Source organism: Pholcus phalangioides, unplaced genomic scaffold (genome assembly GCF_987345545.1).
Source record: "Pholcus phalangioides strain wild (caught in Gottingen) unplaced genomic scaffold, Ppha-v1.0 ptg000015l_1, whole genome shotgun sequence".
In the NCBI taxonomy this organism is placed as follows: Eukaryota; Metazoa; Arthropoda; class Arachnida; order Araneae; family Pholcidae; genus Pholcus; species Pholcus phalangioides.
The window spans coordinates 25,403,966-25,692,323 of NW_028301608.1; the positions used below are offsets into that span (position 1 = coordinate 25,403,966).

General features: G+C 35.7%; 2 protein-coding genes and 2 long non-coding RNA genes across 5 annotated transcripts; 3 read left to right on the top strand and 1 right to left on the bottom strand.

Moving 5' to 3' along the window:
- Positions 1-12,841: 12,841 nt before the first annotated feature.
- LOC149075738 (uncharacterized) lies at positions 12,842-144,243 on the bottom strand. Its single transcript, XR_016194205.1, has 3 exons — positions 144,199-144,243; positions 15,670-15,756; positions 12,842-12,966 (listed from the first exon to the last, which is right to left on the bottom strand). It is a non-coding gene; the product is annotated as an uncharacterized LOC149075738 (long non-coding RNA).
- Positions 31,526-35,900, top strand: LOC149075739 (uncharacterized). Of its 2 annotated transcripts, none has more exons than XM_089245446.1 (3): positions 31,526-31,652; positions 32,572-32,628; positions 35,549-35,900. In XM_089245446.1, the coding sequence occupies exons 1-3, from the start codon at positions 31,607-31,609 to the stop codon at positions 35,758-35,760; spliced, it is 315 nt and encodes a 104-aa protein (XP_089101572.1). In that variant the 5' UTR covers positions 31,526-31,606; the 3' UTR covers positions 35,761-35,900. The 2 variants fall into 2 exon arrangements, with proteins under 2 accessions (XP_089101572.1, XP_089101573.1); XM_089245447.1 differs by having other exon boundaries at positions 31,529-31,648.
- Positions 44,852-48,106, top strand: LOC149075740 (uncharacterized). The gene is made up of 3 exons (XR_016194194.1): positions 44,852-44,958; positions 45,328-45,387; positions 47,820-48,106. It is a non-coding gene; the product is annotated as an uncharacterized LOC149075740 (long non-coding RNA).
- A 21,501-nt stretch (positions 144,244-165,744) lies between the features above and the next one.
- LOC149075741 (uncharacterized) lies at positions 165,745-169,017 on the top strand. Its single transcript, XM_089242136.1, has one exon. It carries the CDS (start codon positions 165,745-165,747, stop codon positions 168,913-168,915), a length of 3,171 nt encoding a protein of 1,056 aa, XP_089098262.1. The 3' UTR covers positions 168,916-169,017.
- The last annotated feature ends 119,341 nt before the right edge of the window (positions 169,018-288,358 follow it).

The following is a 288,358-nucleotide window of genomic DNA, read 5'->3' on the forward strand; positions in this document are numbered from 1 at the left end:
GTACTGTAAGTCGACAAGTTCTGATTTCAATTGTTTCAAGTCCGATTTTAGAATCCGGTTTTCGTTGACTGCTCGAGAGAGACTTTCTTGGCAGGTTTCAAGATCCGATCTATACTGATCAATGGTAGACATCATAAAATCCACTTTTGTGTTATAGTCATCAAATTGTTGCTTAATAGTAGTAGAAATAACTTCCATATGCTTCTCGAACATAGATGAAATACACATAATTAATTTTTTGGATTCGGGTGATAGCTCACTAATGAATTCACTTACATTATTGAGGACGTCCAGTCTAGGAATCAATGGAATTTCCGCATTAGGTGATTTCGGTTGAAGGTTACTCGTAATCCCTACAACCGGATCTGTATTCACTGGAATTGAATTATCTGCAGTATTTGTACGATTCATTTGGGATTGAGGAGTAACATCTTGGTCCCTATGAAAGTTACATGCAGCACATTTCCATGAATTGGCTCGGGCTTTTGAAAATTTTCGAAATGTCTTGTCAGTAAAGCCCACACAATAAAAGTGAAAAGATGACTTACATTGCACGCAAATTATTTTATCTTCCACCGACACGAAACGCTCCCCACATGGCAAACAGCATTCCACAGCGTCATCCATTGCACCAGCCATTCTTATAGAACACCTCGAATTGATTACAGATTAGAGAAAAATAAAATACTCAAAATTGAATTGTTGATAAAGTATTCAAACAAACAAAAAAAAAAAAAAACAACAACAAAAAAATCGCACAATTCAGAACGAGCAGAGCAGAAAACGCCCAACACCCACCGTTGCCACCGTTCAAAAAAAAAAAAAAAAAAAAAAAAAAAAAACATATATATATAAATATAGATTTTTATTCGAAAACACTTGCATGTATCTATTAGTAGTTACTTGATGTGAATGTCGCGAAGCTACGATTTTGGAAGAAAAATTAGTTTTTGGTTGATGTTCTAAGGAATTCTCATTCCAATTACCATAATTACATAATTTAAGTAATTAACAGTTCTTTATAGGATTAATTCACTTTACTTGAGACTTTTCTTTTGAAATCATTAATGAGACGGCGGAAAGCGAGATTCAGTTCACATGGGTATTACTTACGCTAGAACTAGAGTTAAAGAAATAGCAGACTCCTTTGATGTCATCCACACATTCCTTGGAAACTTCTCGACTAATTGTAGGATAAGGCACATTGCGTGCTTATTATGAAACCTTTTACTCGTAATCATTGAAGCTTAATTGTCGAGGATTAAGCGTGAAAATTCGTAAATGGTGTAGGCCGCTTTTCTACAGAAAGTTTTTGAAATTCTAAATGTATGTAATTACCAAAAGCTTTTTTAAAAAAATTGTTTGAGAAACTCAACACATCCTCGTCTCTGAATCGAACAACGTTGAGTTTAATTAATTATTTACTAAAAAGCTTCAACAGGGGGCATGAATGGTCGCTGATAACTTATTTTTAGATTTGTGACCGTTAGGACTCCTTTCATGTTAAGTTTAGCCAATGGCAGTGACGGCTTAATAAATGGGCCCACCAGGCACTGCCCGCGTCCTCAAGAGAAGAGTGGGGGGGGGACCAAATTCACGGTTGAAATTTTCTAGAATTTACCAGGTATGGTCTCAGAAAAAGCACTTGGCCCGGGGGCCCCATGAAGCTCTTAAAACGGCTTTGGCCAATGGAAGTATGAGTAGACCTATACAGGGTGAACGTGACATATTATGCTAAACGAAAGCGAGTGATAGATGAATCCAAGTGGAACATGAAGCACCTTTCCAACCCTGTCTTATTCCGAACCGTTTTCTAGGTTTGGTGGATAATCGATTATGGTAAAAAAAAATCTTCGTCTGAAAAAAGCCGAATGCTTGTTTCGTATCATGCTGGTTCTGCCATCTGTCGAATGGTAGTATAAGTGTAATGTGTAAATGACAAACGACATTGAATTTTCTTATTATGTAAGTAGGTCTTACATAATAAGTAGGCGTTGAAGGTCTGCCTGCTGTTTGTAGAGAGACTTTTTCAGCATAATTCTAAGCAACCTATAAACTTTCCCTTTTGTTACAATTTCTTTTTGGAATTTAAACATATACCAGAAAAAAAAGATTTGAATTTTCTTCCTACAAATTTTTGGAAGAATATAAACTTTCGGGAAAAATAGAAAATTTCTTAGAAGGATGTTATATGAAATTGGGTTACTCTTTATATTCGATGCTCCTTTGAAGTCGGTTCGGCAGAATCTCACATGAGAGCGAGAGAGAGACGTGACTCCGGTAGTTAACATGAGTATTACTTGAATACACTAAAAACAAAAATGTTCGTCTTCGAACAAAGAGCGTGATCGAAATACACGACGACAAGCCGTAAACAACCAATTTGCGTTCGTTGATGAAAAGGATAAAAAGTTTTCTTTGAACAGAAAATTGCGACGAATTTTAAATTTTCCCAAAGATTTTTCTCAATAGAGATTTGTTTTGTAGTTTAAAAGCTTACGTGACTATAGCTACCTTATCTTGACCGCATGATTGCGCTGTAGCGAGCGTCAGTCATAGCCTATCGCAGTGATGGGCAAACTACGGACCGCTTAGGGGTTCTGTCTAGCCCACCTCAAAATCTGCGGCTCTTCACATCTAACATAAAACTTCCAATTATGAATCACGAACCATTCGCATGTGCAATATTGCCGTAGCATTGGGAGTTCTAGCACCCGCTTGACGATTTGTTTACCCCGTAGGGAAAGAAATGGGGAGTAGGAATTGTCCCTTCCCCTTGTTGGAGATAGTTGAGGAATGGAACCTCTTTTCTCTTATAATCCTTCTAGCGGTGAATTAAACCAGCAACTTGATCTCTGACAATATTGTTCTTTCTTTAGCGGCTCTAACGATATCTGAAAAGTGGGGTTGAAGTGCCGGCCCATGTGTAAACGAGTTTTGGTGAAAATCCTCGAAGATCGTTTTAAACGCACTTTTTCCATTTCCCATGTAAATGAGCTTTTATGTCCATGTATTGGCGTCCGGCCCACCAAATTTTTTATCCTTTTGTTTTTTTTTGGCCCGCTCATAAAAAAGTTTTGTTCATCATTGGCCTATCGGGATGGTCTGCGGAGAGCGTATGGAAGGTGAAAAATGATTCGGCATCGTGAAATAAATAGCCTATCTCTAGTTAAATTATATATGTTATGGTAAATATGATAAATATATATTATGATATATATATTAGTCATTTTTAACTTTTGTGCGACCCAAAATCAACAATACGATGAATTTCGTGACCTTTCGTCTATTTTTGGGTCGTGGCTCATAGCTCAAGAATCCCTGGCTGTAAGTGAATTTGAACGACCCATCTTTCGGAAGCCGCTTTGATCCATGTTTGCATCGCGACCCATAGGATGAGAACCCCTGCCTCATGCGTTTTTGGATGCCGACTTCTCTCGAAAAATTGCATTTAATAAAATCGTTTCTCAAGAGGATCACCAAAATGTCTGGGCTCCCACGCCACCGGAACTGTCAAGATTCAATAAAAAAAAATTGGTTCAATTTTGACCACCGGGTGAAAAAGTGGTGCTTTTTATCACAGTTATATTTTTCCATGGTCCAAATAGACACTACTCCGACCTAAGTAGCGCCCGTTATGGTGGACGTAATTCATTGAAACTTGATATATACGTTAATTGTAGGGCTGGCAATCGATTGAAATTTTTAACAGGGTAATCAAAATTTTTGAATCGATTAATCGAATATTTTTTGTGATCATATAATACGAATATTAATAGATGCAATAAAATATAATTTATTTCGTTCACCTATACGGTAGATGTAAACGAATGTAGGAATTGATTGGGAAAATAAGGCTACTACCACTTGACTGCACATGAATCTCGTACAAATTCCTCTACGGAATTTCTAACGAATTGGTACATGCCAGAATATGCGTGTACGTGTTGTGAACCTAACGTGAATTTTCTTTTTGTGCAATGCTTGCTATAGTGCTACCATCTGTGATCAATTTTTCTAACTAAGAGCAAAGTGTAGCGATTGAATAATTGTATTGCTGTAGGCTTGCTGCTTTCTGTGGCGAGACTTTGTAACGGGGAGATCGGCTCGAATTTGCGCCTCGAAGTTGGGAATCACAGAAAAACTTCACCCGACCAAAGAAATTAAGGCTGCCCGCTTCAAGCCATTTAATATGCTGAACATAATAATTGACAAAACTTGTAATTTCTTCATTTGGATCTTGTCATTTTTGTTTTCAACGGTTATTTTTGGTTATCATTCACAGATTTCGAAACTACTGTTCGATTATACTGTTGCTTGTTTTACTTGTAAAGAGATGAACAGTAGTTTTTAGTATTCTTGATGCTTCCAAGAATACGAAAAACTACTGTTCATCGTGGAGACACTAAATTTTGGTGTTGTTTTCTAAAACTCTAATCAAACTCAATACATTCAAATATTTTTTAATATTGTCACTTATTTAAAATGTTCGTGTAAAATATGATTTTAAGACATAGCGAATCGGTTTTTTCAAACAAATAAAATGAATTCACATACTTTTAATAAAAATTGCAATCAAATTGATTGAGTCGATTAATTCAACTAAAATTTTTAACTCCGATTAACAACTGATCGATTAATTGGACCAGCACTAATTATTTTGATCATGGGAAAAATATAACTCTCTCTCTCTCTCTGCGATAAAAAAGGGCCACTTTTTTCACCTGGTGGTGAAGAATTTCACTATTTTTTACTGAGGCTTTCTTTTGCCTATAGTTCATACATTTTACTTACAAAGTTTAATCAAAATACGTCCATCAGAATGGACGCTACATACGTCTACTTGGCGTCAGTTTATTTATCACCACCCTGTATAACCTATCACAAAAGCCGGTTTTGGTAACATTTCTTTGATGCAAAACGCGTTTCGAATTTTTGAAGTTAATGAACGAACAAAGAAGTGTAATAACGGAAGAAGTAATATTTTGCGTAGGAGAAAAATGGTTGAAATGCTCCGATTAAAATTCTTTTAACAACAAAATCCTGGGATTTCGTTTTACATTCGGCATTTGAAAAACTGAAGAACATTTCCTCCCATTTATTCCAAGATAGTACTACCTATTCAAAAAATTGTTCTTTCTCCTCACTAACTCAGAATCTTGATTAATTAGAACTTCCGATGTTTAACGATTTTTTACAATTTTCTCAAGAAACATTGAAACATAAAACTGTAAAAGCCAATTCTTATTATTTGTTCTTCTCCCATCATGACTTTTCCCCCAAGATTTCATCCTTCATCATTTATAATGACAACAAAAGCAACGGTACCTTAAAACGGAACCAAATGTGATGTTTTCTGGATTCTCCAAAAGTAAAGAGAAAGAATTCGAGAACATAAAGAATTCTTTTCGTTTTGGAATCAGAATAAATCTCGGAATTTAATTTCACTGTTTCGGTTCTTTCTTCAGCTTAATCCTCGGCTTATTGCGTGGAAGGTTCTTTTTGTTTTCGAATAAGAAATTTTTATTCCAACATAAGTCTTTTGAGAATTTATTTCTTTTTGAAAACATTATCGGTTCGTTGTACTGTATACGCGTTCTGCGATTATACAAGGAAGGATATTGCAGTAAAAATAAATTTGGTATATAAAAGATAATAATATGGCAATATTTGTATAAATATTTGCTTAAAATATATATGTTACACTGCCAAGAAATGAAGTGGACAATTTATGAAGTGGCCGAGAATTTTGGTCAAAGTCAAATGATTCGGGCTTTGGCCGGCCAATTCGCCAAGTGGTAAGACGGTCCTGTAGGCTCCAAATACAATTTTTCACCGCCAACGTGTGAAAAATGGCTATATATACTAAATGTATTGGATTATCTCCATGTGACGAGGGGAAAAAAAGCGAAATTTTAGAGAAAAAAACTATATACAGTATATACAAAATAATATATACATGTAGTTTTTTTTGTCAAACATTGAAAACAAAGTGATTACTGCATCGCGACTATTTTTGATGGGTTGCCATAGCTAACGTGGACATGATTATCACGAAAAAATACGCCCAATTGGTGATGACCCCGAATCAAAACCTTTGTTATCGGACTTTGGCCAAGAATCTCCGGCCACTTTACGAACTGGCAGGCCAAAGCGGATACTGGCCGGATTAATATGCAACGAAATTGGCCGATTCGTGAACTGGCTACATTCGGGTATTGGCAGTAACATTTGTATACCATGTAGGCAAAAAAAAAAAAAAAATTCAGTTATTCAAAACTCATCATGCTTCGTACTGTTACTTCATTAAATTACGTACAAGAAATGGATTTGTGCGGTGTGCAAATACATAACCACATTCGATTATTAATAAATTTATAAAAAAAAATAGTTTGGTTATTAATAAAATTAACCGCATTTAGACATGATTCATCCCTGTTCAGAGGTAAATCTGCAGCTGATTGCTCTGGTGATATATATTGGCCATACGCGTTTCCCCTATATTCTGAACAATTTACAAAAGCGCTTAGCAAATAACTAGTATCGAATGAATAATCAAGTATTGAATAATTATTCAATAATTGCAAAAAAAAAGCACTTTTTTTAATTTTTCTTAAACGTAAAAGAAGAAAATTTTACGAAAGATGATCCTACAAAAATTTTCTTTCAAAAGAATAAACTGAAAAAAAAATTGAATTTTATTCATATCAGTTTAATTTTATCCTATTACCGGTAATATATTTTCTAAATAAAAAACGATAGAAAGTTTTTTATACAGGAAAAAAAACTTTTAAAATCACATTTCCCTGAGAAAATTTTAATTTCTGCATTAGGTGATAAAAAATGTATTCATCTTTTGAATTAGCTACCTAATGTTTTTCTAAACCTGTTTTTTGTTTATAACTATTTTCCTGAAAGTTTCATGTAATAGTCTGCTCTTATATCAAATATATTTTCCTTTTCCTTTAATTAATATGCATTTTTATAAGAAAATTTGTCTTATGAATTTTTTTTCTCAATAAATAACAGAGTCAAGAGCAATGTAATAGTATAATGAGTATCAATAACTATATATTCTATACAAAAAAAGATCAATTCATTTTCAGTAAATAATTTTACGATTATAGAAGTTAATACATTTATATTAGAAGAATTGTGAAATGCACACGCATATTTTTTTCATGACAAATTTGACAGTTAGCTCAAACTATGAGAAAATACACCATACTACATATATCAGTATCTGTGTGGTTGAAAAAAAACTAATTGTCTATCAATAATTATGCATAAATTTGTTAAAAATACCATTGAATACTTTTCATTTTCGTAAACTTCACCACAAATATTTCAAGTAGAAGTTTCATCCCAAAGTTCATCCACAATTATCAAACTTCAGCAGTTTGACGTTTATCATAAGTTGGCGTTCGTTTCAATATTTTTGCTGACTTCATATTTCAAGAAAAATATTTCGTTCACTGTAAATTTAGCTGTCGACACAACTCTGACTAATCCGCTGGAGGATTTCAACATTTTTCTTTCAACGAAATTGAATTTTTTGAGCTGAATTTCATTCCGAAGTAATAGTAAGATACGTTTCCCTCGAACACAAAACTTTGAAAAATGGCTTCTTACACTGAAACCTGCGGTTGAAAAATTATCCTAGTTTGGAAATTCCCGAGAACTTCTACGTCAAGATGATGACAGGCGTCCCGAATTTGCATATTCCTCTTCCTCCTCCATTTTTTTTCCCGTTATAAGTTCGATTTTTTTCTTTTGAACCTGTGAAGATAACCAAAAATATTATGAGAAAAGATTCTGATTTTTAGATTTATTCCAGGAATTCATAACTTGTCACCGCCTTTTTTTAATAAATAAAATTTATAATTTTTATCATTATTGTAAAAAATGCATTTCTAGGAAATGAATTTTTTACAATGCAGTGAATGACTTCCAAAATTCATTAGATAATTTTTTTATTGTTGTTATTATTTAATTTTTTTAAGGCAAACAGCAAAGTTTTGAAGGCATCCCAACTTCTAATCTACAACAGGTTCTTAAATAGGGGTCCATGAACACTTTGGGGGAACTGGGTTATGTTTCAAAGGCTCTATGATATTAAATAAGAAAACAATCCACTTATTGTTTTTACATCATTATATACTGGATATTTTTCTGTAATGAAGTCAGTGGCTTTCAGTTTACTGGCAAAAGGGGATCGTAGAGTTCGTTATATCGACATAAAGCAGGGGTCTTCAATACATGACCAGCAGCGCACACGTGTCCCTCGTTTTTGCAGTGGCGCGCCGACCGAAAGGCTTACATAGCTTCAGAATTTATAGAAATGCTGGAAAAACCATCAATGAAAAACTGTATTTTTAAATAAGTGTAAAAGTATTTTAAACATTACAGTTAGCAAAAATTTCTGAACTAATGAGAGAATTAATTGCAGATTTGATGACAAATATCTTCAGATTTAAAAAAGAAATAAATACATGCATTTTTATTTAAAGAAATTCGAGGAAAAAATTATTTCCCGATTTTATGAAAGTTCATAACTAATGAAAAGTATTTCACTGAAATAAATATTTTCAAAATTAACGGAGATTCATATTTAATGATGAAATAATTCCATAATTAACAGAAGTTCATATTTAATGAAGAAATAATTTCATAATTAACAGAAGTTCATATTTAATGAAGAGATAAATTCATGACAGAAAATAGTTTCATTATTGGAAATTCATATTTTTAATAAATATATTTCAGAATTAATAAAAAAAATTATATTTAATAATTTCATAATGAATAAAAATTCATATTTAATTCCTATTTAATCTTGCAAAAGAAATATCCAATAATATAGAGCCTATTGTTTGACTCAGAGCCCTGGGTACCCGTTTGATACAGCCGTTAAATGACATAGCGTGAATCTAAATACCGTAGTATGACTTGTTGGCCCTTGGGCCTTATGGAAATTGTATTTTGGTCCTCAATGTCTGAAAGAATTAATGGAAACTGTTGACATAAGGGTCAGTAAAACACAAAAGATTAAGAACCCGTGTCTGAAACAACACTATAATCAAGATAATGTTTTCAAATCATTAGCACAGTTTGATCCGATTATATTATTTAACTCAACAATCGAAAAAATTTAATCCATTCATTAACCTGATAAAACGTGAATTTTTAATCGATTAATTACCGATTAATTAAATTTTAAATTTAATCGATATGTTGTTCCTATTTTCCTATGAATGTGTTTGAAAAATTAAAATGTTATGTACACACGGGCATAATTTCAGAGATATAAATAGTTTCGTCAAATAAATTAAAGTAATTTGTAATCTTTGTCGGGAAATTTAAGTGATAATTGACCGAGTCGACTAACACAATTAAATTTTTTAATAATGATTAACAACTGATCGATTAATCGGACAAGCTATAATTACAACTCTCAATTTTCGGAAGGATTTAGAACAGGGGTGTACTACTTTTTCAGTTCGCAGGCCAGATATGCGGCATTTCTGCCGCTCGCGGGCCAGAAACTTGCATGTGAAAGGTTGGCTGTATGACCTGTATTTTACGAGATATTCCCGTATACAGGGTGTCTCAGCACCGGGTTTAAGAATGGTAGCGTACGCCTAGACGACTCGGAAGCACAGAGCAATGCATGGTCGGAAATGTTTCCCTGATGCTTTAGGGTACACAGAAAATACTAGAAGTGGAAGGACACAGCACGAAGGACCATTTACACAGAAACAAACTTTACGTCAGGTTGCACTACACGTACACGCACATTCCCGCATGTACCGATTCGTTGGGGGGTTCCGCGGGGGGGGGGGTGGTGGTGTGCATGTGTGGTGTAGCAGTAGTAGGTAGGGCCTCCAAAAAATGGCTCGGGGATCCATGATGTTCTTAAGTCAGCCACCTCGTTGGGCAATTTGCCTGTTGTGGCGTTGTATTTGTATTTGTATTTGTATTTGTATTTGTAAGTGAATACGAGTTTTAATAATAAATGTGCATTGAAAGCGTAACAGAGGTTAAAGGTATTCAAAGTGTCATCCACGTGCTGTAATACAGTCCTCTTTCCTCAGGCGCATTGAATTTCGAACATTCTGGAAGATTCCGGGCATGTGTTTAGGAGTTCCATGAGGAGCAGGCAGCAAGTTCCTCAGTGCTCTCAACAGGCTTGCCATACACCAATGTTTTGATATGCCTCCAGTTTAGGGACTCCAGACTCCAGAAAAAGTGGTCAAGGCATGATAGATCTGGCAATCGAGCAGGGCAATGCACCAAACGACCGAAAACCACCGCTCCCATACAACGCCATTTGACGCGTCAGGAAAGTGTTTCAGTGTTTCTGATCCTGCATTACACGTGATTCTGAGTCGTCTGGGTGCACCTTACCCCTCCTAGAAGTTTGTAAACCTAATACAGAGACACCACGTATTTTGGCCATCTCTACTTTTTTTTAATAAAATGTCCCACTTTTTTCCTTATTTTGATAGAGGCTGAAATGAAATTATTTTCATGATTATGATAATTATGGCTAATTATTATAATTAATTATAGTCATATGAATATATTCATCTCACATATTTATTGAATTTCAGTACCCGTCATTTTCCGCGACTGGTGGTTTTTCATTAATTTTGGCGATAATTGGCAACTTTACTTGCCTATGGCAAGTTCTTTGGTTGTAATTGACAACTTTACTTGTCATACTTTTTAATAGTGCTATACCACTTAAATACAGTCGAATCCCGTTTCAACGAATACTGTTATAGCGAAAATCTCGTTGTAACGAAAACTTTTTTTGTAGTCTTTAAATAAGTTTACATAGGAACAACGTATTGCGAATTCCGATATTACGAAATAAAAAATCCGTTATAACGAATTCAAAAAGAAGGGTTTCTGAAAATCAACAACAGAGTACAGAACGTAAAAGAAATGATGCCGTAAAATCGGTTTTAAAGAATTAACTTGCTTAGTTGGCGGGCAAGAAGGGTTGTTTTTCTATGGCTTGTTGAGAGAAATTCTTACTAATACGGTGCGTGAAAAAGGAAATAAATACTGCAGTAGACCAGTGGCTACGCGTTCATCAAAATGAGTGGTCTCGAAAGGGAACAATTTGTGATCAAAGAAAAACCTAAGATCATATCTGAAGTTGATGCTGGAGTAAATGAAAATAATATATGGCATTAAAATACGGCACATCTCCATCTATTCTTTCAACGTTTGTGAAAAATCAGACTAAGTTTAAATTTCAAAATCAAACAGCAGTTATAGGATCCCATGGAAAAAAGGACTAGACTTTTTCAAATCTTCAAGATAATTGCAGGACTCTTTGCAGGACATTTGTTCAAGACATTTACCAGAAACATACGTGGTTTCAGGACATTCATTTCCGAAATGTTACCATCCCAATGATATGAGTAAAGACTTTGGAATATGCACGTCGTACTGGATGCAAAATCTTTCAAGCGTTTCTTTCAAAAATTTCACACGTTTGAGCACGTGTATACTTTAGAGGAATTTGTTGTTTTCTCGGCTTCCAAATACTTAAAAACTAACACGAATTACGTGCTTCAAATATGTTAAGTAAGTATAACTTGTCCAAAAAAAAAAAATCCAATGTCTACTTGATTTGAGTTGCTTTGGGTTATTTTTGAAACTTTACTTCATTCTTTCATTATCTAGAACGTAAATAGGTAATTCTAAGAATCAACTTCGGCTGCAATAAAATTTTTTTAATGAATGTTAAAATTCGTGAAATCGGAAATTCCATTATAACGAAGTGATTTCTTCAGTAACTTGGAGTTCGTATTTTCGACTGTAATTTTTTCGGCAGCAAATGACAGCTTTACTTGCTTTGATATTTTTTTTAGGTGATATCCGTATTTTCATGATAGAAATATGGTCAGCCTAGGTATTTATCGGGTTGCGTGCATTGATACTTTTCTACCAGAACAACTTTCGCGGGCCGTATTCGTCCCGTGGGCCGGAGATGGTGCACCCATGATTCAGAATGTGTGTATTGAAGCTACTTAGCCATCGTTAAGGGAGTACGAATCGCATTTTAATCACCGGGGGCCTTATAATCACTTAAATTATATTGACTGATGAAAAGAGAAACATGATAAATTAAAAAATTCATTGCTCGATTTTTGCCCATAAAAAGAAGTTATCGAAGAAAATAATCAAAAAAGGAATAGAGAAAACATTTTATTGAAAAGATTTTCCCCATGTTCATCGCTTTCTTTTCCTGGTATTATTCTACCTCATCTTTTATTCATGAATTTGTTAATGCTTTTAAAAATGTCACAACGAAATCATGTAAATCATCCATTTTCTTAGTGTTTTTTCATTTGCATAATGGATGAAAATAATTTTGAAATATTTTTATGCGTTAACATCTTGAAAAGCTTACAAATTTGATTTTAATTATTTCTGATTGACGTCATCCTTAATTATGCCATTTATTTCTGTTGTCAATGGTAAGATACAAGACCCGGCGCTCTCCATTTCCATCTTAATTGATTGAGTGGATCTAAATTTGAAAGGCACACAATCAAGAAAACATTTTATTTGAACTTTATTCAACGTCACAGAAATATTTCTCGCTTCGGTACAACTCGGAGTTTCTTTGGCGACAATGACTTCGTTTGCAGGATTCCTTTTTCCCATTTGTGATTCATATTTAATATCAGTCATCATTATAGTTAGAAGCACTTACAATAGCTGCCGTGACGGCCATTTCAATCTCCTCCTTCTCTTTGACCTCTGTTTTGAGGAAACTCATTGCATAGGTCTGGGCTACTGGGGCAGCAATGCAAATCGAACTATATACCATCGTATTCTGGAATCGAATCAATCAATCATATATTGCTGTCCCGCTCCTAGAAGCATACAGCGGGTCTGGAATCGAATCAGTGCTTTGTGCGTGAACAGTCAGAATGCAAACCGCTACAAAAGAAAAAGTGACAGAAATGAACATCAAACCTTCATTCATACATCGGGGTGACGTAGATAAAACTATAACAGCTCATACCCCCCACCATGATTACTCTGCCAGGCAATTAAATGTAATAGTGCATTGAAGCCATGGTAAGTACGAGAGTGAGAGAAATAATTGGTTCGTTTTTTAATCCAACATGTATATCTATAAGAATGTCATTTGATAAACACAGGTGTTCATAAATTCGGATGGATTAAAAAAAAAACTATGAAAAACATGCATCAGAAAAAACTGACGTAACCGGTTACGAATACATAGACTTTTGTCAATGAAACGGCTTTTTTCTGACACAAGGAAAAAAAAGTTAAAATTATCACCTATAGATGGCACTGCATTGCGATGTTGCCTGATAATAAGCTAATTTAATCTCTTCGAAAGATGATGGGAATTAACAACTAGCTTAATTAACCTTGATATTTGTGAAGGTGAATCAAAATACAGCTCAGTTCCATTATTATGTCTCTGAAAGATTGCGATGTTGACACTGGCAGAAAAGACTCATTTGGCGAAGTTGCAGTGATATGGGATGGCATAACATGAAAAATTCAACTATTTACCATCTTCAGTTGAAAATATGGAAGGTGGCAATACCAGCAAGAACACCAAGCAAACACAAATCCAATAACATTGAACATTGAAGGACCGGACACACCCCGCTTCTCATCTGAAGGAGATATCGAAGCGTTCCCGAAAGATGGGTGCATCCGGAATTTTATTAAATATGTATATGTATATATATCTATATAAATTTGTATAGCAGAATAACAAGTCCAATTACAGGAGTATAAATCAACGGAATAATTACGATAAATCATGATCTAAGAATCGAAATATAAATTGATATTATAGCGTCCTTGGTACGTCCAGACTCGATAATAAAATTCCGTTGGTGGCGGTCCGTCCGCGTTCGTTGGATGTCACAAGTTATAGTCGTGTAGGCCGTACAACGACGAATCGATGTCATGTCTGTTCCATAAGCATCCTACATCTTAACTCTCCTGCGCAATTAGGAGATTTTCATATCCATAACATCAATATGTTAGGGGCCCCACACATACACCCAGAACACAGTTTCTAGCATGTACCAATTTGTTAGAAATTCCGCAGAGGAATGTGTACGAGGTGCATGTCCGGTTAAGTAGTTATAACCTAGATGTTTTTCGATGTATTCGGTTAACGTTGTATCAAATAGGCGGAAATGTGGCAAGATAATTTTAATGTGGTACATTGCAAGATAATTTTAATGTGGTACATTGCAAGATAATTTTAATGTGGTACATTGCAAGATAATTTTAATGTGGTACATTGCAAGATAATTTTAATGTGGTACATTGCAGGATAATTTTAATGTGGTACATTGCAAGATAATTTCAATTTTTCTTTTTTGTGTCAAAAAAAATTAGACTCTGACAAGTTTCAGGGCACAAACCGCAATCAACTGATTTTTTTATGATTTTATAAAATCCAAAATTATGGGGCCCCCTCTATTTTTGAAAACATTAATTTTTTACTCGACATACACCCTTATAGAAGATTTTATGCCTAAATATTTCGAGATAATTATATTCATTGCAACCCTTCTACGTTATAAAATCTGAATATGGAAGTATGAATGAAACAGGATCAAGCCTCTGTTGAATGTTTATGCTCACTGTGAAATGTTTTTACCTTACCCCGGATGAACCGGATGAATCAGTCACGAGTTCATAATTAGCATCCGAATGAAACATAAAACTAAGGAATTTATACATAATTCTCACTGAAAACCAGGGCTATAAGGATCGTTACTGGCTTCATCGCAACTAATTGATATCAATCCCAAATGAAAATTGCTGTTGCTAAGTTTCAAGCAGTGATTAAGACTTATTGAAATTTTGCAAAATAGCTGAAAAATTATCATCAGAATATATAATCAGAAAACAAAAACTAATTGAAAATATAAATTACTTGAAAAGATTTCAAAATTTAAAATTTAAGTAAAAGTCCGTTACAGCCAGAGCTCACTATCAAGAGAAAAACTGCCGTTACAACGGACAGTAAATTGCTACTGCATCGTTACAGCTTCTTGGATAAGGGTTAAATATTAATCTCTTGGATTGAACGATAGGCTACTTCAAAAGTTCGTCAGAGCTGGTCAAACCCGATATGGGCGAAAAACTGTCGGGCAACAATGGTTTCTGGGACCCAACAGTCACTTTCGGAATGTTTACTTTGGCTACCGTGGTTCAGTAGGAATGCGTGTCAGACATCATATGCCTTTTAAAATGGGTTGTCACTTCTTTAATGCTGTCAGTATTATGTATAATAGTTCATTCCTTTGTTATGGTTTGTCACCTTTTCAATCCTGCCAGTAATTGAAGAAAACCCGGGCAGCGCAGGGTATTATAGCTAGTGCTATGTAACGTTGTCAACGTGAATAATGTCCATTAGTTCTTTAAGTGGTTCAAAAAGAGCTTTTAAAGAGTTCGCAAATATGAACGTCCTTACGGGCTGCGAAAACAGTTTTTTTTGCTATTGATTTCGAAACATTTCCTCTTTTTGGCAGTTAAAGTGTGTGTGTGTGTTTATCACTCTTTTATACTTCACCACATTCAACAGGTGGCTGCAACGCTGCATTAAAATACATGTAAATGTGCTAAAACATACATTACCAGATAATTTTCTTCTAACAATATGCAATTGTCCATTCTTTAAACTCACTTTTTGATAGTTCTTTCCTTTTTCGGTCGTCCTTGATGCTGTCAAAATGAAGCAAATGTTTCAAAAAATGTTAATTAATCCAATTACTTTTCCCATTTCGATCGTGAAACATCAAATAGCTTTGGAAAGGTGTGTTCAAATTCAAAATGACATTTTCAGAAATAACAGAACTTTGAGCTAATTTTCTTCAAGGATATCTTTTTGATTAATAATAAAAAAAAAAACTTACGTACGAAGTTTGCTTGTATAAGAATGCAAAATTAAATTAATAAGTAGAGGAAAAATTATACTTAGCAAAGCTCACATAATAAAAAATGTATTTCTAAAATTAAAAAAATTAAAAAACACATTTTTTTGCATGTAATGTTTCATAAATAAAAATACGCAATAACAGTAATTACTTGCATCAATTTTATTTCCCTTATTTGTAAAAAAAAAAAAAAAAATCAAATGAATTTTCCTCTTCTTTCAGACTATAAAAAGTAATTTTACAATCAAAAAACTCAAAGTTTGATTTTTATATTAAAAAAGAATCATTTCAGAGAAATCTATTTGAATTTCTTTGATAAGCCTTATCCCTTATTGCATATCCTTAAAAAATAATTGAAAAACAAAATACATACGAAAGAAAAATACGAGTTTGGAAAAAAAACATGATGGAAAAAATCTAATAAAAAATATAATTTTTTATGCTTTAACTTCCTCATATTTTTTTATTTCATAAATTTTATATGAAATAGGTAATTACCTTTCTTAAAGATGCAGATTGAACGTAGTTTCAATCTTATACTTTTCTATTGTTTTTGGTACCAAATTTCCGAGCAAAAAAAAACCTATTATGTTATACCGTTTTACCCCTAAAAAAATTAAATGAATTATACGTATACTGAATTATGCGTAATACATAATTACGCGTATACTGAATTAATTTATGTATGGGAAAACACAATAACTCGTTTTCGGTATTATGTTTATGTATATTTTCTCGTAAACTAGTAGTTTGTGTATATCTTTACACCAAAGCATCATAAAAATACCCTAAAGCTGCTCAAAAATCTGTAAAGGTTATTGCTAGTCTAATACTGAAACTAATTAACCTCTTTTGAATAAGTAGTTTGCTTTAAATTAGTTTTGCTTTTTGAACAAATACAACTTTAGTTAGTATGATACTACAGGGAGAGAGAGAGAGAGAGAGAGAGAGAGAGGAAAAGTGCATACATTTTTATTTGTCTGCCTGCAGTGGAAATGCTTTTAGTTTCCATCGATCGTGCATTAAGCAGGGATTCAATGAGATCGTTTCAAGAGCAATAGTATTAAAAATTGTGTAGTAGAGTCTTCGCGGTTGGCCAAAAACACAGAATGTTATCGGTCGAGTTTGTCTATGCATCTATCGGCCAAATTGTCTGCTGATACAGTTGACGCTGCTGATCAGAATCAGGGATAATATTATCGTTTGGGTATTGTTATCACTTTCACAAAGAACGGAACTAACCTATATCACATCATTCTTTTTTTTGGTAATTGGGACTTCAGATAATGGCATCAATTTTTATCAAATCGAAACTTTTTTTTTGCGCATTCTGAAGCTAAAGTTTATCCGAATTTATTTTTTTCCTTGTAAGTTATAGTTGTCAGGTTGCAGGAGTAGGAGTTTATATAAAAGAGGAAGCTAGAAGGTATTCTCTTCTGACTCCCTTGTTCACAAACATTTCCTTACTTAATGTGGTAATCAGTCCATAGTGTTCACTGAGATCCACGTACGCGTGGAGCTGTTTTTTCAGTTGCCTACTTATAGCAAAGGTAAAAATGTGTGTCAAGAAAACAGCCCTTTAATGCAGTTCTGGGTCGGTATCTTTCAGTTGAGATTCAAATTTTTTCCTCCGAGAAACTTTCTTGAAGAATCAATGAAACCTATTACGCATTAAAAAAAAATTCACATACTTCGTGATATAAATTAGGCAGTTCCATTCTAACACCTCACAATGGCTGAATAACATAAATACAGGATATAAGCTTAAAGGAAAAGATAAAGTTCCGTTTTGGGGGGAAAATGTAATAATTGATTATCCCGTGTTAGTAATACCCATTGGCCATACGTCCCGTTCGACCAAACGGGATGTAAGCTCAGTTGGCCACCATACTTGCAAACGGGACATTTCCCGCGGATATTGTTACCAGTCGATTATTATTATGAGAAACTCCGAGTTCCGGTGTGATCACATTAAGTGGCGTGGACTGCACTTGGCAGTTGGTATGGTAAAAGGCGAATGGAATTCATCAACAAATTACTAAACACTTAATAATGGGTGTTATTCAATATAGATAAAAATAATTAAAAAATAAGCTTCAACGCGAAATAAGAATAATGACAAATTGAATTATCGTTGATGCAAATTTAGCAAAATTTTCAAGTAATTTTAATTTCAGCATCACGAATATTTTTGTATGAATAAATTTTTCTCTATTGATTTTTTTGAGATTTTGTTCATTTTTTTCAGTATAACGATAGTTCTTTCTGGTCCATTTAAAAAGTGTTGCATAAATATTTGATTATATAAGTGTTTGTGGGATCTTATAATTGAAATAGTGACTCCTGTAATAAATATCTTATTTCCTATCTAATTACTACAGTTTGTATGTTTTTAGTCTCTTTCTATCTCTCTCGTCCCTTAGGATTTAGAAGCTCCGTAATCACGTCCAAAACTTCGATGTTGGAACAAAAAATAGAGCGCGTTACTTATATAACACCAAAGTCTGAACGGAAAGAACTATCGAACTTTCGGGGTAAAATTTCCTGTTCGTTAGTAGAGGTTTCCCATGCGGTTGTTACACTCGGATTACTCGCCAGAATCCGATGAATTTTCTCGGAAAAATCAGTTCTAACTAAACTTACAAGCATCTCTTCTCGTCCTAGGAAACTATTAAGATAAATTTTTCTAGGAGCCTATCATTTATTTTTTTCCGTAATTTCACTTTTCGAAGGTCTGAAGAATCCTGAATGTATGTGTGGGAAAATAACAAACAAATATCATATATATTCCCCCGCATTATCCGGCATAGCGGGAAATTTGAATCACAGATTCTGGAAAATTCTTGAATATTTTTAGTATAAAAATCCATCAAACTGGCTGGGTTGAATGCATACTGTGATCCTTATTGAACCTCGCTTTTCCCGGCATGGCAGAACGAACCAGACCCCCAACAATCAGAAATCGGGTGTTCCTCGAGTTTCGCGGCATGCCAGCTAATGCGGGGGACGGGGTATATTAAACAGATCTCATTAATAAGTCTACCCTATCATTCCCCTTCCACTCTAACATGAATTCTAGTTATAAAATACAATTTTTTTGAGCGTGAAATTTTCCGTCAATTAAACTTTATCTATATATAGCCTTAACATCGATCGATTCTCTTGTTGTATAAACAAATTGATTAACTTATTTTTTAATCTTCTTGGTTGGGTTGCTCTCAAGGAACATGAGTTTCTTGTATTTTTCAAATAAAGGAATTGATATTTTGAGCCTGTTTCGGCATTGATGTGATGCTTCTAAACAATGCTCAAACATTCGATTTTTACTCGTGAGCAGCTCATGAAGTTTCTACAATTACCAGAAAAATGGCTCAAAGGTATACATATCTCCTATTTCTTGAAAAGCCAAGCAAGAACGATTTTTGACCCTTTCATTTTGGAGGCAAATACCATGTGTGAAGGAGACATATTGCTGCGCATATTCCAGCGATGATAGAAAAGTAAGTTGACAAACAATAAATGACATTTACGCTATTCGAATCTTGTGTATATCACAATAAATTTATACATTTCAAATGTATGTGAATTATATAAATACAGCGTTTTCTCTGAAGTGCAACATCTCATATTTTTTTAAATGTTGATAATAATTTCTTTTGTCATGTAATAACATTCACTCATTTGCTTAATATAGTCGAATCCCGTTATAACAAACTCCAAGAAATCACTTCGTTATAACGAAATTTCGTCATAAAGAAATTCTAGGTTTTGCATTTTTCCTGTGTAAACTTATTTGGGGGATTAGAAAAGTGTTCGTTAAAACGAGATTTTTTCGTTATAACGGTTTATTCGTTGAAACTGAATTCGACTGTATAACCCCCTCAAAAATTTTTCTCCTGTGGATATTTCAAAGCCTGCAAAGTAAAGGTGAACATAGTTTAATAAATTCACATAATTGTTTACATCATTGGATAAAAAATGGTGAATAAATCAAAATACATTTAAAATTGTACGCAGGCATAAGAAAAGCTACGAAGAAAGGAACAGAATACACTTAACGTATATTGTTTTTTCAAATGAGATTAAAATAAATCATTTGAAGAAATCCGTGTGTTCTAGCTTTCAACTTGAAATATTTCGATTCTAAGTAAAAAAAAAATTGAATTTGTTATGATAATTATTCGAGGGGTAATTGACAGGAATTTTTGTATTTCTATGCTTAAAATTATATTTAATTTCTTGAAGTACAGCTCAATTTACCAAGAATAAGATTATTTTCCACTTCATGTTTTAGGAGGAAAACTAATTTTACCAACTTGTTTTTCAAAAAAAAATTAGAATTTTCTCACGGTATTTAATTATAAATACGGCTTACTCTTTTAGAAAAGTTATAGTTGAAGTTTTTATACTTATCGTAATTTAATGCTAAATTTTGATTTTGGATTTCATGGAATATAACGGCAGAGAATAGGCTAAATTATAATGTGTTTTGGTATTAATTTTTTTATCAAGTTATTTGTTATGATCAATGAACTGTTGATTAATAAATGCATGTTTGTGTTGACATAGGATGAGTATAATTTCTCACCAGGTGTATTGAAAGAAAAATTTAATACGTAAAATAATTTGTTGTTTTTAATTTATAAATGAGAGAATTTTTCAGAAGAATGCAAAAAGAATATTTTTTAAAACATATAATCCTAATATTCTTTATATTACTTAAACTAACGGTTTGTGTGACTACTTTTTACAAAGTGTCTGATGGTAATATGACCAATTTTATGTATTTTTTTGGAGCACTTATGCTGCATAATCTTTGGTTGGACACATGACCTAATTTCTTTTTCTTAGGTGATGCATAGTTTCGCGACAGTTCATCATATTGTGCCGAAAGTGCCATTCGGAAAATCACGTTATTTCCTTACGGTACATTTGTATTTATTCTCAGGATTAAATATTCCACAACTTTAGTTCGTTAACCATGGCAAATGCAGTTTTTAATTTTTTTTTCAGTTGTAATTTCGATCTTTAAAGTGTAAATGTTGTAATGCTGTAATTTCGTCTGTTATGTAGGTTTCTTTAGAATATTTGACAGGTAGGCATTATGGCCAAGTATGATATATCAACTACGCATGCGCGAGTATAAATTTCACGTGACCAGGTCTCTAGTTCCCCTTCCACAAATTCTATCCCCTAAGAAGGAAGAAAATGGATTTATCTGCCTAAAATGTTTCTTTTAAGTAATTTGAAAAATTTTCAATTTTGGATTCATTATTTTGAATCAGTTGAAGCTCGCGAAATTTATTTTTCGGATGAAGTATATTTCTTTTTCTATTTAATTTTCAATTGATACTTTGCTTGGTTGAATAACTTTTTTTAAATAAATAAACTTTCGTGAAAATCCCTGGTTGTTTGTGGAGATATATACGTTGAGGACCTCACTGGCGATATTACCTTCACCTATTGGGAATAAGGTCAAAAGAAATTGAAAATATCAGATTTTTCGCATATTTACCGTTGAGATATACCGTGGATCATTATTTTTTCCTTTAACAACTCTTCGAAGAATTTTTTTAACCTTATCTGTTTTTCAGAATTTATCATACTATGTATTTTTCTGTCTACGGACTGCTGTCAGTGAAGTTTGTGAGAACATATGAATTTTGGTTAGGCCTCAGCAAAAATCACTGAAGCTTAGCATGGCCATATTGCCCTCGCTTACTTTATTTCATTCTCTGTTGGAGAAAATGTACATAACTTATTGCGAAATCAATATCCCAGCTGTTAGTATTCACAACATAAAAAAAATCAAATGATTTAGTTGACAAAAAGAAAAAAACTGTGACTATGAATACCAGAGGTTTTGAAATTTACACTGTTCGGTTAAAGAAAAATAAAAAAACCGCTTGACGTTTCTGTTTTGTCGAGCGCCTTTAGCGTGAATTTAAGTAAGCGTACATTTATATGAATCAATAAGTGTTAGAATATGCATGATTCATGCATATTCTAACACTTATTTCTATTTTTTTTTTTTATTCATTTTTTCAAATGGAAGAAGCAAGTTGAAAGAAAATATATAGCACACTATACATAAGCTATTATATTATGTAATACAGTGTAATATCTTATAATTCATGCTGAGCCCTCTGGCTAAAGCCCTGTTAGTTGTGTTACGATATAAATGTGAAGCCTTTATAATGGCGGGTTATGCCAAAAGCATGAAGAGTATTGTAGTTCTCCCTTTGGCAACATGTTAAGTGGAATGTCTCCCGTAAATAAAGTGTGATGAAGAAGGACGTGCGTTTCCTTGTGTGATTAGTGTATTTCACTTACACGATGTATCCAGTCCACCCACCCCGTTGTTTCGCAACACGTTATCAGCACGAAGGCTCCTGGATAGACGTTTCATCGGTAAGTGGGAAGTAGATAAGTTAAATCTAATTTCACAAAGGATCGAAAAAAAATTCTACACGCGCGGAACTAAGCCTAACAGAGATGGAGGAATTGAAGATTCCAAAACTCAATAGGGACAATTACAACGCGTGGAGTATACGAACGCGCGCCGCACTGGTGCAGAAAGACTGCTGGGATGCCATAGAACCCGGATACGGACCAGAACTGAGAGAGGACGAGAGGAAAACCAATGAAAGGGCCCTCACGTTTCTGTTTTTAGTGGTCGAAGATGACTTTTTAGACGATATCGCGGACTGTGCGAGAGCGAGGGACGCTTGGGCATCCTTGAGGGACATTCACACGAAGTTCGGATTATTACACGCACTGCAGCTTCTTAGAGACTTTTTTAATGTGTCGATGAGGCCTGACGAATGCGTAAGTGCATACTTGGGAAGATTGATGGACTTACATCGAAAGGTAGCGTCCTGTGGATATGGTTTCACCGACAGGGAAGTCGCTCTTGTGATGTTAATGGGTCTACCCAAAGAGTACGAAGGTCTGATACTGAACTTAGAGCGTGATGAGAACGAACTGTCCACAAAAATGGTAAAATCGCGTCTGATTGTGGAAGAGAAGAAGTTACTGCGTGACTATACGCAAACGAATCGCGTAGCTGTGGGCGATAGAGCTCTTAAAACTGACGATATAGGAAAAACTCGCGTACAATCAGGGAGATACTCCAGAAATAATGAGAGAAGAATTCGGTGTTTTTCCTGTGGTGTTTGGGGACACATAGCCAGAAACTGCCCGTCGAAGAATACGTCCCATCGGGCCGATAAGGTTTCGCAGAACGCGAATCGGACACTGATTGCCAACGCTAGTAACAAGAAGCCTAGCTGTGATTGGTATCTAGACAGTGGTGCAACGGAGCACATGTGTTCACAAAAATATAAGTTTCTCAACTTGACAACTGTGAAGTCCGAAGTGGAAATAGCTAATTCCGAAAAAATGGAAGTGGTTGGAAAAGGTGACGTTGTTTTGAAGCCTGTTAAATCCTGTGGTAAAGAAACATTCTATCTAGCCGACGTTCTGTACGTACCAGAGCTCGACGGTAACCTCCTTTCAGTGGGAAGAATCGAGGAGATGGGAATGACTGTTTCATTTCAAGGAGGCAAGGCCATCGTCAAGGACCCTAATGAAAGAAATAGAGTAATCCTTACTGCATATAGAAGTGGGAGACTTTATAAGGTTGAAGAAGCGAGGACTTATAAAGCGCATATCTCAAGGCATGAGGATCTTATCCACCGACGCTTAGGACATTTTCATTTGAATGCAGTGAAGAAGCTCATGAAGCAGGATGACACTGTCATTAGTTGTGCAGAAGCAATGGAAGATGGAAATATTTACTCTACTTGTGTCCTTGGAAAGATGAGAAAAATTCCTTTCCCTAAAGGAGAGACCAAACGTGCATCGAGGCCACTTCAGCTCATTCATAGTGATGTCATAGGACCTATCTTGCCTACATCTAAAGGAGGGTCAAGGTATATTGTCACTTTTGTTGACGACTACTCAAGGTATGCAGTAGTGAAGCCTATGAAATCCAAATGTCAAGTCCTCGAGAAATTTATTGAGTTCAAAAAGACTGTTGAAAATTTCCATGGAGTTAAAATCGCTACTCTACGAAGCGACAATGGAGGGGAATATATCAGTCGTGAATTTGACGATTTTTTGAACAAGAATGGAATATCGAGGCAGCTCACGGTCCCTAGAACTCCAGAGCAGAATGGGGTAGCCGAGAAAATGAATCACACCCTGTTCGACATGACCAGATGTCTTCTTCTAGACTCGAAGGTTCCAGACAACTTGTGGGCAGATGCCGTCGTTACCGCCAGTTATTTGCGGAATAAATGCCCATCTGAAGCTATCCAGGGAGATATACCCGAAGAACTTTGGACCAAAAGACCTGTCAAAACTAGTCATCTTAAAATTTTTGGTTGCAAAGCGTATGCGCACATGAATAAAACGCAAGTAAAGGGAAAGTTAGGAAAGCGCTCACAAGAATGCGTTTTCATTGGATACCCTGAAGGAGGCAAGGGATACAAGTTGTGGAACGTAGACGAAGACATATTTTTCCCCAGTAAGAATGTGAGGTTTGATGAGACTGTTTTTCCATTCAGGAGGAGCCAAACAGATTGTCAGTTGAAAGGAAGTAAATTAATAGTCAATCTAAATGACCAAGAGGTACAAGTGACACCTCCTGGAGCCTCTCTAAGGGATGCATTGCCCGACTTGAAGCATGCAGAGCAAATGGTTGGACATTCGAAACAGCCTACAACCACTGCGAATCAACCTCCAGATGTTAGAAGAAGCAAGAGACAAAGAAGACGTACTAGTTTTTATGGGAATCCAGTGTCATACAAAGCTGTCAATGAAGCGCAGTTTAATGCTGATATTCGGATCGAGGATCCCGCCACCGTCGAAGAAGCGATGGAATCATCTGATGCAGAAATGTGGAGAGCAGCTATAAAAGAAGAAGCAGAACAAGTGACTCTTGAGGAAGCTGGCAAAGTGAGTGACGCTGTCGTTGAAGAGAAACCGATAACCAGGAAGCGTGGTCGGGCAGCTAGATCGGCTAAGAAGACGACTGATAACGACGATAACTCTAGTCGGAAAAGGCGCGAGAGACCCGCTAATGCAGCTGCCAAGGAAAGCGACCAAGACGACGACTCCGACAAGGATGGTACCGCCGACGTGAAAGCCAGTCCGAAAAATCGCGAGCGCAAGGCGACGATGACAAAAGCTAAAGATGACGAGCAAGAAGGTTCCGAACACGAGGAGGAGGACAGTGATGACGACACCGGTTCGGATTCAGATTACGAATCAAAGTTACTGAAGCGAAAGGCCGTAGGCCGGCAGACAAAAGAGGACGAAGAAATGGTATTGGAGAGAAAGAAGAGGATGAAGTTTTGCCGTCCAAGAAACACGGTGATGGTCACCAAGGTAAGAAATCGAAGAACTATGAATCCGACGTCGATAACGGTGCCGAAGAGGACGAGAAGGAAGAGAATGAGCCAAAGACCCGCAAGTCCAGCAGCAGCAGCAAACCAGCTGCTGGCAAGGAGGATGAAGCGCATCAACGTTATTTTTCCTTTCGTCATGCTTTGGCAAGGAGGAGTGTTACGATATAAATGTGAAGCCTTTATAATGGCGGGTTATGCCAAAAGCATGAAGAGTATTGTAGTTCTCCCTTTGGCAACATGTTAAGTGGAATGTCTCCCGTAAATAAAGTGTGATGAAGAAGGACGTGCGTTTCCTTGTGTGATTAGTGTATTTCACTTACACGATGTATCCAGTCCACCCACCCCGTTGTTTCGCAACAAGTTGGGGGGGGGGGCACGATGTGTCAAATTTAACGAGTAATGCGGGTGTTTAAATGTTCTTGATACGCAGACTCAATGCATATAGATCAAAATCTTCCTACACTGACTTGGGGATCACCATTTGCAATACCAGAAATTTCGACTTACATTATTCGAATATAGTGTGTAAAGCGAGACGCGCTTCTTATGTCCTACGGAAGGCGTATGGAAAATGTGATACCGCTACACTCATGCACGCATTTACCGTTTTTATACGCCCAATCCTGGAGTATTGTTCGCAAATATGGTCTCCGTACAAAGTGAAAGATATAAAATTCATCGAAAAGGTCCAGAAGTCATTTACCAAACAGTTTTGCAGTCTGCGTCATCGCCCATACGAGGAAAGGCTGAGATGTCTCGGCGTCCACTCTTTAGAATGGCGTCGCCTTGAAGCCGACTTAAAGCTGTGCTTCAAACTTGTACACAACTTAGTATATACGGGTCAGTCAACTCCATTTTTTGAAATCAATCCCAGACCATCACTGAGAAGACATTCATTACAAATAAAAATTCCAACTGCCAGGAACAATGCTAAATTTTATAACTTCCGATGCCGAGTTGGAAGAGTATGGAACAAATTACCACCAGATCTCGTGTGTTCATCTACATATCACAGATTCTGTCACTCTCTCAACGCTTCTGATCTTTCAACATTTTTAATGTGCTATGCATTTTAGTTCATGTCGGGTTTTATTGGTGCATATATGCTTGTTTTATTTATATAACTTTTTTTTTCCATCAGTTCTATTGATTATTTCACTTTGGAATTACATGTGATGATTTTTTATTTGTTTGTTTATTTTTTTTAAATATATATATATATATACATGTATTTTATTCTGATTTATATATTGAATTTCATTGTGTAAACATGTTTATTTTATTGTTGTTTTGTGTTCGGGGATTTTTTTTTATTTTTATTTATTAGCGTCATCTTTTATGCATTTTTCTCTTTGTATATATTCGTGTGTATGAATGTGTACTGATGTTCCCTGCCGTCTCTTTCCAATTTTATTGATTGTTTGAATAGTGCACCTGTGGAGTTAGAGCCTACTGGTCTTGCACAGGTTTGTATATAATAAATAAATAAATAAATAAAATAAATAAAATATAGAAAAATAATTATCAAACATTTTTAATTTTTTTTAATTTCCTTACAAAATTTAGAAAATGATAGAACTACAGGGTGTCCCATAAATTCGTAAGTAGTTTGAAAATTCATAAAAATTTCAGGAATTGGTACATTTGAATGCGGTTTGCGAAAAAGTTATTTTCAAGAATGGATATTTTTTTAGTAGAGAAATGTCCTCTCCACTTGTGAATACAAGATTCATTGAAAGACTGGTAATTTGTGAAGATGAAGATTACAAGGAAGAAAATTCATCACTGTCCCCACGATGACTCAAACCCCGATCTCTCGCTTGCCGGACAAGTGCTCTACCATCTAAGCTATGGAAGCAAAGAGGTATTTCAACCTTGGAGCCAAATAACCAGTCTTTCAACGAATCTTGTAAGATGTTTTGTCGATAGAGGACGCTGCACGAAATTCCGGCAGTAGTATTAGACCTAAGTTTTCTTCTATCCATTCTGTGTACAAAAGGGTTCATGAAGCTTCAGCCGGCGGTTCGAGGCTGAGGTAAAACAACTCCATCAATAGTGCGCCATCCAGTATTGAAAATCCACATCACAATAAAAACTATGGAACTACCAGTAAGAGGAAAATTCAGAAATAAGCTGTTAATCGTACCTTCTGCGACAGGACTCTGATTTACATATTCCCAGTGATTTTTTTTCGTTCAGCGTCATCAGTAAACTTTCCCCCGACTTCTTATCGGTCGTAGGTCCTCGGCTGTACCTCCACTACGATTCCAGGACAAAATAACTGGATTCTAGACTCCCAATTGAACAAAACAACACTTTATTTATTTTCCAACATATTCAACGAAACCGTCCTGTCTCTTCGGTACAAACTTTCACACTCATCTCTCTTTTTCGAATGTCTCAGCTCGTTCCCCTTTCTTTCTCTCGCGACTCCTGTTTCTCCCAGGCCTTCTTCGCACTTTTTCCAACCTCTTTTCTCCTGAACCTTACACTATCTATCAACAAAATTTGAACTAAGTTTTTCTATGAACCAAAAAAATTCCCTTTGTGAGGGGTTTTTTAAAACCAATCATTTTTTTGAGAGAAAAACAACTTTTTCGCAAAAATCATTCAAATATACCAATTCCTTCAATTTTTATAATTTTTTAAACTATTTACGAATTTATGGAGCACCCTGTATATCGGTATGGATTACAATTTTTGTGATAGTGAGATTTCATGAATTTCACTAGATTTTTCAAACATTAAAATTTCAATTTTGTACTATATAAATTTAATATTAATTCTTTGTAAATACATATACAGTCGACCCCGTTTAATTGGATATCAACGATTCGAGTACACAGTACCCGATTACGTGAGGAATAATTCAATTGCCATATTACAACGTTAATATAGTTTGTATATTGGAAACTGATGAAGGTTCAATATTAAAAAGGCCGCGGTAGCCTAGATCTAGGCGATAAGATCTAGGCAAAAGTATCAAATAATGTTTAAAGATATCGCGAGTTCGATACCCGGTTCGTCCTTGTCAGAAAATTTCCTGACGGGGAGTACAACAAAAACGGTGACTTGATCACAGAAAGAAAAAAGATTGCTATCGTAGAGACTTATACAGAGGGGTTAGCACACCAAGTACAAAAAAGGCTAGCGTTCAGAACAAGGCAATAAATTGTAGGTAACGGTCTAACTAGCCTTCGCGTGCAGAAAATGCAGGCCCGTCATTTAGGGGGGGGGGCGGGTAGGGGCCGTTGCCCCACCCTGGCTTTTTAAAATACACTAAAAATGGTATATATATATATATATATATATATATATATTTGTATATATATATGTATATTATATATATTATATATATGTATATATATATTTGTGTATATATATATATATATATATACCATTTGTATATATATATATATATATATACCATTTGTATATATATATATATATATATATATACAAATATATATATATATACATACATTGAGTACATGTGGTTTGCCCCCCCTGGAAAAAGGTGAATGCCGGCCCTGAGAAAATGACCGGTGGTGAGACAAAGATGATTAAATCATCAATATTAATTTAAAGGTTCTTAAATAAATGAAATTCATAAAAATGAATTGAAAACTCAGCATGGTATAACCGAAAACCATCACGAAAAATGGGAAAATGCAGGCCTTATAGAAAACATTTATATTTTCTTGAATATACGTGCTGTTCTCATGACAATGCACAAAAATATTGCGTAAAGTTAATACAAGATTTTGTTAAAGTTGGAAGTTATTTCCAGCTTTTTCTGATGCAGGGGTGATCAAAAAACGTTTTTTCTTATTTTTTTGCCAGTCTCCTGAATGCACTCGTGACTACATTTTTATATATATATGACCGAAATTTCAAAGCGATTCGTTCAGTACTATTCCAAAAATTCGGGGTAAAATGTTTAAACTCCTGAGCGGAGTTTTGTGTGGCTATATATTGTACATACTGAATGTTACATATAGAAATACAAGAATCTTATAAATAGTACGAAAAGTTGGAGAAAAAAAAATTAACTCAGCTATATATATATGTAATGTAGTCGTAAAACAAGAATCGTCTACATTTTCTACACGAAGACATTGAATCTCCAACCAAATAGAATAACACATATACGAGTAATGTTGATGACCACATTCCAGTACTATTCTCAACAACTTATTTCTTATTATAAAAACTGAGATCTTAGGAACATTTTAACTGGAAACAATAAATAACTTAAGACAAACATACAACAGAAAAGTCGACGTATTTCAATGATACACGGAGTGCAAGCAAAGCAAAATACAATCAAAGTAAATTGCACTGGATTCCAAGAAAGCGACTTTCTTGAATACAAAAAAAAAAAATCTAATTTTAAACGGATTAAGAGGGAAAAAAAGTGATCTCTCTCTCTCTTCCCTATCCCACCCACTATTCTTTCATTTCCAAGAAAAGAAAAGGTTAAATTCAAGTGCTTGATCAAATCACTTTTATTTGATTTTCATTCTTGGATCATCACGAAAACTACTCGGAGAAGAGTCGAAATTTATTTATTTTTCATGATATCCGTACATTTCTTTGAATTTTAGAGTTTCATCCGAAATCATGATTTTATGTGATACAGTATTAAAATAACAATAGAAGGGATTCGTATAGAAGGGAGAAACATGTTTACGACATTATAGAAAACAAATACTGCACATACAATGTCGCACAATAGACTGACGGTTTTGAAAATGGGATAGCATGAAAAATGTGAGAGCTAGTAAAGTCATTCTTGTGGAATATAAATGTGTGAAGCCACGAATTTCAGATGCGTTATTCATATTGCAATGGGGTGCATAGTTATTTAAATTAAAAAAAAAAACTTTTATAAAATCTTGTGTCAAAAAAAACCAAATCAAAAAGTTGTTGCCCTGTCTCTCCTGAGGGCTACAAAAAAAAAAAAAAAAATCTCACGTTTGTAAGTGCAGTATTCACTGAGACATTAGAATCCGAAAATCGGAGGATAGTTGGGAAAGAACAACAAAAACTAAAAGGCAACGCGTCTTTCTCAACTTTTCGCCGATTTTGAATTTAAATCTCTCTGAGAATATTGAACTTTGATACGTGAATGTTTTTCCTTGCACCAGGAGAGAGACAACGCAACAACATTCTTACTGAGTTTTTAGACAAAGAGTGTCCGTATAAAAAGTTATTTTTAATAGTTTAGTAACGATACATCCCCTTGAAACATGAATGACGTAACTGAAATTCCTGACTTCGCACATTTATATTCTTCAAGAATGGCTTTAATATCTGTCACCGTTTTCTTGCTCTGTCGCATTTTGAAAACCGTCTGTCGATTGTGGGGCACTCGTTGCAAATTAAAAACCACCTGATGTTTTCCAACTACAGAATGAGTAGCCTTACCGTTATCAAAGGATTCAGTTAGGAACCACGGATTCCAACATTAACCATTCGGAACAGCATAATAAGGGAAAGAAGCGTTGAGCGTTAGTATGTTCTTTCCCAATTTTTCTCCGATTTTGAAATTAAAATATCTTCAGCTAATTCCACTTAGGAGAAACGTTGAATATTTATTTTGACCTCAGGAGAGAGAGAGAGGGTAACAACTTTTTCATTCGGTTTTTAGGACAGGGTGTCCGTATAAAAAGTCAATTTTTGTATTTTAATAACTATAGCACGCACCACTTGCAATATGAATGACGTATCTGGGTTCTACACATTATTGGGATACCTTTTCCTCATGGGAAGTATGTCTCCCAGATCAACGGTTCGCCATCAAAATGCAACAAGGGTAATTGAGTAATCACCCTGTATATGTACATGCAGAAATTCTCTTTACGTCATATCTGGTTCGAAGGAAAGCAATCTGATTACGGTATGATGTCTGAAATTGGAAAAAAATAACTATAAAAACTAACCACGTGCAGGAAATATGTTTTCTCCAGTTCTCAAGGATATTTGAAAAACAGAAATGTTTCCGAAAGATCTGCTAAGAAATGAGTCAGTGCTCTAGATCTGGTAAAAACATATTAACATAAAAAAGAATAAAAAATGTGCAATACTATAATGAAGCGGGAGAAATTATAAAGAGACAATATTAGAGCCACCTGTTGAATTATGGGAGACGATTGAGTAGACAGTTTTCGAATATCGTTTTGATTTAAGTATAAAAGCTATGGGAAAAATCGAAGGATTTTAATGTTGTCTGGCCATTCTTTCCAGGTTCATACATATACATTGGTGGGTAAGGAATTTTTGAATATTTTAATAAAACTTTTGTGTTGGATATAGTTAAGTTCAGTACCACATTGTAAAAAAAAAAATGAAATAATTATTCTGAAAAATTTTAGGTAACAAGTAAGCTAATATCAATTCTAATTAAGGCCGGGATTACACTATAAAAGTTTTACAAAAGTTAATTTATAGTACTTGAAAAATCCAACGAATAAGAACATCGGTACATTCGAGCGAATGCAAACAATCAGCTTATTGGTTGTTTTTTTTTTTCAAGTTTTGCAAAAGATATTTTATCACACTTTTATAATGTAATCTCGGCCTAATAGTTGTACCTCAGATTGTTGTATTTCAGATTTAAGACCGAATTGTCACCGAAAAGATGTTTTAGGCCGGGATTACACTATAAAAGTTATTATAAAAGTTCGTTTATAAAACTTGAAAAATGCAACCAATAGGCGAATCAGTTAAGTTCGCTCGAATGTAACAGATGTATTTATTGGTTAAATTTTTCAAGTTTTATAAAATAATTTTTATCAAAGTTTTATAGTGTAAGGCTGGTACTACACTATAAGAGTTTGATAAAAGTCCTATTATAAAACTTGAAAAATGCAGCCAATAAGGTCAACGGGTGCATTTTCTAGAATGTAAACGATAACCTTATTGGTTCGATTTTTCGAGCTTTATAAAAGGGGATTTTATCAACCTTTTATAGTGTAATACCAGCCTTAGACGAAAAAGATCCTTTCATTAATTACGAACTTGTTAAAAATTTAGAATTTCAAAAAAAAAAAATTACTCGAACATTTAAGATTTTTCATTGGGTTTTCAAAAATTTATTTCGTAACTCATTAATTTCGTAGATTTCTCACAATATTTTGATCAACAAATCAATCTTTATCGTTAATTAACAACAATTCTATTTTCAGATACATATCAACCAATAACGATGAAGCCGGTGACTTTTTTTGTAGCTGTAATTTTTGGTGAGAGACATGTATTTTTATTACCACTTTAAACCTCATTTCGTATAAAATTTACCCAACTCACAGTGGGATTGGATGGAGACTCTGTTATACCTTGGAACATTATTTTTCAAACTTGTTTGATTTATCAGTTGTTACTGTAAAATTTCACTAATTTCTCTTTTAGTATCTGCATACTGCGGAGTTTCAGTCGTGACCCACTTACATATGGGGCACGACTGAAACTTGGGTAGCAGGGGCTTCCCATATGAGTCGTTCAGAACCACTTACAGTAAGGAATTCTTGAGCTACGGGTCACGACGCAAACTTTATTCGCAAGGGCTTCCTGGATAAGTCTTACAAATCCACTTATAGTCAGGGATTCTTGAGCCATGGGTCACGGCCCAGACTTGATTCGCAGGGGTTTTCGAGATGCGTTGTACAAATCCACTTACAGTCCAGCTAATATAAATGCACTTATTACGCCACTGGTTTCATTAATTGCTGAAAGCAGTCCCATGGGTCGGGAAGCTGATGTTATTGTTGATCTTGTTGTGAAAACCTAAATATTTAGTAATTGCAGAATAACTAATGTACATTATTTTTTATTTGTTTTTTAATTATTTATTTTATTTTTAAATTAATTAATTTCATTTCAATTACATACGAGATCGTTATATAATTTACATATTATGTAAATTGAATCTTTATTAAGTGGAAACCTGTGTTCAATGGAAAAAAAAATCTCGGTTCCTTACGATTCCGTTAAAGACAGATTTTACAGCTTACCAAAGTTGTGAACAATCATGCGCACACGCAGCGTTTTCATAATATAAAATTATACTATGAGAATTATGACAAAAGCATTATAAATATTCATCTCACATATTTGTCAGGTTTAGCGTTTCGTGCTCAATTTTTTTGGAATTTTAATTGCGATTGGTGGTTGTGCCTACTTCGGACAAGGTTTTTGATGACAATTGGCAATGTCCCGTATTTTACGGATTACTATTTGACACATCCCAATTTACCGAATTTTATTTTTCTCAGTGAAATATGGTAATCAGATCACATTTGAATATTATTTTCGTGAAATTCATTTTTGTTTGCTGCGATTTGTAGCATCCCTTTATTTCCACACTCTTCAGCAATTTTACCAGTAATTACAAACTACATTTGAAGCAATAAATTGAAATTTTTGACAAAATTTAGCGAAATCCCGTATTTAGAGTACGGTATTTTCCTGCATTCTCTCCTCGATTGTCTATGGTGAACTGAAGTATGAAGGCATAATGTTTTTTTGAGCTTATGTGGATATTATTAATATCACTTACAACGGGTGGATAATTTTATCAAGTCTGCCTGTGCACCGCCTATGCCAGGGGTCTTCAACCCATGAATAGCGGGTCAAATGACTGACCATTTAAAAAAAAATAGCTACTTTATATAGAAAAACTACTAAATTATAAAAAAAAATGCTAAAGAGCTCTGGAGATACTACTACTACTGAACCAGACATGCACCTCGTCCATATTCCTCTGCGGAACTTAGCTCTGGCCACTGAAATCAGTACTGCTGTGTTTAGAGGAACTTTGAGATACTTTCCAGATTCAATTGTAATGCTGCATTTGATACATTAAAAATACCGTTGTAACGAATTAAGAGTTAGCCTAAACAGGTTTTGAAGCCTATGATTTCATATAGGCTACATATTTCGAGACCGAAATTTATCATCGAAAAGGTATACATTAATACAGAATTTACAGAAATGCGAAAAACACCATAATGAAAGAAATAATGAGTAATTTCAGAATTGTCAAAAATAATCTCAGAATTGTCAAAAATAATCTCAGAATTGTCAAAAATAATCTCAGAATTGTCAAGAGTAATTTCAGAATTGTCCAGAGTAATCTCAGAATTGTCCAGAGTAATCTCAGAATTGTCAAGAGTAATTTCAGAATTGTCCAGAGTAATCTCAGAATTGTCCAGAGTAATCTCAGAATTGTCAAGAGTAATCTCAGAATTGTCAAGAGTAATCTCAGAATCATCAACAGTAATTTCAGAATACATTCAGAATTGCCAAGAGTAATTTCGAAATACATTCAGAATAATTGTCAAGAGCAATTTAAGAATATATTCAGAACGGTCAAGAGTAACTTCAGAATCGTCAAGAGTAGTTTCAGAATTGTACAAAGTAATAATTCATGAAAAATTTAACAATTTCTGCCAGAAATAATTTTCATAATTGGCGAAAATTTAAAATTACTGAAAAAATAATTTCATAACTGATGAAAATTTACAATTAGTGAAAAAAATAATTTCAGAATCATCAGGGTGAATTTCAGATTTAATAAAGGAAGTAATTGATCAAAAGGAATTAATTAATAAAAAGAAGCCATTTGCAAATAAATAAAATTTCAAATTAAATGAAATAAATAAAATTTCAAATTAAATGAAATAAATAAATTCAGATTAAATGAAATAAATAAATTCAGATTAAATGAAATAAATAAATTCAGATTAAATGAAATAAATAAATTCAGATTAAATGAAATAAATAAATTCAGATTAAATGAAATAAATAAATTCAGATTAAATGAAATAAATAAATTCAGATTAAATGAAATAAATAAATTCAGATTAAATAAAAGTGTTTAATAAATTTGGGGAACCGGGTTGAATAACCGAGAATACCACAGTATATCATTGGGTAGTCAGCCAACGCCATCTATAGCTGGATGTGCTTTAGAAGGTGTTGAGTCAGCGGACTTTGTAGATAGTTTAATTTGGCCCACAATGTCGGAAAAGTCCCCCCCTCCCCGACCTATGCCAGCGCATTAAATTACAATCAATACGCGTATGCATTGCTTCTGTTTTCTTCGGAATGCACGTTTGGATGGAGGAAAAATTAATTTATCACTTTCTTTTTTTTTTCTTTCAGCGACTTGCATTTTGATGGCTCAGTCTCAAACAATTGAAACGTTCCCAGATGACGATGAGATAGTGTTCGATTATGAGAAAGGGTGTCCAGGTAACCCAGACATATGCAATGATATATGCCAAAGAAAAGGACGAACTGGAGGAAGCTGTGTTGGTTATGGTGGCCGCGATTGTGAATGCTATCACACGATCCAACCATATCCAACCATATAGAAGAAGAAGAAAATATTCAGTAAAGAAAATTGTTGTTACGTGAAAAAAAAAAAAATACAACGGAAAATATTCTTGTATTCAAAAAGTCTTTTCTTTTCATGCGAATATCATATTAAATGAAATTTATGCCTGATGCAATATTTAGATGCGTGTAATCAAATTCTTAGTGAGGCAAGATAATATATAAATAAGATAAAACACGTCAATTTTATAAAAGACAAGAATACGTATTTGAATGGAAATATAAATATCTGATGGATATATATATGGCCATGCTGGTAATATGCCCTTTTACTGTATTTTTTTGTCCATTTCGAACGGAATTTTAAATTTGGCGCTCTTATGACTGCAGCTATTTTTTTTTGGACACATGGCGTCATTTTTTCTTGTTTGGGTGATGCGTGGTTTTGTGCCAATCCGCCATATTATGAGGAAGTGTTATTCTAAAAACCACGTTGTTAGTTTCTTACGGCATGTTTGTGCGGTCCACGCTCTTCATAGCGACACTCATCGTCCCGCTGAAAACGGATATTGTATCGGGAGGTCGTTATATATCGAAAGGTCGCTATATGAAATCTTTTAAGATTTATCCTATCGATCGCTGTAATGGAATTGTCACTATAACGTGAAGTCGTAATAACGAGCTTCGACTATATTTCTTCTCTGGTTCCATTACTCAACAGATTGATGACATGCGGAGTGTTTAATGGTTTTTCCCTCAGCATTCATTGTAATTTCGATGTGTATGAAATTCTGTCCATCATGTGAGTTTGCTTGTAATATTTCACATTTATTTTTGTCATAAATTTCATGTGACCAGTTCTCTAGAGCCCTTCTCTTCAATTTCTGTCCACTAAGAAGGAACGAAAAGTATTTATTTGTCCCATATGTTCCTCTTAATTACCTTCAAAAACTTTAAATTTTTGATTCATTTTGATTTAGTTAAAACTTACAAAATTTACTTTCTGGAAGAAATATACTTCTTCACGGATTTCATTTTCAATTAAACGCTTTATTAGTTGAATAACATTTTTTTAAATCAATGCGTTCTCGTGAAAATGCCTCTTAATTTTCTCTTAAATGGCGTTGAGATATGCAGTTTGAGAACTATATTTTGGCTATATTACCTTCACCTATTGGGAATGTGGCAAACAGGTAAATAGTTACAAGGGAAAGGTCCCAAGGTGTTTTCCTCAAAAAATTATGATAACATTTAAGGAGGTTGGTACATGTCTTGGCTTTCCATACTTTCCTATAGAAAAAATCTCCTTCATTTTTTCTATTTCAAATTTTTCTAACATTCAAAATTTTTTATTCATTTTAGGCAATCATTTTTTCTCTTAAATAGTATGGGTATTTTTTTCCCTTTTATTAAGAAAAAAAATATTTTTAATTGTTGGTTATTTTTTTGTTTGATTTATTTTCTTTTCTGATCACGTTCGAAAATAATTTGAATATAAAAAGTGCTCCACAGAAATCATTAAAAAGTTTATTTTTTAAAATCATAAAATTCCTTAAAATTCATAATTAGGAAAACATTATTTTAGTAGTAGTGAAACTACTTCTAAGGCCCAGAAACGCACATTTTGCTACTACTTACTTTTTCACTTGAAAACTCAAAATTCTGATGATATTCTTTTTGAATACAAATTTTGAGGGGGTTGGTGCATCTTGGCTTCTCGTGCTTTAAAAGGAAAAAATCTCCTTCCTTTATAAAAGAAACCTTTAAAAAAGTTTCTGTCCACTTTAGGCACTCAATTTTTTTACTCATATTTTGTGCCATAAAACCAATTAAAAAAGTAATTTTTTTTCATGTATCGATATAAATTTTTTTTAAATACATTTTCTGCCATAAAAATAAGTTTAAAAAAAAAATCAATTTTAATAATAAATCCTCATGTTAAAGTATGTAACACCATAGTGTTGAGAGACACAAAAAATTTCAAGACCAACAGAGTTTGTTTCCTCTTTTGAAAATATTTCTGGTACAGAAAGAGCAAAGACTTGAACACAGACGCAGAAAGTTTCATAGCATTAAAAAATTGAAAAATTCCTAAATATGGCTTTTCGAAAATTTTTGCATGCATCCCTTTAATTTAGTTTTTTTTTTTTTTTCAAATTATTCACAAACAATAGTTTTCATTTATGGATTTTATTCATATGGACCTTTGTATAACCGTGTTCGATTAGGGGCATTTAATAACTTTGCAAGTTCCACTCTTGTCATTCTAATCGAATCGTTCAGAAAATTACACTTTTTTGTCACATGGACTTTGTCCTCAAAACATTACGAATTCTTTTGTTTAGCGCTCACAGCATTCCAGAATTCTCAGAGACAATAGACTAATATTAACTAATCATCTTAATCACCATTTGAAAGTGGCCCTTAGTCTACGGCAGGGGTGCTTAACCTATGGGTCGCGAGCAAAGTTGGGTTGCCGAGGCTTTTCGGAAAACCTAAAAAAGTTATTATTTTTCATGTTTAGCGTTTTTTGTGTTTTAAGCGTGGCGAAACACGGACATGTGAACATATTAAAGAGTATGTATGAGTGTGGTAGCAATTCTTTGAGATTAACAGAAAGCACATCTATCAATCTTTTCTCCTGCCGGATCATATCGCCTCTTCTTCTCTCCGTGGAGACAGCCTTATCAATAGGGGAGTTTGGTCCATACTATCTTCTAGAGTCTGGGCCTGGAACAGGAACAAAAGACTTCAGAATTTCTGGGAATGATGTCGCAGTGACCACCAGTGTTGCTAATTCCAGTGGTTAGAATTGAAAATCCAAACCTTATCGGTTTTTTTTGTGTTTTTCTATACTCAAAGCACTTGTTTTTCTTCCTGATTGTGCTTTTGGTGTGCGTGTATTTGTCTTCAATGGTAAATTTCATAATTTTTTTAAATTTTTGTTTTTTTTGTAATAATTATGCGTTTTGCATACGTCCCCAATAATGCCCAAACGCCAATATAAAGATTATTTCCTAAACTTTGGATTCACATCCATACATGATCAAGAGATCATTAAGCCTCAATGCGTCATATGTAATGAAGTATTAAGCAACGAATCACTGAAACACAATAAGCTAAAGAGGCACCTTGAAATAAGGCACAGTGCTTCAGTGACTAAAGAACGAAGTTTCTTGGAAAGAAAAGATCAACAACTGAAGCGAAAACACCTCTATAATCGAAACAAGACAGTTTTTTCTGTCCAGCAAGCCACTCTTGCTTCCCATTATGTAGCTTTGCGAATTGCGAAGGAAAAAAACAAACCGCACGCTCCTCTTCACTTATAGTTGTAACAGCACCTATAGATATGGTCCGCATTACATGTGGTGAAGAACATGCCAAAAAAAAAAAAAAAAATCAAAAAATACAACTGTCCAATGATACAACGCGCACGCGTATTTTTGATATGTCGACAAATAAAAAAAAAAATCAATCTAAACAAGTAAAGGTTTAGTTTGCAATTGGATGAAATCACTGACGTGAGTGAAGACTTTCAATTACGTACCACATGCTGGAGGTTTCGAAATTGGAGAAGAATTTTTGATTTCCCGCCCACTCACTACCAGCAGACCTACTACAGGTGCAGATATTTTAAATCTAACGGATTTATTTTTCAAAGATGAAGGTTTGTCTTGGTCTCAGTGCAACTGATTAGTCTGTACTGATGGGGCCTTCTATGCTTGGGACACACCAGGGATTCTGTCTAAAAGTGAAAGTTATGGCAGTTGATTGCACAGAGAAAATTTTGCATCCAAGAGGCTAGCAGAAGATTTGAGTGTTTCTATGAAAGAGATTATTCAAATTGTCAATTTCATAAAAGCAAGAACCGTTTTCAAAAACAAACGCTGTTTTGTGAACTGTGTTCGTTATGGATAAGTTCGAAAAAAAAAGTTTTTTACTTCCATTTCCTAGTACGTATGTATCTATGTGAAGATGGCTTTTCTGTACTTTCTGTCATGAAAACTAAAAATAGGAGCAGATTACAACCAGAACACGATATGAGATGCTGCCTATCAAAAATACATCAACAGTTATGCAAGGTCAAGGATCACACTGATGCAAAGTAACAGGTTTTTTTTGGTTATTTCATAAAATACTTTGATTTTCTCTTTATCCGTATCATCTGTTTTCTAACACTTTATTTTGCATACCTTCCTATTATATAAATCAGTGATTCTCTATCTTTTGGAGACCGTGGCACAATAAATTAAATTTATATGAGTCAAGCTCTCGGCCTCGAAAAGTCATACATAAGAAATAACGGAAAGTTCATTATCTTCGGACGGTGTGACTGATGTCCCGTCCCGACCGTTGAGAAACACCACTGAAGGAAACTTTCGTAAAAATTCACTTTTTGTGCCACCAGCAATACAAATTTCCAAAATTAAACATTTCGTTCATAAGTAGGGTGATGATTTGACCTATATTTTAACGTATTTATGGCCTTCTCAATTGTCAAATGAATCTGGCACATTTCGCAACCAAGGTTACTTGGTTTTTTATGTTCTATACTGAAATCAAGGATGGAGACTATTTTCATAACTTATAAATCATACTATGATGATTACCACCATAGATCTGAGTATTTATCTCAGATATGTATAACACATATCGAAAATTGGGGAATTGAAATTGATAAAAACATTACATTTTATTATTCCATCGTGATTTGAGGCAGCTCTTTATTTTGCATCCATTTGTAAATTTTTTTACGTTTGGCGGTTATTTTTGGTGAAGTCTTGTTTTAATGAAATATGGCCAGAAAAATTAAAGAGCATTTTGTAAATTAAAAGTTGATCCATGGGTCACGAACTTGATAATGGTGTTGATTTTGGGTTACGGCTGGAAAAGGTTAAGAACCCCTGGTCTACGGAATGCTTATATAATGTACATATTTTGTTATCTGTTGACAATCATACTAAAGTTTGTGGCATTCACAGACACAATGATCATGAAATATGATATAACTGTAAGACCAGCCGTGGCCCAGGCTCTGTCCCATGAGGGATATAAGCCCAATGAAATATGATACAGGGCGATTTCACAATTCCCCTTGCAGCATTTCGCTGGAGAACCGTTGATCTCAGAGGCGTATTTCCAATTAGAAAGAATATCCTGATAACGTGTAGACCTCAAATACGTCATTCATGTTGCAAGGGGTTTGCATAATTATTAGAAAAAAAATTACACTGGCAATCAGTCCTCAAAAAATCAATTAGAATGTTATTACCCTGTCTCTCCCGAAGAGAACAAAATAATTCCCCGCTTCAAAATGCAAGATATATGCTAAGATATTCAAATTAAAATAATCATTGAAAATTGGGAAAGAACAGCATAAATAAAGAAAAGAAGAGTCATGCTGAATCAAGCGTTTATACTGCATTTCCCCCACTGTCTCCGGTTGTGGAATTCAAATATCTCAGTGAATAATTGCACTTAAAAACGTAGAATATTTTTTTTTGGCTTTGGGAAGTACAGGGAAACAGCTTCCTAATTGGGGTTTTGGAGCACAGGGTGTCCATATGAGAAGTTAATTTTTATATTTTAATAATTTTACAACCCCTTGCAACATGAATGACACATCTGAGGTCAGCACAAGTAAAATGCAATACGGGGAATTATGGAATCAATCCTGTATTTTGCAAAACAAGAAAGAACACAAGAGGATTCGATTCATGAAAATTATAACATTCTTTAAAATGATGGCTTAAGTGGTAATGAAAAGATCGAAAAAATGAAGTTTGTGCGACGTATAAATGAAATTCTCAATTATGAATATTATGTAGATTTCATTGCGGAACTAACTTAACTGGAACGTCACATAAGTTCGAAAGTCGTGGAAATGAGACACGGATAGAACGGGGGTTCCACGCATGAAAAGTTGCTAAATACTTTTAACATTTTATAATAAATGAAATATTGCGGGAAAAGAGACATTTCCTATCATCATCTTTCTAAGTTTTTATAGGAAGGTAACAAAATCATGAATAAAACATGAGGCTATTACAGCGTAATATCAGGATAAGAACGTTGGCGGTGAAGAAAACGTCTTCGGATAAAAGAAAAACGATGTTTATAAAGATTTCGTGTGATTTTTCTTCTAATGTATAATGTTTTTTCCCACAGGCATTAAAAGATCAAACGTAGCAACAAGTTTTTGCACCAGAGAGAGAACTAACAAATTCGTTGTTATAAATATTAATTATTTTTCTGGGTACTTAAATTTTCCTACGATAAAATACACATTTTTCCAGATTGCTAAACCCACACAGTGGGGTTTCCGAAAGAAATCGAATTTCAGTTTTCTCATCAAGTGCACAAAAAAACATTCAATTGTCGATGTGTGTATTGACAATTTTTTTTTCAATTATGTTGTGGTTGACATCGTTATTGAGTAATAGAGTCACAAATTTTATTCATTGACATTTTCTGATTGGGATATGGTTGAAAATTTAAATATTCATATTTCAATCAAGTTCAATTTTACGGAGAGATACTACAACTATTACAGCTCAATCCTCTATATTCGAAATATAAAAACTAACTTTTTATATGGGCACCTTGTGCTCAAAAATCCAATAAGATAATTGTTGCTCTGTCTTTCCTGAGCTTAACGAATAAAAGTTTAACGTTTCTAAACGCAATATTCTCTGAGATGTTTGAATTATAAAATTGAGAAAAGTTGGGAGAAAACAAGGTGAATAAAACGCGTTTTACCCCCCCCCCCCCCCCAGTTAGCTTAAATGCATCATTCTACTCGCATTTATCTTGCTGTTTTTTCCAACTTTTCTCCATTTTTCGATTTAAAATATCTCAGCGAATATTGCAATTAAAAACAAATTTTTTGCTGGCATCCGGAGGATAGCAACTTTTTCATTGGGGTTTTAAGCACAGGGTGTCCGTATAAAAAGTTAATTTTTATTTTATTGCAATATATATGCAACTGCGTTCTATAAGTTATTTGGATAACTTTTCTAATTAGAAGTATGCCTCTAGGATTGAGGTTCATGAGTAAAATGCGGTGCGTGCTGGGAGCTATGAACTTAGTATATAGAAGTAGAATTCATCATATAGCTGGTAGCTGTACACGGGGTGGATACTATGAATCGCCCAGTTCTCCCATTCACATTCACACATTCCTTGTGAAAACTAACACGGAAAAGTGTTTATAGTTTTTTGATTTGACGGAGGCATAAGGCATTAAAAAGTGATGATGTAACTACTGAATTCACTACACGGCACCGAACTTATAACTTGGCATTTTTAAGTTGATAGCAATTCTACAACCCTGAGTGAAATGAAGAAACTTACAGCTGGGCAAACAGTTTTTTTTCTTCTCTCTCTCTCTCCTTGTCCTTTCCCTTAAAAAATTTCTCTTAACAGTGGAGGAAAAAAAATTACCACATTTGGCGAAAATTTTTTTCCAATAGATCACGTTCGGCTAGCGCTTTTCAAATCTGGTGATAAATTTGGCAATACAGTGGGGTGAAGATAACCTGTAATAACAAGGTTAAAATCACGAAGAAGAAAAAGTGCCAATCGTGAAAGAAAATAACTGAACTTAGTTTCTAACAAGAGTGAATATTTCATTGCGTTATGAATTAGCGGCCAACCGCTTGGAAATTTCATATGTTGGATGTTTGGCGCATAATTGACCGTTAGAAAACTGACACGTCACAAAATTTCAAAACGTTATAACTCCCTTGATATTTGTCCGAACCTAAAAAGAAGAAAAAAGAGATGGGGAATACTTTCACCAGGAATCAACTGCATAATTATCGGGTCGATCGTATCCACCCTGTATGCAATCGAATCCCGTTATAACGAACTCCAAGAAATCGGAGAAATATTTTCGTTATAAAGGAATTCAGGTCTTTGCATTGTTCCTATGTAAACGTATCTGGGGGATTTGAAAAATCTTTGATAAAACGAGATTTTTTCTGTAACGATATTCGTGAAAACGGAATTTGACTGCATATACAGAATTTTTTTTTAATAACGTGATCATTATGTACTCCCAAGAGATCTTTATGATCTGTCCAGGGAATTTGTTATTGTGTTAGTAGACATCCATGCCCGAAGCGAGATTCGAACCCAGACCTGCACAGTCAGAAGCTAGCTCAACCACTGAACTGCCAGGCGGAGTCATATAACTTTAATTTCTTTCGGAAACTGTTAAGGGGTTTCACGAACCCTGAAGTCGAATTTTCAAAAAAGGCTTCTAAAAATATTTCATTCCATTTCCAATGAAATACTGAAAATTTCGTGTCAATCTGTTAATTTGTTCTTTCATAATAAAAGAAAGAAATAATGTGTGTGTATATAAAATGTATATAGAAGAAATAATGTGAACTATAGTGTAAACGCGTACAAGAAAAAATGCTGAACGCGATTTCATCAGACTTAATTTTTGAACTCATCCGTAAGATCTAAAACAAACTATTCCACCCCCCCCCCCAAATTCTAAAATTCTGCAGAAATGTTTATTCGACATGTGTTAGTATAATGAACTCCGGATTTGACTTATGGAAAGTATTTTAAAAAAAATGTTGAATTTAGGTTTTCGTAATATTTCATATTCTTTAAACTTTAAAAATTCATAAAATTCTGACCCCGAATAGTCAGATATCAAAGTTCAAGGTCAACACATGTCAAATAAACATTCCCGCGAAATTTCAGAATTTTTTGGCAGTAGTTTCTTTTTTAAATCTTAATCTTAATCGCATGAGCTCAAAAATTGCAATCTGAGAAAATCGCATTCAAAGTATTTTTCTTGCAAACGATTACACTATAAATTCATTATTTCTTTCTTTTATTATGAAAGGAACAGTTAACCGATTGACACGAAATTTTCAATATTTTATTTGAAGGAAGTATTTTTAAGCTATTTTTTTTAAATTCGACTTTAAGGGTGATGAGACACCCTGTACATATGCGTATATTTTTTATACGGGGGAATACCATATTTAAATGCACATTAATTAACACTTGCTGAAACTTCCATTTTAATAGCGATTAGAATAACAGTCAGTTTTGAATAAAGGAAAAATATGAAACATTAGAGCCATCTGTTAAAAGATGGTAGACGATTACCTGTTTACGTATACGGAAAATTTACTTTAAAAACGATTGGAAAAACCGAAGGATTTTCGTACTTGCTGGCAATTCCAGAGAAGTAATAAGACCATTTGAAGGTAAGAAATTGAAATGCTCTAACAAAAATTTTCTGATTTCTTTTAGTTCCAATTCATAGTTTCTACATTAGAAAAATGTAGAAACTATGAATGTAAAAATGTAAAAAAATAATCATGTTTCACTGGATTTTCAACTAACCAGTTACTCCAATATTTAGGAATGATGACTTCAAGTGATAACCGAAAAAAATTCTAATCGTTAAAATTTTTTATCGATTAATTATTTTTAGAGATAAATATTTTGAAAATTTTTTGATAATTAGTGTTTCGATCAGTTTTATAAATAGTTTTTAGTGATTTCGTAGATCAATAAGAAAAAAAATCAATCTCCACATGAACATTTATCAGTAGCAACAATTCTATTTCTAGATTGATATCGTCCGATCATGATGAAACTGGTGACTATAATTATGGCTGTTGGCTATGTTGGTGAGGTTTATGTTACGTATTTAGTTTTTTGTCACAATGTTTTTTTGTTATTTCCAATTAATTTGACTAATAATCGTGAAATTTCAGCCAGACTCGATGGCGGAATTGTTGACATTAGACCCATTCTTCTAACTACTAAGTTTTTAAATAACATGCGATCTGTTAAAGTGGCGTAATTTTTTGAAGGGTCGTACACATAAACAAGTGATTTTTTTAAATAGTCTCCATGTACTGAAACTTCCACGTAGTAAACTGTGGGGTCAAAGTGGTCAAACTAAGGTTAAAAAGTCATTTCCGAAAAATTCCATATTTTTAACCTCTTTATGATCATGGGCATAATATACGTCCAGTGGAATAAATTTTAACTATCGTTGAGAAGTGAAATATATATATATACACCTTCAAATTTTAGGGTTTTTTTTCAAGTATACAGTAGAAACAAAAAAACCCAATTTTTTATTAACTACTTTTTAAAATTTTGGACGGGAGCGAAATTACTCTTCAAAGTTATTTTTTTCGAATAACGCTGGTCAGCGGTTGCAAAGGTAATCCCGTGGACAAACAATATGAAAAAACCAGCATCCTTTTAAGCCCGAGCTTGAAGGATCGTGCGGGTGAAATACTTAACAAACATTCATGTTTTCAAAAATTTCCCGGTCTTAAAGAGGTGTAGTAGCTCTCTTTGTGATCTAGGTGATGGTCTATCACGATGAAGAATCGAATGGTTCTAAATTGTCCTAAGTGATACGACCGGAGTTGATTTGTATAGTAAAGAAAGAAAATCTAGTTCACATTTGCAAAATTATCTGTAGCAAACCATATACAGTAGAACTTCGGTTAACGAGCAATTCGTGTATCGAACAAAGATTTTGAGCAAATTTTGACTCGGTTAACGAGCGATGATTCTCATTTTGCGCTTCGTTAATTTAGTCTTACGTTATCACGAGTCGCTTTCATCCATGCGCGTACTGTGGAATTGTGGGTAGTATTTTTCCCTACTGTCTCCGGTCAGCGTGCCTCACTGGAGAAATGAACACACGTGCAAGCGTGACTGTTTACGGTACGAAAGTAGATGTAGCATTGTAACCACGCGTATGTGCGCTTGAAATTTATTTTTTATTCTGCTTGGAGAAAAACTGTGGGCTGATTGCATTATTGAAAGCGACTTTGAAGGAACAGGAGCCACTATTTGTCAAAGAGTTTTTTTTCCTTGGGGAAGACCGTGGGATTGGAGGGGAATGAAGATGACATTCAAGAACTAGGGGAAAAACGTGACTAGTAGTTGACTGTAGACCAGAGGTCTTCAACCTCTTTCCAGTAGCGAGCACTGTATCATTGAATAGGTTCTTTTTGAAAGTCACACAAGTGAAGAAGACGACTGACTTAAACAGGCAACAGTTAGTCCGTGAATCGTCCTAAAGGATAGTCTACCTCTCTCTCGTTGTTTAGAGTAAGTTAGGCTTATTTGTAAACATTACCGTATGCTATGCTTATTTTATGGCATTTATTGTGTTATTTTTTATTATCAGATTATTATTGTATTGTCAATAGATCATAATTGTGTTCTATTATTGATTGAATGCGCTTTTGTTAGTCAGTTTTATATGAATGAATAATTTTGGAACAAATTATCAAAGTTTCCCCTATTTCTTATAAGGAAGTTTGATTCGATACACGAGTGATTTGCGTAACGAGCACGATCGCGTAATGAATTAAGCACGTTAACCGAAGTTCCGCTACAAATTATTTGAATATTTGAATTCGAAAATAGCAGAAAATGAGAGAAACAACAGCATGTATTAAAAGAGAAACAACGTGAAAATTCAAAAGATTCTTTTCAATATGTTTCAGCTTAATAAACTTTCTCCCTCAATTTTTGTACGCGCAATATCTGGGCGAGTATCGCATTTGGAAACAATTAATTTTTTTTTTGTTGGCTCAGAAGAGGCAGGGAAACACTTTTATGATTAGAAGCTAGAAGACCGGGGGGGGGGGTTGCGTATGGAAAGTTAAATATTGTATACCTCGGAACATACACAAAGCACCTATTGAAATAAATGACTCCTCTAAAATGGGCACTGTACTCGAATATTCTTCCTATAGCTGAAAGTAAATTTATAATATAAAATTATAAAAAATATTTTTAAATAATATTTTTTATTATATTTTTTTAAGTAATAAAATTATAAAACCCGGCACTTTCAACCTTAGACACAGCGCGGGCCGCATTTGACATTTTAATGAAGCAAGGGGGCCACTATGTTAAACTAAACATATGCTACCAAAGAGCTCGACGAACCATTCGATAACATATAATAATATTGGTTAATGACATAACCAATAGCTCAAAAGACAAAGGGCGCATAAGAACAAAATTTTATACCCTGTGTTGAATTCACGAAAATAATTTCACTTATTTTTATCTCTTTCAGCGATTTGCATTTTGACAGCTCGGGCTCAACAAGTTACTATACCAGATTACCATAAAAAATGGGATGCGAATGTCTGTCCGACTTACGGGCGCCTATGTATGGATATATGCCGAATGAAATCCGGAACTTTAGGAATTTGCAGTTATAATGGTCATAACTGGCATTGTGAATGCGTACCTTACTATTGATCACACATATATTGAAGAATGAGAAAAAAAAACCTTTTGAATAAAATATGGTTGTTATAGAAATTTTACTCTAGAATAATTAAAATTGGAATGCTCTTATATTCGAGATTCTTTTTTCAGGAACATGAACATTAAATTGCGTAAAAAAAACCGACTACTAAACCACCCTGCCCCCCTCAACTGAGAAACTTCTATCGAATTTGGGCATGCCGGAATAAGTACTGTGACCTTTGTTTCTGAGGAATGAATCTTATGTGTTTCGGAGAAATGCTGCTTGTCCTACGAATAATTCGGTAGCAAACAACTGGACCAGTTATTTTGCTTGTTGTATCTGCTACTTTTCTTTCTTTCAAACAAAGCACAACTCCGGCCTATAGACATGTGTGTGTATCTGCTATTTTCGTTCCTTCTTTCAAACCGAACACGGCCGAGGCTATATCGGTTTTAGCCAATTTTAGCTATTGCCTTTGTGAAGGGGCGGGATCGTGTCGGAGAAAACTTTATTATCCATTATGTACAAAATATTACAGCACAAAAATGAGAAAATAAAAAAAAAAACAGTGCAAAAAAAAAAATAAAAGCAATGCAAAAATACAAAAACATATTATATAGTCTATATATAGATTAAATGCTTAAAACATCTAGCATAAATTGAGAAAACACAAAAGAGGGAAAAGTACAAAAAAGTAATACATACACATACATAGAAATAGAATTTGCCATCGAGAGGGAAACAAAATTATGTATCTGCTACTGCCAAAGCCTAAAATGATGCCAATTCGCGAATCGGCCGAGAGTTTTGGTCAAAGTCAGATTTGAAAAAAATGATTCGGGTTTTGGCCGGCCAATTCATGGAATGTCCGGAGATCCCTAGACAATGTTCGATGCGCTGATGTAAGACGGTCCGGTAGGAGCCAAAGCCATTTTTTTTTCATCGCCAACGTATGATACAGGGCTATATGAAGTAGCTGTATTAGATTAGCCCCATGTCACGAGAAGAAAAAAAACTTGAGAGAGAAAAAATTCTATAATAATACAGACATACAGTTTATTTTCTGTCAAATTTCGAGAAAAAAAATGATTTATTGCATCGTGACTGCCATATGATTGGTTGCCATTGCTAACGTGGACATAATTATTACGAAAAAATACGCCAAATGGCGATGACCCAGAATCATGCATTTTCCTTTTGGATTTTGACGAGGAAAAGTAGATAAGGTAGATAAGAGAGTTTTTTTTTATAGTATATTTTCACTCTCACCCTATGATTCTCTCTCATATGCATGAAGTAGAAAGATACATTATATGTGCGGAAAAAATATCATTAACAGGAGTATAGAAAGAAACGAGGGAAAGAAAAAGGAACTTCAGTTGATAGGATTACTGCAAAGATTCGCGATGGTGAAGAGAGAGGAAAGAAACAGAGAACTTGTGTGTGTTTATTCCACTGGCGTTTGAACGTAATATTGCGTCCGTGATCATAAAGGGTTTAAAGAACAGGCATTCTTAAAATGATATACAATTTGAATGAAACTTAGAATTATCCACCAAAGCAGTGTTTTCCAAAGGGGACGATGGAATGGTTCAGGGAGACGATGGAAACATATGATCCTATAAGTTGTCTTGATTTTGGGCGAGACAGTTTGGGATATTCTGCACTTGAGAAATATATCTCGGCGCGAATATTGCACTTGGATACGTAATTTTTTTTTGGGCTCAGTAGAAACAGGGCAACAAATTTCTGATTTATGGACGTTATTGAGCAGGGGAATCGTATAAAACAGCGTTTCTCAACCTCTGGTCGCGACGATGGAATTGGTGGTCGGCAGGCAGACTTAAAAAATTTAATTATCACTGAATGAAAAATTATTAACCCGTTGTAATTGATATTAGGAATATCCACGTTGGATTTAAATAATCGTATAATCGTATTTCGATGTATTATGGAAGAAAAGGCGGAAAATTGCGATTCTAAATACGGAATATTCAAAATTTTGCCAAAAAAAAAGAAGAAATTTGTTGCTTTAAAATGCAATTTGCTAATTAATCCGGAAAATGCTGAAGCGGAGAAGGAATAAAGATCTGTTACAAGTAAAGGAAAATGTACTTCACGAAAAAATATACAAGCGACCACATTTCACTGAGAAAAATACAGTGAACTGGGGATCTTAAATATGGTAAAATACGGGACATTACCAATTGTCATCAAAAACGTTGCCGTTGGTACAATGCCCAATTTTTGGTAAAATTGCTGGAAAAAAAAGTTGCGCCAGAGACATATGTGGGATGAATATCTATTTTTTTGGGCATAATAATATAATTTATGTACTGTTTATGAAAACGCTGTGTGTATTGACGATTTTAGTAAATATTGAAAATTCAAATAAGCAACGTTGGAAAAACGGTAAACGTAGAAAAAATCGGAATCCCGTAATAGAGGGCACAAATGGTTCGTAAAATTATTTCAGACATTTGACTGGTCCTTGGGTTCAGAAAGGTTGAGAAATACTATCATAAAACATTAAACTTTGTGTCTTATATAAATATTACGGTAAATGTGATAAATCCGGTTATTATACATAATAACTGAGCATTGTTTTTTGAATAATTTTGGTAAATTTGATAAATTTCCCTAAATTAATCACTTTTACTCTGGATTATGCATAAAACCTAAGTGTCGCGTTATTGGTAAACATGGTAAATCGTACTATATGGTACATTTTACATGAGAATTCATACGTGTCATACGTGTATTGTGTCATTATATCGGGGTACGATAGCAAAATTTGCTACCATTATTATTGGGCTACCAGATACTATACTCATTTGTAACTTTTTTCTTATTTATCAAATTCACCTATTTATGAATAAGGTACCAATACGGTATTATGCATAATAAGAGATAAAGGCGATAAATTTCATGTACTCTCGATAACCCGGCTCGTCCATTAATCCGGCGTTTTTTAGGCGGGCTTTCTTGGAGCATAGAAGAGAAAAACATGTTACTGGATGTCTCTCCGAATGTTTGTCTCATTTAAAGGCTTCTTCAATTGATTTCCAGTAATCCGTCGATTTCGATAATCCGGCACATGCTTGTCTGATATGTGTCGGATCAGCTCGCGTCTACTGTATTTATAAAATTTACTAACGATACTTGTGTGTGTGTGTGGCTATTACGCATAATCGCCGGAAAAAGTGATAAACTTATCAGATACATCAAGTAAAAAATTATAACATTTATACACATTATAACCGGTTATTATACATAATAACTGATTTATCACATTTACCGTAACAATACTTATAAAAAAACGAGCTACATAAAATGGGCAAGCTATTTATAAATTTTGTTGCTATTTACAATTGAGAGTATGTATACTGTATGTAAAGCCACTACGAAGTTGACCAACTGACCCGACTAATGTCTCGAATTCGGGCTTTCGCTGGCCCCTATGTATTGATTCCTATGCATCCCTCCATATCGATCCCTATGATTCGGGGTCGTCACCACGTTGGTGTATTTTTTGTTATAATTACGGCCAATTATAATTAGCTATATACAGGGTGATCAGCGAATAAGCCCTTATTTCCAAATTAAATATCTCCACAACAAAGATCAATAGAATCATGCGGTAAACGGTACGGTTGATAACAAAAGACTGGTTCCTTGTTTTCGGAGAACTAACTTTGATGTTTTGAGAAGAAGGTTAGCGGAAGTTTTCAAAGACCGGTTGGAATCAGTAGGGGTGGTAAGTCAATGGGAAGAATTTAGTACGAAGCTGTCCTCTGTTTTGCACGACGTCATACCCTTTGTTCGAAAAAAGCGTGTTTGTACATCACACCCTCTATGGTTCACGGATAGCGTGCGGAACCTTTATCTTGAAAAGAAAAGAGCATTCAGAGAGTATAAAAGTGGACGAGGTGACCTATCATTGTTTACTGATAAAAGAAGACTGTTGAAGAAAGCGATAAGGGATAGTAAAAAGCAAGTTGAATCTAGTTTGGCAGATAACATTGGCTCTGACCCAAAATCATTTTTTCGATACGTCAATAATGGATGTAAGGGGACAGTTGGCCCCCTCTCGATAGGAGGCTCTAAGGTAGAGAGCAATGTAGGCATGTGTAGTGCTTTCAATGACTTTTTCGCGTCTGTTTTTAATGGAGAGAATGATATTCGATATACGGGTGTTGCATGGGGTAATAAAACCCTCAACGATATTCAAGTAGAAGACGTGGAGGTCCTAAATCTTTTAAGTAATGTATGTACAAGCAAAGCACCAGGACCAGATGATATCTATCCCAGGGTTCTCAGGGAAGGTGCTAATGAATTGTTGGGGCCAGTCGCACAGATATTCAGGAGTAGTGTTGCTGAGGGTATCGTCCCGAGAGATTGGAAACTGGCTAACGTTGTTCCGATATTTAAGAAGGGTAGTAGAGAAGTGGTGTCTAATTATCGTCCAGTGAGTTTGACGAGCTCCCTCTCGAAAATTTTGGAAATTATCATCAAAAGGCAGTTTGTGAAGTGGATAGACGAGAATAATGTATTGTCGGATAATCAGCATGGGTTCAGGAAGGGGAAGTCATGTGTAACTAACCTCCTTTGCTTCTATGATTACGTGACTAAGGCTTTGGGTAAGAGCAAAAATGTCGACGTTGTTTACCTTGATTTCCAGAAGGCATTCGATCGGGTCCAACATGGCAAACTCTTGAAGCGTTTACACGAGATTGGAATAGGGGGCAACTTGCTGAATTGGATAGAATCGTGGTTAAGAGATAGGTCGCAACGAGTTATGGTGAACGGGGAATTCTCTGGTTGGACAGACGTCACAAGTGGGGTTCCTCAGGGAAGTGTCCTTGGCCCCATACTTTTTATCGACAAACTCGATCAGGGTATCGATGGAATTACTAGCAAATTCGCAGATGATGTGAAGCTAATGGGGGTAATCGGGAATGAAAGCGACAGGGAGTTGCTCCAGACCAACTTAAACAAGATTGCAGCATGGGCAAATGAATGGGGCATGACGTTTAGCGTAGATAAGTGCATGGTCGCTCATTTTGGTTCGAACAACCCACGGGTCTCTTACGAGTTGAATGGTGTCACTATCCCGGATGCAACTAGAGTCACCGATTTGGGAATTCTCATTGACGAGCGACTTAAGTTTTCTGAACATTGTTCAGCGGTTGTCAAAAAAGCGAATAGAATGCTTGGTCTCATTTTCAAAAAAGTCTCTTCGCGTTCTCCTAAAGTCATTCTTCCGCTTTTTCGAGGCTTAGTTCGTCCTGGACTGGAGTATGCTGTAAGATTTTGGAGACCATACCTACAGAGGGACATAGACTTGGTTGAAGGGGTGCAGAGAAGAGCTACGCGTGTCCTTATTGGCACACAGGGCTTGAGTTATGAAGAGAGACTTCATTTTTTGAATATGTTTACATTGGATGAACGCAGGTGTCGAGGAGATATGATCGAAGTGTTTAAAATTTTCAATGGGATGGATAGGATGGACCATGAACTTTTAGTACACCGCCAATCAACTGCTTTTACAAGGGGACACCAGTATCGATTGGTGAGGGACAATGCAAGGTTATGGTGTCGCAGGGAATTTTTCTCTAATAGGGTTGTTAATAAATGGAATAGCTTACCCTCGGAGGTAGTAAATTGTAACACAATTGACACGTTTAAAAAGAAATACGATAAACATGTTGGGGTAAATAGAGAAGCTATCCATTCTTAGAATAAGACAACCATAAGTATTCTTTATGGGCATTGTATAATATTTTATCATGTGTATATATTGTTTATAATTTGTGTTAATTGCATTTTTAATGGGGTTGCTGTATTTTTGAAACATATGACAACCATATTTTTATGGGCATCTTTTTATCAGCCACCTCGTTGGGCATTTTGCCTGTTGTGGCGTTGTATTTGTATTTGTATTTGTTTATTAGCAAAACTGTAAGAATGTTGTACAGAAATTTCGAAAATTTAGTTTTTTTTTTAATCCTCATTTGGTCACAATTTTTTGATAAGAGATCGACACGGATTCGTTAAATTCAGGGTTTCAACCAATCTATGTTGATCTCTTATCCAAAAATTGTAGCTACAGGTTTAAACCATGTCGGTGAATACGGCCCTAAGTGAGGTGGATATTCAGCTTCGGATATTTCGCCCTTAGTGCAAATACTATGTGACTTATGCCACTCACTTGGTCAATCGCATGGTCATTCACTCAATCATTTTTACAGTCACTAACACTCAATCATTTTTACAGTCACTAACACGCAATCATTTTTACAGTCACTAACACTCAATCATTTTTACAGTCACTAACACTCAATCATTTTTACAGTCACTAACGCTCAATCATTTTTACAGTCACTAACACTCAATCATTTTTACAGTCACTAACACTCAATCATTTTTACAGTCACTAACACTCAATCATTTTTACAGTCACTAACACTCAATCATTTTTTACAGTCACCAAACTCAAATACTCATACAATCGCTCACTCGGTTATTCATATAGTTACTCACTTGGTCACTCATACTGTGATTCACTTGGCCATTCATCCGGTCTCTAACTTAGTCATTTATACTAAGTCATTTATACTTAGTCATTTATATTACGGTCACTCACTCACCCGTACAGTCGGTTTCCCACTCACTTGATAACTAATACAGTCACTCACCCACTTATATGGTCACTAACCTAATCACTCTGCCACTCACACAGTCAGTCACTCATACGTTCAGGGCAGGCGAAATGCTAGGTGCGAAATTTCCGGGGACAAAATGTACCGGGGATGAAATGTCGGAGTCGAAATTTCGGGATCCCAGTAGGGAACACACATTTTTGGAAAAAATGTTCAAAGATTTGTCAGCCTCATGGGTTCAGCCAATTGACATAATGTGTAAAATGAATTAAAATTAAAATTAATTATGTAACAATCTGAAAAAAATTGAAATAAAATAAAAATGTATTTCAACCACTGCACCTCTTGCGATGACAGTCACGTGGTCACACGACGACGTGCTCTGCGAAATGAATATACTCCTATTCTGAAACCAATAGGTACTCAATGTATGTATATATATATATATATATATTTGTATGTAGATATATATCATTTTTAGTGTATTTTCAAAAGCCGGGGGGGGGGGCAACGGCCCCCCTGCCTCCCCCCTAAATGATGGGCCTGCTGTCTGGATATTATGCCGAGGTGAAAAGGAAAAAAAAAATTGTCATTCCTCTCCATCGGCAATCTCAGGACCTCTTGCATGCCGGGTGAGCACACTGACCATTATACCACAGAGAGACGGTCCCCTTTTTCTTAAAACAAACATAGTCGCATGACTGGCTGAGTAGAGGCTCTGCAGTCCTTTTTATTTTCAGCTAATGGCCCCCAGGTGACGGCAGTAGAGATGGATGATGATTTGGTGCTCGGCTAAGATAGATGAATAGGCTTTCTGGATATTATGCCGAGGTCAACAGGAAAAAGGTACCGTCTCTCTCCACCGGGAATCGAGCCAGGATCTCTTGCATACCGGGCAAGCGCACTGACCATTATACAACAGAGAGTATGCAAGTGGTCCTGGGTTCGATTTCTGGTGGAGAGAAATTACATTTTTTTCCTCCACCTCGGGAATAATATCCCCCTTTATATTGAATCTGCATCGTTTCATATTCTACTTCCGAAACAAATTTGAGTGTGTATCCTATGAACATGCCATACAATCCTTTAAAATTTGGTCCGTATCCTGCACCATCACTATGTACTGTAAAAATAACAAAACATTACATTCATAGAATTCTTTGCAATATCGTGTTTCTCGAATATTACATAAATTTTGTTTGAAATTCGACATAAAAATGACTTTTTCATAGAAAACGACATAGGTAGTCCAAAATTTCTTACTGCGCCATTTTGGGACCCTTTCTATCAAGAAATGTTATTAAAGTTCACTCCAGTATCATTTTATAGAACAAAGCTCTCGAACGCAGTCGGATATCTTAAGCGTAGTGGACTGTGTGAGAGTAAATATCTATTTTTCACATCAAAACTAATGTAAAAATCATGTCTTTCTCGAAAATTTTCAGTTCACTCGGGATCAATAACCATGATCATTTAGTTTGGTATAGTTACAACAACTCCAAAGATATCAGTTACTAACACGAGTAAATACTGGTAGGGATGTCATAAAATCTGGGACTGATCATCGTACTTGACATCGATTTATGGAAATGAGGTTGTGGTAATTTGTCCGCGCACCCTAGAGTAAAAACCTTCCTAACGCTAATTAGGTGGAGGTTAATTAGTTTTGACATTTAAGTAACATTCACCGATTTCTTAAAGGCGTTACTCATTTCCTGGTATATTTTCAAACTACGACCAAAAATATATCTTAAAAAAATTCGTATTGAACCCATTCATTTTCTTCTTTGTATGTAAAATTTAATACTCTCGTGTATAAATATAATTAATTTTAAATATTTTTTCTGAAAATATTTCAATGTGAGGGTAAGAAAAAAAAGAAAATGTTCGAAACTAAAGGTATGAAAAAATATTTAAGTGAAAAAAGACTTGGAAATAGATAATTATAATTATTATTCGTATATAAAAAATTATGGGAAGGAACACTTTTTTTTAAATATAAATATTCATTCGAGTAATTGCTCTTCACCGATGAAAGAAAATTAAAAAAATTCTCGATTTTTAAATTAATAGAGAAAATTAAAATATTTGGATTTGTATAGTTTTTCCGCATAAATGAGATTTACACACTGAAAAGAGAATGCTGTTGCTGAAATGTGTAGTTCAATTCCAATCCAATAGATGGCAGGCCCATTTATAAGTGAAGATGGAAATTAAACATTGAAATAAATATCAATTTAGATTGAGGCAACTGCTCGATTTTTACATGTTTATTCATCAATTATTTTAGCATTGGAATATGTTGGAAGAATGATTGAAATTTCGACTGATGGGAGAAAGAATTACTGCTGTAATTAGAACAGTTTTGGTCAGGACTTGATGGGTGTGTTGTAACTACTGAAGTCAATTTTCCAAAAAGATGACTAAAAAAAAGTATTTCATTCACTTCGAATCAAATGCAAAATATTTAGGCACCAATCGTTTAATTTTTTCTTCCAAAATAAAAGAAAAAATAATAAATTATAGCGTAATGTGTGCAAATATGCATATTAAAATTATAACCAAGTTTGTTAACACAACAACGCAAAGAGTGAAATACGCAAAAACTTCAATCTTCAAATAAAAAAATTTGTCTGAAATTTTAATTTGAAAATTGCTTTGTTTATCAACAACGTTGCAAAAATTTAAGAAATTTTGTAGTGACGTGATGTTATAGGATCCTAGGATTTTCAGAATTTTTGGTTTGTATATTGCATATTTGCATGCCATTCTTGCATCGCTCTGCTCGCAAAGGCTCATAATGTATTGCAGTTAACGCTCTTTATAACGACCTTGCACTATTGTCCCATTATACCGACCGGTACGATAAGTCCTTATTTTTATCTTGTTTATCCCATGTTATTTTCCATCTAATACAATGATCTACAGACCATTCAATCCAATACAACGTTCGAACGCGGCTCGAACTTTTGTCCCTTAATAGTGGGAAATTCCGTACATAAGTACGTGGAATGTAATTAATTATTACAATTTTATTATTATTTTATATCCTGGTGCTTTTTCATTGCAACTGCTTACATGAATGACTATGAAAATGAACAATATGATTTCTTTTAATTCCGTCCGAATAGGAATTCTCTTGAGAAGCTAATTTTATTTCAAATGTTTGTTACTACGACCTTCCATTATAACGCCTGTTTTCCGTGAAACGGGGGGGGGGAAGACCACAAGAGTACGCAAGATCGACCTTTGGGGGAGGCACAATGACTTTTACTTTTAGAGAAATTTTCAGGTAAACTAATCTTCAGAAAACGTTCCATATTAACAGAAATCGATTAATAGAGTATATAAAGGTATTTTCTTCCGATATTTTAATTATTTTGCAAAAATATTGGAAAATATTTCTAAGTTTTTGATCGTTTGAGGGAGCATGGGCCCACTTTGCCTCTCCTGACGTACGACTCCGAGGAAGGAGTCGTTATAACGAACGGTGACTCTGTATTCGTATTATAATGCTTCTATGTTAGCGTTGAAAGTTTTTCACCAATATTCGCAGAGAAAGACTTACAATAAATATCACAAGGACTTGGTGTCGCACACACATTGAATTTACCTGAAATGAACGATCGATGTAGCAACGAAATCAGTTGCAGAACTGTTGCAACTGAGAGCAACAGTTCTTTCATCAGTTGCAACTGATAATCATGTGAGATATTACTATACTAAACTCAGAAAACGCACGTGGCTGTGTGTTGCCCATAAAACATTAATAGCAGAGAGAGCTGAAGTTTCAAAGAATCCCGATATCGAGCGGGGTTAAGAATAATTCAAATACTCGAACAAACTGTCGACGCTTCAATGGTGAAGGGAACTCGATATATTTGGTATTTACAATTCCACTGGTCCGGGAAGGATGAAGTCCATGATGTATTTCAGAAATCAATATAAAATAAGCCAATAAGTATATGGAGGTGCATTTTCACTGTTGAGAAAAGGGATTGAAAATGTTAGAAGTTCCTGTTTAGCGCACTTCAGTACTTCAAACCCGCAAGCATAAAAATGATCACAATCAACTATACGAATAAATACCTTGAAGTTACATGATAGGTAGGACTGACGACAACTGCATTAACATAAGTTGGAAAACAGTTTTTCATAGAAATACAAAGAATAATAGTTGATTGGGATCCGAGTTTCGGAAGAGCATCTTTGTAACTTAATTGAACGCGTATTTTTAGGGCCGGTGACGAGGTGTCCGCCTAGGGCGACATGATTACAGGGGCAGCACTTTTTATGACGTTGTTTTCAATCTCGCGTGAATTTTCACACATAGAAATAATTCTGAATGAAGAGTGCGGTTGGATAAATGAGTGCAGGTAAATGCAATAATTTTCAGTGTTTAAATGCTATTTCACTGCATGACACTTTCGTGTAATGCAGTAAAACACTGGTTTTACAAAATATCTCCTAATAAAACAGATTATGGCTTCCTTAGACGTAAAATAAGTAAATATTCATTATTACGTATTATTAATTATATTTGACTGAATCGGTATTTTTATTTTTATGTAAGCGTATAGTGGGGGGGGGAGCGAATTTTTTTTCTTGAAATTCATAATGACTTTTGTTATTTATTAATATAATATTACTGCTCAACACTGATTTTGTTCTCAAGGATATTTCAGTCGTTTTAGGATGGCTTTTGGGGGGTCTTGATTCCGAATCTGGCATTGATTTAGCTGAATTGGCTCTGTTTTCTGAGATAAAGCGAAAATTAAATTTCAATCTGAATAACATAAGCAGTACACAAATCACATTGAAAAACTGCGCGTTATAAATAAACATAGTAAATTGTTGGCAAAGATATTTCAGCGACTTGCATTGGTTTTGCAAGATTGGCTCTAGTTTTTAAGATAATACATACTCTCAACAATGAGATTCGTATGTTGCTTATGTATCACCATTGAAATTTAATTTTCACTTTATCCTCAAAACCTGAAGCGTCCCCAAATTTACTGGGAGGAGGGCTGAAATGGTCTCGGGTTCCGAAATTCTTAGAACGAATTTAACGATTTTCCATTAAAACATATGAAAAATCGTGTTTCAACTAACAAATGTGGATCTGGAACAAACTATCTTCGCTAGCCGAGGCATCACTGTACTTACGCCTTCTGATAAATGAACAATAAATTGATCACGTATTTCGAAATTAAACGAAAAATACAATTTTTAAGACTCATAATTTGTTATTCGAAAGCAATTTAATTATTTCTGTAATAAGCTGAACAAAGAACCGAATTTCTTAGGAAATTAAATTTCAAGAACTATTATAATTGTAGCGAAAATAATCCTTCGCATTCGCGATTCTGACCTTTTCTTTATAAATTTTGGAGAAACCAAGGAAACGTTACGTTTGGTTCTTCTTCGAGGTAATCGATGCTCTTGTCAGCAGAAACGATGAGGAATGAATATTAAGAAAGAAATAGTTATGAAAACTATAATAATTATACATTTTCAACGATTTCTATTACAATGTTGCTGGAAATGTGGTAAGAAATAATTAATCATCGCGATTTCCAATTAATTGAGATTCTAAGAAATCTAGATGAATGAGAGGAAAGAAAGCCTTTCTATAGTAGTAACATATCGAAATAAACGAGAGAAAACATTCTTTTCTTTTACAAATGCCGAATGTTGCCAAATGATTCTGTTACTCTAAGAAGATTTCAGCATGAGTATTTCTGCAATTACCTCTTCTCACAATACGTAATGTTATTTCTTCCATTCTTTTCTTGTACTGCCGTATCACTAATAAATAAATAAATGGAAAGCAAACAATGAAATGCTCCGAAAATACGCCATTCTGACCCTTCTCCCAAGAAAAATGTATGTGTGGTTTATTGTGTATTTATAGTGTTTATGAATACCTAAAATGTACGATGCCAGAATTGTTTTTGTTTTATTACAATTTAATTAAATAAACTGGGAAAAGGTGTTGAAAATTTATCGAAATTTTAATACAATGCAACTCGTTATCATATTCACACAAATATGAATGAAGTATATGTTACGCGGTGGATGCGGTAAATCCGGTTATTACGCCTAATCAGCAATCGTCTTGTTAAGTTTGAAAAATTTATTAACCGGCGAATATGCATAATACACACAAGCGTCGTTGGCAAATTTGATAAATACTAAGAAACTTATCACTTTTACCGGAAATCATGCATAATACCGTTGATAAGTGCCGTTGATAAATTTGATAAATGCGGAAAATATTATAGCTTTTACCAGCGCTTATGCATTATAACCAGGTGATATTGGTAAGTTTGATAAATAATTCAAATATATATCACCTTTATCTGCGATTATGCATAATACCTTATTGTAATTGATGAGTTTGATGAACATAGAAAAAAATTCCAAATGAGGCTAGTATGTGTCATGAATATAGTCGGACCCCCCACCCCCGATATAATGGTAACAAATTTTACTATCATACCGTGATATAATGATAGAATACATGTGTAAATTATCATATATAGTGTATCAGGTAGCACGATTTATCATGTCTACCAACAACACGACGCTTGGGTACTACGCATAATCGCCGGCAAAAAGGCACTAAAAATGTGTAAAATAGGCACTGAAAAGGCATTTATAATTTATGGAAGAAAGAAAAAAAATAACTAAAACTAAAAGGTATTAAGGGTCCAAAAACTAGTTAAAAAATTAGTTGAATTATTCCTTCTACTGCTTTAGTTATTTTATTTACAATCTCCCCAGATGGAATGAAATGTACTTACACCGGAAAAGTAATAATAAATAATAAAATAATAATAAATAAATAATAAAAATAATCGGAAATAATAGCCAGAAGTGAAACCACTTCACATACGAAGCCAGGTCGAAATCCTTAATAGCTGAAGCAAATCTTGCGTACGAGACGCGTATAACTACTGATGGTAGATTGTTGCATGTTCTCACCACACGGCATCTGTATACGTGGAAAAAAAAATATCTTCTGGCCGTCGGTATTCGTATTTGGAACCGATGCCTCCGTAGGTTGGCTCGTTTGTCCACGATTTCGAAGAAAGGTTCTCCCGATGGTAGATAAACCATTTGATGGACTAGTTTGTAGCACATCTTCAGATTATGGTTTTATAACTACATTATTATCGAAGTTAAACTTATTTCAATCCCAAAATAAAGACCCACAGGATAAGGACAATTTCAGGGCCCCCATTACCAGACGCGGAGCCCATAAAAAAATGATCTGTGGGGCTCCTTCGAGTTGCGAATAATTCTTGTTTGTTTGCTGTATTATTTGGAACAATCATTATCATTTCTATTGAAACATAGCCACCTTTTTCTATTGTAGTAAACAAATTCAACTTTTTTTATACATTACCACATATGCGAGATTCCTTCAAGCGTGGGGCTCTGTGTGGTCGCATCTGTCGCACACCCCTGAGGGCAACTCTGGCCAATTCAATCGAATACAAAATATGTGTGTAAAATAGATAGCCGTGGTGTGGTTGTTTGCAGTGTATACTGGTATATGGTGTAAAAACAAAATAGAAACATGGGCCACAGAACCCTGTCTGCTCTTACCCCGCTTGTTTGAGCCATGATGTCAACTACTACTACTAAACCAGACATGCTACTCGCCCATATTCCTTTGCGGAACCTCGAACGAATTGGTACATGTTGGAATGTGTGTGTACGTCTAGTGAACCTACCATGAAGTTTGTTTCCGTGTAATGCTTGTTATGCGTAGTGCTGCCATCTGCAACCAATTTTTTAAACTATGAGTTTTTTTCCCTCAGCTCATAGAGCGTGAAGTGTAATGAATGAATAATTATAGCGTTGTAGGCCTGTTGCTCTCTGCGGCGCATGATGTCAACTGATGACCTCTTGGGACAGTCATTGGTCAGCTATACATGTACATATACAATGCAGTCTAGTGCCTGAGCGAAACATGTTATGTAAAGCATGTGGAGAAGCAAACATTTTTAATTTTCCTTTGCTTTTCTAACACGGGCTGCGTTCATCTGAAGCAAAATCATTCACGTCAAGCACTATCCGTTCAAAGAAAAAGTTCATGCAAGGGAACATCCATTTCTCAGATCACTTACTAGTGTTTAAATGGGGCTGGAAGGTGTGTGTGTGTGTGTGTGTGTGTTTGGGGGGGGGGGCTGTCTGATAGAAATTAGCACCGACAGAGTTGGAAGTCTTTTTTTTCCTCAGTGCTCAAAATATCCAAGGTTTACAGATTATGACCTCTGAAATTCGCTAATAAACTTAAAAATGATGTTAAAATAGGCATTTATTTCAGGAAAATTTCAAAAAAAAACATTTTTACCAAAAAAGTTTGAAAATAGACAAAAAAGGCATTTATGGCATTTTGCCTCGACTTCCGGACTCTAATGATTGGTATTGATTTAGCAACACGTCTGAACTTTCAGGCTCTATTCCAAATTCATGGGACAAACTTTAAGAGGTGATGTGACTCTTAAACAAGTATTTTTGTTCATAGAATGCGCGGTCGAATCACAATAGCAAAGGTGGTAAAGGGTGGTTTTTAGAATGCACAATAGCACCTTACCAAAAGCAAATAGCATATTTTTCTGACGGATTTCCAGTAATAAATGCATTCAATTATTCGAGAGGTGTAATGTGGTAGGCATACTCACATGGTTCAACCTGGGTAACGTAAATTTTACCACAAGTCATTGCACCCCATTTATCATTGTTTGGGGCAGCATAATCCTGGAAGAGTTGCGAAAACAATACCCTTGATGGTACTTGCACCAATAAAAAACAAACCTCAAACCAATCCGAAGGTGCATATGCACCCTCGAATGGTTAATCGTTCATATCGTAGCAAATCCGTCGGAAAAGTATGATATTTATTTTTGGTGATGCACTGTTGCGAGCCCTCTCTAAAAACACCCTCTACCGCCTTTGCTTATTGCGATTCGACTACACATTCTATGGACAAAAATGCTTGCTTATGTGCCTTATACCACCTCTTAAAGTTTGTTCCATGAATTTAAAATCATCCTGGAGAACTTTGGGAAAAAGAGGAGGAAAAAAATTTGAATTTTTATCTGTTATCATGAACATTAGAGGAGCTCTTTGAAGTTTCTGCTCAAGACGTATCCTCATTTCATCAAAAAAACACGAATAACGTTGTTCAACAGCTTGTCATCGCGTATTTCGATCACGCTCGTTGCAGCTCGTCAACACATTCTTATTTTTATACTCGCGCTCAGGTAACCACCGCAGTCACGTATAAGATACCCTCTTATCAGATTCAAAGGAAAAGGACTTCAAAAGAGCTTCCACGTAGGAGATAACCTAATTTTTCTCCCATTTAAATATAAAAAATAACATTTTTTTCTTTCCCCTTAAAAAAATTAAATAAATATAGAAATAAAAAATTTAAATATAAAAAAAAATTAAATACCCAAAAAAGTTAAATAAATAATGAAAATAAAAAAGTATTAATGAAAGATATTTGAAAAAAAACCTTTTTTTTCTCTTAATTTATGTCAAAAACAATATATAATATGGAGACTGATATAATTTCATCAATTTTATTTCTGTGAATGAAATTGTAACATTTCTCACTCTTCAATTCAAATAAATAAAAGTTATTGAAGTTTTTTAAATAGGAGTGAATTTTCGCGGAATCAGAATGCCCCTAAGCTACTATTTATTTATCTCATTCTACTTAGAAATACTGAATTCTCGTATCGTAGAAAATTTAGTAATTCATCAAATTCGGTTATTTTAAAAACAACTATATCTATCTCCTTTGTCAAAATTTGATGCAATGTGAGTGTTTCAATATTTGATTTTTACAGTAAAAAAAAAGATTCATGGGCCAATTTTTTTTCCACATCTCGTTTCTATGCTATTCACGAACTTTCTTACATAAAATAAGACATTGATTGCGTTACATTATGTTTTTGCGAACGCTACAGCGATCATATAAGCAACGCGAACCACTCGAGTATAATCACGTTTGCCTTCAAATGTCCACGCAGTATATTTTTGCAATCGAAAAACAATGAACTGATGTTTCGTTTCATGAAATATCCTTTTTTTATGAGAAAAGACATGTATAATACCACAGATGACATCCCGTCATCGAACAAAATGTATTGGATGGAGTGAAAACGTGTCAAATATCGTTATATATCAAAAAGAAACGTTGCTTCCTATGCATCGCCTACTTTCGAAGCGCTGTTCCGTATTTCAAGAACAGGAAGATGTTCTCAGTTATATGATCTGGATATCAAAAGTGTCAATTAAAACCATCTTTAAATGTTTAGTGAAAATTAAAATATATTCTCATTTAATGTAATTAATGATAATACGGCTATGCTAAGATTCATTGGGTTTTAAATACAAACACAAACACAAAAGCCACAACAGGCAAATTTCCGAACAAGTTAGCTGAAAAAAGATGGCCCCCCCCCAAAAAAAAAATACATTCATTATTTCTAGTGATCACAATAATTTACAATGTTCTCACTGTAATGCCTTTTCAAATACACAAATGTATTGACATAATTGCCCGTTGTGGCCTCTGTATGTATTCAATGCATATTTGGTGTTTTGCTCACTGTGACGAAACTTTTTTTTAAGGGGATGTCAACTCATCACACAATGGCGCCTCGAAACTTCAATCGACAAGGCTGTTCTGATCCTAATACAGTGATACCTCGGATAACGATAATGATTCGTTTGATTGATGAATTACGTTTATTACGTTCGAAACGTGATTTCTCATAAGTTTCTATGGAGAATCGTTTAATTCATTCCAGAAAAACAGCAAAAAATTCAAAGTTTTTTTTTAAAACGCAAAGTAGCGCTATAAAAAAAGATGAATTGACTGAAGGCTAAAATTAACAGTTTAATAATTGTATAAATGGAAAGTTACAGGAAGATGAGAGATACTGAAGGTTTGTTATTTTGTATTTTACACTATGTACACAGCCAACACCAGTTTTGCTCTACTAAAAAGTGTTGTGGCCACAACCCTGTCGGGTTCGTAAGTGTTTCCCATCCATTTGTTATTTGGCCATCTCACTTCTGTGTCTGACACGTGAAGATGGAAAAAATGCTCCTAGAATGTGTCCGGTTTGTTCAATTTGATGCTAAGAGTCTCGCATTAAAAGACCGCTTGCTCTGAAAAAAAAACCATAGACTTCTTTTTTTAAATGCATTTGCTATTAGCTGGATTATTTATTTTAAAGTGAAATGATTCAAAAAATTTCAGAAAGGTAAACGAGGAAAAAGATTCCGAGGTGACCGGAGTTAATCGGGTTCGAGTGACAGCGATTCTCTGTCATATATTTTTGAAATATATGACATCCATATCTTTATGGGCATCTTTTTATCAGCCACCTCGTTGGGCATTTTTCCTGTTGTGGCGTTGCATTTGTATTGTATTGTATTGTATTATGATGATTGGGCTAAAATATTCGTTTGACGCATCCGTATTTCTTAACCAAGTGAGAGAAATCACGAAAAGTTCGCAAGCAGAGGCTTTCGTTAACCGAGGTATCACTGAAATTCCAAAGGGGAAAAAAATTATATTTGCTAGTGAGGTATTGATATTGTAGTGACGTAATACTCTGGCTAAAGAGTCGCCTCGCGCTCTCGTGTCTGTCCGAGATTTGGATGTACATGTATGATATTCTCTGTCTGCTTGTTGTCCCTGTAACCGTCGTTCACTTAGACTTTGCCTCTTGAAGTTTATTTAATAAAATGTTAATTATTTGTGAACTTTCGATTGTTATTTGTATCGTGGAATAATGAATGACGTCGATAGCTAAAACATTACGACTTTGATCGAGGGAGTTAGTTCTCCACCTGGACACGATGATTATTTATGCCGAAAACAGAGCAGCATTCGTCGCTACATTTCAACATGGCAGGTTGGTTGCACCAGACCAGCACATCTTCAAACCGAACCACGGACATTCTGGTTGGAGATGGTAGTTCACGTAATAAGAATACAAGCATCACAAATCTGACTACTTTATTCATTTCCTTAGAATTCGTGTTTTTCCGCCAACACTTTTCATTTCCAACCCCATATTCTATACAAAAATTGTTTTTTTATGTGTATTTTACCTTCCCTTAAAGTTTGGACCATGAGTTCAGGACACCCTGTATACGACCCTTAATGAAATAAATAACAAATATGAAATGAGCAGGTTATTTAAATGACTTTTCTAATGGAAAGTATGTTTCTATAGCCAACGGTTTACGAGTTATTTGAGGTGAAACGGACACAAGTTTTTACCCCGTACGAGGTAATATTCTGCCAAAGAAAAATAAAATCCTACTTTTTTTTAGCTTTATTCGCAACCACACACTGTACGGTTCCGCATAAAAGACAATATTATGAAGCACCAGTGATAAAAACCCTTTAGGGTGATCGCAAAAATAGTTCCGTAACTACAAGCTGGTGCTCCTACAAAACACATATACGAAGTGATTAGGGTCGTAACCGAACCGTCACGACACTCACGAAAATCTTGTTTATTCAGGAATGTAAGGGAAGATTTTTCGGGAGAACTAATTTGCAAAGAGTACGGGAACAGAAACTTGTTCTTCGTCTTCGCTCGGAGCCATTAGAAGGTTTTATTCCGTGTATATTCCGTATGTGAGAGAAGCAAACCCAAATTAAACCCAACTCATATAAGCCCCCATTGGGTATCGGAACAGTTGTTTCTCCATTTAATTTTTTTCCCCCAATTTCTTAGGCGGAATCCGCACACGTGTGCTTGTATATTTATACGGTGTTTTTACTTTCTTGGAATCACATACAAAGAAATATCATAGAATTTTATTTACCCCATTTGTATTTTCCTTATCAAGGAATGCGAATGTATCCGATGCAGAGAAGCGTACTTACATCTCAAGGAGAATAAAGAAAAAGTATATAAATATATATGTGCAGTTTTTTCTCTTGCAGATAAAAATGCTTCGAGTATTATTTTTTTTCATGAAAACGTAATGAGAGAGAGAGAGAGAGAGAAGTCCCTGCTGGGAGCAAATAAGTAAATATCATGAGAAATATGGACGAAGAGGAAATCGATTTCCTCCCAATGGGAGAAAGTGAATAGTAAAATATGTATAAGAGGAATGTGTGTTGGGAATTTATGAATCATACAAGATTCCTCTTAAAAGTTGGTTCGAGATTCTTGAAAATTGCATAAATTCAGTGAATGAGTTCCCTCTTTATCAAAACTCAGTTCTAAAAGAGTATTTTTGTTTGTGGGATCGTTGCATTAACATTTTAACTAATTTTTAAAATTTTTCTGATCCGCGTTATAGCTGCCACATGGAAAAACACTGAACCGTCTGCAAATCGCCACACTTTCTTTCAATGAGGATATATTTTTCCTGATTTTATGCAGGTGTGTTGAGTCCCCCCCCCCCCCAACTCCTAGAACAAAAAAAAAAAAAAACCGAGGAAGAGAAATACTCAGGCATTTTCTATTATTTATACTGCACGCATACTCCTATATTACATCAAACGGAAGAAAAATTACGGTCTCTTTCCTTCTATTTTCAAACTTTGAAAAAAAGTTGAATCCGTCCACTGGCAGTTCATGTGATAGGTTAGTATTGGAAAACATGTTCGTGAAAACCATGTCTGCCTTACAGAACCTCGGTCCGACATTGTCGAAATGAGAGGGTTTTAAGAGAAATATATCGCCAATGCCGCTGTAAGTAAGGTAACTATATTCGAAACTCAGAAAGGAGGATGCTTGAGCGCTCAGTCTCGGTAACGTCACTTATCCTTATTACTCATCAGATGGTGCCACTATACTAAAAAAAACCGTCCATCTACCCACGCATTCAACGAATTATTCACAGTCTGGTCAGTTTTATTACTTTGCCTATAGCAAGGAGTGAGAGGTTTTCTTTTTCTACTCTTCAGAAGGTTCTTTTTCTTTCAGGAGCGTTGCTTTTTTTTGGCAGAGGTGTTTTTCCATAGTACAGCATTGAGAGAGTGCTGTTTACATTATATTTTATTTATTTCTTCATGGAAGAGATACCCCCATTAGTACACGGCATCAGCTGCTGGTGATCAAAAAATAGTGTTCTCAAAATGGCTGGTTTTGTTCTTCCAGACCTTTTTTAAATTACCCCGGTGCAAACAGAACCTTGTTTAAAATAGCATCTCCCGTGCTCGAAGGCAACTTACGCTCTTGCATTCTGAGAATTATGACGACGATTGGCCTAAGCGTGTAAAAAACTTCGTGGAAGAAAAAACAAAACAAAAGATATATGTTTAATATGCTTGTATGTTTATACATGTTAATATGGGTAATTTAATTTATTTTATAAATATATCACATCCATATTTGTTATAAATATTTATATGCGAATAGAAATTTTCCCCAGGAAAACAAAAAGGGAAAATATTTCCGGAAATCCCTGAAATGAAGGACAAAAGGACAATTTTTTTAGGATGTAGGAGAACGCTTGAAGTGACATTGAAAAGAAGAATGTCTGGTAACCTACAGTCAAGGTTGTGAAATGACATCTTGCGATCCTATTCCAAATGTATACACGTGTTGTATGGAGAATTGGAAAATTCAAATTTGCGGGCATTTTTACAACACTACAAAATTATTAAACATTGAAAGTTTAGAAGTTGCATCATTTTCATATATAATACTGAAGTTGAAAGCGTTTTCGTAATTCAAAGAACTTATTGAAAGTTGATTTTGAGAGGTAGTGCATATACATTTGTGTGTCCAACACTTCTATTTTATAATGAATTTAAACCCACACACACGTTTATTATTATTATACACTGCTGGCCACCCAAATTGCAACACCAAGAAAGACAAGAGATATCGCAACAATATTTATTTTGTAGATTACATGTTGACCAAGCATCAAATGATTAAATTTATAGACTTCTGTGAAGTGTGGTTCCTGCCAAAATCAGTAGCCAGAGTAGCCGCCATTGTTGGAGATCACCGCTGCCACACGCCTCGGCATTGATTCAAAGGGACTTTGCATGTGTTCTTGGGGTACAGCAGACCAAGCAGCTTCCACGCGTTGCCAAAGTTGATCTGGTGTGGCAGCTGGGGATGTAATCTGGGCCAATCGTTGAGCAACCATGGACCACATGTTTTCTATCGGCGAAAGATCCGGAGAGCGAGCTGGCCAGGGAAGCAATTCAATCTGGCGATTGACGAAGAACCTTTGGACAATGCGTGCCACGTGTGGTCGTGCATTATCCTGTTGAAATATGGCTGTGGGCAAGCCCTGAAGGTAAGGAAGGACAACTGGCTCCAACACCTCGGAGATGTAGCGCTGGCTTTTTAAAGTACCGGCAATGCGTACTAGAGGAGTGCGAGAGTAATATCCAATACCGCCCCATACCATAATACCCGGTGCAGGACCAGTGTGGCGGTGCATAACGCAGCTGTTCAGCATCCTCTCTCCACGGTGTCTCCAGACTCGAATCCGACCATCGTGGTGTTGCAGACAGAAGCGTGACTCGTCAGTAAAGACGATTTCATTTCATTGTGCCGTCCACATCCTTCTTTCATCGCACCATTGGCGGCGGAGACGTCTGTGGTTCTGCGTCAAGGGTAGACGAAGCAATGGACGTCTTGCGGACAGACCACTCTGCTGTAAACGGCGTCGAATGGTACGCGCAGACACTGGAGGATGCGGTACAGACTGAATGTGCTGTGCTATGGTTCGTGATGTGGCTGAGCGATCCGTCACTGCCATACGCACAATACGCCTGTCATCACGTGAAGTGGTGCACTGAGGTGGATGCGATTGAACACGTCGGTCCGTCGTACCCTCCTGCATCCAACGATCACATATCCGCATTACAGTTGTTTGGTTTCGTCCAACACGACTACCGATTTCCCTGAAAGATAATCCACAATCTCGGTAGGCCACTATCCTTCCTCTGTCGAACTCGGATACTTGATCTAAAGATGATCGCTGTTTTCTACGAGGCATAATTGATCGTTTTTTTGAAAAAACCACAAGAAAAACACAATTGCCGTACTTCAAATCGTCGAAATCTCCAAGCCTTAAATAGCGCTTTGAAGTGGCGCCACAGGCGCGCGTGATGTGCGTCTGCGCTGAAATTCTAATCATTTGCATATCTCACCTCCGCTAATGCATGTTGTAAATTTCATATTATTTGCATGCTTCCTTCAGGGTGTTGCATTTACGGTGGCCAGCAGTGTATGTCCACGTGCAACAAGTTAAATCCTCATTTTCTACCCTTTAATTCTGTTCCCCAACATTCTAATTTATTTCAAGTGATGTGGGAAATTTTTAGAACATAAAACATAAATTTCAAGTCAGCACATCCATAATTCAGGCCATTTCATAAGAAGTTTTAACTATTGTCCACTCTTAAAAAAGAAGGGCACTTAAAGACAAGCTTAAGTGTGTGGGGGGAGGCAAGTTACAAGCCCTCTATCCCCCCCAGGCCGACCCAAAATTTATTCAAACTTCAATATTTTCACGGAAAATATTAAAATATCGAGAGAAAAATAAAATACCATTTATATGGCTTTTAAATGTTTGTTAAATTTAAATGATTCTTTGCAGGTAGCAGGTTTTGTGTGGTAACGAGAAGTATTAATTTTTATCATTTTAAATATTCTAATTAAAATTATCGTTGGGCGAAAAACTATTTATATAACCGTATCATATATGAATTATTTGAATAATCGTAATCATATATATGAAAATTATGCGAAATTTGATTAAGAATTGAAAGAGCTATTAAATGTGTTAAGATATGCCACATGCTAGAAAAATGTTTTTACTAGCGTCATCTGCTGTTGATTTAAATCACTAATTTCAAAATTGATTTGACAATGTGTATTTTTTTTAGAAAAATTCACATCATGAATTTATTAAATATAAATGTACATGTAAAATATTTATTACAATTGCGCTTAATCAGAGTGAAATTCAATACAGTCATATATCGGTTAAAACAATTTTTAATTATTTCGTTCTCCTAGCCTCATTCAATATTAATGTCCATTTCAAGTTTCGGTTTCGTTAATTATGCGTGCCAATCAGAAATAGTTTCGGTTTCGCTAGAGGCATCTATCGTCAATTTTAAATAACATTTTTTTTTTCGATTTTATGTGTGTACGTGAACGATATTCTTTTTCTTTTCTTCTGAGAAACACTTCTTTTTTTAAATAGGTGCTATAATTTATTGTTTCAGAAATGTTTATGAAAGTTGAGCTAGCTTACAACAAATCGGTTATACTGAAATAACGGTTAATACGATTTTCTCTTCCAACTTCGCGAACCGCAAGCCATGAAACGTGTCGAGATGAATTAGTTTTGTTTTCCAGCGTCATGTATCTCTGACTTCAAATGACACTTTCTGATTTTGCACGTATGATTTTTGATGATATACTTTTATATTTTTTATTTTATTATATTTATATTTTATATTATATATTTTATTTATATTTTATATTATATATTTTATATTATATATTTTATTTATATTTTATATTATATATTTTATTTATATTTTATATTATATATTTTATTTATATTTTATATTTATATTTTATATATTTTATTTATATTTTATATTATATTTTTATTATATTTTTATTTTATCATTTCTTTTATCCAAAAAAAAATTTCTCAAAATTGACAGAATACCTGATTATTTTGATAAGTCACGAACACATAACACAATAGGATGCAGTAAAATATTGGTTATTATTAAATGTTATAATATATGTCTTTTCTGTCTTCACGAGCATGAAACATTTGAATATAAACTTTGCAAACTTGATGTCCTTGCAGATGTATATCGTACTCCTTTACTTATTATGTTGTGAAAGTCAAGGGATGAACGAATCTATTATTCTTCGACATACCCGGGCATGTGAAAAGTTTGACCGGACATAAATTTTTTTTGTATATACGGTCGACACTCGATATAGCGACAAGCTTCATTCCATCGAAAGTGGACGTTATGTTGAAAGTAAAATATATATGATAGTTGTTCTGTGAAAACATTTAAGACATCTTACGAGTAGTTATAATGGAATGGTTGCTATAATGTGGGGTTGTACGGAGCGTCAACTATTTAATGCCTATACATTTTATATTCCTAATCTTTAACCGTGATATTTTCGGAATTACGAGAAGCGTACAGGGGCGTACTGTGGAAAAATTACATCATTGGCAGAGGTGGGATGCGGACATTCGCCCTCCCCACTCTATTGTATACATCCTCCAGGGAATTAACCCCCCCCCCCCCCTCCCGTAAGTAAAACATACTCTGAAGAAAATATATGTATAGTGAAGCATCGATATAACGATACTCTAAGCTTAAAGGAAAAAAATATTATTGTAGAGGGGCTATCATATATTATATCGACTTACCATTATCATCAGTCGTCATCAAATTTATGTTTGCTGTCATTTATTCAGCATCGGCGCTGTTACGACCATCATAAAATATATTTATAAGCATTTATTGCCACAAAAAATTTCAATTGAATAGTTAATTAGTAAAATTCAGTTGGTTCACGCAATACGTTTGTGTAGGCCTACTACATAAAATGTAGCTTCGCGGAAACTTCATTACCCACTTCATGTTCAACGACGAGACTCCAGGACAACGTCGATTACCGAGTGGAAAAATTTAAGACTTTTCGAGTCCTCGGACTTCATTTGAAAACTTTTTGTAATTGAAAGTATGTATTTTAAGGCTACGGTTGTGCAGAGATATCCGCTGTTCAAATAATTTAGGGCGGCTTGTGTTGAAATATGCCATTCTCTAGATACACTCAGCATAGGAGAATGCCATTCAATATATAAATATGTATTTGTTTGGAACTCTTCAGTATTCGTTATTTTTTACTCGCTTTCGTGGAAATATATTGTGTTTCTTACAGACGGAAGCGCAACTCGTACTACTGCTTTGCATAAACTCAATATACTCGTTCTATCGAAGAATTCACTGGATCTAAGCTATCGATTTTTACCTGCGGCACCATGTACATATATTGTTGGAACATAAAACTCGGGAATGCGCACAACAAAAACAACAGCATGCACTGGAAGATTTTTATTTATCGAAAATTCTTCAAAAGAATTGATAAATATTCACGCTTATGTTCAAAAACACACGTCTGTGGGGAAAAAAACGAATAAATTTATGGGGAAATAACGTTTATTTCTCCTTTTGATTTATTTTTTTAAACATAAGAATTGAACCCCAATACGAAATTCTGAATGGAGAAAATGCAGAATTTATAAATTTATATTAAAAAAAAATTATCGATATTCAAAAATTCAGAACAAATAGACATTGATTATTTTTACAATGTATATTTCGAAAATATCTCTTGTCTTGTTCGTGTATGAATGAGGTGTGACTTAGAGAGAGAGAGGTTGGGAAATACAATAAACTTTTTATATTATATTCATGTTTTACTGGTGTCAGATACTACGATGGATGGTTGATAGCTTTTCATGTTAGGATGTCTTTGACGTTCAGTTTAGAGATTAGGACGAATATTTGGCCACTATTCGGCATTCAGCCTACTCGGACCTTTTGCCAAATATTCGGTTCGGCCGAATAATGCTGAGATATTCGGCCGAATATCTGTGTAAATCTAAGCACAACAAACTAATTTTAAAAAATTATATTAATTGGAATTATTCCCATAAATTAAAGATTTACTGACTATATTTTATTGTGTGGTGTATATCTGTTTCTATGAAACAGGTTATGCCAGGGGGAATTTCTAAGATACGAAAAACATGAAACTGAAAATATAATCCTACTCTAATAAAGTGGAAGAGAGCATGAATTACACAAGTTCACTAACTCAGAGATGCCTACCCAAACAAGATATATATTAAGTTGCTGAAAGGGACAAAAATCATCTAAAGGGAGAAAAATATGAAAATAAGTATCAAATTTTATGGTGCATTTCTAGTTGAGAGTAAATAATGGTTGAAATTTACTTAATTAGATGTATAATTGGTAAAAAGTGTTGAAATATATATATATATATATCGATTCCGTAAGTAATAATATATAAAATACAATATATGATCGTTAAATTTGATTGTCAGTACGATGACAATGAACGTCTTTCTATTGCCATTTTTTGAATATTTATTTAAGTAATAAATTGCGTAATTAAAATATTAAATCATTCAAAATTACCAATAATTTTATTTTTAATTAAAAAACATCAGTTTTATTCATAATTGTGATGGATTTCAAGAAAATTGATATTCGGTCAAATCATTATTCGTCCCATCCCTAGTTCAGTTTATAGTCGACTCTGAACGGACTGCACCATGAAACTTAGGTAGAAAGAGACCTCTTCCGAATAAAATCCATGTTGGTGGAATGCGGACTGTTGCGTGTTGGGCACCGTTACTAGTGCTTCCAACATGTATGATCGTAATTTATGTTCTTGGTTGTGGTTTCTGTGTCATTATCAGATCGTTTCATGCAATGTTTTTCACAGACATGTATGATGTACAGTCGGGTTTCTCAAAATTTTCCACCTGCGGCGCCCTTTACTCTAATTAAAGGGCTAATAAAAGACTAAAACGCTTATTCGTATCTCCGCAGAGCAGTTTAACAAAGAATCTCTTCGAAAAGTATTTTTTGGACCGGCGCTCTGAGGCGCACTCACAAAAGTTGGTAGCGCACAGTTTGTGTGAGAAACCCCGATGTACAGGGTGTCCCATAAATTCGTAAATAGCTTAAAAAATTCATAATTTCCAAAGAATCGTCATATTAGATTAGGTTTGCGAAAAAGTTATTTCAATAAACGGGGGAGTGGGGGAATGGGGTTGGTACAGAAAAAATGTTTAAAATTTTTGACGATATAGAAGGTGCTTACATATGGTTTTCATTATGATGTTAACATTGGTGGATAAAGCACTGTTCGTGGAGTTGTTTCATTCAGCTACTAACTCCCAGCTGAAACTTTACAAACGTTTCGGACATAGAAGTGTTTGAAGTAATGATCAGATTCAAGTACTCCTGCTAGTCCAGAGGACTGTAAAGTCCTCTATTGACAAAATTTTGACCTAATTTCTGTTCCTGCACCGAAATAAGTTCCTCCTTCTGTGAGAATAACTTTTCGCAAACCATATTCAAATTACGAATTCCTTCGACTTTTATGAATTTTTTCGATTATAAACTATTTACGAATGTATGGGACTCTTTGTATTTCCTATGGACAACTACTTGTTCAATTGAGCCAGCTGGTATTTACAGAATTCGGTCAAGAAATACTCCGCGATAAACATGTTTCAAAACAGTGTCATTTCCTTATAGGGTTACAATATTTCAAACTGAAAGTAAGAACAGTCTACGATGCCCCTCTTTCACTGAAACTAGAGATGGAAATTCATCCAAAATGCCGTCAATTGTTACACAGCAATAGATTTAATTACCTATTACTACCACAATCAAAGCAAAATTACGCTTAGTAAAACTCGTCAATTTAGGACCAAAAACAGGGAAATAGATTGCAAACATCATAATCTCCACTCATTTTATTTTTACAATTTAAAAAAACGAAACTAATTAAAAAAAATTGTAATTATGGAAATTTTACGTGGATTGCATTTACGAAATAATTTGATTTATTTGAGATAATTTTAAATAATTTTCTTTTCATTTAAAGTGAACGGATGAATATACAGGGTGCATTGGAAAGTTTCTTCATTCTGGAATTTTCTTCGCGAACCATTGATCCTGGAACACATTTCCATTAAAAAAAACCAGGTAACCAAGTATCCAGGTAACGTGTAGAAGTCAGATACGCAATTAATATTGCAAAAGGTTGTAGAGTTATTAAAGTAAAAAAAATTGACTTTTTATTTGGTCACGCTGTCCTAAGAAACCAAATTAGGGAGAAGGTTGTTGCCCAGACTCTTCTGATGCCAAGGGAAACATTTCCATGTTTCTAACTGCAATTTTCGCTGAGGCATTTGTATTAAAAAAATCTATGAAAATGAAGGAAGGAATCGTCTCTCGAAACTAACGGAAAAGTTCATTCTACCCTTTATATTCTGTTCTTTCCCCTCATTTTTAGCGATTTTCGAATTCAAATATTTTAGGAAATATTACTCTTAAACATGGAACTTTTTTTGTAGGACTCATAGAAGAAGGGGGAAAAATTTAGTTCTAAGGAAAGATTGAGGTATTCGTTGCGTTTGTAGTCTAGTGCGCTCACCCAGCAAGGACGTGAGAGGGCGTGGGATCGATCAGCACCTCCTAGAGATAGAAGGCCTCCGCACGGGTTGCCATAGGCGTCATTCAGACACCCAAGCAAGTTTGCCACATTTTGAAGCACAGCGACCTATTTCGTTTCTTCTTATTTTGGCGTAGAAACTACCTGATTGGCTCACAAATACCGCATAGTGATTGGATGTGGGGCATAGAAATCGCCAATTCTGAGCCCGATCATTTCTTTTCCGCACAACGATGATACTGCCACGAACAGAGAAATTTTTCCCTTTAATATTCTGAGCAAAAATGGACTACTTACTGACATCACAAGCAGCGTTCGGAGGCCTTCTATCTCTAGGAGGTGCTGGCTCGATTCCCCGGAAAGACAGTTGAATTTTCTCCCTTTCCTGAATATATCTTCGCATCAGCCAGCTGTAAAAAAACCTGCGTAATAACTTTATATAGTTGGGTTAAAAAACCAACTACACTCACGTCCATAAATTAAGGATAATTCAGAATCACATAGAAATCGAAATCTAAAGTAAAAATTTCACCTGTAGAATTATCACACACATCTGCAAGAATGATATGCAAATTTCAGGAAGCCACCAGATGATGCCGATAGTACGTCACAATGACGAGAGTGTAAGAGGGGGGGGGGTATATAAAGAATGGTGGCAAAGAAGTGAAATTGTTCACAAGAGTTATGTAAGGTGCTCAGTGCCATAAGCGAATAGTTATGACACAGAGGACGCATGTGGATGATTTTTTACGTGGTAGAATTATCGGCCGCCTGGAATGTGGGCGTACTCAGATGGAAGTATCCGAGGAACTTGGGATTGCCCAAAGTGTCATCTCTAGGCTTTGGCAACGATTCCAAGATAACGGAAATGTCAGTAGAAGTTACAGTACAGGTCGCCCCCGAGTTACAACGCCGAATGAAGACTGGTATTTGGCAGTAACTGCCAAAAGAAGCAGACGGAGCACCGCATCCGACCTATCTCGTCAGCTATCTGCAGCCACGGGTACCACAGTTTCAAGGCAAACCGTGTACAGACGTTTGGGAGATATTGGTCCATATGCTCGCAGGCCTGTCAAATGTGTTCCGCTCACGGCAACTCACTGTCGGCAGCGATTAGCCTGGAGTAGAGAACATGCAATGTATCATCGTCACAGTGGGCTTGTGTGATGTTTTCCGACGAGTCCAGGTTTAGCTTGCAGTCTGATTCACGTCGGACTTTCATATGGAGATGCCAGGTACCCGTTACCACCAAGGCAACATCATTGAACGACACAGTTACGGTGGTGCAGCATTGCTCGTTTGGGGTGGAATTATACTGGGTTCCAGAACAGATCTGCATGTTCAAACCGGAACCATGAAAGCCCAAATTTATCGGGACATCATTCTGGAAGAACATGTACGTTTGTTTAGGGTTGCCATGGGCTTAGAATTTGTGTTTATGGATGAAAACGCCCGTCCTCACCGAGCAAACATCGTAAACGAATGCCTTGAATCTGAGGATATAACCCGTATGGAATGGCCAGCATTCTCACCTGACTTGAATCCGATAGAGCATGTGTGGGAACATGCTTGGCCGACAAGTTGCAGCCCGTCAACCACCTCCTACATGTGTACCGGAACTTCGGAGAGCATTGCTTGCTGAGTGGAGTGATCTTCCCCAAGATCAGATCGATAATTTGATTCTCAGCATGCCTAGGCGTTGTACGGACTGTATTTCATCGCATGGGAGACGTACAATGTATTTACCATCATACCAACCATGTAATAGTAAAGTTTTGTAAAGGAGATATTTTTACAATAGCTCCAGGGAGCAAAAATCGTAGTTTTTATAAATGGTATCATACATACACCATCGTTTTTGTTCTTCATCTTTTGTTTAATGAATGGGCTTTATGAATAAGTAACGTTTGTTTTGTTTCTGAACCTTTATTTGCGGAGCTGGCATTGTCCTCAATTTATGGACATGAGTGTATTTTAGGGCAGGGTGACCAAACAAAAAGTTCATTTTTATTTTGATAACTATACATCCTCTTGCAATACGAATGACTTATCCGCGCTCTACACGTTATCTGGATACTTTTTCTAATTGAAAGTGTGTTTCTAGGATCAACGGTTCGCGAGCTATTCCAAGATAAAGAGACTTTCCTATGCACCCTGTATTTATTTATACTTGTATATGTTTTTCCGAGTAATGCGGGCATTTCATTCGTTTGTATATAATAGTTTAATAATTAGTTGCACACTAATACGAACAGACTACCCACACGTTCCAAATACGGATTGTGAAATTAACTAAAAACGGCAACCGGGTAACTTTCCAAACATGGGCAAAATAACTGTTTTCATCGAAAACCATTACTAGTTTCATTTTTTTTGAAAATTCTGAATTAATAAATTCACTGCATTTCAACTGCGTAAGCTCTGGTTGAACTCTTTTTCGTTTTTTTAAATATTTATATACAATTATGATTTGAAAACATGATTTCCAAAACGGTTGAATCCAGCTCACACTGTAATAATAATAAAATTTCACATGCGTGACCTTAATGCATTTTGAATTCAATATTGTATTTTTACATATTTGTTCACGTTCATTCATCCTTCACGAATGCATTCAAAATATGGGATCGGTGGAAAGCTTCTGAAGCCGAAATCTGATTGGAAGATCTATGCAAGGAAACTGACCCATTTCAATTGGAACATTCTCTATATGAATACTATCCGGCGCATTCATTCAATTCAAGAATATGAAAATGTTCTTGAATTCATAACAGTTTTATTCTAGAAAATAGCCTAGAATAGCAATTGCAGGCATTCCCGTATTCAGTTCGATGGAATATTCAAAAATACAGAAACTATGCTTTATACGAGATGGATAGAGAGAAATGGTTTAGACGTTCGCACATCCTATCGTATAAAAGTTAGATAGCTTCATGAAATTATAAAACTGACTCTTGAATTCATAATTTTTTTCCAGGTGGTTCTTTTTTGGTATTGATTCCTACAAAATCAATCAATTAGGAATCAATTTTTTAATATGTCAACGGGTGGGAGAAGCCCAAATTACAAAAAAAGAATTCGCAAACATTTATTTCATGCCATTTGAGGAACTTATTTTCAAAAGCAAACATTTCCACAATTACTGAATTTAAAGTAGAGGTAAAAACTGTATTCCTTCCAAATGGATTGCTTTACGAAAGTGAAAATAACCCAACAGGTAAATCTGATTGGAAGCGGTAGAAAAATATTTAAATGCTGTGAAACTTCCATGTAACGATATTCTGCTGACCAACAACCAATATCGTTATAGACAAATTATCACATTGTATCGAGAGACAACAATATCATCACGTGCCATCAAATTTATGCTGATGTTGGCAACTTTTCTAAATCGGCGTTGTTAGTACCACCAAAAAAATGCGCGTTTGAGTATTTATCGTCGCGAAGAATTGCAACTGATTTTAGCTGATAAACAAAATTGTTAGATGTGTGTACTGTCCCTGTACAGAGGTTTATTGCTTTACACTTTGGTATACACAAAGGTTACTAACAGCTGGCTGATGCGAAAATATATCTTTTTTCTGAAAGAGAAAACTTAACTGCTCCTGCGGGGAATCGAAGCCACGTCTTTCACTTTTTTGGTGAACCCACTAGACTACAGAGGCAACGAATATCGCAATCTTTCCATTGAGCTCGTGTGCACCCAAAGGGACCAGACCTGGCGATATATTCACATCAGCCAGCTGTTAATAACCTTTGTATGGATAGCGGAGAGTGACGTCATCCTCTGACTTTTGTGTATCACACAAAAAGTGTCGATATCCAAAACTTCATCAACACTTAACGATATGACCAGGTGGTACCATATTGATGTTATTAGGCGTCCTCGGAAAAACTACAATAAATGATGAATTTAAACATGTACTGAGTGATATTTCGCGCGAAGTATAAGAAAATATCGTAGTAAAGGTTTATAAATCTCAAAAAATATCGTTATAGAGCGGGGTTCATCGTAGAAAAGTAAATCGTTGTATAACGACAGGACATTAACATTAGACTAGAGACAGTTCCAAATCCAAACAGGATTTGAAAAAATATCATTGCGGAGTGATCTATCAATATATCGTTGCAAGGGGGGGTTCCACTGTAATACACTGTGTTTCTTCATTAACATTCAAAGGGGTTTTCTACATTTGAATCATAAAAATGTTCTGTTTTGAGAAAAAAATCATGGGAATGTTACCTCTCTCTCTCTCCTGAATAAAATTAGACCTGCAAAAGTCTCTGAAAAATTGAATATTTCTACGCCACCTGTTGATTCCAGAAGGTTTCACCTAGCCAAGGAAGTTACCTTCACTATCCTCTCATGAGCAACATGAACATGATCATTCTAAAATGTGACATTGAAAGTGCTTCTGAAAATGTGCGGTTCTGTAAAAAAACCCGTTTACATGAAAAAAGGAACCGCAGTGCTATGCTCCCTTTTGAATGAGAAATACCTGTGATGAAGAAGGTGGGCTATGTTCCCCTTTTGGCAGAATCGACTAACTTTACAATGTAATTTTTACCGAAAATATTCCCATTTCAATAAACCCTGTTGCAATAGCAGGCAATTAGCCAGGCAAAACGTTGACCCTGATGAAATGTATGAAGTGAAGGTACGCATAAGGGTCTTCGGCTCCACAAACTTATATAGAGAAGTGTGAGTTTCATGATTTATGCACTGAACGTCTGAGTGGGCTCCCTCCCGTTGAAGATTGTTTTCTGTAGTTCCCAACTTTGAGGTGCGAATGCGAGCTGATCACTCCGTTAAAAAAAGTCTCGCCACAGAGAGCAACAGGCCTACAGTGATACAATTATTCAATTACTACACTTCATTTAGAGTTCAAAAAATTGATTGGCAGATGGCAACCCTATAATAAGCATTACACAGAAACAAACTTCACGTTATGTTCACGACACATACACGCAAATTTTCCACTATGGCCCAGATCTTCGACCACCTGCTAAAATCTCTCCATTGAAGCAGAGATCGGCCATGATCTGATTAGGAAGAGGAGGAGGAGGAGGATCCCCCATTTAGCTAGAAGCTTGGAAATTTGAGCCCCGATGTCAACGTACTGTAATACAGATCCGTCTTCAGCCAAGATCACACAAGATTTATTCTCTTATACAGTTTTACTGATTATTCGTGCTTTCTCCACCAGTTCTAAAATTCTTGCCATGCTGTTGACATTAACGAACACAAAATCTCGAATAACACATGTGTTGAGTATAAGTCTAAACAAGCGGTTCTCAAATATTCCCAAACACTTTTAGCCATGGGGGCCCCCGGAAATATATTTTTTTTCAAATTTGTATCCAAAGTTTAATAACACATAAAACAGTCAAATCTCGATGTTTGTCATCTAGAATCCTAAGCCTGTACAGAGCAACAACTAATCAAAAACTAAAGACGAAAGAAGCAAAGAATGTGCTTTAAAGTTTTAAGCACAAAGTTTTAAGAAGTTATAATAAAAAATAAAGTTTTAAATAATAAAATAATTTTAGATAAATTTTTGTAGCAATTAATATTGAAAATACTTGTGCACAAAACTGTAGCATTTGATACAATAAAAAATGGTATAAGGCAACTACAGGAATATTGATAATAATATAATTCGCTTCTATAATTGAAAATATACGTACATGAATATCCGTCTATTGCTATTAGAAATTCAAAAAGTTGCATGAAGTTTCCATTTTAAATTGCCGCTAATGTTTAGTCCGAGATATTCGATATTTTGTATCTATTGAATTTTTGATCCTTCATTAAATTTGGATTTTCATTATTGACTCCCATTTTCGCAGCAGAAACTACAACCACCCTACATCGAAAATATTCTCGAACAAAGATGGACATTCTATGCTGTACTAGTAATTGTGATGCGATCTACTGGACTGCAAAAGTACTAAAACAACGTTTAATAGTTTTATCGAGAGATTTCACCACAACTACAAATTTTGTCAAATTATAACAATATGTTTTACTACATTTTTTCTTTCTTTTAAAATAATTTCTTTTAATAATTTAGAAAATATTACTGTAAGCCCATCAACATTGCAGCAGTGCTTTCCTGCGTGAATTTAATTAAAAATTTTCTTTTACGTAATTTATTTTAATACATATTTTTCAACAAATCATTGCATTTTTATCAATAGAAAAAATTCATTAATAGCATAAATATTTTTTGTTTACTGGTCGGTCTGTAATTCCACCGTCAACCTTTAGGGCTAAGGGGGAGGGGGTTCAGTCTCGTCTGGACCGCTACGCGATTGAGTAGCATTAGGACGTGCACACCATAGCCTATTCCTAATTCCCAGGCATATTAGTGTATATAAATAATTTCCAGAATAATACTAATGCAGTTTGAATGCATTTCAGTCCTATACCAGCTGTTCTTAGCAAATAAGTCAGATAAATTAGAGCAGGAATATTTGATATAATCAGTGCGTAACCCTGCTGTAAGGAAACTGGATTTTTGAAGGATTCACAGCTGTGTCCTTGTTGCAAAGTTTTGATTGACAATGACAGAAGTCGTGCGTGAAAGGGGAAAAAACTGCAGCTGAATCGTTTTTTTTTTTGTATATTTCCTGACATTATTTTTCTAATTAAGTAACTTTAATGGGTTCTTTGATCCTTCATTAAAGTTGGATCAAAAGCTAAAGAGTTTCGTAATTACGTGCCTTCGAAGTTTTCCTGATTTTTCTGACTTTCCCCCTGACATTTAGCTTGTTTCAAATCCTGTCGCCGACGCGTGATTTTGTCAACGTTTTTAAATGAGGTGGTCATGAGATAATTATACAGATTGTTAAAGATAATGACGTTCTTGAATTATTGTTTATCTCGATACAAAGAATAATTAAGTTCAACGTTAATTGTTAATTTTCATTTCTCTCAGTTCGTCTAAACAGGAGGTGAGCTTGTTTCTAAACAAGAAAAATACATCAGCAATGAGAGAGATAGACGGTTTTAAGGAAGGCAGTTCGCGTCTTCAGTGGTGTAAATAGTAACCTGCCTTCCCGGTATGCAAGAGGTCCTGGGTTCGGGTCCCGGTTGAGGCAAGATTACTTTTCGTTCCTAGTGCACCTCAGCATGATATCTAGGAAATATGTTTCATTGATACATTAGCAAAATGTGCGATGAGAATCCAGATAATCAATAAATGTATAACTCAGTGTTTCTCAAAGTGTGCGTCGCGGCTTACAGGGATGTCACGAACCTTTGTCAGAGGAAATATTGATGTGTGTGTATATCTATTTATGCTCTAAAGATGTTCTTTTATGAACGTACAATATCTACTTAATTATCCTGCCATGAAATGTGTTGCGCTCCCTTTATAGGTGTCGAACTTGGGTTTTCCTCTGATGCATGTAGATCCCCCATATTTTTTTATGCAATTATTTAATGGAATTATAGTATGAGTAACCTGCGAAGTATGTAGCTCAGGGGTTCTCAAACTGTGCGCAAGCTTCGTCAGGGGCACCGCAGAGAAGTGGCCCCGACAAAGGTTTTTCGAAGATACCATTTATTAAACTACTCTGGGAGCCACAAGTAAGCTTTGATTAGGGAAAAGGACTCCTCGGATGGAAAAAAAGTTCTAGAACCACTGATGCAAAACTGAAAACGAATCACCAATTTAGTGAAAAATTCATTGTGAATTTGTCAGCGAAGAAGCTAAAGGTTTTCAGCTTCAAATCAAAAAGCGTAATTAAAACGGTACAGTGCGATTTAAAGGAATGCAAGACAACATCACCCAACAACAAATTTGCCAGGAACTAATAATATATAGTAGTAATGGACATCTTTTTCTGAGCCACCTCGTTGAGCATTTTGCCTGTTGTGGCCTTGTATTTGTATTACTATCATGAGTGAACAAACACTTCCAAAAAAGTGAAACCTTCACCAATTCAAAACCTCGCATGGGGGGGAGGGGGGGAAGAAGGCTGGATCAGGTTTTGTGAAAAAGCGACAGAGCCTTTTGGGAAAAAGCATACAAGACCGTCACAAATATAAGTTCATTTCCTCCACAAACATTTATCGTGAATCCTGATCATCCAACAACATTTTTACCCAAAACATTTTAGAAGAAATTTTCCCCAAAAATAATGGGAGAAAACGAAAACAAAATACTGTAAAAGGCAGTCAAGAAATACTCAGGTTACAGATACTGAACTCTGTTATATCCGTACCAGTTTGTAAAATGATGTGTTTAAGCAAAATAAACATTTTACATCCACAATATGCACTTTCCATAATCTGAGCATTCTTAATGCATCGTGTTTTCGAAAATACTATACAGGGTGTACATAAGTGAATATTCTCAGGTTTGCAGGGCTATTGAAAGAAAACTAAACAAAGTACAAACTTGTTGTTCATCGGAAATCAAAAATAACAGTTGAAAGTTTAAATTCGACTCAGTTATAAGTGTTCAATGTGAGCCCCTTGTAGTAACACGAAGGTTATCGGTACGACAACTCATCCCACACTCTTTTCATGTCTTGCATGACGGTTTAAAAGGCTGCAGATATATCTTAAGTTCGTCAACGCCATTTGGTAACGGTGGAACAAACACCTGATGCAGCCCCAGAAAAAACATCGCACGGAGTGATGTCAGGGCTGCGAGGAGGCCATTGATGAAGAGCAAGGTCCTGGGGTGCTCAGCGACCAATCCACCGGCGTGGCAATTTGTCTTTTAAAAACCCACGAACAGCTAAGCGCCAATGTGTGGTGCACTATCCTGCTTGTAGAATAAATTCACCTGATTCTTTTTCTAAGGGGTCACTGAAGTATTACGTCAGCATCGAGGGGGGGGGGGGGTTTCGGATTTGGTGACTTTTGATGACGGGGGGGGGGGTTGGAGGTTGCTTACGTCATCAACCACTCCTTTTTGAAGATATGAAATATTCTAAGCTGCTGACGAAATTTTGCTGACGGGGGAAGGGGATCAAAAATGGCTGAAAATCTGCTTACGTAATACTTGAATGACCCTTAACTGTGGCGTGAAATGAATCGCATACGTTAAACTCGCAGCGTTCAGTCTAACGGCCTCGTGCCGCCATCTATCCCAATCTTCATGAACTTTAAACGGTAATTTTTTATTTCCAATGAACAAGTTTGTATTTTGTTTAGTTTTCTTTCAATAGCCCTGCGAAGATGGGATATTCATTTATGTACACCCTGTACAATTAAAAAAATATTTCAACTTTCCATATATTACAAACAATTACCGAATAACGGCTGAAAATGAATAAATCAGGAATCATTCATAGTTATAGCTAATTATTGTTCGAGAGTAGATTATTTTCGTTTCTGGAAACGTTGGCAAGACAAAGTAAAGTTAGTAAACAACAGAGGACGCGAAGAATATTTCGCTTAAGGTTTCCTCTCAAATTTCCTGTGCTGCAGTTAATTAATCCTCTCCTCGCTTCATGTATGTGCAATATAACTAGTTTTGTTTCTATATTCATTGCCGAATTCTTTGACTCAATAATTAATGTATATTGCGAGTGAATTGTTTGCTGCGTCGCAAAAGTATGTATCCTCACATCATTTGTTTATAGAAAGTATGAATATCTGTGAAAAAGAAGTTTCCTCATTTAATACCAGAACGATTATACACATATACCTTTATTATTGTTAAAATATAGTATATTCGTTCAGTAAACAGTATGCACAACAGTGTTTCCCAAAATGGGAAATATCGCCCCTTGGAGGGCGATAGAAGCTACGGTTATAACAGGATTCTATGGGCTTGTTTCAGTTAGGGCGATGAGAGAAAAAAATTCCAAAGAAGGGGGCGATGGAACAAAAAAGTTTGGAAAACTATGGTATACAGTAAATGTAGTGTCCAAAAAAAGCATTTTCCCAAGCTTTTTTCTTCTCAACCGTTAGTCGTAGATGAAAACTTTCAGTTATGAAAATGCTTTGAAATGAAGTAAATGTTCATATATTTTGGTACTTTCAAATGCAAACACAAAGGACACAGTAAAAAATTGCCCGACGAGGTCGCTGAAAGATGATGCCCATAAAAATATGGATGTCAAATGTAACTAAACTACAACAATCCAAAATAAGGTCATAACCATGAAAAAATAAATAAATAAAAATATCACCGTGGTTATTCAATTTGAAATTTACATTATTATTTATCTTTTGCGCTTTAAAGTCATCTTTTTTTAGCAGTCATTGAAGCGCCGGTGTAAAAAGCATAAATTAGAATAATTAAAGTTTGAATGGTATGTCACCAACTTACCCATTTGTGATCTAGCAATTGTTCTCAACGTGGCGCCCCTTGCAATCCTGTGATATTATAAGGATGCCACGGGTGAAAATCAGATGGAAAGGAAGCCACGACAAGAACGAAGGGGACCATCGAGAGTAGTGAAGAGAATTAGAGCTCTCAAATGGAAATATGGTAGAGAAAAAAATGTAATTACTTCCAGAATCCAGCAGAACTATCCATGGGTCTATGTAGGCATGACCCGGGGTCTCATATATATGAGGATCCTATTTGATGAGATTTGGTTCTATGATTTTCGAATGCAAGTAGATATGTAAATATCTAATGTGCCTCATACTTCCAGCTAAGTATAGGGCTCTAGAAAATGGTTTCCCAAACTTTTTTGTCCCAACGCCCCCTTTTTCAGAAATTTTTTTCTCCCATCGTCCCCTAACGCAATCCAACCCATAGGATCCTCTGTTATACCCGTAGTTTCTAACCCCCCCCCCGAAACAGTCCATCGCCCCCGGGGGTGTTAACGCCTGCGTTGGGAATCACTGCTCTAGAATATTGTTCTGACCAGAGACCATGATGTGGAGACGGCCATGCATAAAACGCTCACAAGAGTGAAGCTCACTGAACTATCCCGATGAATTATTCTACTTGTAGTATTGTAGCTCAGAGTAGGCGCGGACCCAGGGTGATTTGTGTAATAAGCATCGCTTGTAGGTTTGTTGGATCTCATCTCATATATTTCACACAGATATATTTTTCTCATTTAATTCGGCTCTTCGGAAGGATAATCACCCTTCTTTTCTGGATCCGTTCCAGAGATCGATCTCATTTGACGATTTTCGTTCATTATAAATTTAGTGTAAATTAAATAAATTCAATCCGATAAGCAGGAAGAGTCTCTATCTTAGATGAGGATAAGCGGTCATGGATAAGGCAGGGAGTGGCCAAGAAAAAGGAAATATTGTGCAAAGGGGAGCCATGGGCTGAAAAAGCTTGAGAAACACTGATCTATACAGTATTCTATCAGTCTGAGAACCACCAGAATTCATTCGGCAATCAAAATTTGACGTACAAAGGTCAGGCCAAGCACCAACAGGCGCATAACACTTCCGATGCCTCTGGAAGTAGATACTTTCTGGACACGTTGTATGTTTCTCTTGAATTTTTTTAGCAGGAATCTAAGAATCAGATAATTCTCTCATGTCCTATACCGAATAGTTTAATTACAGTATCAATTTCTCCCTGGGTATTTCTGGATTATCTAATGTAAATATGTGTTTGGACGGGCTTACACTATAAAAGTTTCAGAAAAGTTCTTTTATAAAACCTGAAAAATGCAAACAATAAACGTTTCTATTACATTCGAGCGAATATTTACCAACAGGTTTATTGTTTTCTTTCTTCAAGTTTTGTAAAATATCTTTTGTCAAACTTTATATTGTAATCCCGGCCCTCGCTACATGGGCCATTTCAAGAAGACTGTCCGAAAAAAATACAAAAAAAACTCTGGTTGATTGCGAAATTAAATTAATATGTGAAAAATATTTGGAAAAAAGAGGAAAATTCCGCTGTGCTACCTTCACTTCCGTGAAATGATAATTACGGGCAATACATTATTAAAAAAAATCAATTATCAAGATACACATATGTGCTTTTCTTTATTATACTTGAATCTTTGAATAAAAATTCGTCGAGATATCGATGATTCTTGACTTCAGCCACTTTATAGGGCAGTCTTCGTATTCTTTTTGAGAGTTGATTATTTCAGCACGTGGAAATTTGGGAAAACTCAAGTACTGCAACCATCGATATCTATACGAATTTTCATTTGAATGCAAATTTATATCCGTACCATGAAGACAGGAGCAAAGTTTACTAAATGAATTTTTTTTTTTTTAATTATCGAAGGCCATTTATGAAACAGAAAGAATTTCAATATTAATGTGTCTCCCATTTTACGGGAGTGAAACTATGATGTTTGAATTTCTCTTTTATGCTGATATTTCTCCATACATAATTTTAATACTAGCCGTAGAATTTTTATTCATTTCGACCACTTTGCATGAAACACCGTAAGAATATACGTCAAAAGGAAAATTTATCAAAAATGAAAAGCCAAATGAAACAGCCATTGAGTTTTCTATAAACTTTGAAAAATCACGAAACATATCAATTTATTAAACCTTTGCAAAGAGGAAATAAATTAGGGCATGGCAACATTTTCAACAATTGCCAAACTTTTCGAGTGCTTGCGACAAAAGAAACTCAATTTTTGTTTTCTTTGAGAAATCGGATAAGACTTACATTATTTCTTTAGGCCTAATATTTTTCATTCATCCCTGAGAAAAAGTACAGACTATACGAGTAAAAAGCGGATTTTTCCGATCCCATTAGAAAACAACAAGAACTTTTATATGAAACTGTATTGTGTTTCACGTGAAGTTATAATGACATTATAACTCAGTAAGGCAACTGGTATCCAATTATCAGAAAAAAAATATCATATCGGTACAGATGAAATTTAATACATAAAAAAAAGCAGTCATGCTCGGAAAAGAAATACAAAATAATACATTCTAATCAGAATTTCATAGTTATTACAATACTCTGTCTAAGAAGAGAGATAAAAATATTTAGTATTTATTACTTGAATATATGAGATGATAGCCGATAATTTATTCATCACGTGACATGATAAATTCTTGATGAAGTCAAAATTTTGAATGGGATCATGATCTCTCTCTCTATGTTATTTAAAAATAAATTTTATTTAATCAATTTCAAAACCAACGAATTCATAAAAGAATTTGTTTATAATTTAATTATCGTAGTATTATATGTATATGAAAATAGTGGATAGAGTTACATGAAATAAATACTTGACATATTTTTATACTCACGTTTTTCCCCTCTCAGTAAATAATAATCGTATTTTTCTCATATAATATGTCCACATGAATAAATGCAATTCTAAATTCATCAGATAAGGAAAAAATAGAATATTTTATAATGGAAATACACTCCCCTAGTGTATATTTATGTGTCCTCAGGTGTATATTATATATATGATTTCAAATAATCACGCTTTTTTGGATTCAATCTTTAAATATTATGTTTCATCTTATTTACGGAAATATTATTTTCCACGGAATTCATGGAAATATTTGAACCGCTGTAGAAATTTCGCAAACGATCACAATAGAGAGAGATTTTTATTTTCATTAATATTTTTCATATATATTTTCATTATTCATTGGATGAACAAATTTGAAAACATATTCATGAAAAAAGCATATTTTATCTTTAAAAAAAGTAAGGAAAAAATATAAAAAATGACATTTTATAAAACTTTTTGAAAAATAAGTATCTATTTTTATTAACGTACAACGAAAAATAAATATGCAGGGTGCATAGTTAACTTCTCACACCGCGAATTACTGGTGAACCGTGGATCCTCGAGCCATACTTCCAATTGGAAAAGTATCAGAATTACGTGTAGATGTCAAATATGTCATTAATATTGCAAAGGGTTGTATAGTTATTAAAATTAAAAAGTAATAATTTTTTACTTGGCCATCCAGTGCTAAAAAAATCCAATTATAGAAAGTTGTTGCCCTACCTCTCCCAAGCCAATAAAAAAAATCCTCGCTTCTAAATGCGATATTCGCTCAGATATTTGGATTCAAAAATCACTGGAAATCAAAGGAAGAACCGTATAAACTAACGGACAAGCTCATTATGATATTATATCTCCCGCTTTTCGGTGATTTATTTTTGGAATTCAAATATCTCAGTAAACATTGCACTAAGAATTTTTTTTTTGTCAGCCTCGGCAGAGGCAGTGCGATAACGTTGTAATTGGGTTTTTCAGGATAGCATGTTAGTATAAAATGTTAATTTTTTTATTTTAATAACTATACAACCCCTTGCAATATGAATGACGTATCCGCAGTCTACACGTTATTTGCATACTTTTTTATATTGGTCATTCTCAAGAAATTGGACCAAAATGGTAAAGAAAATGATCAAAAATAAATGTCAAACGGAAAATCCAAAAAAAAAAAAAAAAAAAAAAAAACAAAACTCTTAGGAACATTTCTTTTTCCTGCTGATAAATAAAATATAGTTGGCATCAAAATTTATTCAAAGTTGATGGTGAAAAATTTAATTATTTAAAGTTCAATTTAACAAGTTTAATTAAGTTGTATTTCTATTTGCAACCATGTTAAGAGACAGGCAAATCCGACGTGGCATTTTGCCTATTTCAGGACTAATTTCACATGTATGCTGGGCACCCACAACAAGTTAAATTTATTTTAAATGGGAGAACGACTGATGATCTGAAGAGTTTTTCTGTGAATTACACTTTTATTTCTGCTTTTATTTGTTTTTTAGCTTTTTTGTCAATTTCATGGGGGGCAACTGATTTCTAATTTGTTTTGGTTTTGCTAGAACATGAGGGACTGAACAAAGTCTTCAGATGAAACATTACTGCAGTTTGATGTTGCGAAGAAGAAATCTAGATTTTTTTAAAACATTTATCCCCCCCCCCCTCCCTCAACTCGTAATCAAACCTTCCTTCTGGTTACCTAATGCCTAGAGAAATACATTTTTGCATGTTTACAACACAAATAAGAGACTATACATGTTGAAAAAACATGTGCTTCTCAGAAATAATAGATGTCTCTGAACTGAAACACATGGTAACGTGAAAACAACTTTCAATTATTGTTCTCTAAAAGTAGCTAAAAGAAGGACATTTAATAAAATCACTCGCCTCTTTTCTGCTGGAAAAATCTAATTTGTGAATTAATTTACAATTTTAACTGATTCAAAAGGAGAAGCTCAAGTGATGGCTACATTCTTCTCAACCTTTTCAACATAAAATTTGATAGGTGGAAACTGTGGTTATAGGACTTCAACCGTGGTTTTTCAAATGTCACAAATTGGAAAAAAAAATAGCTGGGGGAAAATTTTTATTTGGTTATAAACTATTGATAAAAAATATTTAAAACTATAAAGTATATGAAATATGAAACGATACCGGTCCAAAATATATATTATTGAAAATAAGAATACATTTTTGTTTTAAGATGGAAAATTATTATTTTAAAATTTGAAAATGGGCTGGGATCAATCAGGAGAAGGACATGTCCTTAACCAATGAAAATTTGTTCAAACAAATTTTAAAAATCTACTGATAAAAAAATTATAAATGGAGTGGCGACTTATCAGAAACAGGAACATAAATAAAAAAAGTTCCCAACCAAATTGAATTGAAAGTGCTATATACACAATTTAGGCTGATTTCGTGAGAATGATCCTTTTGAAAGTATGCCTCTAGGTCCAATGGCTCACCAGTAATTTACACAACCAAGTGACTTTAGGCATCACACTGTATATACGGTGAAAGGCACAAAAACTGGTATATCCTACATTTTCTGGTGAAATCTAGGATTTCTTAAAGCGAACTGATAAACGGCCACAAAAAATACCCGTGACGGTTGAACTTTTGGAATTTTATTTAACTATTTGGCAAAGCCCAATCAGTAAAAGCTTGATTCCTGCTACCCGTGACTGATGAACCAACCAGGCGTTTCATGACCGTGAATAACATGTAACTGATTAACCATCGCTAACTTATTATTACTTAACATGAAATATTTGCTGATGAATTATTCTTAATTAATTATATGCTAATGGTACTAAATACTAGTTGCTTACAAATTATCTGAATGATTTCAGCGAACATAACCAATATTTTAATTACTAATCAGTAATAACGATGCGCATAAAAGTTTCAACTTCGGGATTTCATATACCTTCATGCAGTTTTATTTTAAATAACATATTTTTCAAGACATTTAACTTTTTATAAAAGTGTATAAGGGAATAAGAATCTTGATGAATTTCTCATGTAAGTGATATGGATTTTTGGTTTCATGGAAAAATAGAAGTGCTTGATATATGGTTCCTCTATTCCTATCAAGTTGCGTTAGGTTTTCAATGTGTCAAACATTCGGTAAAATAAAGATCTTAAGATGCATCCCAAAAGCATTTTTTTTTTCAATTGTGAGAGATTTCCCATTATTTTTTAAACTATATTTTTTCCTACACTCACATTTCTTATATATTTTTTCTTTCTTTTTTCTTTACTGAAAATGTCGATTCTTTTAAATTGTAAGAATTTTTCAAAAATAAAAATCTTTTATATGGTTTCCATATGTTTTATAGATATACGTGTGATACACGCGATCGAGAAAAATGTCATGATCGAAAACCCTCTTTCTCTCTTTTTTCCCAGAAGCCATACTCAAAAATAAATAAATAAACACACAATGGAAATAAGAAATCAGACTGCAACAATTCCTTTTAATTCATTTTTTGATAAAAAACGAATGAATTTCGTTATTGTGGGGTAGAAGAAAAAAATATTGGCGTTCACATCACTTGCATCGAAATGATTAATTATAATCTAAAATGTTTTTTTCTTTGACCGAACTTTAATATATAATTTTCTGATACCTATGACCTCGAATTGATATTTTCAGGAAACGCCAAATAAATGTAAACAGTCATCCTCAATTATTCAGTTTGTGAATCTCTCTGTTTCGCATTATTCTTATGAACCATTGGAATGAAGCTAATATACATAATTTAGTTTTATTTTAAGAAAGTAAAATTTTAAAATATGCACGCTTTTTCTTTTCCTTTTTTTCAAAGTAAAGTCTGCACTAACCTTTTTTATTAAATGAAAAGTTCGTTAAAAACGTTGGCTTTTTATTTGGGTCAGTAGTGAATTTTACAATATTCGATCCATTGAAATGGTAGCAGTAGCCTAAGTAGTGAAATTCTGAAAGTAAGCAGATCGTACGTTAAAATGAAGAGTGATTGAGGGAAAAAAAATTCAAACTAGATGAATTAGAAAATTGGCTGAATTCCAAAGAATAGGTACAAAAACGTAGGAGACCCACGCATAGCGATTAACGAATGAATAAAAATGTTGGGAAACGTCTGGGATAGGTTTTGCAGGGCGAATTTCACCTAATCTGCCAAACGAAATCAAATAATAGACGAGCATGGCATTAAACAAATATAGAAACTCTATATTCCTGATTGAAAATGGTACCATCTTAGTTTTTCTTTCAGGAACGCCACAAATTTGGGATTTTTTTCAGATTTGACGCATTTCCGTTCTATTCACCATAACTCGAAAACGCGTCGTCACTGAAGCAAAAGTCACTAATGATTTCTGCTTAAATGCCGACGAACGGTTAGAGATAGAACAGAGTTGCTATAATGTCTTATATTCCACATGGGTTCGTCTATCACATACTTTAGTTTGGCAAGATTAAATGAAATTCACCATGCTTTCACTACTATTGAAATTATTTTCATGCCACGCTGACGATTAACTATAATTATAACTATTAAAGAAACACGAATCATTCATAGATTCCACCAATTCCGAAAGTAATGATCATGAATTTATTTTGAACGAACTCAGCCATCTATAAATGTATTGTATTATTCAAATCTAAACGAGATGAAATATCTACCTGCTTCATACAAGTATCGACTTAAACTTTCAGTGAAAATTTGCATCGACGATCATAAACCAAGTCATGTGAAAATATCAAGGCGAATTCGATCTGAAATTCTTCAGTCTATTCTAAGATTTTATTAAAGATTGAAGATAAAACGTTGCATATATACTGTGTACATATATATACATCGACTATCAGTGATTGGATTTATGAGAGACGAACGAAACAGAGTCCGTGCCAGCTTTTCGGTCTAGTAAGGGAATCTTAACAGATCGTACACGAAAATCATGCGAGATTTTTCGAACTATCAATTTAATGGTGCCTTGGAGAGACCAAGAGAATTTTCAAGGAAACGGAGCACGAGACAGTTTACGCGATGGGAACAAGTTAGAGACAGTGAAATTTTTATCGTCCTCAAGAGGAAATAGTCTAGGATCCTAGAGTGGCACCAAGAGAAATCCCAAAGTAAATTTTAGTATTCGAGGAATACGATAGAGATAGATTCCATCCTATCTTTTCTTGAGCCGATGCCATAATTGAATTGCAGAACTATCTGAACATAGAAACGGAAAAGTTTCGATTTCGATAAAACTCACGCTAGGTGATATAAACTTTAAATAAATCGCGAGTTTATTTACCAAACACTAGGTGGATGTAAAAATTTCAAATGTTTTTCCAGCTTTTATATTTATTTAAACTTACATTTGACAAGAATATCAAAGCATCATTCACATAGAAAAAAAAATGTATAGATTGTTACTGGTAATAAAATAAGATTTAAAAAAAATTGGAATGGGATTTGGAGAAAGATAAAATACATGACGGTTTTTGGTAAAACATTAACTTTTATGTTCGAAGGAACTGGAAAGAAAAGAAAAACCCAAATACCAACTTTTTTCTTCCCGTGAGAAACAATTTATTTTAATGATAAAGTTTTTTTTTACTTTTCCTTTAGGATCGTGAACGACAAGTTCGAACAAATTGCAATTTTTCGGTATTTTGTTCGTAAATTTAAGTAAGCTATATTTATATTTTAGAATTATTATTTTTCTAGAAATTTAGAGCTCTATTATTAATATTAAAAGTGCGGTTGCATTTACTAAATCGAACGAGTCGAATTGTTTTGACACTTTGATGACTTAAAATCCTAAAAAAGACACGGAAATCCTAAAATTTTAAGAATTTAATTCATTATCATTAGAGTAATTATTTAGTTTCTCATGAGTCATTCATGTCATTTTCGATCAATTTCTTTCAATTAACTTGAATTTCTTCCATTATTTCGATGAAAAGAAATGCTTCATTTGGATGATTAATATCCATTATCTTCTATTTTTAAGTTTTATTCATGTTTTTTATTTTCCTGAGATAGCCTTTGTTGTAGTCATCTTTTATTTAATCTATTTAAAATCTATTCATTTCAGCTGAACAAAAGTGCAACCCCAAGTATTCAGCGATGTGCACATGTAAATTTACTAGACAAATTTATTAAATCACAAACGGGTAACTGGGATTGATATTAAACGGGAAATTCAACCTGATCGTTTCGATTTGCATTTTTTGCACCGACATTTCAATGACAGCTGGAAATTCTTCCAAGCACCCAAAAAATCGAAAATTTTGAAATCAAATACCTCGTTCTGTTTTAAGTGATGAAACTTGTTCTGTTCGTCATATTAAGTACAATTCTTCTTTCGGGTGTAACTATAGGACCGTGAAAAATTTTCAAAGTTAAAAGCGTTCTGTTTTCATTTGTTTTTCTATAATTAGAGAAATAATCTTATGTAAAAGACTTTTTAATGGAAGTTTTTTTTAAAAACTTGAGAATGGTTGAGAAGAAAATAGCCTACATAAAGAACTAATAAACAGGATGTTCTCTAAATTTGCAAATAGTTAAAAAATACATAAAAATTGAAGGAATAGATATATTTGGGTTTTTTAGGCGAAGAAAAGAAATAGTTCAAATTTTTGTCAATGGACGGCACTGCATGAAAACAAATCACTGGAAACATGGAGTTCTATAAAATGCAGGGTGTTCAATTAACAGCTCAGTGTAAATTTGCCTGTTACTGGCGCGGTAAACAGAGGGGTATTCATTGTGGTGTTGACCATTAGTTTGATGGATAACACTGTTAGTGAAGTTGCTGTAACTCGGCCACGAATCACTGGGTTAAACCATACGAAAATTTTCAAACTTGGAAGAAATAGAATAAAGGTCCAGGTTGAATAACTCTAGTCAAGTTTTCATGCAACCCCCCCCCCCCTCTATCGAGAAAAAATTGAACATTTTTTCTGTAAAAAAAATATATCCCCATTAGTACGAATAACTTTTTCAAACCACATTCAAAAATATCGTATACCAATTTCTTCAATTCTTACAAATTTTCAAATTATTTACGAATTTATGAGACACCCTGTATAGACGCCCTTCTGATCAGAATTGCGTAATGCTAACATACCCTGCTAACACGTGAAAATATATCACGTGCATTTTTCTTCTAAATAAAAATTCGTATAACTCACTGTCACTTCCATTTTTTAAGTTGACCTTGAAGGGTTTATATTTCTTTTTGTGGTACAATATTTCTCAATATTGAAAAGAGGTTTTTTTAGTTTTCCGAAGTCCGTCTTAACGTATACGAGAATGGATGTCCACGGACACATTTTATATCGAGGATTTTTCTCCATCTATTCTCGAAAAAAAAGCAGACGGATATCCCTTCAAGATTTCCATTTCCATCAAGTTCGCAGTGTTTCGAAAGTAAAAAATAAACACATATATATTCACAGCTAAAACTTTGAAAGACGTCGGAATGAGTCAAGTGAGAGACAGAGAGAAGTAGGCTAAGTCATTGGTATTCTATTCACTAGTGGCCGTAAAGCATCCAGCAAGTGCACACTCTACATATCCAGAAAACCCTTCTAGACTACTATTGTATTTTCAAACATTCATTTGCATAGTACGATTCTTGGGTTTTTGTATTCATTGTAATCATTTTTTCTTATTTTGATGTTTTGAATTTCAACTCTCATATTCTGAAGTTTTTGGAATTGTTATAGTTTGTATTTCTATTTTGTTCAAGAACAGGGTGTATGAAATATACCATAAATTTTGCTGTTTCTCGTTTAGTAAGTGAGGCTTATTCTAAGTATTTCCCTTTCTTTATTTTGAATATTTTGGATGTTTCCAGAAATTTTTTTTCAAACTCCCTTTTACCCTCTGAAAGTTTTTATAGAGTTGCCGTGAAGCTTTTTTTCCTGTGTTGTACACGAAAGTGTTGTACAGTAAACCACTTTACAATGTCAATAACCAACCGAATTTTATTAATCAATTAACAAATTATAATTTTTTTGTTGTGAATAAATACTTGAAACGCATTTTATGGCGGTACTAATAACGCCAATTCAGAGCGGGTGTCAACAACAGCCTAAATTTGGTGGCGACTGATGATAATGATAACTCCCGATATAACGATATTTCTTCCTTGTTCCGCAGAGTATCGTTATATCGAGGTTTCACTGTACATAAAATAAAATATGTATTATATGTTATACATATTATGTTTTATGAAGAGAGAAACTGTCTGGTAACATTTCCTGTCCTGGCGCCTTTGTTCGTGTATGACACGATGTAGATTCAATTGACATTTGGATAGATTTCATGCAGATACATGCTCATCAAGATTGTGATTGCGACGTGATTTATGAGTCGAATATCGGATTTAATTGTATCACTCTCTCTCATTGAGAAATGTGCAATAACCGTGCAATAACTTGCGCCTTCATGAATAATAGCATATAAGTTACGTCCGAGATTTGATCTCGAGCAATTCGATTATGAGCTTCGAGTTCATGAATTCGATGATGCGTTTCGAGTCAATTTCACATCGATGGAATTGCACATTGTGTTTCGAAAATTAATATGACGCTTTCTCCTCGCAATTGCTTCGTTGAATTGTCGCGTGTACTGCAGATTCTTAAGCAATATCCATATCAGAGAAGGTCTTCACACTGATAAGCGATTGCATTTCGAATTGGAATCTGATGCGATTGGAATGTGCGATACTGCTTTAAAGATTGTAAATGATATTTATGCACAGCTTGCATAGGTAACAGGGCATATGACATTTTACTGTTGAACCGTTGATCGTATAGGCATACTTCCAATTAGAAAAAGTGTCCAAATAACGTGTAGAACTCGGTTACATCATTCATGTTGCAATGGGGTTGCATAGTTATCAAAATAAAATAAAAAATAATTTTTCTTATACCGTACCAGTGTGCCCCAAAACCCAATTACAGAGGTGTAGCTCTTTTTCGTCTGATGCCAACAGAAAAACTTGCACATTTTTAAGTGCAATACTCACTGAGATAATCGAATTCGAAAAATGGAAGAAAGTTGGAAAAAAAAAAACAGCATGAAATGCAGGAAGAATGCTTATATACCCTCATTTAATGTCGTTTGTATGTAATGCGTCAAAAAAAGTTTATCTCGTATGTGAAAAAGTCAACATCATATCTCTTCGTTGATATCGAATTTATTATTAATTATTATTAAAAAATTGGAAGTAAAATCAAGAATTCAGACAGTCATTCCTGTGATTCATTTAATTCCCGAATTTAATCTATATAATTATAATCTAATTAACTTAATTTTCAATTATTTCCGAAATAGAAGATAGATCGTAGAAGCTAGGAGGCGCTTGGCATGTATAATACTGGAAATACGCTAAACTTTGAGTTTGATGACTTGGGAAAAATTTGTTAACAGTTTAAGGAACAATTTGGAAAATTTGTGCATGATACCCAGATAAGAGCTGCTTCAACTTTGATTGACTTAGTTAGTTTTGATCAAAAAATAATGATTTTTTTCTTGTTATGGCAAGACAGTGCATGCAGTTTTTTTCATATCAGGAATTATACATGAGAATTTGATTTTCTTAACTTTTCCAGCAATACATTTTTTTAGACTTGAATAGTTTCTAAAATGATGGATGACAACATTAAAAAAAATTATAATTGAGGGTTTCTTCTTCTAAGAGAATGATGGTTTAGTTAAGTTGCCAAATAACGTTAAGGGGGGGGGGGGAATCTGTATATACAGGGTGTCCTGTAAGTCCTAATTTGGTCTTTATCGCATCAACCGTTCTTCGTAGAACGGTTCTAACTTAATTTCTAACGGTTGTCTTTTTACCTTCTAACTTCAAAGATGCTCAGAATGTGTTCAGAAATCTTTCTGTACCAGTTTCGAGAATCAAAATACAGCGTGCCGTAAAATTAAAAAAATATATAAATTTTTATACGGTTCCGCCCTGTTCTCTAACTTCCAATTAGAAAGTTGCAGCCCTGTTTGAAAACGAAATAAACTTCCCGTTTCCAAGTGCAATATTGACTCAGATATTTCAATTTGAAAACCGGAGAAAAGTTGAGGTAAAAACCAACAAAAACTAGCGGACATCACTTCTTTCCCTCCTTTTTGCTGTTCTTTCCCAATTTTTCTCTGACTTTTCAAGGCAATATATCAATTGGATATTAAAGGAAAGGGGGGGGGGACTGTATAAAAATTAGATTTTTTATTTTATGGCACATTGTATTTTCACTCTAGCAGCTGGTACAAAGTGATTTCTGAACGCATTTTGAACATTTTTGAAATTAGAACCATGCCTCTACGGTAAACGGTTGATGAAATAAAGGACGCATTGGAACTTGCAGGACACCCTGACTAGTTTCCGCTTGTTTTTAAGGAACCGACACGTTTTTAGGAACGACTTATCTGTCACGAATACATGCCATTTCCTTGAACGTGTTCCTCAATTCCAAACTTTCAAATTTACGAGCTAATTCTTGAAGTTCGTTCGAGATCGTAAAAACTGTATATCCCGTAGTGGCTATCTTTGCAGTGATGATATGCTTCAGTGAAATGACACTCACAGAAAACCAGGAAATAAAAAAGAAAATTATACGATAAGACATAAAATTGGTTTTACATATGTGCCTATTGCACATTTTGGTATAATAGATATTTTAGAAAAATCTGTTCCGAAAATCACAGGGAAACAAATATCATGATGTTCAATCTTATGAAAATAAATAAAATTTCTTGGGTTGTATGTTAAATATTCATGGGTCGTATGGGAAATCGGATATTTCGAACTATGGATGCAAAACATCAAAAATGAATATATGAATCATTCTTTTATACAGGGTGTCCTGTAAGCGCTAATGCGTCCTTTATCTCATCAACCGTCCGTCTTAGAGGTATAGTTTCAGTTTAGAAAATGCTTAAAAGGCGTTCCAAAATTACCATGTACCAATTTTGATTATGAAAATACAGTGTGCAGCAGAATAAAAAAACCAGAAATTCTTTACGGTCCCTTGTCCTTTTACTTAAAATTAGAAAGCTGATGTCTCTTTCTGAGGCGCTGTGACACACTTTTCTTTCTTTCAAACCGAACACGGTCCATGCTCTATCGCCGACTGTGACACACTGTATTTTTACTGTCAAAGCTGTACAGGGGAATTTTTTAACGCTTTTTGAGCAATTTTTCAAACCGGAATCATACCTTTACGACGGACGGTTGATGAAATGAAGGCCGCATTAGCACTTATAGGACACCATGTATATTATATCAAACTCTGCTCGTAGTCAAGACAGTTGTCAAAATTATTGCAAAAAAACATTTATCCTTGAAATTTAGGTATAGAAATTACAATCAAAGTAGTAAATCATGATCAATACCAAATTAGAAAACAAATTTCCAAAACTCAAATATAATCAAATATAAATACAATCATCGGGCTAAAAGAAGAAATCACATGCACACGAATTCTAAATATTTTGGGAATATGAGCAACGTAGCTTCGCAGAAAAAGTTTCGTAAATACAGATGTTATTGTAGAAGATAATTTTCCATCACACAATGGCAACACTAAAGACAACCGCTAAAAAAAGTTTCCCATCACTAATGTAAAAGACATGATTTTCAGGAAGTAGATAGAGGGAATGTAGAGGGAACGTGCTAATGAATTGTTGGGGCCAGTCACACAGATATACAGGAGTAGTGTTGCTGAGGGTATCGTCCCAAGAGATTGGAAACTTGCTAACGTTGTTCCGATATTTAAGAAGGGTAGTAGAGAAGCGGTGTCAAATTATCGTCCAGTGAGTTGGACGAACTCCCTCTCGAAAGTTTTGGAAATTATCATCAAAAGGCAGTTTGTGAAGTGGATAGCCGAGAATAATGTATTGTCGGATAATCAGCATGGGTTCAGGAAGGGGAAGTCATGTGTAACTAACCTCCTTTGCTTCTATGATTACGTGACTGAGGCTTTGGGTAAGAGCAAAAATGTCGACGTTGTTTACCTTGATTTCCAGAAGGCATTCGATCGGGTTCAACATGGCAAACTCTTGAAGCGTTTACACGAGATTGGAATTGGGGGCAACTTGCTAAATTGGATAGAATCGTGGTTAAGAGATAGGTCGCAACGAGTTATGGTGAACGGGGAATTCTCTGGACGGTGGACAGATGTCACAAGTGGAGTTCCTCAGGGAAGTGTCCTTGGCTCCATACTTTTTTCACTTTTTATCGATAAACTCGATCAGGGTATCGATGGGATTACTAGCAAATTCGCAGATGATGTGAAGCTAATGGGGATAATCGGGAATGAAAGCGATAGGGAGTTGCTCCAGACCAACTTAAACAGGATTGCAGCATGGGCTAATGAATGGAGCATGACGTTTAGCGTAGATAAGTGCATGGTCGCTCATTTTGGTTCGAACAACCCACGGTTCTCTTACGAGTTGAATGGTGTCACTATCCCGGATGCAACTAGGGTCACCGATTTGGGAATTCTCATTGACGAGCGACTTAGGTTTTCTGAACATTGTTCAGCGGTGGTCAAAAAAGCGAATAGAATGCTTGGTCTCATTTTCAAAAAGGTCTCTTCGCGTTCTCCTAAAGTCATTATTCCGCTTTTTCAAGGCTCAGTTCGTCCTGGACTGGAGTATGCTGTAAGGTATTGGAGACCCATACCTACAGAGGGACATAGACTTGGCTGAAGGGGTGCAGAGAAGAGCTACGCGTGTCCTTATTTGCTCACAGGGCTTGAGTTATGAAGAGAGACTTCATTTTTTGAATATGTTTACATTGGATGAACGCAGGTGTCGAGGAGATATGATCGAAGTGTTCAAAATTTTCAATGGGATGGATAGGATGGACCATGAACTTTTAGTACACCGCCAATCGACTGCTTTTACAAGGGGACACCAGTATCGATTGGTGAGTGACAATGCAAGGCTATGGTGTAGCAGGGAATTTTTCTCTAATAAGGTTGTTAATAAATGGAATAGCTTACCCCCGGAGGTAGTAAATTGTAACACAATTGACACGTTTAAAAAGAAATACGAAAACATGTTGGGGTAAACCGAGAAGCTATCCATTCTTAGAATAAGACAACCATAAGTATTCTTTATGGGCATTGTATGATATTTTATCATGTGTATATATTGTTCATAATTTGTGTTAATTGCATTTTTAATTGGGTTGCTGTATTTTTGAAATATATGACATCCATATTTTTATGGGCATCTTTTTATCAGCCACCTCGTTGGGCATTTTGTCTGTTGTGGCGTTGTATTTGTATTGTATACAACGTAATCAAACATTTTAAACCAAATAATTTCAATACAGAAAACAATTTTCTAGGGGAAAGAAAAACCACGAAATGATTTTACAAACTATTCAATTCATATATATATATGTAAACCATATCAGGGTATTTTTCGGTGTCAAACCATGCTAGTAGGCAAATGCTTCAAAACTTCTAATCCACCTCAATGTTCATAACTATTAAAAATGAAAAAAATTCCAACTTTCATTAAATCTAAAACTAATTTGGAAACATATCAGTTAAGCTCAAATATGCTATGATGACAATTTTGATTTAAATTCATAATTGAATTCATTCTCTCCACTGTAGACCCGAAACGCGTCGACTATTCGACCAATTAAATTTTATTCGTCTTAAAGACGTGTCAATTTTTGTATGAATTTAAACCAGGCAAATTTCTAATTTTTGTAATAGTTTTGATTTAGTGGAACTGGCTTAAGGAATTGAAAACTGATCTATTATTTTTGTGAATGAGGTGTTTCTCTAAGAAAGTTTACTTTTTGTGAGGCTGATATACTCTTCCGTACTTTCTGGAACTGCTGTTAAGAAAGTGAGCTCGCAGCACTTAGATGTTCCCATGTCATTCATTATTCTAAAAATATTCAAACTTGGTCGAACTTGGTAAATATCAATCTCGTAAAGTGAGTGACTTTCGAGTAATCCCCCCCCCCCCTTCCCATCTTAACCTAATAGAATATGTTACGAAGCTACGTTTCTCACCGTTTTGACGGAAACGATAATCAACGTCATCTCGACGATACCTATAATGGATGAGTCGAGTAATATTGACTTTGAATATTCAAGAAAACTTGATAAGCGAGTACAAAGAAGAGGATATGATCAACTTCTTATTAGTTTGCACATTATTATATTTCATTTTTTGAAGTGTCTTATAATTCTATTTCAGTTCCACCAAAGGAACGAATGCTTTCGTTGCCCCTGGAAAACTTGTTTATTTTCTTAAATCTTTTCATTAATTCATATTGAAGTACAGTTATTTATCCTGTATATCTATTAAATTATGAAAAAAAAAACCTCATAATGATTTAGAAATTTTACAGTCATTTGCTACTAATAAATTCAAGTAATTTTCACATTTTAAAACATTAAAATAAAGGTGGAAAGCCTTTTCTGTCCACGCACCAGTTATGTGGTATTTCTGCCACTTGCGCGTGCCACAAACTAGAATATAGGAAGTGACCATACGAGCAGTATTTTAAGGGACATTCCCGTACTTTTTACCGTCCCAACTATTCTGTAAAATGTTCCGTTTCTCTCGATTTTCAACGAATCGCATTCAAGTTTTTTCTTTTTTACTGAAATCAAGGATTGAGATCATAAATTATATGATGGTAATTCTCACTCTAATTATCATAATAAATTAGTCACTTAAATATACAGTCAACCCTCAGTTTAAGAACTTAATTCGTTTTCCGAAGTCCGTTCGTGAACGAATTGTTCACAACCCGAAATTATTTTTCCCATAAGAATCAATATACACTGCTGGCCACCCAAATTGCAACACCAAGAAAGACAAGAGATATCGCAACAATATTTATTTTGTAGATAACATGTTGACCAAGCATCAAATGATTAAATTTATAGACTTCTGGGAAGTGTGGTTCCTGCCAAAATCAGTAGCCAGAGTAGTCGCCATTGTTGGAGATCACCGCTGCCACACGCCTCGGCATTGATTCAAAGAGACTTTGGATGTGTTCTTGGGGTACAGCAGACCAAGCAGCTTCCACGCGTTGCCAAAGTTGATCTGGTGTGGCAGCTGGGGAGGTAATCTGGGTCAATCGTTGAGCAACCATGGATCACATGTTTTCTATCGGCGAAAGATCCGGAGAGCGAGCTGGCCAGGGAAGCAATTCAATCTGGCGATTGACGAAGAACCTTTGGACAATGCGTGCCACGTGTTGTCGCGCATTATCCTGTTGAAATATGGCTGTGGGCAAGCCCTGAAGGTAAGGAAGAACAACTGGCTCCAACAGCTCGGAGATGTAGCGCTGGCTTTTTAAAGTACCGGCAATGCGTACTAGAGGAGTGCGAGAGTGATATCCAATACCGCCCCATACCATAATACCCGGTGCAGGACCAGTGTGGCGGTGCATAACGCAGCTGTTCAGCATCCTCTCTCCACGGTGTCTCCAGACTCGAATCCGACCATCGTGGTGTTGCAGACAGAAGCGTGACTCGTCAGTAAAGACAATTTCATTCCATTGTGCCGTCCACATCCTTCTTTCATCGCACCATTGGCGGCAAAGACGTCTGTGGTTCTGCGTCAAGGGTAGACGAAGCAATGGACGTCTTGCGGACAGACCACTCTGCTGTAAACGGCGTCGAATGGTACGCGCAGACACTGGATGATGTGGTACAGACTGAATGTGCTGTGCTATGGTTCGTGATGTGGCTGAGCGATCCGTCACTGCCATACGCACAATACGCCTGTCATCACGTGAAGTGGTGCACTGAGGTGGATGCGATCGAACACGTCGGTCCGTCGTACCCTCCTGCATCCAACGATCACATATCCGCATTACAGTTGTTTGGTTTCGTCCAACACGACTACCGATTTCCCTGAAAGATAATCCACAATCTCGGTAGGCCACTATCCTTCCTCTGTCGAACTCGGATACTTGATCAAAAGATGATCGCTGTTTTCTACGAGGCATAATTGATCGTTTTTTTGAAAAAACCACAAGAAAAACACAATTGCCGTACTTCAAATCGACGAAATCTCCAAGCCTTAAATAGCGCTTTGAAGTGGCGCGCGTGATGTGCGTCTGCGCTGAAATTCTAATCATTTGCATGTCTCACCTCCGCTAATGCATGTTGTAAATTTCATATTATTTGCATGCTTCCTTCACGGTGTTGCGTTTACGGTGGCCAGCAGTGTAAAATGCATTAATCAGTTCTTGGTACACTGAAGTGCGAATTTTTACAACAGCTCTTGCGCATAACCAATGGTTATCATCAAACCAACACCGAAAAAATGACCATAATTCGAAAGAGCATGCATCAAATGAAAACCGAATGAAAATGATTCCAGGGCAATGTCTGGTTTCGTGAATGTAGATCATCGGTAATATCAGTGTCAAAACCCTCAAAATCTTCATTTGCTACACTTTCTGACCACAAAATATATTCCAAACCAAATTGAGGGTTTTGTAAAAACACTTGCTGCCAAGCTTTGTGAATATGCAATGTAGGAAGCTAAAGTTCTTTTCTCCAGAGCTTTTAAAAGTTTGAAACGACCTGCTGATCCATGAGCTGTACTGTATAAGAGTAGTCGTATGTGGTGATGGAAATTTTACTCTGATGAAACCAGAGTATGAAAAATGATTCTTGAACCAAATCTGTCAAAAAAAGAAATGGAAATAGAACCTGAGACTTCCGAAATATCTTTCGTTTTTATCAGATTTAGGCCGTTATGTGTGTTATAAGTATATAGATTCGTAAACCGAATCCTTTTTGTTGTTCGTAAACCGAGGATTGACTATTCGTTTCATGAAATTGTCACACATATGAGTTTCTTTTTGTGAATTACATTTTTATCAATAGTAAGTGTTGCAATACATCTCTATTTCCAGCCATTGGCAATTTTTTGGGCATTATTAGCAACTTCACTTCCCTTTGATATATCATTCACTATAATTGACAACGTTTCTTCGTTGTGTGACAATTTATTTTGGCGATCTGGACTACCCCGCTCTTCGACAATTTTGTTATTATTCTATTTCCATATCCCCGCAACGACTTGTGTACATCATTTAAGCAGGATTCACACTGGCGGGATATGGCAAGCGATGCAGCATGCAGCTCGACGCGGATTGGTTAAGAACCTGAATTTTGAAGTTTTTTTAACCAATCAAGCTCGAGATGCATGCTGCATCGCTTGCCGTACCGTGCCAGTGTGAACCCTGCCTTAGAGTTTGTTACGAATCCTAAACACAAAATAATATTAGTAATATTAGGACTCTTACGCTGTATATTTTTATCTAATGCTTTGTTTATGTTACTGATATCTATAAATCTAATAAAACGTGGGAAATTTTTTCCAATAGCATCCATACATTTTTTTAACGGATGGTCATGAGAAATAATAAATGTGTGGATGGAATTGAATGTTGCAAATAAATTACACCGGTTTCCAATTATCTTTGAAAAATGGGATTTTTGTTCCCCCTTGTCGTATATTTCGCCATTTCTAAGAACCGATGTATGAGTATAAGAGGGGAAATCAAAACTGTATTTAATTACAGCCATTATTCAGCTAGGAGATAAAACGGGACGTACTGGAGAGAGGATATATATTAGAAAGCAGAGAATCCTGGGAGTAATCGATGGTTGTGTAAGCCCAGTTTAACCGTCATTTGATAGCCTATTGGAAATGAATTAACAATTTCTCCTCTGTAATGTATTTGAATGGAGCAAAAAATCCCGGTGTTTTTTTCCTAATAGATTAATTTCCAGTATCTGGAAAACTCCTCTGTTATTCATTCAAAGATACGTTCGTTTGGCAACCTGTCTATTGCGACCCACACCTCTCTTTTGGTCGATTAAACCATTTTCACCAAAAACTTTTTTCTATATACTTACACTGAAAATTCATGCAATATTGAATTATCGCAGTTAATACTGTATATTTTTGCAGTATACCGATTGTACACTCGTGTGCAAAGTTAAGAGAATTTGCATATTGTGTCTATTTTCTCAAAAAGTACCGAACCAAAGGTACTAATAATGCCACCAAAGAAGTACGCAGATATTCAGTGTCGAATACGTAAGTGTACATGTGCGTGTGGGTGGAGCTGTGACCAAGGAGAAGATGATAAGGGCACTATGCGTTTTCCACGATTCGTGTGCTCGTACTCCTCGGCTACATTCACTGTGTTTCTCGCAAGAGTTTGGTGAATTTTATAAGCTATCAGGAAAAATGAGTAGCCACAAACGTACGGATGACGGAATGAGATGGAGAATCGTCGGTAGATTGGAGGCAGGGCAATCACAAGTGCAAGTGGTTACAGAGCTCGATCGTTATTTGGCACTTTCAGCGCGGCGCCACAGGACTGCTGAAGCATCACAGCTCTTACGTGAGATGCATGCTGCCACTGGAACTCGAGTTTCATGGTTTACTGTTGCCCGAAGGCTTCACGAGAGAGGGCTTTATGCCAGAAGACCCCACTGTTTGCGTCCCGCTAACTGCAGCACACAAGAGAGTGCGTTTAGCATGGTGCAGACAACATTAGCCTTGGACCAGACTTCAGTGGAACACCGTGCTTTTCACAGACGAGTCGAGATTCAGCCTGGACACTGATTCTCGCCGGACACTCATCTAGAGAGAGCCTGATACACAATATCATCCCTCCCACATTAGGGAAATGGACCACTTTGGTGGTGGAGGTGTCATGGTCTGGGCAGGCATCCTGTTGGACGGACGCACACCCATCCATGTGTTTGGCAGAGGGTCCGTGACTGCTAGGAGGTATATAGAGGAGATCTTAGAGCCCTATGTTCGACTTTTCAGGGGCGCAGTTGGCCCTCGGTTCCTGTTCATGGACGACAACGCTCGTCCACATCGTGCTCACCTAGTCAACGATTATCTGGAAAGCAAGGATGTTCGGCGTATGGATTTGCAAGCCAGATTTCCTGACCTAAATTCTACAGAACATGCCTAGGACGCTCTTGGGAGGGCTATCCCCCTCCGAGAACCACTCTGCTTTGCTGCAGGAGTGGGACCAATTGCCACGGGGACTCCTCAACTGCCTTGTGTTCAGTATGCCGTCGCGCTGTGCGACCTGTCTGACTGTGAGAGGGGACCATATCCCATATTAGACTCCTTTCGGTTCGATCTCGCAACGTGGATTTTGGACATTCCTCCAATGATGAGCTTTACCGACAATCATGCGTGCGTACTATGACTTTTGTATGGTACATCCTTTTCTCTGTTATAACTGTGTATTCGTACTAAATTTCATAAAAATCAGTCCACTAGTTTTTCAGAAATTCGACATAATGTGTTAATTATCTTAATTTTTCACACGAGTGTAGTTAAGCTGGAAAGATTATTCATGTGTCAACAACGCGAATTCAGAACAAAACTCAGAACTGACTACGCATTCCGTATTTTACGGGAGAGGAAGAGCTTTCCCGCATTAATTTTTACTCCCATGTTCTAGGGGACGGGACGGGGAGGAGTTCCCCCCAACCTGAGGGGACCGCACCGGATAATGGTGTCGATATGTTATAATTCTGATGTTTGACAGAATCACATAGGAGTGTAAAAGTCCGATTTCCAGAAATGATTCCAGGATTGGCCCGCGATCTCTGCCCTAAGTTCGATGTGCGACGGTCTGGTAGGAGCGAAATCCATTTTTTCATCGATAATGTGATACATGTCTGTATACATAATTACCACGGAAACATATGCCAACTTTTGCGATGATTCGGATGTTATCGGACTTCGGCCAGTTTTCTCTGGCAGCTTCGCGGACTGGCTGACCAAAGCCCGAAATTCGGACATTAGAAGGGTTAATTTACAACTTACAATATAAATTTCAAACGCATCCTTGTCATTCCGCAAATATATACCTCCCTAATCATGTAGTGGATTTAACAGCCGCTGTTGTGGTTGAGTAGTCATAGTGACGGACTCGCATCGCGAGGATCCGGGTTCAAATCCCACCGTGACCGCAGTGGTGGTCGCTTGAAGTTGGTTTTCTGTGGTTCCCAACTTCGAGGCACGAATGAAAGCCGATCTCCCCGTTAAAAAGTCTCGCCGCAGTAACAGCCCTACACAATGGTACAATTATTCATTCATTACACTTCACTCACTATGAGTCGAGAAGAAACTCATTGCAGTAATACACGTAACAAGCATTACAAAGAAACAAACTTCACGGAAGGTTCACTATACGTACACACGCATTCCAACATTTACAAATTCGTTAGAAGTTCCTCAGAGGAATATGGAGAAGGTGCATGTCTGGTTTAGTAGTAGTAGTGGCTTTCACAATTAGGAGAAATGGAGGTTTGAAGAACACTGGCCTTATATAGACATTAGAAACGACAACTACGGTATTTATCTTAAACCAATGAACCTTTGTAAACGTTTTAATGACTTGTGGGTACCAAATGCGGCTGACGATGATCTGGTTGAGAAGAGGAGGAGCGGGAGGGGGGGGGGTTGCAAAATTGAGTATAGTTTCCCAACCTTTTTTTTTGTCCCATCGCCCCCTGCTTCAGAAATTTTTTCTCCCATCGCCCCCCCCCCCACCCCCAACGCAGTCTAACCCATAGGATCTTATGTTATACCCGTAGAGAGCTTCTATCGCCCCCTCGGGGGCGTTAACGCTTACGTTAGGAATCATTGAATTAGAGGTTCCAAAGGTCAATACTAGATGTCTTGAGTCACAAAGAGTTGCAAAAGTTATCCGTGTAGAACATTTTGCATGAGGAATCACCTTTTATCATTGAAAATTTTGTAACTTTTTCCCTTTAATTTCTTCTATCTCTCTTCATCAACATTTTTACGTAAAGTTACGTAGCTTTCTGATGAATAGTTATGACTGTACACAACCCAGAACCAGAAGGCTCCAAATATATAAAAACACCCTATACTTCCACACCTTTAATATTCAATATTTTAGTAATTGAAAAAAATAAAAATATCAGATAGGAGAAATATACTGCCAGAAAAAGTATTTATCGTCGTAGCTTAGATCGGAACTATAAAATACCGAATATGTCTGTGGAAGCAACGATGTGGTAAAACGTCATGCGATAGTTAATATATGAGCGGGAAATTCGTTGCCCACCATGAATATATCAAACGCCAAAGACACAGCACGGAATTTATGTGTCGACAAGATACATTTTAGTGGTCGGTAATATATCAATGCTCTCGGAGTCTTTTGTATCGTGTATATATCGATCCGGCTCGCTCCATCAATAGTGGAATGGAATCTCGACAATGCGGTTGACATGCAACATTGACGAAGAACATGGAATTATTTAGAGGAGTGTCACGCAATGGAATGCTCGATTGAACGTCGTAAAAGAATTCTTCGATTCCTGATGCGTTCGCGTGACTTCGCAGTACGGAGTGTCAATTGCTTTAAATCTGAAAAATTCGATAATCAAAAACAGTGTCACTGACACACACAGTCCACATTCTCGTCACTTTAAGAATGCGTGTGCGCATTTATACGTGAACAGTAAGCAATACCTATCTGTCACCATATGGCAATTTAATGCATTGTCTTCGAAATAGTAGTATACCGAAAGAGCTGAGTGGTCTTGGAATTATTCCTGTTCATTACTGAATCAGGTAAGTACTTATATATGACTAGGCGGTGTGCATGTAGATGTTGCCATATGTCATATCGAATTATGAAGAAGTATAATAGGATAATGTATTTCTTGTATTTGTAGATTGTAGGACTGCTGCATTTACTGTGGTAAGAGTGAGAAAGCATTTTTGAGCATTTTTAGATAGCAATTGGAAAATGACATTCACTTGATTTTTAACAAACATGCAGTTACTCTTTGCTCGAACTTCTCTAATAAAGAAATTTGTTGAATCAAACAACAATCCACAATAAAATAAATTTCAAAATTGTTATTCCGTGATTTTTAAACCAGAATTCAAGTAAATCCCACTTAATATAAAAAATGCGAGGATTAATATTTTCATTGTCAATTTTTGAATTTATTAGCATTCTATTTCCCCCCCCCCCAATTATTATTATGACCTCATGGAAATAATGAATTTTATAACATTATACTGGCCTTAGGGTTCTAATGGTGACTGAACAAACATACAAATAATCAAAAGAAAAAACAATGACCATGAAATATAGTTGTCCAATTACCCCATATAGGCTTTCCGGAAGAAAAAATGCTCCTTGGAGTCACATAAATACGAATTTTATTTTGTGTTCAATTTGTACAGGGTGTTTTTTAAAAAGAATCACCCGATTAAAAAAAAAAATCATAACTATTCAGCTTTTAATCCGTTTTGATCGAATAATGTATAAGTAGAAAGAGAGAAATCTCGAGTTTCACGCAGTTGCCAACAGGTAGCACTAACGCTTTTCCTTCGGCCGCAACTTCAGTGTTTAGCAAGATTTTCTTTTCCCACAGTTAGAAACCGATTCGTATGACTTCATTTTCCGTCAGGACAGACCACCACCACACTGGAGCTTGGACGTTCGAGAATTTTTGGACAATCGCATTTCTAAACGATGGATCGGCCGTACGGGACCTGACGATTCAGTTAAACATCACTGGCCTCCAAGATCGCCGGACTTTACAGTGTGCGCTTTCTTCTTGTGGGAGTTTATAAAAGACTGCGTTTATGTGCCTCCCCCTTTCAGCTACATTAGCCGAACTGAAGATACTCATAACAGCAGCCGTGTAAGCAAACATGCTAGCAAAAGTTTGGGACGACTACCGTATAAACATATGACGTGCATCCCAAGGTGGACATATTGAGAACCTTTAATTTGGTTTGTAAAAAAACTTTATGATTAACCATGTAATATCAAATTAATCTTAAGTGTCTATGTGTTCAATATTTTTCGTAATATACGCATTTCAAATCGGGTGACTATTTTTGAAACACCCTGTGTTATCTATGTACGTGTTCTAGTCTTATTCTGTATATGTTCATGTGTGCGTGCTCGTCTACAATTTATATGCTTCTGTTGAATTCCAGAAATCGAATGGTAAACCCAAGAAAGAAATGCAAAACGTGAGGAATAACAACGGAACGTCGAAGACAAACTGACGCCAAGTTACGCATCCCCTCATTCAAAACAAATATGCGACATGTTCAATCGTATAGCTGAACTAATAAATGCCAGGACTCCGCTACCGGACTTATCTCATTGCCGAGATCTCTTTCAACACAGCTTTGTAAAAGAATCTGGAATGAAGTGTGTAACAAACAATGAGTGCTTATCTACTACTGAGCCTGGTTTTTCAGTTCGGTCTTTTTAATCATATAGCTGCTTTTAATCATATCAGCGCTATCTATTGGATAATAAGAAAAATACAGAAAATTAAAATTAACACCACCAGGCACCTAACATGAAATGAAAAATGATTACTTTAACTTGACAATAAATTATCAGCATACAGCGATATCTTCATTCTTGAATCATCGCCACTATATAAAGTCGTAAAAATAATGAGACTTTAAAGTTCTTTTGATCCTCCGATATTGCCGTGTTTTTAATGGGAAATTATCACAAGTACGAACTAAAGAGAGAGCTAAAAAATATGCTTAATCTCTGGACGATTAATAATACGACTATAGATCTATCTTTCATGTCATCACGGGATTTAAGTTCAACTTTTTTGCCATCTTTTGTATTTCCATCTTTTTTCGACGTCTCTCCCAGTCATTTATCTTGTGCCGTTCAATTAAAAATTAAATCCTTTGATGGCGATGCACGGAAGTCACCGTCGCATCGTTTTGTAAAGATATCTCAAAGGAATAATTAATGAAATGTGGGATTTTTAAAGAACAAATTGTTGTGACTGGGAGTAAATCGCCTTCAGATTAAATAAAAAAAAAATCGTGTTTTATCTTTGAAAAACATTTTGTTTGCGATTAAATTTTTTAATCCTATGATTGTTTTCACACACGTATCATGAGACTCGGATATACTCTTTTGACAAATATTTTTTTAAACATCTGTTATGATTATATGCTCTAAAAAGTGTCAAAATATGCGAATATCCACTTAAAAAGACAAAACATGCACTAAAAATTCCTGAAAAATTAAAATTTCAAATAATGTACCCAAAAAATGAGAAAATAGGCATCAAAAACACCATAAAAAAACCATGTTTTTAAAATGCATATTTTTTATTTCTTATAGTGCATATTCATTTACAAAAAATATCTCCACATGTGCATATACTGCATACGTAAATAACTTATACATATTTCTTATTCAGACATTTTTAATTTCTAGTTAGTCGTCGCTGTTTTGTTAAGAAATACCAGTAATAAAAGAATTTCGACACTATTTCGGTAAAAAATAGAACACTTCTGACGCTATCTCTAGAAATAGCGTTACGATAGTTGTGAGAGATTTGGAAAAAATTACAAATAACTCTCTCTGTTTTCTCTCTCTATTAATTCACTAAATCTCACCAACCGCGAGGAAACCGATGTAATGAAAATATCAAGATCAATATTCATTTGAAAAATTATGCAAAAAAGTGATTGCGTTTTAAAAATGTTCACTTATTCTCAAAAATTACTTGATTTTATGCATTCATATGCATTAATTCTAAGAAAGGCCAAAATATGCAAGCACATATGCATTTGCATATGATCGGGGCTCTAATTATGACTGCTCAAAAACAAGCGCTGAGAAACCGGTGAAGTGAAATATCGAATTGTCGTCAAAACCTACTAAAATTATTTCGACGAACGAATTTCAGTAATGCTTTGTAAACAAACGACTAAATTTCTCCTGAACAAGATGACCAATTCGGATTATTCTAGGATTTTTTTGAAAGCTGGTGCAATGGACATGTTTTTTATCAAATTTGATTGATTGTAGCTAGAAAGGTGTTTACTGAATTGGCGATAAAAATTATGGTGAGAATTCGATTTTGAACTTTGCCAATCTTTCAGCGTTTGCAGCTTGTCATTAAATCCAGATATTTTTATGAAATAGTGGCGTTACCTTATATCATTTTTTTTCGATCTTTCTAAATCTGTGCTTAGTTTTTGCATATAAAGGTCTTTTACAAACTTCACAAATTCTGGTTTTCCAGAATTGACGCATTTTTTCCCATAATCGCTTGTCCACCATAACTCGAAAACGGTTTGATATAGGGCAGGATTTGTGGGGGCTTCATTATCCATTTGGGCTCGTCTATCACCCCCTTTTTTGGCAGAATAGATTACATTCACCCTGTATTTTTGTTTTAAGATTGAAAGTTATTTTAAAATTTGAAAAATCGGCTGGGAACAGCCAGGAGAAATACACTTCTTTAAGAAATGAAAAATTTGTTCAAGAAAAAAAATCTAAATATCTATTGATGGAAAAAAAGTCATAGAGTGGTGACATGTCAGCAACAGGAATATACATAAAAAAAGGACGAAAAAAAAAGTTCTGTGCAAAATATATTTAATGTAAACCGCTGGGGATACAATTCAGTCCAATTTCGTGAGAATGACTCATATACGTGCGATAGTTACAAAGGTGAAATCGGCTAAAATAAACTTTCTAATTGAATTTGTTTGTCTAAATAAATTCTTTCTAAATTTAATCGCCGACTCGCATAAAACAAAAGATCTCCGTTTCTTTTCTTCATCTGAGTGGTCCGTGAAACTGTCTACTGAAATTGAGACGGAAAGTACTGTTTCTAGATATTTAGAAAGAGTCGATAAAAAAAGCTTTTAAAAAGGATACATTTCATCATCACGAGGTCCATCAGCTTCAAAACATACTGCTCCCCAGCCAAATAAAAGGGTAAAATGTACTTTCACAGTTTTCTTTTTCGAAAGTAGAGAGTGAAATGCAGCACGATGGATGCTCTGTGTCCACGGACCACTCCAGGCGGTTCTATTCCAGTGACGAAGATGGATTGTCATAACGTTAACGCGCACACGTGCACAAAGAACAGAAAATAGAAGCAAGATAACACGACGGACTCTTCACGGGATAAAAATAAGACCGAATCCGGAGATATGGGAATGATGGCGACGGCCTTACCCGAAAAATGTGTGTCAGAGTATAAAAATATGGAACACACACACATATATAACTAAAATAATAATAATAACGATAAATAAAAGAAGAAGGGGATAAAAATGGCCGTCGAATGAGATTATTCTTGAAAAGTCATCGATCAAATTTTTCGATGGTCTGCTTTCCTTACTTGAGAGTTCCAAAAACTCTCACGCATTCTCAAGCGTGAGAAATATTTTGACACGTTTCTGTAAGAAGAAGCCTCAGCACATGGAAGAGGAAACAATAAAGTTGGGTTGGGGGGGGGGATAAGATACATTTTTCCCCACTTTTCTTTAGATGTGAAAAGAAAAGATACGATGGGTTTGAGGAAAAATGTGGAATTTTCATCGCTTTGACTGCTATTTTTCTTATCCTCCTCCCTCCCTTAAAAGTATCCACTCCATCTGATAGCATATATTTTATTTCATGACACTTGAAACACGGAAAGATACTTTTTTACCGATCCTCTACAGTCCAAGAATAGAAAGAAAAACATTGCATTTCAGACAGTCAATGAACTCTCGGGATTGAAAGATTTGATTTACTTACAATAAAAGATTATAACGTAAAATTTTTATTGTATACGGATGGGGTTTTATGTAATAGGAAATCATTGGTTTATTGGATTTGCGAGGATTGTTCTGGACATTCGTGGATTGAGCTCCTTTGGAGTCTTAGTTAAAAAGAAGTTTGATATCGGTTTCTTTGGAAATATTGACCCACACGTGAAAGTGCGTGCGTGCGGCACGCACTTTCACGTTGCAGACCATTTCTGAGAAAAGGTGTATGACGGTCGTCTTCAACCGTACAGACATTTCGGGCCGAATTAATTTTCCATATTGCCCGCGGGCCACTAATTCATACTGTGATATTCTTCAGAATTTTGAGATGGTATATAGATTCACTTGTACAGTGACGCCTTATAGGATGAGCTGATAGGCCCAGAGCTGAACACCACCCACCTTCCCCGACCAAATTATTGATAGTTCTTTTTTCCTTTATTCTGAAAATATTTCTCTCGCTAATTCTGAATTTTTTTGTTCTATCACGTAATTCTAGAATTCCTTGAATCATGAAATTATATAATCCTACCGCTTGTAGTATCTGCATTTTTTTCTTTCTGATAAGGTTGGAAAAGCGATAAATATTTTGAAGACTTAGCTTTGAAAAAATATTCTTCTTCACCACATACCAACTCCAGCCACATCACTATACTGCAATTTATTGACGTGAACGAGTTGGGTTGGAAATATAGGTGCCATCTATCGGTTGTCCCTCATGTTCGTTAGGGAAAATATCTTGTTCTATATATTCTTCTCTCAGTTTGAACCTAAGACCTGACAGCAACCTTCACGGTGGTAGACGCCACTACGCCACTCGGACGGGGATACTCGCATATATTCTGAACCTCATATATTATTAAAGTTTGTCACCCATACCTTGCTTTTCTCCCTCATTACATTCCCTGGGTGATATTACTGCTCTATCAGATTTTCGACTCTATGGTACTAGAGTACTAACTATGTGGTATTTCATTGAGACTAAAACGGGACACATAACAAAATATCCATTCCGACACAACATGCATATACCGTATTTTGGACGTACACACAAAGACATATGCGGATAATATGTTTGAAACAAGATCCTGAAATCAATTCAATTATGAGTTTACTGCAAAATTTATTCTTGTTACTTCCCATGTCAAAATATGCAAATGTGGTTGAAAAAAAAAATCACGCGCTTAAAATAAAATTGTTAATAAGCCGAGAAGCGGTATTTACCACAAAAACTCTAATTTTTCCACAATTTAATTTTTTTTTCTTGTTAATATGTTAAAAAAATTCGTTTCAAATCAAATTCTCTTCACGCGTATAAGAATCTCAGTAAATTACACGATGGGTTTATGGTAATTTAATACGGTTTCGCTGATTTTTTTTAAAATTTTCTGCAACTATCCAGTACCGTAATTGCTTTTCATGATTCAAGATTTCTTTTTAATTTGATTCGAGAGCGAATAGGACAGAATAAAAGAAACGTGTTGTTCCAAGTTGTTTTGCTATTTTCTTCGGTTTCTGCCGGAAACAAATATTATGTTGCAGTTTTAGAATTTCTCTTGTTTTATCGTATTTTATAAGCCTTATCAGTGTGGAATCAGGAGAACTAATTTATTCGACTTTATAAAAAAAAGCTTCTTTGTTTTCTAAACCGCTGTGCATAATTAAAACTGACTTAGTCGTTTATTAATTTCTTTCAAACATAGATGAATGTTCTCCGAGCAACATTTTAAAATGATTAATTTCCGAGTTGAATATTCCATAATTGTTTTGTCATTCGGAGGATATCATATTTATTACGCCTTAGTTCATTCATATAGAAAGAATATAAATAGCATTCTTAAATTGTTATTAACTATTTTGGATGAATTAATGAATTTACTAACTATGGATTCCATTTCCAGAACAGCTTATTGTTCTATATAAATTTCAATTAAACTGAAATTAATTGCTTTTGAAAAAAAATTATAAAATACTGGATTGTTTCAATGCGTAATATTTTTTTTTAATAAAAAGTTACCAAAGTACTCGCTCGCTGTAGGTATTTTCTGATTTAGTTGAGATTATTGAAAAATTTAGCGTTATTAGCTGGTTGATGATGAACAATTCTCACTCCGAAGAGTCACGGGAGAGCCAGATTTCAACAACCGTGCCCCGAATTTTCGACTGAAATCAACTACGTCACCAAACACCAACCCTGGCCATATCGCTATATTGAAATTTACTGCCATTAATGAGATGGAAATGAAGGCGCTGTCTATCGGTGGTCGTCTCAAGTTCGTTAGGGAAAATATCCCACTTATATCCTTTCTTGGGTTCGAATCCGGGACAGCAACCTTCACGGTGGTAGACGAGCATCTTACCCCCACGCCACTGAGGCGTATATTAAAGTCAAATGAATACTTCTAACAAATACTCACCCGGAAGTAAAAGCAGTGATGCCTCAAAAAATACGAATACAGTGGGATACCAATCAAGATGTTGTCTTGTTTAACCCTTTAGGCGTCATTGACGAGATATCTCACCTGTTTTGTCTGTCATGCCAAACATTTTGTAAAGTTCATTTCTCAATGGAATATTTTCCCCCATACCCCTTAGATTGCGCCTGTACAAAATTTAGAGAAAGCCTACTTCACTGAAAAGTATGACATTTTGAACGGGATGTAGTGATTTCTGCTATACTGCTAAATGGGTTGAGAATTATATAATTTCCAGAGTTCCGATTTTTTTTCCTCATATAGAGACATCCTCCCCCCCCCCCTTTTAAGGGCTTTTTACCGTTCAATGTAGATTTTTATTGTATAGTACCGACGAAAGAGAGACGGCAGCGTATTAAGCTGTATATACTATAGAGAAATGTCCATTTCAGGATTACAGTCATCCGTAGTTTCACATGTAGTAGTATATGCTGAAAAATATAGGAACCATATATCGAAAAATTTCATACACCATATTTACTCCAACTTATGGTGCAGGGTGAGCTCATCACGCTAGCTTTTGATATTAAGTAGTATTGCATTTTCCTGCTTAATAATTCGCAGGTGTAGATTGCAATACTTTTAGAAAAAAAATATCATCGTACAGTCCGCACCGGCGTAAAATCCGCATGTGGACATTTCATTCACCAGTTATAAAATATTAAGGGAAATAGTCATTTGTCACTTTTTTTCCGGAAAAACAGGTTGGTTTTTTATCTACATACATACGCCATCTAGAAGTATCTAAAAATTTGAAGAAAAAAAAAAAGAAATATTTTTTATATGTTTCCCGTTTTCAATTTTTTTATCCTTATTCCGATCAGCACTAAGAAATTCTGATATACTTTGAACATGATTCACAGATTATACAGAGGAAAAAACGATATCTAAAGATTGATGAAACATAAAAGAAATAGAAAATAATATAGAGTAAATGCAAGATAAATGACACTTCTTGAATTTATGAAAATTGTACATTCAAAATTCAGATGTAAATTATGCCAGGATTCTCCTTTGACTATATTTACGATTAAAACTTCTCAGAAATTTCACCCCATAAATCTTCTGTAACTCACGATGTAGAAATTTGTCACTGAATCTAATATGCACCATGATAAACAGGTTAGATTTTCGGATGAAAAATGAGAATTCGAGCAAAATAATGTATACCGAAATTAGATTACAGCAAATACAAACAAATCCAGCTAAGTACACATACATTTCAGAGTTGTTAGAAAGTAATACACAATAATCTTCATAATGGACAATTAACAGAATTAAGTGATGAAATGAAAATAAATAATTTAGTCTAATTTATGAAAAACTCTGTTTCAATCGATGGAGGATTTAAAAAAAAGTAGCAGTTTCTTGGGTAAGTTAAAAAAAATGGGAATCTATTCTACTCTCTTATAACTTAAACATAAGATAATGCATAAAGTGACAGCTATCCGTAAATAATCGGAGAAATGGAAATCACTTGCAGAAAACTTTGCAACACGGATTCAAAGAAATAAGTAGTAATGGTATTTATCCATTTAAACAGAGAAATATGCCGCACTAATTTGGCATGAAGTTGAATTCTTTTCACAATTGAGAGAATCTCTCTGAGTGAGAAATTCCAGCGAAGAAGAAACTCTACAACAAGAATTAAGGCATTTCGTTTCCAGAAAAATTCCGTAACTTGGGAAACATTCTTTTGGAAGCTGTCGGACAGAAAAGTTTATATACAAACGATATAAAATTCTTCAAATGGAGCATTATTAGTTTCGTAATTATTGTTGTTGTTTTTTTTAAAAACATCTGTGTTATTTTGAACATTTCTTGATTTTGTGATGACTCACAATTTCCGCTGAAATACCATTTTTAGTTTTTTATTTCGCCACTGATTTGATTAGTGTTAATTAGTGTAAGTTTTTCCAGAAAAATCTGAAATTTTAATTGACTTTTAACTATATTAAAGATTTTTCGTCTCACGCTCTCCTACTGTAAAAAAAAGAAAATATACCACGTGCGATTGTTGCATGATCGTACCATTATATAAGATTTTATTATGCATAGTAGCTTCAGTTGTTTTTTATGGCAAGCATCCTATTTTGTTAGATTTCTCTAGATACATCCCAAGCGTTGCTAACCGTTTTTCAGTAATAGAAACAAATTGACTGAAAGACAGAATCGTAACTAATATAAACTGATGCTCTAATCTTGAATTCATCTAGCGAAGAGATATCACACAGTAGAAGCTACAGGAGGCCAGTCCAGTGGTATACCACCGGATATATATATATATATCCGGTGGTCCAGTATATTTTCCCCTATAGTTTATCATTACCAATTTGCTAGGTAAATAAAAAAAAACATTATTTCTGAACAATAGGAAAAATTCTATTATCTCTCTGAGAGTTAGAGTAATTAATTCTTATTTTTTTGTGACTAATAATATCAACCAAATATTTTTTTTAGTTTGGAAAGATTAATTTCCGTTTGAAATCGTCCGGCTTAAGAGAATGAACATTGCAACGTGCGATTACAACATGACTACCGCACACCAACTCTGGTCATACATCGCCATACGGAACTTTCTATCCAGTGGAGTTGGGTTAGAAATGAAGGTGACATCTATCGGCGGTCACCACAGAATCGGTAGGTAAAGAACTTGTTTCTGATGTTCTTCCCGGATTTGAATCCTACCACCTAATCCCTTCCTAAGCGCCTCATCTGGAACATGGTAACCCTTTTTTACAGTACGTGCATGAAATAGCGTTGCAATTAGTACGCCACGTGATGCGTCAAAATCACATATGGAGACAATGCCCAATTTAGGAACGTGAATTTGGCCACATTCCTTTCAGTAATTCATAATTCATATAATAATTTTCTGTATGTCTCGGATGTCTCCAGAATTTTTTCTGCATTTTTATACCATATTTATTCTTCCCTTTATTATTTGGAACAATCAATCTACATCTGACAGAACGAACTTATATTGACGAATATTTTTCCAAAAATTTGTCAATATCCATATTTTACACCAGTTAAAAGTAAAAATTTCCTACTGTTTACTAAACTTATTTCTGTCCATAACAGCTTATCTATCTATGTACGGAGCTCCGACGAACACAAACAATGACTCTTCCCCAAAGTCATTTTTGTGGTTTGCTGCCTCTGATTCGGCCACTCTTTGGTTAACCATCTGCGGCGTTGAGATTCAGTTCAAATACGAAGGAATACCAAGTTGACTTGGATCCAGTATTTCCAGCTTTGTGGAAAAGTAGACTATACTCAGAGACGGTGACGGGACTAGACACACCCAATGCACGTCTCGACTTCCACTTTGGAAGTTATGCTTCGATCAACCGCAAGCCCGATTCACGCAAAAGAGCGAGCAGTGACGTCTCACGCTGTTCAGAATTGGAATTAGGCTATGGGTCTAGGATCAACCGAAGCACATGTTGCAGGTGCCTCTATCGAACCATCTCTGCACGAAATTCTACGATTCTCGCAACCAGCACAACGGAGATATCCTACCATTGGAAAAATCTCCGAAGTTAAATTCAACTGAAAGAGGAAACGAAGTCAGCCAACCAACTGAATAACCTTCATCGTCGAAACTCCAGATGAGCATTGGAGAAAAGGTCTTTATATAGTTTCGCAATACTCAAGGGAGTTCGTCTGTTGCCACAACAAAGGATTGCTACAATATGACAAGACAAATCTCAATAATTAAGCCGAAATAATTTTGCAACAATGACTCAGCTGGAATAACCGACCTGCATTATTGAACGAAATCTTTCGGTGTTGCTCTGTTAGATACTGAACGGGCTCCGGTGCCCTGCCAGCTTAGGCCCCGGGCCTCTCACCTAAATTATTTACAAATTTATCCACATTTATAGCATTTTTATGGTATAAATTATGCCCAAGGAGAACTAATTCCTGCAGGTGCCAGGCATGCAACTCCCTGAGGTGGTCCTGCCTTTATCTGATAATATGCATTTCATCATTAAACTACAGTGATATGGTACTCCATACCGCTTTTTGCGGAAAATGATACTTCTAGATGTGATTCAACAGACGAACCAAAAAGATAAAAATCACCAGGGGTGGTGTGTGACGGGGAAAGGCAAGTTTGTGCATTTGTATGAGTGGTGTATTTATGTATGTGTAGGGAAGGATTGAAAAGAGGCAGGAAAGGACACTGTCCACAGATCATTAGAAAATGAGTGCTCAACCGGTGGAAACACAAAAACAACGCAGTCGAAGGAATTAAAAGTTTAGGAATAAAGAGTCATAAAAAGTGATGAATTAGAGGAGAAAAAAATCACTCAACCCAGTGGTGGGCAATCTTTTTCAGGAGCGGGACAGAAAATAAAAGGAAATAAAAATTCGTGGGCTCCACATATTCGTTCATTTATTCATAATTGGAAATTTTATGCTTAGAAATGAGTTGATGGGATGTGTTCTATATTTTGAAGACTCCCACAGATTCATTGCAAATGAGACACATTGGTTTAACTTTTACAAGTATGAAAAAATAAATATAAGTATACAACATATTTATTGAATACTAGCTGTTACTTGCGGATTTGATCACGTGCATTTCGCAATCTGGAAAATTTTTGGCGATGATGCCACTTTATAAAATTTGAACCCCTTATGACAACCTTGGGAGATGAATTTTTAGAAATCCCGTCTTAGTGGGTATCTTCATTAAAAAATATAATATTGAGAGAATATTTTATATCTATGGCTTCAGCGATTTCGACTCGATGATGAATGCTTAATCCACCCCCCCCCCCCGCCATTATTACGGGGATGAATTTTGGAACACCCCTTCTCAGTGAGTCTATATATTACAATTAAAATATACAGACCAATTTTCATATTTATAGCTTCAGCGGTTTCAGCTCCACGTAATTTCTACATATGACCCACCCTTCTTCATCGAACCTTCTTATGAGATACTTAGGATTCGAATTTCGATAACCCTTTCTTAGTTACTTTTTAAGTCACGAAATAAAACTACTGATCATATTTCATGAAAATAGTTTGAGCGGTTTCTTCTCGGCGTGATTTCTCTATGTTAACGTTTCAAGAATCGTAAGATCTCGTTAGGTGTCGAATTTCGAAAAACCACTTCTTAGTTGTTCTTTGATGAAAAATGAGCTATGAAGTAAAACTTCTGACCAAATTTCCAGAATGGTACCTTTGAGAGAAGCTCCTTTTAAACCCCTTCAAGGGTCAAATTCACGAAACTAAGGGAGAAACTTCTTAGTTTATACGTCATTAAATAGAGCTTCAGATAAAGTTCATGGATATAGTGGTTTAGACTCGGCGTGATATCTATGGTTAACTTTGAAACTCCCACTTTATGACATCTGTGTGTGGTCGAAACCTGAGATTTGTATTTCCCAAAATTCTTAGATTTTACGTCATGCACCTGAACTTCGGACCAAATTTCATACTGATAGCTTCGGAGGTCAGCGTCATATATCTACGTTACTTTTGAACACTGTTATGACAAAGTTGTGGTTGGGGGTCGAATTTCAATAAATCTCTTCTTCGTAGGTCTGTACGTTATGAAGAAAACTTCTGAACAAATTTCATTCAAAAGTTTCGGATTGATATTATTTGCCTAAGTTACATTTGAATCCTCCCCCCTTATGAACCACTTAGGTGCCGAATTTCGGGAAATTACGTTTTTAGTTAGTCTTTACGTTTAAAATAAAACTTATGACTAAAAATATCATGACTATACTTTCAGCGGTTTTGACGCCTTCGCGCGTTTAGTACGAGCCGCCCCGATTTATTCTTTTCTTTATCATTTGGAACTATCAATCTGACAGCTGAGAGAATTTGTACTGACGAATATTTTTCCAGAAATTTGTATATTATCCATATTTTACACCAGTTAAAAGTAAAAATTTCCTACTGTTTACTACACTTATTTCTGTCCATACTATCTTATCTATCTATATACGGAGCTCCGACGAACACAAACAATGACTCTTCCCCAAAGTCATTTTTGTGGTTTGCTGCCTCTGATTCGGCCACTCTTTGGTTGACCATCTGCGGCGTTGAGATTCAGTTCAAATACGAAGGAATACCAAGTTGACTTGGATCCAGTATTTCCAGCTTTGTGGAAAAGTAGACTATACTCAGAGACGGTGACGGGACTAGACACACCCAATGCACGTCTCGACTTCCACTTTGGAAGTTATGCTTCGATCAACCGCAAGCCCGATTCACGCAAAAGAGCGAGCAGTGACGTCTCACGCTGTTCAGAATTGGAATTAGGCTATGGGTCTAGGATCAACCGAAGCACATGTTGCAGGTGCCTCTATCGAACCATCTCTGCACGAAATTCTACGATTCTCGCAACCAGCTCAACGGAGATATCCTACCATTGGAAAAATCTCCGAAGTTAAATTCAACTGAAAGAGGAAACGAAGTCAGCCAACCAACTGAATAACCTTCATCGTCGAAACTCCAGATGAGCATTGGAAAAAAAGGTCTTTATATAGTTTCGCAATGCTCAAGGGAGTTCGTCTGTTGCCACAACAAAGGATTGCTACAATATGATAAGACAAATCTCAATAATTAAGCCGAAATAATTTTGCAACAATGACTCAGCTGGAATAACCGACCTGCATTATTGAACGAAATCTTTCGGTGTTGCTCTGTTAGATACTGAACGGGCTGCGGGCCTCTCACTTAAATTATTCACAACATTTATCCATATGTATATAACATTTTTATGGTATAAATTATGCCCAAAGAGAACTAATTCCCGCAGGCACCAGGCATGCAACTCCCTGAGGTGGTCCATCCTTTATCTGATAATATCACTTCATCATTAAACTACAGTGATGTGGTACTCCATATCGTTACTCCACACGGTTTTTTGTATAAAATAATATTTCTTGATGAGGTTCAACGCCAAAACTATTCTAACATAGTTATTTGATAGCTAATTTAATTAAAATAGTAAATTAAAACATTATTTCTGAACAATATGAAATTCTCAAGGAAACAGTTATTTTCCGGATATTATGCTGAGGTGAGCTCGGAAAGAAAAGTCATCACGCCTCCGCCGGGACTCGAACCCAGGCCTCTTGCATACCGGGCAAGCATGCTACCATCTACACCACTGGAGACACATGAATCTGCCTTACTCTGGCTGAGAAAGAAGCCATCTATATCTCTCTAAACCGTCCCACCCGGGGGCCATTTCCTGAAGTTAAGAGAGGCTACTAATGCCTCTACTTCAACGCCTCACGACACAGTGCGTGAAATTAGGAAGGCAGCTTCATGTGTCTCCAGTGGTGTAGATGGTAGCATGCTTGCCCGGTATGCAAGAGGCCTGGGTTCGAGTCCCGGCGGAGACGTGATGACTTTTCTTTCCGAGCTCACCTCAGCGTAATATCCGGAAAATAACTGTTTCCTTGATATCTCTGGCTGAGAAAGAAGCCATCTATATCTCTCTAATATGAAATTCTGTTATTTCTGTAGTCTTGTTTGTAGTCATGGTTAAGTCTTATTTTTGTTACTAATAATATAATCCACAATCTCGGTAGGCCACTATCCTTCCTCTGTCGAACTCGGATACTTGATCAAAAGATGATCGTTTTTTTGAAAAAACCACAAGAAAAACACAATTGCCGTACTTCAAATCGTCGAAATCTCCAAGCCTTAAATAGCGCTTTGAAGTGGCGCCACAGGCGCACGTGATGTGCGTCTGCGCTGAAATTCTAATCATTTGCATATCTCACCTCCGCTAATGCATGTTGTAAATTTCATATTATTTGCATGCTTCCTTCAGGGTGTTGCATTTACGGTGGCCAGCAGTGTATTTTAGTGTTTTCCCGCAGTAAATAAAACTAGCCCCTTCCTTTACCTTCGTAAGATAATGAGGAAATTCATCGGATTCCTGTAAAAGTTACCCTCCGTAAAACATGTTTGTGGGCACAGCATGTTTGTTATATATGTGTTGTTGTGATTATGCTAATTTGTACAAATATCTCATTTGCATCTCCTACTTTTTTTTCTTTCTATAGTTTTGAATCACAATGGAAATAGATATATATTTTCAATGTAATATTACTTCAACATAATTTATTTTATGTGAAGTTTTTGATGTTCAGCAAGTCTTAAATAACACCCCCGCATAAGCAGTAAAATTCCAAGTAGATTTTTAAACGACTTTTCTGTCTTTCTAACTTGTGTTATGAACTATGAAAAAAATTATTAGGCTCAAAAAAAATAATTCAGTATTCATGACTTAAATTAATATGTATGTTATTCACGTTGGGTTCCCATATTGAATCGTTGAAGATTGATGTGCCTCAAAAAGCATCATGGGCATCGCTTATTTTGAAAGATATTCGCGTAGTCTTTCTAAAAGAATTATAACCGAATGAATGCGTAGTTGAAAATGGGAAATTACATCCCCATGGCTTTGTCACAACCAATATTTTCCGTCATTCACTTTGCAATTGTGAAGCAATATTCTATCCACAAATTTATTTCTACCATAATAACCTCAAGAACGTTTTCGACGTCCAATATTATTAAAATAAGTTACACTTAAATTTTAAAGAGAAATTGAGTTTTATTTACAGACTTTCAAGCTCAAGCGTAACTGTATAGGGTTTTACCAAAAATATGTACTGAAACGTCTTGTTTCGTTCAGTTTTGGCATAACTCAATCAACGTCAAAAGTACCTGTGGCTATGATTAATGAATCTCTGATGTTTCCCTGGAGGTCCGTGGAATAAATATCCTTGAAAATAGTTCTGGATAAAACTTGCCACTGTTCTTTGGAGAAAACGACGGATTTCTTCATCGGTAATGAGGTAATTACAAGAACCGCAAACTTTGTTTATAGTTTTAAGGAAATTATTGCGAAAACTGCGTTCGTGAAATTTATCATAATTTTAAAGTTTGAATGGTAGCGAAAAACAATGTATAAGATTCAACAGACGTCAATCTTATGACATGGAATTATGCTATAATTCCATGGCTTATGCATGGAAGTTACGCGATGGCTGACCGACGATAACCGCAGGCTGTGATATGATTTAGCATTCAAATACGTATTAAAATATTAGTTAACTGGAACCAAAATTCATCAAGAAACACGTCTTTTCCCTTCTTTAGGGTGTGAACATAGTGCGTCCATATTTCAAACTCTGAAAACCCGCGTTGTCCCCAATTGGTTAAAAACCCGAATTTCAAGTTAAAAAAAGTTTAAATTCTGATTTTTAACCAATCGAAGACGACGCGCGTTTCCAGAATCTGAAATACGGACTCACTATGTTCACACCCTCACACTAGAACGACGAGAATTTCGAACTACATAGAAAGACGGCAGCGATCTTCTTGACAGCTATAGAAAAAAAAAATCAATATAAATTATATTTCTTTACCGAAACTTTTTTTTTCTCAAAATATTTTCTATTCTGTCTCTTTGTGACTGAGTTTTGCAATAAACTCTTATTCATGTACCAATTTTTTTGGAATTTCGGAGCTCGTGTAATTCGCAGCTTCATTTTCAGTTGGTTCTCCACCGACTAGATTTGAAGTTGCGATGGCTCGTTGCGTTGAAGGAGGCGAACTGACTTAGAAATTTTGTAACAGGATTTCTTAATTAACTTAATATAATTTTATTTACATATTTCGGTATACGACATTAATATTACATTTTCGTTTACACAACTCGGCGTCTCGCGATCGACTGCTTTTTTTCGCTCATGAACGAGCACAAGCACACGCTCTCGGATGATGTGTAACGTCACAGGTCTCGGTTGACATTTGTGTGAATGCGGCACGGTAAAGTATAATACCCTTGAGAAATTTGCGAAGAGATAGCATGTGTGGAATGAAAAAAACCGCTAATAGCCGCCAAATTTTCTGAGCGATGAAAAATACATACGTAAGATAGCTTTGTGCTCCGATGACATTGTACACTAAATGAATTCATTTTGCCAAAAATATCAACGACTCAATAATAGAGTAATAAAATTGCATTTCTGTCTGGAATTTCCATTGTCCGTGATTTCAATTTTGTATGTTCACGGTACTAATGGCCCAGGTTTTCTTTGCTTACGTCAACGTTTATTTTTTCTTACGTTTACTTTTACGTTTATTTTTTCTTACGTTTACTTTTACGTTTATTTTTTCTTCCAACGTTTATTTTGCTTATTCAAATGTATATATTTTTTTGCTCAGTCGGAAGCCTGATAAGTCGTAAAATAATGGCTTTCCTCATCATCCAACAGGGTGCTAGGCTGGGGATTTTTTGTGGGGCTCCTGGGGGCTTCTTTATATTGAATTAAGAGGGTGAAGAAACGAAAGAAGATAAGAATCGTCTAAGGCCTCGGGCTGGAGTCTTGTCCATGTCATGAAAAATTAAGATTACTTTCGTCGTTCGATATTGTATTAGCGAATACGATGAAATAGATGCGCAAAGATATAAAGAAACGTTAAATGAATTGAATCACATGCGACGACGAGCTTCTTCAAAGGTGTACCTTTGAATAATACAAATTGGTACTGCTGGAGAAAGGAAACACCATGATAGAACATCTGTTCTCTTCCTCAATATTAATTTTCGCAAAAGAAGACTGCCCATTTCATCACGTTTTGCAATCATATTAGTTGAATATCTCTGAAGCGGTCATTTTGGCCGCTGTAGAGATATTCAGATAATTGACTTATAATATTCAACTAATTGAATAGCGGTCAAAACGACCACTACTGTCGTTCAAGGTGGAACTTCATTTTATCACTATATATATATATATATAACTAAGAAACACCTAGAACATTATATTTTAGGAATTTGAGAGACTTCACAAGATGAGGAAAGTCTGGGAAAGTTTGGGATCGAATTTCAAAGTAATATTGCAGTCGAAATGACCGTTTCCGTGGTTCTACCATCTGACGCGTCAAAATTAAATTTTACTCCTTATTTCGTTGAGGATGAAAACAATCCTACAAATTTTAGTAATTTAGTAATTTTACCCCTCTGTGTTGATTAAACACTTTGAATGTCTCGCTATCACCTCTATGTCCATACAAAAAAAGTAACAATTTAAATTTAGCGTTAAGAAAACAACTTTCACCCGTAGGCCAAATTTAATTAAGAGTTGCAGACCAGGTGCATTTTCGTTAAACAACACACACACACACATCGAATTTAAACTAGTTTTTTTTCTCTTTCTTTTAAACTGGCAATAAGGTTGCACTTGCACTTCCGGCACGAAATCTTGACATCTTTGCAAATATGGCAAATGTCGTACAAGCCTTAAAATTCCATCCTTTAATAAATTGCAAAGTTTCATTTTAAGGCACTACAACTGCTGAACCATATATTCACCTCGCGCACATTCCTCTGCGGAATTTCTAACGAATTGGTACATGCCGGAATGTGTTTTCTGAGTGTATGCGTTGCCCTACCGTATCTATGTTGTCAGAATTGTGCTTGTTTCATGTTCTGCTGGTGATGGTGGTTCCGTCTGCCTTCCATATTTTGAACTAAAGAAGGTAAATGTATCTGATAATATGAAATTGGTCCTGTCTGTACAATAAAAATTCTTCAGGAATAATTAAAAAATGGGGCGCGTTTGGTTTAATGATAAACTGAATGTTATTGAATTTCCATGTCCTGTGCTTTAATTTCACGTAAACCGGGGTAACGTAAGTCGGGGGCATTACTGTATTTGTTTGGGTTCTGGAATATTTCGATGCAATGTAATTAATTCAGTTGCATTTCATCATACCGTTTATTTTAATGGTTTTCCTCATACTTAGACACCGTTAATTAACTCGGTTTTTTTCTTGGTTTCGCCCCTTTGCACGGGATAAATGTTTCGATCGATTCGATGCCGATATTGAGAAATAAGGACTCTCCCCAGGAAGATATATGAAAACAACAAACTCCCATGAGATGCATAGATAAAATGGATAATTCAATATTTATGTGTATTACAGCCGGTGCATATCAGAAGCAAGAGTTTGAAACACAAATTTATCTTTTATTTATTTTCTATACGTAAGAGCTCGATAAAATTTACTTTAACAGAAATTTATACGTCTCGCAGCTGTTGAAAGCCCACGGTTATTTTCTTATCATTAATAATAACGATGGAAAAAATGTGTTTGGATCGGAGATCGAAATCATTGAATAAAATAAATATCATATAATTCATTTCTTTTCATTTACCATTTAAATTAAAATAAAATAAAGTATGCTTTTTATGCCGTTTTGAAATAAAACCCATAATATACAGCACAGTTTCCCAAACGTTTTGCTCCATCGCCTCCTTCTTCAGAAATTTTTGTCTCTCATCGCCCCCAACTCAAGTGTATCCATAGGATCCTATGTTATACCCATAGATTCTATCGCCCCCGTGAACAATCCCATCGCCAACCGGGGTACGATATTACCTACTTTGGGAAACACTGACATACAGCATGAAAGGCTTCAATTCGTAATGTTGCACATAATCACAATGACCATAAAATGCCAGTTGTATGGATTTTTAATGCAATCTTGTTGGATGCATGTTTGAATTATACATGAATTTTGCAGAATGGACAACAATGTGGAATTTTTTCTTCCATTATATCAATTCGTATTATTTTTCCAAATCTATTTCACTGAGTAAATTTTATTGAAGTGTTTTACTGTCCTAAATATTTAGTGAGAGGTACGAGAAATGTATCAGTTAGTTTAAGCCTTATTTGATGAAATAAGGGTTATTATGTGGTTTTTTAAAGAAAGAATTCTCTCGTGCTGTTCAAGTTTTGTTTGGAATTGTGTTAAAAAAGTCGCTATTTTCAACTCCACCACCAGTTTTTATAGCTTGACTTTTTAAAAACACCACATTTCAAATACGATGATCATTCGATTAAAATTTTATTTGCTTACTATCACAATAATGTCAATTCACGTGGAACGAAGTACGACTATTTTTTTGGAAATCTTTTAAACCTTTTTAGATCCTCATGGCACAAATGTGTGTGGGTTGCTTTTCTCTCTTATATATATATATATATTTATTTATTTCCGGGAGTTAAGCCCTGATTTACATAGGATATTATATGTTTTAGTTAGAAGTATGGTGAATATAAAATTTTTTTGGGGCTTTTTCATCAGGTGGGGATGAGAACGGCACTGAAAGTTGATTTTTCAGGGGGGTTTCAAAGACGGTGTTCAGGAGAAAATGCGTCCGGGAAAAGTGTGGTTTATTACATAAAATTAGATAATAAAATTCTGGAAAATGTGTGTGAATATGAATGTACCTTGCATCATCTTGTTGAAAAAATTGGAACGGATTGTATTATTTATTCACAACAAAAATAAAATTTGAAAAATTGAAAAAGAATAAACATTTTTTACTGACATTTATGTTTTTAATGTATATTTTGCGTATTGAAAATGCAGAAAAATTTTAAAAACTCCAAAAAGTGAATGCTCGAAATATTGAAGTATTGAAATAAAGTAACAGAAATTCCACAAAAATTCAGAATATAAAGAAAACAACTTTCAATGTGGACGTGCTTTATACTCAGGAACTTAGAAAAAAGGCCCTGAGGTTATGCTGCCACTGAACCTAATGATTTGAAATTTTCGTAGCTAGCGAATAGTTAACAAATTATCACATAATTATCATTTGTGTAGCCCGTGACCGGTTACAAAACAATTCAAGTGGCCATTGCTCCCCAAAATTTGAGCACCGTACGTCTATATGGCTCCAGTCACCATAAGGTATTTCTACAAAACATAGATATATAATCAAATCAGAATAGAGAAAATCATCACTTTTCTAAAGTAAATATTTACTCCCAGAATCATAAGTAAATCAATGTTAGAACGCGAATAAAGTTAAAGCTTTTACGATATAGATATAATACTGATTTCATTTTTCTAAAAGCAATTTCAGAAATTAAAAATAAAAATGATTCGTGTTTGTGAAGTATTTTTGAAGAAAAGCTTGGTATTACAACCATTACGTAGATTTGTTCTGAAGATAACTTTTTATACACACAGTAGGGATCAGATAAGATCCAACACACTACTTTAATTGCATTTTATCATATTAATTATGTAATTGTATTTTCTTTTGTGTAAATACTTTTTATCTTTGGCTAGATTTTAATCCCCTTCGAGGATCTATCTCTTCTAATCATTCTAAACTAACTTAATCAGCAATTCACTAATTAATTTCTAAAGTTAACATTTGAATACTTCTGTAACAAAAGTAAATGCATCAAAACAACAGCAAAACAAACTTCTAATAGTTTATTGAATAATATCCACGAGAGTTACATTAGAAACAATAACATAGTGTAGAAAAATAAAGCATTTACTTGGGTATATCTAATAATTTATCAAAATCAAATCCGATGTTGCATTTACAAGTACTCTTACATATTTATGCAAATAAAATAATAAAATAATTCAAGTGTAAAGAAGAAGAAGGAAAAAAAAAATAATATAATGTTAAAATCAAGTGTTTGGAGAAAACGAGCTTTGATTATGCACACATAAGGATTTGTCTGAAATTATTCTGGACGAAATATTTCTAATTAAAATGAAACCCCCCGTAACAGCTTCAGAATATAATCTAGCTTTTTATTAATAATAAAATAATAATAATAATTGAGAGTCTTTTTCTTGAAAATGATTATATTATATCTCCGAAACATTCGTGCCTTCGGGGAAATTTACCAAATGATCGATTCGATTCTAGAAGCATAACTGCACCATGAGCGATTCTTATTCAGATTTCCATCCGAGAAGTGCAAAAGAAATCATAATTTTTTTTCAATCATAAACAAATGTTTCCGACGTGATATTTCCATTTTTGTTGCTGCCTTTGCCGTATAGGGAAAGCTTTATTTATTCGAATTTTATTAATAAATATTCTTCCGTATGGGAATGCATTTATTTACGATATCATTGAATGTGATTTATTACAATGTTTAACGGATATTTTGTTATTTACATTCATTATTACCCATAAATTATTTTTATTTTCATCTTCATGGTGATTCGTACTTTTTTTTGTAAGTAATAGAATTACGAATCTCTCTCTAGGCGCTATAGTACTGTAGAATTGTATTTATTATTACATTGGTCTCTATAAGCTGTAGTCAGAGCCCTACGTAAGTGAAGTTCAATTATATAATATTTGTACCCTTGTAGTATAGTCTGTTGCTTTCTGCGGGAAGACTTTTCAACGGGGGAATCGGCTCACATTTGCTCCTCGAACTTGGAGAACCACAGGAAACCAAGTCCAGCCGACTAACACTGTGCCATTGATGGGATTCGATCTCGTAACCTCGGCAATGCGAGCCCGTCGTTACGACCACACGGAACAGTTCAACATGCAACCATTGCGAAAGGTACACAGACACTTTTCAAGTGTTGGGACAGTAAAATCTAAACAGTACGGATGGATGATCTTTAGTCTTTCTCGAACAGCTGTTCCTAAATACTTTTAGTCGTGGCCCAATGGAAAGCTTCGTATCTGCTATAGATTCCCCATTTATAGCAGCAGAGTGACTACAGCCATCTATCACGAGAATGTTCTCGAACAATGGAGCACATTATATCTAGTACTAGTAAATATGATGCGATAACAATGTCATTTAATGGAATGTAGAAGAAACAAAAGAACTAAAACAACGTTGCGTACTCCTAACGAGAGATGGCACCACAAGTACAATTTCTGTAAAATCATAACAATATTGCTACTGCAGTCTACCAACGTTGCAGTGGTGCTTGTGCACTTTAATTTAATTAAAACTTTTCAAGTCATTAATTTATACAATATCATTTTTTTAAATTTTCATTTTTTTTAAAATCATTCTACAATTGTGCCGAGGACCCCTGAGGGTCGACCTCCATTTGGGAACCACTGCTCTAGATTTATTTATTAAGACCGCTTATTTTTCATATAAATTAAATGTAAATTTCAAGACGCCAATCTGTTTCATTCGAAAAACACATAAAAATTTGTTGTGTCCTGGTATCCAATGATGTAAATTCATTGATTGAATCCATTAAATCCGCAATTTCTAAGTGCTGTAAAATATTATTCTTCGATGACTAGTTGCAGATCCACAGTAAAAAAAATAAAATAAAGGACAGGTAATATAAGAGAATAATGATTAAATTGATTGTCTAAACCCCCTATACTTTCCTTTTAATAATTTTCTGTTTCACACGCGTATGTGTTCTTTCCTAAAAAATATTTCAAACAAAACACTTTCTATTTCGATTTTACCGATGGAATCCAACCATCATTAACTTTTAGAACCGTATCATTAAAAATTATTCTAGTCTCTCTCATTGCAGGTTATATCCCAAAGAAAAGTAATTTATCCTCATAAAGTGTTGGTTTTTAAACTGGTTTTTTTCTCTCTCTCTTACCCTTCGACGGTTCTCATTTATTGAATGAATAAATCATCATTTCATGATCATTTCAAAGAAAAAACTATTCAAGCCGATTAAATTAATCTGAATAGTACATAAGTTTTGAACCCGATACCGGTTCCTGATAATATATTGCACCGCATAGCAAGCAACATGGTTTGATTTCTTAATCACCCCGAATTCAAATAACAGCCTTATGCTTTTCTTCCGAAGGAAAAACTAAAAAAAAAAAAAAATGATTAATGATTTGACGTTTAATGAGTTCATCCATGGCTTGAAAAATTTTGATTTCCTGATAATGATGGGATTACGAGCGAGAGATTGTTTGCGTTAATGGTATTCGATCGGATTTCTGATTAATGTCCATGTTTATGTGGAATTATTTTATTTTTTATTATCTAAGTTTCAAGAGAATTAAGTACATCTCAATCATTAATAGGTTTCTAAAATAAATAAACGTAAAACAAAAAAGATGTGATTTTGGGAAGGATGAGTAAAATTCTCTTAATAATAACACAGCTCTACAAAAAAAAATGTTTTGTGTCTGTAATTTTTTAAGCTGATTTGTTATTTTATATAGGTGATTATTGGTGATTCCAAATATGAAAACAGTTCTATCACTTCTAATTTTTGAGATTTATCGTAGCTACAACAAGAAATATTTGACTATACAGTCAAACCTCGTTAATGAGTCACTCTTGGGAGAGAAAATATATGACTTCGTAAGCGGAGTAATCCATAGCTGAGCCAATTCCTGTCTGAGGACAATTGGGACTTCAAAAAAGTGACCCGGTAAGCGGAGTGACGTGTTAACCGGGTGACGCACTAACGAGGTTTGACTGTACATGCAATATATTACACCACTACATTCATGGTGTAGTGGTTAATTTCAGCTTTTCACGTGGATTGGTTCCTACTGTTTTCTTCCTCCTTCTCTGTACTATAGCTAGCTGATTGTATGAAGCTATATTTGTTGAAACTACCAAGTATTTATAATAGTATCTAACTATTCTAGTATCTAACACAACTTATAAAGTTCTTTGTTTTCTTTTAACTCAAGCACAAATTCGGTCTATCGCCATAGACAATTTACTACCGAATGAGTTATACCAGAAGTGGTTCTTTGTTTTGAAGGTTGATGAAAAGAAAGTCCGAAATAACAATTAAGGCTAGTTTGCGAATTGAGCCAGAGTTTTGGCCAAAATCCGATTTTCAGAAATGACAGGTTTTCTTCGGGCTTTGGCCGGTAGATTCGCGAAGTGGCTGAAAATCTCTATCCAATATTCAATGAGCTGATGTAAGATGGTCCAATACGTAGGCACCAAATCAATTTTATTCATCGCTACGTGTGATATATTGCTGCATATAGTAGTAATATTTCATTAGCTCTATTTGTCGAGAGCGGGAAGAAAAGGGAAAATTGTAGGAAAGAAACTATTTATATAATAATATATATATTTATAAAGGCAGATATTGGTTTTTTCTGGCAACGTTAGGAAGAAAAAATGATTACCGGATCGTGACTGCAAGATGATCTTGCCATAGCTAATGTGGGTATAATTATCAAGAAAAAATACGTCAACTTCGCGATGATTATTCCGAATCATGCCTTTCCTTTTCGGACTTTGACCAGGGATATCCAGCACCTTCACGAAATAGCTTGTCAAAGCCCAAAATTCAGACATTGGCCGGGTCAATTTACAACGAAATTGACCAATTCACGAACTGGCCGATTTTGGGCTTTGGTCCTAACATACATACCGTAATGCACAGTAAACTACAGTGATGGCCAATCTTCTTCCCAAGTCGCTGAAACATCAAGACTACAAATCCAACGCTTGTCGCAAAATGCTTTTGTTAAATTATCAAGGTTTCTTCGTAAAATGCGCAAATAAAAAAAAACAGCGCTGGTAACTCCAAAAGACGGATTACTTTGTCCCAAAAAAAAAGTGGGACAAAGCAGCGAAAAATGCTCGAGCAAACACTGGGGACTGGTAATGGTAAACTAAGAACAAGTCTGCTGAGGAAAGTTCGCCAGAATGGTCTTGGGAATGGCCAACAGAAAAAAAGACATCTTTTTCTACAAATGGCTTAATATCACATAACTGTGATCAAGCTTCCAAAATTATTGAAAACAGGAATATTTTCTGCGAATATTGTATAGCCAAGAATTGAAAAAGTTATTTTTGAACTTATAAGACTACACTTAGGTACGTACCTATGTAAGACATCTAACAAGACTGACGTTGTTGAGTATTTTGACAAAGAAAGTACCAGTGTAAGCTAAGAATAAATAGTGTATTTTTGTATTGATACGTTACAGTACTCTCTTTTCTTCAAAACCGATGAGTTCCATTGCTTCAAGCATGTTTCAAAAGTTTCTTTGTTTAATGGCATTATTAGTCGAAGAATACAGCATATAGCACATAATCTCAATGATCAATTAATTGAAAAATTAAAAGAAAAGGAATTTGGCTTGCAGTTGGATGAATTGTTTTTCGGAAATGAAAGTATCAAGGATCTTGAAAAGCTTTTGAGCCTTTGCACTGGTGGCGATGCGAAGAACAGGTCTTCAATGATTTTATTGTCATCTAGAAAATAATAATAACGATGCTCACTTGATTTGTTACGTACGGTTTCTAGATGACAATAAAACTGTTGAAGACCTTTTCTTCGCATCACCACCAGTGCAAAGGCTCAAGAGCTTTGCAAGATCCTTGATACTTTCATTTCCGAAAACAATTTGGAGTGTACTAAGTGCGTTGGTGTCTGTACTGATGCCGCTCGTTCCATGTCCGGCTATTATGGTGTTTTAAAGTAGGAATATTTGATGTGGGAAAAGTTACCAAAACTTATGGGCTACTTTGGCTCAAAATATAAATGAATAAATTCCACAAAAGTACTGTAGTAATTTGATTTGTTATATCACAGTCATTTAGAGAAAGGCTTAAAATATCTAAAAATTACCTTAAATCTCAGTATTCATCCCATTTGTTATTCTCTAATATAAGATTAAACAAAATGTTCTATGAAAGTGAGCCAAAATGAAACCCGTGTATGCAATATGTGAAATATCGTGTGGAGAATGTTGAAAATATCTATCCTATATAATCACTTTCTTCTGATAAAACAAAAATTTAAATTAACTCACAACAAACAAATAATTATCTTTGTATTCTATAAAAATGATGTTAATAAGATTTTAAATGACTTAATTTCATAAAAATAGTCCGTATTTCACGACTTCTACGGAATTCGAAGGGACTTAATTACGATAACTTAATTTTTAATCTCAGACTTAAAATTTAGTTATGTTAATTAGTAATAAAACCTTCTCAGAAACTGGTAAACATTCTAATTAGTTTGATAGGAATTATTTCGGAGAATAAAATTCTTTTGACACTGTTTACCAGAATTAGATATAGTTAATAAACAACATGTAATCCTTCCAATATTTATGGTTTTGTTTCGATAGAACTTAAAAAAAAAAAGATAATGACTATAATTTCGAGTCTTTTCAAGGGAAAGTAAATAAAATTGAGAATTTTTATTGACTCGCGATTGTCTTATCGCTTTATATAATCTGATTTATAATGTTTGGGAATTACCGTAGTCGTTAAATAGTAAGAAAATCATATTAAGCGAACACACCGTTTCACTGATCATACTTCCGATTACAAAATGTACACCGATAACGTACAGAACACAGATTCAAGTACAATTACAAATACAAAGGCCACAAAAGACAAAATGTCCAACTAGGTGGTTGATGCCCATAAAAAATATGGACGTCGAATACATATCTAAACTGTATTTAAAATACAGCAACCTAAGAAAAGCAATAGTATATAAAAGCCAATAATTGTGCTAGAATTCCCGACCCCCTGGAGGTAAGCTATTCCATTTAATCAGAACCCTATTAGAGATAAACACCCTGTGACACCACAACCTACGTAGAAACCTTGTCCCTTATCAATCGATACTGGTGTCCCCTTGTTCAAGCACTTGATTGGCGATGTATTAATAACTTATTGTCGATTTTGTCCATCCCGTTGAAAATTTTAAACACTTCAATCATATCCCCACGCGACATCTGCGTTCTTCCAATGTGAAAATTTTCACAAAATCAAGTCTCTCTTCATAGCTTAAGCCCCGTTGTGCCATCAAGAGCACACGTGGGTATTCTCTGCAAGAAGGCCCCCCCCCCCTCGACCAAGTCAATGTCCCTCCGTAAGTAAGGTTTCCAAAACCTAACGGCCTAGTCAAATCTAGGACGAACTCAGCCCGGAAAATGTGGAAGGATCACTTTAGGAGAACGCGAAGAAACCTTTTTGAGAATGAAACAGATTATTCAATTCGATTTTTTGACCATCGCTGCAAAAATATTCAGGAATACTAAGCCACTCAATGAGAATACTCAGATCGGTGCTCTTAGTTGCATCCAGAATAATAATACCAATCAACTGGTAAGTGGTGAAACATGAATTGTTGGGACCACAATAGCGACCACGCACTTGTCAACGTGGGCGAATGGCTGGACCATGTTCATTCGCCCACGCTGCAATTCCGTGTAGGTTTGTCTGGAGCAACTCCCTATCGCTTTGATTCCCGACTGCTCCCATTAGCTTCACGTCATGTGTGAATTTCACTAACAATCCGATGTACATCATGATCGAATTTATGGATAAAAACTGAAAAAAGTACGGGGCCAAGGACACTTCCTTGAGGGGCTCCACTTATGACACCTGTCCAATTAGAAAATTCCTCGTACACTATAACCCGTTACGATTTTTCTTTTAACTACTATTAAATGGTCCACGATTATAAGTCATTGATATTGCAAGGGGTTGTGTAGTTACTAAAAGTGCGAAAATGACATTTTTATACGGACACCCTGTTCTCGTTTTAAAGTTGTTACCCTCTCTCTCTCCTGACGCCAACAAAGAAAACTCTACGTTTCTAAGTGGGATATCAGCAGAGATATTTGAATTCAAATACCGGAGAAAAGTTGGGAGAAACCGCGTAAATGATGAAATAAGTGTTGCCCATTAGTTTATACTATTCTTTCCAGTCTTTTCTTCAATTTTTGAATTAAAACATCTCTTCGAATATTGCACTAGGAAACGTGGAAATGTTTTTTGTTGGCCTCAGAAGAGATGTGGTAATAACTTTCCAACTGTGATTTTGAGAACAGGATGTCCGTATAAAACGTTGGTTTTCATATTATAGTAACTTAATCAGGAATTCATTGATTAATTTAAGAGTTATTACCCCTTTGCAACATGATTGACATATCTGAGGGATACGTGTTATTTTGGATTATTTTTCTAATTGAACTAGGTATACATGCATGCATCGAAGGACCGGGCACACTTCGCTTCCCGTCTCAACGAGATATCGAAGCGTACCCGAAAGATGGGTGCATCCGGATTTTTATTAAATGAGTATATGTGGGTATATATACGGGGTGATTATAAAAAAACTATCCCGACATATGGGCCCCTAACTATCATACCATTCACAGAAACTGAATGAAATTTTGGCATAAGGTATTTTGAGGTATGCGCTCAAGAATGATATGTAAAACAACAGTGTCACTCTAACAGTTACGGTTACAGTGAGAAAATTTCGAAAATATCAAATGGCAACACCAAGTTTTTTTGTATTGGAATGTGATCTCCATTGTGAAAACCCCTAAATAGCGTTCGTACGGCAACTGTAGCATGAAAATCACCGGCGGTAGATAGGCTAAAAGTGAGGACAACCAATAAGGACAGAGAAGCAGCACAAAATAAAGCATTTTATTGTGTTTCACAAATTTTCCACATGACCTTGTGGATCAGGCTGGGATCTCAGCCGAAGAAACGGTGTGACGAATGAAACGAACATTAATGCTCTGGTGCACGGCAAAGTCCTTTTTCCTTGCCTAGCTCCGGGGATTTTCATGCTACAGGTGCCATTCCAACGCTATTTAGTGTTTTTTAGTATGGAGATCGCATTCCAATACAAAAAACTTGGTGTTGCCATTTGATATTTTCGAAATTTTCTCACTGTAACCGTAACTGTTTGAGCGACACTGTTGTTTTCCATATCATTCTTGAGCGCATACCTCAAAATACCTTATGCCAAAATTTCATTTAGTTTCTGTGAATGGTATGATAGTTAGGGGCCCATATGTCGGGATAGTTTTTCTATAATCACCCCGTATATATTACTAGTGCAATAGATATTCATCGTAAACAGTGACATTTTACTGGCGGAACGGGTGGTGACCTGCTCTGACATAAGCATACCATTATGAAATTCAATGACATTTGAATATTATATGCATTATATGTGAGGTTGCTTGGTTGCATTCACCGCATCGATTGTTTTGAATGCATTTCCCGTGAAGACCGAATGGAACGTGTAACTCGTTATAAAGGGTGTCCTGTAAGTGCTAATGCGGCCTTTATGTCATCAACCTCCCTTCGTAGAGGTATGATTCCAATTTGAACCATGCTGAAAAGACGTTCGGAAATTACGCTGCAGCAGTTTTGGGAGCGAGAATACAGTGTGTGGCAAAATTAAAAAATCTATATTTTGATACGGTCCCCCTCTCCTGCTAACTTCCAATTAGAAAGTTTTTGCCCGGTATCTGTATGAAATAACAGCACAAATACTCACATAAAACGCTTACATTTATGATGTAATTTTCCAACTTATTTCCAATTTCATAATTAAAATATCTCAGCGAATACTGATTTACCAAACCTTGGCTTTTGTTGTTTTCCTATAGTGATCGGAGAGATAGGGCAACAACTTTGAAAGTTAGAGGAGGGGGACGGTATAAAAATTTAGATTTTTTTTATTTTGTTACACAACGTGCATTTTCACTCTGAAGGCTGGTACGAGGTAATTTTTGAATGCAATTTTGAGCATATTTTAAATTGAAACTGCACCTCTACGGCGGACGGTTGATGAGATAAAGGCTGCATTAGTACTTACAGATCACCCTGTATAATAGAATGTACGGTGCTTTGAAATAAAAACAGGAGTACATCGCATTAATTTGCAACGGTTCTGATTTTGAACATTTCTAGCTTGTTTCGAAAATTATAGCTGAGCTATTTTCTAATATAGCTGAATATACAAATACCCAGGGAACGCCAAGTTGATGGGGTGCACGAATGTTATGGTGAAGAATAGTTAGATTGACAACAAGGCAAGTGTACACAGAGATCCAGTCGGACGCAGAAGCATAGGACTTCGAACTTGCACACAGCCACTAACGACATAAGTTAGATCCCCTCCTTTGTGTTCCAAGATAGAGCTCCCGAATTATTTTCTTTTCGTAATTTTGCATTTACACATTGTATTGTATTGTATTTTTGAATCTCGAACGAAATGCATGAATTTGCATTTTTTATTTCATACTCGACCCCGATCGCAAAATTGACTCGTACATCTCCCCCCAAGAATATGTGTGTGGTCGCTACAGAGAACGAGTGGTACCTTTTGTCGGCACACAACGTCATTCAACTATATACATCGCTGTTGAACGTTCAACAATCCACGAGACGGCATGTCGCCGCAGCAAGTAGGGGTTGCCAACCTTCTACCAACTCAGAATGAGTTGTTGCAACTGAGCCTTCTACCACTATCGTCGCTGATAAATCACGGCGCGACGATAGTGCGCCCTGAGTTGGTAGAAGGTTGGCAACCCCCTACTTGCTGCGGCGACATGCCGTCTCGTGGATTGTTGAACGTTCAACAGCGATGTATATAGTTGCGATGTATACAGCGCCGACAAAAGGTACCGCTCGTTCTCTGTAGCAACCACACACATATTCTTGGGGGGAGATGTACGAGTCAATTTTGCGATCGGGGTCGAGTATGAAATAAAAAATGCAAATTCATGCCTGTGATGGCATGACAGTTTCATTGAGGAGAAATATGTACGGAATGTGTACGAGCAGCATGTTCGGTTAAGTAGTAGTAGTGCCCCAATTGTGGGGTCTAAGAGGACTAATTTTTTATTCTTTTTGGCCTATCCCAGGGGTTCTAAAACTTTTGTCACCCACGGGTTTCTTGTCCAATTCATGGCTCAAGTACGACTCCCCAAATGGTTTAGTAGATATTTTCACACGCATACACTTATAAAATAATCACTTTGAAGCGTAAAAAGACACATAAATCAATATCTCCAGTTACGACGGAGATACGACGCCCTTAGGAGCCGTGAGGCACACTTTGAGAAACCTGCCGTGGGCCGTCAAACCTGGCCCTGGCTACTACTCATTCATTAATTGTACTTAAAAGCTACATGAAAAAGAACTTCGGCTTCGAAAACCTTTACTGAATGCGAGTATGAATGGGAGCCAATTTCCCCATAAAAAAGTCTCGCTCGTTACCCTTTGCTTATATATATTGAGCAGGGATTTATAACTTGCAATTTTATATATTTATACTTATAATTTTATTTATAATTTAAACTTTATATTGAGCAGGGAATTTAACTTACTCGTTTTAAGCAAATAATCAAAAAGTCAAGAACTTTCGAACTTGCAAGTACATATACAGTGAGTAATAAATTAGGAATTCTGAATTGATACTTGTTACTACCTACTTATCTAAGTAATGTTAGATTATATGGTGCGAATTCCACTTATCCACTGATTATACTATCATATCCAGGACTTTACACTCCGCCTTTTCTCCTGTTATCAGTTTTCTGCTATCGATTCACATGCAAAGTTAAAAAAGTGCATGAAAGAATGATAAAAGCAACCGCATTCTAATCAGTGAAAAGTTCTTTTAGTGTTTACTGATCGTGACGAAGGCATAGTAATTTATTAGAGACAGTTGTCCAATCAACATATACACTAGTCTGAGCTTTCTAATTGGCCGAAAGCTTCACGCTCTACATTAAAAAGCAAACAAGTATGGACATAAAAATTCCTGTGATCAAAGATTTGCCTCCAGACGTTCCTGTCGAGTTGGAGAATTATAAATGGAGTATCGGAGTGCCACTCGAGGATGGATTGTACTGGTCAGTGTTTATGTCAGTTCTCCTGGAAGCCATTCCGGATAATATTACCATCACAAAATTTTTGAGAAAAATCACCGGGGAAGACGTTGAAGAAGAGGATGTCACTAATATTGAAAATGCAATTTCATCTTACAACCCATTCATGGAACGGACTTCATGTTTCTTGAAGAAAAAGTTGAAATCGTTTGTTGAGAAATTCAGGAAATTCGCGGTTGAGTTTCGCCGTAAAGACAAGTATGACTATATAGAAAAAGTTCATTTTCAAGAAGTGGAGACTCAAATAGATGTTCTTGCACACATGTTACAATGTGAAAAAACTCCTGTACCGAATTGCAATGATCCCATTTTCCCGTACGATTGCAGTTCTGGCTTTATCTGGTTATCATATTGTAACATCAATATTTTGCTGCATAAGCAAAATATTATCAACGATAATGTTTCATCGAAAAAGAACGCACGTTTAGATAACACTTTTTGTTTCGGACTGAAGCTTGAACGAGGTGATGAGTTTCAGAAAGAAGCATTCAATAAAATTCTTGAAATGAATGGAATTGAGTGGAAATTTGAGTCGTTGAAGTTACAAGACATATATAGAAAGAATTTATTTGTCGCGATGTTGGTTGGAGAACATTCCGAACAACTGGAGCAGCTGTTGTATCAACCGACTTATGTATTGTGTAGGCTTCAAGAAGCTGGTTTTCTAATGGATCCAATAACGAAAATTGAAATAGGTGACTCAGGTGAGAAACATTCGGCTTTGCACTATGCCTTTAAGAATGGTAAAATTGACTTGTTATACTTACTGTACTATTACTCGGTTCGAATATTACCCGGTCGAAATGCGATAATCAGAAATCTGGATTCTTCATCCGAGGAAATGATCGACATTTCGACTGCATTGAAAGAGGTAGAACCAGATATTACTGATCCGCAGCGAATCGATTTCTACGGAGATCTTACTGATCTGAGAGATTTGAGTGTCTTTCATGAATTTCTGATCGACATATCCAAACTGTGCTCAAGTTTAAGGAACTTGGGAATTTCGAACAACGATTATGTTACCAAGGCTGAAAACACAAAAAAATTAATGTGTGGAATTTTAAAAGTGTACATAAAAAACTTTCAGATAAAAGAAAATTCAAATGAAAATCACACGAGATTCTATAGAACTATTGATCCTGCAGCAGCATATTTATATTTCTATCTATCGTTCTGTATGAGATGCAGCCTGAAGTTATATAGAATTATCGAACCAATGGATTCCAGGTTCCTTCATTTTATATTCATCTGTATTCATTACTATGGCCTGATGCATGATATAAAATCACAAAAACTTTTGTTTCAAGGAAATTATTCTCTTCCACCATGGTTATCCTCGATAAATTTCAGTAAAACTATGTTGTTGGATTTTATTCGATGGGAGAGAAATATTTTCATAGGGAAATTGAAACGTTTTACCGACAAAATAGCGTCGATTAACGTAAGGAAACGAAAAGTCAGATATCAAGCATCAAAATATGAAATATACACTCTTAAACAAGCTCCGATCCTTAAAGAAGAATTCAAAATCACACGTTTAAGGCACTATCTTGAATTAGTTGACAAAGCTGATCTGAAAGAAAATGGTCACCTGATTATAGAAAGAATACTCGTTGTTTTGCATGATGCTATCATGTTATCAAAAGACAAGCCAACGATAACGAAAGCACTTATGATTTCTATCTTGCCAGCTTCTTTATGTCGTGACGTGAAGAAACTAAGAAACATAATTTGTGATTCTGAATCTAAAAATATAGATTTTCGCTTGAACACGAATGAAGAACATGGATTAGATTTTCAAAACATTAAAGGAGAACTCAAAAAAATCAAATGTGCATTTGATCCGGTTTTCCAGCTCCAAGAACTCCAAACTAAACAGTATTTTATTCAAAATATTCGGAATCGAATGAACGAGAATCAGTCATTATCAGACTGCACGAATGAAAATCAGCTAAACAAGTCCAACGATTTGAATTCGGTTGAATGTGGAAAAGATAAAGAAAATTATTTTGATGATTGTTCAAAGAAATTAAAATTGGATCAGAAAAGTGTTGCGAATGAAATTCGAAAGTCGGAAAAGACACTAGTGAATAAGCGATCTTTATGCAATCTTTTCGAATGGGTAGAAAGACTAGCGCCCAATTATAATAATCTAGGCAGTGAAATCGAATTGAAAAAATTTTTTTGCTTGCTTCGTTGCATCAGGTGTTTACTTCAGCCCGTAAGGGGTGCTCCAGATGAAGGTGATCAAAAGAAACTGAGGCGAATTGCGATTAACGATCTAGTTAAGACGAAAATAGAAGATAGCATAGAAGAGGAAGAAGAAAAAAAGCAGAAAAATTTTGATTTCATTTACATGGCGTTAAATGAATACAAAGCAGAGGCAGATAAAATAATTGCACCAAACGAGTCAAATAGCGAGATAAATTTTGCCGATAACTGGATAAACGGAAACCCGAAAAAAGGTTTCTTACCAGATAGAACGCTTGAATTCTTCTGCGATCGAGTGAAAAAACTGAAGAAAATACTGATTGGTGATAACAAAAATTTCTGCGAATTGTGGAAGAACGTGAAGAATTCGGAAGAAAAAGAATTAAAGGTTTTTTTCCGAGAGAAACTAGTTTCCCTGTATTGCCGAAAGCCTGAACTACAAGCTTCAGTGGAAGTTCTATTGCTTGACTGCATGGATATCTTGGCGAATCAAGAAAAGAGATTAAACGGGATGAAAACAAGGAAAAAAACAGAGAAAGAAAAGGCAACAGATAAAAGTAAGAAAACAGAGAAAGAAAAGGAAACAGATTTGGACCATCTTTGGTCTAAAAGCAGTTACCTTTTTCGTGATATCAACCTAAGGAACATTACTGGGCACTACGATCCATTATTTGACACGGTGTGCAGAGTTTTGGACCCTTTCGACCTGCCTAACGATGTCTTAAGCAAAGCGTTAGAGCTGATCAAAGACTTTGAGGCTTTAAAAGTAATTGATAGGCTACCAGCTGACGGAATCGACGTAGAGCATTTTATCAACAACAGGGAAGACTATCCAGATTATGCAGATTATTATAGCATAATTGACAAATGTGATAACATAAAACGATACCTAAAATTAGCACTGAACACCTCTTAAAAAAGGTATAGGATTTTAAAAGGTTTATTTGCTCTTAAAATTAATACAATACAACCACGATTATATGAGCCGGTAGGGGAATTAAGTGGTAGGGGAAGGTGATCCCGGATAACCGAAAAACACCGTTAAAACTCCGGAAGTGGAAAAAGTAATTTAAAATAACGAAATGAGACAAGGAAAAGTATTTATGTATTTTACCTGTTTAGAATGACTATCCAGTGTATATATTCATATAAACCGTGCGAATAAATTTAATAAAAACATTACAGTTATTTAAACAGTTATGTAGTCACACTATTAATAAACTGGTTCACTGATGTCAGAAATACAGTAGATTCTGAATTACCAGGGCTAATGGTGGAGAAAGTAATCACCGATATCCTTTTCCTTTCAGCTATTCTGCACAGTTCTAAAATGTGCAATGATAATGACACAAAAAAGAAAAGCGCTGGTCTAGCCGATGAGTCATGCGGTCACGTATTTGAAGTTACACCATCCTTGTTACTTGTCCGCGAGTTTTAAAAAAGCAATACATTTCGATTTACACGCTCCTATATAGAAGGTTTTTCCCTTTCATCACCTGTAATTGGCTTTAATCTTTAAATATTCATCGCCACAGGGCAATGTTCGGTTCTTATGTGTACATATTAATTAGGGGGCTGCCGTTTCATCTCGTTGACATGAACAGGTTCTTTGCACATCACGGACCAATCAGGGCCGGCCATTCCACGGTGATAAGAACGTATAAATGTATCACGCTGATTGTTTGTGTTCTCCTGTCGTGTCACATCAGCTATTCGAGTAACCTCGTATGCCACCAATGAGTATTTAAACAAGTTCAAGAGTTTGACCAAGACGTGAAGAAATATTTTTACATAACGCATCTGTTTTCAAACTTTCTGCAATGGATTGAAGGTAATCAGACGTCTGACTAACCGTGACAAAGAATGATTGTCCATAGGGCGAATATATATTAATAATTCGAATTCATAACATGGGATGTAAAAGTGATAAATGGGATTTTAAGTGCAAAAAAACTTTTTTAAAAACCGTTTTTTACATTAACGTGTCAAATGAGCAATGCTTTATAATGTTTTTAAAGTCAAAAATGCCTAGTAGTGCTCTAAGTGGTTTAAAAAAGCGTGTAAATAGGTCGCAAATGTGAACGTCCCTACGGGCTGCAAAAACAGTTTTCTGCGAGTTCCCAACATTTTCGCTTCAGCACTAACAACATTTACAACTTTCAGGCTTCAGTTACGCAATTCACTGCAGTTACTCCAGCATGTGATCTGTTGGAGATGGTACGAGACGAGTGTGAAATCAGTTCAGTGTTATTCCTAAACTCATTCTTCCACTTTTCCGAGGCTTCGTTTGTCCTGCATTGGAGTGTGCCGTAAGGCTTTGGAGACCATACCTAAGACATAGCCTTAGTTGAGTGGGTGCAGAGAAGGGCTACGCATGCTCTTGTTGGCATGCAAGGCTTGAGCTATGAAGAAAGACTTGATTTCTTGAATATGTTTACGTTGGAGGAACACAAGGGAGTTCCCCGACACGTGTCGGGGGCTTTGCTCGAAGTTTTTTTAAAAGAATTAAAGGGATGGATAGGATGAACCCATGAGTTATTAATATACCGTCAATAAACTGCCTCGACAAGGGGACACTAGTATAGTTTAGTAAGGGACAATTCCATGTTGATGTCGCAGAGAGTTTTTCTCTGATAGGGTTGTTAATAAGTACAATAGGCTACCACCGTAGGCTATTCTAACACAATATTGATACGTTTAAAAGGAAGAAATACTACAAACATATCGGGATAAATTGAGAAGCTATCAATACTCAGAATAAGAAAACCATAACCTTTTTTATGGACAGTGTATTATATAGTATAAATTATTAATTTTTTCTTTCGTGACATATGCTTTGTATTCAGTTGCTGTATTTTGATTATATTTGACATCCATATTTTTTATGGGCAAAATTTTTCCAGAAATTTCGTTGCGTAACTTGCCTCTTGTGGCCTTTGTATTTATTCCTGGCATTTAGCAATCCTAATCGAGATGCTATTCATACTTAAATGAAGAAACAATCTCATCTACATACATCCTGATCGAATTTATCGATAAAAACTGAAAAAAGTACGGGGCCAAGGACACTTCCTTGAGGGACTCCATTTGTGACACCTGTCTAATCAGAAAATTCCTCGTACACTATAACCCGTTACTATCTATCTCTTAACCACTATTAAATGGCCCACGATTATTCATATTGCAAGTGGTTGCATAGTTATTAAAAGTGCAAAAATGACCTTTTTATACGGACACCCTGTATCAAGAACCCCGTTACAAAGTTGTTAGTAACAAAGTTACAAAGTTACCCTATCTCTCCTGACGCCAACAAAGAAATCTCTACGTTTCTAAGTGGGATATCAGCTGAGATATTTGCATTCAAATATCGGAGAAAAAATGGGGAAAACAGCGTAAATGAGGAAATAAGCGTTGCCCATTAGTTTATACTATTCTTTCCAGTCTTTTCTTCAATTTTTGAATTAAAACATCTCTGCGGATATTGCACTAGGAAACGTGGAAATTTTTTTTTGTTGGCATCAGGAGAGACATGGTAATAACTTTCAAACTGAGATTTTGAGGACAGGATGCCCATATAAAACGTTTATTTTCATATTTTAGTAACTTAATCAGCAATTTATTGATTAATTTAAGACTTATTACCCATTGCAACATGAATGACATGTCTGAGGGCTCCATGTTATTTTGGATTATTTTTCTAATTGAACGTATACCTCTCTAGGTATATATTTATTCCCCGTTTAGCATTGAATGACTGGACACACTCCGCTTCCCATCTCAACGAGATAGGGAAGATGGGTGTTTGGGAAGATGGGTGCATCCGGAATTTTATTAAATAAGTACATATGTATATATATATCTATATAAATTTTTATAACAAACTAACAAGTCCAATTACAGGAGTATAAATCCACGGAATGATTACGATGAATCGTGGTCCAAGAATCGAAATCTAAATTGACATTATAGCGTCCTTGGCACGTCTGGACTCGATAACCGAAGTTCCGTTGGTGCCGGTCCGTCCGCGTTCGTGGGATGTCGCAAGTTATACTCGTGTAGGCCGTACAACGACAAATCGATATCATGGTTTGCGTCACATGGAGTGCGTCACTGCTCCAAGTGTCCAAGTCAGCCTGTGTTCGGACACCAGGTATGCATTTGCCAGTAAAATATGGCAAGGGGAATTATGGAACTAACTCGGCGAGAACATTGATATTCCATTTATCCGAATACTTTGACATTGCCGTATATATATTACTAGTGCAATAGATATTCATCGTAAACAGTGACATTTTACTGGCGGAACGGGTGGTGACCTGCTCTGACATAAGCATGCCATTATGAAATTCAATGACATTTGAATATTATATGCATTATATGTGAGGTTGCTTGGTTGCATTCACCGCATCGATTGCTTTGAATGCATTTCCCGTGAAGACCGAATGGAACGTGTAACTCGTTATAAAGGGTGTCCTGTAAGTGCTAATGCGGCCTTTGTCATCAACCTCCCTTCGTAGAGGTATGATTCCAATTTAAACAATGTTCAAAAGGCGTTTGGAAATTACGCTGCAGCAGTTTTGGGAGCGAGAATACAGTGTGTGTGTGTGTGGCAAAACAAATAAATTATATTTTGATACGGTCCCCTTGTCCCTTAACTTCCAATTAGAAAGTTGTTGATTTAATATATATATAATAATATAATATAATGTTGTTGATTTAAGTTGTTATTTAAGAACAGTAACTGTATGAAAGAACAGCAAATACTTAAGGACAACTCATTTTTATGGTGTAATTTCCCAACTTATCTCCAATTCAAATATCTCAGCGAATACTGATTTACAAACGTGGATTTTGTGGTTTTCCTAAAGTGATAGGAGAGATAGGGCAACAACATTCTAATTGGAAGTTAGAGGAGAGGGAACGTGTAAAAATTTAGATTTTTTTAATTTTGTTACACAACGTGCATTTTCACTCTGAAGACAGGGTAATTTTTGAACGCCTTTGGATTATTTTTTAAATCGAAACTATAACTCTACGACGGACGGTTGATGAGATAAAGGTCACATTAGTACTTACAGGTCACCCTGTATAATAGAATGCACGGTGCTTTGAAATAAAAACAGGGGTGCATCGCATTAATTTTCAACGGTTCTGATTTTGAACATTTCTAAGTTGTTTCGAAAATTATAGCTGAGCCAATATCTAATATAGCTGAATATGCAAATATCCAGAGAAGGCAAAGCTTATGGGGTGTTCGAATGATGATGAAGAAAGGGTCGACTCGGGCACCCCTGTGTGCTCCCCTCCCCCCTCCGGAGATTAGCTTGACTGGCAACAAGGCCAACGTACACAGAGTTTTAGTCGGACGTAGATGGATAGGACTTCGAACTTGTGCAGAGCCACTAACACGACATAAGTTAGGTCCCCTCCTTTGGGTTCCATTATAGAGCTCCCGAATTTTCTTTTTGTAATTTTTCATTTACACATTGTATTGTATTGTATTTTTGATTTTCGAACGAATGTATATTGTCACAAAGATTGCATATATGTTGTTAGAACGATGGTATATATCTTACACGATTGTATGTGTGAGAGTAATCGTTGTACAATATACAACGATTAACGAATGCATATTGTACCCTACGAAAGGGGGGGGGGTGTCTCCACGATCTCCCTCCTTGTCTTTCCGAATTTTTTCCGGCTCGATCGCGCCCTCCGGGGCAATGAGCTAAAATCAACAGAGCCTGGTCGTGCTCCGTTCTGCTTTAAATGTACAATATATACTGGGTGAAAACAAGTTAGTTTATCTACTTCAAATAACTCGCAAACCGTTGGGTGTTGAAACGTGCTTTCAATTAGATTAATTATTTAAATAGCTTGTGCCTATCTCAGATGTATCATTTATTTTACCAAGAACCGCATACGTACAGAGATACAAAGAGTGTTTGGACGGGATTCATATTGCACAAGGTAGATGTATAGTTATTTAAATAAAAGGAATGTTGCAAATGCTGGCATTGCATGATCCACACGCTAATGTATACGAGCCTTAACAGCGTCTGTACCACCAGTGTACCGACACTACTCATACGTATGTAGAGCCCGTTCTGGTGGCGTATATTCCACTGAAACTAGATACATACGCTATATGAACCAAGTGGGGAATGAAATAAATAGTGCTACTTCTTTACCTGGTGGCCAAAAATTGATGACGATTCCGGTAACGACTTGCGGCCAAGACGATGATGACTACGACTAATTCACCGTGATTCGAAATTTTATATTCCAAGATTATCGGCAATCATTCGGTCCACTGACGGTTACTATATTCTTATGGGATGGACGGCTATACACCACCATCTTATAATCCCGTTTGTAATTTTGATTGCCCATTGACGTTGATTGTTTAGATTTTATTTATTTGTTATGTGACTTCAGGAGTTGACGATCAATTTTTATGTAAATTATTTTATTTTGCTGCCTTCGTCTGAGGTGGTCATGTTATGTTGTTTTTAATAAAATTTTCCGGACACACCTATCCTTCGGGAACGCTTCGATATCTCTCTGAAATAGGAAGCGGGGTGTGCCCGGTCTTCAAAGGTCAAAAATTGAAGTACTGTATTGCATAAATCTCTCGCCTTATGGTCTCATTTAGATATACTGGAAATTTGACTGTATTCGGATGAGCTTTTCAGTTTTTGAGAAAACTACTCAGAGTACGGAAATTTTAATTATAAATACCCAGAGGCGTATGCACAAAGTAGATCAAAATTTAGAAAAAAATTGATAATTCGTTAAAAAACATTTTAAATTCCAAAAGAAAATACCCTTTATATGCTATATTAACCAAGTTCTGATAATTTAAACGCTTTTTGAAGGGTGGTTACTCAGAATTTCTCGGGCAGAACATTTTTGTGCTCCCTTCATAGGTCGAACCTCTGTACACCCCCGTGAACACCCAATACATTAGGAAACAAAAATAACAGTAATTTGATAAGTAGGATGCGTTTGATTTCAGAGTAGTCATTAACTACCAGGTATACTGAAAATTCCTAAAAAGAAAAATGGTATGGCCGAGGTTGAAGAAACACAGAGTAGAATTAAATTTTCATTTCCTTGTTGTAAGAGTGCAATGCTACAATTTACTCGAGTAGTGGAACGGGATTCACGCCATTGTTTTCGTTCCAATCTCTGCGTTGGTGATAGCTTTGATTTCAAGATCGTTCCTTATTCTCAGGGGAAATCAGCAGATTTCAACTTGAGATCTTGGAGATGTTCGAACCCTTTGGAATCCAAACTTTCAAATGATAGTTTTCGCGCGAGAGGAAAATAGTACCGAAAACATAATTATATACCAGAACAAAAGCGTGGGGGGGGGGGGAACTCGTATCATTAATGAATAACAGTAGGAACAAAGCGCCATTTTCAGGCTCAAGAGTGTACTATTCACGTCAATGAACAGTTACCCTCTTTTTATGGTAACTAAAAGTTACCATAAAGGGTTCTGTCTAATACTACTATTACGTAACAGTACATATACCTCGTAAACATTCCTCTGGGGAATTTGTAACGAATCGCGGTACTTGCCGGAATTTGAAATCTTAGAAGGCATGTATATGTATGGTTCTAACTTAACGTGTTGCCAGAGTTGTGCGTGTTTCATGTACAAGTGCTGCTGGCATCTGTCTCCAGAATTATGTGACAGTAGCAAATGCATGAATTTTCGTTTTATATAAGTATCGTGTTGAAGGTCTACCTTCTATTTCCGGAGATTAAAGCTCCTGTAGAATACCGAGCTGCAAATCCAGTCAGTTTCTGTTCAAAGTGAGATCTAAAGAGCGGAACACACACACACACACAGAAAGAACAGATATTGGCAGTAGCTATTCTATTCACACGAATATGTCGGACGAGTCAGCGCAGGGCTTCCGGAAGCTCTAGCACAGATACTTTTCAAATGGGAAACCGGCTCATACTGCCACCGTTAACTAGCTCCAGCCGGGGTTAGAACTTGGATCCGATGAGACGAGAGTGCAGATCTTTTTATTACTGCGAAATATCCATCACAACTCTCGGAAATATGTTAGTGATAAACAGCGGCATGTTATCTATATATTCATTTATACAGGGTGATTCAAAACTTAACGTACAAACTTTTAGGGGAGGTAGGAAACACAAAAATTGCACAAAATCACATAGTAATGCATGACCGGAAATCCCAACGTAATCAGCTGGTGGAAAAACTAAGATGCAAAAATAACAAGCTAATAATGAGTGGAAAAACTCAATTTCAACAACCAAATTCACTCAGTGAATCACTATATGTATATAAGTACCACATTTTATCACTCACCCATAAAGTTGCTCATTATATCACTCACAAATTCACTCAGTCAATCGCTAGGTACCTCATTCCATCACCAACTCACTAGATCACTGACTAGATTGTTCATTAGGGGTCATTCAAGTATTACGTCAACATCGAGGGCGGAGGGGGTTTCGGATTTGATAACTTTTGATGATGGGGGGGGGGGGGTCATAACTACTCTTTTCGAAGATATGGAATATTCTAAGCTGCTGGCGAAATTTTGCTGACAAGTGAGGGGGTCAGTGTTTTGCAGACTTTTGCTGATGGGGGGGGGGGGTCAAAAATAGCTAAAAGTCTGCTGACGTAATACTTGAATGGCCTCTTATATCACTGACCTATATAGGTGGCTCATTATATCACTCACTTGCTCACTAAGTCACCCAATTACTCACCAGGTCACTCACTCACTATGTCGCTAAATCATTGGGCCCGAACAACATGGATTTAGAGACGGTCATTCTACAACCACACAATTATTAAGAGTTATAGAAACACTCCAAGAAGCTAGAATTTATCATGATACAGCTGCAGTTGCACTGTTGGATTTAAGTAAGTCATTTGACAAAGTGTGGCATGAGGGGTTGCTCTATAAAATGATTAGAATGGCCCTACCCTTTAGCATAATTAAAATTGTACGTCATTATCTTGCAGCAAGAACTTTTTATGTAAAAATCAATGACACAATATCTACAACTAGACGAATTAGATCATCTATAGTGCAAGGCAGTGTTATAGGACCTTGCCTCCACAATTATCACATGAATGATTTTCCAGTGGCAATTAAGGGTATTACTGCGCTGTACGCAGACGATTCAATGATAATTTGTACAGATAGAAAACCACAGAAGGCATTAAGTAATTTACAAGAATTAATTGATCAAGTCGAAACATGGTGCGAAAACAGCAGAGTTAAACTTAATGCAGACAAGACAGTATTTATGTGGATCACAGGAAAACTAGATCTACCCCCAGATGCCGGAATAGTGGTTGGGGGGAAATTCATTGAACCTGTTATAAGTACTAAATACCTGGGAATAATAATTGACAAACGATTGACATTTGTGCAACAACGCAATTATGTAATACGAAGAGCAGACGTAGCAAAACACACTTTAAAACGCATACTTGCAAGCAGATCAACATTGACAATCAAGAACAAATTAAATGTATACAAAATGGCTATCAGATCCATACTTTTATATGCTGCACCAGTGTGGCTCTACTCGAGCAATCAACACATGGTTAAATTAGAACAATATCAAAACAATAAGAGCTATGCTGGGAGCCAATTGGTTCATCAGGAATAGAAGTATAAGAAACGATATAGGAATGCCAACCATACACGCCTTTGCTCAAAAGCTGGCTAATAATCTCTTCCAAACTCTTGAAGAGTCAGAATACCAACATCTTAGGGAAATATCCACTTACCCAAAAGATCAGATATCAGCTTTTTCCAGACCCAAAAACTTTCTGGTTATGAAAAGACCGGAGGTACCGGGATTGTGAAAAATGTATATAAGCAACTATATATAGTGTAAATAATTAGACCAACTGCAAAATATCAAATTTTGTAGATAATATATATTTAATCAAATAATCATAATTAACTGCATTTAATAACATATAATCGCATTTATTAATATGATCTATAGTTGACGCTGAACATAAAAATGAGAGTAGGTAATATATGCTTTATGATGAATGATTAATGTTAAAAGAATAGCATTAATTATAACTTAATGACGTCCTAACAGGCTGATGAAGTGACATTCTGTCACTGCCTTGTTGAGTGACACTTTCTGCTTTCTATTTCTCCTCCAGCCTACTTAAGCTTTCTTTTCCCCCTAGATTAATAACCCAATATGGGTAATATTAAACTCTAAGTAGTTTAAAAATAAAACATATACAACCATGGCGAAAATCGCACTACTAGTCCAGGATGGCTAAGAAATGACTCAGGGGTATGCACTGATTGCCAATTTCAGTCGGAACCCACAGGCCACTATGTCATATTTAGGATTTAGGATGTCGCTAAATCACTCTCTCAGTAGGCCGGTCACGCACTTGATCTCTAGGATACGCATTTACTCATTCAGTCACTCACTCACTAGGTCGTGCCCTTTGTTCACTCGCTCACTAACTACTATCATTTACTGATTCACTACACTAACTCCTCATTCCTCGATGACTTACTGTTTCACTGACTCGTGTCGAATTGCTGTCGGTGAATTTTCCTAGCAGCAAAATTTTCGTCGATGAACTGCTGGTCGGTGAATTTTTTTTATCGGTAAATTTTCCTAGTGGTGAACTGTTGTCGATGAATTTTGAGGGGGCGAATTTTTCGTAAACCCATTTAGTTCCACACAGAGTGAATCTTTAAAATGCAGGTATATCAAAGCATAAAAGTTTGAGCTTTTTGAACTGGACCGTCGATAAATATAACTCCGACGACTCTAACGATGACGTGCAGTTACAGTCGTGCACCACAGTCCCTAACAATGAAAAGTAACGTCAATTTCCAAATGGAAGAAATTCAGTTTTCCATTCCCTATATCTGCTGGACACAGGTCAGACTCGAACTTACCATATAATGGAACAACCAAACAGAATGACAAAAATACATATACATTTGCTTAAGTTAAGAGAATACGGGAAAGGCGAGAGGGCGATGGCCTGAGTAAACATCAAAGAAAATATAAGGGAATGGGTGGTACCGTTTCGTCCTTTTCCCGATTCATCCTTAAGTCAAAATACAGTCAAACCTCTCTTTCTCGAAAAACTCATGTCTTGAAAAGGGAAAAATTCCTTGCATTTACTGTACTAAATCAATACATTTTCCGCTCTCTGTCTTGAAGTATAATAATAAAGTATAATATTTAAAAAAAGTCTCTATCTCGAAGGCCAAGCCAAATGAAACTTCCTTTTCTTTCGTGCAAATCTCCAGAGATGAAAGAAACTGATAAAAAAGGATTATTATATATATATATTCGTATTATAGCGCATTGTTCATGGATCTCGTCAATCATGGGGGGGGGGGAATACTATGACTGTCAAGGGGTGGATGCTGCCATGTGGATGGCTTGTTGAGCATGGCAAAAAATCAGTCAACGGACAATTCAAAATTGCTTCAAGAAATCTGCGAGTTCGGAATCCGTCGTCTCAGTAATGAAGGATCAGATAGGGTGGTTCAGTTGAATTTCAACGATTCTCACAACAATATTGAAAATGAAATTTCAAAAAATTGGGGCATTACTAAAAAATATTTGAAGCTAAGAATTCGATTTTGTGGAAATGGACAAGTTCACTAAAAACTTGCAGCACCTTGACTGATACCGATATTATTGCTGAATGTATGGCCGACTCGGATAATGAAAATACTGCAGAAAATGCTCCAGAGGAATTAGAAAAAAAGTAACTGCACATTTTTCTGGTGCACACTGAGAAGATAGGGCCCGAAATATTTACTGCTCTTGGTAGAGTAAAGATGAAATCGGAAAGGCTCAAAGAGCAAAATATACGCATCAATCTAAGCTTACGGATTATGCAACTAAGGTATGTAAATAAAATTGAATTGAACAAAAAAAAATTCAAATGTATTTTAATATACTTGCATACAGTGTAATTAAATATCGATTGTGTAACTTGACCAATAATTTCATCATATGTAGTAAAATATAGTAGGGTATTTGTTTTTATCAATCGAATTTTTCGATATTTTTGGCGTGTTTTTTCTTCCTTACTGAAAGAAACTCTATATTTCTTGAAAACTCTCAATCTCGAAATTTTTTTTTGCTGTCATCAATTTCGAGATAAAGAGGTTTTACTGTAGTCACATTTTATTCGATCTCTTCTTGCCCTCCCATATGTCAACAATGTATAACTGTCAGGATAAAACACCCAGTGGTTGAACACTGAAAGAAATAATAGTGATGTACACAACAAGAGATTTATCATAGGTAAAGACCCTACACTTTACAGGGTTATTCAGAAAACATGAGAGGAAAACTTTAAAAGGTGGTAGCACACACTAATGCAAACAATTGTCATCAAAGAATGCATGTTCTAACATGAAATGCAAACGCGCTAGCACGTTTCGAAATGGCCGCTCCGCTATTATTAAAACTGCATTCCGGTTGAAATTTATCGGGAGGAAAAGAACACCGTGCATGCAAATGTAACCCGCATGAAAGAAACCGCATGCAAATCTACCGAATAAAAATCACAACGAATAAAAATTGCGGACACCAGTCCTGTGAAGTTATTCCAGCTTGCAACCGTTCTAACAGTTGTAACGTACGGGATAATGACACACTTTGGTAATACTGAAAAAGCAGACATGCATTTAATTTACGGAGTTGCAAACGGAAGTACCACAGCGGTAACACTAATGTACGGTGAGTGTTTTTCCAACAGGTAGTTTCCCAATCCGAAAACATTTGCGCGCTTGCATCGGCAGCTGTGTGAAACGGGTAATGCACTCTCTTGCTTCCCGGTCTGATGCAGGTCCGCGCTTTTTATTCACTGTGACATAGATTCGCATACGGTTTCTTCTTCTTCCCCTAATTTGCACATGCATGGTTTATTTTACTCCCTCGGTAAATTTCAACAGGAATGTCTGGCATGTTTTTAACCTTTGCGGAGCGGCGCTGGCACGTTTGTGTTTCATGATAGACCACGCATTCTTTGAAGACTATTATACACTCATGTCTATAAATTAAGGATAATGCCAGCTCCGGCAAATAAAGGTTCAGAAACAAACAAACGTGACTATTATACATATTGTTTGTATTGGTGTGTACTATTAGTGTACCCCTTGGAGTTTTTCCCATCTTTTCTGAATAACCCTGTATAAAAGGTACCTCAATCTTTGAAGTGTATTGTGAGATGGTCATGATTCCCCTCGTTTATTTCAAACCGAAGTCCTATCATAATGTAAAAAAAACATTAGAATAATTTTTGTTTAAATCGGTAATTTAAAAATTACAAGCATCATACATAAAACTGATTCAGACGAAATTCGTGGGATGGCAAAAATATGCTATGGTTGAGTTCGTTCGTATGCAAAATACAGTCAAAGTTTTTTTTTTTTTCAAACAAACTTTGACTTTGTATAGATAGCATGGTAGCATGCTTGCCAGGTATATAAGAGGCAATGGGTTCGATACCTGGCGGAGACGTGATGACTTTTCTTTCTTAGTTACCCCAGCATATTATCGAGAAAATATCTGTTTCTCAGAAAGTTGCTTTTATTTATTTATTATCTTATCTTTGGTAAAGTTGAAGTGCCCTTTTCTCTCATTCATTCACTTGCTCATGCGATCATTTATTCACTCGTTTATTCACTCATGTCGAACTGATGTAGGTGAATTTTCCAATCACGAACTAAATGGGAATCCACTCAGATGCACAGTTGGAAATTGTTGTTGTTTTGCAATATTGAGAGACATTTTCCAACGTTCCCGTAGCACACAATTCAAAAATGCAATTTTCCGAGTTGCCTTTTTTTAACTGATCCGTCCATGTGTTCAGGGTGATTTAATATCTCAACGTATAAACTTTTAGGGGAGGGGTAGAAAACACAAAAAAAACAAAAAAAACAGAATCACATACAAATGCATCACAATTTTTTTTTTGGCATAACTGTGATAAGCACTTTGAGCACTTGTGAAACTTAACGTGTGCACGTACAGTGAAAAGTGACTAAAAATCAGTTCCAGCGCAATTAATCATTAAGCACAAAAATTACATTATAAAATTATATAATTTTCTATTGAATAAAAGATGTATTTCTAACTTATTGGAAAAAAGTTATAGCAGCAGCTTTAAAATTATTCTTTGATTCAAAGTTACATTTCTTCTAGTTCTCAAAAGTAAATAAATCATTCAAACCTAATACCTCCCGTTTCACATATACAGCTACAGCTGTTGGACAAACTAATATGACCAAACGTGAAATTAGACAAAATCTTTATTAACTAATCTTATTAATCTGTTTGCTATAGGCTATCATTACCGTCGACAAGTTACTTCGATACACCGTCCCGTATATGTATGTTCATCTCAGATGCTATCTGGGATGCTGTCGTCTTGTGCTTTCTGGCCAAACTCTTCCGTCTCTATCAGTCATATTCGACTTTCGGCCACTGTTATGCTTGGCAGATGTCTGTCGCTGTTTGATATAAGCTGTCATTACCGTCGACACGGTACTTCTCCCGACACCAAATAAATAAATACACTTTTGCCACTCTTTTTTTTCTTTCTATGGGTATATTCTCCCGACACCAACAAGGGTGGCCGTTTTCGCTACTGTGCGCCCCGGCAAGACGGGCTCCAACAATCATGCCTCTTTCGAAATCTGTGAGGAAAGCCATAACGACGTTTTAACGCCCCAATATACTATTTCGCATCCGAACGGTATCACTGGTATGACTAGACTGGTGTGTGCACATTCTCAACAGCTAGGTGGCACTCTTCCACACTAGAGGGTGGGAGTATAAGACAGGTTCCCTCGAGTGTTGTCTGATTTCACAGGCGGTCATATTAGTTTGTCCAACCCCTGTACGTATATGGTGATTCCAATACGAATTTATCACATTTTCCGGTGTTTTTGGATAATCGTCAATTCGGGAGAATTTAAAAAAAAACCATTCATTTCAGATTTTTATCAGAGAATTATAATTGGAATTACCAATATTTGATGAACTGCGTCAATCATACTTTCGAAAAAAAAAAAGAACCACAAAAAAACAACACAGATAATTTATCTGAGTTATTCAAGATTTCCGAATCAACTACTAGTAGGTATAATAAGTAGAATACAAAATGTGTGGGTGCTTGGCATGTTATCCGAAGTGAAGACACCCTATCCAACCCCGGTATTATCACCCGATGGTGAAACGGCACTATTTTGCTGAAAGGATGAAACGGGAAAAGAGGAATCGGGACATCCCCGTAGCGGCTCAAGGATGGTTGTGGGTTATATGCATCGTCCCGATTCATCACTAATTATTCATCAGAGAAAGGGTGTAATAGCATCCATGCATGAGTTGAATCTTTCTGTATGTACCACAAAAGTATGAAAGTCAAAAAAAAAAAAATCCGAAATCTTCTACGAACAAAATGATGCTTTCAGGGCTGGAGATAGAGTAAATGTAGTTTTTTGGGGAAAGATAAGGAGATTGCGTTGAAAATCAGGCAGCGACAAGCTGCCTATATTTAAGTGACTTTCCTTATCTGCATGTTATCATTGGAAATAATTGTGCAATATACGCAAGAACATTATTAAAATGGAATTTCCCTTCTTGCAAATGGCCTTCGCAAATGTATATATCGTTGATTGTTTTACTCCGTATATAAAACAAACAATAATATTCAGAAAATTTCCCTCAACTTTTCCCAGAATCACCACTTTGTAGGAGGCACATGATTATAGTATTCAGCGAAAAATATACATTGTGGACAAAAATCATAGGGAAACTTCAAAGTAGTATGATATTGAGACCTATAAAACAACCTTCCGATTAGCGGAAAGATGTTGATGGATGCTCATAAAGCTACATAAATGAACAGTAAGGTAATGATCGTTTTTTAAGGAGGAAAGAATAACATTTGAAGCGTTGAATGAACTGGTCCTTCATTATACACTTTCCTCCATTTTCAACATTAGGTGCGAATATTGCACCTAAAAACATGGAATTTTTTTGTTGGACTCTAGAGATAACGGTCAGCATTTTTTCAATTGAAAGTTAGAGGATCGAAGGGGGGAGGGGGGGGGGTACAAAAATTTAAATTCTGTATCTCGGTACATATAGCCTCTTTAGTTAAATGGCAAATCTAAAAGATCAACACGTCATTTAAATACTTTCCTTAATTGAAAATATGGTTCTGCAGCCAATGGTTTACGAGTTATTTGAGTACTTGGGTTTTTATCCCGTAGATACAGACAGAGATGAGTGGAGGCTGCTCAACATGGGGGGGGGGGTGAACTAGTTTTAGGACTTATGTACCATTGATGATGTGATGAAATATAGTAGAACAAAACAAATTTACAATCATAATTGCACTGCTCATAAAAAAAATTTATGGTTGTCTTATCTAAGTCTGGGTAACTTTTCGATTTATCCCACTATCTTTTGATCGTACTTCTTTTTAAAACGTATCAATTGTGTTAGAATTTACGCGACCCCCGGAGGTAAACTATTCCATTTATTCACAATCCTATACAAATACAAATACAACACCACAACAGGCAAAATGTCCAACGAGGAGGCTGAGAAAAAGATGCCCATAAAAATATGGATGTCATATGTTTCAAAAATACAACAACCCAATTAAAAATGCAATTTAAAAAATTATAAACAATATATACACGTGATAAATATCATATAGTATCCATATAGAATACTTATGGTTGTCTTATTCTAAGTATGGATAGCTTCTCGATTTACCCCAACATGTTTATCGTATTTCTTTTTAAACGTGTCAATTGTGTTACAATTTACTACCTCCGGGGGTAAGCTATTCCATTTATTAACAACCCTATTAGAGAAAAATTCCCCCCGCGACACCATAACCTTGCATTGTCCCTTACCAATCGATACTTGTGTCCCCTTGTAAAAGCAGTCGATTGGCGATGTACTAAAAGTTCATGGTCCATCCTATACATCCTATGAAAATTTTGAACACTTCGATCATATCTCCTCGACACCTGCGTTCATCCAATGTAAACATATTCAAGAAATGAAGTCTCTCTTCATAACTCAAGCCCCGTGTGCCAATAAGGACACGCGTAGCTCTTCTCTGCACCCCTTCAACCAAGTCTATGTCCCTCTGTAGGTATGGTCTCCAAAACCTTACAGCACACTCCAGTCCCGGACGAACTAAGACTCGAAAAAGAGGAAGAATTACTTTAGGTGAACGCGAAGAGACCTTTTTGAAAATGAGACCAAGCATTCTATTCGATATTTTAAACACCGCTGAACAATGTTCAGAAAAAGCTGAGCCGCTCGTCAATGAGAATTCCCAAATCGGTGACCCTAGTTGCATCCGGGATAGTGACACCATTCAACTCGTAAGAGAACCGTGGGTTGTTCGAACCAAAATGAGCGGCCATGCACTTATCAACGCTAAACGAATCCTATTAGAGAGAAAATCCCTGCGACACCACAACCTGGAACTGCCCCTTACTAAACGATACTAGTGTCGTTTCACTGATTGTTTCGAACGAATTCTTATATACAGGAACGTATGTGTTGCTCGTAACGTATTTATATCGTTCGTGAGGAATTTTATGTTAATTCAATGTTGTGAATTAATGTTATGTAAGTATCGTGTGGAAGGTCTGCCCTCTCTCAGTAAGAAGAGTCTTTTTCAAATAGGAGACCAACTCCTACTTTCATACTGTGGGACCTATTGTTCTAGACCAGCGTTTCCCCGATATTTTTAGTCGTAGACCCCCCCCCCCCCTACAACCCTGTCTGCCTGCCATGGACCTCGGAAATCAAGATTTCAATGATGCTATAAATTCCTATTTATATCTATGGAAATTATAGCCATCCATCAACAAGAATGTTCTCGAACAATAAAGGGCATTCTGTTCAATACTAGAAAACGTGATGCTATAGCAATTCCATCTATTGCACTGCAAAATAATTAAAACAATGTTTCATACTCATATCGAGAGATGTCCCCCCAAACACAATTTTTGGCAAATCATAACAATATTACTACTGCAGTCCATGTCCACCAAAGTTGTAGCGGTGCCTTTTCAGCGTTAATTTAATTAAAACTTTTGTTTGTTTAAGTAATTAACCCATTATTTTTTTTTCCACTGGACATTAATTTTTTTTTTCATATTTCTACAATTGGGCCGTGGACCCTGCGGGTGCAGGCACCCGTAATTCGGAACCGCTGATGTAGACCACACGTGGGCGAGTAAGTTGTTTGATGTGATCTGTCATGCTGAACCTAACGTAATCTAACATCACGCAATAAACCGATACCCTACGATCAGGATCGTGTAATCGTTGTACAGCTGTGGAACTCTGAAATGTGTAGTTGATATCTTTGGTTTATCTTCGTTCTACCTCTTTATCTAAAGCATGTCAGATAATATAAAGCTGTTTCTTGCTGACTGCTGATCGAAATAGAAAATATTCAATCTTTTACTACCGTTATCAAGTTTTCGCTTTCGACTCACGTGCAATATTTATCAAAAACATGAAAGAGCGATAAAAACAAAAAAATCCCCTCGTTTTAATCAGAGAAATGCTTTTATCATGTTTCAGCAATTGAGAACCTCACATCGTGATTTTTCAAGAGCTCTTACATCGATATATTTAATATAAGTTGGGATTTTTCAATTTCTTTGAAGTTTCACGCTATGCACAAAACGATAAAGCATGGAAATAAAAATTCCTGAGATCAAAGACTTGCCCCCAGACGTTCCTGTCGAATTGCAGAATTATACATGGGCTATCGGAGTACCACGCAAGGACGGCTTATACTGGTCAGTGTTTATGTCAGTTCTCATGCAAGCCTCGTTTACAGAAACCAGTAATATCATCCTGAAATTCTTGAAAAAAATCACCGGAGGAGACGTAGAACCGGAGGATGCCGATGAAATTAATTATGTTGTTTCATCTTATAATCCATTTATGGATCGGACGACATGTTATTGTGAAAACATTTTGAAAAAATTTGTGAAAAATTTCAGGGATTTCGCGACTATTTATCGTCGGGATATCAGGTATAAATATTTAGAGAAAGTCCATCATGAAGATATGGAAGCTGAAATAGATGTTATTGCACACATGTTACGGTCTGAGATAACTTTAGTGTCGGAAAAGAATGTGCCAGCATATTACGATAACCCCACCATCAAGTTCAAATGCAGTTCCGGGAATAATTGGTTAGCGTATCACAACATCAATATTTTACTACACGAGCGAAACACAAAAGTTCTTGCTTTCGGACTAAAACTTCAAAATCGTGACGAAATGCAGAAAAAGGCCTTCTGTGAAATCTTAAGAATGAATGAAATCAAAGGATATCGAGACTTGCTCAGTTTGAAAGGAATCACGAAGAATTTGTTTGTTGCTATGTTGATCGGGGAACGTTTCGAAAAAGTGGAAGAGCTGTTATGCAAACCACACTATACACTACACAGACTCCAAGAAGCTGGTTTTCCAACGAATCCGATCGTGAAAATTCAAATCACAGGTTCAGACGAAGCACATTCGGCTCTATACTATGCTTTGGCGAAAGATAAAATTCACTTGTTGTATTTATTGTACAATTACTCACTCCGGATGTTTTCTGGATCAAATGTGACCATCAGAAATCCAGATTCTACTCTATCCGAAGAAAAAATGAACGATATCACGAAGGCATTAAATGAACTACTGCAGGAATCAGAATCTATCAATTTGAAGGATTTGGTGCAATTCCATAGATTCCAAAGCGAAGAATGCAAATGGTTGGCGAGATTCAATGAGATGGGACTTTCGAGTGACGATCACGTTTCAAAAGCCAGAAACATTAAAAACTTGATGTGTCTGCTTATAGGTTCGTACATAAGATACTTTCACAGCCCAAATGAGCAATACGAAAATCATACGAGATTTTATAGAATTTTAGATCATGCTGCTGCGTGTTTGTATTTTGATCGATCTTTTTCTCTGAGATTTAGCCTCAAGCTATATGATACCATCGAGGAAATGGATTCAACATTTCTTCGCTTTGTATTCATCTGCATGCACTACTATGGCTGGTTGAACGATGCGGAACCACCAAAATTTCATCTATCTCCGATGAAGATCAAGAAGGATACCTTGATAAAACTTATAGAATGGGAACGGGAATGCTTCATGAAGAATCTGGAAACTTTCAATAATAAACTGGAATCGACAGATATTGATGACCAAAATGCCGGATATAAAGTGTCAGATTATGAGATATTCACACTTACAAGTGTCCCAACTCTTAAAGGAGAATTCACGGTAAGACATTTAAAGCATTATCTTGATTTAGCTGACAAAGTCGATTTCGAAAAAGATAATTTGATTGCCTGTCTGATAATTGAAAAAGCAGTTGTTGTTTTAAATGAAGTCATGAATTATTCTAATGACGAACCCACGATGCCGAAGTCTCTCCTGATTTCTATGTTTCCAGAAATACTTCGTGAAAACTTAAGTGATGTTAGAGACACAATTTGTGATTGCTTTCCGAAAAGTATAGCTGTGCGCATGAGTATAGACCATGGGCTAGATTTTCGAAAAATACAAGGTGATCTGAAAAAAATTAAATGTTTGGTCGAGCGAGTTTTTAATTTGCAAGTAATCAAAACCAGACAGTATTTGTTACAAAATATTGAACATGCAATGGAAGAGAATCGGGCAAATTCTAGAACTGTTTCTGGCCTAATAAACGGGCCTGGAAAGAATCCGAGCTTGAATTCGGTTGAATCTGGAAACGACAAAAAAGAATCTTCTGATGAATGTACGGAGGCACTGACTTCAAATTTGACAAATGTCGAGATGGAGATCAGTGAAATGATGAAGAAGATGGTGAGCGGACAATCTTTACTCGATCTTTTACAGCGCGTTGATAATATAAAGATAGAAGCTAAGAAGGAAAAGCAACTAGGAAATGAACAATACTTGGCGAAAATACGATGCTTACTTCGTTGCGCAAGGTGTTTACTCCAGTCCGCAAGAGCAAATGAAAATCCGGAAACAGGGCTACATAAACAACTGGGGGCTATTGGAAAAGATCATCTCACAGCGGTAGGAAAAAAAACAAAACCGAAACAGAAAAAGAAACATAGTAAGATAAACTTGGATTTTATTGATGAAACGTTGAAAGAATACACAGCAGAGGCAAAAAAAATTACGACATTCAATGAAATAAATATGGAGCTAACTTTGGCCGATAAATGGATAAATGGCCGACAGGATGATTTGGGGAAGATACCCGATAGAACATTCGAGTTTTTCCTCGACAGAGTAAAAAAAATTAGAAAACTATTGATAGACGATAATGAATATTTCCGGAAATTGTGGAAAAATGTAAGAGACTCTAAAAAAGAAAAGAAAACTTTCTTTCGAGAACAGCTTGTTTCTTTATATTGTTCTCAGCCAAAGCTGCAAGCGGCATTAGAGGTCCTGTTGCTCGATTGCATGGACATGTTGTACCGTCGCAAAATAAAAAAAATGAATCATCTATGGTCTAAACGTGGCAATCTTTTTCAACTGATCAACATGAGGCACAGTTTTGCACACTATGATCCGCTATTTGACACTGTGTGCAAAGTTCTGGACCCTTCCGATCTACCGAACGATGTCTTGAGCAAAGCGCTGGAGCTGATTGAAGCCTTTGAAGCTCTCGACGAAATTTACAGAATGTTATGCTCAGAAGAGGATTGCAAAAATCTTCAAGACAGAATCGAAAAAGAGGTGGAAAGTGGAAGTTACCAAGGAGAAAAAATTGGGCAATGTAACAATTGGAAAGAGTATTTGAAGCTAGCACTAATGACTCGGGTTAATGATTCGGATGCCATTGCAAACCCCTAAAAAAATTTGAAGCTTGAATTTGCTGGTTCAATGATTTTTATTGTTCTAAAATTTTTAGTGAAATCATTCGTTTTTAATCATATTATTCATCTATAAGCTATTACATCCATTGTTATTTACTTTCATCTTTGAACATTGAGTTTTGACTTGTTGTGAAAGATTAAAACAGAGATATCTGAACATATGATTCATAGATTTGATAATAATATGATATGCAAAATGACATTATATTTTGGTGGTCATCTCTTTTCAGCCACCTCGTTGAACACTTTGCTTGTTGTAGTATTTGTATTCGTATTCGTATAATATTTTTGAGTGGAAAGATATTACATTGTTACACGTACAAAACTACAATATTTTTAAAGAATTCTATCTGTTTCCATAGCTTAGAGGTAGAGCACTCGTCCGTCAAACGAGAGACAGCGGTTCAAGCCTCCGTGGAGGCAGAGTTGAATTCTCTTCCTATAGTCATCATCTACAAACATAATCAGTCTTTTGAGGAATCTTGTAATAACAAATAGGGAGAGGATATTTTCTAGATAAAATCTTGGTTAGGAAAGCTGTTAATTCTTTATGACATGAATGTCGCTCTCCACTTGTTAACACAAGATATATAGAAGACTGGATGTTGTGAAGATATTTATTACTTGAGATGTTACTTTTTTAAGGAAGGAAAAAACTCATCTCTGCCTCTACCGGGAGTCGAACCCGGGTCCCTCGATTGCCGGACGAGTGCTCTGACCACTAAGCTACAGAGGAGATAGAGATTAAAGTAACATCTCAAGTAATAAATATCTTCACAACATCCAGTCTTCTATATATCTTGTGTTAACAAGTGGAGAGCGACATTCATGTCATATATATAGCCCTCTGGTGGCTCGTCGTCCATGAGCTATTAGCTGATTGGTTTCACCGTCCATTGCACGGTTCCGTTCGGCATATATACGCTCTAGCGAAGGAAAATCTCTATCTCCTCTGTAGCTTAGTGGTCAGAGCACTCGTCCGGCAATCGAGGGACCCGGGTTCGACTCCCGGTAGAGGCAGAGATGAGTTTTTTCCTTCCTTAAAAAAGTAACATCTCAAGTAATAAATATCTTCACAACATCCAGTCTTCTATATATCTTGTGTTAATTCTTTGTTGGAACGTGTTGTACTTTTATAGCTGTAATATTATACCGAAGCAACATTAAAAGATGTGCTGTCTGAAATACCAAAAAGTTCAGAAAAGAAATTAGTACATAGTGGGTTTTTTTTATGACCATATACTTGCCGTGTATATTGAAATATACACGGGAACTAGAGGGTTAAGTTGATTATGAATACGAATTCAAATACAATGCCACAACAGGCAAAATGCAAAACGATATGGCTGAGAAAAAGATGCCCATAACAAATATGGATGTTATATATTTCTAAAATACAGCAACCCCCAATTGAAAATGCAAGTACAAAAACTAGAAACAATGTATATACGGAATAAATATTATACAATACCCTATTCAGTATACAGAGTCCTGTAAGTCCTAATGCGGCTTCATCTCATCATCCGTTCGTCGTAGAGGTATTGTTCTAATTGAAAAAAGAAGAATCTCAAGTTATGTTTAGAAATCACCGTGTATGAGTTTTGAGAGTGAAAATACAGTGTGTCACAAAATTAAAAAAATGAATTTTTGTTCCCTACTTAACTTTTTTGTAAAAAAATCCAACTGAAAAGTTGTTGTCCTTTTCTCTCCTGAGACCAATAAAAAAAAGTTTCACGTTTCTGAGTACATTATTTGCTGAGATGTTTGAATTAAAAAATCTCAGAAAAGTTTTGAAACAACAGCATAAATGAAGGAAACAAGCATTGTCTGTTAGTTTATGGCGTTTTTGCGATTTTTCTCTGATTCCGAATTGAAATATCTCAGCGAATATTGCACTTAGAAACGTGGAACTTTCTGTTGGCCTCGGAAGAGGCAAGACAACGACTTTGTGAATCCAGTTAGTTGTAGTTTCGAGATTTCATCGTGAGTTGGCATCTATTTTGAAAAAGTTTCGTCACTGAGCAGAACAGCAGATGTGCATTCGGCTACAAATACAGAGGCCACAAAAAGGCAACTTGGCCAACGCGGTGGCGGAAAGAAACGTAGTAAAATACGCCCATAACTAGGCTGACCATATTTGTTCTAGAAAAATACGGGAAATTCCACTTCGAAAAACGAGACATTGCCAATTATCGCCAAAAGTAATGCCAAAAGTGCGTAAAGTCGCCATTTCATGCGAAAACCACAGAAAAGTCGCCAATCACGGGAATTGAATCTCCACTTGACATTGCAGTGAATTAAAATGAAAACCTTACAAATATCCGAGATGAACATTGTAATTTGTTATCGTAATTGCCATAATATATTTTCTGAGTTGAGAAGATAATTTTATTCGTTGATTTGATGAATGAAATGAAGAATAAAAAGTCAAGTTGGCATCGTTGAAAATACGTGAAAAACCGGGACTGTCCCGGGAAATACGGAACGTATGGTCACCCTACCCATAAGAATCTTTATCAGCTTTAAGGAAAATTCAGGAAAAACGTTAAATGTGGGTAAAACGGTTTTTTCTCGCATTTAACGTTTTTTTCCCCAACTCTCTTCCGTTTTTCGAATGAAGATATCTCGGTGAATATTGCACTTAGACACGTGGATATTTTGTTGTTGTTGGCATCAGGAGAAACAGGACAGCAACTGACTGGGTTTTTGAGGATAAAAAGTTAAAATTTGATAATTATACAACCCTTTTCAACACGAATGACGCATCTGGATGCTGCACGTTATTTGCATAATTTTCTAATTGGAAGTATGCCTTTAAGACTAACGGTTCATCGCTAAACTGTCATACGTCCTGTTACCTATGCACCCTGTATATATAAAGAATAATTTTATTAAATATATATATTTCAAATAAATCCAAACATTCCAATTTTAATTTTGCAAATGAGTAAAAGAAATTTAGCATTTATCATTTCTAAGAATAAGGAATAAAATTTTTATTCCAGACTTTCACGCGAATTCTGTTCCCTGGAAGCATCAAAACGTTACAAAAATAACTAAGAATATCTTATATATCACTTACATGTAACTCTCTGGAGATGAAACTTTTTTTTTTTTACCTTCAGGCGTTAGGGCCTCCCCATGTTTTTTTTCAAGATGTTGATCGATCGTTGGCTGTTCAATTCAGCCGATCGACGTTTTTCTTAGCTTTCCCTAATAATAATAAAAACTCACATGTATACGCTTCGCATATAAGAGATTGAACGCTATCAGGAATGTAGGATCCCTGTTTGTGCAAGCTCTCAAGAAATGCGCGAGTTTCAGCCGAATTTCCCGACAACACGCATTATACTTTTCTTTGGCGCTTTCTGAATACAGATAGCTTGCTTTCTCCCTCTCTCTCTCTCTCTCTCACTGCTTCAAAAATACCAGAAGAAACGAGATACGATTCGGAATTCTTCAGGGATCAATATCAAACGAAATATTCAAAAGATGTGAGTGTGAGTCCTTTCGGAATTTCCATCTCCTTGGGAAATACAAGGATAGTATAGTCACTGCCTTGGATACTGTTGAATCTACTTCACGTAGGCAAATATTGTGTGCTTGGAACCGATCTTCAAACTGTGCCTTCATACGCGTGCTTATTTATGTCAGTATGATCATAAAAAACTTCCCGTGTAATACAATTTTCCGAAATTATAAAATGCACGATGATCACCCTAGAACTCAGTGGCCGCTTGTCACAAACATTCTGGAGGGTACCAAAATCGTTTCGCATGGTATTATGATACAACAGATCCCGATTCCCACATGGGCAAGTAGGGGAATTTGCCGTGAACCTCTAGAATTTGGCGCTCCAAAAATTTAAACATATATTTTTTTGACCAACTAAATATTTTTGACCCAAGTTGCATGGGGAACCCCACTGATTTTTGATTTGCCTAGTGCCCATCGAACTCAAAATCGTGCCCTGGAAACGGGTAATCCACAACTTTTTTTCCAAATTATTTTTCACGTTATCTGTATGCAGTGAACCTAACCGATATCTTCAGCAGTGGCCGAATCGTTTTTTTTTTTTTTTCAGATTGTGAAAAAAAAAGTTTATATTCTTCTCTTTCAATATGTATTCCAATATACTGCATAAAGAAAATGAATATCGGATATAAATAATATTATTTGTATCATCAGATGTATATAATATATTAATAATTTTAATTTTATTCTAAATTAAAATATATTCTAATTTATAAGATAGAATAGATTTAAAAGATTGAAGATATGGCAGCATCAGTACCCCCGGCACGCTTTTCTGCGCACCACAATAAACTGTACAGCAACCATCCTCTTTTTCCCTTCCTCGTGTTTCTTATTACCAAAGATATCTTGTGAAGGCACAGATTCCTGGACACGCCGAAGCAGTGCCATCTATAGCTAGATCTCGGCTATAGAAGGTGCTAGCCGAAGGATGTTTTTAGTTAGAAACGTATGGGGTGACCATATGGCCCGTACTTTATGGGGGGGGGGCATGTATTTTTTTAATGAAGACTTCCAAGAACAATTCTCTTCTGATTTCATCAAATTTATTCGTTGAAATTAATTCAATGGTATTACATTAGAATCAAATCCATTCGAAGAACTGAATTAATAATGATTTAAATTTTCTAGGGAGAAGCGAGCTTTCGCGCCTCCTTCAGGTGCCGCTGTGCTAAAACTGGTTCTCAAAATTGGTTAACATGGAAATACAGTCGGTCTCTCTTATCGGATATCAACGATTCCAGCACACAATATCCGATTATGCGGGGACCAATTCAAATGCCGTTTTATAACGTTAAATGAGTTTGCACAGTCGAATCCCGTTATAACGAACTCCGAGACACCGTAGAAATCACTTTGTTATAACGAAATTTCGTTATAAAGAAATTCCAGGTTGTCCCTACGTAAACTTATCTGGGATAAAATTATCTGCATTGCAAAACATTTGTAACACGTGACGTTAATTCAACGTGAATATTTATATTATTAAGTCCTGTTCATAATTTACCAAGTAATTTCAATTTTAAATATTAATAAAAATTTATAAATCGAGATCATATATGACAGAAATTACCTTGAACGTATTTCATATTAATTACATCCGAGATTTCATTGGCGGCTTTATTTTTGCGGTGCGACTGCGACCATATGTTGATAGGAAATTGTAATTTTAGCAATATTTTTTGAATACTGCATTACACCTACATTATAACTTGTTTTAAATTGCATTTACACGCCCCCTGTCTATCACAGTCATAGAACAATATTCGAAAACATCTAAATGTGGTTTTTGACTCTTTTCTTTTGGTTTTTTTTAATAATCAACCCCGGGTGTGCGTCGAAAGAGTGAGGACTTTTTTTCTGGAATGAAGAGCACGTTACTCCGATATCTGCTTTTACTTGATGCGTGTACAGGACTATCCTCCGTAGCAGCTAGACATAAAACGCCCTTGAAGAAATATCTATATACAGGGTGTCTGGTAACTGCTAATGCGACCTTTATCTCATCAACCGTTTGATGTAAAGGTATAGTTTCAATTTAAAAAAATGCTCAAAATGTGTTAAAAAATTACCCATGTACCAATTTTAAGAGTGAAAATACAGTGTGTCACAAAATAAAAAAAAATCTAATTTATACGGCCCCCGTCTTCTAACTTCCAATTAGAAAGATGCAAAGCTTGGTCTTTTCTCAAACCAACAAAAGGTATCCTTTGTTTTTGACTGAAATATTGACTGAGATATTCGAATTCAAAAATCTGAGAAAAGGCTGGAAATAATAGCAAAAACTAACGAACAACGTTCCTTTCCCTGATTCATAATGTCCTTTCCCAACTTTTCTCCGATATTTGAATACGAATATTTCAGCGAATATAGCAGACAACAACATAGATCTCTTTTGTTGGTTTGAGAAAAGATAATGCAACAACTTTCTAATTGGAAGTTAAGGGACATGGATACCGTATAAAAAATTTTTGACACATTCTATTCTCCCTCTTAGAAATGCTACAGGGTAATTTTTGAACGCTTTTAGAGCATTATTTAAACTGGAATCACATACCTCTAATTCACCGATATGGTTTAAACCTGTAGTCACAATTTTTGGATAAGAGATCAACATAGATTGGTTAAAACTCTGAACTTAACCAATCCGTGTCGATCTCTTATCAAAAAATTGTGACTATAGCTTAAATCATGTCGGTGAATACCGCCCTTTAAGACAAACGGTTGATCAGATGAAGTCCGCATTAGCAGTTACGGGACAACAATGGTTACCAGCAACAACTGTATAATGTTGGCGTGAAATTTTTTTCTCGTCAGCTTGTATCATAAATATTAACCGTTTTGTTTGTTGAACGGTAAACTTAATAGATAACGCGGCGGTATATGTTTCTATTTTTTTTTTTTATGACAAACAGTACAAAGATTCCTTAAAAAGGTTCAAAATTTACTGACCCGATTATTCGTGGGTCTACGGGCGTATGCAGTGTCTTTTTTTAGCGTGGATCACTCTGGAGGATTGAAGAAAGAAACGGTAAGGGAGTCTCTTCCAGCGAAAGTTTGAATTGCTAACCTCCGATAACTGGCATTTAAATTTTTTTAAATTGAAAGAAATGTTTTAATAACATTTTAATATAATTTATTATTATTTTTGAATTTTATGAATATTTGTTTAGATTTTGATTGTTTTCGGAGGGGTGGAGGAGCAACAGACAAAGATGCTATACCACTCTACGTCTCTCAGTACTTACAAAACCACTGATTTATTCCATATGCCCTTGCTTGTCGAAATGTCCTACAATACAAAAATCAACTCGGAAAACTGATCAAAATCATTTCAATTTTTTTTCTTTTAACGAGCATACATTCAATCAGTAACAAAATTATATGCCGATAGGAAGTCAACATATTTTTGAGGAAAGTCTCAAGAAAATCATTTTCAGTTACACACTTTGCAACTATAGACCTATATTTCAACTTTCAATTCGATGTTGTAATGGTGTTCTTTACTCAGAAAACTATTTTCTTATACAAGTCACGCAGAGACATACAAAATGTAAATAACATCGTCTATTTTAGAGAAAATTGATATAACACAATTTATACTTATATACATTTCATGTTATCCCAATTTTATTTATTTATCTCTCATTATAATATGGAAGCATAAAGCTCTATTTAATGACATAAGAAACAGTATTTTTATATTCAAATGATAAAGTATAAGAGTCGGTCATTAGAATTTTTTTAACATTATTATATACGAGTATTAAGAGAAATCTTAATATATATATATATTTATTTATTTATTTATTTATTAATAGATAGATATTACTCAAAAATTCTATTCTTGAGAAATACAATAACAACGAATGGAATAGATTATTTCTCAGCGGAAATTCTTCTATTCCTTTGAGAATTTTGTTTGATTATTCTAAAAACTTACTGGACTGTCTGATAAGTTATGTATAAAAGAGACATTTATATCTATATATTATACTTATTCACTGTGAGTAGGTTTATCCAGTAAAGCCTCCTTCTCAGCAGGACTGAAAGTTATTTTAAAAGCAACATTTTTTAGCAATTTTTACAGAAAACTAGTTTCACGTTAGGAAAAAAAAAGAAAAAGAAATGAGGTCAGTGAAAATGTAAGAAAAAGTCTGGATTTTATTTTATTATTACTTTTTTGTGACAGATTTGTTTCCGATTTTTTTTTTCTCCTCGACAGATTCAAAATACGTAGATGGAAAGAAGAAAAAAGGTCTATGGAATAGAGAATATTGAAAAATGGAGCGTTAAGATATTGCGAAAGAGGGGGACAAGATTTGTTTTATTTCTCTTTTTATTACAATTTTCCAGGACATTTACGACGCTTCGAGGAAAAGCGATTGCGTATCTAGGCTCACAGTGGAATAGATGACAAGACGATCTATATACTGGGTGCCTATTCTTATCATTATTAGATGGTCAATTCCAGAACCACTGGTGTTATATGCATACCACGGGTCTTCAACGCTAGGCTCGTGGGTCATATGTGGCCTTCGGTGTTTTTCTTTGGTTCTTTTTTCAACATGGTCCACCGAATATTTTAACCCTTCTACTGCGGGAATGGTAGGAGAAATGTTTCTCTCAAAACAGCAGTCAAAAGAATTTTATTTTTCTTCAGTTGTCTCTTGTGAAAGATAGATATCACTAAAATTCATACTTTGCAAATACGGGGGAACCTATCTAAAGGCCGCTACACAATACTCTAACGTGTCGTGAAATCACAGCGCGTTAGAGTAGTACTTAGGGGCCATTCAAGTATTACGTCAGCATCGAGGGGGGGGGGGGCGGTTTCGAATTTGCTGACTTTTGATGACAAGGGGGGAGGGGGGTTTGGAGGTTGCTTACGTCATCAACCACCCCCTTTGAAGACATGAAATATTCTAAGCTGCTGACGAAATTTTGCTGACAAGGTGGGATGGGGTCAAAAATGGCTAAAAATCTGCTTACGTAATACTTGAATGGCCCCTTAGCGGCCCAAGACGGGTCGCAGAGAGCAACAGGCCTACAACGTTATAACTACTCATTCATTACTCTTTACGCTCTATGAGTTGAGGAAAAAACTCATAGTTTAACAAATTGATTGCAGATGGCAGCACTACACGTAACAAACATTACACAGGAACCAAACTTCACGGAGAAGGTTCACTATACATTCCAACACGTACCAATTCGTTAGAGGTTCCGCAGAGGAATATGGACGAGATGCATGCCTGGTTTAGTAGTAGTGGCATTAAGACGGAAACCTGGCATAAATGCTTTTATGTGCACCTTCATAAAACGGAAAACGAGAAAAAAGTGTTATACAAAGAATGTGGGTTCGAACCCCGCAATCACCAACAAAATAGTGATTGGGGGGCAGGCAGGCACTCTATCACCTCTCGCAAAAGGAATTACAATTTTCTCACATGCTACCAGCACAATCCTGAAAAATAGGGAAATAGTGAAAAAAATTTATAATATACGTGCGTACGCAATCTATACGTCATTTGAAGAACTTCGCGGTCAAAACAAGAACAAATTCACATCATCACAGGATGATTGAGCAGGATTCTACACCGATCACCTCTGGATGATGGGAGCATACGAAGGTCATGAAGAGCTATAACGTACTACCGCTTGACCGTACACACCTTGTAAATATTATTCTGGAGAGTTTTTCCAACGAGCCAGTACACACCGGAAGTAACGCCCGAGCGGCGTGGTGATAAGATGCACGTCTACCACTGTGAAGGTTCCTGTCACGGTCCCAGGTTCGAACCCGAGGGTGGATGTGGATAAGATATTTGCCCTAACGAGCTTGAGGCAACCATCGGTAGACAGCGCCTTCGTTCCCAACCCATTAATGGCAGTAAATTGAAATATAGTGATATGGCCAGAGTTGGTGTTTGGTGAAGTAGTACACACCGAGACGTATGTATGACCCTAACGTAGTTATGTTTCTTTCGTTGTCTACTGGTGCTGCTAACTGACTTCCATTTTTTTGGAGTAAATTTAGCCGTTGATGCCTGACTTTTCATGTTAAGTAAGTATAGTGTTAAAGTTTTTCTTTTGCTCTGAGAGACTTTTTTGAATGTGAGATTGGCTTGAATTGCGCCACGAAGTCGGAAGACGTACATTACCAACTTCATCCGTCCGACGGAGTTTGAACCTGGATCCTTACGATATGAGTGCAGCACGATACTCACACGACCACACTGTGGCATGTGCTATGCTATGCGTGCGTATATACTGAATTTTAGAACTTGAGATTTTTTCAGATTTACCGTCAACGGTGGTGGCCAACGTCAAAACGTCAACATTGAAAGCCACGGAATATGGAGAGTCTAATGAATTTCAGAGCCGAGATCTACGTTCTGTTGAGCATCATGTCTTCCTCTCTCAGACAGGCAATCAAATTTATCGATGCTTTGCCCAAATACATTCTTCCCGACGTAAAAATGCCTTTCACGGGACATCATTTTGCTTTTCACTACGACTAATCAAAATACGCAGTGCCTGACAAGCTGAAAAAGTATACGTACAAGCTGCACATCATTGGTCGGTAAGCAGTTGAAAAGGATTGGACTTCAGTCTTCGAATTTAGTATCAAGTTACGACACCTCATGATAATGCCAACCACTGCTGATGCGGAAATATTGAGAAAAATGAAATCATTTGGTTGACGAACTTTTGTCTCGATAACTCTTTCAATTGATAACAATTGATTGAATCAATTATACAAATACAATACAATACAAAACAATTGTTATCAATTGATTTCAATTGATTGCGCAAAAAATCTTATAAACAAAAATTTGAATCATTCAGAAAGCTAAAAACATACACAACAGTTTTTGTAACATGAAGACATGTACGAGAAACTTACAAGAAAACCGGGACAAATCGCATACACACATACAAAATTTTATTCTGATTTTAGATATTTTCATTAAATTTTAAATTTGCCATGTAAAATATGGGCCGTATGTCGTTATATTTTTCATCTTGTTCCGGTATCGAATTCTGGAACGTGTTTTCAGTTCCACCTTGCTATTTTCTCGCTCATTATCCGTTGTGAAATTATTATGTGCACACATGTATATAAATTATTTCATCTCTTTTTCCTCTTGCGTAAGATTGTGACATTCCCTGTTGCTAAACATATCTCGGAATTTAACCGGAATCTCTCGAAATACGAGACTGCGAGAGACGTTCGCATTATGCCAGTAGAAGAGCTTCGGAGAAAGACGGAGGACCGCACATAAAGGGAGCAGCTAAATGCGTCGTCGTGCTACGCCACTGAGTATCAATTATATACTGAACAAGCAGCCTCCGTTTCCGTGCCGCTGTTGAAATAGTTTTGATGTTTAAGGAGGAGAGTTATTTATCTACTGTGATTACAGCTTCTCAGCAGTCCTGTCCTGTATGTAATTGCTCTTGAATGTCTCGGCTCATCATATTTGCTAATAGGGTCGTTTCTCTGGAGCTCCTTCGTTGCCGGTCTCATTATGACCTTACCGGCTCGTAATGGTATCACGGACACTGATTCAACAGTTTTCCCGAGTCACTCTGTTATGACCGAAAAAGTACGAAACATTGCAGTCAATTCGCGATGAGTCGAACTTCGATAACTCGAATGTATGTTTAAGTCGAAGTTTTCGCTCAGTCCCAGAGCTTTTTCCGTATTTTTAGTGTTAAAGTTTTCCCTCAGCTCGAAGTTTTCTTCCTTTTAGTCGAACTTTTCGGGAATGAGAGAAATTTTAAAAAAAAGCGATATTAATAGAATTCAGCATTTAGCAATAGAATTCAGCATTTGACAATAGAATTCAGTATTTGGCAATATAATTTAGCATTTGGCAATAGAATTCAGTATTTAGCAATAGAATTCAGCATTTAGCAATAGAATTCAGCATTTAGCAATATAAATCAGCATTTAGCAATAGCATTCAGCATTTAGCAATAGAATTCAGCATCTAGCAATCGAATTTTGCATTTAGCAGAAGAATTTAGAGCATCTAGCAATCGAATTTTGCATTTAGTAGAGGAATTTAGAGCATATAGAAATTACTTATTAGAATTAAGCAGATTCATTTGTCTGGTTGCAAAAAGTAAATGACCTTCTTACGAAAGAAGGGCAAAAAAGAGAGACAGTCAAAAATCATTGCATTTTTTGACAGAAAATAATTTTGTGTTACACTTTATTTCTAAATATTCTCATTCAATAATCAAATACGATTAAATTAGAATAACTTATCTCTTCAAATTGCTTCAACTCCAGTACCTTGGCATGTTTTGCTAATGCAATACTCTATTCGTAAATAGCACAATTATTTTAAGAAATATTTATTTTCCCAACTCCGAAATAAGAATTTCTGATCAGTCGAACTAATGATAACTCGAAGTTTTTTGTCGGCCGCTGCGTATTCGCTTCTGGAGATTTTACTGTTTATGCGTTCTTGTTCTGATATAAAAATCATTTCATGCAAGATAATTTTATTACATTAGGTATTAGAAAAATATTTATTTTGTACTTACCGTCGAATTTTCACCTACTATAAATTATTCAGCAATGTTTAAAGTAATAGACATCAAAATTAATTCGATGCCAGTAATTTCGGTTACCGAAAAAATTCAGCTTTTATATCCTCCTCACACCTGAGCCAAAACCGACTACAGTCGAATCCCGTTATAACGAACTTCAAGAGACCGGAGAAATGACTTCGTTATAAAGGAATTCCAGGTTTTTGCATTGTTTCTCTGCAAATTTATCTGGGGAATTAGAAATATGTACGTTAAAACAAGATTTTCGCTATAACGGTATTCGTTAAAACGGGATTCGACTGCATTAATTTTTTTTATTGATTTCTGTTTATTATATGACGAAATGCCCTTTGAAAAGAAAAAACAACGCATTTAATTAATCAAATAACTAATTGATTTGGGCTGATATTTCACTAGGAAAATTTGAGTTAGGTACATGTAGTATGTCTACCTATTGCAATTAAGGATTGAATTGCAAGAACTTAATGCCACTCAAAGTAAAGCGAGTGTACCAGTGATAAGGTCACCTGCTTTGAAATTTCGGAAACCGATTCTAATGTCAAATGGTGAGCTACAAGAGAGACATCTCTGGTCGAAACCTTTATCAATATACAGCAGTGTTTCCCATCGTGGGCGATAATGATATGGTCTATGGGGGAGGTAGAAGCTATGGGTATAGCATAGGATCCCATGGGTTAGCTTCAGTTGGAGGGCGATGAAAGAAAAACTTCCTGTAGAAGGGGGCGATGGAACAAAAAGGTTGGGAAACTGATAAACAGGGTGATTAATAATTCCCCTTGCCGAATTTTACTGGCGAACCCCTGATCCTAGAGCAGAGGTCTTCAACCTTTTCCTAGACGCGAGCACTGCCTGTATCCATCATCAAAAGAAGAGTGCCCTTATGGCAAGTTCGACATACAAATGCACGAAATCAGAGTGATTTCAATCTTTCAATGCAATTTGTACAAAGTGTTTACTAGTGACGTTGATCAAGTGCTCGCGAGCACGAAGTGGGATGCGAACATCGAACACTCTAGATGCTTTCGGGAGTATCGTGGTGCTCGCGAGAAACGGGTTGAAGATGTCTGTCCTAGAGGGATACTTCCAATTACAAACAGTATCCAACTAACGTGTAGAGCTCAGATACATCATTAATAATGCAAGGGGTTGTGTAGTTATTAAAATGAAAAATTTAACTTTTTATATGTGTATCCTGTACTCATAAACGTTATTAGAGATTTTTGTGTTATCTCTTCTGAGGAAAACAGAAAAAATCCACGTTTCTATGAGCAATATTCACTGAGATATTTGAATTCGAAAATTCGGAAAAAATTTGCAAAATAACAGCATGAAATAACGAACACTGCTTCTTTCCCTCGTTTATGATGTTCTTCCCCAACATTTCTTCGATTTTTGAATTCAAATAACTCAGCGAATATATCATTTAGAAACGTGAAAATTTCAAATGATTAACAATTTAAATTGAACGCACATTCGAGTTCTACATGTGCGTCTTATTCTCTCACTCTTTTCTAATCGGAAGTATGCATGTAGGATCAACGGTTTGCCAGTAAAATACGGCAAGAGAAATTATGAAATTACCCTGCGTATGAAATAAGTAGTCCTGACTGGATGACTGATTTATTCGTCATCGTCGAGGGTAAACTTCTGAAGCAATAAACATGAAACTCTGTCAGTAGTTATATTTCATGATGTAGAGATTCATTAAGAAAGGATTTTACAAAATTTAACACCTAAAGGAATCATAAGGGGGTTCAAAGCTCTTGTGGAGAAATCACCGCTGATTGGGGAGTAGTATTTATAAAGCAGAGACTCAGAAAGAAATAATTTTTGTAAATTGAACCCCTAAAAGGGTCTACGCTGAAGTGGGGAGGGGGATTTTAGATTCCGAAATCTACGCAAGCGCAGCCGCGGGTAGCAGCTAGTCTACAGTGAAGGAAACCAAATTTTTGTTTCAGTTGCCAATTTGCAATATGGTGCAAAAACTTGTGGAAGCACTTCAACCAGTTTGGCCGTCGTAAATAAGTAAATGTACCCAACATTCCGTCCACACATATGATCCGGAGTCGACCGGCACGTTGACTCAAAGGTCAAATGAAGCATGATATTGAAGGATGTTGACCGCTGGCACCAACTCATTTAAATAACTTGAAAATAAACTCCATCTGCCTTTCCTGATCCTCATATTAGATTGTATCCAGTACGCTTTTATTACGTTTCCCCTCATACCCGCATGAGTGAATAAACGCCAGAACTTTGCCACTGGACTTATCCCGTTGCCGAGATCTCTCCGAGCCCAGCATCTTGGTTACTGTCGCGATTAACAAATTTTGTGGTGATTACAGACGAGATGGAATTAAGAGTTGGAGAAGTTCCGGGGTTTAGTTAAGATGAATGTACACATATTAGGATGGAGGTATGTTTTAAAGGCAATTGGGCTCCCCCCCCCCTCCCCCATGCCATCTCATCTGTTATCTTACACTTGCCATATTTTATACACAGGATACAAAAAGAAAAAAAAAATGAGAATCTTATTGTGAAATAATATATATATATATATATATATATATATATCCATCGGAGCGAGTCATCTCGCTTAACACCTTATTGGTGAGCAAATGGGTTTGGTAACTTGCGACTAGAAGCCAGCATCGGTTTTATTGGGTTGAGTTCACTCGCTACGGTGGATTTAATGAAAATATACAAAATAGAAGTATTGTGTGTGTGTGGGGGGGGGGGGGATGTATACAATTCGGGATCACCCGTGCCATCTCGCTTAGCACCTTATTCGGTGAGCAACGTGAATACGGCAATATGAGTACGCACGTGTGTTGTGGACATGTACACACATTTATATACATATATATAACTGCCAGGTCGAGTCGTCTCGCCCTAAACCTATTTTGGTGAGCAATGTGGGCTTGGTTTAAATGGGGGATTGTCTGGAGACCTCATACCCGCAGCATATGCCAGCGTCACTCGAGGCAATGCAAACACGTAGGCAACAGGCAACATGCAGTAGGTTGCTTCTGGTAAAAAAAGGAAAAGAAAATGCACATAAAACAATTATGCAAGCCCATTGGTTCCAAGTACATCAACTCAACATGAAAGAGATTAGCAAGAAAGAAAAAGAAGGAAATTTAGCCAAAACATAAAATATACCAAGAAAGCAGATATTTTCAGGATATTGTGCTGAGGTGAACTCGGGAAGAAAAGCCATCACGTCTCCGCCGTGACTCGAACCCAGGCCCCCTTGCATACCGGACAAGCATGCTACCATCTACACCACTGGAGACATGACCCTGCCTTCACTATTTCACGCACTGTGGCGTGAGGCGCTGAAGTAGAGGCATTAGTTATGACAACCATAATTTATATGGGCAGTATATTTTATAGCGAGATAGATGGCTTTTTCTCAGCTCGAGATATCAATCGAGATATCTCTATAAAATATACTGCCCATATAAACTATGGTTGTCATAAATTAAGAATAGTTAAAAAATTTTCAACTTTTGAAAATCTGAGTATTGTTTTTATTTTTTCAATGTTTCAGTTTTGGTTGATTTCACAACAATAGATGGTAGTTTATTCCATGTATTCACACCTGTTACAAAACGTTTCCCTTGACGTCAAAACCTAGAATTGTTTCTTGTCCTTCCTTCAATTGTGTTCCTCAATCGAAGTACCACTATACAGAAAACCATTTCCGGTCTTATATCGCCATAGGGCTATTTCCCATCAGTGGAGTTGGATTGATTTAATTTAATGAGGCGTGGGAAATGATGTTGCCATCTATCGGTGGTCGCCCTATGTTCGGAAGGTAAAAAAAAACCACTTGTTTCTGGTGTTTTTTGCCCGGATTCAAACCCGTGGACCTTGACGGTGACCTTTATAGTGGAAGACTGCCACTCGAGAGCTCAAAAATCATGTGGAACGCTTCACGACTTTGCGTGTCATCAATCGAAGTACTGCAATGGCGGTGAGATAATAACGCAAGAGGTTCCCCCAATCGATCTCGTCGAAAATTTTGAACACTTCAATCATATTCCCTCCCTCGCACCAACGCTCTTCCGATGAAAACACACTGAATGTGTTGCCAACATGTAATAGCACTGCTTAATGAATGATTCTGCTGAAGTTTTATTCACGACTTTTCCCCTAAAAAAAGAGCAAGGAACACAAAATAGTTATCATCATTATTATTATTATTTGAGAAAAATGTCCTTTAGTGGGTCATTAACGAGGCATTTACATCTCTCTTTGTTTACAATTTAAATATATAAGCATTTAATATAGTTTTAATTAGTTTTAGAGTGTCTCTTAATAACTATGAAAACATTCAGATTGTGAAGATTTAAAGGAAAAAATCCAGCGTTTTAAGATTATTTTGCCTATTTTTTATCTTCCCGGTGCACAGAATCCTTCGTTATACGGCTATTGCAAAAATATTAGCGCAATTTATAAGTGGGCTAAAACTGTCTTCATAAACATGTCATATTGGGTTAAACGCGCTCGTTCATCATTTTAAAATGTACTCGGGAAATGAGAAAGCGACCTGCTTTGAGATGGCAATAAATAATAAATTGTTATATGCTTTAGAAGTTTAATTAGAAAAGTTTTAAACGTTTAAATTTAATGAGGCGATGTAATTTGTCCTTATCGCTGCGTGGTATTTAAGCGAGTTATTGCATCAGCTTATATCGCATCCTAAGGTAAACTGTAAATGTGTATCTAAACGTGATTCTGATCGATTGCCTTATCTGGCAAGTATTTTGATTGATGGGTAACTTGGAATTCGATTAATAAAAATCCTCTGTTTAATCTTGAAATGATGAAAAAAAGTATTAAATTAATGATAAAAAATGGGCTTTATTTTTCTATCTTCTGTTATTTACCTCGTGTGTTAAGTTCTTAAGCTTAAGTATAAGTGTAAGTAACTTAAGATTAGAAAGATTATCTAAATTGCGTGTGTTTTAAAACATACGCAATTTAGACAATCGTTATATTATATTAAAAGAATTAATAAATGTTCCAATAGGTAACAAAAAAAAAAATACAGTGCCACATATTGAAACTGAGACAGAGCAACCTGCACAGAATTTTTAAATTCATCATCAGAGATGGAGAATGGTTAGTAAAAAAATGAAAATAGAACCTCGAATAGATATAGAAATATTTATCAAGTGCCTAAAAGTAATAAAACATTATTTCAAAAAAGTTTTTGTTTTGCATCGCTCCAAAAATTATGAACTTCATCTACACTAATAATCACACAAATAGTAATAGAAATACAACATATAATACCTTTAATATAATCAAAACACAGATATTAGTGCAGTGATTTGAAACCAGTTATTGTCCAATGCATGAAATACATAAAATAGCTGTTGCTGAAAGGGAAAAAATCAATACTAAAAATCATATAGGTCTGATGGAAGGACCTTACCGTCTCTTGGGGATACAAAGTGCATGTAATATATGTGTGCATTTTGTATCATTGTCTTTGTGTAATTTTTGTTTGTATTTGTATATTGTGTTAAATTTTTTTATGTTTGTATCTTGTAATTTATTTCTTTTAATTAAAAAAAAAGAAAAGAAGAAACAACAAACTTTTAGTCATTAAATATAAAAAAGTGAACGATAGATGGTTGAGGGGGTTCAGAGAAGAGCTACGCGGGCTCCTGTTGGCACACAAGGTTTGGGCTACGAAGAAAGACTTCATTTATTGAATATGTTTACATTGGAGGAACGCAGATGGATGTCGGGAGGGGGGGGGGGGTGTATGCCGGGAGTGTTTAAAATTTTCAACTTAATGGATAGGTTGGAGCATGAATTATTAATTCACCGTCAATCGACTGCTTCGACAAGGGAGACACTAGTATGTTTTAGTAAGGGATTATTCCAAGTTGGGGTGTCACAGGGAGTTTTTCTCATATAGGGAATAAATTAATAAATGGAATAGCTTACCTGCGGGGGTCGTGAATTCTAACTAACACAATTGACACGTTTAAAAAGAAGTGTGATAAACATAGTAGAATAAGATAGATGGATTTTTCTCAGCCCAAGGTATCAAGGAAACAATTATTTTCCGGATATTATGCTGAGGTGAACGCGGGAAGAAAAGTCATCACGTCTCCGACGGGACTCGAACCCGGACCCTCTTGCATACCAGGCAAACATGCTACCATCTACACCACTGGGGACATGTCCCTATGGCAGAAAAATGGAGTGAGGCGCTGAAGTAGAGACATTAGTAGCCTCAACTTCAGCAAATGGCTCCCGGGTGGGACGGTTTAGAGAGAGCTAGGTGGCTTTTTCTCAGCCACAGTGCGTGAAATAGAGAAGGCAGGGTCATGTCTCCAGTGGTGTAGATGGTAGCATGCTTGCCCGGTATGTAAGAGGGCCTGGGTTTGAGTTCCGGCGGAGTACGTGATGACTTTTCCTTCCGAGTTCACCTCAGCATAACATCCGGAAAATAACTTTTTCCATAGTAGAATAAATTGAGAAGCTATCCGTACTTGGATAAAACAACCATATATAATCTCTTTTATCGGCAGTGAATTATATAGTATTAATTATTAGTTTTCTTTATTCGTGATATATACTTTGGGCTGCTGTGTTTGGTTATAGTTGACGTACATAATTGCTATAGGCATCTTTTTTTCGACCACCTCGTTGGACAATTTGCATTTTATGGCTTTTGTGTTTGTATTTGATAGAAATTTTTGATTCGAAAATTCCTTAAAATATGAATTTATCATGTAAAGGATTTTCACCGCAGTAAGAATAATTCAGTGGAACTTGCGGTTGCTGCTGTGGTGGTCGAGTGGTCATAGGGATTTGCATCACAAGAACCCAGCTTTGAACTCCACCGGTGCCACAGTGGTAATCGGCTGAAGTTGGTTTTTTGTGGTTCCCAACTTCGATGCACTAATGTGGTCCGATCTCTCCTTTAAAAAGTCTCGCCACAGAGAGCAACATGCCAAATGTCCGAATATTCAATCATTACACTTCACTCATAATTTGAAATGTAAATGACCGCATTGAAAAACTAAGCCACAGCATTAGTGTACTCAGACTATTAGGTACACATGCTCAGACTTCGGCAAAACCCGCTCGATATTAAATTGCTTACAGGACAGGGGTTGTGCTCGGTTTGAAAGAAACAAAAATTTCAAAGTCGGTTATAACGACCCCGTCTATGAAGTCAGTTATTGGTGGTCTCTTAGCTGATTTCCATAGATAATAATGTAAATAGGCTTTGCTTATAACTTCGACTACGGCGTCGGATATAACGATACTTTTTCGACAGTGGCTTCAGTTTTCATGAGTTTTTCTGAGAAATTCCTCTTTACATTTACCCCTTAAGCGGCACAGCAGAAATCACCATATCCCTTAAAAGTCCCGTAATCTTTTTGAGGAGTATAAAGAAAAGTCTGCCACTGAGAAATTCACTTCAAAAAATATCTGGGCTTGCCAGTGCTGAAATAAGAAGCCATTAAGAAGGCGAGATAATCTCATCAATGGTTCTTAAAGTTTTAACGGGAATACAATAGTCACAGTATATTATCCGAATTCATAATAAAGGAATATTTGATTATTGGTCTACCGATACTTAATGATATAAATAAAAATGGATTTATTGATGATTAATACACACATGTATAAATCATCAAAAAATATATTTATCATAGTAAAATTGTTAAATTTATTTCGATAATGAAAATTATAAAATAGAATAGAGTAAAATAAAATAAATTAGATGAAATTCAGTTACTCTCCAAGATTTTGAAATCATTATATGTTTGCTTAATCATATCTTGTTCCCGAATTCAATTCAATAAAATATTTTATTAAAGGATATGGCTTCCCTATGACAAAATCATCCCTTTATTCGTGTTTTCTAAAAATATTACGTTAAAACTTAATTTAAATTTTATGAAATTTGTTGAAACTCATTAAAATTCTCATACACCCATTAAATATCGGAAGGTGCTAGTTACAAATGTGTTGTACGTAAAAATGTATAAATTGTCTTTTCGTTCTTGAAACCAGGAAATACAGAGAATAGACGCAGCATTAAATAAGTTGTTGATCATCTCTGATTGAGTACGAAATGGCGCTTTCCGTACATGAATAGCATGGACAACAGAAGCGGCGGGATGCAGATTTGATGTCATCGTTTCCATTCAATACTGTATCATAAAGCACATAGCGAATATTTGTATAGCTACTATGTTGACCAAACATGCGTTGCCTACCGCATGCAATATGTATAAGGCACATAATATCCCATTCATAAATGCATATTATAGACGTTAACGGTAGATTGTAAACCTCAAGTCTTAACATCTGCATGTGGTCCAAATTCCTTCATAAACCAATTTTACACACTTTTTTTTTTCAGATCTTATTTTGTTACAAATACAAAGATTATAACATGGAAAATGACCAACGAAGTGTAGGAGTCTATGGGCTTGCTTGAGTCGAGGAGGGCGGGGGTGATGAGATAAAAAAAATTCTGATGGGGGCGATGGAACAAAAAGTTTGGGAAACTATGAGTTATCTGGTGACGCATGTTTTGATGCATTAACAAATACAACAGTAACATTCAAAATAAGATTAAGATGACAATGCATTTGCAATCACGCGAGAAAATTAAAAAAAAAAGAGTAAAAAATGAATAAAGAATGGCAAAAAATGAAATGAAAATCGGTATATATTCTGCCTTCATCTTGAACTTCGGAACTCAGGAATTGCCGAGAATTCAACCGAAAGTGACATAATGCTTTCTATTGTAACTCACTACAACCAATCAATCCAGTACGCTAAATTTCTTCCCTATCTGCATCAATGCAAGATTTGTTAATATGCTGTATGTGAATTCTATTGTGTAACCTATTTATCTGGTGTAAATGTAACCTAACTATACTTATGATCTGCCTGTATTTATAATTATGACTCTGATAGCTAGCTATATCTGTCTACATTCACAAAATGTTATACTTGAAATAACGCACATGTAAATATAAAATTAAATTTACACCTAAACCAATACACTTATTTTCATATTATTTATAAGAAATAAATTCAAAAGCGAAATTTTTTCCAAATCCCTAAATGATTTTTTTTAAACAATTCTAGAATTTTTTTTCAAGATATGGACTTTTGTATATAAATATATTTCTTTCTGTATTCTCTCACAAAATCGTTCATATAATTTAAACATTTTAGTTTGCTTATGCAATTTTCAAAATGTTATAATCTCTTATTAAAATCAAAAACATTCAAAATTCCTAATAAAAATATTATCGGATCACATGCATTAAATAATATCAAAAGAGCATATATTAAAAAATATTCAAAATACCGTTAAGGTAGTATAAGAAAATTGGCAACGCAGACCCGATTATTTTTTATGATCAGTAATATGGAATTATGAGCTTTTACGTTTATGATCAGTTTCAAAAACCAAAAATAGTATCCTACGGACGGAAAATAATTAAATTTTCCGTCGTATTAAATTTTATTTTTATCGAGGCATCTTCTCATTTTACGACTAGGTTTTATTTTTCGTATCTATTCATAGTACCGAGTTTATTGCTATGATAATTTAAGCTTAAAAACAAACAGGAAAAATAGATTTATTTAAATTTTTTTTTGTAATTCAAGGAAGAAAAACGATTATAAAATGAAATCTAAACAAGACCAATAAAATTTTTGAGGTGATTGAGGTAAAATAAATCTATAAGAGAAGTAAAAAAAACAAAAATTTTTTCACTTCAGAGAATTGAGAGAATTGATTATTTAGGAATATCATTTGTATCACCCACTTGACTATTAGCCGGAGATGATACCTTGGAATTTATGGACCGTGAGAATTTCGAGAGCGTCATCCATGAATGTGAAAACGATGGACGGAATGAGATTGGAGAAATAAACGTTTTATGAGGTTATTTCCCCGCCCCTCCTCTTTTGAAACTGATTTCTTTGATTTTTCATGTTCGGCAATGTATAAATTACCGAGATTTTTTATTTCAGTGAGAGAGAGGAAATAGTTTTTTCGTTTCATGAGGGGTGTGTTTTAACGAGATTATCTTTATAGCGACATAAATTTGATCGCACGTGTTTTGATTTTCTGTATAGCTGTTTTCTTGGTTTAATTCGCAAGAAAATCACGCTGGAAATTTGCCGAGACATGTCTCTCCTTTTTAAGAGATTGTTGCCAATTTTCTTTCACAGGAATTTTCGGAGTTTTAATTGTCTTTCTGACGATAAAAACTTGTCTGTCGAATATCAACGTTATTAGCCAATTTCAATATGGTGAACATACATGAGGGGATTAACAACCGCCCGTTAATATAATCACACTCACCAATTCATTTGTAAATCATAAAATTAACAGAATTGTAAATTTGTACAAATTAGTATGTACCAATCAATCGAATTTTGACTCAGCCCATCAAATAGTATTGGAATGGGAAACATCGTTCGAAAAGGGTTTTTGGTGGTTTGTAACTTGGATATAGTGAAACAATTGTATGGCAAAAGTGAAGAGAGGGGTTTGAAACTCACTTCCCTGATGCAGCGTTTGAGGATTCTTACAAACCCCACAGACAGAAGCTGTGAAATAAATGACTGTAACACCATTTGTTATTTAAAATTGTAATGAACTTTGCAAACTGTTGTATTTTAAGTTACAGCCTGCCCATCAATTATAACACTTTTTTGTGAACTCTTTCTGTCTTTCTATTTATCATTATTTTCACAAGTTACGTCATTTCAAAATTAAAGAGGACTTTCTGAAACTTCCTGTTTTGCCACATTAATGGCAGCCAATCCGTGCGTTGCAGAATACATATACGTATCCAACATTTAGATAATATTCGGGGAGACTCTCTATTAGAAAGAGGATCTATTTTGGTTTTGGAGAGATTTTTCCGTTCAAATTTCACGGAATTCATCTGATCACGAATCGGTCACCAACCCATATCCGCAGTGTCCTTACTTAATTTCGTCTTGCTTTGGCGCTATTTTTACAGGTTCCCGAAATAGCACTGAAGTCACCGAACGAAAAAAAGAAAAAATATGGCCTACTCATGTGGGCCATGTTACTGGTAGGCCATAGAATGTTCCGGCGGGCGGTAGAAGCTATGGGTATAACATAGGATCCTATGGGTTAAATTCCGTTGGGGGGCGAAGGGACAAAGAAAGGCTGGGAAACTATGGTCTACACCAGTGGTTCTCAACCTGGGGTCATATGGCCCCCTTGCGGTCCTGTGATGTTCTAAGGGGGCCACGGGAGAAAATCAGAAGTAAAGCTTTAAAAAATGCAACATGGTTGAAAAATATTACTACTTTCAGAATCCATCAGATCCGTCCCAGGGGGCATCTTAACCCTTGGGTCTGTGTGCGCATGACCCGGGTCTTCATGTCTATAATGGAGGAAGGTGGGGGGGGGGAACTCAGCACTATATGGGATTTGGTACTATGATTTTCATACGTAAGCTGTTATTTCCAGCTAAGTATGGAGGGCCGCCAGATCAAAGGTTGGTGTGTTGGGAGGGTCGAGTTATCGTGCAGGTTCGTTAGATCGTCCCGTATTTTACACAGACCGTTTTTTACCATATAATTTGACTCCTGGAGCTCACTCTTGGATGAGGGGGGGGGGGGGCTCTGGATAGGACAGGGCGCCACGAGAAAAAAATGTGATCCATAGGGGGGACATGAGCTGAAAAAAAGGTTAAGAAACATTGGTCTACACACTAACTTCATATGAAAAGTGAAAATAGAAGTTAGGAAAATAATATATATTGAGATCATCCAGCAATTACTTATCAGCAAACAAAAAATTATGCTGTAAGCCCGCCCACGTTGAATATTATAAATTTATATAATGCAGTGTCAAGAGAGAGAGAGAGAGAGAGAGAAAAAAAAAACCTGTTTTATATTATTTTCAGAATAAAATCGAGGAGTGTGAGGAAAAATGTAGAAACTGTGGAAAAAATACCAGGTACGTAATTTATAACTTCTAAGAACGGTGCTTTCGTTTTAACTTCGAATGTTTTTTTCCCTCCATGCGTTTTCCTCTACAAAGAAAAACCTTTACGCGTTTCCCGTTTCTAGGAAAATTCGTCGAAAAAAAAATAAATTTCGCATAAAAAAAATTTAAAAAAAAACCTGAAAGTTCTGGAAATGTAGTCGGTGGAGATAGTAGTTGTAGTGGCAGTGATGCTGGAAAAATTACCAGCATAGGGCGGGAGAAATGGAAATTCACTCGCTTTGCCTCGGGCATTATGTCTTTCCCTAAGGGTTTTTATTTTCCTGGAGTTACTGAAATGAAATTTAAAAAGGAAAAATGTAAAAAAAAGAGATTTTATTTTCTTTCCTAATATGCTTTTATAACAACATTTCAAACTTTCAACGTCTGGGGTTACTTATAACAAATTATGTAATTTGTATAAAAGGCGTAAAATTTAGCTAAATACTTTTTACTTTATTTAAAAAGTCTTTTTAATTCATTGGCGAAATAGTTGAACGATGTATCGGTAACTTCACCTTATCATACGAAGTACGAAAGCCTGGATAACCAAGCGGAGGTCGAGATGTAGTTCGGAAAGAAAATTCACATTCCTCTGTGGGGGCTAACGGTCTAAGAGCTATTAGCTGAGCTAGGCTGTCCATGCGCAGTCCCGTTCAGCATTCATACATATGCTCTAAGGAATGAAAGTGTCTGTCCTCTGTAGTTGAATGGTTAGAACACTCGCACAGACAGCAAGAGATTGGTGGTTTGATTCCCCACAGTGGAATGTGAATTTTCTTTCTGAACTACATATCGATCTCCGCTTGGTTATCTAGGTTTTCGTACTTCGTATGAACAGCGGAGAGTAACATCGTTTCTCTCTTCAGCTTATCAGTCGGAAAATTGTAAGGAATTGATAATTAGAAGAATTTATAATGCCCTTGTATATAGCGAACAACGTTATTTATACAAAAAAAAAGCGACTGGAATAAAGGTTATCTCAAAGGATTTATAGCTTTTGAAACACAAAAAATTAATGAATTTATTCCAAGGAAACTAATAAACAACGTTATCGCAGAAACGCTTTTCACGTTATTTTCGTTATTTATAACCAGAGATCAATCTCTGAAAGAGAAATGCCGGAAAAATGAACTAAATGGTTGTTTCGTGTAACCTTGCATCTCCTCATTTACTTGAAAAATTCATAAATTCAATTGAATGGATGCATAAGAAGCTTTCTCCAGAATGTGATAAACTCAAGGACGTTTTCTATCTGAGGCCATAAATCCTCGTTTTATAAACAATATCTTAGATGTTCTGTGCTTAAGAATTTTTGATTTTTTTTTTTTACTTACGCAATGCTTCGTTCGTTACATATTTAACTGTATAAAACACAACGTAAAGATAGAAAATATTTCAATATATGAGTATGCAATTAGTGAACTTGTGTAATTCGATCTCCATTAGTCACTGTGAATTGTAAAATAAATGATTTACCTGACCATACTTATTTTGTTACATTTTTCAAGACATTGCAACTCATTTTACAGCTGCGGGCATATAAATGCTACAAAAATTGAGTGACATGTATTATTTATTTGTAATTTTTTTAGTAATCACATATTTGCAGGTCTAATAAAAACGTTCTCAGCGCCATAGGAGTATTCCAGTCCAGAGCTGCTTAAAGCCATAATAAACCCTAACAATATAAAGCCATACAGGCTGAATTTATTGGATAAACTTTAAGAAATGATAAAAGACACTCAAATAAGCATTTTTAGTCGTAGAATGTGTGGTCAAATCACAAAAGCAAAGGCGGTAGAGGGTGTGTTTAGAGAATACACAACAGCACTTCAAAAGCAAATATATCATATTTTTCTGACCGACCTGCAATAAGTGCAATCGACCATGCGATAGTGCAGGGTATTGTAATGTGATAGACCTTCTTATGGATGGAACCTAATTACCGCAAATTCCACCACAAGTCATTGTACCGCTTGTCACAGAAAAGATCCAGAGGGGACGAAAGAAAACAACCCCCCTTCTTTTATTTCATGTACAATTTTTGTTTATACCGCATATCTCATATTGTTTGCACCGCGTATCTCATATTGTTTGCACCGCATATCTCATATTGTTTGCACAACATATCTAGTATTGTTTGCACCGCATATCTAGTATTGTTTGCACAGCATATCATATATTTTTTCCCTACTGTATTCCATAATTTCCGCATTGCGTACATCTATACTATATTGTTATGCATCTTTCATAATGCATCTCATAACCGCATTATATACCTCTGATATTTGTACTACATAATCATGTTTCATTCGAGACTAACAAGGAAAGGGTCCAAAGGTGCCATCCTCAAAAGTCCCTTAATTAAAAAATTAAGTATATTCCTCTCACCTAGAAACACATAAAAACAAAAAATTAGCGGCGGAATGCAATTATTAAAGCTACATAAAATTATTAAAAATGACAACAGTTGGCTACTCATCCTCCAACAGTTGGAGGATGAGTAGCCAACTGGCTCCTCTGATCCTCTCTGGCTATTGGCGATATCTGTAAAAAAACTTCTTTCCCCTCTTTTCTCCAGCTTCCCCCTAGAAACTGTTTCTCTCTCTCTCTCGACACCAAGAAAATAACATGCCCAACAACCTACGTTAAATATAATGTTATGTTTATTAGTTTTATTGTAAAATAAGTAGTTTATGTTGGAAAACCTTCACATAAAATCGCTATTCTCTTAAACTCATCCTTCACCCACCACCAGTCTCATCAGTTTTCAGAGTCATTCTGTGAAGTTCACGACCATCGTGCATATCATCAATATGTTAATTAAACCTCGAAGGAACGATATGAATCACTGGGATGGCCACGCTTTTGCTCCGCTGTAATACTGTCCATGTTGCATAATCCCAACTCTACATCATGATTAGGTGCACAACGCGAATAAATATGAAAATTTGGAGTTTCAAACAATAAGGATGCGTGTAACCAGGATACCTCGAAACTGATATTTGAATTTTGACCTTTCGAGTTTAGAGATGAGATTGGAGATCCTTGCGATATATTGCGTTGATACGGTCTTAAGGAGAAAGTAAAACAGACCGCGAAGAAATTAATAATCGATGCCATCGCGCCTCTTTTCCTTATGAAAACAGTCATCTCTTCACTTATTTGGAAGGTTGAGATTACTAATACTTTCAAAGATTGGTATAGGATGGTATAGGAGTACTTGGGGGCGGGGTAGTTCAAAATTTTAATAAAACTTACTACCACGCTCGTTCTGATGATATTTCACTATTTTCAATAATTGGATGTCCGAGTGCTGATTTTTTGGCAATTTTTATTTATTTAGCGGTTTCTTGTAATAACTGTTGCACATGATGCGTATTTATCTCATTGCCTCTAAAGTTTTAGCCTGAACTGAAAAAACCATACCTAATTTTGTCACGGGAATATATACCTGCACTTCAGTTTAGATAGTACACTTCATGATCACATAATTTCAATTTTTTGCACTATAAATTTGATAAACTAGCAGTGTTTAAAATTTACTTGTTTAACTACATCCAAATTAAGCATCCGCTAGTTGTAATTATTTAATAATTATAGTTTAATAATTGATGAATGAATTTATTAACTGTTAATGAATGAATTAATAAAAATAATTAATTTTAACCAATAATTGGTGAATTATTAACCATTATGAACTTATCAGTTCCTGGCACTTGTGAAATGATAACCATAATCCATTAATAACATTTGTCTACAAGGGTTTTCTAACATTAAAAAATTTAACTGTTCGTGATTGATTTTGGGTGCTATTGATTCCTATTAAAAAATAGTCATCACGGCTAGTTTTTTTATTGTATGATATTTAATTTTATGGTGAATATCTTTCAAAGTTTACATATTTAGACTGCAGGCCGAAATAATACTTGATAATCATATTCATATTTTTTGTCCATCTAAAACTTGGGGAATGGCAACACTGATTTCATCTCTAATTGCAAACGGATTCTCCGTTTTTTTAATTGAAAAAGTATTGCGGACTTTATGTTCGTGCACAATCAAAATTCTTTCATTTAAAAAATGGAGCTTAATCAATGTCGAGATGCATTAATGCTCCAAATAGGTTTCGTTATATGTTTTTGCTGTCAACACTTCACATAACACACATTTAAGTTGGGGCTGATTATAAGTATAACCAAGGTGGGGGGGGGGGGGCATATGAGGTATATTTTTTAATATCTTCACGAAAAATAAAATATCGAAAACTAATAACATACTTTTATCAGCTATTTTAATCAATTTTTGCTAACTCAAATGTTTTTGGAGGTTGATGAGTAAAAAAATTATCTGGAAGAAAATCCTTGTGTGAACTCCCTCCTTCAAAACCTTTTGTGTTCCCCCTTGAGTTGATCCTGCGTATGCCACTTGGGATGATGGGAAACATTATGAAAACTGTGGACAAATGTGGACCAGGTTTCTCACACTTAAAAGAAAATTTTCCAAAATTAAATGTGTCAAAACGAAAAGGAGAATTTGTAGCTTTTCTGAAATAAGGAAGCCATCGAATGATTTTGTTTTCATGTAGAACTCGTTGCATTCACATGTGCAATAAAGCGGTTTTTAGGGAACCCGAAAGAGGAAAATTACCAACAGCTTGTGCAAGACCTGCTTTGTGTATACAAAAAATCTTGGAATTGAATGACTTCAGAAATCAATTTTTATTTCCCCCCTGATAACTAGGGAGCAAGAAGTCAGTAATGAACAAGGAGAAAGGTTCCATCAAGACATTCGAACTATGGATTAGGCACGTGGGACCCCTTAATGATGAATGATTACGGATGATTTTTACAGAAAAAAATCAATTTTTTTAAAAATAAAATACTGAAAAAAATTGCGTATGTGTGTGCATTTCGTTTCGTGTGTATGTATGTGTGTACTGTATGGATACTGTGTATGAAGAAATATTTTTTTTTACTATTTCATATACAATATATGAATATCATAAAGTAAGTATCGTAATAAATGTCGTACGATTTTGTTATTAAAATACACCAACCATCTCCATTTTCAAGATGTGCAAGTTTTTCCTACTGTGAGTGTATTTCAAAAAATGATCATCATGCATACAGAAAAAAACTGTACACTATGAAGGTTTTCTACATTGATATTGGAATTCGTCATACCAAAATTAGTCTAAAAAATCATTTCGGTCATGTTATAATTATGAAAAAGTTAAATATTGTTGACTAGTTTAATTAACGGATGAATAAATCAACAATCATGATGAATCAACAACCAAGATCATATTATTTCCCCACGTTAATTCAGTAGCTAATTATCGTCATTGATATCAGTTATCATTAAGAAATCAATTAAATGCTTGGGTGTTGCTATGTTTAGGTTTACTTGTACTCAAGGCATATAATTAGCGTTCCGGCATCCCCGAACGAGCCGTTCCCGCCGCTCGTGCGTTAGAAATGAGTCGTCATGACAAAATAAAAGGTGAAATTATAAATTAATTAATATTAATAAATAATAACAATAATTAATCTATGCAGAAAATCCGTTAAAAAGTATCCGTTTTATAGTGGGAGGTGATAAAAACAAGTGATAATATTCTTTCTTGTGTGCATCATATTTGTTTTTCATATTCAATAAATTTAATTATAGTGGAATATTTTTTTCACATTGTTATGAGTGCAAATTATTTTTATGAAAGTGGATATGATCCATAGTGAAAATAATGCCGTTCCTCTTTTGTTATAGATTCACCCAAGTTCGAATAGGTTAGTAATAACTTAAGGAATTTTGTGCTTCACTAGCGCCTTAAAAGAATATTACGAGGTCTTATTTCTCTATTTCCAGTCATAATACAGCCTACGATGCAAATTAGAAAAATAATAGTAAAATGGCAAGGGTTGAGAAATTTTCCACCACAGAATGGTGCTAGACTTGGTATATGTTTGTCACTCGAACGAAGATTTGTTGGGCCGTTATTTTCATCCCGTAATGGACAATTTTCGGAGGCGTCCATTAAAAGCGGGACATGACAAATAGGTATCTTATGCTCTCGAGACAAAGGAACGTTTCTTTCTATTTGAGTTTGTAAAGCGATATTCACATGCACCTCTTCGTTTTTATGGCTTTTCCTCACACACTTTCCGCGAGTATCACGAGTCGAGCGATATATCATCACGTTATATGATACATAAAAGTAAATAAATGTTCTCGCTATATATATTTTATGTCTATGGTTTTTTGGCCATATCTACTATGGCAGCTCACGTATCTCCGACTATGAAAATTATATTTCCCATTCGTCTCTTCAATGATTATTCTTTGCCTTTGCTATGACACTGCACTTTGGGTTATTAAAAGTTTAGAGTACCGTGGAAATTCGTATTGAAGAGGTACTATATAATGTTATATGGATCATGGGTGGTTATTTTGATAATACGATTCCTAAGTGATCAAATTCAGGGGATTTTTTCACCAAGAATAATGAAAGGTTTCACTGTTTATTAATGTATAATTAGCTAGGAGTACAACGACATTTTTACGTATCAGCAGTACAATTTAAACTTAATTATGCAAAGTACGCACAAGAAGAGTGAGGACAAAAAGTGCCAAGTTTCACAACAAGTGCTTAAATTTCTTACTCTGTACAGTTGTGCACACATTTGGACGCTGTTCGCCAGCACTTGGACTATTTATGAAAGGGTGCGACAATCATTGTGTCGCCGTTGTGAAGCGCGCTTAACTGTGGATGGTAAGAACTTTGAGCACTTGTTGTGAAACTCAACGTGTAAACGTACTGTACTGTCCTCGTGTAAAAATATCGCCAAATAAAGAGTTTTTCCACCCATTATTGGCTTGTCATTTCTGCATCTTCATTTATCCACCAACTGGTCAGGTTGGGGTTTCCGGTCACACATTCCTATGTGATTTTGTTTAATTTTTGTGTTTTCTACCTCCCCTTAAAGTTTGTACGTTGAGTTTTGAATCTCCGCTGTATATATATCTATGTATATACATCTATGATATATATATATATATATATATATATTGGGAGATTCAAAACTTATTTACATAGTTTATACTCTCTCATATCTCTTACAATTGCGTAACTAAAGGGTTACCACCAACGAAACAAAATCTTTCTACGCATAGACAGCCAATGCACTTTTCTTTAAGAGAGAAAGAGAACACGTTAAGAGAACACTTTTCTTTTTCAGTTTTAGGCAGACTTAATTCACAAACTAAATTTGTTACTAAATTTAAACGCATTCATTAATTACTGTATTTTGATTTTAAAAAAAAATCAATGACCTCAAAACTGCCGAGAAGAAACGAGTGTTAAGAACGTCTCACATGAAGGACTGAATGCAAAGAGGATACGAGATTTACGGATGTAATAGAGGAGAATGTAAAATGTAATGTAAAATACGGAGATTTACAGATACCTTTGCGAATATTCTGCGGTCTGTATGGTAATAACTCTCTCCATTATCATGGTCAATTAGCTCATCTAGAACAGGGGCTGTCTCTGTTAGACATTGAGTTATGGTTACATCAAAGTACAATTAATATTACTGCTAAACTGAATCAATCATACCGACAATTAACTAACTCTCAGCATTGGTCAGTGTGGATAGTGTTCCAAAGGACAGGACATGCAGAAAATATTATGGTAAACCTAATCAACCTAAAGATATAAACATATTTAATATGAGGATAAATGTATCTATATTTAATTATGCACGTTTTGCAAGCATTTAACGAATAAGTTATATAAGCAATAATAAGCGTAATATAAGCCTAAACTTTTTTCTGCGCTATCCGTGAATGTCATTTCTTAAATTATTGTAGCAAAAGCTGGGGTGAAAACTTAAATTTCTATACAAAGTTCTGTTTTCGTTTTCTTTATTCTTTCGGTTTTAGTTTCTGAAAAATGAGTTATGAAAACCCGACGTTCATGTAAGGATCATGTCAAATGACCTCATACATGAAATGCTATTGAATTAATTCATGTTATGTGGGATTAACAGCAGTGAAAGAAGTTTTTGGCGGAAAAGAAAAGGAGAGATCATGATACTCAATCAATGGCTTACCATAAGAATTTGACAGGATCTTGTTTGTTCACTTGACGAACATGACCATTGGTGTTCTTTATTTTTGTAATTTTTGATTAGATGTCTGTAAAAAAAGACGAACTGAAATTTACAGTGAAAATCATATACTACCACTCTGATATGACATTCGTATCATATAAAACACGCTGTCGTAGACCGATTTTTTGCCACAACAATAGGAAACAGACAAACAGAAATATCATGCCATTGTTCACTCACGTCTCTGCATCTGGAGGTGCTGCTATTATTTATGCACACTCCATAGTGTGTGTGTGTGTGCGTGAGTGCGTGTGTCATTGGATAAGCTTCTTTCGATTACAAATTGATCCAATTTCATAACTATAGCATGTTATAAATTAATCATTTTATTTATTTGAAAATTGATAATTATTTATTCGAAAACTAATCATTATTTATTTGAAAACGAATAATTATTTATTTGAAACTAATAATTTTATTCATTTGAAATAAATCATTTTATTTATTTGAAATTAACCATTTTATTTATTTAAAAACTAATTTTTTTTTGATAGTTCTAATTTCACATTCTATTTATTTAAAAATAAATCGTTATTTATTTAAGAACCGTACCATCATTTGTTTGAAAATTAATAATTTTCTTTACTTCAAAATTAATAATTTTATTTATTTCAAAATTAATAAATTTTATTTATTTCAAAATTAATAATTTTATTTATTTCAAAATTAATAATTTTATTAATTTCAAAATTAATAATTTTATTAATTTCAAAAGTAATAAATTTGATCATTTCTAACTTATTAATTTATTTCATATTCAATACTTTTATTTATTTGAAAATGTTTCGTTTCATCTATTTGAAAAGTTTATCATTTCATTCATTTGAAAATTCCTCGCGTTTCATTTATTTATAAAAAATTATCATTTTATATTTTAGAACAATTTATCGTTTGTTATTTTTAATTTAGAAAATTTATCATGCGTGCGTGTGTGTTTATTATTATTATATTTTTAAAGTTTAAATGTTTTGATGAATGATTTCAATGAGTTTATTTCCGGATAAGATTTCTACACACCGTAAAAGTGACATATGTAACGATATATCCATTTCCTAATAGATTACCGTTATTCTTATCGGCTATGCAATGCTCCTGTTTACAAATAATAAATGGATTTTCTAGTCGGCTCAGCTGAGACGAATAGGACTCGTGTCAAATTAAACTTATTTAATTACTATACTTAACGAGATGAAGAAGACCTCAAACGTGATTCATTATGTTTGATGAACTGAATCGTTATTTCGTGATTACCTAATTTGGAAACTTCAGCTACAGCATGAGTTGAAGTTACGATTCGGAAACTGTCACGAGACGTCAGAAAAATTAAGGAATCTTCGGAGACACGTAATTACGAAACTCCTTAGCTTTTGATCCACCGTTGACGGAGGATCAAGAAGCCCAATAAAAGTTTGATTTAAAAAATATTTTGGGTAATATACAGTATGTATATCGGAATAGCGTTGAATAATATTTATACTTAATCCGGATGCATCTAGGGTCACCGATTTGGGAATTCTCAGAGACGAGCGGCTTAGGTTTTCTGAATATCGTTCAACGGTGGTCAAAAAATCAAATAGAATGCTCTGTTTCATCATTGAAAAGGTTTCTTTGCGTTCTCCTAAAGTCATTCTTCCGCTTTTCCCAGGCTTTTTTCGTCCTGGACTGGAATAAGGTTACCATAACTACAGAGGGACATAGATTTGGTTGAAGGAGTGCAGAGAAGGTTTGTCCTTATTGGCACACGGGGCTTGAGTAATGAAGAGAGACTTCATTTTTTGAAGATGTTCACATTGGACGAGCTCAGGTTTAGTGGGGAGAGGGGGTAGGGGATATGATCGAAATGTTCAAAATTTTCAACAGGATGGAACATGACTTATTAGTACACCGTCAATCGACTGATTTTACAAGGGATCCCCAGTATCGATTGGTAAGGGACAATTCTAAGTTATGGTGTCACAGGGAATTTTTCTAATAGGGTTGTTAATAAATAGAATAACGTACCCCCGGAGGTAGTAAATTATAACAGAATGGGCACGTTTAAAAAGAAATACGATAAACATGTTGGGGTAAATCGAGAAGCTATCCGTAAGTAGAATAAGACAACGATAAATATTTGTATCGTCATTGTGTAATATTTCATCATGTATATATATAGTATTTAGTTTTTGTGATTGCATTTTTAATTGTGTTGTATTTTAGAATGTGACATCCATATTTGCTGTGGGCATCTTTTAGCAGTTACCTCTTCGGGCATTGCGCTGGTTGTGGCCTTGCATGTGTATTTGTTTCCGCAGGGCCATTGGTGCTTTCATTTTCTCATTCTTTTTTCCCCAACGAGCTTAAGGCGACCACCGATAGATGTCACTTTTGTTTGAACCGTTAATGGCAGTGAATTGCAATATAGAGATATGGCCGGTGATGGTGTTTGGTGAAGTAAGTAGTAGTGCCCTTCATGCAATATGGCATGTATTCACAGCCTCTGTAAGAACAGTTTTCATTCAATTTTTTGTGATTTCGTTTGTAAGGCTATCTGTTTAAAATATGTCGTGATAACGATTTCCCCCATTAAAATATTCAAACTTTTGCAATTGAATAGGCAGACTTTATTCTCATTTTAACCAAAAAAAAAAAAAGAAAGATTTTTTTTCAGTTCGATTTTCATTATTTCCGTACATGAAAAAAAAATTATACAAAAAATTTCAAAGCACATAATTGTTGTAGATATAATTAAAAAATTAATAATGGTACATAATTACACAAAATACTTCGAAACGTTTTTGATACGTCGCGTCGCATTCATATTATCGCACTTGCTATCTTGGTTTATGTTGAGCGAGGTCCAACCCTTAAATGCTCAGTTTTTTTTTGGGGGTGACATTTTTTTGTCCTCAAAATGACGTATAGATAGCGATAGCATGTATATTCTATAGTTTATATATACTGTATCTATATATATATTTTTTTCTTCTCTATTTTCTAGCAGTTATTTTTTTTTGTACCATACGGAGTTGCTTGTTACCAAAATGTAAAATGTTCGTTATGGAGTGGTGGTGGAGTGCCTCTCTGCATCTAAGCACTATTTTCTCGGTGATAGTAGTTTCGAACCCAGATTCTGTGTTAGCATCACTTCGTTTTTTCGATTGTATTATACAGTGACAATGAATTTAAGAGTTAATTAAAATAATTAAAATGAAGCTTTTCAGCCTATTGCCCTGATGCCTGTTCTCAATGGAGCATGGTGATGATCAGACTTTGGTGAGTCCCATTTATGTTTACGGGCATTATTTAATTATTGTTGAATCATGTTTATTTTTTTTTAAATTGATACCCGACAGTTGACCGAGAGGGAACGGTCAATGGTTGTTTTGAAAAGTTCGATAAAGGTTAATTTCTATGGCTGATTAATTATTTGATGCAAATGTCTGAAGCGTGAATAATTAGATTTAAGTTGAAAAAGATCTGGCCTCACCGCAACTTTTTTGTTTAAAAATGGGAAACTCTGTATTGAAAAATCATGGTTGATGGATGTAGCTTATGGGCAGCATGGACAGTTGCACGAAGAAAAATGTGAAGCACCTTGTGTCATACAGAAAAAACATGTTGGAATGTAGAAGCTTTATGTTCTCTATAAAATACAGGGTAGGCAAAAAAAGTCCTAGACACATTCGAAAATTAATAAAAAATTAACTAGTTGACATTAAAAAAATACTGTTAAAGGTACTAAGATACTTATCCTGGCGTAGAAATTTCGTTTGATAAATTAGGAAATTGTTCAAATCTTCGTTCATAGATGACGTTGCATAACGAAAGAAAAAAACAAAAAAACTCAACGTAACACATGAAATACAACACAGTAGTTGATGTTCATGAGATTTGCGTTGCACTCTCTCACACACACACATAAAACTATTGAATTCCAATATGAGCACTCTTTGTAGATCGAGCTACTAAACGAGTAAAAGGGTGCTGAATAAGGATGTTTTATGTAACGCAAATCGTCATAAACATTAATTATACACTAGTTTGGTTCGTGTTGTATTTTATGTATCAAGTTTTTCGTGATACAGCGTCCTCTGTGAGTCAAATCTGAACTATTTTTGAATTTATCCAACCAAAAAACTAGAACAATAAAATCCCAGGACATGATGAGTATTTTACTGAACCGCACTTTTATGCCGATTGGTTGATTTTTAATAATTTTTGTTTGTGTCCAAGCCTTTGCGCCAATCCCTCATAATATCTCCGATATTTTAACATACATAAAAATTAAACGTTGGAAATGCCACTATGTTGTTATCTAAAAAAGAAATTGAAATTTAATGAAAAAAAATACTGGAGAAAATATGTTTAATGAGTCTGAAGTTCTGTAATTTTTCCAAAACAGAGTCGGAATCATTATTATGATTTCCTATGTGATTTTTTCTGAACATTTTGATAAAAAAAATATCATTGATATGAAAACGAGGGGAAAAAAAAATTGGAACATATAAATAAATTTTATAAAAAAACTTTTTTAGATAATATCCCTCAACTGGTAGCAAACGAAGGGGAAAAACTATTTCAAACATTTTTTTTGAAAAATGGTAAATTATTTCTAATTAGTTAGAACGGAAGGAAAAAACCGTTCTAGTCTAATCAAAAAAAATTTTAATTAAATTTTTTTTTCTTTTTAATAACTTGTGAATATTTCTGACAAAAATAATTATTTCTTTTTATTTCTTCCTCTTAAGAAATGATTAAATTTCGGAAACAAATATTCATTGTGATAGATTTTAATATATTAAAAAAACAACAGTACAAAAATCACACACAAACCAAGTCATATATTTTGAAATTAAGAAATTCCGATGATCATAAAAACATAATTAAATTGAAGTTATTAATAAAAAAATCCCTATATCCAAATTACCAAGAATTTGAATCTTTGCGCTCAATTTTTCCAATGGTAAATTAAATGGAAATGAAATTCATGAATCGTTTGCATATAAATTCATTTTCCTTTATAGATGTATTTTTTTGTATTCATGCACGAATCTCCCCCCCCCCCCCAAAAAAAAATTTTCAATGAAAAATATTTTTAGAATAATAATTTTGTTTTCCTCAAGGTTCGTGTTATTCTCAAGTTTTATATATACGGTACACATTCACTGTACCCTGCGTAAAATCCATAAGTTTGGATTCCGAGAATTCTTTGACAGCGTCGGGTTTATGCAAAAGAGTAGGAGTTGCGATTTTTTCGGCAAAAAACACAATGTATTTCCCATAAAAGCGTTTGCAAAATAAACAACGGTGAAGAATTCACAACCAACTACAAATTTACTGTTGATATTGTGGGAATACGTAGAATATTAGCTAATAACACTATTCTAGTTTTTATTTTCTATTTAATTAGAGCATATAAAAGTAAAATTAGTACTGGCATTATAATTTATATTTTATGTCTAATCAAACGGGATTTCGTGTCTGTATTGTTTACAATGCAGGTTCCGGCGAAATTGAGCCTAATGTGCACAAAAGGAGATAATGTGGCAAAAAATGATGGGAAATTATTGGTTTTCTGGCTTTTTCCATTCTTATCATTCTTTTCTTGATGTAAAATGTCTATATCAATCTAAGCTAGATCAAACTATGCTCGATAAATCTCCATCAATTTTAGCATAAAGAAATGTAAAATGCGATCACAATCGTTCTGATTAATATAAATGACGGGAAAAATGTTCTTTAGTATACATGTTCTTCTCAATATACAAATAAAGATCCAATTAGGTGTTCATGCTTGAAAGTACAGGCTGAATATTAACTGAAGTGGTGATTTATGAATGCGTTTATCGTTATTGATCGGTGTTTTCAACATTTTATTAAAATGATACTGTGGGGTCGTAAACTTAAAACTTCACTGAGGACATTAGGAAAACTTTCTACGATAACGCTGATACAGTCGACGATCGTACAACGATCCCCTCGTTCCAGGTAAAATGGACGTTATATTGGGAGGCCATTACATTGAACGTTTTGAAAAAAACAGTTGTGTCTTTAAGATAATTCATACATGGGCGAAATAAAATATCGCATTATTGAATTAGTTATAGCGTAAATAGTTGCAAGAGAAAATCCATCATGATAGAAAATAACAATAAAGTTGTAATAATTATTTGCATGCAACACATTTATCCACCAAACTATCCAATATTAAAGGTCAGAAGTCCAACACAATTTTGACAAACGAAAAACTCCATATTTGTACCTTTCTTTGCTAAAAAAGAGGGGGGGGGGGCAGAACTGAGTTCAGACGTTGTATTGCATTGAATGGTCTTTTTAGTGGTGTACATGCACATTGTATGCATTCCTGTTCGAAAATATGTAGGAATATGTTGTGCGTGCGTACGTGTGCGCGTCCCATAACGTACTTAAAATGTCAAAGTTGTGTTTTTTTTTCGTTTTCTTGCTTATGTGCTGCCTATCATCTCTCTTAAATATCTTGAAGTAAAGATGTGGTAGGTGCTTGAATTTTCATGTTATATACGGTAAGTATCATGTTGTCTGCTTGCTCTCTGTGGTGAGACTTTTTCAAATGGGAGACCGGCTCGCGCCTCGAATGATATGTAATACTATGAACTGGAGGCAGTTGTATACACAGGGGCATTTGTGTATACATTGAACCTGATACAGAAAGTCAGAATATTTTTTAGCATCAAATCAATGGCCTCTACATCATAGGAGAAGACATTTTAAGAATAGTCAAGCTTATCTGTGCTGTAAGAAATGTAGGATCCTGCCACATTCATCAATTGGATATGAGCCCTTTGCGGGCGTTCATGTTCAGGTGAAATTGAAATCAGGAAAAAAAAACGGATTCGACGATTACAGGAAGGACATTAGATGTTAGATTTCGTGTTTTTTTTAATAGTTTTAAGTACAATATTAGATTTTAATAGCGCCGCTGCGGTGGTCGAGTGGTCATAGTGTGACGGACTCGCGTCGCGAGGTTCTGGGCTGGGTTAGAACCCAATCGTCGCCACAGTGGTGGTCGGTTGAAGTTGGTTTTCTGTGGTTCCCAACTTAAAGGCGTGAATGCGAGCCGCTCTCCCCCATTTAAAAATGTTTCGCCACAGAGAGCAACAAACCTACAAACAGTACAGATGTAATTCAATCATAACCACATCACTTACTTCATTTCTGAAATATAGATGGCAGTACTAAAAAATCAAACACAAAACTATACATGCACTCAGACTGTTAGGTACACACACAGTTACATTTCCGGCACAACTCACTAGGTAGTGAATCACCCATACATGGAGATAGACCTAAGTTGTGCTCAGTTTGAAAGAAAGAAAATATTATATTAGCTTTTATAAAACACAGAAAAGTGTGTTAATATCTTGGGTACATTCTCGCAAATCGTGATTGCAGTTGGCCGCTAGAAAGTAAGAAAAAAACCCCTCGGTTTCTCGATTACGATTACAGCAACATAGTTTCGAATAATTCAAATAGCAATACCCACTTTTATGAGATGCCGTGGTTTTAATCAGTAGCGATAATTCATCAAACCTCCTTCACATCATTACTCTGCCGATTCTAGAACAGTATTACGGTTTGACGTGATTAGGAATTAGCATAGGGTTTGTTAGACCTGAGCAAAGCGGCTCGAGATCTTAAATACAGCTTTGGACCTGAGACTCATATGACGCCCATTCGAGGTGGATTTTTAATTTTCTCTTTTCTACCACATTGAGTGCTAGTATCGCCATTATCAGATCATCCCGGGATCTTTCATGCTTCATTGTAGTTTCAGTGTGATGGGGACTCCCTCAGAGGTAAGTTTCCTGATTTCCTGCCGCGAAATTATTTTTCACCCCATTTGAAAGTATTTTTTTAAATATGTGAAGCCCATGAATTCGTTGAGATGTTTCTCCAACAGTAGCGATGAGTAGAGAGTCAATAACGTTTTGTATTCAAGTCCTGAAATGCTTCATGAAATTTTTGTGGAACAGTGAGGCAGCCCTCATGTGTAAAGAGCTATGGTGAGGCAACATAGCATTTCAGTTGAGCATAGCATTCATGTTGGCATAGACCCTATGTCATAGACGTTGCGTCATGTACCAACTTACTGCGATTTGGTATGACTACAGAAAAATTGGGCGAAAATGACAACTGGTAGTCCAAGTGAGCAATTGACGCACTTTCTTTGCAGGACATGAGGCTGTGAATGATGACTATCTTGTTCTTTTTGGTTTTATGTAATTTTCTTTTTCACATTCGTTTTTTTCCTTCAAAATATTGAGTGCTTGATTACACACACATCATTCTTTTCTGCATTTGTGCAGAGGAAATAAGAGTTTAGTAGTTAATGACTTATGCTCATTCCTCAGATCTTATAAACCTCGTGCTATGCCATCTTATTTCAGACGTGGAGCAAGTTAGCACCATTTTTAACGCTATTTCAAAAAATTTGTGACGAACTGATCCTACGATTTTCAATGATATTGAAATCGTATGCTCAATCTCATCATTAATTTGTAGCCAAGGCGTACCGCTATCCGCAGCATCAGTCACATTTTCTGTATCACGGGAAAAAATAGAAAAATCAAATAAGTAAAAATTATGCCAACTAGCCCCGGTCTCCTCTAAGGTTTTTTCAAGTATTCAGTTTTTTTAAGTATGTCTAAAAATTTTATTTCAAGATTTAAATTTTCAAGTGTCATAAAATCTTTAAATATGGATCATAGTAGAAAATGATTAATTTGAAAAAAAAGTTATGGAAGATCGATCAGAGTCGAAGGAAATGTAGTATCAGGTCCTGTTCATGGAGTTGCTTCGGAATTACGTGATGTACTATAAGAATTTTCTTTTTCCATAGAGATATTTGAGGGGAGGGGGATTTATTCTGTCAAAAATTTTTTTTTTTTCTGAATGACGGGATGTCATCCATGTTATTATACGTGTGTCCTCTAGAAAAAGGAAATTTCATGAAACGAAACGTCAGATCGTTGTTTTGGTATAGGTGGAAAAACTGTTTGGACATTTTGAGGGCAAACGTGACCAGATTCGAATGTTTTGTGTCGCTTTCGTTTTCACTACACCTTTTACCAGAATCCCATACATCCCCGTCAATAGGTCGCTATATATGCAAAATTCTTTGACATTATGGAAACATGACGTGAAAAAAATGAAGTGTGGGGAAAATGGAATTATTAATCACACATTGTTTAGATCGAATTTCTTGAAGGAGTTTTACCTTTCATGTTTTTTTTTTAAAATTGCATGAATCCTATGTTTTTTAAACTTATCCGTAGGGCTATGTTACAAGTTTGAGAAACTGTCCAACTGGTATAATATGTGTATTCCCAAATATTTTACATCTAAAAGATTTCTACGTAGCTCGTACTTAACTGATTAAACTTAAAATATTAAATTCGACTGTTAAAAAGAGTTGGAGACATATTCCAAAACGCATTTAAACTTAAACATTTATTACCGGGTTTTAACACTAGATAGACGGACGGAGGTCTCCGTGATCCTGCGCGCTCTTTCTACTACCATATCTCAAGTAAGAATAAACCAAAGACTTAAAAATTTCTTGACTTTTCCTGAATTATCAATTTTCTATTGCCCACCAAAGATTTTTTCATTATCTTTCTTACCAACGGAGATACGAATAATACGAAATACGGAGATGTTCAACAAGGGAGCCATCTGACCTCCTACATAGTATTGCAGATTGATAACTATAACTTTTTGGGGAAAAAAAAGTGATTCAACCTTAGCTTTAAAATATGAAAAAGGTGAAATATTTCAACGAAAGAAGATTACATAAATCGAAGTCCTGATAACAGTAAAAGACTTTTCTCATGTTATGATATTTGTACGTTATTTTATTTGAAAAAAGTGAAAAAGTGATAACAGTACCCGAATGATTCATTATTCATGATACTAAAAAGCGACGTGAATTTTGTAAACAGTTCTGAAAAAATTTTATTTTACGAATTTCTAAAAACCAACTAAAATCAATTTTTCCTTCGGTAAATTGGTATTTCGGTATTTTCGGGAATTTTTTTTAAAGGGCATAATGAAGCTAGGGTTATCTTATATGTACGTGACGTTCTCTCAAAGTCAGTGGGTTTGAATCTCGTATGAGAGAGAGAATTTTGTGCTCTGCGTGCTGCTGTAATCTCGCACGTGACTTTTATAGTTACGTTAGCGTGATCACTAAAATTTTAAATGAAAAGAACAACGAAATTGTGAAAGTGCGTTGACGAGCAGCGAGCGTGATCGAAATACGCGATGACATGCTGTTAACAACTTATTTTGTTCCTTAATGAAGAGGATAAAAGACCAACCGTGTTGTGAACAAGGACTTGGAGAGACTTTTTGAAATATTCAAGGAAATTTTTAAGTTAGGTTATACTTTCTCCTGTTCTGAAACTTGACGGTATTTGATTTTTTACAATCGGAAAACAAGAGAAACGTGCAATTTTGAAAGAAAATTTGAAATCGACATATTTTTCTGGATTTTTCTATTCATTCCAAGTAAAATCTCAATAAATTTTTCGACGGAATTCCATTGGCCAGGCATTAGGAAAAAATTTCAACGCGCGTGTGTGTGTGCAGGGCGCGTCTGTAGACTATCCCTCGTGTTTTTAATTTTAAGGTAATAGGTAATAGCCAATTCAATCTCGATTTTAATGAAATTCAATATAAAGAAAAAATTTTGTTCTAATTTCTGTTATTACTTTTTGTTAATTAATTTTTATATACCAAGGTTAAACATTTTTAGACACTGCTACCTATAATCAGATTCTACCATGAAATGATTGCAACCATGCGGAGCGAATGCGGCCCGTAAAGTGGTTCAATATGGCCCGAGGAATGTTTTCTTAAAAAAAAGAATATTGTTGCTACTGTTCCTGCTGTTCCAATTTTGGATCCAGAATTATGTGTTTTAAAGGAATATGTACCATAGAAAGTTTACTGAACCAGTAAAATCAAGCAAGTGGTGAAACATACTTTTGCCCCGTATTATTAAACACGAGTTCTATAGTTATCCTTTGGGGGCCCTGAAATATTCAAAGTGAATCATAGGCAAAAAGGAATAAAGGAAAAGCTAGGCCAGAAAATGCGTTAAATTTGTAAAAAGAGGAGCAAATTCTTGCCGTATTGTCGCATTATTTGGAAATGTAATTCACAAAATATTCATCATTACACGTTTGACGGATATGCGAGATGTTTATATTACTAATTAATTATGGTATAATTAGAGTCTTAAATACCATCACTAGTTTATAAGTTATAAAAATAATCTCAACCTTTGATTTCAGTAAAGAATAAAAATTCAAATTTCGTTGAAAATTCTGGAAAAACGGGACATTTTATTAAAAAGCGCTGTACGAACAAATTATGAAAACACCCTCTAAAATACGGGTCATATGGTCAACCCAGTTGTACCAGTTTCTGGAGAACGCGAGAAGCAGAATTACCGATATCTTACAAAGTACGAAAGCCTGGATAACCAAGCGGAGATCGAGATGTAGTTCGGAAAGAAAATTCACATTCCTCTGTGGGGGCTAACGTCGTAAGAGCTATTAGCTGAGCTATGAGACTGTCTATGCATATACATTCTAAGGAATGAAAAAGTCTGTCCTCTGTAGTTAAATGGTTAGAGCACTCGCACAGACAGTGAGAGATTGGTGGTTCGAGTCCCCACAGAGGAATGTGAGTTTTCTTTCCGAACTGCATCTCGATCTCCACTTGGTTATCAATGCTGTCGTGTGGAGAGTGACGTCGTTTCTTTCTATACCGATATCTTGCCTAGGGACTGAATAGGTCGTGCACCCTCATCTACAACAACGTAACAAATCCTTCCTTTTTTTTTATAGTCACAGTTATCGGTAAAATATATTGTTTAGCAGATAAATATTCCGTCACCATGCTGGACTCAAATATCTAGAAAACGAAAAGTGAAAGGGATTTCCGAAAAATGTCGTAATATCTGAAACAATTGCATTGAATCGTCGTTTGAATCGGGGAAAATAAATATTATATGCTCCCCACGTCAATTTGCGAGACCGACATGTATGGGCGTTATATATCTGACTTTTATATGATTAACATCAAATAATTTCCTGTTTTAAACGAATATCTGTATATCTGTTACTGCCAAAGCCCGAAATGAACCTGGCCAGCCAGTTGAACCGGCCAATGTCCGAAATTCACGTTGTGACCGGATGTCAGCCGAGTTTTGACCAGCTAGTTCGCGAGATGGCGGGCGATCCCTGGCCAAAAAAAAAGAGATCAAAATCGGGGCCCATCATTAGTTTGGCGTGGTTTTTTGTGTGGTAATTATGACCGTTTATAATTAAGGTTAGCTATGGGAAATACGAAGGTTTTTAACAGCTGGCCGATGCAAAAATATATTTAAGAAAGAGAAAATTCAGCTGCCCTTGCGAGGAATCAAACCCACGCCCTAGATCAGCGTTTCTTAACCGTTTTTTGCCCGTGGTTCCCTTTGAAGCATTTTTTTTTTCTCATGCCTCTCCTGTCTTACACAGAGTTTTCGACCCTCATCTTGAAGCAAGATTCTTTATATGTATTGAATTGATTTTTTCAGTGAATTTATACTTAATGAAAATTTTGCAAATAAGATTGGTCTCCGGAACACTGGCCCAGAATTTATTGAGCTCGCCGCTAATCTGAGTTCTATTCAGAACCGTCTAAACATCATGGGCCCCCTTAGGCAAAGTGATGCTATGGTAGTCCCATACTTAGTCAAAAATAAACAACTTGCATATTTCCTACTTATTTCCACAAAATTCATTATACTGTACAAAATATCATGAGGGATGGGGTCACTTATGGACATGAGACCCCCAGGCATGACCTCTCACAAGATTGGGACTGACAGAGCTGCAACGCGGGGCCTGATATGGTTTTCATCATTGTTTGTTTTTTCACTCTATAACTTTAATATGGGGGGGGGGGTCTGTGAAAAATCTAGCTGGGGGCTTGCGAAAAACCCCATCCTAGGGAACCTGCTGTGAAATGTAGGCAGTGAGGCCCGGGTAGGTCCATGCCATAAGGTGGTCCTGGTTTTATTCGTGGTTATATTGGATTCTGTAACTGTATATTCACTAACATAAAAGCTTTTTTTATTTCTTCACACCTTAACTTTTCTTCTCAGCTCTATGCAGCTCTCCAATCCACGTGTCATGACCTCTTTCTCCATTTTCTTCCACGGCCCCCTTAACGTATCCTAGTACCACTGGGGGGTCATATAGCCCCCGGTTGAGAAACACTGCACTAGATTACAAAGGCAACTCTAATGTTCGAAGAAATCAGAATAAAGATATCTGTTGGAATTTATATCTATATTGTAGTGGATCTCCAGCCATCCTTCCCACAAAATGTCGGACATTGACCGGGTCAACTGGCGACCAGTTCGAAAAACTACCAATTTCGGGCTTTGAAAGTAACATATCCATAAGTAAGTTTTAATAATATTTCTTTTCGAATATTCTATAGTACATAATACATACTTAATCTATCAATGTCTAAGTAAATTGACGTATTTGTGACATGCACATTTCAAGGAACATAATACCAGTAATCATTCCCATTCCTTTTTTTGTTCCCATTGTACCAACAAAATATTATTGACACACAAGTCTCGGAATGATTGATATTATTGGACTATCGATATATTCAATGCATAATATTATTTCTAATGACGCTAAAAGCACTTACTTCCGTTACGTCGATATTTATCCGGTGTACACTCACACAATCTCTTATTACCTGGTAGATATTATTCTTGTTTTTTGTGTGAACGTGTCCACTCGACCAATTTTTTTACCCGACGATGAAATCGAAATTTCTTTTATTTGCTTTAACGTAAAACTAAAAGAAAAATAAAATTTTAGGGATCATCGGGATAAATTTTATATTATTTTTTTTTTTGAAAAAGTTATCGAAAGCTCTCTCGAGAAGAAGAAGCAAAAGTTTAACTAAAACCAAGAGTTTTTCTGTTCTTTAAGGTTTTTCCCAATTTTTTTGGTCCCTATTTGGTAAAGGAAAAAAGGATAGAAATGTCTGATAGGATGTGATTTACGAGTAAGAAATTCTATCGCTGAACTTTTTTTTTCTTGCCATCCTTCTTCTTATAGTCGTCATCATCATCACCATCTTCTTCTAAGTTTAGGTGTAAAAAACCCTTTTGCCCTCCAGCACATCAAACCGGCCCTCCCCCCGAAGGTGATGTTTCCGGCAGTGTGTATGGAAGATCATCGAAAATTACTTTTTCTCCTCTACAAAAATGCTTAAGAAGTTTTAGGATTTTGTTTCAAGCTACTCGTTTCCTAGTGAAACTACACTTTTATGTCTCGAGCATCACCCTGGTCAGTATATTCTGCTCTCCGTGGAAACATTGAAGTTTTATAGCAAACATCGCAGCTGTTAAAATCTTGTAGATTCAGACTTGTTACAGTTCGCTGCTTGCTATTTTGGTCTATCTACTTCGATCTAGATTGTAGAGAATGGAATTTACTGCAAATTTTATTTTGTTAGAGAATTAAAGGGGCTTGGTGAAAGCAAATTTTTTGCCAAAAAAAACGCATTTTCGATTTGTTCAGTTTTCGAATACTACGAAATTTTTTGCGCCTTCGTTCAAGTTTTTGTTGTATTCTGCACTAGAGAAATGTTTTTAAAATAACATAAACTGCTGTCAGGCATATATAGTGTGCACTATTATAGTGTATGCTATTTAATTTTTTCACTATGATGCTCTTTTGTCAAAGCTAAGTTTTTGTTAGATAAGGAATATTTTTCGAACACCACTTCAAATGTCTTGAAACGTTGTGTACCTGTTAGCACTATGGTGTTGCATACTTTAACACGGGGATTTTTTAATAAAATTATTATAAATATTGCACTTGGAAACGTGAAATTTTACTTTTTTTTCTTCTTGGCCTCAGGAGAGACAGGGCAGTAACGTTTTAGGTGGGTCCACCTTTCTAAGTGCAATATTTTCAGAGATATTATAATTTAAAAATAGAAGGAAAAAGAGGGAAAAGAACGCATAAATCAGAGAAAGAAGCGTTATTCGTTGGTTTTGCTGTTCTCTCGGATTTGTGAATTCGAATATCTATTCTAAAATTGCACACAGAAACGTGGAATTTTCTTTGTTGGTCTTAAAAGAGACGGGGCAATAACAACTTTCTCATTCGATTTTTCAGCTGTTCCACGCTTATGCGGTCATCTAGTAATCGTAAAGTAGTTATAGGACCTTTGTACTTCAAAATACCAACACCCAACAACGTATGTAAAGCTTTTACTGGGGTTAAAAATAAAGTGTTACTTTGAAATACCGTTGCACTAAACCTGACTATGGGATCACGAATAGATTATGGTGTACTCATGCTAAATTAATGAAATATGACTTGGATTTCATTTTCGGAATCTCTTTCGAACATCAGATTACGTGGTTTATATGGATTAAATATTAATTAAAATAATGCTTAATCATGATTTTCCATACCTAAAAGTTTTCTTTGAAATGGAAGGTGCCGATATACCCACTACTAACAGAAATTCGGTATGATTCATACTCTACTCACAACAAAAGCTTCTTTCCGTTAAAGAATCTGTAGAACACAAACATAAACTAATTAAACTTCATATGAGACTTGTGTAATTATATATCCAAAAATTTCTATCAGCAAAATACATATGGTGCGTATAATTGGCGAGTGTATTTCAAAGGATATTTATAATGAAAATTGGTGCACTGAGTAGTGGTCTATAGGAAGTCCTAGAGGTTTGTTATACGACATATATTAATTAATTGCATGGACATATTCGAGAATTTACTGTGGGCTCAAATATTTGCATAACTTTTGCATGATCAAGGATCTAGTTCGGTTCTCGTCGGCGTAATGTGTGTTTGGTACATAATTCGACTTTCAACTGCTCCGTCACTCCCTGTGAAACTTGGAACTGAGTAGAGCTTCATTTGAATTGCTGATGTAATCAAGAGGTTTCACCTCGTATTACTGCTAGGGTTCTGAAAAGGAAATGCTACACCGACCGAAGAAATCCGATTCCTTTTTCTCATTTACTTTAGGTCTGTATTCGATGGCCTTGTATATAACCTACACTTCGTTCCAGATCAAGAACGATCATTTTAATTAGCCTAAAACTCGTTACGTTGTTGTCACATCACTTTTATTTTTATCGTTTCAAGTCAATCAGACGCAACACTACTATAAAGATTATCAGAATGTTTCATTGAGTGGATTATTGTACGAGCACATCTAAAGGGTGTCTCAGCATCAGGATTAAAAATTTTAGGAGGGGTTGGGCACACCTAGACGACTCGGAATCACATAGCATTGGTGGGTTAGAAATGCGATCCTGACGCGTTAGATGGTTTAGGATACAAATAGCATTATCTTGTAAACCGTTTCTTACCTGAGTGATGAAAGGACAAGAGCAATGAACTAAGAATGTGAAACAAAAGAAAAAATGAGCAAAGCCTAAGACCAGTGGCGTATTTATGAAGGAAGGACGTTTTGGAGGGATATATAGCCCAGAGCGGCAAATTTGGAAAATGAGTGACCAAAAAAATTACTAGATTGGGAGGAGGGCGGCAAAATTTGTATAAGCCTAAATAAATCCGCCTCTGCTGATAGAGTGAAGGACTATGTCAGTGAGAAATCCAAAGAGTGACCTAGAGATTTTGCAAGCACATGAGTGAGCAAAAGAGTGATTTCGAACGTGAGCAAGCATGTGAATGACCAAAACCGTGTGTGCAAGCATGTGAATGACCAAAACCGTGTGTGCAAGCATGTGAATGACTTCGAGGTTATGAAGCATGGGAATGACCCTAACAGTAAGTGAGAAGTGAGAGTCACGGGTGTTTTTGAAGAAGTGGGGGGGGGGGAGTTTAAGCGGGTTATATCACAGGATGTCGAATTCGATTAAAGAGTAGTCAAGAAAATTAGACTAGAACGGGAGAAGGGCGGCTTAATTCGTGTAGCCCACAAGCGGCAAAACAATGAATCTGCCCCTGCCTAAGACGGTTTGAGTTTCGCTAAAAAACATTTATTTTATTTTACAATATAATATATAATTTTCTATTTTTTTCTCTTCTCTATATATATGTATATATTTTCATGTTCTTAATTCAAATTGTGGAACCTTTCCTAATATATTTCCTGATCCGTAAAATATCTAGCCTCGGCATACGGATATTTGTTTTATTCCTGAAGAATCATCAGTGAAATCACAATACGAGGAGGCTAAAAAAAATAGAAAAAAAATACTTTGAAACACATATTCAATGGGAAAATTAAACATAAAGAATCAAAGCTTCAAAATGCATGTTTGTAGCAAGAAATAAAAGTTTAAAAAATGCACTGAAAATCCTCTACGTGAAATTTTTCCAAGAAAAAAAAATTTCTATCAATTGGATTTAGAAAAATACATCCTCTCAAATAGAATTTAAAAAAGCAAATGCAAAACGAATTAGTAAGTTTAAAAATTTTTAAAAATCTGTCTGTAATCGTGTTTCAGTGTGAAAAAAAAACTGCTTCATTTTATGTGTTGTACAGAGTTTTTCGTTAGGAAAAACTAGGACATATATATAAGTATTTTAGCGCAAATCACACCTTTTTATGTCAATTGGTTGGTTTGTTAGCCACCACTATGCCGTGTGGCATAGTGGTGGCTAAAGATGGTTTTCTGTGGTTTTCCAGCTTCAAGGCACGAATGTGAGTCGGTCTCCCACTTGGAAATGTCTCTCCGCAGAGAGCAGGCAGGTCTACAATACAACACGATATTGACAAAACACGAAAATTCAATCATTTCTATCTTTACTTCACAAAATGGAAGCTAGATGGCAGCATGAACACGAAACAAGCGCAACTCGACAACATAAATACGTTAGGGGCAAGCATACACTTAGAACACATTCCGGCATGGGCCGAGTCATTAGAAATTCCGTAGAAGAGTGTGTACGAGATGCATGTTCGATTAGGTGATAGTAGTAGTGAGTATGCTGCTGTAGTTCCAAACTTCAAGGCGCAAATGCAAGCCGATCTCCCAGTTAAAAAAATCTCGCCACAGAGATCAACAGGCCTAGAATTAATCAATCATTTACACTTCACTCATAGTTAGAAAAATGTATGATAGATGGCAGCACTACATAGCATCACACAGAAACAAACTTCAAACTTCAAGTTAGGTTCACAACATGTACACGCACTTTCCAACTCGTTAGAAGTTCCGCAGATGAATATGGAAGAGGTGCATGTGTGATTTAGTAGTAGTAGTGAGTGATGTAACTACTCCTACGTTGAATTACATCATTGAGAATTTTTCCTAATAAAAGCATCATTGCTAAAAACGGAAGCAAAAAGCAAAACATTATTTCCAGATAACGTTTCATTTATTATTTCGGAAGAAAAAAGATGATACCTTTTTCCTACATCATGTTCATCGTCAAACACAACCTTGATAATTGAAGCGTTTTGTAACATCTCAATTTTATTTTCTTATTTTTTCTTGCAATTGTAGTGTGATCACGAATATATTCATTTTTTCAAAGCACTAAGAATGTTTTCCGCAAATTTTGCGTTCCGTCAGAGTATCCGCAGGATTCCAACTCCCATAGCTTGCTATTTTTCTTTTCTACTACTAAATTTCGGAAATGTCTATTATCAAAGATCTTAATTAAGATGAAACAAAAAAAGTACATTAATTTCCGTCATTATGTCATTAAAAATGACATTAATTCTAGCCGGGAAATCCCATTTCCGCAGTTGTGAGCAGTGTCCAAAACTATGTGTAAGCACCAAGATAGCAGCAAAGTTATTACTCGTATTTGAGTATGATGTAATTCTCTCATAAAAATGAATACACGGGATAAAAAGCAAGCACGGATGTGAAAGCAATTTGGATAATAATTCGAATTTTCCAAATAATTCTGTATATGATAGAGTATTAAAAATTGCAGTTTCCGATGAGAAACACAGTCCTTTTTTGTGTGCTGTTGTTACAATAAAATTAAAATTTCATTATTTCTGGAAAGTCAGCCATGGACAAGGTTCCACAAAAAGGAGGGAGGGCTAAGCGAGTGTTTGTATTGAGACCCAGAGAGTGGATTATTTGTAGTTTTAAATCGTTCTCCATAAAGTAATTACTAGACCCCAGCGTTTCTCAACGATGTCATAGGTGTTCCTCAGTCAGACTTGATAAAATTTTACCACCCGTTATAATTGATATTAGTAATATCCATATTTGGGTTGAAATAAAATTATACTTTCATACTTAGGTTCACCATACATCCTCGAGAAGAATGCAGAATATTACAATCCTGAATTCAAATTTATTCAAATTCAAAAAATTACACATATAGATCTTTGGTTTGAAGAGCAGTTTAGAGAATAGAGAAAGAAAAAAAAAAAATTTTTTTTTTCCATACAGGGTGTTTTCTGTGACCTACAAACTCAGAAGGATGTAAGTAGACATCAAGAGGAACAAAAATTGCAATGGAACATGGTGTTGCAAATCACTTTGAGAGGGAGAAAATCGCGAAAAAAGCATGCAGGCTCCGAGTCCAAAGGAGATGAAAGGTCAGTTGATCGCTGAATGCGTTCGTGGGTTCGCTCATCATATATATCATGTAAGCAGCGTCGCGAAACGCATGCGCTGGGATAGGATCACGTGCTGCGGACGACGAAACAGACATCAAAAGCATACCTGGTATCTTCGAGCGAGTACGGGAATCGTTTTTACGTCGTTGTAGACAATGCAATGACATCAGCGGCTGCCACTTCCAACAACTCTTGTAATAATTGATCAAATGAATCTTTTTAGAGCTACCATCTCCATATCACAATCTTTGGCAACTTTTTTTTGCATTTTATAGAATTGATATATTTAGTTAGAGCAGGAAGTAGCATCCCTTTGTGAGGCAGTTGAGATGACGTAGGGCTGCTGGTGCGAAAGTCACGGGTTGGATTCCAGCTCGTAATTTCAAGTTTTTTTTAATCTTCTTGTGCTTTCATTGAAAATTATCACGTTTTTGATATTTATTATTTTGTGCTGTTCTTTGACACGTCTACTATCGGACTACCAGTCGATGGGGTTGTGGCGGTCGCCCCCCAACCGCTACCGTGGCTAGATAAAGAACGCGATCGCAGGGAGCGGCCACAGCTCTCACTATAGTGATTACCTTGAAATTGATTCACACAAGAAAGAAATGCCAAAATAAAAAATTAATTAATTGAATCAATAATTAATGCATTCAATAATTAATATTTCATAACACCAATAACTATTTAATTCAAAATAGTGATTAAATATAATGAATAAATCATAAAATAAAGGCGAAAAATCGCATCGCGTGCGCGCTCGCAACAGGCATTAGTTTTTTGGTAGCTGGTTCCTTCAAATGTTGATTATGAGTAAAACATTTCATTAAACGTAAAACATTCATGAAAAGTAAAGCATTTCATTAAATCACCAGTGGCACCAAGATTACAAAGACAACCTTTTTCTTCCTCCAACGTCTAGTCTCTCTCAAGTAGTCTCTTACAAGGGAGCGTGTCTTAAACGGAGATTTGACCGTATATGCTCACGGAGCGAAAGTATTGGTAATACTATGTAGTTTACTGGTCTCGCCTGGATTGCTGAGGAACGGTGTTTCAATTCCCTTCGGGCCTGTAGAATTCGCCTTGAAAATCTTCAGCTCTACATTATATCCAGTACAATCTATGGTATTACTTGATTTGAAAAAATAAATTTTTAATGCACAGAGTGTTTTCGTGAATTGAACCTCTCTAAATTTCGTGTTCTAACTAATAATCGGCATAAAATGAATTTGACTGCCACTACCATGTAAAATAAATTAACTTAGAAGTGCCTGGAACTTGATGAAGGTCCCACCGGATTCTTAAAAAATTCGTATTTTACATTAACTCTAGTTTGAAATACTTTCTCTCATGTTAATTCAAAAGAGTTTCTCATTTTGAACAAATAGATCGAATTTCCCTCCTTAGGGAAAAAAATAGCTGCATTCTCAAACGAGAAACTCTGATTCACACATGAAGAACTCGCATTTGGAAATTAGAATATTTTAAAATACACTGCTGGCCACCGTAAATGCAACACCCTGAAGGAAGCATGCAAATAATATGAAATTTACAACATGCATTAGCGGAGGTGAGATATGCAAATGATTAGAATTTCAGCGCAGACGCACATCACGCGCGCCTGTGGCGCCACTTCAAAGCGCTATTTAAGGCTTGGAGATTTCGACGATTTGAAGTACGGCAATTGTGTTTTTCTTGTGGTTTTTTCAAAAAAACGATCAATTATGCCTCGTAGAAAACAGCGATCATCTTTTGATCAAGTATCCGAGTTCGACAGAGGAAGGATAGTGGCCTACCGAGATTGTGGATTATCTTTCAGGGAAATCGGTAGTCGTGTTGGACGAAACCAAACAACTGTAATGCGGATATGTGATCGTTGGATGCAGGAGGGTATGACGGACCGACGTGTTCGATCGCATCCACCTCAGTGCACCACTTCACGTGATGACAGGCGTATTGTGCGTATGGCAGTGACGGATCGCTCAGCCACATCACGAACCATAGCACAGCACATTCAGTCTGTACCGCATCATCCAGTGTCTGCGCGTACCATTCGACGCCGTTTACAGCAGAGTGGTCTGTCCGCAAGACGTCCATTGCTTCGTTTACCCTTGACGCAGAACCACAGACGTCTCCGCCGCCAATGGTGCGATGAAAGAAGGATGTGGACGGCACAATGGAATGAAATTTTCTTTACTGACGAGTCACGCTTCTGTCTGCAACACCACGATGGTTGGATTCGAGTCTGGAGACACCGTGGAGAGAGGATGCTGAACAGCTGCGTTATGCACCGCCACACTGGTCCTGCACCGGGTATTATGGTATGGGGCGGTATTGGATATCACTCTCGCACTCCTCTAGTACGCATTGCCGGTACTTTAAAAAACCAGCGCTACATCTCCGAGGTGTTGGAGCCAGTTGTCCTTCCTTACCTTCAGGGCTTGCCCACAGCCATATTTCAACAGGATAATGCGCGACCACACGTGGCACGCATTGTCCAAAGGTTCTTCGTCAATCGCCAGATTGAATTGCTTCCCTGGCCAGCTCGCTCTCCGGATCTTTCGCCAATAGAAAACATGTGGTCCATGGTTGCTCAACGATTGACCCAGATTACATCCCCAGCTGCCACACCAGATCAACTTTGGCAACGCGTGGAAGCTGCTTGGTCTGCTGTACCCCAAGAACACATCCAAAGTCTCTTTGAATCAATGCCGAGGCGTGTGGCAGCGGTGATCTCCAACAATGGCGGCTACTCTGGCTACTGATTTTGGCAGGAACCACACTTCACAGAAGTCTATAAATTTAATCATTTGATGCTTGGTCAACATGTTATCTACAAAATAAATATTGTTGCGATATCTCTTGTCTTTCTTGGTGTTGCAATTTGGGTGGCCAGCAGTGTACATATCATTAACCCCTGATTTGAGTAATTATATAGCAAGTATATACAGGGTGGATATTATCGACTGCCCAATAACTACAAACATGATTCCTTATGAAATACTAATATGTAAAAGTGTTTCCATTTAAGGATCAGACGAATATTAAGCGAGTTATAACGTTTTAAAATTCTGTGACGCGTCAGTTTTCCAACCGCCCACGCAGCGGGTTTGCCGCTAATTGAAAAATGAACTTAAATATTCAACCCCATTAGAAAAGCAAACCTGGAAGTTGGGAAACCGCAGAAAACCAACATCGACTACTACTGTGCTGCCAACTGGATTCAAACGTGAATCCTCAGGATGAGTCCAGCCAACGGACTTATTGCAATATGTGCTACCAACCATTCGCAGGTTCTTACATTCAACCATTTTTACCCAGCTGCAGATTAATTCAGTTACCAAGAAGAAGTCGCAAATGGAACCAGTTATGTACATCATATAACAGTAGTCAATATAAATTGCCTGAAAGAAAGCTGATAATATTTTGTCGATTATCAAGAACTATTCTTGATTATGAAGATCATGTGAGTTATAACTTCGATTTATTTTTTATCTATCGATATTTTTTTATCATAATTTTTATACTTGTTTACTGGCGATGTGCATAATTGCACCTGCCTATGCATATAAGCTACAGTAAATGTGATGAATCAGGTATTGTACATAATAAACGGTTATAATGCATACTTACCAATCGTCTTGGCGTTTTATTGGTTTATTAATTTTACCGGCGATTATATATAATTCCCCAAGGTCGTTTGTAAATTTGACAAATCCTTGAAATTTATCGATATTATCAGTGACTATGTATAACATCCTAGTGTAATTGGTGACTTTGGTAAATATGAAAATAATTTCCAAATAAGTCTAGTATGTGTGATGAACATAGTCGGACCCAGATATGATAAAACCAAATTTTGCATACATGTGTGAATTATCATTCTAGTAAATCGCATAGCACGTTTTATCATGTTTAACAACGACACGACGCTAATGCATAGTCACCTGTAAAAGTGATAAATTTAGAGAAATTTATGAAAGTTACCAAAATGCTTGGTGAATATGCATGATAACCGCATTTTTATCACATTTACCGTAACATATACGTCTAATTGAATAGGGAAAACCTCCCCTGATACATAAAGCACAAAGATACTAAAATTTTCGTATAATTAAATGGGAAAAACTGATATGACGAATCACTTTTTTTGACAGACAAATAAATCAAAACTCGGTTTTTTCCCCTCTTGAGAAAACGCGTAAAAACTTTGCCGCTGAAAGAAGAGCTTTTGTTTTCTGCTCAACTTATGATAATGATCAAATAATGAGCATAAATCAAGTTACCCAAAATCACTTCTGAGAATGCGTTATTCGTTGCTCAATGTTATTTTGTTTTTTTTGCTGTTACATCAGTAGTAACAAGTCAATCCAATTATATTTATTGTTACTTTCATTTTTCTTACTCCGTTCCGTCTTTCCGTGAATCGAGTCTTAGATTTACTGAATATAGTTTTGTGTCTCTCAGGGATGCTCATTAAAGATATTTCTTTTCGGTCGTTCCCAACGGAACTCCAAAGAAAATAAAAACTCCATAAAGTATCGGTTTATTACCAATACAAGAAAACTCGGAATCCGTTCCTCACACACTATTTGGTGGCTAATGAGGCTTCCCAAAGTGAATCATGTTCATTATTTTTGCTTTGTTCGACATCATTGATTGTGAATCTAGCCGCCCACATGTGTTTCTATTTCAGTTTTTGATTAGGATATTTGCAATATCATGCGTAAATCTTATTCTGATTTAATTTACTTGTCAGAGACAAGAATTGAATTAAAAAACTCCGGTATTCATGTAGAAAATTTTACAGTTGTAATTTCTTTTGAAAAGGGTGTGGTAACATATTTATATATTTCCGAAATCCATAACCATAATGATAATACACTCATGTCCATAAATTGAGGATAATGCCAGCTCCGGCAAATAAAGGTTCAGAAACAAAACAAGCGTTACTCATTCATGAAGCCCATTTATTAAACCAAAGATAAAGAACAAAAACGATGGTGTATGTATGATACCATTCATAAAAACTACGATTTTTGCTCCCTGAAGCAATTGTAAAAAATATATCCTTTACAAAAACTTTCTATTACATGGTTGGTATGATGGTTAATACATTGTATGTCTCCCATGCGATGAAATACAGTCCGTACAACGCCTAGGCATGCTGAGTATCAAATTATCGATCTGATCTTGGGGAAGATCACTCCACTCAGCAAGCAATGCTCTCCGAAGTTCCGGTACACATGTAGGAGGTGGTTGACGGGCTGCAACTCGTCGGCCAAGCATGTCCCACACATGCTCTATCGGATTCAAGTCAGGTGAGAATGCTGGCCATTCCATACGGGTTATATCCTCAGATTCAAGGCATTCGTTTACGATGTTTGCTCGGTGAGGACGGGCGTTGTCATCCATAAACACAAATTCTGCGCCCATGGCACCCCCTAAACAAACGTACATGTTGTTCCAGAATGATGTCCCGATAAATTTGGGCTTTCATGGTTCCGGTTTGAACATGTAGATCTGTTCTGGAACCCAGTATAATTCCACCCCAAACGAGCAATGCTGCACCACCGTAACGGTGTCGTTCAATGATGTTCTCTTGTTGATAACGAGTACCTGGCGTTCTCCATATGAAAGTTCGACGTGAATCAGACTGTAAGCTAAACCTGGACTCGTCGGAAAACATCACACAAGCCCACTGTGACGATGTCCACATTGCATGTTCTATACTCCAGGCTAATCGCTGCCTACAGTGAGTTGCCGTGAGCGGAAAACATCTGACAGGCCTGCGAGCATATAGACCAATATCTCCGAAACGTCTATACACGGTTTGCCTTGAAACTGTGGTACCCGTGGCTGCAGATAGCTGACGAGACAGGTCGGACGCTGTGCTCTGTCTGCTTCTTTTGGCAGTTACTGCCAAATACCGGTCTTCATTCGGCGTTGTAACTCGTGGGCGACCTGTACTGTAACGTCTACTGACATTTCCGTTATCTTGGAATCGTTGTCAAAGCCTAGAGATGACACTTTGGGCAATTCCAAGTTCCTCGGATACTTTCATCTGAGTACGTCCACATTCCAGGCGGCCGATAATTCTACCACGTAAAAAAATCATCCACACGCGTCCTCTGTGTCATAACTATGCGCTTATGGCACTGAGCGCCTTACAGAACTCTTGTGACAAATTTTACTTCTTTGCCACCATTCTTTATATACGTTCCGTTGTCATTGTGACGTACTATCGGCATCATCTAGTGGCTTCCTGAAATTTGCATATCATTCTTGCAGATGTGTGTGATAATTCTACAGGTGAAAATTTTACTTTAGATTTGGATTTCCGTGTGATTCTGAATTATCCTAAATTTATGGACATGAGTGTATTTATCGCATGTAAAACCAGTGTTTTAGTTAACGTAGTTAACGTAACCTTAATTTTCAGAGTGAGTTTCTAGATTTCTACAGCCTAGAAATAGTTGCAATACGAATGGAACACATATGAATCGTAGTTTCATTGCTTTAATTGCCAAATACTCACTAACTACGAAGGGTTCTTAAACTCACAACGCTAGAAATGTCATTTGTATCCTTACTGCCAAACACACAGTAGAGTTGGAGTTTGTCATGAACTCCAACAAACAACTGACAAATGAATATAAATGTCATACAACATCAGTTCCAGCTCGTTATTCTGTGAGTCTCCGAATCTGGCGAAAGATAAAAGCTGCTCATTAACAGATCGGTGCGTTTCGTTATTATAGAATTACTGGGCATGAGTAGCACAAGCGAAACATACACGGTAAATACAGTATATGCTGTTTCCATGAATGCTAATTAATAGTTTCCAGAGGTATACTAACAAACAATACCGTGCCCTATTGTATACAGGATATGGATGTTTCGAAGAAGATGATAAAAAAGAGCAGAAGAAAATGATGACGAAGACATGCCGTCAATGAGAAAAGATGTCAGCGACGAGAAACTTAAGTGAGAAGGTGTTATGGTGAGATGAGCAAAGGCGATGATGAAGGATAGAATGAACTGAGAAGCCGACGAGAGAAAAAAAGAACAGGGCATCGAAGAAAGAAGACGACAAAAATCAACGACAAAGAAGGTGAAAAGTAAATCAATAGAAACAATGACAATAATGAAAAAAGAAGTAGAAACGATGAGAATAAGAAAAGAAGAGAAAAAGATCTGAATAAGAAAAAAAGTAGAAACGGTGTTGATAAAAGATGATGTCGGCCTGAAATATACTAAAGAATTTAATTTTCTGGATGTTATGCCGAAACGAACATTTGGAAAGGAAAAGGATTTATCTTCTCCCTGAAGTGAACCAGTCCCCATGCACACCAGGCAAGTGCACTAACCAATGCATGAAAGTGTGTCTCTGGAATATTGGTTAGCGAACTTGCCCATTATGCAAGGGGGTCCTTAGTTCGATAACCGGAAGAGATAAATCCCTTTTCTTTCCAGGTATTCGTATTGGCATAGCATCTAGAAAATTAAAGAAGTAGAAATGGGGTTGATAAGAAAAGAAGTAGGAACGATGTTGATCAGAAAGGAAACGACCACGGAAAGGTGAGAAGCAGAAACGATTTTAATGTGAAATGAAGGACAACGGATGGAAAGATAAGAAGCAAGGAAATGAGAAAATAAAAGAAATATTGCCCCCTGGCGATCAAGTGGTTAGGGAACTAGCCTCTGGCTGTGCAGGTTTGGGATCTAATTCCGGTTCGGGCACATGTATGCACTAACAAATGCCTTGGACCTATCGTGCGGATCTGTTGGGAATACATGAGGATCACGTTATTTCGAGAATGATTTCACTTCCGCTATCCATTAACAGCTGGCTGATGCGAAGATATATTTTGGAAAGAGAGAAAATCAATGGCCTCTGTCGTGAATCGAACCCACGTCCTTTCACTTTCCGCGTGGACGCTCTAGACCACTAGACTACAGAGGTAACGAATATCTCAATCTTTCCTTGGAGCTCGTGTGCACTGAACGGGACCGTACCATGGACGGAGATACGGGGGGGGGGGAAATTGCCCCCCCCCAGCGTCAGAAGTGGAGTGGGCAGATCCAATGTATATACGTATATATGAATTGACATCATCATCATCATCATCATCGTGCCCCCCAGACTTCCAAGTCTATTTTCGCCTATGGACCGTTCATGGACGGTCGGCTCTAACTCAGTCCAAACTTACACTTGCTGACAATGCCACCAGATGGCGACTTATCCGAGGATGATGTCACTCCCGGCTATCCATACGAAGGTTTTTAACAGCTGGCTGATGCGGAGATATGTTTTGGGAAAGAGAGAAAATTCAACTGCTCCTGTGGGAAATCGAACCCACGTCTTTTCACTTTCCGGGAATATATATCTTCGCATCAGCCAGCTGTTAAACACCTTCGTATCACGTTATTTTTTAAAATAAATAAATAAATAGAAAATCTGAAACGATAGCAAGGGCAAAAGAAGATTGCGACAATGAAAGAGGAAATAGACAACGATATAGAAAACAGAAAAAAACTGTATAAAATGAGTAATAAAGAAGAAAGGCGATAAGGCAAAAGAAAATAAAGAAAAGGAAAAGAGGTATACGTAGAAAATGAGGAAAATATGACATTTTGGGGGAAAAACCTGTCAATTAATAAAAATTTAAAATCACAAATGCCGTTTACAAAAATCGTATTTCAAAGAACATACCTACGAACTTTCAACTTTCGCTTGGAAAAAAAAGTCTACATAGGATCTAGCATACGAGAAAAACATTTCATACACATGTGCCATTGAAGTATATTTCCTTCAAAAGAGTATTTTTGCTCCACAAACTTGCCAACAATGCCAAGAAGGGGGGGGGGCATACCTCTTCCCACCCGGCTTTTTGATTCATATATATATATATTTTTATGCACCTTAACTTATTTCTTTGGATTGAAGTGATATCGAGACCGAGTGGTGGCGAACTATTGAAAATTCATGATCACCATCCATAAAAAAGGATTGCGCATAGCTTTACGACGCTCTACGCCTACGGACAGGAAAATAGCTGGAGATTCAAAAAGTATTTTTTCCCCCCATCTTCAGGAACCAAGTAACAGGACCAATAGCAAGGATTTTGCCGAGTAGTATACAGAAGAGAGGAATGCATTTTAAAGTAAAATTTTAGTGTAAAACATTTGTGTCGTAAGATTGAATAACACTTTTTATGGTTGTAACGGCAGAAGACCGGAAGACTGCTTTTTAGATAGCTTACACAAATGTGTATGGCTCGGACATAGCAGATTGAATGCTTAGTGTATAAAAGATGTAGTTCGGAATTTTATACAATACCATTTTATATAATAAAGCTATTTTATCTCCAAGCTTTGCAATACTCGAAAAAAGCATTGCAGAAAAGAATAACATCATATGTTTAGAATTTTTATATTCACTGTTGAATCTGTGCATGGTATAACTCTTTTGTAGAGCATCTGCTCACATACGGACATGGTTTATCGTGAATATTTAGAGAATGATAACGATAACAATGAATTGATAAAAGTTTTGTGAAACTTGATAAGACTGAATATCTTGCCACTAGGCTTCATTTTTATTGAAATAGGGATTTTATGTATATGATAAAATTTCAAATAAAATTCGGACTTCTTTGTAATTCATGAAACGGGTGGGTTTTTTTGGTGAAACGGGCAGTAACTACTTATTAGAATTTCCAATTTTTATGATTCGTTCTCGTATTATAAATATATCCGAAAATATATCTAGAAAAAATATATACAAAAAATATCCCGTATTTTTTTTTTAAAAAAGTTTAAAAAAAATATCTAAATGCTATTTCATGACAGGTACACTTTTTAGCTTCTGGAACGATTCCCGATACTTTAGATCAGTGTTTCGCAAAGGAGGCAATATCGCTCCCTGGGAATAGATGGAATGATCCAGGAGGGGGCTTATAGAAGTTATGGGTTTAGTATAGGATGCCATGGGTTAGCTCTTGAATTGGGGATTGGGGAGGCGATGGAACAAATGTTTGGGAAACTGTGCTGTGCTTTAGATCAGGGGGTTGCAAAATCTTTTCAGTCCGCGGGCCAGATATGTATCATTTCTGCCGCTCACGGGCAGGATCTTGTATATAAAGTGTGGTCATATGACCTGTATTTTACGGGACACTTCTGTAATATTTGAAGTCAATTTTTTGATAAAATGTTTCGTTTTCTCCCTTATTTTCAAAGCTGTTTAGTTGCATTTTTTAAATTAAGAATTAAAACTATTTTCATGACTTACGAACTGTAATGATAATTATGACTTTAATTATCATAATTACTTGACATAATTAATTATATTCATATTACATATTGCTCAAACGTTGTTTGGCGAATAACATTTTGACCTGTAGTTATCATTTTCGCGATTGTCAATTTTTCAGCAATTTCGGCGATAGTTGGCAACTTTACTTGACTAAATTATTATTGACTTTTTTAATACGTTTTTACTATTGACTGTCTGTGGAAACTTAATTTTACTTTGAAAAAAAATTTTGGGTTGTAATTAGTGATTTTACTTACTTTGCAAATTTTTTTGGACATATCGCATGTTTTTAGATCGTGTTGTTGAGATGACAATCTTTTTTTAAGATCGGGATGAAAAAAAATATTCTTTTGGTGGCCAATATAATTTATTATAAAACTATATAAGGACTCAAAAAGGAAATTTTAACTCAGAAAAAGTATTTAGATCAATATCTACTGAAACTCTAACAACCATATTTGACACATGAAAAAAAAATGAAACACCTTCTTAAATGCTTTTTTTTGAAACACTGAAATTCAAAATTTTAAAATTATTTTTTAATCTGCAGTGGGCCAGATAGAGCCTTTAAGCGGGACGTAGTTTGCCCATCACATGAAGCATGTGCTTCAGTTGTCATCATGCGTTCTTATAACATTGAAATATTTATTTTGCGGTAACGCGGGAAAAGTAAACTCTTATTGAAATTATCAGTCTTGCTGCTATCGTTAGCAGGTATTATTTTTAACGCTTCAACAGTATGGTTGATCAAAGGTAATATTTTTGGCATCTTCTAAAGGATTGAAGATAATGTTGCTGTAAAAAAGAAAGTTTGTATGAATATCTACGATGTCTTATGCAGATTCTTCATGTGAATTAACCGGTTTGCGATTTTAAGAAGTCCCGTTGAATTGGATTAATGATGTTTTGAAGTCCAACCGAAACATTATTAATCAGTATAAATGGGATTATGAACATTCAAAAAAATAAAATTTGCAAACATTTTGTGAAGCAAGTTCAAAAACAATGTATTGATGATGACCGGGAGAGATATTTTTAAAACAAAATCGAAAGGAAAATATTTCACTAAAAGTGAATTCCATCAAATAGATTGTGATATTGCTGTATCACATCCCTTACATACTTACTGGGCATCGCAACCTTCTCAGTTTTCATTCATTTATCTCCCATGAAAATTCTTTATGTGAAATATAATTCACTCAAGTAATGCTGTCAAAAGCTTTTAGCCTCCAAACAAACAAAATCATTCTACAATAATGGGATTTCGAAAGTGCCCTGGAAATATTTTAAAGTTGCAGGGTGTTTCTTTTTTATTCGAAGAATATGGGTGAGGCCAACAAGTTTTCTTTCTGTTCCATAACATTTAAAAAAATGCACTATTCAATAATATGATTTATATTTGAACAGTTTCAATATCTCTCTTTGTTTGATATTTTCATATTTTTATATACTTTTTATTGATACATTTTATATATGCTCCTATCCCTGCAGTTATATTTAGAAAAAAAAACTTTTTTTTTCAGCAATATGTGAAATAAAAAAAGCTTAATTAGGACAGATATTAACGAGATACTAAATTTTGAAAATTATGGGGTGTTGTTCAAAATTGAGCAGCAAAATAATTTTATTTCTATTTTATGAAAGAATGAAATGGGGGGAGTTTCAAAGCGGTCTCTGGCGGGAATAATTCGAGTGTGATTATGATTGATATTCATTACATGGTTTTGACGTTTTTTTAACTCTCAATGTAATTTCATATATTGCTTGGGATTGCAGAAAGAAACGATGTCACTCGCCGCTGCTCATGCTAAGTACGAAAGCCTGGATAACGAAGTACAGCTGAAGATTGGTTTCGGATAGAAAATTAACGTTCCTATGTGGGGAATCGAACCACTAACCTCTCACTGTCCGAGCGAGTGCTCTACCACTAAGCTACAGAGAGAACAGGGGAGTTTCTTTCCTTAGATCATATGTATGAACGCTGAACGGGACTGCGCATGGACAGCATCCTAGCTCAGCAAATAACTCTTCTGACGTTAGCCCCCAGATGGTGACATGTAGAGAGGAAACGCCATGTCACTCTCCGCTGTTCATGCGAAATACGAAAAAGCCTGGATAACCAAGTGGAGATGAAGATGATGTTAGGAAGGAAAATTCGCAATGCCTCTGTGGGGGGAATAAAGCCACCAACCTCTCACTATTCACGCGAGTGCTCTACCATTAAGATAACCAGTGAGAGATTGGTGGTTCGATTCCCCACAGATGAATGTGAATTTGTTTCCGAGCTCCTTCTTCATCTCCGCTTGGTTATCCAGGGTTTTTCGACTTCTCATGATTGATTGATTGAAATTTGTTTATTTTTATTTTTTATTTGTGATAAAATTATCAGAATTATCAAATATATCATGTAAATTATTTTGTATAATCAGGTAATTCGATGTACAGACGACATCAGAAATTTTTTTCGAGAGGTTTTGCTCTCTTAATGTTGCTATCTTGCACAGACAATGAACGCCACAACTTTGCCACTGGACTTATCCCATTGCCGAGATCTCTTTCAGCCCATCTGCTACCCACTTTATTTTGTGTCAAAAAAAAAACACCATACAAAATTATTTAACAAATATATAAACACATATTTTCCCCGGACAATTGGGTGCTGTCGCGATTAACAAATTTTGTGGTGATTACAGACGAGATGGGATTAGGAGTTGGAGAAAAGTTTCGGGGTTTAGGTAAAGTCGGATGAATGTACACATATTAGGATGGAGGTATTTTTTAAAAGCAATTGAGCGCCCCCCCCCCCATGCCATCTCATCTGTTATCTTACACTTGCCATATTATATACACGGGATACAAAAAGAAAAAGCAATGAGAATCTTATTGTGAAATAATATATATATATATATATCCATCGGAGCGAGTGATCTCGCTTAACACCTTATTGGTGAGCAAATGGGTTGATAACTTGCGACTAGAAGCCAGCATCAGTTTAATTGGGTTGAGTATAATGCCGTGGAAATCGAACCATTTAAATTGAGGAAAAAATCTATTATGAATTTTATCTGATTTATTATTGATTTCAATATGTGATTTAGGACGATGTATGTGATTATTTTTATATTTATACGACGATATATGTGATTATAATATGTGATTTATTTTTATATTCGAATTAAGATTTGATATGGAATATATAGGATTATATGCTTGATTTCCGATTGTATACGTAGATTTGTGATCTCGCAATTGATTTTATACTTAGATTATGATTTTATACTTAGATTATGATTTTATACTTAGATTATGATTTTATACTTAGATTATGATTTTATACTTAGATTATGATTTTATACTTAGATTATGATTTTATACTTAGATTATGATTGTAATGTATATTTTGTAATGCAAGCTTTTTTATGAATAAATTGCCAAAGGTATCCAGTCCGTGTGGACAATGAGCCGATATTGCCATATGGCGATGTGGCCTGGGACTCTTTCGGTTTGACGGGTTGAGTTCACTCGCTCCGGTGGATTTGATGAAAATATACAAAATAGAAATATTGTGTGGGGGAAAATATACGATTAGGGACCGTCTTGCTGGTAGGACAACCCGTCTTGCTGGGCACCTTATTCGGTGAGCAACATGAATACGACAATAATCTTGCACAGACAGAAGTAGAATATATTTTTTTGCAGATTCATAGAGTATCAAAACGTGATATAAAACCCCTTAAATTTATAAAGATTTCATATTTGAAAAATTGGACTTTTATATCCGGATTAAACTATGATATTTTTCTTTAAAGTAGTGAAATTATCTATGGATCATATCGTATATATTTATAACCACCATATTCTCTATGATTATGTTGTATTACTGATACACTTTTGATGGATATGACTATAGAGCCATGGGGAAAAATAAAACACTGAAATCTTGCGATAATTTGAAAAGGTTATTTGTTTTTATATAAAAGCGTCATGGTGTGAATATTTATTTCTTCGTTTGAATGTTTTTTTTTTGTTGAACCTTTTTATCCACGACCAACGGTTGAGAGGAAAAAGGTCTGGGGAAAGACTGTGTGGACACATTGTACACTGCTGTCCACCGTAAATGCAACACCCTGAAGGATGCATGCAAATGATATGAAATTTACAACATGCATTAGCGGAGGTGAGATATTCAAATGATTAGAATTTCAGCGCAGACGCACATCACGCGCGCCTGTGGCGCCACTTCAAAGCGCTATTTAAGGCTTGGAGATTTCGACGATTTGAAGTACGGCAATTGTGTTTTTCTTGTGGTTTTTTCGAAAAAACGATCAATTATGCCTCGTAGAAAATAGCGATCATCTTTTGATCAAGTATCCGAGTTCGACAGAGAAAGGATAGTGGCCTATCGAGATTGTGGATTATCTTTCAGGGAAATCGGTAGTCGTGTTGGACGAAACCAAACAACTGTAATGCGGATATGTGATCGTTGGATGCAGGAGGGTACGACGGACCGACGTGTTCGATCGCATCCACCTCAGTGCACCACTTCACGTGATGACAGGCGTATTGTGCGTATGGCAGTGACGGATCGCTCAGCCACATCACGAACCATAGCACAGCACATTCAGTCTGTACCGCATCATCCAGTGTCTGCGCGTACCATTCGACGCCGTTTACAGCAGAGTGGTCTGTCCGCAAGACGTCCATTGCTTCGTCTACCCTTGACGCAGAACCACAGACGTCTCCGCCGCCAATGGTGCGATGAAAGAAGGATGTGGACGGCACAATGGAATCAAATTGTCTTTACTGACGAGTCACGCTTCTGTCTGCAACACCACGATGGTCGGATTCGAGTCTGGAGACACCGTGGAGAGAGGATGCTGAACAGCTGCGTTATGCACCGCCACACTGGTCCTGCACCGGGTATTATGGTATGGGGCGGTATTGGATATCACTCTCGCACTCCTCTAGTACGCATTGCCGGTACTTTAAAAAGCCAGCGCTACATCTCCGAGGTGTTGGAGCCAGTTGTCCTTCCTTACCTTCAGGGCTTGCCCACAGCCATATTTCAACAGGATAATGCGCGACCACACGTGGCACGCATTGTCCAAAGGTTCTTCGTCAATCGCCAGATTGAATTGCTTCTCTGGCCAGCTCGCTCTCCGGATCTTTCGCCGATAGAAAACATGTGGTCCATGGTTGCTCAACGATTGACCCAGATTACATCCCCAGCTGCCACACCAGATCAACTTTGGCAACGCGTGGAAGCTGCTTGGTCTGCTGTATCCCAAGAACACATCCAAAGTCTCTTTGAATCAATGCCGAGGCGTGTGGCAGCGGTGATCTCCAACAATGGCGGCTACTCTGGCTACTGATTTTGGTAGGAACCACACTTCACAGAAGTCTATAAATTTAATCATTTGATGCTTGGTCAACATGTTATCTACAAAATAAATATTGTTGCGATATCTCTTGTCTTTTTTGGTGTTGCAATTTGGGTGGCCAGCAGTGTATATTATACAAAACCCAGGCAAGATCCTTCTACATAAAATTCCTTGGCATTTGGAGTCACAAAACGTTATGTAAATATATATTTTGTTTACATGTTTTTCCTTTTTTTATATGAAATCGTTGAATAGTATTTTGTGTTGGTAATCGGATTGGTTCGCTCCAGATATTCTGAATATATAGAAGTTTTCACTCTCAACTTGATCTTACATTTGCACTCACGCTATGAAAACTGATATATCGAAAGAGAGCATATTTTGTGGGGAAAATAAATACAGGGGAAGGAAATCACGTGAACTTGTGTTTGATAGTAGAAAACGAGCATAAAGAAGATGTTAGCAAGTAAATTGGAAAAGTAAATACGGTTAACATTTCCTCTATGTCAATAAAACTACTCGAAATACACTGACGAAGGAATAGAACTCGAATAAGTATATATACGTTTCTCGGATCGTCGGAATCCCACGATATCGTTTACTTTCGTCTTAGAAAGTCAGATACCAAGTTTTTAGAATAGATCATGCGTTAGAAATCTCGAAAATAAAATGCGAAAATAAAGATTTTATACGACTTATACGAGATCTGGAAGATAACAAAAGAACTCATGTAAAGTATTCCCCAATATTTTCATATTCAGTTTCAGAAGAAAGTGGTTTTTATACATGACCCACGCACGTAAATGTGATCATCGGGAGTCGGGCTTTCTGATAACAATAACCGAATGATATATGTACCCGAAAAAGTCCCGTTTGCAAGTACTGTGGCCATACGTACCAGTTGGTCGAACGGGGCGTATGTGGTAAACAGGTTTTGATAAAACACGACAACTGTTTTCTTTCCCTAGAAAAACTAAAAATTTTATCAAGAACTATTCCCGATTATGACGATTATTACGATTATTTTGTGATTTATAACGTGTGATTTACAATTGTGATTTATTTACATGAATCACCATTTTTCGATTACAAATTTTATACGTGTTTACTGGCGAGGTGCGTAATGGCACCTGCCCATGTATGTAATATATCTTTCTCAAGATCAATAAATGGTTAGGTTTCCCCGGAAGCACCCGAGTCCCCAGGGACAATGTGCTTATATCACTGAGTGTGGCAGAGCCTGGGTGTCTCTCGGTTCCTATCAATATCACTATTCTATTTTGAAACGGGATTTTTTTCCATTTCATCAAAAATCTTGGATTTTTGTAATTTAGCCTGGTGAGGCGTCAGAATGAAGCTGTCTGATGTATATCACACGGATAACGATTTTTTTTTAACGTACAGTATGTTTTCCTTAGATCCCTTCAGAAAGTCTCTCGCAAAAAGAAATTTGAATCTAGTTAACTGAAAGAAACTGATCAAGAACTAAAGAGAAGGGGGTTTTTTCCCGTCATGCATTTTCCTTCACTATAGGAAGATTATTGAAAAAGCAGCCCTACACGTACGTAAATCACAGCGAATACTGCGGACTGATTATGATATTCCTTTCGGAAATGTTTATCAACATGGAAGGGGAGGGGGGAGAGAACGACTTCTAGTCTGCTATAATGCCTTGCAGTCTGATAACAATAACTTACAGGGAAAAAAATTGGTTGAATCTTGGTTTCAGAATACGCAAAAAAGAAAAAACTTTGGACGGAAAAGAAATGATAACATTATCCGAAGTCCCGATAACAAGAAACGGATATTATTCCATATTGTGCTATTGGTCCGTTCCGTTCTTTACAAAAGCGATAAGAATACCCAAATGGTAACACAATCCATGATTTTAATAAGCGACGTCGAATGCACCAATTTTTTCAATGTTATTTGATTTGTATGAAACTGGAGATATTTAATATGCAAATTATATATTTCTTATTTCTATTCCATGTTTTCGTGCTCCAGCTCTTATCGCTAATATGGATGCCATTGATATTCATAACGTAATTAGTTTTTAATAATAATTGTTAGATTACCTGAATTCAATACAATTGAAGAGAGAATTTAATAAAGTATAATATGTAACTACGTCGAAAATTTCTCGAAATTCATTCATATTCATTTCTTATATGAAGTAATACTTGGCATAAGCTGAAATGCGGAACTGAAGAAACTGCACGTTATGTGTATTAAGGTAAGTTATAAACTCCTAATGTTACCATGGAATCCGAATTCATTACTAGGTAATGAAGTCGCTGTTTATTTATCGTTGATGATTATCTACTTTCTTTAATTTTATTTTTTATCATTTAACAAAATAATACAGACGTTAATATACGGAACTAGCTACACTATTTAGAAATGCATTAGAGAAATTTCTTATTAAATCATGATGGAAATTAAATTGAAGGATGATGAATAACGTACGGATGTATGAATAATGTAGTATATATATACGATAACTTGATAACATACAGTAAGAACACTTAATACAGGGTGCATAGATAAGCCCGTTTATCTTGGAATAACTCGCGAATTGTTGATCCTAGAGGTATACTTTCAAATGGAAAAGGTATCCAAATAGCGTGTAGATCTCAGTTACGTCATTCATATTGTAAAAGGGTTGTAGTTATTAAAATAAAAAAAAAATTAGCTTTTTATTTGGTCACCCGGTGTCAAAACATCCCAGTAAGAAAATTGTTGCCCTGTCTCTCTTGAGCCCAAAGGAGAAAAATTCCATGTGTTTTTCAATTCGGAAATCTCTGAAAAGGAAGGGAAGAACCGCATAAACATACGTACGCGCTCATTCTACGCTTTATATACGGTTATTTTCCTCATTTTGAGTGTTTGTTTTTTTAATTGAAATGTCTCAGAGAATATTACTCTTAAAACATGTTTTTGTTTGCTGCTGCTCAGGAGAGAGAGAGAGAGGCAACGACTTTCTTATTGGGTTGTTTAGGAAAAGGTGACCGAACAAAATTATTTTTTTTATTTCAATAACTATACAAATCCTTGCCAATATGAATTCTATGGGAGTAGAAAGTAGCAAGTTGTCAAAATATGCTAAAAGTAAATTGGAAGGTGAAAACCTGCTGTTATAAGCTTTAATGCTATAACAATGAAAGGCGAAACTGCTATGTACCTAAAAACCGTTACTTCATGCTGTACAACGGTTAGTAGCTAAGTGCTGAGTGCTATACGTTATTTGGATATTTTTTCTAAGTGGAAGTATGCTTCTAGGATCAACCGTTCACGAGTTATTCCAGGTAAAAGGGACTTCCTCATGAACCCTCCATATTTTCTATTTTTAGAACAACATACCTTACACCAGCGTCATGTTTGAATAGGATCCTCATCTGGGGTTGCCAAATTGGTTCTAGAAACTATTTTAAGCGTCAGAAGTTTCAACAGTGTTGACACCGTATCGCGTCTCATTATGCATAGAAAAAACTGAAAATAATTGATGCGTGAGACAGTTGATATGGTAAAAATTATTGAAATATATACAATGAGTATACAGTGCAATGCATTCACATTATTAGAAAACCTGACAATGTCGTGCATTTCTGGTTCTATGCATGCTATGCGTGAATAAGATGTTGTCACGTATTTCAAATGTAAAAGTTAATACATGCCAGTTGGACTTGGATATAAGTTAATAAGATACTCACCTAAAGTACCAAAGGATATTTAGAGGTGACGCGAGTTCAATACCCAGTTCGTCCTTGTCATATACTTGTCAGATACTTTCCTGATGCGGATGTACAACAGAAACGGTGTAATGGCCACAGAAAAAGATTGCTACCGCAAGGAATCCCACACCGAAGGGTAAACACACCAACCTCTCCTTGAGTATTAAAAAAACCTGCTGCCGTTCGGAATCGGCAGCAAATTGTAGGTCCAGGTTTAATTAGCCCTGTTCAGAAAACTACCGTGGAGCGGCAGAAATGATCAAAGGGTGATTGAATGTCTGAAACTTTCAATTTTGTGGAATATTTACTTGACGATGTGAGCGATCTAAAAGCAATCATAGCAATCTTCGAACATGTTAAAAGTGACTACGGAAATTTTCTGTAGTGTTAATGACACTTTAATTGATGATTTAATTTATTTTCTCAGTGCAATAAATTGTTATTATTTAATTTTTATTGATATGAAGAGAGAGAGAGAGAGAGAGAGTGTGTGTGTGTTTCACCAAGTACGTATTCCTTAAAAAAATATAGTAAATCAGCCAAAATCGCAGCAAAATTCAGAATTTTTATTTAATTTCATTCAACATATACTTCGATTTGATAATGAGAAATGTTATGGAACATACGTTCACCTCCACTTTCTGTGCAGGCAGTCATCCAATCGTTGAAACTAATGATAACTTTGCGTTCGAACATGCGTACTGAACCGCTCAACGGCTACAAAATGGAAAAACATCAAATGGTCTTCTAATCGGGAGTGACAATAGATAGCCAAAATAATAGGGACAGTGCTGCCAATGTTCAAACCAAAAAAAAATCACGCGCAATTAAAAACTGAGTACTTAATGAAACACCCTTTATTTATATATTTCAGTGCTACTGTATTCGAAATTTATTATTATATTTTCATATTTTATGAAAAAATATATATACCAAATATAATAGTATTTGATATGTATTATATAGTGTGTCCTGTGAGTGCGAGCACGACCTTTACGTCATCAACCGTTTGTCGTAGAGGTACGATTCCAATTTGAAAACTACTCATCAGGCGTGGAAATATTACCCTGTACAAGTGTTGATATTGAAAATAATGTTTAACAAAATATAAAAAAAATATAAATTTTTATGCTTTAAAAATTTAAAAATCTAAATTATTGTTAGGGGTAAAAAATCTAAATTATTGAAAGGTCCCCTTGTTCCTCAACTTCCAATTAGAAAGTTTATTAGACTTTATTGCACACTGTATTTTCACTCTCAAAACTGGTACTTGGTAATTTTTGAACGCCTGATGAGCATTTTTTTGTTGAACTGGAATCATACATCTACGACGCCTTAATATCACCCTGTATTTTCATACTTTAGTAACGTTAATGTATTACTCTCATCACATTCTTATAATCTGAATACTACTTTTTACTAAAAAATATATTATATATTATTTGAATTATGTGTATTCCTTGAACGTTGGTAATACAGATTTAAGTAAGAAAGTAATTTCCCTGCTATGTTTGCGTTCTTGATACGTTCTTACAGAAAAATCTCAAGCGTCATTCACATTAAAATATTAAAAAAAATATATATTTTTTGTTGTTGTTAAAGAATGAAACATTTCTCTATTTCAAAGAACAGTATCCATTATCTTTGAGGAGGCATATATATATATATATATATACGGATTTTATTTATTTATTTATGCTACACTGAATTTCTTTGATGTTTCCTTCTCAGTATATTATTGATAATCATGTTTCGAAGTTTTTCACAGCGAAAGAAATATTCAAATGAGGCGGGAAGGTAAATGTATATCTATATTTGCAGCGGGAATAGCAATAATGAAATAAAAAGAGGGGGAAAACAGACATCTGTTTTGATTTCGTGCAAGGAGAACGGAGAAGAATCCATCTTATCCTGTATTTTTTTTTTCTGGGAAAAGGAAATACTTTTTCGGATTCACTCTTCAACTAAATTCTTTTATCAATGTCGGTATAAGTGTATTCGGTATTTTTTCTTTCTCTCCAGAGGGAAAACAATCTCCTCTATTCAGTAAAAAACCAGTTAAATCATCCTCATCTATCATCCGTCGTAACATTAATGACACTAGCCGTAGTCATCTTAGTTTTTCTTTTGTTCTCTATGGAATTCCATTTATCCTGGAGACATCTTTTAGTTCGTACGCCACTTAGATGTTCGTAAAATATTTCGCTATAAAATCCAACGAATACTTCTATTTTTTATAAGTCATCCGTCTTGAATATTAGAAAAATCGATGTGTGTGTTATGAAAATATTTTTCCGGAAAAAGAAGCCGCCAAAGCGATATCTCAATCCTCATCTGTCGTTTTAGTATTGAATTCATAGGCTGGCCATATTCCCTCGAAAAATACGGTATATTAAGGTTCCAAATACGGGACATCACCAATCATCGCCAAAAATGATGCCAAAAGAAATTGTCAAATATTGCGAAAATCACCAGGAAGTCGCCGATGGTTTGAAATGAAGCACCGCGACTATTACTAAACCACATGAACTTCGTCCATATACCTCTGTGGAACTTCTAAGGAATCGCTGCATATTGGAATGTGCGTGTACGTATTGTAAATCAGACGTGCAATTTGTTTCTGTGTAATGGTTGTTATGTGTTGTGCCGTCGTCTGTCGTCAGTTTTTAGGAGGAAGAACAACGAAAACAAGTTCTTTACTTACCGAGCCTGGGGCAAACACCGATAGATGACGCTTTGATTTCCCTATCCAACTCCACTGGTTGAAAATTGTTGTACTGCGATATATGACTGAAATTGGTGTACGGGGTAAAGTAAATATAAGTGCATAAAAATGAATTCTACGAAAATTAAAATTTGAGATGAACATTCTCAGGTCGTAATTATTATAACATAATTTATGAATATTGGGAAGATAATTTAAATTCTTTATGTGAATAAAGAATAACAATTCCAGTTGTTTTGATTTAAAATACCTGGAAAAACGAGATATTTTTACAGAAATTGGAATAACCGATATTTTTTTACGTGAAAGTACGGGATGTATGGTCACCTCATGCAGTCATAATATTTTTTAGCTATATACTGTATATATGATATACTATTTATTGCTCGAGACTAACACGAACCACGAATACTGAACGTTCAGTACTGTTATATACATTACTTATGAATTTTTTTTGAAATTAAGTTAAGAATCAAAGAAAGTTTTGTTCGTCAATAAATTCTGTATTCGCAAATACACTTTTATGAGCATATCAAAGAATACAATGATTTTGTGAAAATGTTATCTCCAAAGATTACTTGATATTGCCAGTTTTTATGTCGCAGTTAGTTTGAAAGTAATACTTTTTCTTGTCTATATAAATGCAGACACAATGATGTCGAAATCGGATTTTTCATCGAATATGTATTAAAAAACGCCAAATATGTGAATTTTTTGTTAAATATGGTTTTTTTTTTTGACAATTTTCCTCCAAAAATAGAAGGCTTACGTATTTACTCGAAGAAAATACGTAACATTGTGTTCCCAAATACATAAAAATACGGAAAAAGGCCAGTAGTCACAAAAATTGATGCCAAAAGTGAGTATAGTTACTAATTATTGTTAAAATTTTCTAAGACCGCGAATATATGGGTAACGAAACTCTACTAAAAATCACAGTGGAATTAAATGAACTCAACCGGGGTGGGGGGAGTTGAGAAACATAATAAAAATGTGAGATGAATATTGTATTCATAGTTTTATAACTATTATAATATAATTTATAAACTCTTGATAAATAATAATAATCTTTGATTTCAGTAGAGAATAATGTATTCGAGCAAATTCAAGTAGGCTTTGTTGCAAATACAAGCCAAAAAAGTTCAGTTTTTTTTCAGACATTATTACTTACGAGAAAAGTACAGATGGTCAAAATTAAGAAAAAATCGGGAATTTTCAGGGAAAAAAATACTGGTCATATAGTCACCTTAGGCGAGGGGTTCTTAACATTTTTTCAGTCGCGACCAATTGAACTACTGTGTTTAGAAATGAGTGAAACCGGTGACTCAATAAGTGCATTTACAACAGGACTGTAACTGGATTTGGACGACCCATCTCGGAAGCCGCTGCAAGTCAAGTTTGCGTCGTGACCCATAGCTCAAAAACCCCTGACTATGAATGGGTTTGTACGACCCATCTTGAAATCAAGTTTCGTCGTTACTATAGCTCAAGAATCCCCGTTAAAAAAGCCACAGAGAGCAACAGACCTACAACGGTACCGATATCAAATAATTACAATCGACTTATATTTGAAAAATAGATGGCAGATGGCTGCACTATAACACGCATCAGACAAAAACAAACTTCATGTTTGGTTCACAACACATACACGCAAATTCCAACATATTCATTCGTTTTCAAAATTCGATTGCGTTTTTCGTTTTCACGAAATCGTTGGAAATTACATAGAAAAATATAAATGACGTTCATGTGTGCTTTTGTAGTAGTAGCTTAAGAATCTCTGGCAGTAAGTGGATTTGTACGGTCCATCCCAGATGCTCCTGAGAAACAGGTCTGGATCGTGAACCAAAGGTCAAGAATATGACAGTTAGTGGATTTGAACAACCCATCTAAGAAGCCCCGGAGACCCAAATTTGGCTCGAGACCCATAAGTTAAGAACTTACCCGGCTTTAGGTAAATTCAAAGTTTTCTACCAGTTATTGTCTTCAAATATTGAGATGCACTTCTACTATTTATTGTATCTATCCATAAATTAAAAGGTATTCGAATAACTGAATTTTTTAATTTGAATTTTAGTTCTCTATAATGTGTCTATACTATTTCATATCAACACTTTTGAATAACTATTTAAAAAAAACCTTGGAGTCTCAGTTTTTACTAACATTTTCATAATTGCCAGAAATGACGTAGAAGAATAATCATTTTTTGTACGGAAAACTCTTACATCGTGACGGAAACAGAAAGTCAAACGGTAGCAACGTGGAAATCAGGAGAAATAAACAAGAAATACTCTTTGTCATGTCGGTATCTATGTAGTGACTGAAGGAAAACGTCCTAATCGCGTTGTCTGGTTTCTTCAAGAATCAATCTTACTTGATGTAACACCATTTGCACATATATACACACGCATTCTCCCTCTATCCCCAAATGCCACTTCACATTTCCCTAATGACTTCGGCAGTCATTACTTCAACAACTGCATAGAGAACAAAGTCTTCCATCAGGAACAGAAACCCAGCGAATGGTTCTTGATGTCCTGCAACTGCAGATAACATATCCAGATAAGAGAAATGGGATTTAGCTACCAAACATATAATCTTAAGGAAGTAAATTTCTCTAAGTGTGGCCGCCACAAAGTGATTTTCTTTCCTTGACTCCGTTTAACGAGAAAAACGAGAATATTTATACATTGTTAAGGACGCGAAGAAAGGATTACAGCTGTTGGGATGCGCGATTACAAATTTCGTCCAGAAAATAAGAAGGTAAATCGTTAACGCAGGAGCTGCACATTTAAGCACCGAGTCACTCAATCAGAAATTGTGCACATAAATATATTGTTGAATAAGGGGCTTGTATATGCGAAAAGTAAATTTTTTCTATATTTTCTGGTAAGTGTTATACTAAAAGTAGCATATTGTGAACGCGGGCTACTTTGGTCCATTTTTTTTCAAAATTTCAAGTTCACTTTTTCCAATATAAACCCGATATCATTACTACTTTTAAGTTCTGATAACCTTTTTTCACATCGATGGGCTATCTTATATTATGTATACGTGAATAAAACGTTTCTTACTTTAAGTTAATTAAAAAATTAAAAAGCATTGGGCCAATGTTACCCTTACATGTGGGAAACTTTTGCCTTCTTCACGCTTTCGTGTCTTAAAATAGTAAATGAAATGCTAAGGTATGTGTATTCTGAGCTCGTAATAAAATTTAAAGTTTTGAAAGAAAAATTGTATTTCAACTTTTTTTATCATAAACATAGCAATATATTTACATGTTGTTTTTTTTAAATTTTTATTCGAACATCTTATGCCTTAAAAATTAACCAAAATAGACCTATTTCAACAAGCTTTGGGGGCTTAATTATTAGGAACTCATAAACACACATTTTGCCAACGTGACTAGCGAATGCTAGTTCTGCCTCGGTGCTAAAAGTCTTGGGATGACCCGAGTAAGTAGAAAATGCATTTTGAAGTTTGTTTTTAATGGTACTTGGGGGGTACTTTAAAGTGCTCTGCAGCTTGCTCTCGGGTTATTTCAACAGATCTAATTGCATCTAAAGTGTTTGAAGGTAGTCATTGCTGTGTGTAGTCTGCTTAACTTCGTTGGTTCAACTTTCATGCTAACGTCTGTATTTATACGCCAGCTTCTCAGTCTGAAAACAAAAACTTGAATTAGGATAGACATTAAAAAATAAGCACGATTATTAAATACATAATTATGTTTTCAAGTGTACTCAAAACAGATTATCTAGGATTGCCAAAATACGACCTACTTTTGATGGGCAAGAGTAGGTCGTATTTTTGAAATTTTTTACCCGAGCTCAAATTTTCAGTTAATATTTTTTGGTAAAAAAGAACGATTAAACGAAATTTTAATCACACCACAGTTAAAAACATTACGTTGTATTTCTAATTACGTATTTTCCTATCATGGGACAGCTGGATTACGACCACCACAGTTGAAAATTCACGGCTTTTCTAAAATCCCAAAATTCATAAATTTTAATCACAGTTATCTTAATACAATTTCATTCAATTGTTGTGATTGATTTCTTTTGTTATGATAGAGTAAGTGTGCAAAGTTTACAAATTGACAATTTTTTCATTTGTTGCAGTAAAAAAAAAAATATGTTAATTTATTCTAATGAGATCATTTCCTAAAATGCTTCTTTCTTAAGGCATCTTTTCATATTTTACATGACTTTCAAAATGAATAGTAAAATTATTATTCCTTTTGAAATATTCGGATGAGAGACACCCTTCACGGATGGGTGCAAGAAAAATTCTTGCAAATTTTTCGAAACATTTCAGAGAAAATAATCTTAAACAATAAAAGGATGAAAAATATATATTTATTCTATATATACTAATAATTTCAATCTATTGGCATAAAATTTCTAATCTATAAGTTTTACAGTAAAATTAATTATAAAAAAAACAAATATTGTAATTATACGAAGCGATTATTACGTTACCTGTTTAATTATCCCAGTTTTTACCCGCAGTAATGGCTGGGACACATTATTCAGGGAGAATAAACACCTCTTTTTCTCCTCATTAAGGCACGTAATGAAATTTTTGTTTCGAAAAGCTTTAAATACACCAGCGTCATGCTTCGTTTGACATCATTCATTTTTTTCCCCCGGTTTCGGAAACTTTTGGGATAAATTGAGTGGGATGCAAAAAAAAGAAAGAAAATAGCGAGAAATTTTTCAGATGTTCTTCCAATGAATCCCCCAGTTACCATGGAGATGACCCACATTTCTAGGAATTCCTGCTGAAAAGAAGTGAATTATACGAACCTAACCTGCAAGCGTCAATCATTCATTCATTCATCAGTCGAACAGAATCGGCAAATACACATGTGGATTGCAGGAGTCAGATCTAGATTATTACTCATGTTTTGTTTGATGGTATACCCGGATCGTTTCCCAAGTCTCTTCAATTTCAAAGCCCATGGCATTAAATTGGCGCGAACGTGCTTTGTTGATGGAGATTTACTTTCGGAACGGTTATTCCGCTCTAGAACAACTGTGTCTTGAAACGATGTAGCTCTGTTGCGAAAATAGACGCGACAGCGGTATGCAACTACTTAGAACCGTCGGTTTATTTACAGACGAAAAAGTCACCAGACGCAACTCCCGTGGTGCTTCACCTATCTGACCCAACAAACGTGAATCCATGTGATTTTCAGCCCTGAGGTATCCTGCGTGATCTAGTCAGGCCTGACAGCGTAACAACTACGCAGGGTGATTCCATATAATACCGCTTGCCATATTTTAATGGTGAACCGCTGATCCGAGAATCATGCTTCCAATTTGAAAAAGTATCCAAATAGTAGTAGTAATAGTAAAAGTAGATCTCAGATTTGGCGTTTATGTTGCAAAGGGTTGTATAGTTATTAAAATGCAGAAAAAAAAGTTTTTACAGACAAACAACAACTTCTCCTCAAACAACTAGGGGTAGGTCAGAAAGTTTTAGATCTGCCCCTAGTGAGACGAAAAGAAAAAAAAGTACAATATCTGTTAAGATATTTGGATTCAAAAACGGAGAAAAGTTGTAAAGAACAGCATAAACAAAGGATGCGTTGTCCGTTAGTTTGTGCAGTTCTTCCCCAACTTTTCACTGATTTTTTTAAATTCGAATATCTCAGTGAATATATTGGAAAATTTGGTGTTATTTTTTGGCCTCAGCAGAATTACTTTTTCAATTACTTTTTTGTGGACAAGGTCTCCATATAAAAAGTTATTTTTATTTTCACTAATATACAAACCTCTGCAGCATGAATGACGTATTTAGTTATTTGGATACTTTTAATAACGTTATATATATTTGGATACTTTTAATAACGTTATTTGGAAACTTTTTTCTAATTGGAAGTCTGCTTTTAGGATCAACGGTCCGCCAGTAAAATGTGGCATAGACGGAATTATTGAATCACCTTGTATATTGCTACATGATATCTGTAGGTTCCTTTCTGAGAGGTTGGATAAGAAAATATTTCAGTAATTTATTTTAAAAGATTAATTGATTTTTAAAAATTCATAAACGCCATATAAACAAAAAAACGCACACACACACTGCGTATTGCACTGTATGCCTTTGTGAACTATAAAATGCTGGTTTTTTTTCCCTCAAAGCAGCGAAACCTGTATCTGTAGTATATGCAAAGAAATTATGGTAATGTTTTGCAATCACAATCATGATGTGTGTCCCAATATGTGACCATTGACATCATTTCAGAACGAATCACCAATGCACGAAATGTCACTGAAAATTGACGTCATCGACAAAGTGGAATGATCGATTAGCGTAATCCATTTGTTAGCATTAAAAATAATGCAAAATTTACATTTGAATGTAATTTCTTTAGAAAATGTATTTAAAATGCATGAAATAAAGACTGCAGTATCGAGTTTAAACATTATTTTCTGCTCACCACACACACATTCAGAAATGTCAAACTAAAAAAATAATCTTAAATGGTATTCTAAAAGGAAAAACTAAGAAACAGATCTTTGAGAGTCAATATCAAAAGAAAATATACGGATAAATTAAATGAAAACGATCGATCCGTAATTTATACGGTTCAAGTGATGGAATAATGCTGAGTTTATCAGTTTTTTCCTTATAATCTGTGATCAATGCAATTGATTCCTTTTATCGGAAATCCTGGAAAATGCTTTTCCCCATGAAAACACAAGATACAAAAACCGCCGAGCTCCGCACTTCTTTCAGTATCCAAAATCCATTTTAACGAAATAATAGAATTAAATATAGAGGGAACCACATAACAAAATAAAGAAATGCCAATGCATTAAATAATTCATCCTCCATTCCATGGTGATGAATTAAAAGAATCGATCCTAGAGATCGATTTTCGTACTTGGAGACTTCATAAATATCTTATTTTCATCGATCTTATGACGTATATTCACGGATACCATGAATTCCATGAAGAAAGAATGGATCAGTGTTATTTTCAAATCCTATTTCATAAATATTTCTCCATGTATATTTATAATATATCATAATATTTAATTTCTTCATGTCAAGTCTGGTACACCCCAGGGTTCGGTCCTCTCGCCATTACTATTTCTAATTTATGACACACCCGACTCCCTAAACTGCAGAATCAGACTCTTCGCTGGTGATTGTATCATCTACAAAACAGTGTCCAATCATTCCGACAAAAGAATTTCTCCAACACAACCTTAACATTATTTCCGAATAGTGCTCAACCTGGAATTTGGCCCTCAACTCTTCAAAAACTGTTTTTATGAAAGTTACCCGGGAAAGAATTCTCCACGATTTCCCTTACTCGATAAACAATTCGTTGATCTTCTGAGGTTTCCCATTATAAATACCTGGGCTTACTTATCTCCTCCGATCTGCGCTGGAATCGTCACGTTGATTATATTTTTAATAAATGTCGCCAAAAACTCTTTTTCCTTCGTCGTAATCTGAAAAATTCCACCAGTCATGTCCGTCATTTATACTACCAAACATACATTCTCCCTGCTCTCTTCTATGCCTGTGAAGGCTGGGATCCTCATACCAAAACCAATATAGACAAATTAGAATCTATCTAATATATAAGTCCACTCATTTTTAACTGTTGGTCTTCATATGTCTCCATATTGGAACTCAAGTGCCAACTCAATATCCAACCGTTCTCCTCCCTTAGACTTATTCCTCGTTTTCATTATACAAAACTTCCGCATCCTCTTGTATAGGCCTCGACCAAACAATATTGAATAAATAGATGAATAAATATTCTGAGAGTTTTTCTAACCCTTCATGGGTGCGGTAGCCCAGGTCGCGGTACTCCCCTAAAGTACCAAAGGGTGTTTAGAGATGTCGCGAGTTCGATACCCGGTTCGTTCTTGTCAGAAAGAAAATTTCCTGACACAGGGGTACTACGAGATTCGTGTCCCCGTTGAAGCAGATATTAATTTTCTTCCTTGTAATCATCGTCTCCAAAATATAACCAGTCTTTTGATGAATCTTGCAATAAGCCTATTGATTACATTCGCTCGAATACAACCCATATGCTTATTGGTTTAATTTTTCAAGTTTATAAAAGAATTTTAATAAAACTTATATTGTGTAATACCGGCCACATTCGAACTTTTACGAACCCTCCCTGAGTTTACTTCCTAATTTAATGTTAAAAGTTCCTGTTCAATTCTAACTTTTTTGAATTATTTGGATAATTCGAAGTTGGAGGAAAAGGAAATCATGATTTTTTTGTACGAACAAATTTAAACTTAATTTAAAATTTAAAATTCCGTTTTTTTCTACTCTTTTTCTTTGATAATTAATTCTCATTTCAACATTGTTCAGCTGGAGTGTACCTTACATCAAGGTAAAACATTCAAAATCTGAATCTTTTTGCCGTCATTAAGAGTACGGAAAATATCGGCTAATGAAAGTATATTTCTTTGATAGCACAGGAATGATGAGAGAAATTTCGGAAACTGTTTCCGATAATCAGACTTTGAACATGGTCAAAAAATTCTTCAGCGATGCTGATTCCGGAACAGTGGAATAATGTTGGAGCTAAGATCAATTGTATAACTATAATTATAAATTATTAATATTTTGGAAACACTTTTGTACAATTTTAATAATTTATAGTTATTTTTCCTCTATGCAATGTAGATGATTAAGTTGCAATTTGTAGTGATTTTCCATATCCATAATAGATAAATTGGATAATTTGAATTTTTCGGATAATTCGATCTTTTTTCCACTGACTTTGGACTTCGAATAAACCAAGTTCGACATTAATGATAATATAATGGCACTGCTGTAAAAAAGTATTCAATAAATATATCCTTTGTTCCGGTTGGAAGGACTTACAGTCCTTTGGGGTCACAAAGTGTTTGGTTGTATTATATATGTTTGCATGTGTATTATATGTATGCATGTGTATTATATGTGTGCATGTGTATTATATGTGTGCATGTGTATTATATGTGTGTATGTGTATTATATGTTTGCATGTGTATAATATGTTTGAATTTGTGAATTATGTGAATGAATTTGTGAATTATGTGAATGAATTTGTGAATTATGTGAATGAATTTGTGAATTATGTGAATGAATTTGTGAATTATGTGAATGAATTTGTGAATTATGTGAATGAATTTGTGAATTATGTGAATGAATTTGTGAATTATGTGATTGAATTTGTGAATTATATGTTTGTATTTGTGTGATAAAAAATCATGAATCAACTTTTTCCCCTTTCCATTAACACCATATAAATTGAATCAGAACTTCATACTTTTCTTGACGTAACAAGAGCTAATTAATTGTGAAGAAATAATGGCTTTAAAGTTGCATTACATCTCATCGGTGAAACAATTTCAAACATCTTTCACAGAATCAAAATCCCAGAAAGAAAAACGTATTTATTTTCTAAAGAATGGCGGAAAAAAAAAACACTAATACCTGTGCACATATTAAATTACCAGCTTCATTTTGAAAGGAGAGACTTTCATTTCGATGTGTTTCTTGTGCTTTTACGCCAAAGATTTCTTTCGTTCGAATACTTTCTGTTTGTGTGTATCCATTCGGGGCGAAGGCTTTCGTTCGTTAATGACGTAATTCGATAAAATTCCATTTCCAGTCGCTTCCGCTACGACTGTCACAAATAATCGACGTGAGACAAAGGAAACAAAATAAAACAACTTTTATCACAACTCACACAAGAAAGGTGTGATGTCAACAAAGGAAAAAACCAACAAGAAATGCAACTGACAACAACAGCTGTAGAAGATGGAGAGAGAGGAAAACCTGTGATGACGACATTCAGAGATATCTTATTTGGGTGGGGAAGAAAAGTTTTGATTCGACTTACCTTTCTTCGTATTTCCGCTATTCGTCATAATGTTTGTACACTATACAGGGTGTCCTGCAAGTGCTAATGCGGCCGTTATCTCAGAATCAACCATCGTTGGTATGATTCCAATTTAAAATATACTCAAAAGTCATTCAAAAATTACCCTGTACCAGTGTCAGAATATTATAAATATAAATTTTTTTACGGTCCCCATGTCCTCTAACTTCCAATTATAAAGTTTTTCCCTGTATCTCCGTATCTCCTGATGCCAACAGTAAAAAAATTATGTGTTTATTCTAAGTGCTGAGATATTAGAATTCAAAATTCGATAAAATTATGAAAGAATAACAAATACTAACGGACAACGCTACATTCCTTCAAGATATGCATTCCATAACTTGTCCGCTATAGCCGTCGTTATTTAATTTGCAAATCCTGAGAATTACAAGAAAATTTAATTATGAGCAACATTGCAAAAATTCATAAATTTAAATCGGAATGGATCGTTCCGATGAAATAGACCCATTTGTGGTACGTTTTTGACATGTAGAAAAACTGGTACAGGAAATCTTGTTTAACTTTTTTTTATCACACCCATAGAAAAACAGCATTTGCTACATGAGAGACATGTTGGTCCATGACTATATGTAACATCAGGTGTAGCTACAGCAACGGCTGATCGAATTTTACGTTCCTGTTTCTTGATATATTTGACTGTAAACTCATCGATGCCGTCATAACGGGAAACCGCAGCAACGAAGCTAAACTTTGTCATATTTCCTATTTTCCTTGCGAGTTTTTCCATTTTTAGAAACATTTAAAAAGTTTTGGATGGATATTTCCAGAAGCACCGGAAAAACACCTTTAAGTGGAATTATTTAAACGTCTATTTATATAACACGTACAACTTATATTTTGTTCCGATACGAGAATTAAGGGACCTCAACAGGTTTTTTTTCCAAAAAAAAAACAAAAAAAAACTGGGAAAGGGACCGCGAATATGAAATCCGCGATTACCGAAGGCCGACTCTACTAACTCTGCGCAATAATTCTGTGCGAGTGAGAATAGCATTGTATAGTTACGGAAATATAAATATTTTGTATAAAAATTTCAATTTTTTCAACGCATGTTTTTCGCTTATAACATGTGGAATTTTCAACCAATTTTAATGCAGAGTGATAATAAGATTATTCACAAAAAATATGACGCTATACATGAGACACATTTTGCAAAAATATACAATGTGACAAATTATTATTAATGAGGTATGAGTATTTCTAGTGAAGGATTATTAATTGCTCATGCCCAAGATTATTCTCTAGAACAGTGTTTCCCAACCGGCGTGCTCCGTCACCCTAGGGTGCCACGATATTGGCTAAGGGGTGCCGCGAGATATTATGGAGATAAGTCGAAAAATATTACGCGCGCGGTCCATTTAGTAAAGTGCAATTAATGCACTTTTGCCCGTTTCAACATCATATCTATGCGAGCAAGCAGCTATGGCGGCAATAAAATACAAAGCAAAAAATGGACTACTACACTACTCAACCGTACATACATCTCGTACACATTCCTCTATGGAATTTCTAATGAATTGTACATGCCGGAATGTGATGTGCATGCATGTGTTGTGAACGTAACGTGACGTTTGTTTCTGTGGTACGCATGTTATATGTAGTGTTTCCATCTGCCAAGAAATAGACTGCAAGAGCTTGAGGACAATTTATGTGTTTCGTTGCCAACTGTAAAGCCTGATTTCAAGTACCTGTTCTCTGCGCATCAATCACAAGTTTCATTTTAATGATTAATCGAACAAAACTCTACTGTTGTATTTTTACTTGGTGATTTTTGGTGTACTAAATTGCATTCGAAGAAGGGTGCCCCAAGTTTTTAATGTTATTCCCAAGGGTGCCGCGAACTTCAAAAGGTTGGGAAACGCTGCTCTAGATTATGCAGAACAGCGGAATAACGCAGCAACTTGAATCAATTATTATAATTATTTATTCTTAAAATTTTGAAACCAGTTTCGAAACTGATGATAATAATTGATAATTATTAGCATATGTGAAAGTTGATGACAAAGTTACAATTTGTAGTGATTTCACAGAACCGGATAATTCGAATTTTTCCCATTGATCTTGGACTTAACCAAGCTCGACTGTATTACGCTCTAGTGAAATATTTTTTAACAAATATTAACTATAATAACTATTCTATGTATATTTTTTTAGATTATCAAGTTATTTTTTGTCCTTGAATGCGAAATAACTTTTTTACATTTTAAAAAGCAAACGAAACTATCCGAATGGAATTGTTTCGACACGTAATTAGTTTTATTCCTTTGATATTGTAGACCATTAAATTCGATCCACAAATATGACAGTAATCCTGAGTTATTGCCCAAAACTAACACATGTTTTGTAATTTTCAGTTCTCTCTCATGGGTATTAGCAATGTGATCCTCTCGCAAAGTTCGATGGCATTTCGAAGAAATTATACGAAGTGAAATTTACGCCTGGCGGTGAAGTTATTGGATTAACATTATTATAACGACTTACGTCTCGGGTGTTTCTCGAATCTCAACTAATAATGAATGAAGTGTAAGATTAGAATTAGTTCAGATGCAACCGAATCACATTCCATTACATTTTGATTCGTTGTATTCGTGCTTAGCGACGGAAACGACTCGGAGATTCAATTAACTTAATCATTAAAATAAATCAGATTTATATATATATATATATATATATATATGTGTGTGTGTGTGTGTGTGTGTGTGTTACTGAAAAATCCGAAGTGCGGCCAATTTGCGGATTGGCCAAAGTCCAAATTGCAGAAATGATTCGAACTTTGGCCAGGGATCATCGGCCACATAGCGAACTGGCCGGTTCGAACATTGGCTGCTTCAATATTTAACGAAATTAGCCAATTTCGGGCCTTGGTGGTCGCGCGCGCGCACACACACACACACATACACAGGGTGATTCAGAAAAGATGGGAAGAACAACTTTAAGAGGTGATAGTACACACCAATACAAACAATTGTCATCAAAGAATGCAAGGTCTAACATGAAACGCAAACGCGCAAGCGCGTTTCGTAACAGCCGCTCCGTTGCCATTTGGCATCAAATTTTCTAACTATGAGTGAAGTGATTGAATTATTGCACCGTTGTAGGTCTGTTGTTCTCTGTGGAAAGACTTTAATTGGGACATCGGTTCGCATTTGCGCCTCGAAGTTGGAAACCCAGAAAACAAGCTTCAGCCGACCTCTACTGTGGCGACGGTGGGGGTCTCAAGGCTAATTGATTATTTGACGAAAACTACTAATAATTAACTGTACATGCACATCGTTCACATTTCTATGCGGAATTTATAACGAATCTGTGTAATATAAGCAGTGTTCCGGATAATTTCTCTCACAACCCCTCGTTGGGAACGGACGTGCTATTATCGCGCTCCGCTCACCGACACGCCAGTGCGCCATTTTGTGTCTTTCTTTGTGTTTTTCTTCGTTCTCGTGAGTTTTACTTAGCGTGTTGTTTATTGTTGGGTCATATTCTGCGGTGATTTTCTTTTTTTTTAGCGCACGTTGGATTGTGAGATAAGTGGTTTTTTTTTTTTTTATATTGCTCTCATTTTTTTTAAATTTTCGTTGTGTATTTTCGATCGACTTATATTTATTTTTCTCGTTCGCATTTCATTTTCGTTGTTTTTTCGCCAGGTTCGCTCGCTTCTTTGATATAAGTTCGTAGGTTTTTGGACGTTAGTGTTAGCAAACAGTGTATACTTTTTCCCGGGTACTCTCAATAACGTTGTTTTCCTTCCATTTGGGCCTATTGTTGTAGTGTTAGTGTTTTGAGATAGTTAGCTAATTCTAATAAGTATAAATTGTACTTCGTAGCTTAATACTTTTTTTTAGGGGGTGTTGTATTCTTTATATACATATTTATTTTATTCTTCGTGATTTAGTGCTGAGCATTCTACTTTACGTAATTTTTTCGTATAGTCTCTTACGTATATTTTGCATAGTAATGTATTTTACATTATTTTAATTTCCAGTTAACGTTTCTCATTTTCGTATTGTTAAGTATTATTATTATTATCTAGCTTTAGCAATAGTGTTAGTATGCCTCGACCTCGACTAGTGTTGTGTAGAGCTTGCGACGGGAGGTTTCCCTGGTCTAGGGGTATAGTAGCTGATAGTTTCAATTGTAAAGGGTGCTTGGATAGAAAAAGGCTGGAACTCGAGGTCGAAGCTTTACGGGAAAAAGTTAGGGTGCTAGAGGGCCCGGTTATAACGGACCCTCTGGTCGTCGAGCCACCTGTTGATGAAGAAGCAATCTCCACGAACAACGACATTTTAGAGGGCGAATGGGTGGTCGTGGATGAGGTAGAGGGGGATAGTGATAGGGGTTTAATCATCGGCGATTCTATGGTTAGGGAACTTGGGAACCGAGTGTGTAGGGATTTTCGGGGTTTCGAGCGCTGTTGTCTTCCTGGGGGGAAGATTGGCAACGTTCGAGACGTTTTTCATCGCCGAAAGTTGCCCTTGCGGGTGATTCTGTGGGTGGGAACAAATCAGGTAGGAGCGAATATTAGTGAGTCTCTGTCAGAATACCGGGATTTACTATTATCCGCTAGGGAGGGGGGTTCAGATGTGGCAGTGATTCCAGTGCTGCCAAGGGGTAGTAGGGGATATAGGAGTAGGATCCACCAATTCAATATAGGCCTGAAGGACATTTGCTCCTCACTTGGGGTCACGTTCTTGGAGCTTCCCGCATTTACCGATAGGTGGCTTCGTTCGGATGGGATCCATCTAAATAAGAGAGGGGTCTGGGAGGTTTACGATAGTCTTAGGTCAGGTTTTTTACTCCCAGACCACGTAGTCGGGAATGCGGGTTAGTTAATGATAATCACAACAGTACTGACGGGGAATTACCCACCTCTGACTTGGATGGCTTCTCGATTGACAACAAACCACCGGGCAAATTAAAATGTGTGTTAATAAATGCCAGGAGCTTGGGTAATAAGAAAGATTTTTTAGAAACTATGATAGTTGTGGAGGACTTGGATCTTATAGCCATTACAGAATCTTGGGCAAACGATGGGGATGAATCTTTCTTACACATCTCCGGATACGATACTTTTTTGAGAAATAGATCTGATAGGAAAGGGGGTGGAGTGTTGATATACGTGAAATCATGTTTGAAGGCTAGAGAGTGTAACGTGCAGAGAAGTGATATTGAAACCATATGGGTTGAACTTGAGAACAAAAGACGTCATAAGCTTATTGTTGGGGTTTGTTACAATCCACCGAATAGGGATCAAAACTATATCGCCAAAATGCATGATGAAATTTCCTACATGTGTAAGCGAAAGAGGGTTCTCATACTAGGGGATTTCAATTACCCGGGTATTGATTGGGAGAACCTTTCATCTGGAAATCAGTATGAAAGAGACTTTCTTAAGTTGGTGCTCGAAAATTTTTTGTATCAGCATGTATCAGAAGCCACTAGGGGTACTGCTATTTTGGATTTAGTTCTTACTAGTTCTGAGGATCTAGTTGAACATGTTTCGGTGGGGGAAGAGTTTTCTTCCAGTGATCATCGTATCGTCAGATTTCACTGTAACTTTTCCTCGGGTAAGGTTGATAACAAAAGACTGGTTCCTTGTTTTCGGAGAACTAACTTTGATGTTTTGAGAAGAAGGTTAGCGGAAGTTTTCAAAGACCGGTTGGAATCAGTAGGGGTGGTAAGTCAATGGGAAGAATTTAGTACGAAGCTGTCCTCTGTTTTGCACGACGTCATACCCTTTGTTCGAAAAAAGCGTGTTTGTACATCACACCCTCTATGGTTCACGGATAGCGTGCGGAACCTTTATCTTGAAAAGAAAAGAGCATTCAGAGAGTATAAAAGTGGACGAGGTGGCCTATCATTGTTTACTGATAAAAGAAGACTGTTGAAGAAAGCGATAAGGGATAGTAAAAAGAAAGTTGAATCTAGGTTGGCAGATAACATTGGCTCTGACCCAAAATCATTTTTTCGATACGTCAATAATGGATGTAAGGGGACAGTTGGCCCCCTCTCGATAGGAGGCTCAAAAGTAGAGAGCAATGTAGGCATGTGTAGTGCTTTCAATGACTTTTTCGCGTCGGTTTTTAATGGAGATAATGATATTCGATATACGGGTGTTGCATGGGGTAATAAAACGCTCAACGATATTCAAGTTGAAGACGTGGAGGTCCTAAATCTTCTAAGAAATGTATGTGCAAGCAAAGCACCAGGACCAGATGATATCTATCCCAGGGTTCTCAGGGAAGGTGCTAATGAATTGTTGGGGCCAGTCGCACAGATATACAGGAGTAGTGTTGCTGAGGGTATCGTCCCGAGAGATTGGAAACTGGCTAACGTTGTTCCGATATTTAAGAAGGGTAGTAGAGAAGTGGTGTCTAATTATCGTCCAGTGAGTTTGACGAGCTCCCTCTCGAAAATTTTGGAAATTATCATCAAAAGGCAGTTTGTGAAGTGGATAGACGAGAATAATGTATTGTCGGATAATCAGCATGGGTTCAGGAAGGGGAAGTCAAGTGTAACTAACCTCCTTTGCTTCTATGATTACGTGACTAAGGCTTTGGGTAAGAGCAAAACTGTCGACGTTGTTTACCTTGATTTCCAGAAGGCATTCGATCGGGTCCAACATGGCAAACTCTTGAAGCGTTTACACGAGATTGGAATAGGGGGCAACTTGCTGAATTGGATAGAATCGTGGTTAAGAGACAGGTCGCAACGAGTTATGGTGAACGGGGAATTCTCTGGTTGGACAGACGTCACAAGTGGAGTTCCTCAGGGAAGTGTCCTTGGCCCCATACTTTTTTCACTTTTTATCGACAAACTCGATCAGGGTATCGATGGAATTACTAGCAAATTCGCAGATGATGTGAAGCTAATGGGGGTAATCGGAAATGAAAGCGATAGGGAGTTGCTCCAGACCAACTTAAACAAGATTGCAGCATGGGCAAATGAATGGAGCATGACGTTTAGCGTAGATAAGTGCATGGTCGCTCATTTTGGTTCGAACAACCCACGGTTCTCTTACGAGTTGAATGGTGTCACTATCCCGGATGCAACTAGAGTCACCGATTTGGGAATTCTCATTGACGAGCGACTTAAGTTTTCTGAACATTGTTCAGCGGTTGTCAAAAAATCGAATAGAATGCTTGGTCTCATTTTCAAAAAGGTCTCTTCGCGTTCTCCTAAAGTCATTCTTCCGCTTTTTCGAGGCTTAGTTCGTCCTGGACTGGAGTATGCTGTAAGGTTTTGGAGACCATGCCTACAGAGGGACATAGACTTGGTTGAAGGGGTGCAGAGAAGAGCTACGCGTGTCCTTATTGGCACACAGGGCTTGAGTTATGAAGAAAGACTTCATTTTTTGAATATGTTTACATTGGATGAACGCAGGTGTCGAGGAGATATGATCGAAGTGTTCAAAATTTTCAATGGGATGGATAGGATGGACCATGAACTTTTAGTACACCGCCAATCGACTGCTTTTACAAGGGGACACCAGTATCGATTGGTGAGGGACAATGCAAGGTTATGGTGTCGCAGGGAATTTTTCTCCAATAGGGTTGTTAATAAATGGAATAGCTTACCCCCGGAGGTAGTAAATTGTAACACAATTGACACGTTTAAAAAGAAATACGATAAACATGTTGGGGTAAATCGAGAAGCTATCCATTCTTAGAATAAGACAACCATAAGTATTCTTTATGGGCATTGTATAATATTTTATCATGTGTATATATTGTTTGTAATTTGTGTTAATTGCATTTTTAATTGGGTTGCTGTATTTTTGAAACATATGACAACCATATTTTTATGGGCATCTTTTTATCAGCCACCTCGTTGGGCATTTTGCCTGTTGTGGCGTTGTATTTGTATTTGTATTTGTATTTGTATTTGTATTTGTATTTGTAATAAGCAAAGCATGAACCAAACTGCAGGACGTCACAGATATATATTCATACAGAACAGCATTTACAAGCAGAGATCTTGACAGAACGTGACCTACAGATAGAATGCGATCTACAAATAACGCTTTGTCTTCCCGATACAATTTTAACAATTGTATAGTTCCGGAAAAAATGGCGTCACATATTTATAGGCAATATCATCTGTACAGAATGATCTTGACGATTCGAGGGATATCTTTACATTTCTGTTTTGGCATCACAACGTTGCTGAAACGGAGATGTCGCCAAACGTTCCAACTTAGAGGTTATTTTGAGGAGGTTTACAAAAAATGCGTTACCAATTATTTACAGGTGGAAAATGACCTAATTTTCGTAACAATAGTGTTGTAGGCCTGCCTGGAATACAGCAGAAAACCAGTTTCAGCCGACCATCACTGAGCCGTCACAATGAGGCTTGATCCTATATCCTCGCTTACTTGAAGAATAAGGCAATTGATTACTTGACGGATAGATTTGATTGAGAAGTTGGGAAAATACGGCATAAATGAGGGGAAGAAGCGCTGTCCGTCAGTTTATGGTGTTCTTCCTTAATTGAGTTTTTTGAGGACAGGGGTATAAAAAATTGATTTTTTTTTTTTTTTTTCAAATTGAATAACCATACAATTCTTTGCAACATGAATGCCGTATGTGAGTTTTACACGTTATTTGGCCACTTTTTTAAATGATTGGAAGTATGACTCTGGGATCAACGGTTTGTCAATAAAATGCAGCGGGGGGGAGTGATTATGAAATCACCCTGTACATTTCGTTGCATTGTAAGCACTTTTATATACAGGGTGAATAGCAAACAGAGGGTATAGCATTTTACTGGAGAACGTTGATCCGAGAAGTATACGTCCAATTATAAAAACTTACCACACACACACACACACACACACACAAATAGTACTCATGGCTGTATAGTAATTAAAATAGAAAATATTGACTTTTTTTATGCTCCTCGTGTGCCTCAAAACCCAGTAAGAAAGTTGTTACCCTGTTTCTCCCAATGCCATTAAAGAAAATTCACGTTTCTAAGTGCAATACTCACTGAGATCTTCGGATTCAAAAAATGGAGGGAAATTGAAGAAAAAACAGCATTAAATGGGGGGAATAACGTTTTACCCGATTTTAATGCTGTTCTTTTCATCAATTTCCCTCCTTTTTCGAATACGAATATCAGTGAATATTGCACTTAGAAACATGGATTTTTTTTTCATCAGGAGAGACAGGGTAACGACTTCCTAATTCGAATTTGGGGCACACGGGGGGGGGGGGAGGACTGTATAAAATATACTTATTATATATATTATATATATTTTTTATTTTAATAACTATACAACCCCCTGCAATATGAATTACATACCTGAGTACTGAACGTTATTGGGATACCTTTTCTAACTGGACCTATACCTCTAGGATCAACGGTTCACCAGTAAAATGTCATACCCCCCCCCCGTTTGCTATGCACCCTGTTCATATAAGCTGGTGAGGTGGTCAGAGTTACGGACTCGATTGCGAGAATACGGGTTCCACACCCAGCAACGCCACAGTGGTGGTCGCCTGCAGTTGGTTTTGTGGAATTCCCAACTTCGAGGAGTGAATACGAGTCGATCTCCCTGTTAAAAAAATGTCTCTCCACAGAGAGAAACAGGCGTACAAACGGTACACACATTCAACCATCATTGTTCACTCAGAAACTGTAATATAAATAAAACTTCACACACAACACTATATACGCACTCACACTGTTAGGTGCACATACTCACACTTCCGGCACAGCTCAATCGCTAGTAAATTTCCCATGGCGATAGATCGTAGTTGTGCTCGGTTTGAAAAAGAAGCACTTTTCATACATTAGAGTTTATACATAGTTTAGCTAAACTATGTTAACTATAAGCCCGTTTATACGCATTACGTGGTTAAGTAGGCAACTAAATTTTAAGTAACCGTAATCGGGTTCATTGTTCACAAAAGTGTCCACACGATAAGTGATTAAGTAGAAACTCGCGCATGCTAAACGGGGGGGGGGGGGAGAGATGTTTTCTTTTAAGCTTATAGCTCTCACTACCAGTAATATAAATAATTTATGAGAAATTTCATACATTCACGGGAAAAATCGGTCGATGTGGGAAACTTCTTGGCGTTTGCAGGAAATTCTGAGGGTCCATTAAACACAAAATTTATTTGAAATTTTATTTTCTTTTTAATTTAATGCAGTGCCTTTCTCAACGTTATATACTTAATTATGTATTTTTACCACTAGATGGCAGCAAAATCGCTTTGGATGAGGGAAATATTCTCTCCATACACTCCTAGCTTTGAATATATAGTAATACCTCCACAACAGCGTCCGACATTTTCAGATCTTCAATTTTCTTTTCAACGTCTGGCAGACGGCGACCGAATATTTCATATCTTCCACTATTTCCCAACATCGATTGATTTTAGCTTGTTTTTTAAGGTAGTTTTCATTTCTGTAGTTCGACAAACATTCATGGCGAAGAAATTCTTGAACAAACTCGAAATGTTATGTCCTCCGGCCACTTCGCCATCCTATATTTCCACGGAATTCTAGCTAAACGGAAGTAGACGACGGAGCATGAACAGGTTCACGCTTAAGGTCAAAATAACCCCCGATTCCCGAAATAAAGCAAAAAGACCCCTCCAAGAGTAGCAGGCCACGCCCACTGGTGCATGCGTATAGGCCCACTTAACGAAAAATACAGAATCGGGTTCATTTACTAAATCACTGAATCACTTATCATATACCAACTAAACGACGTTTAAACGATCCTTATCGTCAGCATACATTTTAAAGTACTTGGCAACTTGAAATTTAGTCAACTACTTAATCTCTCCCTTAACTCGTGTAAACGGACTCATAGTTAAGAATGTGAATCTTTAAAAAAAATCTTTATTGCAACTTTTTTTTACACTTTTACTGTGTAGCTTGCTTATAAATCCCGACGCACATTATTAAAATGAAATAGATTTAAAGAAAAGCTTCCGTGAAAAAACTTGAGATTTAGGAATTGAGTTTGACAATAAAATAATCAATAAGGGGCAATTCATTTATATGCAAACAAATAATCTTATATCTAGTGGTCCCTCCGTAATGATTATTTGCGAAGATTATTCAAAAGTTACAAACTACGCTCAAACACCTCATTCCGGCAGGAAAACCGTGTCGGTAACCTGTTATTTCCGCAGCATTGTTCGCATTAGCTAAGATTCGAATTTTGTTTCATCAGAAATGAGCTGATATCCGATAATTCGGGGTGTAGATATTCGTACGAACGTAAAGACGTATATTATTCCTTGAAAATGAACGGATTTCCCGTTAAACAAATTACACGACTTCCAAAGTCTTATCGAGTATAACTTCTATTGAGTTCCAATTTTTAATGCAACTAATGTTAGTTATACAGTCGACGCTCGTTATAACGACCGTCTGTTATAGCGACCATACCATTATAACGACAAGTATGACATGTCCCACACATTTTCCTACTTACACCGTGTTATTTTTATCCAATATAGCGACCGGTACATATCATTCTATCCATTGCAATGACCGAACTCAACTTGGTCCCCGCTTTTTGCAAAGAAACGAACAAAATCGAACAACGTCGAGTGTGTTTGGCTTGACCATGCTTTCATATGAAAGGGTATGAAACATGGAAGGTGTTAAGTGTTGTCACTTCTATGGAAAGCCCAGTGGTTATCTAGCATGATATGTGGGAACGGGGCAGACCAAAGGCTCACTACGGTCTGAGTTGACTGGATGGTGACGTTTCTCCCTTTCCTTTCCCGTTTTCTTATTCTATTCTGCTATAATCTCAGATGGTGATTCACACCCACTTCACATGTGGTTGATTTTTTATCTTATCGTAAATTTTATTGCGTGTATAATTTTACTCAATTTCTCAATGTCAGAAAAAAAAGCATGTGAGCACGTTTTTCTGAAACCAGTAAAAAAATAAATGTAAGTGCAGGTCATATACAGTACTTCCTTGCAACATCATAACAGAATAGAAGAATGTTCCGGCAAAAATATACAATTTTCCTGAAAAAATCCTGTTAGCTAAAGTTTAAAGCTAAATTGAATGATTTTTTTGAATGTTCGATATAACGACCTCCCAATATAACGTCTGCTTTCCGTGGAACGAAGGGGGGTCGTTATAGCGAGCATCGACCGTAAGTCAGTCACCTGATACTTTCACTTTTGATTTGGAAGATCCTCACGTCTGAGAAAAGATTAGGAACTAATGGAATGATAGGTGATCAACAAAATGTTAGAAATAGGATAAAAATACAATATAAATTTTATGTTGAATTCATCAAAAATTTGTGCATAAATGATTTAATGTTCAATCCATTTATTGTCAATTTCTTACTTACATGCATACTTCCGCCACAACTGATTCGGTAGTAAAAGTGATGTGTATAAATGTCACGAGTGCACCTTACACTCTCTCCCCCTCTAGCCTTCTCATAGAGAAACCACAAACCACACATCATTCATACATACATGGGATGCAACACGTGTGCTCTCCTTTCCCTCACCAGGTATTTCTAACACGCACTTGTGCACCGAATAAGTACGTATTACATAACACAATCACAACTCTACAGACAGACATTGCGCCTCTGGGCCAATGAAACCCAATCACAGAAATCAGGCGATTGCCTTCGACCAATAGCAGTGGTCTTCACCAACTTGGTTTGGGAACACACGAGGCTTTTTGCCAGAGAGAGAGGTATTGCTGGAGGTTGGACGACCAACACGTCGCGCCTGAAGAGTCGTTAATTTACTCTCTTTCTCCCCTCCTAACCCCGGGTCGAGATCCCTCAATGTAGGGGACGCAAGAAACCTTGCCCCGAGATGACGGTGAGTGATTCAAACTATATATATAATTATTGTGTGTTTAATTTGGTGGAGTGAAAGTGTCCATGTTGAATGTAAATTGTAATTCACTAATTGAAAAGGTAATGATTATTTTACAATCGTAGTAAAGCCATCAACATAAATGTGCCGTAGGCCATTCAAATGATACGGGAACGTACTGCGGCTGCTTAAGTGCTTTAAGACCGTGCCATGAATCACTCAAGTGCCGTAAATATGCCGTGGGCCTGATTTCTGTGATTGGCCAGGGAATAAGTCACGGATCACTTAAGTGAACTGAAAATGCACCGCGAACCATTTAATTGTTTTGGTAATATGCTGCCCGTTACTCAAGTGAGATATGTAAATGTGCTACGGATCATTTCGAAGATCTTAGACTGTACAGCGGCCTATTAGGTGATATGGAAGTACCCAGCTGGTGATTTTTGCGATCTGTTTATGTGTCACTTGGTTCATTCTTACAAAATTGAATTGTAATTTTTGGTCGTGGGCAACCTCAGATAACTCCGAGGGCCACATTCGGCCCACGGGTCTTATAGAGCTGAAACTCGGACACTCATAAGTAAAATGATACCACGACTAGACAACTGCACGAAGGAGCATGGATAGATGTATGTTAAGCATCACAAGGAGAGACAGATAACGAATCACTTGGGTAAGAGGCCACACAAAGGTATATGATATATGTTGCAAGAAGACAGGACAACAGATGGACCACGAGTACTCTGGATTGGTACACACGTAGGGTTAAACGTCCGTGAGGGCGTCCCCAAACAAGGTGGATTGACGACATCTGAAAAGTGGTTGGAATCAACTGAATTGCAAAAGCACCAGACAGAGAAAAACGGGAAAATTTAGAGACCTTCATCCAGAAAATGGTTAATGATGAGATGTTAGTACGTATCTCATATAACACACATTACGTATTTCATATAACGGGAAGAAAACGACTGAAATAAATAAAACAATCTGTGTGAACAGCCTATTAAATGCTCCACTAAGTATCATTAGTGAAGCAATGGAAGTCAAAAACTGCAGAAAATAAATCAATAAATAACCAAAATACATGCTTCAAAAGACAAAGAAAAAATTAAAATGTTTTTAGAGTACGATTGAAAAAATTATTAAAACACTTAAACACAATTGACATCTTGACAGAAATATATTTTAAATCAAGAACTTCTCAAGTGGAAGAAAAGAAATTTTCATCGACATCCAACATATTAAACCAAAATATTACTTGAAAAATTCCTAAAGGGGAGGAGAAAAAACGGATAAAATTACGTACAAATATCAGTATTAATCAAATACAACCCAAAACTGCCATAATATAGAGAAATATAGATATAATTTTTTTTTCAACTGAAACTTCAAATTCATTTTTTTGACTGTTTACGAGAACTTTTCTGTGGTAAAAAATTATTCATTAATCATTTCAATTCAAAACTACAAGTACACTCGAAAAAAAACTCGATTCCAGATTAGCTTGAAATCCCATTAAAAATTCAACTTTAATTATTTCCAGTTTGAGATTATATGCAAATATATATTTTTTCTGTAGAATACGTATTTCTTTTGATAAATCAGTGAATAAAATCATAAATATTCGAGATGGAAAAAAAAATAATAATAATGAGACTCTAGAGCTGTCATTGAAAAATTCCAATTTCCGGAAATAAGTTTGAGAAGTTTTTTTTTCTAGGATTTTATAACAAAAAAATTGGAAAAAAGTAAAGAAAAATATATTTTAGACAGTACCCGGAAATGAAAAAGCACGTGAGAAGAAATTCGATAACGTGAGATTTCATGAAATCTTTATAAGTGGTTCAGTTATTATTGTCTGATGAAATATTCTGAAAAATATACTTTTTTAATGGGATACGTCGGTGTGAAAAACGTGTTTACGTGGCATTATGATAGATATTTTTCGCCAGATTAGTTTCATGATTTTCCAGGGTATGAGGTAGTACCATAGTGTACAATTTAAAAATAGAATGATATCCTGTGTGTGAATGGAATTTCGTTTTTATTTTCAGACATCTTTGACAATCTATAACAGGAGTTGTCAACCTTTCAGACATTGCGGGCCAAATTCAACTGACTTTCCACGAAGAATACGGGCCACCAAGTCACACATACTGTGGTATTCTTGGTTCCTATACAGGGTTCTCCCAAACTATTGAACACTTTTATTTACTCTGAATTTATTCCTGTTATTAAATTCGAATTTTTATTTATTTGCAAATAGCTTCCTTCCATTAATTAATTAAATGATTATTTTATTAAATTTGAAATTTGTTTCGATAATTCTGAAACTATTTTTCAAATTAGTTTCAAATTTTCATTAATTTTGAAATTAGTTCTCTCAAAACATTTTAGCTTTTTTTATGAATTAAAATTTCAACAATTATTAACTTACTCTTGACAATTCTAAAACTTTTCTTAATAATTTTGAAATTATTCCTATCAGTCGCTCTGAAATTATTTCTTTCAGAAGCTCTGAAATTAATTATTTTTGTAATTCAGTAGTCATTTTTCCATTTATTACCAATTTTCATCAATTATGAAATTATTTTTATCAATAATTTTAAAATTATTTCTTTCATTAAGGTGTTATTTAGCATTTCTGTAAGCACTGTAATTACGCATAACTTTCGGATGCCGAATTTGGTCTCTCGATATACGCAGCTTACATGAAAATGCATGAGTCTTAAAAACCGTTTTGGATCAGGGTCCCCCGAATACGTTAAAAAGGTCCCTTTAGTGTATCAAATGCACAGCAGCATTACTATTGGATCTAGAGAGTATCTCACAGTTTTAAGGCTTTCAGTAGCCAGAGCTCTTTAACAATTTATTTTTTTGGAACTTGATCGTTTTTCTATGTAAAATAGCTATTTTCTAAAAATGGTCGCCGGGCAACAACAAGAAGGTCGGAGGGCCACATTTGGCCCTCGGAATACGATGTGAAGACCACTGATGTACATCTCACCAACTTCGTTGAAGATATACAGGGTAGTAAGGAGGGCTCTTTACAGCATTTTTCTGGCGAACCGTTGATCATAGAGGCATACTTCCAATTAGAAAAAAGTATCCAAATAACCTGTGTCTGTCAATGTATTTTGATATGTGTGTGATATATTTTGTGTTTAAAATATATCATACAAATTTTAAGATATCGACAGTTTTTATGCCCGACACCCATATTTTCTTCCGACGAATGTTGTCTTAATGAAAAATAAAAAAATTCACGCAAGAGAGAGAGGTCTATCTGTCTTTAATGTTGGAAACTGGTATAATTTTCTTGAATTTTTCTATAGCTTTTGTTAGGGTGCCTCATAACAAACTTCTATTTAAAATCCAAAATCTTGGCCTATGTATTCAACTGCTTGAAGGGACGGAAGCCTTCCTCACTAACCTCAGTCAGTTTGTCTACTTCAAAGGCCAGAACTCTCCATTCCTCCACGACCCAGGGTTCGCTCCTCTCACCATTCTTATTTTTGATTTATATAAACGATCTATCTAATTCCATCAATTGTCATACCAGACTATTTTCAGACAATTGCGTCATCTACTAAACAGGACACGACGAATCCCCCAAGAATCTCTTCAACATAACTTCAACATTATATCTGAATAGTGTTTGACCTATCAGTTGCTCCCTAAACTCTTCTATAACAGATTTTATGAAACTTACTCGCCAAAGACTTGCTCATGAATTTTCTTACTTTATCTACAGTTCCATAATCACTGAGGTTTCTCATTGTCAATATCTGGATGCAATGATTTCTGTAGACCTCAGTTGGAACCTCCATGTGGATTACGTCTTCCATAGGTGTGTCTCCAAAAACTTTATTCGCTGAAATCTTAAAACTACTCCCCCGTCGCATCAGACACACATCTCTGCTTCCAAACCTATATCCTTCCAGCACTCTCATATGCCTGTGATAACTGGGAGCCCCATACGCTTTTAAATATAGGCAAGTTAGAATCCGTTCTAAATAAATCGCCCTCTTCATTTTCAACTGCTGGTCTGCCTCCACCTTTGTTACTAAACTTAAACGCCAACTCAATATCTAACCGCTTTCACTCCATAAACTCTCGATCCATTTGTTTCTCCATCCATTTGTATTTTTGTCAGCTCATTTCTGTGCCTGATACATGCGAATGGAAAATATAAGCTCCTAAAATGACCATAATGTTTAGTTTGATGGTAAGAGTCTAGCACAGAAATAATGTGTGTGCTCTTAAAAAATAGGCTCCCTTTTTCTCAATGCATTTTCTATAGTTGAATCTTTTATTTTACATGAACTGGTTCAAAAACTTTCAGAAAGAGAAGTTGAACTACATCTGGATAACTAAATACGATTCTGAGATGGACATGAATTAATTCGGACTGGAGTGGCAGAAATTCTGATGATGATTGGTGCTAAAAATCTGCTCACGATGTAGCAGTTGCGCATTAGCGCGTGCATCTATATCAACGAGAATGTTAGTTGGCGGAATCCGTATTCGTTAGCCGAGACAGAAAAATTGTGGGGAAAAAATCTTCGTTAGCTAAATAATTCGTAATCCGAGGCATTCGTTAGTTGAGGCATCACTGTACAGGCCTCTACCAAGCAATATTGAATAAATAAATAAGCAAATATCTGTACTGTACCAAACAAACAATAGTGAAAGCGCAAACCGTCAATAGTATTCACTAATCGATGCGTTCGGAGAAGTGGCATCGTATATTGATTGGAAATGATTACTGGTCGCCCATTGTAACTTCATTCCGATTCAGTCAAATTACTCTGCTCACACGTTTGACATGATGCAGAGACTTCTAACACGATTCAAAATGAACTCGAGATTCCTCCTTGGAACCTTTGTTTCCTTACAATCAAGAAGGTCTCAATTATCTATCTCGTTCACTTGAAAATTTACACCAGAATTGGCGAATACCTCCAGAAACCCTCGAAAGTTGTTGATACTGATTCGTTCTAATAAGGATATCACCATGAATAATCTCAATTTAAATTCCTTAACTCAATTCCATAAAATTTAATCGAGAGGATGTACATGCGATGGAAATCCCACCAATTTAATTATCTATTGACTAGTACTACTAGTCCATTGTAATTCTTGTGATAATGGATGTTTGAGATTTAAGACTTCTCGGAGTAGATTTTCATCGATTCACCATGTTTAGAACTTCTTATAATTACCATTCCGTCATTCATTTGGCAATGATTTATGATTTAACACGGTAAATGGATACACAGGATGTTTTAAGAATAGAGCCCGAAAGAAATATCAAAATTCTATGGTAAAGTTAGAAGTTGAGGTAAGGGACGGAGAGTATTTCCACACACACACACACACACAAACACATGATTTTTTTTCCATGTGTTCTGCTCATGTGAGGCAGTAAATAGCAGAAGATCAGCACTGTTACAGCTGCAATCATTTTCGTTACATGAACTTGTTAATTTGCGCTTGAAGACAGATTTCACTGTTGTAACCAGTTTTTTGAATCTCTGGAACAAAAAATTATATTTAACTTTGATCTATATTATAGGTACTGTAACCCATGTGTGTGTGATCTGTATTGATCTCGTATGTGTTCTGAATACTACCAATGTGCTCAGCCTCTATTACTTATCTAACGTTTTTTGTAATTCAAGGGCTGTAGATTTCAATGATAAAGACCTAAGAAAAGCAATGCATAAAAATATATCAGCACATAAAAAGTAATTGTATTTGTATTTGTATAATTAGACTGTCATAGATTTACTCCCGCATGATAAATACTTCCGAAATTATAATTAAAAAAAATATTGGAATTTTCGTAACTTAAAATATCAATTGAAAAAATTTGCATCTCTTTATATTTCTATGTAAAAATAAATTTTCCCTGAGCATTTGAAAAAACTTTCACGGAAATATCGATCATTAAAAGAGTTAATTTTAGTTAGTTTTTCACATACTGAATTGACCCAATCCGAAAGTAAAAACGGGGAATATCGTAAAAATCGAGAAATCCAACCATGAAATTCCATTTTAAAAGTGTTTTTATTGAAGTGTGTGTTACCGGATAAATTTTATTCAGTACAACAGAGAGAGGCACCCCAATTTTAATATATTTATTTTTGCACATTGCCATTTTTTCGATTGACCGTACAAAAATTTCAAGTTAAGTTTATCTCTCAAATATGGCCTTACGATCTTATAATACATTATACAATTATTATAATGTGTTCCCGTGTACTCTAAGTAGTTTTCTCAAAAACTGCTCGTCATCATACAGTCAAATATTTAGGATATCTTAATGAGTTGGAGTCATGGGAGAGAGATTTATGAAATAAAAAATAGTTAATTTCTAAACTCTTCAACCACCAGGGAAAAAAAAACAGTAGTGCTTTTTTTTATCGCAATTATCTTTTTACCCATGATTCATATAGCGTATATACAGGGTGATCAGCGAATAAGCCCTTATTTCAAAATTAAATATCTCTACAACAAAGATCAATAGAATTATGCGATAAACGGTACGTTTATTAGCAAAACTGTAAGAATGTTGTACAGAAATTTCGAAAATTTAGTTTTTTTTTAAATTTTTTAAAATTAAAAAAAAAATCAAACAAAACTGGAGATTTTGGGGTTCCGAAAATCCTCATTTGTGCGAAGAGAAACCACTGCATTCGTCTAAAGATACTGCATGGACTGCGGTATGCGCCATGTGTGCTGACAAATTGTTCCAAAATTGTAACGTAACGTTCAGTAGTAATCGTTTCTCGCACGAAGGGGCCGATAATGCTTCTGGCGCATACCGCAGCTCATGCAGTAACTTTAGGCGAATGCAGTGGTTTCTCTTCACACAAATGAGGATTTTCGGAACCCCAAAATCTCCAGTTTTGTTGTTTTTTTTTAAATTTTAAAAAATTAAAAAAAACTAAATTTTCGAAATTTCTGTACAGCATTCTTACAGTTTTGATAATAAACGTACCGTTTACCGCATAATTCTATTGATCTTTGTTGTAGAGATATTTAATTTTGAAATAAGGGCTTATTCGCTGATCACCCTGTACCAAGTTTAATGTAATACGTCTACCACAGAGCGGGCGCTACATTTGTCTTTTCTTATGGACATATTCCATTGAAACTTGGTATAAACGTGCTATATGGTGCATGTGGAAAAATAAAATTCAATAAAAAGCTCCACTTTTAAATCTGGTGGTCAAAAATCGAACTATTTTTTTTTAATACATAAATTTCCTTCCCATAGTCTCATTGAAATATCCTAAAAATTTGGCTGCATTCAGATAAGATGCTTTTCTCAAAAACTACTCAGAGTATGGGAACTTTAATTATAATAGCCCTATATATTGACTTATTTGCGAATTTTTTGATATAGTATTTCGTCTTTTGTGTATTAAAATCGATACGTTACTCATTGACGATGTAGATTCTGCATGGTTACCGATAATTCAACGAATGGTACAAAAATGGCTATCTAAGCTTATAAATAGCAGTGAAAATATTTGGTATATAAGATATTTACCAAAAACCCATACGGTGAAATATTCTGTTTTGGTCCAAAAAGTCATTTCTTCGAGATCAGTAGAGCAAATACGCTAAGTGCAATCTGTATTTACTTTCCTCTCGCCCCCCCCCCTCCTATCTACCATCTTTGCCGTATCATTTAGGGTCACTCGTTAAGACCAGAATACGTTTCCAGACTCACATTTATAAATAGAGAGTCATAGATACTGTTTGTTTGTTTTTTACGGGAGAATCGAAAGCAAAGCTGCAAAGATCTTAGTTTAATAAGGAGAAACGCTTTCTCTTGGGTGTGATTATTTTCCGACGTAACGAGTTGTTGGCCATTACTGAGCTAAGTTTTTAATACACGTATGTGAGTGTATGTGTGTTGCTTTCATTTAAAAAACTAAGGAACAAAGTTCACATAGAAAAATGATCATCGTAGAATTGCTTGGAATATTTCCATTCCTTTGAATACTTAAATGAAATAAAAAATATTTTTGAATGAGTTTGAATAAGTTTCCAATGCACAGTACATAGGTATGTTTTCCAGGATATTGTGCGATAAATGTGATCTTTCTAAATGCTGTAATACGATTCTATATACAGGGTGTCCACTTTTATCGTTGTTCAATGGTTATTTCCTGAACCGTTGGTTTAAGCGACAACTTTCAATTCGAAAAGAAAAAAAATTCAAATGATGTTGTCCATTGTTTCAAATGCCGTGCAAATGAAAGGAAAAAAAAAACTTATTTCTAAAAAAGTTACAAAATTTGAATTTTTTTACGTTCTCCCGTTCTCTAATTTCCAATTAGGAAGTTGTTGCTCTGTTTCTTCAGAGGCCAAAAAAAAAAAAAAAAAAAAAAAAATGTCAATGTTTCCAAGTGCAATATTCGCTGAGACATTTGAATTCTAAAATAGTAGAGAAGTTGGAAGTAATAAAAACATAAATGAAGAAAAGGAAATAGTTTATGCTGTTCTTTCCCCTTTTTTTGTTTTTGAACTTTGTGTGTCTTTAACTAACAGTCTGCGTGCGTATCGTATCCACTGCTGTGTGTTAATCCAGTGCTGCCATCAAAATTTAAAATCGTGATTATGGTGTGGTGATTAGAGAGACATTTCAACGGGAACATCACCATCGGCTCGCATTCCAGTCTTGAAGTTGGAAAACCAACTTCGGCCGACCACCACTGTGCGACCGGCGGGATTCAAACATGGGTCCTCACGATGCCCGCGCGACTAGTTGCGAAAAAGGCGAATTTTTCGCAACTAGAAGGTTTTTACGTTTTCATTCATCAACGAGAATTCTGAAGAAAGTGAAGTCTTCTTTCAAAAGTGATTGATCTGTCTCAAAGGACGGGTGTCAGCGCGTTTCTCAACGATGGGGTCAGTCACATGCAATCGATGGGGACTATTTTCGAAAGATCATATTATATCCCCAGCTTGACTGCAATTTGTATACGTAGTACGTGGCTAAAAAATTCATCCACGTTTTATGAGAGACAGACGGATTTTTCTAAACCCATTATATCAATGAAATATGTTTTTTCTGTATATTATGCCGAGGTGAACTCGGAAATGAAAGTCGCCTGATCTTCTCCGGGACTCGAACCCAAGCTATCTTACAAACGGAGCAAGATTGCTACCATCTGCACCACTGGAGACACGGCCTTGCCAACGACAAGATGGGTGCATGCTTAACCGGTGTGCAAGAAAGCTTATGTTTTCGAGTCTCTCGGTGGACGTAAGACGATTTTTTTTTTCGAATTCACCTCAGCAAAATATACAAAAAATACTCGTTTCCTTGATAAGACTAAAAAAAAACCGTCTATATCTCCCTCTATCCGGGGGATCATTTGCTAATGAGAGGATACTAATTGCTCTACTTCAGCACCTCACGTCACAGTGCGTGAAATAAGGAAGACAGGACCGTGTCTTCAGTGGTGTAGATGGTTGTAATGCTTGCCCGGTTAGCAAGAGAGCCTGGGTTCGTGTCCCGGAGGAAACCAGATTACTTTTCTTTCCGTATTCACCTCGGCATAATATACCGAAAATATCTTCTTTTTTTTTGTCATCCACGTTGTATTTTAACTAGTACTTCCTATTCTTGTGGAAATATTGATTTTTCTACTCACAATATACGTACACTCACATTTGACCATTTTTCTTTAAAACGAAAAGCGTGATATTTAATAGATCTTCTCTAACTTGTGCCAAAAATTGTATCAAATCGCCTGTTATCACCAAGTTGAAAAAAATATCATGGAAAGTTCATCAATTCGAAACCTACACATATTCAGTCCAGGTGTAACCCACGTCACATTTTCTATTTATTTCGCTTTCTGTCCTAATAATTTATTCGTACTGTAATTAAAACACAATTGGACATTTTTCCCTTCACTGAAATTGATTAATTAAGAAAAAAAGAGTAAACTTTACTCGTTTCGCATGAAAATATTGTATAGATACGGATATACTACTACGGATATACTACTACTACGGATTATACTACTTACGGATTGCTACATTAGCGCGATCGGTTAAGGCATGGCGTGAAATATATAGGGACAATCGGGAGAGAAACCAGGTTCGACTCCGACCTGCGCCAGAAAGTGATACATTTTTTTGCCGCTGTGGTGGTCGAGTGGTTATAGTGCCGGACTCGTGATGCGAGGATCCGGGTTCGAACCCCACAGTGGTGGTCGGCTGAAGTTGGTTTTCTGTGGTTCCCAACTTCAAGGCGCAAATGCGAGCCGATCTCCCCGTTAAAAAGTCTCGCCACAGAGAGCAACAGTCCTACAACGGTAAATCATTCAATCATAACACTTCACTCATAGTTTGTAAAACTGGGGGCAGATGACAGCACTACACATAACAAGCATTACACAGATACAAACTTTACGTCAGGTTGCACTACACGTACACGCACATTCCCGCACGTACCGATTCGTTGGGGGGTTCCGTGGGGGGGGGGGGTTGCATGTGTGGTGTAGTAGGTAGGGGCTCGGGGATCAGCCACCTCGTTGGGCAATTTGCCTGTTGTGGCGTTGTATTTGTATTTGTATTTGATATAAACGGCCACAACAGAGGTTTTCTAATTACACAAAATAAAACTAAATAAGGAATTCTGGTAACACTAGAAAAGTGTTATCGGTCTTCAGGTTGTTCAGGGAATTGAATTCACTTTATTTTTTCGTTTTCAAAATCCGTCCAAAGAGTACAAGAAATATCACTTACCTGACAGAAAAACAAGAAAAAAAATATAAGCGTCGAAGATTTTTCTTAAGCGTGTGATAAATTCTTTTTCTTTTTTCAAGTTCTTAGAGATAAAAATAAGAGGATTATGTTTTTAAAATTCAATACTTGTCAAAGCTGTCTTCGGTGTTTTCAACTTTTACTCAATTAACGTTTAAAACGGAAGGAAAGTATGACGAAAATATAAAATTGAATACTTAGGGAAATGTCAAAATATACGATAAAGAACTTCCAGGGAAAGAAAACAGGAAATTCGTTCTATACTTAATTGAAGTAATTTTTTCTTTCAAAGTAACAAAAAATAATCAGGTTAACACATTTTCTTTTACGCACACATTTAATTTTAATGCACATGTTGTGTATTTTGTTAGTGCCTATCATTCTCATATGCATTAAGTAGTTATTCTTATTTATCAATGCGAATGCACGATATAACGACAACATCGAGATATTAAGTACACGTTTGTTTCAAAGTACAGTTGACGCAGCTTATTAGAACCACGGGTAATTTATCATTCGGGTATTGCTATCATATTTGTAAAGAATGGCACGGATCAATATCATAACATCCATAGTTTTCGGGACTACAGATAATGTTATCAATTTTTTTTTTCTCATTCTGAAGCTAAGGTTTAGCGAAACTTTATTTTCCCCCGTGAGTTATCGTTATTCAGGCTGCAGGACTAGGCAGGAAGCTAAAGAAGGTGTTCTCTCCTTCCTCTTTTGATGACAAACACTGTGATCCATGTGCATGTTGAGCGGTTTTTGACATGGCTTTTCCATAGTGAAGGAAATGACGGGGAAAAAATAAAAAAACTTTCCCTTCAGGTCTTGCTCAGTCGACCAGATTTAGATTTATAACGAAAATCTGGCTCACGACGCAGCTGCTTTATGTTACCGTGTGCATCCACGTTCATCAAAACATTCGTTAGCCGAGGCAGAGAAATGTCGAAAAAAACTCTTCGAAAATTCATAAGCCGAAGCATCATTGTGTATTATCTTTTTACTGTAAGAAACACGTTGAAAATAGAAAAGAAGATATCAAAAAATATTCGTGCTTTTTTTTTTTTTTTTTTTTTTTTTTGCTCATGAAAAAACACGATACAATATTAGCAGAAAGTGACAGTATTGATATTATTATTTAGCAGCAAATAAGTGCAAATTAATGCCTCCGATGCAGATTTGAAACCTGCAAATGTAAACAAATATAGCAATCAGTTCAGAATCAATATAAGACTAATAAAAAGAGTGCGTTCGAAAAGCAAAACTAATTAAATTTTCTTCCTATTTCAAGGATTATTTTCTGAATGAGGTTCATCACATCATCTGCTAGATCCGAACTTGAAGTACATTATTATTATTTTTGTTGAAGTGATCACAAATTATATAATTAAAATGCCATTGTGCAATATCTCACTTATAAAAAATAAACAATTTTTTGGGGAAAAGTGCACGTTTTTATCCTTATTGAGAAAATGTTTTAGTATTATTTTTTTTCATTTTTTTGATTAAAAAAAAAGAGACCAAAAACTCATACACTATACTGCAAGAGTATGATAATATTCCAGAATGTCAAAACTACAAATGCCATATCATTTCTATCCACTTATGAACGCAATTAGTTTTGAGTACTGAAATCCACGTGACATTTTCAATATTTCCCCCATTCCGATACCACTACGGGTAGAAAATGACTTCAGCTGAAGTTATTTTAGTTTCTAACTAAGTATTATTAGAATAAAAAAGAGAAAGATAGATGCAGATGCAATGTAACGGATTTTTTTTTTGAAAACTGATTCAACGTGACTAATTAAAAACTTTAATTATGAGGAAATCTTGAAAACACTGGCTTTTCTCGAATCATAATTTTTCCAACTCGGAAGGAATATTCAATCTCGTTTGGTTTAAATCTTTGATTTAATTTATCGTTGTTTACATTTTCACAATGATTTGTCTAACGTGACGTGCGTTGATGTTAGAGAAATAATCTGGCGTTTGGGTCTGAGAGTATTAAACCACTAATTCTGCTTAGTTGAATTAGCAATTCCTCGTGTGTTGTCGTTATTGTGCACTTTGTAAATTGGGCTGGCCTGCTAGTCGTAATCTCAAAGTAATCGGAAATATCATGAAACTAATCCATAGGAATTGACTCATGGATTATATTTAGGTCTGCGGTGGAGGATTTTATCTGTCCTGTATTGAGCACATTCAGGGATTAGTGTGGTTTCCCAACTTGGCGCGAATACAATCTGATCTCCTATTTAAAAGTTTCTCGACGGAGAAACTAAGACCTACAACATTTTATCCTTTAATTGGCAAGCATTGAAATATCCAGAGGAGAAATATTTTCAGGGTTTATATTAAGCAAATAACTATACTGAATACCACTACATGACAAAAAAATAATTGCCAATATTTAAGAAAAAATTATGGGACATTGCACTTCAGGGAACACACTGCTACTAAACCACACATGCACCTCGTCACTAACGAATTGGTACATGTTGGAATGTGCGTGTACGTGTTGTGAACCTGGCGGAAGCTTGTTACTGTGCAATGCTTGTTATGTATAGTGTTGCCATCTGTCATCAATATTTCTGACTATGAGTGGAGTATAATGATCGAATAATTGTATCGTTGTAGGCCTGTTGCTCTCTGTGGCGAGACTTTTTAAAGGGGGAGATCGGCTCACATTCGTGCCTCGAAAATGGGAACAACAGAAAAACAATTTAAGCCACCCACCGATGTGGCAAGGATGGGGTTCGCACCTGGGTCCTCGAGATGCGAGTTAGTCACTATAACCACTAGACCACCACAGCAAGATAGGGAACGCACTGCATTTATATGATTTACGTAGATATTTGAGTAGCATGAAAATTGGATTTATATTGTTTGCCAATTTACTTTTTCTATCGTTGTTGAAGGATGCATAACGATATGTCTCCTCCACACATGATATTTGTAATGCGAGAGTAAAAAAATCATTCTTCCTTGGCTTGTCAAGAAATAGAAGACGTGTGTGTGCACCATTGATCCATTCTGCTAGTAATTATAAAAACTTTATGAACACCTCACAAGTAAAAATGTTTAGGCATTGCTTAGAAGCATCGATGCCGAAACGAGCTCAAAATATATACAATGCCCTTACTTGAAAAATATAAGAAATTCATGTTGCTTGGGAGCTACATTGCCAAATCAAAAGCTAAAATTCGGCCATAATACGAAACAGGCAAAATAACCGGCTACAATGTTTCTTTTGAATTCGGAAGACAGATGGCAGTACTGAAATAAAACATAAATATTCCTAAGTAACAAACTCTCCCCATTTAAATGCATAACACATAAATGACATAACCCGACATGCACCGATTCAATAGCAGCTCCTCAGAGAAATATTTACGAGTTGCATGTGCCGCACGTAGTAGTAGTAGTAACAAGCATTACACAGAAACAAACTTAACTTCAGCTTCACTACACATACACACACATTCCAACATATACCAATTCGTTAGAAGTTCCGCAAAGGAATATGGGCGAGGCGCATGTCTGGTTCAGCAGCAGTAGTAGTAGTAGTAGTCTGGGATTAAGTACCTGTTGAAGCTTCCATAAGTTTATTTTCGTTCTTTTAATATGGATTCATTTAAATCTTCATGAGAAGAAATTGCGATTTTTCGATGCTATATGGTAAATCATTTCACTGCCTCTCAATGTAAAAGAGGACTTAGGAAAAACCAACGAGAAAGACAAATGCAAGAAAAATACGAAATTCATTCCTAATGAATTAGACACACTATTGGTGCCTTCTTGAGAACAGAAACACAACCACTATCACGCTGACCGGAGATTACACTAAAGTCAGGTTTTCCTAGAAGTAGATTTCTACAGCGCGTGCAGCGTGAAAACTCTGATTGGTCAAAAAACCTGAATTTCAAGTTTTCACGCTGCACACTGCGCAGAAATTCTACTCCTACTAAAACCCGGCTTTAGGTTTGTTATCAAGTCTTAACTCTTGGTTGCTCAGCGGGAAAAAAATACGTCTGTTCAAGCCGAAAGTCATGGTCTGAATGAAGCTGAAAACCTGCATGTAATTCTATTGCAACGTTCTAAATTTGCTTGCGAAATGAAGGTATTTGATTGGTCTATATAAATGTTCTTAAAATATGTAGTCGTAATGAATCGAGAGGGAATTCCCTAAGCGGGACACAACCCAAGTAGGATCTCCGGTCAGGGCAATAGTGGTTACATTTTTCCTCTGAAAACGGCACTCATAGTGTGTCGAAGTGCATTAGAAATTCCGTATTTTCTTCTACGGTATAGTCTCGTTTATCCGACCTTCGCTTATGCAATATTCCGTATTATCCGACGTCCCACCGCAATGAAAAACAACACACGCATCAAGTTGCGAGAATGAACATAGTCTATTTTTAGTTGCTCTCGACTGTTCAGTAGCGCGCCCGTCTACACCATTACTCACGTGTATGCCATTCGCTCCCACCCTCACTCACTATTACAACTCACTACTCAGTGCAGTACACTGCAGTTTATCATTGTACGCGTATCGGTTTATGCGTATAAGTCTTTGTGTGTTAATTTGACAAATATTTGTGTGTTGTGTAAAAGCTGAAGTTTACGCAAGTGTGGCGACAAAAAGAAAGTTGTAAAACATGATAGTTAGACCCGTAATGTATAAGAGTTTAACATAGTTTGACGTTTATAATAGGCTTTTTCTTTACACCTCCCTATTATAACTTATCCGACGTTCTGCCGTCCCGTTTATGTCGGATAAGCGAGACTATACGGTGTTTGCTTTTTCCATTGGCTCTTCTTGAGAGTATATTTGACAGAAGTTCATCTATTCTTCCAGAAGAAAATTGAAAATATGTTAGTCTCAAAGTGCTATTTTAGTGATAGATATAGCAGGAGTATACAAAAAAAGTTACGTGTAGCGGTGTATTAGCTCAATTTAAATCTTCAAATAATGCAGTGTTATTACTATGTGTAAAGGGCGACAATTTTATCATTATTTTCCAAAACTATATAATATTAATGTCAAAGTTTTCTCTATTGACAACGAAGTCTAATCCATCTATGAATTAAAACCCCTAATGCATTGAAATAAACTGAATTTTCATCCATCTAAGTAGCACTCACGAGATTGAATTCTGAGTTTGAGGTTTCTCGAAATATTCATTTGAGATAGATTAAGTTTCTTCTTTCCCGGTGAGAGCTACTTTTGGGGTTGTATTACAGATGCGGCCACAACAGGGATCTCACACTCAGAGAAATGCGAATGGGGTGTGATTATATGTACATGGAACAACGTGACTGGCGCTACATACGAGAATGTCCATACCAAATAAATAATATTTTTAAAACTAACAAGCATTGTGTACAGTGTAATCCAGTTCGTCCTGGACTGGAGTATGCTGTAAGATTTTGGAAATCAGAAGATCATACCTACAGAGGGACATGGACTTGGTTGAAGGGGTGCAAAGGAGAGCAACGCGTGCTCTTGTTGGCACAGGGGCTTGAGTGATAAAGAGAGAGACTTCATTTTTTGAATATGTTTACATTGCTAGGATACAGGTGTCGGGGGATATGATCGGAGTGTTCAAAATTTTCAACGGGATGGATAGGATGGGTCATGAATTAGTAATACGTAATCAATCGATTGCTTCGACAAGGGGACACCATTATCATTTAGAAGAGGACCATTCGAGGTTGTGGTGTCACAGGGAGTTTTTCCGGAAAGGGTTATGAATGAATGGAATAGCTTACCTCCGGGAGTCGTGAATTCCAACACAATTAACAGGTTTAAAAAGAAATACGATAAACATGTTGTGGTAAATCGAGGAGCTATTATACTTAAATAAAACAGCCATACATATATTCTTATGGACATTTCATAATGTTTTATCATGTATATACATAATCTTTAGTTTTTATAATTGCAATTTTAATTGGGTTGCTACATTTTAGAAATACGTGTCATCCATATTTGTTATGGTCATCTTTTCCTCCGCTACCTCATTGGGCATTTTTCCTGTTGTGGTCTTATATGTGTATTAGTATTTGTAATCGCATCGTGATTATTCCGCACCATTTCACTGTTATGTGCGTCCCGGCCTCTAGTATTCGAGTATATAGATATTTGATGCTTGAAAGGTTAACTGCTTTACCGAGTGTATAAATCAGTAAGATAGCATCCTCTTGACAAAGTTTTGAAACGTAGTAATGAAAATCCATGATGACATCTCGTGACCCTCCAGTGACATTCCAATTAGTGCCATCTTCACAAGTAATATGATCTCTAATTGGAACCCTATAGAGTTTCGTGCTGGCACGCAGATGAGAAATTGAGGAATAATTGCTATTAAGCGGTAGAATCCATGAGTACCTTCGAAATGATATCTATTGCTGGAGAGAGCTGGTTTATCCATCTAAAATTATATCAAACAGCCACATTCCGTGCAGCATGAAAAATTTTACGGCTGATTATTAGAGATATGCAAATGTTGCAAATTAAAAAAAAATTAAAATCTTCAAAATTCGAAGTTTTTGAAGTTCCTCATCAAAATTTTGCATTTATGAGCAGAAAATACCTTTCTCAAATTGAAATTTTAGTAATTAGTTATAAGCTAAAAAACCAAAAACTGCCCAAAATAAAACTCGGTCAGTATGCGAAGTGTCCGGTAAGTTCATGAATTGGCAAATTTCATTGTGAATTTACACGGATACTGTCCAAATTTCGGACTTTTGTCAAAAAGTTTTCGATGCGGGTGCCTTGGCTAAAGTCCGAAAAGAAAAGGCATGAATCGGGGGGGGGGGGAGGGGTCATTTTTTCTAGGTAATTCTGCCCACGTTAGCCATGCCAACCCACCACTTGCAGTCGCAATGAATAATAATGTTTATGAAAATTTGACAGAAAAAAAGTACATGTATATATATTATTATATAAATAGTTTTTTCTCTGAGAAATTTCTATTTTTTTCTCTCTAATCACATGGAGATAATCACATACCATATACAGTAGAATGCCGTTATAACGAACTCCAGGAAACCGGAGAAACCACTTTGTTACAACGAAATTTCGTTATAAAAAAATTCCAGGTTTCAGCATTGTTCCTATGTAAACTTATCTGGGAGATTAGAAAAGAGTTCGCGGAAACGAGATTTTTGCTACAACGGTATTCGTTAAAACGGGATTCGACTGTATAGCCATTTATTACACGTTTTCGATAAAATAAATATGATTTGGGGAATACCAGACATTCTTGTATCGGTACTCCGAACTTTGGCCAGGGATATACAGTCATTTCATGAGTTAGCAGGCCAACGCCCGAAAAATCACTAGTCATTTGTGAGAAAATCGGACATAACATATACATTCTCTTCCCTCGGTCTCTGTCTTAATACAGAGTTCTACATGCTACTAAAATATCTTTCAACACCCATTCTATTAGGGACTATGAAGACTTTGAACAGCTGTTCTTGCAAAATTCAAGTGACACCATTTCTTTCTGCAGAGTTTCTTGGTTCACTACTGGAAGTAGCCGTCTGTTAAAATTATCGTATGTATCGATGAACCCATCCTATAGCAGAACTTAAAACAAATCCGAGAAAAATTTCCAATAATGAGTTTAGGTGCAGAGATGATGTTAAAGTTGCTACGGTTTCAGATGGCTGAAATACCAATAAGTTGGTAGGCTTCATTCGTTGCGTTGGATGACATGCATGGAAACAATTTACTTGAACAATTATCTACTACATTCTTTAGCATAATATTTTGCTTTTCTTCAGTATCATTATTCTCACGGACTTTCTGTCTTTTTTCAAAAATACTCTTGACTTAGGAACTAAAGTTTCAAGACTACTTATGTACTCCATAAAGAGATTTTGGCAGTTTGTCAATTGTCTGAAATTGTCAATTAAATCCAAGGGCATACGCAGGATCGAAGTTGTCCTGGGTAAAAAAAGGCTTGTGGGTGTGGCAGAAAAATGTACTTGCCGAGAAATTTTGAGTTACCAACCTTCAATATGCATTGAAGTTAATAGAAATTCATTAAAAAATGACATATAAAAGACATATTTTATTTCGATATTTTAATTTCTTTAATGAAATATTAATTGTTTCGTCTAATTTTCGGCCGTACGTCTCTGATCAAATCCGTAAATTTTCTTACAGAACTCAGAAACACACAAGTCAATCAAACTCGTAAAGTACGCGCTTCATTTTCAGACCTGAAACAAATTTACCTGAACCAAGCACATATTTTGCTAAATAATCACATACAGTGATCGAATTCATGCAGGTGAATATTAGCTTTTAAGGATATTTACAGTGCGCATGGCACATGTACTAAGTGAAATTACTACCGATTTCCGCTTGAAAAAGTTTAAATTATCTAGATTCCGTGGAAAATTGTCAAAAAGCGAATTTTTCGTATTTATTGCGTAAAAATTGACAAATTTCGCAACTTATCGCATGTATTTCGTAAATACGAAACTGATAATATATAAAGAGGAAGAAAAACATTTTATAGTTATATCTTTCATTCGGCATTGTAATAACTCTGTTTATGCGCTATCGGTGCGCGAGAAAACGAGCACTTTTCATTGGAATAGCTATAAAATAAATGCTATCCCCTAAAGTTTCTGCTCGTGGTCATGCCCTCAACTGTATATTTCCTCGAAAGAAAAAGCAGGGAGGCATCTCGGAAAAAAATAATATTTCTTCAGGGAATTCGCTTATCTTTTGATATTTCTTCATGAATTCTTATTTCTTGTTTATGAGCTTCATTTTTCTTTGCAAAGAATTTTTCGCATGGACCTTAAAATTCTTTTCATACGAGAGAAGGGAAAACAGTTTCTTGTTGAGGCACTTCATGGGTCATTAAAGGCTGAAAATTGAGAGGAAAGAGAAGTGAGTGATATCTTATATTCTTCCACATTACAGAGCACTCGCATCTATTTTCTTTTCTGTTTCACCTTAGAGATTGTTGGTCTGGTTAAATGTAATGCTTTCTTTCTATCTGATACTTCTATTCATTTCTTATATCAATTTATTCAACGTCTGCACATTATGCAAAGAGTAGTTTTGATTCCCTTATCAAATTATCCAATATATATATTTTTTCTGTTGGGATTCCTACGAAACCCAACAGAAATGGTTATTTCATTTTTATATCATTGGTTAGAATAAGAATTGTATCTTGTCGAGATTCGATCTCATTTGTAAAATAGATGCATAAGTATGTTTAATATACAAAATTGTCTGCATAAAACATTTCAGAAATTAAAATGGTAAATGCCTCTATCGATTTTCATGTTATAAAAAGGGTGTAAATTTACCTTATATTACAGTTTGCCGCAGTTTCGAAAATGGAATGACCATAGGGAACTGCAAAGTTGCAAAATGCATTAGCCGCTATAGTGAATTGTACTCCAGTAAATTCGTGCTGTGACATGGGTCACATTTCAGTAAGATGATATTTTGTTACAAAATACACATTAATTAAAAATTAATAGTATAAATGCATGTGTGTGATATAAATAGTTTATTTTACATATATGAACCTTAATGTGAGTGGGTAATTCTGCGAGATTCATTAACGCTAAAAATCTGCCATCCCCTAAATTGTCACATGATATGTTGTTAGCTTTTGCCACACTTGTGGCAGCATAGCCTGATCTAGAGCTCCTTGAAATAAGAGATTGATCAGGTAAGTGAGTCAATCGCATCACCTATCCAATGCTTTAACTGTTGTAAGTCCTATGGGAGAAAAACATTTTCACATAAATCCAAAAATTTTCTGAAAGAAAAAATCAGAAGACGTTTAATTTTTTGCACATTCAAGCACACCGAGAAAGCTATTTTTATTTCTAAAAACTCTAGTGAGCATGTAAGAAATGACAGCCTTTCAGTTTTGCCAAATGATACTTCAAGAGTACATGTGAAATAAATCCACTTCACTGTACATACGGAATAAATTAATTACAGCAGGTATGTTTCTTTTTTACCATCCATTTTGAATAACCCTGTATTACTTATGCGAGCAGTGATCGCATAATTAGGTATAAGCGTGGGTTTCAATAGGAATGAATGTAAATTTTATCTGTCTATTACATAACAGAAAACCCATGAACACAGTAGGATAAACGTTATTGACGCATAATGGTTTCGAATTTCTTACTTAAAAATCATGGCAAGCTAAAAAAAGTCTAAGATTGTGTAGACATTTGCTAGGCATTTTTTAACAGAAATTCGGCGTGTTGGAAAATTTTGCCTTGGCACAGTTTGCAACCAACATTGTGGGCTTGTGATGCGTGGGAAAGAGTTGGTATTTGGAAATGGTGATAGCCAACGGTTATTTTTATCTTTCTAATCATTTGTAGAGACACCCTGTATATGCACATAGCACACAAGCAGCTACGAGCTTCCTGGAATTTTAGTATATTTCTTGAATCAGCTAAACGGAATAAAATCCGAACGATATGCATTGACTTCAAGCATTTACACTGCTGGCCACCCAAATTGCAACACCAAGAAAGACAAGAGATATCGCAACAATATTTATTTTGTAGATAACATGTTGACCATGCATCAAATGATTAAATTTATAGACTTCTGTGAAGTGTGGTTCCTGCCAGAATCAGTAGCCAGAGTAGCCGCCATTGTTGGAGATCACCTCTGCCACACGCCTCGGCATTGATTCAAAGATACTTTGGATGTGTTCTTGGGGTACAGCAGACCAAGCAGCTTCCACGCGTTGCCAAAGTTGATCTGGTGTGGCAGCTGGGGATGTAATCTGGGTCAATCGTTGAGCAACCATGGACCACATGTTTTCTATCGGCGAAAGATCCGGAGAGCGAGCTGGCCAGGGAAGCAATTCAATCTGGCGATTGACGAAGAACCTTTTGACAATGCGTGCCACGTGTGGTCGCGCATTATCCTGTTGAAATATGGCTGTGGGCAAGCCCTGAAGGTAAGGAAGGACAACTGGCTCCAACACCTCGGAGATGTAGCGCTGGCTTTTTAAAGTACCTGCAATGCGTACTAGAGGAGTGCGAGAGTGATATCCAATACCGCCCTATACCATAATACCCGGCGCAGGGCCAGTGTGGCGGTGCATAACGCAGCTGTTCAGCATCCTCTCTCCAGGTGTCTCCAGACTCGAATCCGACCATCGTGGTGTTGCAGACAGAAGCGTGACTCGTCAGTAAAGACAATTTCATTCCATTGTGCCGTCCACATCCTTCTTTCATCGCACCATTGGCGGCGGAGACGTCTGTGGTTCTGCGTCAAGGGTAGACGAAGCAATGGACGTCATGCGGACAGACCACTCTGCTGTAAACGGCGTCAAATGGTACGCGCAGACACTGGATGATGCGGTACAGACTGAATGTGCTGTGCTATGGTTCGTGATGTGGCTGAGCGATCCGTCAATACCATACGCACAATACGCCTGTCATCACGTGAAGTGGTGCACTGAGGTGGATGCGATCGAACACGTAGGTCCGTCGTACCCTCCTGCATCCAACGATCACATATCCGCATTACAGTTGTTTGGTTTCGTCCAACACGACTACCGATTTCCCTGAAAGATAATCCACAATCTCGGTAGGCCACTATCCTTCCTCTGTCGAACTCGGATACTTGATCAAAAGATGATCGCTGTTTTCTACGAGGCATAATTGATCGTTTTTTTGAAAAAACCACAAGA

What these genes read in the sequence shown, in the direction of transcription:
- LOC149075739 (XM_089245446.1), top strand. Translation starts at nt 31,607, where the DNA reads ATGTTGTCTGGCCATTCTTTCCAGGTTCATACATATACATTGGTGG. An exon ending in TCATACATATACATTGGTGG is followed by an intron (nt 31,653 to 32,571) that starts GTAAGGAATTTT and finishes TTCTATTTTCAG; the next exon opens with ATACATATCAACCAATAACG. An exon ending in TTTTGTAGCTGTAATTTTTG is followed by an intron (nt 32,629 to 35,548) that starts GTGAGAGACATG and finishes TTTTTCTTTCAG; the next exon opens with CGACTTGCATTTTGATGGCT.
- LOC149075741 (XM_089242136.1), top strand. Translation starts at nt 165,745, where the DNA reads ATGGAAATAAAAATTCCTGAGATCAAAGACTTGCCCCCAGACGTTCCT.